The following is a 224,701-nucleotide window of genomic DNA, read 5'->3' as shown; positions in this document are numbered from 1 at the left end:
TCTCAAACATGCAGCATCTTATAATCTCTCATTTTCCCCCCGCTTTGAGCCTAAATTTAACCTTAACCATAAACCAGTGCAAACTGATGTGCCTGAGTGGCGAGACTGACAGCAGGCGAGGAGACGAGGAGGGAATGGGAAAGGGATCACAGCAGGCAGACATGCAGAAAAGGTGAAGACAAGAACGGATAGGTGTCGGATCCTGGAGGAGACCAGCTGGTCTCTTTGTTGATAATATTTGTCATAAATTATTTTCATTACTATTTATAATAGTTTCTTGCTATGAATAAGAAACATGAGTGGCAGAGCAGCATCAGAGAGAGCAAACAGAACAGAGCTGCAAAACACAGGAACCGGAAAGCAAGTAGGGAGGCAGAGAGGCAGCGGGCTAAAGGCTTGAGCAGAGGACTGAGTGACCCGGCCTGCCCCCACAGCTGAGCCCGCTTTGGGCAGGGGTGGACGAGACCCTGCCGAGGCCCCTGCCAGCCCGCGCGGCCCCGAGATGCCCAAACCTGCCTGAGGGACAGGATGAGCTAGAAAAAGAACCACAGGAAGGTATCCTATACGTGGCTGTGAGCAACAAAAGGGCTTAAACCTGGAGGGAAAGGTTTTTCGAATACACATATATGCGTAGCGGCTTACAGAGAAAAAGAAATACAGCATTAGTTTTCTCCTACAATATAGTGCTCAATCACACACCATTCAGCTAACACTGACCTAATACTGATCACACTTTGAACTTGAGCATGACTTTTTGCTATCCTTGTCTAGCTAGTCTGACTTACTGCCAGTTCTGGCATAGCTCTGTAATAGTATCCTGTTTTCTTCCGGAATAGTTAATCCAACAAAAGCTCTTAAGTTTTCCTCACATTGCCAGTTCTTCTGGGGGGTGTTTGTGTAGGGCGGGATGTCTTTTTCAAGCTGATAGGTGTAATCATTGATGTCATTTGACTTAATTATATTGTCACTATTGCTCATTACTACAAAGAGACAAACCCTTTCATAGCTCTTGTCTAAGTATTAAGTTTTATCTCCACAGCTACATTAGCTCAAGACTGACTTGAAATTTTAAGTTTTCCTTTCCTTCATTTGTTTGGTTTGACCAGAGTAACTCTGAAATCTGTAGTGCCTCCCTTCTGCTCAGTCAAACAACTTCAAGATCAGAAACACAGACAAAAGGAAATATAAAGATAATAATGAAAATAAAAATGTGTTTTGGACAGATTCAAAAGTTTGCTTAGGTGCCTAAGGGGAAGGTACTTAAAAGATTGTTAGTGCTTTCAATCTAAACCCAACATCCTGAAAGCTAGCCATTACCAGAACCTTAGCTTAAGGCAGATGAAGTTCGTCCACACGCCTCTTTTGTTAAGTGCCTGTGCACTTCTGTGGGTTTTGTAGCTGCCCCCAAAGCCTCTTACGAATGTGTAGCTTTACAGCTGATTCAGATGGCAAATTGCAGTTCAATGCCAGAAAATAGCTTGTTTTCCTACATGGCACTTCCTGGGGCTCCCTTAGCAGGCTCTTAGTCTGGCAGAGGAGATGACAGCAGGACACACACACTGATGTAAGAGTGTACATCTGGCAAGGGGCCAGGGGAGAGGGGAAACTAAACAATGTGAGGTTGCTACACCCCTATGTGTTAAGCAACCAAAGCAAGGGACAGGCTTTTATCTCATTCACGCTCATGCACTCACATCCCACCAGCCCAGCCTAGCTCAGCACTGTTACTCCCATGAAGGGGCCAGCACAGTCCCTCTCCATCCCACCAGCCTTGCTGCAGGGGCAGTTACATCAGCACGCAGGTAAACCCAGACACCCCCCCCCCACACACACACACACTCCCTGAGCTGCTCCCTCACGGCCCGACCTCAGTTCACCTTTGCTGGCAGGTCGCAATCCCAGCAGGATGCTCCGAATCATTGTTTGTACCTGCTTATCAACTGGCCAAGGCACTGATGCACCCAGCTCTGGAGCCGTAGGTTCCCGAGAGCCCCACAACCCCAAATCAGTGGGAGGAAGCTCCTCTAGAGCACCCTCTTTTTTTTCCCATATCATCTTGTTCCTGTAACAGCATGCTCGCTCAGACAGTTGCAACATGGGGTGTCCCAAAAGCCATCATGATAAGGCTCTGATAGTCCCCTGTCAGCTTCCTTGTTGTGTTACTTGCCTTGGAGTTAGCAATTCACATGCAATAGCAAAGAAATAAAAGCTTGTTTAATCCCAAGAAACATAGGCTATGATATGAAGGTTATATCCACAGAAACAGGTAATTCTGAGCAGAGAGAGGTCACTTATCAGTCAGGGTCTCCCATGAGACTTGAGCAGATGACAAATGTCAAAAAAAGGGAGCATAAAATAATGGTTCAGTAACCATAGTCCCAGTGATCTTTCTTTGTTGCAAAAACCACTATTTGATTTTTTTTTTTTTTAAGTAAATGTAAAGAGCTATGAGTTTGGTTTTAGAAATTACTGAAAGTTTCACATTGTTACAACAGATTAGGGAAAAAAATATTAATAAGATGCATAAGATGCAGAACTGTATTTTACAGATGAAAAGTTTTCTTCGATGAACTGGAGTTGTGCAGCACAGCTCCATCCAAAAAATACAATTGAACACACTGAAAAATAGATGCACAACAAATCAGCTATTGCTGTCTTGCAGTAGTTTAATGTAATGTAATAATTCAGTTTACTATGTTATTCAATCTTTCCCATTCCATGCAAAAATTTTTTTGCTATATGTTTCATAAAAATTCAATACTTGCAGAACAACAATATTTTCTTATTTAGCTAAAACTTTTAGAAACCTTTGCATTCCTGGATATTTCTTTATTGCCCCCCAAAAAAGCCACTTATCACTGCAAGGATTTTTAACTTTATCTTGCTCCTCTGCTTCTACTAATATTAGCCATAAACATAATACTTCATATTTATGCATTTGCTCCTAGCAATAGTTGTTATGTGAACAATTTTTTCATTTGTCTGCCTTTCTAGGACAGAGACACACCTATGTCAGCGCTCTATTTTAGATTAATTTCTGACTTAGCATCTGCTACCTCAATTGCCTTATACTATTAACATTATAACTGTAGCATTTAGCTTCTCGATTCTTTTTTTTAAATGCATTGCTGAAACAATAACATCATATTGTGGAGTAATGCTTGCAGATATTGGACATTCTGATTTCTCTCCTTATTACTATCTGCAAAGAATGGTTCACTTTCTGATGTACAGATTGAAAAGTTTCTGAACCTAATTAAGCATTCATGAAAGACACTATAGATATTTATCAAAAAGTACAGGCAGAACATCACACTACTACACAACATGAATTGAAGGCTATACTGCCCCCTACTATATGACATGGAGGGAAAACATGCCTCATAAGATTATGACGTCTCCTACATTACATTTTCTTCTTCATACTTTCCATTATCCCAGAAATTTGTTCACTACTACAATTAAAGGTATCTAATTATGTCCAAAGGTGTTGAGAGGAACAGGAGGCACACTACCTACAGTAACATTTAAACTTCAGTGGTGTAGTACTTTCAGCTCACGAAAGAAAAAAAAAAAAACTTTAGGCAATCTGCTGTGAGGAAAAGATGCCTTTTATGTGTGGGAAGGAGCAACTGAACTGTCAATTTTTACTTCCATCATAGTACAGTAGTTTAAGTATATATTTGCATATTTGTGTGTATATATATATATGCATATTTTGCATATTTGTTCTCATTGTTTCTTCTGTTTCATTTTAATGGCACTTCTAAAAAGTTAACAGTTTAACAATAGCATCTGACTGTTCAAGATGGTGGTAATTTTCATATATGTAAGCAGTTCAAGATTACAGGAAAATCTTACAAAAGAGATCACAAAGTAATGCAAATGAAGTGGTTTCATAAGAGTTTACCTTTGTTCGCTGTTCTAAAGAACAGCGTTCTTGTAACAAATCGCAGGCAGTCTGATAGTGGTTCCCCTCTTATGGGCTTCTTTCTCTGTACATACTGAAAAGCAAAGTGCTTCTTCATCATACAATAATTAGCTTAGCAAAAACTAGATGCTTAAAGCCAGACATGTGTTTAGGGAGTGCCCAATATACAGCCTCTACTCAGGTACACATAGGTTCTTTCTGAAATATAGACATTACATATGGCTACGCTGGGAGAGAAGGCCAAAGAGTTATCCGTCCTGTATACTACCCCATTAAACAGAGCAGCTTTCTTCAGTGGTGTTTTAAAACACCAGAAACTAATTCTAGGTATTATATACATTAAAAAAAAAATCTTGGCAGGCATATGCCATTCGTTAGATTTAGGTATTTTATTTTCACCGTCTAAACTCAAAAGAAATGCACAGTTAACTTTCATGTCTTGATAAGCAGTTTTCTAGAAAACATCCCTTTCATGTTCTCTTCAATAAGCCAGGTGTTGAAGCCTTTGTAGTCCAACAACTAAAAGCAGTTATGTGTTTTCTTTTTTCCTAACACGATTTCTTTTCACTTTAATATATTGTGAACCTTTTATTCAAAAAAACAAATTTAGATACGCTTTTTTTTTCCAGACACCTTTTTATAACTGCTGTCCATCATGGACCAGTTCTCTGAGTCCTTGCACAACCTTAAGCAATTTCTTTCAGTATAGTAATCCTCATATTTTTCAGTTATGTTAGGTCTTTGAGTACTCTAGATCTAAGGCAGAGGAAAAACAGTGCATAAGTATATTAGCAAATATTTGTCATGGTATGGCTTTTTAGTGGACATTACCAGCTTTTCCATACCCGACTGTGCACTTCTCATGTTAAAAAGTTTCTTCCCTGTTTTATACCTGCCTTTTTCCATGAGTCTTGCCTGTTTTCTGCTCTTGGAATGTGAACCTACATTCCTGAACGGCTTGCTTGCTTTATCCAAGAGCTAACATTTCTTCATGTCTCCTAAAGAAGTAACATCTTTTTTCCCATACGTTTCTAAACAGTTCATCAACTAAATTGCAACAACTAGAAGAAACTTCATTTCTAAAACAATTTTTAAAGTAATTTTTAAATATCTTGTACAGTTATATTCATCAGGATGACCAGCAATAATTATCTCAGCTACGGAAGCCTTTAATCAATGCTGTAACTTGACAAGAATTAGGATTTCCTGCTGATTCCTTTATTTCTGGAAAGGTAATACCTACCTGAAAATTCATTCCTTCTCTGGCTTATTACATGACTGTTGCAAGGTTGTGGCATATATTTAAAAACAAATCTTGAAGCTTAGCATATTCACATTGCTAGACAACAAACCATTACAATACTCGACAACACTTATTTGCAGAGATTCTTAAGATACACTGTCCACTTACAGAAAAAGCCTTTCATTTAAAATAAAATATTGCATTCTACATCATAGCAGCAGTCAAGTATGCATAAAACAGCACTTTTTCCATAACAACTCACAGCATTTTGGTTAGCATATCAATTACACTAAAATATAAAAAATGGAATTCCAATTTAAAACTTTCTAAAGCAAACAATTGATTGTTAATGCGAAGACTGTATAACGTAAAAAATATGGTATCATACAGTGCATATTTCAGAGTTTCTGAAAAGCAGGGTTTTTGGGTTTCTTTTTTTTTTTGAGGTTACTATATTTGGCAGGAGCCAATCTAGCAAAATCACTGCATTTTTATCCTCCTTAAAAAGCAATAGCTTTATGAGAAATCCGTGAAACTGTCTGCTCTAGGACCTAAACGTTTACACTGCAGAGGGTCACATATCCCCTCAGTCCTAAGCACTACTTGGTCCTATTCATCCAGCCGGGAATACTCAGCCTGAACGATGAAGTCCCTTGTACACACAGACTTGTTACAATGGGCGTTATGTCCCTGATCAACAACACAAAATCATACTGTGGTGTGTACTTACAGCTCTCTCTGAAATTATGAAACATTAAAGGAAAAAATCCCACAAAACACTTGGAAATCATTTCCCTTTTGAGTTCAAAACTATACTTAGGCAACCAAATAGACTATGGAATCAGTCATACTGTAGTAGAAGAAGCAAAAGACTTTTTATTCACTTGAAAAAATAGCAGACTGGAAGATCTCTTCATTGCATTACACAAACTTCCCTGAGATTTTTACATAAATTATGTTTGAGTCTACTATATATTGGAAACCAGTTTGCTACTGTCATACACTGCAAATTTTACACAGTTCCTGCATATGTTATCCCAGCTAAAATGCTGTTTAATGCTTTAAAGCTATATTTTCTTTTGTTACAAAAAATACATACGTGCAGTTGAGACTACAAATGCAAAAATGTTTCTTGCACAAGATTTTAAATCATCTTCAAAGCAATATATAGAAATAGAGAAAACATGTTAAGTTGAACAAAGCACTTTAAAGTTCTTTGTAGCTTAAAAATTGATTTTGAAATTACTTTAAAAAATTATCTCTGCAAGCGTTTGGTGACAAGAAAACCAATAAAAGTTTTATTGAATACAATGGCCAGAAAGGGGGCTGATGCTGCCCTCCCTACACGGCCATCTCCTGTTTTTTAAATCACAGTTTTATATGAGTAAATGTGGGAGAAAAACAACACAGTGGTACTAAACACTGCTATACTGGCACTATGTTATACTAGGTAAGCAATTTTTGTTAATTGAGGTAATTAAGCTCTAGATAAGATGGGTGTAATTATTTCACTGTGGGGCCTCCGTAAGATTGTAATTAACTGCTCTGTCACAGACTCACTGTTGTGAATTTTAAAAAATAACATTTAATTTTGAATACAAATCTGGATGTCAAGACAACTTGCCAACTTGTGTAGCCCCTTAACAGAACTTCCCTCAGCAAAAACTGAAGAAGAACAAGCACTGTACTTCGCGAGCAATCAGGTAAAAATCAGATGATTCGAACTTAAAGTACTGCAAACTTTGATTTACTGCTTTGAGATATGAGTGATTATTCCACAAGGTCTATGCTTGGAAGCAGAACTGAAGAGTTGTCTTCTCCATGAATTCTTGTTAGACTTATTTCAAAAGGCTGAATTATACGCGGCAAGTAAACTATTTACATAGCTCTGATCTCCTTCAAGTTCTCAGTATCTGGGATCACGTCCTTGTCCCGAGCTGAGCATGGAGCAATTGCACTTACATTTCTTCTTTCCAAATAGTCTTACTCTTGAATTTTACTGCAGAAAGAGACAGGTGACAACTCTGGGCCACTTCATGAGAAATAGCTTTGGCATGGCTGTGACTGGCCATAAGCAGTCTTTTCAGGTTGCTGAAGGAAGATATAAGGTGAACACCTTAACAGTGAGCTGAGGAACTGGGAAATGGAGGGCATTTTCTGTATTTTTTAATTCTGTATAAAAAGTTTCCAATTTATAGATACATTTATCACTGCATGAACATTGCAAAGATGGGAAGAATAAAAGAGCAGCCTTTAAAAGGGTCAGCAACATGTTTAGCTTTTTCATATTCAGAAACAAACTGAAGACATTGCCTTGGGTAAAGTGGCTTCTATGCTACTTGTTATCTCTGTGTCTTCAAATACATAAAAGGAACCCAATATTTACACAAGATGGGAAAAGAAGAGTGAAAAAAGTGGATTAACATTTTTGCTTTTTCATTTTAAATTACAGTTTCCACATGGATATGTAGGTTTCTGGCTCTCCAAATTAAGAACAATTTGCTCCTTTTCCCTCAACATCCTTACAGTACGTCACCCAGCCTGTTATCTCTTTGCATATATTGCTGGCCACTAACTGATTCAGACAGGCACATTAAAAGTTGCTGAGTCACACAACCACTTTCCTTTTGTTATACAGAGAAGCATTTCTGCATCAACAATGAAAAGTTATAAAAGTGAATTAACAAACACAAGCCCTTGTGCAACACACAAAACAGGGTGCCAAGTCACTATACATTCAGTGTGACTAGAAGTATATTCAGTGCACCTTCATTTCAAAAAGGAAATGCATTCTTTTTTCATCTCAAAAATCTCAGCATATTTGTTAGTCACCTCTTTTTTGCATTGCCAAGTAAGGCAAATAATGGTGTTGTTGACTAACCATATAATATATTATTTTATTTATAAAAATAATTTCTCTGCCTATGGAGAATTTCAACAGCATATTCTCATAGTAACAAATATATCCTGATAAAGAAAACCAGCAGGATTCCTCAGTTTGCAGATTCTGATAGGATATTTGCCACCCCAATTTTACTCCCAGCAAAGATAGATGCACGTGTGTGCATTTGTCAGCTATACACAGCAGACCAAATACATTTTGTTTTGTGTTCCAGCATATCCTCTCTGAATGAGAGACAGTTTTCTCATCCACCCATGTTGTCCCTTATGTGATCCACTCGCTGAGCAAGATCCCTAAAGGTAGGGCGCTGGGTAACATTATTGTTCCAGCATTCTTTCATGATAGCATAAATCTGGAGGAAAAAGAACAAAAAAAATTGTTATCAAATAATTTAATGCTGCAAACAGTTCATAGTTACTTGCAAATGGCCCAAAGAACATCCAATTTAACTTTATGGTTCCAAATAAAGAGTGGCACAGGACCATACCATTGTGGTCCTAAAATCTTGCTACATCGTCTATTTATTTGCTTGATCGCAACAGCAGCAAAAAGCGAGGATAGTTAGTTCTGCTCTGCACGATCCTTTATTACAAAAGATGTCGTCTTAGGATGGAAATTGACCAAACTAATTCTGAGGCTCTTAACAAGTTTAAGTATTTTGCTATGTTTTTAGCTTCTTGTTCTCACTTTTTGGAAAGCCCAAAAATGTTTAAAGTGACAAACGATTACGAGTCTGAACAAACAATCAGATTTACAAAGACTGCAATTCTAAACTAAACTTCTCCCATAGTTTTAACATAGACTTCTCTACAATCTCACACTAAATTCTTAAGTCTTAAAAATAAGCCACAAATGTTACTGCACAAACTAAACCCACTTCTAGTAAATGCAGAGTTAAATGATTTTTCCAAGAGATTTCCATTACAGTAAGCATGTAGGAAGCCTTCCCTCCTTCCCCACAACAGCTTGCCAACCTCTTTACCTCTACTTTTCTCACTAATCTGACACAGACCATTACCAGTGTCTCACACTTCCGATGACTTTTCAAATGTTGCTTTAAAAAAATCTGCAAAGGTCCCAGCATAAACACCCAGGATAAGGCACCTTTCAGTGCCTTATTTTTCAGCAAATCTGAAATTCCTGCACCGACCTGAGTTTAAAGCAGCTAGTAAGCTACAGATATCTAGAAGATGTAAGATCTATGATGACCAGCCTTTCAGGATCAAAATGGGAAGAGCACAGTTTCTGACAAAAGAAAAGCATTTCCATCTTCCTTTGGTATCTAGAGTAATGTTAGACATTGAAACCATCATATTGACTTTGATACAGTTTGGTAAAAAAAAAAATATATATATATTCTGTATTTTCCTATACAGGATATTTAGGTAATCTATGAAAAGCCAAACCTCTGCAGTTCAAAAAAAAGAACTTACACATACGATACAAGGAAAAGTTACTCCAGATATTTCTCCTTTGAGCCCCTGTAGCCTATTTCATTTCCAGTAGCTTCCCTGCCCCACCTGTATCACTCCTCCTCTTCTCTGCTAGACCCACTTGGCCCTGATCTCTCCTCTGTCTGCAGTTTTGCAAGGATCATTTGGGTTATTTTCAAGTGTACCTAGTTTTAAAGGGATGCAGCAAGAGATCTGAGCTGTAAGTTATACACATGACAATGAATTAATTTTACTTGCATTCTTTCCCTACCAATTCTCTTACCCAACCTTAACAGTAGTTTGACTCAAGCTGAGTGGAACCCTGCTCTCAAGAGTAAGATATTACAAAACCTAGAAGGAGTAAGAAGGATTTTTTAAAATACTTAGAATATTTGCAAAACAGAGCAATGGTGGATTAATCTCTGTGTTCTGAGGATGCTTTTACATAAATATACACAATTCAGTATCCATGAAAAGCATGTATACAAATCAAGAGGCCCTGAACATGTAAAGACTGACGCATAGACTTAAATTTAAATGAATGGGAGTCCCACAGCCTGCAGATAACTCTTGCTGAGAATGCTTGCTGATTAAAAAAAAAAAAAAATATATATATATATATATATATATATATATATAATGTGTGTGTGTGTGTGTATATATATATATATATATAAAAATAACGTGGGTATTATGGGGAAGAGCAAGTGTAGGAAAATAACTGACTAGGATAAAGAGTTATTTAAATCTTGGAATTTAAATGTGAAAAATGTTAAGTAAATATTAAGGTTGTACTGCTAAAAGTTACAGGTTTAAAAAAAACAATGCACAGTTCAAAATTTTAAACAAAAATCTTCATATGGGACTTCTATGAGACAAATTATGTATGCTAATCCCATCATTGCCTTAATAAACTTACATTTTTGAAATGGAAATCTGAGTGCACACCTAAAGATCACAATAACCCTACTTCATATACGTAGAAAGATTATACTTTGGGGTCCTGAGGGAATGTAATCTGAATATTCAGAAAACGAATATGGTTATACTCATCATGCATCTGTTAAAACAATAGCACAACTAATCAGGCTGTATAAATAGTGCAGTAATGCATGCAGGATTTACACAGGTTTGCATTTACCATCAATTCACTCTGACTGAACACCTTTCAGACTTTGGTAACGTATACTATTATACTATAGTACTTCACCTCATCAGGACATCCATCTGGTCTTGGCAGTCGTCCATTGTTCTTCAAAAGCTCAATCAAATGAAATACAATCATCTGCCCTTGTTTATCATTGCCAATCATGCGCATGAATTCCTAAAATATAGAATCAACTGTCATAAATAACTTTTAAACAAAAGTTGCAAAATTATCACTAAGTAAAAATTCTTTATAAGAATAAATAATACCTTAGAAATTCTATAAATCAAATAGTGGATGACAATGATAAGGTTGTAAATAATAACAATGACAAGTCCAGAATATCAAGTCCAGAAACAAGTCCAGAATATCAATAATTACCTACCTGCCATAACTTTTTTGGTTTGGAAGAAAATGGGATGATATATTTGCAATTTAAAGTTGCAAATTTGAAATTTAACTTAAAACTTTCTAAGAATGTTGAGCATCATCTGATGGTTAATTATTTTTAAAAGGTGAAACTTGACAGCTAATTCTAAAAAGCTCTCTGAAATATTATTAAAAAAAACTTGACGCTTTGAAAAATCCTAGTCAAACAGAACACAGCTAACGTCATATTGATTTATAAAAAAAGATAAACAGGATTTTCTAAACCAGTAATTTCAGGCCAGAAATGGCAGCATAATTACAGCCAGCAATTTGTCTCAGCCAGGCTGAGATAAGCCTTGGAGTCCAAAATCATCATAACGCAGAAAGTAGATAGAAATTTGACTTGGATCGCCAGAGATGAGAAGTAAATAAGGCAGTGTTACTAACTGAAAATTACTTCTAAGCATAATGTACAAGGATTTATTTTCCCTCTAATGCTATATAAATTTCTGTAACAACGTTTGATGTGAAAATGTAAAATAACTGTTGGTAGAATATGTAAATGGCCAAAGTCAGAAATAATGAATTATTATAAAGACGACGACAGTTAAAAGGACTTATTTAGCTTATTAGCAAAATGGACTTTTCTTGACACATAACAGCATGATAACCTAGCTGACTGATTTATTCAAAGTACATACCATCTAAAGCAATGACTCACCCTACTGCTTCTCAATTTATAATTCTAGAAGAAAAACTCCAGATGTTTGCAATGGTTATGTTATTGTGCAGGGAGAGCTGCTCTTAACTCGAGAGCACTTCCTTGAGCTCTTCAGAGTTGTATCAGAATACTAAAAGGTCAACAGAGGTCAATGCAGCGATTTTCCAAGTGCATTTTTGCCTATCATCCCTATTTAGCTCTCAAAATTACACTTGCCAGAGCTTAGACAGTGGCCAAGGCTAAGCTGACATCTCCAGTAACTTTGTAAGGGTCAACTGTCCTCTGTTACACCTGTTGAGAAATGCTACGTATTAGCTCTAAGTAGGACTGTGAGTCTGTGCATGTAGAAGTCTCTTTCTCTGTCCAGTGTAAATTTCTCTTTAAAAGGTACCTATCAACCATCGACAAAAAGCTACTTTCTTTCCTGAATTTCAGTAATGAAGATTGATTAAGATTCAAAAATAAGATTTGCAAAACTGTTTCACAGAGTTATAGCACGAATAGGATCTGCATAGGCTAGCAGATAATTTTCCAGATCTCCTTTGCTTCTTATAACTTGATGCTAATGCTTTTCAGCATGTTGCTTCTTCTAACTGAATGCTGCTTCACAAATACCAAGACCTCTCCAGAAAAAGAATAGTAAATATCTACCTATCTAGGGATAGGTACAATCCATATATTTTGAAAAATTCAAAAAAGAGATTCTGCGAACGATTGATTTATATACTTACTGCTGGTGGGCTTTTACTCTTTTCAATGTAAGTGAAGAGTTCATATAGGACCACCCCAAAACTCCACACATCTGAGGCCACAGAAAATTTGCTCTCTGTCAGAGATTCTGGAGCATACCTGCAACACACGGTAAAAGGAATACTGTTCTGTGGTGACTGGTGTCTTTTTTGTTTTTGAAGATATTTCTTTTAATAAGGAAGAAATGTTATCATGAATAAACTTTCTTTGTTCATAAGCATTAGCACGGTCTCATTTCTTTCACCTTCACTAGTAACTATACTTTCAAATTAGTTAAATGAGACTGAAAACACAAATCAGCTTCTGTAAATACAGTCAGTCATAACTATATCCAAGTGTTTTAATAGAGTTATAGATATTCATCCTATCTGCAATATGAGTAAACCAGACTTTGATGCGACAAGGCCTTGAAAGAGACAGTCTAGCCAGCAAGAATCTCTCCCATCGCCTTCAACAAGTCCGGAATTACGTCCCATATATTTCTGGGCTTAAGTTTTTAAATTTGCTTTATTTTATTTTGTCTTTTAAATGTCACATTTTAGAGGACCTAAGGCAGCTATATGATCTAAAATGGCGTGTAAAGAGTTGCATTTTCTTATCAAGATAGAGGAAATCAGAAGATTTCCTAAGGAACATTCCTGAAGTACTTTCCTAGCTCTTAATTATGAATAGACGGTATAGAGGTATACACTGTATGTTCTGAATGCTGTCCACCAACTTCCATTTCATAAACCTTCAGTCTGTCAACTACACGGAGCGTTTTTTCCTTTCCCAGGTAAGGAGGGCCTGTTGGAGCATTACTGTATTTTGGAGCAACTTAGACCTTCTCTGGACACTTACCTGAATGTTCAGCCTAGCAGTTCCTCCTTGCTAACTATAGTCTGTGGGATTTAACTTCACTTAGTCAGCAGAGGATCTAATCAACATAGAGGCTAGCAGATAAAAACAACCTGTTTTCAGGGGCCTGAATGATCTAAAACTTTGAAAGGGTCTTGGACAACAGGCTCTTTTAAGTTTCTCTTGTCTCTGAGTATCTTTCCTGTGGCAGACTACTTCTTTTAAATAGCTATTTAGGTAATTTTTAGGAGTTTTTTGTGTGTGTGTGTGTGTGTGTGTGTGTGTGTGTGTGTGTGTGTGTGTGTGTGTGTGTGTGTGTGTGTGTGTGTGTGTGTAAGTTGAAAAGGTCCACGTTTATATACTGTTTTGTAAAGTCAAACATTGTGCATGTGACTTTCACAACGCTGAGCAACTGACTGAGTTTGCACTTCGGAATTCCACAATATGCAAAACTACAGGCGGAAATTGCAAAACTGAAAACATGCCATGCTTTCATATGCCGAAAGACGACTTACCAAAATATAGGGCTTTCTCCAGGCTCTTTCACTTTATAGTATTCCTTGTCTTGTGGCAAGACTTTTGTCAAACCAAAATCTCCAATTTTAACTCTGTTCTCATTCTCCACTAAGATATTTCTGGTTGCTAAATCCCGGTGAACGTATCTTTTTGTGCCCAGATACTCCATGCCCTAAAGCATAAAGATCACAAACACAATAGAAAACAAGTTCTTCTTACCATTAAGAGGCCACACTTTCCCTGAAGTGGTGAATGAATCTCAAAGTTAAATTCAAACACAAACGGTTGCCACAACTGCTGGGCTTGAAGGTTAGCCTTCTCTGAGAAGCTGTTCTTATTTTTTCCAGGTGCAGGGCCTTTCCTCAACTGAAATTAGCTAGACGGAGCACCTCTCAGAATTAACAGCATTTTTTGATTATACAGATGGGTAAATGTTATAGCTTCCTTTCTATAGCCAAATGCAGCGGTAGGCAGAGGGAAAGCAAAAGCTGGGCTAAGCTACTCACATAGTACAGTGCAGATGAAGCCCATCCTATTGACTACTCATTTTACTACTTCTTCCTTAATTTCCCACATCTCCCATCTGAGTGCTTTATCAAACTTTACTTTATGACTCCTTGAATCCCATAACTACTCCGTCTGATCTGACTCCCACCATTGTGCCTTCCTTCCCCTCTATACTGACCATTATTTGCTAACAATTCTGCTTACTGTTTGTGTTACAGCAACCTGTGGAAACGTGGATCTGAAGCCACATCATCCATAGATGTACGCATTATTCCTTTTGCTATCAGTGAAATGTGGAGTAGGCCAAGGTGCGTAGTGAGAACAAAACTAAGGTAGTACAGCATTACAGAAAAGAAAGTACTGCTTATGTAGTAATAAATGGAGAGAAGCTGACACTGCACAGTGTTCCGAGGTCTCTGATTCTCACATATTAAAGGAAACAATGCAGGCTCTCAGTTTCACCATTTCATTAAAGAAAAATCTCATCCTAACACAACTGAAGAGCAGTAAGTAATGCTCTAGCTTTGCCGAACTCCATTAAAAGTTTTGGACACCAACAGCGTACTTGTTAATTCCAAAAGGTTTTTCTTTTCCTTTTTAAGTGAGAAACTTAAAAACAGTATGACTCAAGAGTCCAACCTTCTTCTCATATTGTTCCTACTAGCACCACTAGGTGGCATCGTTGCTTACTCGCAACATCCCATTCCATACCAGAGGTTTAACAGAAGTTCAAAAATGTCCTGTTCTTTACTACCGGCTTAGTTTCCCATGACTATCCTGAAAAACATCCGACCTAGGCTTTTCAAAGCTAGGCTCCCTGGTTTCAGACAATCAGTCAATGTAAATGCTGTACCTTTTTACTACTACTAAATTGTACTGAAAACACTCCAAGTTTCTTCAATGAATGGTAATTTCACAAGTGTTTTTTTGGTACAATCAGTATTTTACAGGCTCTTAGAGACATTTAATTGAAAACATGCAAATTTTCTGTGAGGAAATCATATCCCGTGGCATTACTCTAATAATGCAGTTGTGTTTAACGATGTGACTGCAAAGATTTCCATCATCTATGTTCATGCTAGCTGTCGAAAAAAAAAAACGGCTAGGAATTGTCCTTAAAAAAAGTTTTCCTTTTACATTACTGCTATCTCAAATCGCAGGTGTTCCCACATATACTCCCCAGGGTTCTTCTGGCAAGAGCTCCTAAAGTGCTTTAAGCATGAAGAGATGGAAAATTATGTTTACTCTCAACCTCTTCTCCTCCCAGCCACCATTACGAAAACACAGGCTTCCAAAAGAACAAAAAGGAATACTCCAAAAATCAAGACACACTGAAGAAACTTCACTTCCTTATCTGTCCTTCTATTGCCAAGATTGTGCAAAGCTGTATATGGAGCCCTGTTACTTGCTCCCACACAGATGACAGCTGCACTAATCAGCAGCTACAGAAATGTCACCCTTAGCAAATGCAGTCCCTGAAAATGCTGCTTTTCACAGTATGAGATATGCAGGAAAAATGTCATCTTTAAGTCAGGCTCCCTTTCCCAGGTTAGTAGCAAGGAACTGAAAACACTGCAAGGGAGTAAAGAAACAGAGTCTCAACCCACAGATGCAGGTACACCTTGACTTGTTTCTCACAGATTCGAGGCAAAAAAAGAGACAGAGGGAGGAAGGTTTTTGATTAAAAAACTAAACTCAATGACAGAAACATAAAGCAAAAAGAAAAAGATTTCAGATGCTGAAAGAGAAAGCATCACAGAAGTATAAAAAGATAAAAGAAAGGGGAGAAAAGGGTAAGGTAAAAGACAGGGAAAATGTTCAGATTTCATTTTTTATGATTGCACCATTAGGTACTGGCTCATTTTTTTTTTCTATATCATCATAAAATGGAATGCATTTTGTCAAACTGAACCAGTCAGCATCAAAAAGTTTTTTTATTTCTTAAAACAGGATTTCAAAATAAACATAAGACTACTAGCCCTTTGAAATTTCATTCACAGTGGCATTCTGCATTATTGCCTGTGAGGAAAAATTAAGTTGTTTGGTAGCAACAGAACCCTGCAGCTGAGAATGAAATCAGAGTGATCGATTTAACCTTTGCTATGCAGATAGCACAGCAATAGCAGTGCAAAACAAGTCACATACAATATAGTGCTTAGGCCTTGTTTCCCTCGGAAGTCAAGAACAGGTATTTCTTTAAGAGGAAGGTCTATCTGTGGCTATTCCCATACTCTTGTGTACATCCACACTTTTGTCACATGAAAGCAAAAAGTTTTTCCAGTTAAGTCTTTGCAGAAGGCACGTTCTAGCCTCGTTCCTTTTGGTTGGTGCTTGGAACTTGAGAAGCAGCGCATCACCTGCTATTGCAGTTCTTCATCTCGTTGTAGAGCTGCAATATTTTGATGCTTGCTTTTCTTCTAATATAGGTAACAATCTTTTTCTTAGTAACCTCTGACCCGAGTTCCTTTCCCAAAGTTTCTTTGCCTTCTTGTACCACCTGAAAAGACCAAAATCCACCTTCTAATCCTCCCATCAGACAACTCCAACTCAGAGAGCCAGGGTCCTGAGAAATGTTGCCACTGCTTTTCCTTCAGGCTTTGAATAAAGCTCGAGAGTAAACTCAAACTTCAGAGCCTCCTACCAGAGCGAACAAGGTAGGTGTAGGTGTCTTCTGACTCTTCGGGTCACAAGTTGGCAGAGACCATCACAGAACAAAACAGATAAATAACTACAGCCTTTGCCTTTTTGCAAATCCCTGTTTCATGTTTATTCTATGAAAGATGTACTGCCATCTTCCTTCTAGGTGGAACTGGGTTTTAGACCCTTCCAGCTCCTTGTTTGAAGGAATATTGTTTTCAGTCACTTATTGGCACTGGTAACAGCAGTTATTTTGCAGCATTATCGTTCTTACACTTGAGATCTAGGAAAATGACTTCTTGTTTCAGATCCAGGGAGCAGAGGGCTTTCTGAGCCCTCTTTTGGTGGGTGGTCATGAGTTCAACCCTTCCCCTTTGCGAAGAGATCGACACTTGCTGCAGACTGGTGAACGTTTTGTCTTTTCCAAGCCCGTTGCAATGTTGCCTTGCCCATCAAGGAGCCCTTGCTGGAGACTTCCCACATGGTCTGGCAATTCCTTGTTTCTTTCTGCCTTTCAGTAAACCACATGAATAGGTGAGATCAGCTGCTAAAGGTGCCTGCAGCCTCCTCCTGTGCATGCCCCAGGTTCAGTAGCTAAAAGGTTTACTGAGTCACTTCCGTTTCGAGCAGCGACCTATCAAGCTCTGTTCATCAGATACAAGTTTAGACTTCCTGGGAAAGATCCTGGACTCAGCACACTGTCTCCTACCTGATTCTTGTCAGGACTTTTTCTATGGATACCACAGAAGGAAAATCTGCTGCTCCAAATGTAGCAGGGCATAACTTTACTAGATGCGGGCTACTGAAGAATACTCAGTAACAGTAAGTAACTTACTGTTTCAACTTCTTTGGTGCAGAATCAAGGAAAGGAAGTTTAAAAATATTTCAAATAAATGTCTTGTTAGGACTTTTATTTTTCCTTTTCCCTTCTTCCTTTTTTTGGGAACTACCAAACACACAGTAAAGTCTAAAGTGTCCATAGTTTCTCCTATCTTAAGTGAAATAATAGGGCAAGGGTAGGGGAGGCACAATCCCACCCACAATAAAGATTAGATGTCTGCTTCCCTTTTCAGAATTACGTGACAGATGTTTAGAGCCAAGCAGTGGGGCTAGCAAATAGTTTATTTCAACTCTGGGCGCTGCAGTCGCCTCTAGCTCTTCACACACAAATCTGATATAAGCATCTTTTGCTCTTTTTTGCTACAATAATCAGCTAATATCACTTACATTTTAAAGTTAATTTCTTGAACATTTGCATATACTGTAGTTTTACAACTGAATGACCAAGTCTTGAAAAATCAGTTAATATAGATGAACAATTTGTCTAGGTGAATATATTAACTCCTGCAAAATTCTACTCAACCTGTCATCAGGAGAAAAGAGGTTTTAATTCCTCTAACTGTAAATATAAACTAAATGAACTATAAACTAAATACAAACTAAACAAAAATAATGGATTACTTTTTTCCTGAGTCAGTCTCAGTATTCTTCCCCAAGATACTCAGAAGTTTATCAGGCTCTTGAGTATATGAATAGGTACTGCTACCTTGTTTAAGGCCAACTGGTGCTAGAAGCCCACCTCTACTATAAAAGATACCATGAAACAACCAACTTCTCTACAAAAGGAAAAAAGACAAAAATTTGTTTAGAAATATTAATCATCTGAAAGTTCCTTACCTTGCATATCTGAGACGCATACAACAAAAGCTTCTTGTGATCCAGTCTCTCTTTGTGTTTCTGCAGATAATCTCGTAAGCTTCCATACGGTAGATATTCCATAATTAGTCTCAGATTCCTACGACCTTTTACAACACAAAAACATACAAATTATTTTATTGGTTTCTTCCTAGAAGAAAGTTTTGAAATGTGAATATTTACAAGTATCTATGAATAGCTAACAGATTACAGTGTTACTACCCAAAAAGGTCAATTTATTCTGCGTTCATTATGCACCACTCTGCAATTGTTCATATATTAGTTAACCGCATATATCAAGGAAGTATCATTTATTTAAATACGACAAAAATATGGAGAACCTTGATACCTGAAGCATCACTAATTGAGATAATCTCACCAATACTTTACTTGACAAAACATAAATGCCACTTGCGTGTATCTGTGTTTATATAACCCCTCCTCATCGTTAAGGTGAAACTCAGAACGGCAATGGACATCAACGGGTCAGTAATTTCACCATCTTTAAAAAGTCGGATTATAAAGACAAGATTTTTCTTCTTAAAGAAAGACCCTGTGCAAAACCATGCTTTCACTCAACTTGAACAGGGTCAACAATTCACTCAAACATATCAGTTTCTGAAACATTTTCCTGTCAAGTCTCTTATCTTACAGGCAGTACAAGAAGTGGTAATATCCACCCTTGAGATATTACATTGCGTGAAAAACAACAGTTACAAAACGGGTACGTTTTCCTACTTAACCCCAAATTCTGTTCCAGGAAGACTTCTTAGTACTTTAAGATAAAGATACAAGGGAACTACTCAAAATGTTACTTTCCTTAAATCAATCAAATTATGCAATGAGCTGACAGAATAAAATCAAACCCATCTTGTACTGTAAAGTAGTACACGACAGACATTACTTTTTTTGATTTGTACAGATAAAGTTAGAACAAGCCAGTGACTTTCATAAACACTTCTCTCCCAGTTTCTCAGCATACATCCTTAAGTGTATACATGAAGGCGTATTCAATATAGCACATACCAGCACTGTAGCATACTCCTTTATATTTAACAATGTTATCATGCTGCAGAGATTTCAGGATTTCAATTTCCCTTTCAAAGTCTCTAAGGTGCTCCTCTGTGCTATGTTGCAGCTTTTTCACAGCCACCACCTCTCCAGTATTGTCCTGTAGAGGGTCATACCTGCACATCTCAACACTGCCAAAATTTCCCTAAATCACAAACAGAAATAACTGCATCAAAAACAAGATCACACCATTTTTTCTATCTGCGTGCTTGCACATAATACCTTAATGCTTACTGCATTAGCATTAAGGTGAACAGACTTTTATTGAAGTGAAAAGCCATAAAACTTTCCAGAGAGACAGAAAGAGTGTGAGATCACAGGCAGTAGTTCCGTAAGAGTAAGGAACACATTCACTGAAAGGAAGCAAACAGTGCTGGAGCAAAGGCAGGCAAGGAGAGGGGATGGCCTCCATTCACATTCCCCTCCATCTCCACAAATTTCCTTCCACTTCTGAACTGCCAGTTAGGATACTTCTTTTTTCCTGCATTTGCAAAATATACTACATGCAGGCTCTTCCTCGCTCCCGGTTCTCCTCTGTTTCTTGGAGCCTTTTCCCCCGTTTGTTTCTCTGTTCTGTCTTCTTCCCCTTCTCCGTTTATATTTTCTCTATCTTCCTTTTTATCATCCTCACCTACCACTTTGTTCCTCTCCGTCAAGAACTATCCTATATTTTAGCCTCTTTGCTTTTAGGCTTATTTTCACTCCTACTTGGAGTAGCGAATTAGCCAGGAAAAATGGTATTTAGCTGAAGTTCTGTCAGCTGCACCTCTGTCTAGGCATGCTTTCATACAGCCAGGCTGCAGGGATTTGCAAAGCTTTTCACCAAAAGCGGATTTCTATAGACTCAAATATTCAAGGCCTACCAAATACTGACATGCTTGACTATGGACTGCATATTTATAAGTTCCTGGGATATCCACGCACAAGAAAAACCCCATTAGTTCTATGCAGGACTGCTCTGGAGCAATTTTAAATAAACAGCATGTGAAAAAAATAAAAATAGATTAAGTCCGATAGGGCTGTGTGTTATTTTACCACACCAAAAAATTTTAGCCAGTGAACGTCACTGGATTCACTGTAGAGATCAGTTATCATTATTCTGTCTAATGACACTGATAAACTAAAAAAAGATCTGAAAGGAACTGCATGTTACACTGAGATATAACTGAAAATGTTAATTTCTGTAACGGAAGTGTTCAATGTAAATAGTGTACATGGGGTCATCAGAAGATAACTGAATATGACAGTTCTTTCCTGGCAATTAGAGAATTTCAAAATAACCTACCTTGCCAAGTTGCTGTAAAAACTTAAGATGTCTTTCTTCAAATTGTGTTGGGTCCCGATCTTCAAATGCTCCAGAAAATCCAAGTGCACCAATTCTCATATTTGGCAACATATCGTTTTCTGTCAATAGCTCGTAATCTGAAGGGGGAAGGGAGAGGAGGGAGAGAATAGAGGAGAAAGAGGGAACAGGAGGCAAAGAGAGAGAAGCATATAGGAGAACGAAGAAACTTACCACAATGCTGGCATGTTCTACCTTTGCTAGGCATATCCTGAGCACAGTACAACATTAACAATCCCCTTAATTTCTATATAATAATTTGTGGCCATAAAAAAGGAAGTATTACAAAACAGCCAAATGACTTGTTTTGACTCATACTGAGTCCTCCTTTACTTTCCAAAAAATGCTTTTTTTTGCTGGTCAATTCTACTTCAAATACTGCAACTATTAGGCAATGACTCCACTAGAGCAGAGCGGAGAAATGGAAACTCCGCAAAGACTTCTGATAACGCGTGTCTTCCACTTGGAAGAGAGCAGACTTCTGTCTATTTATTTTATGTAACGAGAGGAAGATGACAGTCACAAATACAACATACTTGGTTAAGTGACTAGAACTAAAACCTCTGGGACAGACATTAATCAAACCAGGAAACTACTTTGAACGATAATGCCCACTTTTGATGAATTCTCAAACTGAAGATGATGAATTAACAAACTGAAAGGCAATTAACATACCACACTTATTTACTAACTTACATTTACCGCAGTGGAGTATGGCTGGCTCAGTACAAAACGGTAGGCACCATATGAAAACAAACTGACAGGGATCATGGTTCTTTTTTATAGCGCATTCTTGTCCTACCATACACTCACCTGGAGTGAACAAGCTATTCAAGTCACGTATAATGGCTCTAAATGAAGGTCTGAAATCTGGCTCATAATCCATACAGTTGTTTATAAGGTTTGCTAGTTCTGTCCAGTTGGGGGCAGGAAGCTGGTGTCTATCTTCATAAAACTGTAGTTTCTGGGATTAAAGAGGTTAGAGACATTTTAGCATACAACTATGAAGAGCTGCAACAGCCATAATGTTCTGACCAGAGCAGCCAAAAAATCCACACCTGTTAGCCTAGACTCATTATCTCACCACCTTGCACATCTGATCAACTTATGTCAGGAGCCAAGGCTGATAATGTAGCAAGACCAGCATAATTTAAAGTAATTGGCTCATTAATTCCCAGGCAGCTACTAGTGGAAGACAAGAATAGAGAAAAAGACAACGAGCGTAGATGGTTTCTCTTTTGCAGGTAATATAATAAAACCTAATGGGATGGATGCAGTAGAAAATTCTATCCACTTGTAAGCTGACTGAATTCCTCTAACTATAAAATTCCTCCTTATTATGAAAGAATGCAAGTCAGTTAGAGAGGAGGGCATTTACTGAAATATCTAGCTCCACCTAGACCTGAAAGCTATTCTAGCAGCTTATTGTTGTAAGAGCTGACCACAACACCAGAGAAATGAGATCAGGCTTTGTAAGGAGAAGATAATTAGTCTCATTAGAGTAATAACACTACAAATCTTCTAGGAGATTCAGCAGTGGAAATAATCTTTTTGCTTCCAACTAAGGGGTAATTACATATACAAGAAATAGTATTTTTTATGACACACGGTATGCCTTTTGCCCCTAGTTGAGACAAAGTCAACCTTTCTGATTTAGCTAAAATAGACCTTGGGTTGTCTGCAACACGGACTATTACAGTATTTACAGTGTTCAACTTTGGTATAACTAGAAAATTCATGCGAATTAAAAAGCATGTACATTTTTAGGAACAAGTCATGTGTAGATATATAGTGGTAACAGCAGCAACAAAACAACAGAAACGCACACAAAATATACTGCCAAAGCTGTCCTGGCGAAGCAAAATAACATAAAACAAACCGCAAACCATTACCCTTTTACTGGTAGACAATGATCAAAAGTCGTTTTACTGCAGGGGTCAGGGGTGACACCACCTCTCATGCTAATGAATACAGTTACAACAGCAGATGTTTTAAATTAAAAGTGCCCAAAGAACTGTTGACTGCAGATCCAGTAATACTTACTCTCGGAGAATCCAGTGCGCTCAGAGGTTTGTCTCCTCCACTGCAGATTTCCCATAGAGTAGTGCCAAAACTCCATTTGTCTGTGGCCAGGCTTAATTGTTTCGGATTCTCAATACATTCAGGTGGTACCCATGGTATTCTCTCAAGAAGAACTGCAATCATGCAAACAAAATACCATGTTAAGATCAGTAATGAAAACACAAAGTTCTGTAACGTGCTTGATTTAATCAAAATATTTTGAGTATGCACAGATATTTAATTTTGTAATGCACTTTGAATACCTTTCCAAATTTTTGTTCTTGACTAGAAAATGCTACAGAATATCAACAAAAATAGCATTTATAAAGCAGAACAGGGGACCATTAGTTTTGTTGTAAAGTGAGACCAATGCTATACAGTTGCCTTAATCCCATTTCCGCATCATATTTTTCCTCTGACTTTAATACCTTCCCTGATGTTATCAAGTTTAGAAGCCACAAAGGAACTAGATGGTGAAAAGTCAAAACTACTTTGTAAGTGGTTGGAATATTAGACATCACATAATGGCACAGCAATGCCACGGAGAAATAAAAATGAATTTCACACTTACTGATTGTGAAATCTTTTGATAGTGATTGTACTAACAAGTTAAATATTACATGATACTTTAATTTAGAGTTTTTTTAAAATCAGATCTTACAAAGATTAACGGACGCTTTTCATTTACAAAAGGATCTTAAAACACCTCACTGGAAAATAGGGTATGGCACTGCTTATAGCCTCTTAGATGCATTATTTCTTTCAGCATATATAAATTCAACAATATTTTCACTTTTCCAAAAGTATTTAAAATAGTAGACAAAGAATAATACGGTCTCATCAGTTTCATTAGCATATGAATGTTGCACACATTGCACATTTCTTTTAGTCTGAGCTAATTTCACTGATAATCTGGTATTTTTAGCATCATCAGTGACTTCAGGTATTCATAAGTGAGATGCACTGGAGATGCTATTGAACTGCCAGGAAGCATTTTCAAAAGCACTTTTACTTTAAACTCTGAAATCCTCTCCAAACTAAAAAACACAACAATTTAATCTTTACTAATAACAGGATAGTACATTAGAGCATACTAATAGTGCCACCAGTGAAAGAAAATTGTTTACAATGACAACAGCAGGAAAAAAATCCCACGAAATGGACAGGACAATGTGGCTTTGTTTACTGTAGCTATTTGTGGACAAACAGGATACGCTCGTAACAGATGACTAGGACTTCGGAGGTTATTTTAAAGTGAAGAAAGTGTGAAGGAGCTCACTATAACAGAAGTAGATTAGATGGTGATCAGAAAGAAAAATCTGTCATTTTAAAGCCAGAAGCGTTAGAGAAATAAGACTTGTACAAACAAAGACCTACTGTCTTTCGGCAAAACTGTAATACTGATGCCAGGATCACTAAGCTTTATAAAAGGAAGGTTTCCAGACTTCCTGTCTTCTTCTCTGATAAGCAGGATGTTTTTTGCACAGACATTCCCATGAACAAGGCCTTTATCCTCCTGATGAACAGAAATATAGCTTTTTACATACAGACAAAAATATCTTAAAACTGAAGAGGTATTTCAAAACTAATACTTCATAACATGAAAGAAACATTAGTAAAGAAAATGATAAAAGATTAAGTCGATCAAATTGCATAGACATTTCAACAGTTCCTCTCACAGAGGTAGAGGTTTCTAGCCAACTTTGATTCATGTTAACTAGCTACCTAAGTTTTGAGTTTAAAACTCTTCAATACATGTGAACTGGGCGAATACTGATCTATCACTGTGATCCATGCAAAACGAACAGAAGAAGAGTAAAACTCTGTTAAAAGTAAGTTTCCTCTAATCACATATCTTGTCTCAAATAATGGCCTTTATGCTAAATTAAGTGGATCGAATAGAGAATACTGGGGCCTAAAGCACATACCAAGAAAAAAAAAAAAAAAAGAGTACTAGAAGTTTGAATAGCAAAATATTTTCCCCTCCCAGATACTACTTGGTTGGCTACTACTTCCTGGAAAAAAAAGGAATCTTAGATTGAAAATGGATTTTATTTCACAATAAACATAAAGCATTGAAAGATACTGGAAAATTCACTTTGCGTAAAGTACTATGGTCTGTTCTTGGCTATCCACTAACTTTACCTGGTGCATGTCCATCCTATTTTCAAATTCCCCACCCAAATTCAAGAAGGATGGTAATGGACCAGTCATTCTAGATGTGTAAGCCTGAAAAACCTGAATACTACCTGAAATACTGGGATCCAGCTATTAACGAAACTGAAGAATGAACGACCTACCAGAAAATGCATAGCTAATGCCAGTTGTTTTGCTACTTCCAGCTTCCACAAGATATTGATAGCATTTTTGTTCTTTTTCAAGTATGTGTCCAGGGATCCAAATTTTACATATTCTTGCACGAGGATATCTGATTTAAAAATGTTAAAAGAGTAACAATTAAAAACAACAATAAGTAAATGGAATTTCAGGGTGGGTACAGTACTCTAGTATCACGCGTCTCTTTCTTGGTACTTTCTTTGTGGGCCACTTACAAAATCAAAGCTATATCACATCTGAATATTGTCACAAATATTGCACGTTCCTTATACTTCTTCACAGTGTGAAAGTTTGCATAATTTCTTCAAAAACACAAAATCATTTCTAAAATAGATTTTTAGTAGTCCTTCTTTTACAAAACAGGGGAATCCTTACCAAATCTGCTTAGCACCCTTCCACCCTCATGCCAAAAGTGCAATAAATGGGTTTGTTATAAGCATTGCAGTGTATAGCAGTATCAATGTAGTAAGTAGAATAAACTCACTTCCAGTCATTCACTTCTTAGTTGCTTACAGTCTGTACCCTGACTGAAAAATAATATGCTTTGCTGAAACAGACGCTTTTCTTGCAAACAGACTGGCAATAGCTTATCTTGTGTAGCGCTAAAAAGTTTTATATATTGATATGACATATGCCTCCACACAGTCATCCAGTGAATAACCAAAGAAATAAAGTTAATTTCATAACGCTGCGCAGTTCCCATCAGTTTCTATAAACAATTTCAAACTATATGATGGAATTCTTGCTTTCAGCTGCAAGACACTCACATTACCATACTTTCAATTAAACTACAGAGTCACTGGAAATTATTGGAATTATATTTTGTTATCAAAAATAACATTTCAAAAAATTCATTTTACAGATAAATTCATTTCATAGATAACAGACATTTTTTCACAAGTACATGAAGGAATTTTCATCAGATCTTATATAAACTGTCTAAACTATAGAAAGTCTAATAGCCACTTTTCCTATTTCTTGGTAATTGCCTCTTACAAAACTGTAGATTTAATAAACTTCCTTTGCCTTCAGAAATAAAAGAGATTATGGAGGGCAACTGTGCTCTAAAGGAGAAACAAGTAACTGTATCCATCCTCAGATAACTTATTTTAATAATATACTATATCTATCTGGAATTTTTATGTATAGCCCCTAGAATGTGTATGCTCATGCTGTCATGAATAAACTATGAAAACCAATTTCTGGGTGTATTTCCAAATAAACTGGTATGAAAAGTCTTTGACCAAATATTGCTCTGTCTTTTCCAGCCTCCTATTGGAAGCAACTCCTGATTCAGGAAAAGGCTCTCTTCCCACAGCTACCTCTGTTCTCACAAAGTTAGCATGGGCATGGGGTACCAATTAAGTTTCTTATCACAACAGATGGTGGTTTTCTTGGGCAGTCAACCACTTCTACTTTTAGTTGACCACAGTTAATAAAAATGTAGAAGGGGAAATTTTCCGCAGTCTCAAAAAGCTAGTTTCAGAAGCTTAGCAAAACGTTTCGTATATCAGATTTTCAAACGGAACACACATGACAGTGAGTTATTTGCAAAACTTACTACTTACACTCATCATACTTACATAAGTCTTCCATTGTCTCTGTTATCGTAATCTTTCAACTCAGTTTCAGACACCAAGGCTTATGCTATTGTGATGGGAATACGTGTTAAGTGTCCAGCAGCTGTGATGCTGTTTTTTTTCTTCTCTTACACAGAACCAAGAGCCAACTCTAATTATAGCTGTATAAGATCAGTGTACATAAATTACTTCTACTTACTTTCTTCTCCACACACGCAGACTCCATAATTTAATACCAAATGCTTGTAAGAAAGCTGGCTCATCATACTTGCTGCTTCAAAGAAGGACTTTGAGGAAGGAGAGAGAGAAAAAACAGGAATGAAGACAAAACCCAAAAACATTAAATGATCTCTCATAAAATTATTAAAATGATTTCATTTTTAAAACTACTTCAATTTGCATCTCATTGCAAAGCTAGTGTAATATAAACGATATTGCAAAAACTTTCTTGTGCAAAAAAATCTTTTTTAAATAACTGATAATGCATACTCCAGAAGTTAGCAATCTTTTTTCCTGCAGGCAGGTGCAACCCCACACTGCAAAGATAATCTTTTCTTCCTTGTCAACTAAGGAAACGAGACAGTGGATAAATTCATGATGCATTACGCAGTTTCCAATTTATTCCTTCATACAAAATTAAGAAGCATTACATCATTCATCCAATACTGTAGATTGACCCCACCACGTTAGAAAAATTTCAGATGTTTTTATTACTTCAGTTGTTCCTGATCCTTTTCGGTAGCCTCTCCAACTGCAGTTTTTGTGTCGATTACTCCATTGCCAAGATGAAGTCAAAAATAGCTCTTTTTCCTCTAATTGATTGCATTTACATTTCTGTACTCTTAGGGTCAACAGATTTTCACCTCACTTTAGAATATGAGTAAATTGCTCAGCCTTATTAAAGTTAAAAATATGGGGTGTTCTTTAGTTTATTATTTTTGAAATGTCTGAAGTGTACACCCTCATAGCTTGTAAATATTAGCTATTAGAAATGTCTTTCCTTTTGTGCTAACATTTTAATATACACATTTTTTAAACAGTTGAAAAATAGATTGGTTCTCTTGGCTTGCTGAAAGGCTTCTAGACTATATAGGGATTTAATACAACTACATAACCAAAGTAGATAATAAATAGCCATACAAAGTTACATAATATATTAAAAATTACCTATTAAAAATCACCACATCCTGCTAACTTTTTTAAACTGAAATTTTCACATACGTAAGTTTAGGCTCAATTATATGAATAGTAGTTTGACTTCTGCAGAAGGGCCTTTCTGGTATGCTCACAGCTTCACTCAAACACTGAAAGGCCTATTAGAGTATGGATGATTGTACATACAGCAAGTGTTTGTCATATATACATATATACTTCTGATTTTTAATGACTTGAAGCATTTATTTCATTGGAGAATTAATATGATTACAAAAAAATGGCAGATAGGCAACATAAAGAAAGTAATTGTTCAGAAATGCTGGCATTTCATTTATATATAACAGATTTACCGGAAAGAGAGAGGTCTGTGGCCAAACTGCCTTTCTTGTGCTACCTGCAAGGTCTTTCAGTGAGCAGCTCAGAATTCACTGAGGGATGGGGGGAAAATAAAGTACCTAAGTGTACTTTCCAGAGCCAGTTCCAAACCCATCCTCTTAGTTTCATGAAGCCAAGAATAAACTCCGTTGAACAGTCTTCTACTATATAACAAATACGCCAAGTTGCTCACTCTAAGAAAAAGTAATGTTTCGTATATGATGGACAAATATTATATAGCAAACAATCACACCAACCTCAGAGTAGTTTCTGTGCACTTTATCCAGGACCTTTAAAAGAACTTCAGTTTGATGGAGCTGGCCATAGTCTCCCACTTCTTTCCTTATACCTTTGAAAATCTTAGTAAATGTGCCCTGTCCAAGACTCTCTTCCTAAAAGACAGAAAAAAAAAAAAAAACAAAACACAGAAATCTCTGCCTGGTCTGGGAAACATCTCAAATTCCCACTCTAAATAAAGCATATACAAAATTTCACAGCTAACACACATCTTGAGTCAGACTGAGAGGACTCGGAAGCAACTACACAAGAAAGAGCAAATCTTTCATTGAATTCTTGTGGATCTCGGGGAATAAAATGCTGCAAGAACTAGAGAGGAGGGAGCTACTATTACAGAGTGGTATTTAGACATCTGTAGGCACAGAGAGAACAACTGTTATTGCAGTTAAAAGGATATTTTTTATAAAAGAATATAATGACTATTTGTATTACAGGAAAGTTCCAAGTATTTTCTCCCCTCTCACAACTCTAAGGAAAGACTACAGCAAACTATCTTACTTCAGATAAGACTACTGTAAGTATGTACTAAGTTTTTATAATTTAATATATATCAAACCAACCGCTTGCAGTGGAAGATGCAACTAAACGACTTACAAATATCAAGTCTTCATTCCGGATTTTGTGAAAGACCATCTGGTTGACATTATTGTGTCTCTGCAGTGTAGGTGACGAAGGCACATCAGAAACACTATTGCTTCTGAAAACTAGAAGATTTGATTTATCTGGGAGAAAAACAGAGGGGGGAGAAGAAAAGAAAATAAAGCTGCAAAACATAAAACTGTAACTGTAACTGTTAAACAAATTCAAAGTCTTAATTCTTCTAATCAGCAAAAAGACTTAGGTTCGCTCAGCTACTTGGTGTTTCTCAAGTATGCCTACTTTTGACAAGCACATTCTGAAAATACTCCAGCCTCCTTTCAGATCTTAACTTTTTGATGTATTGCAAACAACAATCGCGTGGAAAAGGGCATGTAAGTTAGCTTCTTATTTTATACTATGAAGTCTTTCGGACACAGACACATGTGTATCAGTGCCTCTCTAGAACTTGCAAGTATTTTTGCCCCTGGCAGCACTTTAGCGATCCTCATTGCCTTTTATATGTACCAGAACAATTACTCTTCAAGTGATTTTGAAAAAAGTCTCTCCAGGAGGTGGAACAAATCTGCTACTGAAACCAAAGCTGACAGATACACATTTGTAGGCAAATGTGTGCATGCACATGTCATTATACTTATTCAGTATTTTGTAATTCAGATACGTATATATTCTTGTTTGACTCCCATGGAAATAAGGTTATTGATTTCCATGGAAGCAAAGTTATTCTCTGTAACATGCACATGCATTTACTTGTCAATTCCCTTCTAGACTTTTGAATCCACTGGCTAATTTCCATCAAATTTGGAAGGGGAAAGACACGTATCAAATATTCTGTGCTCTTGAGTTTTTGTTTAGATACAGATTCAGAGAGACAGACGTTCATTATTAGAATTAAGGGAGAAAGCGAGTATGAATATTTAAGCTAGGGAAAATCTTTAATACAAGTTCATGTCTGGTGGGATTTCAGAAAATCCTCTTCTCCAGCAGATGCTCTATTCCACGTGCGCTTTCCAACATTAAATTGAACTTGAAATCACATTCTAGCCTTGGAATAATTCAGCCAGGATGTCAAGCATCAGTTAAAAAAATTCACTGGAAATCTGGCATCGTTGGTTCTACTGCTTATGGAACTGTCCAGACAGAAGTGATACACATTTAGTAGCTGTGTCCTTTTCAAGACCCAAAAAACACTTGGGTGAAGAAGAAATACTGCTGCATACAATCCACTGCAATTAAGAAACCAGTTGTACTTCTGATATAAAACTGTTACAGCTACCACAACTCCTTCTAGAAGACCATCTCCTTAACCAAGTAAAATCTGGCAGCCACTACGACTGAAAACTCTATAACCAAGACGAACACACAGGTCAGTGCAAAAAAACAAAAAAAAAAAACAAAAAAACCCAACTAAACAAAAATCCATACAAGCAAATATATGTCTCCCTTCCTGAGAGCAGTTTCATCTACTAATGTATTTTTAAAATCCTCAGTCTGCAAGTTTGACACACGCATGTTTAGAAATAAATTACCATCTCTTACCTTTTGGTTTTGGAGGACAACATTTGATAAACTGGAAAATTATGCTGTCTGAACGGACAGTTTCTGTCTGGTAACAGGTCAACAGATCCTTAAGATTACCGAAACTTCTTTTGGTTCCACTAAGATTATATTCCCCATTTTCATTTTTTGTAATTAGGCAGTGCTTATAATCAGTGGCATTTTCACGCTGTAGATTTTTCATTAAAAAGAAACATTTATTATTCAGAAAGATATTTACTATTCAAAAACATGTTTTGAATACAGAACGCTCCACTAATTAAAGAGAAAATACTTCAGCAGCAGATTACCATAATTTGCTGTTTTGTTCTCGCTATGTAATACTCATTTTAAGAAAATAAGATACCATTCCCATCATAAGAATTAGTATGCTGACGCTAAGAAAAACTAATGTTACCAACTCTCCAATCACGGAGACCTGAAAGCAGAGAATGGATCCAGCAATCCAGTAATGGAAATTCCTTCACCCTAAAAAATAATATCAAAACAAAATTTTGCTGGAAGAAATAACCCAAATGCTCAAACTGAATGCCTCTTAGAAATGGCACTGAGCCATGACAAGCTCTTCTGGCAAGCATTTGGAGAGCTCAGCTGTGTTTCTATTTTTCTGTTGTCTACAGTGCAGTTATGAGCACCTTTTTTCCAGTATAGATTCTCATTATGCACTGATTTTTTTTTTTATTTTTTATTTTTTTATGATGAATCTTGAAAAGATCGCATTGGCCTTTTCAAAACAAGAGGACCTCTTAACACCGCTTTCATGTGCCTTCATATTAACGATGTGGAAAACGTTCCAACAAATTCCAAATCTCAAAAGCCTTTTAACTGCTTGCCCAGAAATAATCAGAACATGAAGAAATTTGGCAAGGTCAATTTTAATGGCAAGCTTAGCTTGGGCTGAATGCTCCGACTCCTGAAACTTTCTAAGTTCGCTCCGAGAACGATCTCTCAGTCTAAAGAAAATTCCCCTTCAAGTGTACTTCACTGACTGGACATACATACCAGACATTTTTCATGAAACTGATCTCAAAATGTCTGTTTACTTCTTCATCCACACATCAGCATTTTTTTGTCATGTACGTCTGATAGTATTTAGGCAAGTTTACTAGCTTGCTGCATATCAACAAGAAAACCCACATATTACCTTCCCTACTTATGAATCCAAAAGTAGCTCTGCTAATTAAAAAAAAAAAAAACACCAAACCACATTCATGGAACAAGATAATGTAATTATGTAAAGTATTATTGCACAGAGCAGAAGTACATCTGGCTGTTTAACAGCATGAGAATTGCAGGCCTTTCAAGTGTGGCTTCCACTGCAGGTAACATCATATGCCCAACAGATCTGTGCTGATGTAAGAGCTGCGATATAATCTGTCTGGCCCGGCACTGTGAGGGAAAAGTAAAAACAAACAAAAAGACCCCCAGAGACCCTCCCAAAACTGAGGAGAACCTTGAGAGAGGCTGCCAGATCACCAAGGGAGCTAACTGTACACCCACTCTAACCAAGCCTTAGTCTTTTAAAAAAAAAAAAAAAAAACAAGAACAAAAACACACACATCACACACACACACACACACACAAAAGCCATCACCACAAAAAAACTACTTTGACTCTGAGGGCCATGTGTCAGATAATACATCACCCTCCCCAGAGCTCTCAAGCTCCCTCTCTGCTAATTCTCTTATTTTCCAAGGTGTGAGGTATCTATAATTAGTGATTGCTAAGCGCAGAGAGATTGTGATATGCTTCTCACAGGATCAGGAAAGTTTGCTAATATGACACAAGTAAGTACTGAATCAGATGAACATTCTGAAGAGAAAACTCAAAATAATTTGCTGTACAGCCTCTGCTCACCATTGTGACAAAAAAGATTATACAGGTACTATTCAAGGCAGAATACCAACCTCTATGGCAAAGGTGAGGAAGTATTTTTTAAAATCTTTAGGACTGCATCGAAGAACATAGAAGCCAGTCTGATTACCTGCTTTCTTCAGTTTACTGATAGCAAAGTCCATGCTATAGTAAAAAGAAAAAATATTTAATACTGCTTAATTTCAAAATCAACAACATGAGAGACTGACTAACACACACTGTTATCAGATGTCTAATACGCTGATGACAGTTCTTGGTTCTTCAGAATTTCACTAACGCCAGTTCTTTTGTCCCTTTCTTTTACAATATTCAGAGTAGCGGCTTACACAGAGAGGAGTATAGTAAAAATTCTTAATACTGAAAACGTCACAATTACCCATTTCATGAGAAACCTTACAGCCTAAAAGAAATATATTTCTCTAGGCTCAAGATATGACTTTCAGCTTCCATCATGGAAGAAACTGTAATGAAGCTGTCTAATACACAAGCTAAAACTAGCAAAATGGGGGGCAGGGGGAATGACTAGTTTAACAAGGGAAAGGGCTAAAAAGAAAGAGGAGTTGAAATAAAATTTCTTCCATCATTTATCCCCACAAAAATTCATTTTCCCCTAATCATGTCTTGGCTAACTGACTATTTCTGTCTGGCTCAGGTGAGCAGGAATAGAACGGTCTGGAAAGGTTTAGACCCACTGCACATCTTTCTCAGCGGCCCTAAATAAAGGTCAACATATGGCAATAGTTTAGGTCTGCCAGGTGGAAGAAATGTGATCGAGTCTGTATTGGTCTCCATCCTTTTCCTCCTCCATCTCTTCTGAAGATTGTAGCATCTATCCTGTTTTTGTCACAGAAAAGATTTCCAGAAAGATTCCTTATCTCCCGAGTAGGACAGTGCTAGTTTTATGCAACATGGGTGACTTTCTTGCATATATCAGGAAAGCCTCCAAGCTTTCTACAGGCTGAAGAAAACAGCTATTTTATTTTGCCTTACCAAAGCACTGCTAAACTCAGCCTGCATTCTTCTGCGAACAACAAATAATACTATATCAATTGTTGGGGGGGGGGGGGGGGGGGAAATCAATAAAGGTACCAAATTTTTTCTCTAAAAAACTGGAGCAAATGAACAAGGAGACAATATTAAAAATAAACAAAACCTCCAGCTAGGTGGTCAGCAGTTCCTTGTATTCTTGGCTCAAATATTGAAGCTAGCAGCATCTTAATTTGCCTTTTACCCTTTGCAACTCAGATACTATTTCTGCCAGAGGCTGTAGTGAAAATATGAGATCCTCTGTTTATTGCATAATACATTGTTGTCACGGTAATAACTATAATTTTGTAAAATCAGCATCATGTCTTTACTGCCCGGCTAGTTAGAGGGAAAAAAAAAGAATTCTAAAGGAAGAAAATCGAAATCAGAATCTTTCATTGTATTTTTGGTGATACATCAAGACAACACTGTATTTTGCAAAGAAAAAAAATCAAGAGAAAAAATTTGAAGCATTTTGTATTACATACATGTCATCCATTTCTCAAAATGTCCAGCATGGTTTACAGTTGGCTAAAGTTAACCTTTCAAAAGCAAAAGCACCTTGTTATGTCACTAGAAAATAGCTTACAAAATTGGCCCATGGCAGTTGCTCTGGATATTTTCAAGCACTGATGGTGGTGCTACTTCTTTACAGAGATAATGGTGGGCATCTGCAGTTAATCTGTAATATCCATCAATCAATGATACAAAGGAGAGAGCTTCTTTTAATGACTGAAATTCAGCCTCCTGTCGAATTGCAGGTGAACAAAAAAGAGAGAGATTATTAGATTTATAATAGGCAATACAGAATTACTGGATATGTTAATAATATAAAACATATAAATACATGCATACATTAAATATACCCAGATTGTTTCTTATTTCTATTTATATAGTTCTAACTTGCAGGTGCCCCAAAGTTGGTAGTAACCCTCAATGTTCAAAATGAAACAGAAAACAAACAAACTTGCGTAAAAAGCAGTTTAAATAGGGAACAGTTGAAAGGGAAAACTGAGCTGATTGCTATTCAGCATGGCAAACAGCTATCGCACTGGCATCACAGCCAAGACTTTTTTCCTACAGGAAAACTCTGCTTATCAAAGATTTATGGGGCTCTTCTCAATTAGCAAAAAATAAATCTCTAGAAAGGTACTTGACCGAAAATTTAACGAGCAGTCAGTAAATACTAGCATCCTGAGCTGGATCCCAGAGACACCTTTGCCTACTGAACAAGAAGAGAGGTGCAATGGAGGGAAGCAAGGTGGTGAATCATGCGGTCAAAGAAAGCAGGGTGTGTAAAAGGTCTGTGCAAAAATGCTTTGAACAGGTAAGAGCAGGGGCAAGATTTAATTTACCTGTAATATATTTATTATTACCACCTATGTAAATACAGACTATTTTCCATTAGCTATTTATTTTTTAATCTTTTGACAGTCACGTAAAAGCATTAAAGGCTGCCTTTATTTTAACTGAGAAGTGGTTCTGCATCCATCTACAAAGTCACACTAGATTTCATTCAGTAGCGTAGCCAAATAGAACAGGCTTCAGTATGTGCTGTAAAAACTCACCCAGGACTCTGGGGACACTGTGGCTGAACATGATTCCATGGCAACCTTTTTTTTTTTTTTTTTTTTTAAATTTTAAACAATCCACGTATCCCTAAGCCACTGTGCCAAGCACATTTTTATAAGTGACTCTACCAGTTGTTTGAAAGGTTAAACTAGATTACAAATAGCTAACTGTACCATGCAAAGTGTCACAGAGAAGTACAAACCACTGCACTTCAAAGCACGGAAGTGCTACTGCACTACAAATTTCTACCCTGGTTTACGCTACAGTCACTTTGGGTTTAGACAAGCTCTCAGAAAGTCAGTTTTGTCCTCAGAAGTATGCGCACTGAGGTACTCTACCACTACTGAGAATTTTTAAGAGAATTTTGAGGACTCAAGGTGAAGGAAGCTTCCTCCATCTAACTGAAATAATTTTACGTTCTAAGCATCATACACACACATCTCAGATATCCCAGTTACTTTCATGTTTTAACAAGATACCTTGAAAACAATTTCAATTTCTCAACAATTCTGTACCATTAATGCAGGAAATGAATGAGAGTACCAACTCTACTACAATCAAAGTAAACTATAGGACTACCCCTCCCCCCAAGTCACATTCAAAAGATAGAAAAATTAATTAATTCTCATTGAAATGTCTTTGGAGCCTTTTTTCCTTACAGAAAGGAAGAAGTGCTTAAACTGCACACCTACAACTTTTTCCTTACGGAGGCAGAAGCTCTCCAGTCGCACAAATGCCTGAAGCCACATAAAATCATTCATAGAGATAAAGGAAGAAATAACTACGTAGCAGTTTTAACTGCTGTAAAGGCTGATCCACATGCAATGGTAGAGTTCAAACTGAAAAAGCTGTGAGGTTTTGTTTCATTTTTTTCTCATATTCATATACAAAATACTTCTCAAAGTTCTCCTTTAAAGTGTTTTAAATAGTAAAAGCTATGATATTTATTTTGTCCCTATATTCCATTTCTACGCATCGTCACTCTTTCAGAGCATTATGAAGCCTCTTTTCAACGTTGGGCAAAAGCAGTTTGCTTATCATGCCATCATACAAACAGTATGCTGGATACCTAAAATCACAGAGTCAGGTATAAGAGACCAACAAAGGAAAGGACCAATCTGTGTATCAGAAATTCACCTCAGCTGTAAACGTCTATTTCTATTTCAGTCAATTCCGAGACCTCTGAACGCACAGGATCTTCTCTGTTCTCATACGCTGCTTAAATTGCTAAAATGCAGTTTCACCTCATGCTTGATTAACATATAGTAATACAATATCATAAATACTATAGCAATCACAGTCTGCTCAAAGCAAAATTCCTTTTAATAAATGGCAAGCAAAGTCAACAGACCAGATTCTTGCTGTCTTGCTTGTGAATGGTGACAATTCTTCTCTCACTGGAACCTTCCTGGCTTGCTTGTTTAATGCTGACATCAATTATATCAGGAAAATCACAGTATGTTTGTAAATCCTACAATAAATATTTGTTATAACATCAGCAATATAGCATAAATTGCAATTAGGAAATGTATTTCCAACATCAGAATTCCTTCCTACCACTCTAAATTAGTATTTCTACCATGTTAGCAGTGCAGAGGGGAATTCAAAAGAGAAAAAAAAAAATCAACCCCAGAATTGATGCTGATCTATTTATGTAGAAATACATGTGCATCCAAGCAGAATTATTTGTTTTTTAAACAGCTCTCATCTGCAGCTCAGCTCATTTACTTTGCAAGTCTTATACTAGACCACTAGGGGTTAAATCAAAACATACTGCTTGAAAGGAGACATGCCAAACTGAAAGTATAATCCCCAAAACACGAACGTTTCATCAAGAAGCAGTGGTGTTGACTGGGAAATTACCAGTTTTAACGCAACAAAATTTACATTTCCCAAAGTTGAGCCTAGCAACAAAGAAGATCCTAAAATCTTAAATACGCTGTTAAAAGAAAGAATGAAAGGGGTTTTGTGTTTACAGAGCATGACGGAAAAAAAAATTCAGAGAGATCCAGAAATTGTGAAAGGAAATATCCATATAAGGGCTTTTGATTTAGGCATTTCTTTGGTCTGTACAGTGGTATTTTGTGAGAATAAAGAACAACACATTTTGAATTATCTTTTTCTAGGGGCTTTTCTTTGGAAAATTATCAGCCCCCCCCGAGCACAGAGGTTTAAAAAGCCTGTTAACAACCCCGAAATTTCATGGCTCCGTTCAGAAGGATACGAGCAGCCAAATCTGGTTCCAGAAAGACTTATGTAGCAGGAATAAAGAAAGGGTCTAAGAGAGGGTTCTTCTTCTCCCAGCCATGATCACCGCTGACTAGATAAATGGAAGAATCTATCCTAATCACATGGGAAATCACAGACACACTGTCCTTTAGAGACAAATTCAGGCAGTTGTTTATAACATGGTATTCCATGTCATTTCCTTCAGTCTTTCACAATAAAACCAAAATCAAATTACGTTATATATAGATCAAGGGCTCCTTTTCTTGTTTCCAGTAGAACTGTAGATGCTGATCGTTTAGATGGCTGATTAATCTCATACAAAGATAAGAGTTATATACCTAAAATAATTCTTTCAAAGCAAATAGTTTACTCAAGTAAGGATATTCCTTTACATGACTGCAGCCTTCCTGCAAGCATATGCTGAGCATATACTGAGTCTTAAAGTCCAGATTATCAGCTAGCATAAATCAGCACAAATGCACTGAAATCTCTAAGGCTCTATTAATACCTGGCTGCTGGAAACGTGAACTGTCGAAACAAATTTCTTCTCTACCTAGCCCAAATAGGTCATTCTCACCTTCAAAAAACAAAAATCTTGTTCCAGTCCAATATCTCAGTAAAGTTTATCAGTATAGCTTGCTGAAATAGGAGTTACGATCAGACTTCCAGCCACGTTTATTGCATTACTAAGTTTTCATAACCAATGACTGGTACATAGTTTCTGTACTAGGGCAAACATATGCAGCCTTCATCATGACTGTCAGTAAATGGGGAGGATAACACTTATCAACCATGAAAAATAATTTTGAAATCTCCATGTGAAAAAGATCAGTTTAAATACTATTCTTATTAAAGCCTTTTTGTCAGGTACAAGCAGCATAACATGCATAAATTCTGTTTACATAACATTATAAAATTGTTTCATAAAAATATGGTTTAAAGATACCTGGTAACTTAGATCAACTTGCAAAATGTTGACATTTGTACTAGCTTCCGCTAGTGCAACTGGCACTTACAGGCAACTTAGCAAAGGCAGAGGACTAACACATAACAGAGAGTCAGGTAACTGAACCTAGTATCAATCTAAAGGCACTCTAAGAAGAATAAGTTAAAAAAAAAAAATCTGGGTAGGCAATCAATTTTTTTTTTTAATATAAGAAAGAAAGATATTTTTACAAATTATTATAGCCCTCTAAAAATATACCCTATTTCATAGTTTGGTCTTAATTGCTTTATATTATGCATCAAAACTAGTGAAGTAACAGATGCCCTTATCTAGTAAAACTGAATTGCGTTTTCCTTGCATTTCATCTCAGGTATTGTCCTATGAGTTAGTATCAGATTCTGGTAAATCTGACCAGTAAATAGTTATGCCAGTACATCATACACATAGGGGAAACGATATTGGTAAATAAAGATCTAACTGCACCTGATTACTACAACTTATTGAATCATTTAGCTTCGAATTCCTGAACAAAGCGTACTGTGGACCCTGCAGTCACAGAACCGTCAGTTTAAATTCATTAGCTCTGATACTGGTAGGAGTCCAACTGCAGCAGGAAGGAGGTAATTTTATTCTGTTTTTCTCCTTAAAACCTTAACTCAACGACAGTTTGAGGACAGCATGCATTTTATTTCCCGGAGGCAGGGCCACTACTTTTCCACATCAGTTTTTACAACAGCGACGGTCCAAACACTGAATTTTCATTTGTTAAATTACTTATTGTTCAAGTATTGTCTTTTATGTAATATATTAATAAAAACTCATTTTAAAATGCTGTACTGTTTAAGTCAAGGTAAATTTCTGCGAGCTTCAGCCATAGAGAAATTTTATCATCACTGTGAAATTAATTTTAGCAAACAACTTCTAACATAAGCAAATCACTGTTACGCGATAAATCGCAAAGTTAAAATAAGAAAACAGCTGCATTCAAAAAGATTACCTGTTCTGCCAGTGTCTCACAGCCTTTAAGTTTTCCTCTTGAGCACTGAATTCCACCATTTCCAGTTATTACAATGGTTGCAAAACTCTCCTCTCCAGAAGGATCTCCACCAGGCTCTTTTACTTCAAAAACCTCCGAATAGAAGGCAGACTGAAGGGTTTCCAGATTTATAAGATATTTAAGTTTCAAGTTTCTGGCAGTAGCTTTGCATTGGCCAAACTGTTGTATAAATTTGCGGAACCGGTACCTTATTCTCTTTCGTGTCAAAATGTGGTAGTCTTGGATTTTTGCTCGAACACATTTAGGCAAAAACATTTTGTAGCTGTGAATATATAATCATCAAAAAACTTCTGGTTTTATCCATTAATTCTAGCAAAGATAACTATTTCTGCGCTAAACAAGACGGCATGTAAATACCTTCTCCATTAAATGCAACAATTTTTAAAAAACTGAAACATAAAAGATCCTCTTTTTCAATCTGTATTTTGTTATTTCAAACATACATCCATCTCTTCTTCCATTTTTCTTTTTTCCTCATTGAGTTTCAACATCTATTACATAAATGCACTCTCTATAAATATAGACATTTCTACTTCAGTCATTGAAGTTTCAAGTAAGACAGCAAAATAAAATTCCGAGTTAAACCATACGCATTTGCTTTGCCTGGTATAGAAGCTGGGAAGAGGTAAACAGCATGGGGGACAAGAGGGACAGCAATGCTCAGATCTTCTGGTTGAAAATACAGGTGACAGAATATAATCCTGCAGTTGGTTCTCACTTAAGTTGCCTGTACCACAATCTGTATTCTATTAGAGGCCAAAAGAGTTGTCTGACCCCTGTAAGGATCCGATGAGTTTGTTGGCCCTTGCAGAAACCTTTCTGCAAGGTTTCACTAAGAGACAGATGAGCATTAATTACCAAGTAGGGATAGAATTAACTCAGCTGGAGGGGAAACCGATTAGGAAACTGAATGGGAAGATGAAGGTCACTGCTTCTGTCACCTCAGTCTTCACTATAAAGGTCTCCTTTCAGGCCACCCATGCCCGTGCCTAACGGCAGTCTATGGGAATGCAATACTACTCATAATACAGATATACATAAGTACATGGGATCAGATGGGATGCACCTGAGGGTGCTGAGGGTGCTGGCAGGTGTCCTTAGGAAGACTGGTATCCTTCATCTTTGAAAGGTCACGGCAATCAGGAAAGGTTCCCATACCATACTCATCTTTAAGAAGAAAAAGTAGGAAGATTTGGGGAACTACAGGCCAGGTCCGCCTAACCTCAGTCCTTAGGAAAATCATGGAGCAAATCTTCCTGGAAGCTATATGCAGGCACATGAAGAACACAAAGATGGTTAGGAATAGCCAACATGGATTTACCAGGAGCTAATCATGCATGAATAACCTAACTGCCTTCTATGATAAAATGACTAGCTCATCCAGCGCTCACCCCTTGTTGAGTGTTGTTTCTTTTGACTTTAGCAAGACCTTCAACATGGTCGCGTAGAAACCTTGTAGGACAACTGTCAATATACGCACTGGATTGGGTGATTCACAAGTTGGGTGGAAAACTGGCTGGACAACTGGACTATGACAGAAGTGAGTCAGCAGCCTGAACTCTGCTAGCTGTTTTCCTCAGAAGCTGATCCTGAGCCTGATGCTGCTTAACATCCTCATTAACAACCTGGACAAACTGATGGAACACAAATTCTATCCAATTCACATATGCTATCAAATTGCAGGGAGCAATTGGTACATTAGAGGACGAGGCTGTGATTCACAGCAGCCTCAACACACTGAAGAAACGGTCTGACAAGAAACTCTGAAAGTTCAACAAAGCAAATGCAAAGTCTTGCGTCTGGAACGACACACTCCTACGCAACAGTACCGGCTAGAGGCCGGCCAACAGGCTAGGAGTTAGCCTTGCAAAAAAGACATGGGGGGTCCTGTGTTAGAAAAGGGATTTAATTGAGCTCTAGCCCAGCTTAGCACTACAGTGCCTAAAGTAGATGAAGCCTGCAGGCCACAGGGCTGAATTGTAAATGAGCTTGAGAGACATTGCTGAGGATGCAACTGCAAAGCCAGCTAGAACCAGCCCTCAAAGATACCGAGCACAATGGCCAGAGGTAACAGTTAACCTTCGGATAAGATAAGGCACTATGGAGCAAGAACACAGCAACCGTCTCGGGATGTAGATGTGAACCAGTCAAAAGGAAAGAGACCACCGACTCAGTAAAGACGACTGGAATTTCCTAGCAGGCAGGGAAATTTGACTGTAAGGAGTATAATTGCCCCAGAATTTCTTTCTTTAGGGTCCTTTCTCAGAGGCACCCAGCTCGAGCTGTTACTTTGCTGTACCATCATTTAAATAAATAATTAATTTCGCTGCTAGAGGTATGGGAGACTCTGCTCCTCGGAAACCTAGGGTCGAACTATTTCCATTACACCTGGCTGAACATGAGTTGCAGTGCATCCCTTGTGGTGATGAAAGCTAACCACATATAAGACTGCATCAGTAAGAGCCTAGACAGCAAGTAGAGGCAGTTGACCATCCTCTTCCTGCTTATGAAATCACACATGAAGTTTCTCTATGCAGTTTTGGTCACCTCTGTATAAAAACAGATGTCGATAAACTAGAGTGAGTTCAGTCGAAAGCCAGCCAAGATAGTTAAGGGCCTAGAGCACATTATATTAGAGAAGAGGCCTAGAGGAGCTTGATTTGTTCAGTGTGGAGAAAAGAAGGTTAAAGTAGGGGCTTCTAATTATAACCACCTGTCCAATTATAACCAGCTGAAGATAATAAAGACGACCGAATCAGGCTCTTCTCAGATGCGCACACTGAAATGACAAGAGGCAATGGACACACAGCATAGCAAGGGAGATTTTGATTACATAAAGACAAAATCCTCCTCAATGCGGGTGATTATTATATACAGGACAAAGCTGCCCAGAGATATGGTAACATCTCCATCCTTGGAGTTTTTCAATACCTGGACAGACAAGGCCCTGAGAAACTTGATCTAACTTTGAAACTGGCCCTGATCTGAACATGGGGTCGGATGTGATGACTTCCAGACGTCTCTGTCAATACAAATCATTGCTTACATCATTTTCCACGTAAGCAGCTGCTGTCTTGCCGCTCATTAAGATAAAATCCATCTACCCACAAACCTGCAGAACAGTAGTCCTGATATAGGCCTTCTATTAATTTGCAGTTTGTACTACAAGTAAATTTATAGAATTACTATACTAGGAAAAAAAACCACCAAACTGCTAAAAGTTGAACAACTCCATGCAGATCCTAATGTGCAAAAATATCATTTTAGATGACGTTTAAGTGTAATATAATTCTGAAGTAAGGAGTCACCTGACTGAATTGTAAATAGCCAGCGGCGTTTGGTCCTTTTCTTTGGCTACTCTCATCATATCCAGAACAGCCATTCCAAGGCATTCTTCTTGTGTTTCATGAGTAACAGGCATTTGTATCCATCCATCCAAAAAATCATCTCGCCACTGAAAAAGTAGGATACGAGAAATCAAAATACAACTTCTGCATTGCTGTTTAACAGTAAAATTTTTAAAATGATTGAATTCTTCCGACTGCATCCCTTTGTCCCCAAAGGGTTGCGCGTATTCCTATTGGATACCTGCTACCATCAGGCTTAGTAACACTGTTCCTAAAATATTCTACTGTCAAAATCCAACAAGGTCAATATAGGAAAGATGACGTCCCACCTTATATCACTTCAAAATGAAAGTTGCACCGAAAGAGTTCTACATGCCAGTGGCACAAGAAAGGAAATACATACTGTCACTGCTCTCCCCACAACAGTCATTTGAGTTTCCTCTCTTGAAGAGCACAATATGACCCTGAGTTTCTTTTTTTTTTATTTAGAGTGGGCCTCAAGCAGTCAAAAGAGCCTACACAGCTACTATGAGAAGAAGTGAAAGGGAGTAAAGACTAACAACCTTTACCAATCAGCGTTAGGGGGGCGGAAAAAAAAAAAAGCAAGTCATACCTGTGCAAATAGGTAAGACATGACAATATCATCAAGAACAGGGCTTTCCGCACCCCGAAGAATGCCATACCGATATGCTCTGCTTGTGCCATTGCAATACCAGTGGGGAAAATAAAACCTGTCAAGAAAAAATTTAGGCAAACATCAATAAACAGCTATTTCTACTTACCAACACCAGACATTTTCCCTTTCACAAATATGTAACTTAGTGCCAACGGGCGTGAAGGGCCAATATGAAGCCCACTGAGTCAACAGAAGACTTTGGATCCAGTTCTTGGTGTCTTAAAGAAGTACAGCATTTAACCAGGCTGAGAAGCTCGACTGGCAAGAGTTAGCAGCTCTGCAAAGTAATTCTCATCAGAATAGAGAGAATCTTGGGTTACTGTCTTGCAGTTTCTTTTGAGATAGGGCTACACAGACTGGTTCAAATGGCAAAAGGTGGGGGGGGAAAGAAAAAAAAAAAAATCACACTCTGATCAAGAATCTCAACAACAGAAGTTCTGAATAGGATTTATAGGACATCTCCTCTCTTGAAAAACTCAAGAGAAGGGGACAAGATTATGCTTCACCTAAGTGAACCATATATCAGTGTGCCAAAGAGGACAGCCCCCTCTACCCTGGCTCTCACTTGAATACAATGATTTGTAACATAAGGGGTCTTCAAATTTTTTCTACTGCACATACCAAAGTTCTTGAAATCATCAAACCACATACATTTAGACTACTGAAAAAATTTGTAAAACTCGGCACTGTAAATTCATGATTTTTTTGTATGTACAGCACTGGAGAGATTAACAGGGGAATGTCAGGGTAAAGCAACACTGGAACAGCCTGCCCAGAGAAACGGTTTAATCTCCATCCTTTACAGCTTTCAAGTACTGAATAGACCAAGCCCTGAGTTAGTGTAAGTGGCACTCCATTTTGAGTAGAAGAGTGGGTCAGATGACCTCCAGAGGTCTTTTCGAACAAATATGTTAACAGTTCTATGAAATTTCTATAAATTTATGTTACCATACTAACGAAATGTACAAACTAAGGGAACTGCTTCAGTGTTCTCAATTTGTAACTAGTTACCAAAGGAATAATCAGGCCACATTATATAATTCAAAGAAATAAAGAGTCCCTGCAGTAAGAAAAACTGTGAATATAGCTTTAAAATTCCACTTTCAAAAAGCAGATTAGACACAAATGGCTCTATTGCAGACATCCTGCAGACTACATGAGACAATTTTACATTTCAGAACTCCCAGTAATTCCAAACATGGAAGCACATGGGAGATCAAATGGATCATTATTAAGAAAAAATATTGTTTTCCCTTCTACTTCATTTTTATTGTTTGTTTCTTCAACCTAAAATGGCAAATAGAGTAGTCTGTGGAATGCAGACAGAAGACAAAAATACATTATTCAAAGCCACTCAATTCATATTTATTCTTTTATTTATAACTTTTACCCAGATCTTTCCAACAATCTGCCTGTAATTTTTTGAGACAGTATCATTCAATTAAGTATCTTTTTTCCCCTTTCTTATACAGTTTTTGTATTAATGCGAAAAAAGAGTTACGTTTGCATTACATTACCTTATCCGGTAAAGTAGAATGAGTCTGGTTGCTTCATCTACATGGAAGATGTGATTTGGGGGATACCAAATTCTCTCCGTTTCACTCATGAGTGCGAACATGTTATGATACACCGGCATGATACCTGAAAAAAGAACAGAAACAAACATTTGTAAGAAAACATTTTTACATGGAATCAATCTTATTTAAAAAAAAATTTGTTTGCAAGTTAGGAGTAGCAATTTGACCCATGTTCTCCAATTATTCACTGTGAACGCCACTGCAACCAGCATCCTATAAACTGCGGGTCATTTTTGTCCATTTATTTTCTCATTTTTCCTCTACCTTCTCTTATTACAGACTGTATTCACCTGTTATCCTATATGGTTAGATTACCAGAATAGCATTTAATACAATGGTCCTCAACCTCTCAGTTGCATTAAGAAATAACAGCAAACTGCACGTTGCCTTTTTACTTACCTTTTCCAAAGACAGACACAGGCCTTGAGCTTATGTTTTTAGACTGAAAGAAAGTTATAAGTAAAGCAGTACAAAGAAAATCATCATGACTAGGACACACACCTGCCTTCTATATTACAGTAACTCAGTTAAGGATAAAAATAAACATGTACTGTTAATTACACAAAACTGGAAAATAATTTTTCTGAAACAATTCAGAACTGTTTTAATGAGAACTAACAGCCAGGCCTACTCAATCACAAACTACGGAAATCAAGAGTTTTGATTTAGAAGTATTACAAACTCATTTTCCTCTCTTCTACAATTCTTCACAAAGAACTAGAACAGCAAAGAAACTAGCATGCGTCCTTACCCTTCAAAGGGAAATAACTTTTCTCACCTTGTTTCTTTTCCCTCTGTTATAGTAAACTTAGTCATTATAGAAGATAAGCGGGTCAAGATGATTCAAAACAACCACCTGAACAAGCAATCTGAAACCTGAGGCTTGTTTATGTAATTTTGGAACACGCAACTGACTGAATGGTCTGCAAAAAGGAGTATTTGAAAAATATTTAAGTCAAACAATGTTTATCTGCTGCTAACAAAAAAAAAAAATCACAGCAACAGCTGAGAACATTCTAAGAAAAAAAAAATATATAAATCCTAAGTAGTTTCATCTTGGTTAATCAAGGATACAGATAGTATAAACACAGAGAAGGAACATGAAACTCTTCTATCAAGAAAATACTGTCCAAAAATCTGTCAGAGAAATCAAAAAGAAAAAAAAACATTAAGAAGAGCTGAGAGAAATAAGAAAACTGACAAAACAGAGGCTCCAAGTTTAAACACACTCATAATTTTAAAAATTATGCATCTGATGGAACTCAAAGAGATTATTTAATATACAAAGCAATGCTGTTCAGAGCTTAGGCATTAATAACAGTATATTTAGTTAGAACAAGAAAGTTCTGATTCAGATACAAAAAGGACAACTCTAAGTCTAGAGACCTATGTCTAGACTCAGAGTAAGTCTGCACTGCAAACTAAGGCTTAACTGCAACTTGAATGCAAATAGCAGTTAAAGCACACAAGCTCAGCCATCCACAGGACTTCAGAAGAAACTGAAGACCACACCACCTCTAGCTGTGCTGAACAGTTAAGTTCCTTTGAAGTTAATTCGGTTATTATTACATGAATTTCAGTCACATCAAACCTTTGGACAGCAGAGAATACATACCCCTGCAATACAGAACAGGTAATAGACAGTTCAATTCTTCTCTTTAGGAGAAAAGGAATATTATGATCTATTATAGAAGCAAAAATAGTTTGATACAGCTAAAAATCTGACTAAAAAGATAAAAATAGTAAAGGCAATATACAGCAAATTTATCTTCAAAAATATATGCCACCACGGCAATGAAATTTAAGTAAACGAAGATAATATGTTACAAGGAAAATACTTTCTTCCAGTGCTCTGTTAGTGCCATGGAAAACAATACGGAAGCTACATTCAAATCTAAAGCTTGCAGAAACTGGGAATGCTAAAAGGAACAAGGAAACCTAAGAAAGTAATAAACCTTCCTTTGCTGAAATTATCTAAAACTCTCATGTATTACACAAAATAAATATTCACCTTGATTTCTTAATCAAGTTTAGCATTTTGCCTTCACCTTTATTCTTTTATTTCTGTCCAGAATTTCTGAAGAACAGTTCAGGTTCAGAACAGTGGTTTCACACCTTGTGTGGCACCAGTATGATGCTGTTCTTACTTCCTTCTTCGTTTCACCCATTTTCCTCTCTACAAGTAGGGAGGGGCAAGACATATGAAAACTTGATGTTTCCACTGTGTCCTCTCAAGAAGATGAGACATACGTACACAGGGATGGTTTTAAACAAATGACTTGCAGAATAATTTCGAAATAAAAGTTAAGAGGTGTTATAAGGCCCAGAGTCCACAGGATGTGACCTTAAGACTTTAAGAATGTAAAGTGCATAAATGTACTGACAGGAAGTTAAGGGATACAGAAAGAAATGCAGGATATGCAGAGCATGCATACACTGCAATCTGTCACTGACATAAAAATTAATGGCAACTGTATATTACATAGAAATAAAACAAAAATAGAACACATACCCAGCGAGAACTACTCACTTTTTTTTTCAACTTTCTTTTCCCCCTCCAAGACTATGATTTCAGTCTCTTGGATTGCTGAAACATCTTCTAACAAAAACAACATATTTAGCTTGAATGTATTTAGAAAACAGACGACAGCAGATAAAACTGGCTAAGAAATTCTGTATTTTGAAGGAGCTTTACAGAATCAGACAAGAAGCCAGACTGTCTCCTACTGTAGGGCAGAATTAACTTTATCCTTCCTAGTAAGTGTTTATCCAGCTTTCTCGTAGTAATTTCCAACAGTTTTCTTAATGATTTCCAACAGTGGGAACTCCACAATCAGCACCGACAGCACGCGCCAATGTGTCAATATCCTGTTACTGACATGCGTATGCCCACACTCAAGACATGGACAGAAAGAGTCATGAGAGGAAAGCAGAGCTGCTGCAGGACCAAAGGACTCTGGGGAAGGAAGGGCAGCAACTCTTCAGCAGCACCAGAATTTCAATTTGGCTCTAGGGTTCCTGGCTGCAGGTGCCATCTAACAGAGGACACATGCCATAGCACTGGAGCTACCGTACCACAGCGCTGGGTACCCATGAGATGCAAATGCTACGATTTGGAAAACGGGTTAAATGCACAAGACTTGACAGCATGAAAGAAGGAAATTCAACCACTGACAAACTATATTAAAACTTATATTCTTATGCTTGAAGAGGGAAGAAGATAGGGGGGTCTAGGCATCAAACAACAACAGGACAAACGCTAAAATGTGACACTCAGGAGTAGGTCATAACGAAACAGAGCTGCATTTATGTTGATGCAGGCAAGATACTGCGGGGAAGGAAGGCAAAAAAATTATTTAAAAACTAATAGATAAAGGCAACAAAAATAACTTCAAATGATGATAGAAATGAAAGAAGTCTGGAGAAAAAGCAAATCACTCACAGCCCTCCCCCCAACAGTAAGAATAAAATCATAGAAATTCACCCACAAAAAGAAAACAGCCAAAAAAAGACACTCACGCATCTCTCCCTGTTCTGAACAATGTCTAGATATAGGGATCTGCTGAAGAAGGCAGGCCTAGATTTAGAACACATTTAGAAGTAATCAATTTGAAACAAATTAATCAACTCTGTACATAAAATTGCACAAACCTGTGGAGCAAAAGTAATTGACTCTTAAATAACAGCTAATTTATTTTTATTTTATTTTATTTTTTACAAAACGGTGTTTGTTTCTGTAGGTGGTAGGAGGGCTGAAAACAAGAGGTCTGTTGCGTGGCTTTCAGATTAAGCTGTTGAAATCCACAAGCAAATTATCTGATGCTTCTTTAAACTACAGCTCACTAAAATACGTGAGAACTTCAGGTTCTAACACATGAGCTTCAAAGGAGAAAAAAAAAAAAAAAACCATTTACAGGAAATTACAGAAATGGACAGAATCATATAAAGTAGCCAAAGAGAAACCAAAACTAAACAAAATCCCCATAAGAATAGCCCTGTACAGCTTAGTCACTGAAGGACTGGCGGTAAACATGAGGGTGTCGAAAGTTCATAGTGCAATAAGGAATACTTGATTCATTATAGATTTGAGAAATATCAAATTGTTGCTACATTTTATGGACTTTAGAATGAAGCTATCCCATGCAACTAAACATCGTTCTCATTTGATGTGTGAATTAAGCTCCATTATATTACACTATGGATCAGTTGTCTGTAAATCAACAGTAACTGATTTATAAGTTCTAAGGCTGTGCGGTGTCTTTATTCCAAACATTTTCAGAATAATTATGGTATGAATCTAACCATTAATCAAGGCAAATATTAATCAAGGCAATGCTGGGTATTTACCTAATCTCACTAACACATCTCCTTAACCTACTAAAAAATCTCCCCCACAAAACATACTGAACAAGGACAAATTTCCCAGTCATAATTCTTAAATTGAAACATTAAACTGCTGTATTTCACCAAATATACAACAGACAAGGGCAGGGGGGTGGCAAGCAATTTCAGTGCAGACCATTTCATTGCTGTTCTCTTTTGCTAAGAAAAGAGCAGGAATTTGGAATTCCCCTTACAAAGCAGAAATGCTGACATTAAAAGAAAAAAAACAAACCTCTTTGCTCTCTTCTTCTGTGTGAAATGTAAAATGTGCTCTCATCTGTCTGTCACACTTCAGCATTTATAATGATATCTTTCACTCAATGTAAAATATCATATGTGTTTGTTCAAGAAAGGGAGCTATGTTTCTCACTTTAAAAAAAAAAAAAGCGTGTATCTGTGCCAGAATATTGCCACATTTGAAGAAGTCAAGCCATTACACAAATAAAGCAAATCCTCTCAATAGGCTTTTGAAAATTGTTCATAAAAGCCTGACGAAAGAAGAGAGGTCAGAAATTTCTCTTTTCATGTAATTCTTACCACCACTACTAATTGCAGGAACTTTTCAAGTGGCTAATAACCAAAGTGTTTATAAGTGCTTTTTCTAATGAAAACTGGAAGACAAAAAGATTCAAAATCTTCTGAAGAAATCTATACATGTCAACAACAGTGAAAATATGTTTATCAGAAATTATTTTCAATACAAGTAAAATCAGGGAAGATTTTCACAAGAGGAGCAAAAAGCCTCCTCTGGATTTCTGTATAGCATGAAACACCCTATGAAAATCAAACAATGAACAATTGGGAGAGGAACGAGACAGTGATTCAGAAAGACATTATAAAGGGGAATTATCCTCCTCTTTTTGTCTCCAGTAGGGGGTATTAGAAAGGTTTTCTGGACCGTGGAAAAGACAGAAGCATGCTGTTCTCTTGACAAGTATTTTATTTAGCAGATAAGGCTAGACAGATAAAAGAGCCTCATCAATCTATACCCAGACTGTCAATTAACTTCCTGAAAGGTAGTAACACAAGTATTTTGCCACAAATTTCTACCTCAAGCCTAGCAAAGGAATGAAATGCAGAGTAGTTTCTTCCTTTCTTCATTACCCTTTAGAACACCACATACACACAGAAGTCACGCCAATTCATCTATACTGAAGCAGCTAAAGAGATAGTGAAATACAGTCTAGTAATACACTTCCTTTGTCAGGATAAGATATCCTTTCACCTATATTACATATTATAAAAAAGGCACCACAAAAAAAAAAGTGGAAGTCATGCTTAGACAACGCTGGAAATACACTGTCTTACGAATGAATCAGTTCAGGCATTTTTATATATAATTATAAAACAATCACGCTGTACAGATTAAAGCAGTTAGCTGCATGTGGTTAATCATTAAATAACTACACCATCTGCTATTTTAAAAGTGCAACAGAAACATTTGGCTGTTCTCACACACTCCTGTCAGGTAGGCTACCTTAAACTTAGGAAGTCTTGCACATACCAGATGGAAAATTGCTCAGCTTTTCCTACATTAAAACACGATCTTACCCTCATCTTTCACGTAAATTGGAGGCTTACAAAACTGACACCACATTCAATGTCACTACCCTGTCAACAAAATGTTGCTTGAAGAGTTAATCAAAGCACATGTCTCCTTTCTCGACAAAACAGAAGAATTACCCAGCAGGGTTCTGATCAACCTATTTTCTCATACATTTGAAAAAGGAAGCATCAGGAAAGGCTTTCTGCAATAGGCAGATAGTATTGGTGATAACCCTGAGCAACGTGAAAGCACAGCGCTCTCATCTTCCTTTTTTGCCTCTATAGCCATGTGAATTCAGGGAATTTAATGTTATGGATAAACCTGGTTAAAATTCTCTAGCTACTAACAAGAAATCTCCTCAACCACGCGAGAAGAGAAAATACTGTTACCTAGGCAGAGCTATACTGCAAGTCATCACAGCCATCACATTATACAACACAGCAGCAATACCCATGAAAATTTTGAACTGATCGCAGGCTCTGCCAGCATTTAGCCACATTCAGTGTTTTGAAATACTAACTCTCTGGTACAACTAGAAATTCTATACCCCCTTATGGCTTCCTAAGAGGCAAGAGGAGTTTCCAAGGAAAGCACCATGAAACTTCCGATTTACTTGCAAATCAGATGGGTGAGAATTAAAAGGTTCCTAGTGGAGTTTGAAGATATCAACATAAAAAGCACAAAACCCAACAACTTTTAGGTCTTTTAGTAACTGCTAATTGTCTGTAACCCAGCAACTCAATTATGACTATCGAAGTAGCTCTCTCCTGGGGTTACAGCTTCATTAAAAAGTTAGGATACCAGATTTAAGCAGCCATAATAGAAGGCAAAAATAATGAAAACAAAGCTCTATCATAAAGCAGATAAACAAACAAAATCAGGTATGTCCGACCAAAGTTGAAGGTTCATATACATGGAGGAAAAGTCATGAGAAAAGCAAGAAGCTTAATCACAGCAACAACTGCGTTGTTTGTCTGATTTTGCTAAAACATTTTTCAGTGCACTACTGAAGTGTTAGAGTTCCAGAGTCACTAGTTCTGCATGCTTTACTATTAATTTATTAATAACGATTTTCAAGGACATGGCACAAATGTATTTGGCTAAGACCAAAGCAATGCTTTGCTTACAGTTGTAACTACTGAACTATTTAACTGGGATTTACAAACTCATTTGCTTAGCGCATTATATCTTCACTTACTTAACCTTAATTCAGTATTCATTTAATCTAGATTACATACTTATATATGATACATTTATTTTTCACTCATATAATTCAGCCGACGGAATAAATCAACACACTGTTAGCTTAGCAATTTACAGAAAATTATTTTACCTTATAAAAATCAGTTTTGCACATATGTATGTATAATATGTCATTCTGGCAAGTTACATTATAAATTACTTTTTTTTAAGTGCCTCCACAAGATTCCACGGATTTTTTAACTGTCTGATCTATTGATTAAACTGTTAAATCCATTTACAAGGATATTTTATTGTACACTACTGGTACGGAATAAGTGCACCAACACGGTATACAAAATATGCCTTCTGTATAAAAAGTACATACATCCAAAATTCAAATTCAAACACTTGAGATGTCCTGAGTAACCTGCATCTGGTCAACCCATTCTGCAAAAAAATTCAATTCATGCTTTTTTTTATTCTACTTGCCAATTTTTTAAAAAGGCTTTCCAGGTTTTTTTCAATTTACATTTTGAGTTAATCTGAAACTATAAACAAACAGTTTACACTTGTTCTATAAACAATTCCTCTGTAAAATATCACACCAAGACTGCTTTATCCCTGCCTCTCAGCATCTCCAGCAGCTCTCTCAAACCATTACCACTGCTTGCATTCACATGGCCTTAACTGCTAGACATTTTTATAAAATGAACATATGCTCATTAAAACCAATTTAAAGTAGTGATTTCATTTAAGATTAGTTTGAAGGAGAAGGGAAAAAGAAAAGCTTTAAGATCATAATTCGGAAAAGAAATCTCAAACACTAAATTTCAAAGACTTATTACAATGATTCTACAACCTCTAGAACAGTTCCTCATTTCTTGTATTTCATCTTCACAGCTAGTTTCTCTAATATTTTCTCTCTCTGGCTGAGATCAAAGACTTCTCTTGTTCCTAGTGTTATCTTTATAATTTGTTACAAGGTAGTTTGTTACATGGCACTACTAGCAAAGGCCCTGACAATGAATATTCACGTACAATTTAATTTCGAGACATTTACTATTGTATTTCAAGTTAGAAAATTTGACTTCCTGTTTGATGTTCAGTTTCCCATATAAAAATCTGGCACCCCAGAAAAGCAGAAGCCCTGAGAAGGATTGGTGAGGTCACAGAAAACAAGCAACATCACATCATAACAAGCACATCTTCAGATGATGTAACAGGAAAGAGGACTAACTGGATTCCTGGGTTAGCAGAAATGGGATTCTCTGTTTGTGATGTAGGTCAGAAGAATATCACACAGAGCCCGGCCTGCACGTTTTCCTGTGAAACTGCAGGTGGTGCAGACGACAGCCAAAAAATTAAAACCATTAACACAGTCAAGCTGAAGAAATCAATGTAAGCTTTGTCAAAAATATGACTTAAAAGTAACTTGATTACAGTATATATCTTCCTAGGGCTAGTGACGAGGAAAGGGTGAGAAAAACATAACTTGAACAAATGGCTGAAAGCTGAAGCAAGGCAAATTCTAATTAGAAACAAGGCAGAAAAAAGGACAAACCAGCAATAACCATAGAAATGGTTAATCAAAATACCAAGGGAGTTAACTATTCCTCGTGGCTTCAAATTAGACTGGGAGCTTCTCTGGAAGGTGAGCTTTAACTGACTGAAAGGTATGTTCATTCAAAAATAACTGAAACATTTTGTAAACAGATGTCTTGTTATTCATTTTAGTCAGACTCTGCCAGGCCTAAAGAATTCCAACAACAGGACTTAAACGGGAAGACTCTTTGGGAAACTAGCCCATACTCATACAGACTACTAACTCAGAGCATACAACTTCAGTCATTACAAGATATTCGACAGCACATAAAAAAAACTAGCAGAGCCCTGAGGAGATTTAAACCATAAAAATGCTATTTAAACAATAGTTTATAATGAAATAGCAAAAGATAAAAACCAAAAGGATAAGATGCCTAAACATAACAAAATATTAAGTACAGTCAGAGTCAGCAACTTCACATCTGTGACTCACTGGAAAACAAGTAATTAGAACCATTTTAACCTGCAATGAGGCACTTGGGAAGTCAAAAGGCAAGCCCAGCCTTGTGCCACTGACAGCCCAAAATAAGAGATCCAGAGACTCTGCATGTGCGTGTGTGTGTGTGTGTGTGTGTGTGTGTACGCATGCACATATGCAGAATGAGAAAATAGTCACTTCAGTACCCAGAACTTGCTGGGATTAATTTATTTCTCTTCCAAAATTCCTGAAAGATGACTTCAACATACTTCTGTAATAGAAGAAAAATGTGCACTAACGCATCTTTTAATTATTTTACTATAGGTTGCAGCTTCTGAGCAAATGCAACAATTCAATGGCATTCTTAGAAGTAAACAGGAAACCTTTTTTTAGTTTCCTATCCTGTCATATTTACTCATTTTATTTCCTAAATGATTAGGAAAAGAAAGAACCACACACACACACACACACACAAGCAGTCCTATTATACTTAATCAAGCCATTTCCATCTGCAAATATATTCAACCAGTAATAAGAGATTATACAAGTAGATGCTACACAATTGTCAGGACCAGTGTTTTGCAGAGTTGCTGCATAATATAATGCTAATGTTTTCTAGCCCCAGCTGTAATTTAACCATCCACACTACATCCCAGCCCGGCAAAAGAAAGCCTCCAGATAAAGGACAGTGTTTCCCCTAAATTACCTGAAAAAGATGCAAATGACCTGAATATAACCTCAGCCTCACAAGACTTTTGATAGGAACAGTTTTGCAGACCAGTGCTGTTTGGCTACTTCTGACGCAAACGGAAAAAAAAAAAAAAAAAAGACTGGAGAGATTAGCCTTTCAATCAAAATGCTACTATTTTGACAACTTCTGGATTATTAAAAACTCTGTTGCACTAAATTCACTAGGAAAACCATTACATATACACTTACCGCAGGCTTTACAAGCAACAGCACAAATCTCCTCTGCAACATATTCTCCAGCTGGAAATTGCAGATAATCTCCTCCAGTCTTCCCAGGGGAATGATAAAGGTACACTTGAAGCAATGGTTCAGTCTGCTTGGGTGTACTGGTATTCCCAAGGACGTCACCATTCTGGTGGACAGTAGAAGTTGCTGTACCTTCCATGTTTGTCATTGTAAGACAGGCCATTGTTGGTTTCGGTTCTGTTCAGAATATTTGCCTAAAAGAAACATAAGGAGTACTCCTTGATTAACTGTATTTGGTTTTGCTTGTAACACTCTTATCTAACGATAGTACTGTTCTGACGCACGGAAAACGCGAACAACTACTGACTCAAGACTACAGAATAGCTGAGAAGGTTTAGTAAAAGTGAGTTTCATTTTGGCTTATTATATAGTCTGAACTCTGAAAAATAACTAGGACAGAAAAACAAAGGTAGTCCAGCTGGAGTATTTATTAACTCATCGAATCGTATACAGCGCGTGCTCAGCGGACGAGCTGAAACATGCTAGTTAAACCTGATGGCCAAAATGATCTCTGAATGACACCTATGCAGCTCATTATAATCCCAGTTTAAGATCAAAGATCATGTTGAGAACGTACAAGACAAAACAATTAACTGGGTGACAAACTGGCACGGATAAAGGGAAGAAAGGGTAGGAATATCACTTTTCAGTTGTGTTTTAATCTTAGGCAGACACTTAAAATAAAAGGTGTTGACTGAGGCAAGGCTCAAAATGAATAAGTAGATGTGACAAGTCTTCCTACCTACGGCAGATTCCAAACAAGACTCCTCCTCCGCTCAGACTAATCATATAAGTCTATTTCCTAGTAACTCAAACTAAAAATCTTCTCTCAAACATAAGCAAAGAGATGAATAACTTTAAATAGAACCACTGATATATTTTATAAGTTAAAAAAAGTGAGATTGACAGCGTACTCCAAAGGCCAATCTTGCTCTGTTGTGACTCCATCATAATTTTAATCAACCTAATCTATGCTTACAATAAAAGCTTTGATCACAATCTATAAGGCTTCCTTTCATTGAAACCATATAATAAATAGCTACCACCTGGAATTCAAAATTCCTTATTAACTATCACTAATAATACCTAGAAGAGCTATAAACAAGCTGACAGTCAAAGATTAGATTTACAAATGTTACCTTAAGTTAAAAATGCATCTGCTGCTTCAAATAGGTGGATGGGTGCTACATTTTAAAGTGTAATTTACAACAGAATTAGATCACAACAGGTAAATCAGTTAAAAAAAAAAAGACAGAAAGACTAAAAAAAAAATCTTACAGGAGGAGAACATTAAATTCATGAGCTGTGCTATAGATAAAAACATTTAGTTACACACACAAGAGGAGAAAACTATGGTACCCTGATGGTAGTTCTGAAAAAAGTCACCGTCACTACAAAAAAAGTGTATCATTTTAATTTCTAAATTAAATACAAACAGCCAGTATATCACAGAAACTGAAATCTGCATTTCAACGTGCAAGGATCACTCACTGCACGAGTGCCAACTTGTGCCTGATCCACAGAGCATATGGGTTCCCCAGTGAGGCAAATACCTCAGAACATAAAGATTTATGCTCTTAACTGCAAAGGCAGCACACTGGTATTAAGTAAATGTACAATGAAGAAAAAAAAAAGGGGTGGTGGGGAAGGGGAAGAGGCCTCCTCTTGAGTCATGAAGAAAATCTTACTTCTGAGAGGAAAATAACCATCATATCCCTGAAAACATATATAAAAGATATTTTACTGCCTCTTTGTCAACAACGTGCAAGGCAGTAATGTTTGTGTTTGGCTACTTGTTCATATAAAATATCATACCTTTAATCTCCCGAGTAATTCTCCTTTAATTAACACAGCAAATTTCTAAAATACTACAATAACAACGCTCTACTGAAAATAAACCTTCACTTCTGCTGCTTTGAACTGACAGATCCTTCCATTTGGGTTATGCTACAGGGCATAATGTTATTTCTATGGGATGCTAAACGGAAATACTACTGTCATGCTCTCAGTTTTATATAATGAACAGAAAACTTGGCCAATTTCAAATGAACTAAACAGGCCTGAAAGCACCATGCTTGTTTCTGTCTCTCCTTCCTAGATTTTGTATCTCTACAGATACACTTGCCACTTCAAAAAAAAAAAAAAAAAAAATCAGCATTTCTTCCTTGTTTCTATACGGGGGGAAAAAAAACAAAACAAACAAGGGAACCTTGCTTAATCATATCCGAGAATGTGACATCAAGTGTCTACAAAGTACGGTCAAAAATGTAAGGTAAATATCACAGCATACTGTATTTTCCTCTATTCTCTTTGTTGCTCTAATTTTAAGAGTTCCATGAGGTAACAGTATGTGAAAAATCTCCAGAGATACAATCTGCATTTAAACCATTCTCATGTTTCAACGCTGTCTTTTATACCAATGTGCAAATGAAACAGACAGGTGAAAGCAAGTAATGAAATCTCCCTGAATCAGTTTATTCAGAAAAAAAAGAAAATACACCTTCTAGGCTTTGATCTTACACATACAAATAAAACGAAAGTTCTATTACTGAAGTCAGCAGAGCTATATATGTGCAGTAACTGAAACACATGGTTGCTATTCACAGGAAAGTGGTGTGAAAGAGTATTTCATATTAACTAAATTGCTTTCACCTGTGTTTAAGAGACAAGCTGCCAACTGGACACACTTTATTTTTCCTCTTCGCTCCATTGAGAAATCATTGCTTTAGCCCAGAAACATCAAACATGGCAAAAAAATTAATCGTTCAGCTTTTTCAATGGTCAGAATCCTAGGTTATGTTTTAAGTGTTTCTAAACTTGGAGACATTAACCACCCTGTTAGCAGAACGTAATTTAAATATCATTTTCTAGGGTAAGCATAACAGACTGGTTATCGTACTGTAATATAAAAGAATTTCTGTTTGTGTAAAGTATTTCCATATCTGGCTTAACAGATTTAATATACCTAGAAGAGGACTTTTATAGGTGAGTTCTTGACAATACCACAGAGGTACTGTTTATCAAACAGAAGCAATGTACCAAGCCCACACACTACTGGAAGTGGATGTCTGACATAAAATCAAAACTTCGTAAAAGTTAAAAATGGCTTGTCTACTTATACATATAACAACACTGTATAACATAAAATTTGGAAGGCATATAAATGTTGATAATTCAGAACAGAAGAACAGTAACCTGATCCAAAAGGATAATTTTTATATTCCTAATCAGAATAATATTCCAAGTCTGAGAACTTAGAGGATCAAATTAATCATTCCTCATATGTTGCTCTCACTCTAACAGTCACCAGCATCCACAACTCAACATGTTTACCTGCAGTTCTCTGTTCCTTTCCGTAACTCCAATGCACCTAGCTGAGGACCTATTTTACCTGCCACACTGGACTGCAACCATTCATATGGTTCTTTTTACTCCTACTAGAAAGAAATTAGTTAACCAGTCTGAAAACCCCTGTTGATGCAGCAAATCTCATTAACATTTACAGAACATACAAAAACCCCCATCATTTAATAAAATACAGCATTCACAACCTCATCCAGAATTACATATTTTTTCTTCTTACAGCCAAGTTGAATCATGGGCTCCACCAGTTTCATTATATCTAAATTCTCCCCTTGAAAGAATTGTTTTCCTCTTCAGTTTACGTCTTTTTTGGGTGGGTTTCTAGGAAAATCTCTAACACCAGGATCAGAAGCCACACCACCTCAAACACACACCCTTGGAGGTTCAAAATCAGAGCGTTCTCTCACTACAAATAAATCCCCGGGTTGTTAATTACCTTTAATCACTTGAGAAAGCTCTGTATGAAACATGAGGTGCACAAGAGATGAAATCTTTTAAATGAGCACATCACAGGTCACCCACTTGCTGCCGGTATCCACAGGAGGCCAGGTAAAACAGGCATACAGGTGGAACATAACATATCTGTAACAAAAACATATATACATTAAAAATAAAAGTTGATGGCTGTGAACAATACATAATGCATCATTATTTAACACTACATTGCTACCCTGAACATTCATTAAAATCTATGCTTAGCTTCAGAGGAAGTGATCCCCTCCTATTTCTTCCACCCAAATTCCTAGTGTCATCTTTGACAACAACTTTTTACACTTTTTTTTTTTTTTTTTTTTTTTTTTTTTTACACTACACCCTGTCTTTTTGGTTCTAGAAAGGAGTGCTCCTCACTTCTAGCAGGATTCTGGTATATGAAATGAACACCTGACTTGAGGTACAACTCCTTATTCTCTTGCACTCATCGGGTTCTTTTAAGTCCTTAAAAGTAATAAGTATCTTTTACCACATGAACTGTTTGACATACTGTATCTGCAAATATGGCACCAGTTTAAGAAAATTGTTGCTGGCATTACACAAAGAAAGGAGAAATGACAAGGAAAACAAAGGATAAAGCAAGAGATGGTATGTTCACTTCATGTAGTAACACCTCCTTTAGCCAAAACAATCAATTCTAATTAACAACTGACTGCAGCTACCCCTTTCAATTCAGTTGAAAATTAACACCAAGTGCCTTGTAGTATGAAGGACAAAGGCACATCTACCCTTGCTTTTTTGGCACACCACGTCTGCAATTGCAAGAAACACCATTTGAAAGAAAGCATTTAAGCACAACAGCAACCTTCTGCATCAGTAAAAACAGAAAAAGTTCCTTGTTGTGACCCTCTAGGCACAGGAAAGAACCTCACAGAGAAGCAAAAGAGAATTTTAAAAACTGGAATAGGAGAAAAAAAAAATGCATTGGAAGTTCAAAGGGGGCAGAATTCCGAAAGGGAGTACTCTGCAAATTTTTGATTGATGACTCTCCAGACAGAAATCTTCCTGGACAGGACAGAACAGGAAACCAGCATAACAATTTCCTCAACAAAATCTGTCTGCTGAGTCTTTCATCAATATCCCAAGAAAAAGGCACCCATCTCAATGAGCAGTAAATTCAACTTCTCCCTCTGTGGAAATCTAACTGTTTTGAAAATGATTAGTGTTTTTCTTCTTGCAATACCAGCTTTAGAGCTCACCAGTTTTGCCTTGTTTGGACAGCTGTGCATTTTGTAGGCACCTCCAAGGATGCCCCTTCAATTGCTGTCTAGTCAGCCAATTAAGATCTCATCCAAAGTCCACTAGAATCAATGTGAGTTTTCCAGATCTGTATTAAAATATAAAAGAAAACTGCTCAGGGCAGAGCTGTCTATCACTGGTCAATTCAAGCACACTGATCTGACAGCTCCAGCTTCAAGCAAAGCACAGAATCACTGCCTATTCACACAGGTCCCAGGTCGAGAGTATTGCTGCATATTCTAAATTATCTCCTGGTTTAAAAGTGCCATTCCGTCCCCCAGTGACTCTTTCCCCTCATCTCATTCACAACTGCCTTGCACTCATAGCTCCCTCTCAGGCTTTTGACTTCGAGTAGAGGCATGTGAAGATTCACCTGACTGTAGCTAATTGTGTACCTTTTCCACAAACACCAGACCAATTGCAAAACATCATCACTAGCTATACAGGACAGCTGCCAATAAACAGATGGAACAAATCAGGTTGAACTAAGAACTCAAGTCCCTTCGGCTCTCTGGGTAGCAGTGCCCAGGGGAATGAGGCAACGTTTTTGAATGTTGCGACACTTTGAATGATGATAAGCTCAGTGGCATTGCAACTTGCATTTCAAATGCAACAGTTGCATAAAGCAGCCTAATATCTAGCCTATCAGACTTTACATGCCAAATAGGAAAATGACCACTTGCTTATGAGAGAACAGGTCATTGCCTGGGACGAAAAGCAAAGAGAGGAAAAATCGGTTCATCGTGGTTATCGTGACATCTTAAAAAGAAAATTGAAGCACCTTTTCTGCACAAATCTACAGATCTTCCCGTTAATAATAGGTTCAGCACCAAAGCCATATAAGAAATATCCAGTTTTCACACTCGTGGGCTGATTACGTCTCACCTGAAACAACTCGCTCTATTAGCAGCTGACTTCCTAAGATTTTCACCTATATTGCTATCTTGCTAGCAACCTTGTTTCCCCATTTGCTTTCCTTCCCTTTGCTCAGATCTAAGTGAGCTTCTATTTTTGGCAGCTACAAGGATTTAAATGCCCAGTTCCAAAACAAACTTAGAGAGTCTAACTAAACTCAGTCATAATAAATTTCTATGACATCTATCCAGCCGCCATAATTTGCAAAGAACACAACATAGACTTTGCTGTGCTGAGCAAAGGAGATTCTACAACCCGAAACAGTCACTTCTCAGTAGGCTCTTACAATTCCTACAAATATAATCAGTAATTCTGTTGCAGCTGTGTCAATGAGTACCGTTAACATTCAATTTATAAGCAACTGATGAGGAAGATCAAATTAGCCCTTTCTATTCACAAGCAAGATGTGAATATATAGGCTGTCTCCTTGTCATTATCTATTGCTAGTGAAACCAGAACAGCTTGTATAAACTTGAAAATTACAAAAATGTGCACAATTTGCATCTGCTTGTACACACACCCCTCCTTCAAGGAGTCTGAAAGGACTTTATAAACATGAATAACTAAAGCCTTCCCAAGTTATGGTAGGTATGTAGGCAGGCAAGAGGCTAGAAATATCTCACAAAAAAATCCCAATAGGTTTCACATTAGCAAGCGCTAATGGTAGAGTATCAGTAGGTTCTACATAATACTATGGATCGTCTCACAAAACCACAACAAGAGATTTTTTAAAAAAAAAAAATGTTTAAATAGATTAGACTAAAAAGAAAGCCAGTCAACAGTTTCCCACTTCTGATTATATTGGTTAGTTTGTTGTTTTACATTTAATATTTATATCCAAAATATCTTCAGGGTCCAATTTGAACACGCAGACAAAAAAAGAACACTTAAGCTTTGTCATGATATACATCCAGCATGACCCGTTACGCTACAAAAACCATAAAAACTTAAAAGAATAGCAGTTATATTGTACACACAATATGCACTATCCCTTGCAGATTTCCTTCGTGTAGGTAGCCCAATTCTTTTCTGAGATACAAAGGTATAAATACAAGAAACCAAACGCACATCTGGTTTTGATAGGCAATCAAATGCAGTTTCTTTAAAGGAACAGTATGTGCAGAAGAGCCACTGCTCCCTAGAGAAAGGGCTAGAGATTCCTAAAAGCATTTGTTCAATCTGAACACACTAAATCACCAGGAACACACTAAATCACCAGCTCGTATTTCACACACACACACAAAATTCACAGCAACAGATACACAACGTTATACCACACAAATGCACTAGAAAACATTTCTCTTACTAATTCTATCAAATTCACGGTGCTCCGCAGTACCCTTAAAAGTACTCAATCTGGAAAATCCAAGAACCTTTTTTGTTGCTTAAACAACAAATCCTAAGTTTACAAATACAGTTAATCTCTGCTTTAATTATATCATCTTCAGCACTAAGAAAACTCTGCTCTTCTTTCTTAGGTAAAATTTATTCCAATTTCAAAAAGAACTTTGAACAGAAGCATTCAATATTGCCTTAAAACATATTCAAAGACATTGCCAAGTACAGAAAGGACATGCCTTCCGTTATGGTGATCTTTTTCTAACACATTTTGCTTGTTGAGGGATCTAAAAGTTGCCCTGGTGCATGGTAAAGCCACAGACACAGGAGAAACAACTACTCACATAAAAGATAACTACAGAAATGTATATGACTCCGAATGAATTTTCCTGTTTAGTCAGCTGTGCCTTAATATCACAGAAGGATTTTAATATATCAAGATTTGAATGCACACGGTGACAAGCAGATGCAGAAAGAAGATGACTGATGTCCAACATATCAATGACAAAACATGTGCTAAAAAAACCTGGAGAAGTGAAGATAACATTTGCTTACAGTTTTTACTTGGCAAACCACTGCCTGCATCAGCAATTCAGCAGGCGTCCGTGAACTTTTGCACAAGGAAAGAGTCCTGATCCTGGCCTGGCCTGGTTATATGAATAGACTAACCAGAGAGAAGCAGTTAGTATGAGGATCTGAATTTTTTCATTCTGATTAGAAATAAAAAGAATGGATTTCCAACTTCTTTGTAAGAGAATGAAGCCCTTACTCTAGCTTGTCCCAGGAAGAAAGCAACCCATGGGTGCTGTCTGAAAAGCAGAATGAATGACAGATGCTAGAAGCTTAGACTTCACAGTAACCCGCCAAGTAGGTGAATTGCCAAAAAAAGCAATCAAATCGGAAATCTGCCCACAGGAACAGCTCTGCCTAGGTTCCATCAGAACTTTGGCAAAAGTTGGTCTGTATCTGCAAAACATTTCAATTTCACCATGCTGATAAATTTCAACAAAACAGTATTTCATCAGAAAATTTCCAAGCAATTCAAATGGTTGCCCAATTGTTTTGGCTGAGTTTGTATCCCCAGACAGAGGGATCTGAGTCCATTCAGAGACACCATTCTCTGCACAGCTTTATATGCACAGAGGACACAGGAGCAGTAGCCACAATAGGTCAGAGAGACCTTTTGCATGAAGTATGTGAAAAATGTCTTCAATTTCCCATGATTCCCTTACACGAATCTCTCAAATTCTTCTAAAAATAATGCAATAAAAGACGACAGTAGCAAATTTAAGACAGGATAAAGCAGGTCACGCCGTATGTACTCGTTTGTGATGGAAGTGGACAAGACCTCCACAACATTCTCAACATTTCTTCTTTGCTTGCAAATCAAGTCCAGCAGCTATGGGAACTAAGTGATATTTTCACAGGTATGGTGTATCATCCTAGCTTTTCTGTTGCATGAAGCATACCAAAAACTGAATTCTGCTCAAGAGCTCAGATCATGAAGTAATGGTTAAATAGAAGCACAGGTCTCAATTATTTTCTTTGATTTCTTTCAAAAAGATATTACAACAAATTGCTGATGCTTTTGCATACATTGAGCAAATTCTTTATCTAGAAGATTAAATCCACCCCAAATTCACTCAAGGTTAAAACAACGTGCTGGCTACTAGCCTCGTTCTGCCTGGTGGCTTTTGATTACAAAACATGAGGAATCACTGTCCTACACTGAACGGTAGAAGTAAGGGCTTCTATGTAGTAACGACTTCCAATGAATTACCAAGAAGTTAGGAGAAAATGAAAAATGTAGAAAAAAAAATCACATTTCACAGTGGAAAAAAAAAATTCTGACTCATCACTAGAACAGAAAAAAATATTATTCTATGAAAAGTCATTTTTTTGAAAGCACAGTTGAGGGGAAAAACCCTTCAGCCTTCTCTAGAGGACACACATGACAGTTACAGCTATATTCACAGGTTAAAATAAATACCGAAAGTGCAAAGGAAAGCAAAAAGTGTAACGGAAGCAGCAGCAAGTCAAATTGCCTGGACATTTTTAAGCACTGCAAGATTCCTGGTTCTGGTCACACCACATGCAGTGGGAAGATGACACTGGAAGATATTTCTGAAGAAAGTAACCTGCCCTCTTCTAAAATATAATTCCCACTCCCGTAACTGAAGAGGAATGTTTCAAAACATGAACCAAGAGGAGTTACTACAACACTGTGTTGCCAAAGAATAGCATCACTAGTTAAAAGCAAATGCCAGTTTAGCAAATGCTGTCAAGAACCAAGCAGGCTATGCTAAGCTATCAGAAGCCATACATGTTTCATGTTGCTGTCTGACAAAGCTAACCAGTGTTGCAGCAAAAAACATTAAACACATGGCAAGGAAAAAGGTTTCAAAATTGTAACTCTTCCCCCAGCTTCTGAAAGACCTGTCCTTTCCCTGTGGCACGTGGGGGGTTCTCAGGTAAACGTCTGCACTCACTTTAAAAAGAAACAGAACAGCCAAGACCCACCACTTGCAGCAGTTTGTTCAAAGTCTGACGCCGTTCAGAAGTGCCAATGTTCTTTGTCTCCTCCAACTACTGGAGCGCTCTGGTGTATCACATCTACAAAAAAGTATCTTCTGCACAAATAACAATACAATAATTTCATCAAGCAGAGTTATAATCCTGGTAGAAAAAATATATTTCTTTTCCTTCACAGAGGATAAGGCGTTTCCCCACATCAAACCCCTCCTTCAGGAAAACAGGTCATAACTCTTTCCAGCTACCATTGGCTACTAGGATAAACCGATCAGTTTGCAACTGCTTAGTAAACTTTTCCCAAACCTGGATTTTAAAAAGTTAAACCCTTGTGGACTTTCCTTCTGAATTTTATCATCTCCCTTTTCTTGCCTTCTTATCTCACTTCCCCAGTCTGGCCACTTCCCTCTTCAGAGGTTAGTAAAACTACTGCCTCTAAAGTAACTGTCATACGTGTTTACATAGAGTGCAGAAACTCACATGTGTTAAGAGCTAGAATTTTTTTCACGTGAACTAGTAGCAGAGCACTGTTTTGCAGGGGGGAGGGTAATAACTGCTAGCCTTTTGTAGGCAAGTACGAGGTACACAGAAGAAAGAACAAAAGAGGAAAGATGGAAAAGTGTCAAAATAAGGTTTAAGGGCTTTTTTTTTTTCCCTCGCTCCATGCCACCTACTTTTCTTTTGCTTGCCTTCCAGCATATTTTGAATTGAGCAGCTTCAAAAAATGAAATTCAGTAAAAAAGATCATGATTACGGGCCAAGCATCAGGCTAGTTTACGAAAAAATAGTCAGTCAGGCCCCAAAGGGTCTGATTAAGGTGACTTGCCTTACAAGTGACCCTACATATATGGAGAAATAATTGCACGAAATTGTATTGACATGTCTTTCTGCAGTGCTGGCTAGATGAAAAGGTGTTCACAGTTTCAACAATATGGAGCTCATGACTGACATTACTATTCTCTATTAAACGTCTCTAAATATCTACTTTTGGAGGCAAAAAGTATCATTTTACGGACTGGACACTTTACCATACAGGGTACAGGTATCACGGAGAGTATCATCACAATCTCTACCATCTTTTCTGCTTAGAGGTAGGAAAGTAAAAATATTTTTTTCTGTAGGAAATAACACATTCAAAATTTCCCTCCAGCTGCTTCCATTCTTGAGTATTCTTTGGAGTTTATTTTACTTTCCAGTTTTCGCCACCTGACAGTGAATTCTGAGACAGAGTCATCAAAAAGGTCAAAACATCTGGATGAATGAAGCTTCCCCTTGTTTCTTTTCCACTTTTTTACAACATCTGAAGAGAATCTGAAAGCAGGTGTTTTACCAAATTAGCCCTTTTCAGAAAAAGCTGTCAGAACGTACACAGGATAACCTTTAAGTCAGAGTGAATCAGCAACCTCTACAGAACAGCCAGTAGCAAGATTCCAGGGTCTCCTCTGGGCTCTCTAGAAACCTACGTGTTCCGTCTACCCTGCCTTTTCACTTCTCTTAATTGCTTCAGTTTAGAAATTATATATCAATAGGCCAGATTTGAAGAAAATTCCATGAATTCCCTCCTTAAGATGTTTCTCTGTGGAAAAGTGCTTAAAGTTTCCAGGAAACTTACATACAGGAAACAATGTAAGTTCTTTACAATGATATATCAGTTACAGCTACTTGGAATTTTCTTTGTTTATAGAAAAGACAATTCCATATAACACAACCTAAATATGAATTTTTACATTTTATTTAGCCTTCTTTAGTATTGCAGCAGTAGCTGAAAACCTAGTCAAGATTAGAGCTTACTGCACAAAATAACCCGTGCAGCAAAAAGTCTGCCCTTTAAAAAAAAGGGGCACCACTCCCCTCCCCCCCAAACCTTGGTCCTACACAGTTTCAACAGGGCTACAAATGGATGAAGCTATGCATGAACTACATCACACTTACAAATTCTTCCAGAATCAGAGGCTAGTTACATAACATGATACGAGTGAATACAAAATAAACAACCCCCCCCCCCACACACACACAAAAGAGAGACATTCGAGTCACAATTTTGTGAGCAGTGCCACAGAACTATTTGAAAATAAATGATTTTCATAAACAGAAGTTTAATTAATTACTAATATTTTAAAAATCAACCCATATAAGTGTATTCAAAATCCTATCAAATAATGATTTAGAGTTCAATGACAGCATATATTGCATTTCCTGTTATTCTTTGCTAGGATGGTTGAAGTATGTTTAAAAAAGCATTACTTTTTTAAAAACACAATTTTAATGCTTTATATTGTTAAATAATTTCAGATAGCAATGTTCACATTTTATCTTTACGATTCAGGAAAATGCACTTGCTTGATAGTTTACTTAATGCTTCTTTAATCATCAATGGCCCAAGAGCCTTCCACCCGTTCCCTATCTGAAATACCAGCCAGCTTTTGCAAAGATATAGCACTACATGCTTTGCCAAGATCATGTTATCTCTATAAGCACAGATTGCCAGAAAAAAAAATGGAATCTAAAAAACTAGGACTCTGAAAGTAAACAAAAGTTTGTCATAAAATGTACAGTTCCATGCAAAATTCTGGTCAAAATGAAAACATTTTTAAAAGTAAAGCAAAAAAGAAAAGTACAATTAAGACAATCCTATCTTCCCAATGTAACATTTCAAGTATTCTATGTTCTTCTGTACAAAATATAAATTACAAAAAATTATTAAGATCGCTTTTCGCACTGGAGAGCAGTCAGGTGGCTCATCGTATGCATCCAGTATTTACAGAATGTTGCTTTGAGCAAGACTAATCTTTTCAATTTTATGCTTTGCTTTTAAGGGAAAAGAAGATATTTCCCAACAAGATACATTTATGAAGAACTCCTTATGTGCATCTTGCATATGCTCCTAAATTCTGAAATAAGAGCAATACTCTGCTGTTTTCATGATGCTTGATATTATATGCTGAAAAAGACAGTAAGGCTATTCTAGAGAATAAGAGCACAATAATTCTTTACCAATAATTCAAAATGGTACAGGAGACCACTCGACATGAATTCAAGAAAAATAAATGTAAAAGCAAATAATTATTCAAATAGATGCTACTAAAGCCTGGATAGTACACAAAGGCTGAAGACTGAATATACATATATTAGAAACATAGTATTTTTTCTTTATGTCAGAAATAACAACAGCAAACTACTGCAACAAACAGTCAAGAAAGCAGTAGATTCTTTATCTCCCAATCTGAAAACTTTTGAGTATTCTCACTGAGATGTATTCTTGAAAAACAGGCTTTACATAAACCCAACTTAATGGACTTAGCACAGGAGGAAAGCTGAAAGCTAATAGGTCTATGATATACAGAAGATCAGATAAGATGATATAATGTTCTCCTCCGGATTTCAAAATGTGGTTCTGTAGATTGTGGCATTATCAGTTCCTTTACAAGAAGGCATTATAATGTAAAGATGAAACATCTCTAGCATAGCTATATTTTTCAGCTAATAAAAATGTTTATAACAAAATTGCATTACAAAATTTCCACTGAACAAACTCAATTATTCGGCCTTTTTTTTTTTTTTTTTAAAGTTATCTGATGACAGAAAATAAAACGGGAAATTAAAATTAAAATCATCAATTCTCTAAGTACATATCTCAAAGTCCAATACTAGCTTTGCCTCTCGGCTCTTAACTCCAGGACTTCCATTTGTTTCTCAGCGATGGACAACAAGCTCCCATTACTCCAAAGACAATTCTTCAGACGTACTCACTGAGTAATCTGAAATAAGACACATCAGTTCTTCATGCTAAACTCTGACTTCAAATCAGAAACCATGTTCTTTTAATCTTGCCTAAAGGTGGCATTTTCTCACCAACTGCTATTCTACAATGCATGGAGAATCCAAACGTACCTACTGCGAGCTCTTCAAAATTGAGGATACTCTAGTCTCTAAATAACACGAGATGGACTTCTTTCTAGATCAGTCCCAAATTCATGAATCACTTAAATTTTTGATGCAACTTTTCGGGATAATAACCATATTTAATTTTAGTCTTAACTCAGCTCTGTCAAACTATGAATTTCTAACCTCTCTGCAAGAGTAAGGAAAGAACTGCTGCAAAGGGTTAGACTTTCATGGACCACCTCTCAAGACAAAAAGAGAAAACCCCTAACAGTTTAACATTTGACTAATGACAGATGACAAAAACCAAGCTGTCTTAGTAACAATGATGCAATAAAAAAAATCTTAACTAGCTCAAGAAAAAGGCCTGTTAAAAGTAACTGTATTCAATAAAATTGAATATGGCAAAAAGAAGCTGTATTACCTTTAGTTGTATTTTTAGGTATAGTTCTAATTAATCTAAATGAAATATACTGTACTACAGCCAAGTTTTCTTTTTCACTTGTAAGCTGCACAGAACTATGCATCTCCAGGACCAATCTGGAAATTAGCTGAACTGGTCATTTTAAGAGGTTTTTGCACATATAGTTTCAGATATAAGAAAAATTGCTGAGATCCATTGAAACGAACTTGGAGTTTCACAAGTGACCACAATCTCACCTCTCTCTATGCATTCTGTGAGCTCCTGATGACCTACCCTACATAAGGGGCGAACTACACAATAGTATAAATACTAATAGTTACTGTATTTGTTAAATGTACGTTCCAATTAGCAAGCTGAATCCAATTAAAATCCTAAGCAGAGAATAAAAGTGTCTGAAAGGACCTCTTTGACCAATCATTTCTGTTTCTAAAAATGGATATCCTTCTACCTGCGTTTGCCCTTAGTATTTACCATGTCTGGTCACCTACCAGTAAATGATAATTCCAATGGATTTTTTTTCTTCATTGGCACATACAAAGGACTTTGACCACTAGTACATGCAAGAAACAGTCCACCCATACCTAGATCCAAACCAAACAACAAGATACTTATCTGTCCATTCATCACATTATAACCGAACTGAGTTTAATTTTCTTAAACTAAACAAGAGGGTGCATAGTGCAATTACACATAGTCCCATTATACCCCTCTGAGCAGCATACAGACCAATGAAATAAAAACATAAAAAAAAAAAAGCTGGACCCCAGCCTTATTTTTAATATAGTGATAGCATTTTTTGCTATCAAAATTATTTAAAAATAAACAAAACCCACCAAGACAGCTCTGTTGTAGACGACTGAACAAACTTCTAACGGTGACAAACTTATCACCAGTGTCATCACATTACCTCCACTATTCTAGACAATGTTTGGCAATTTGCTTAATTCCATAACTAAGCACAGTAATTTTCGTATTTTCAGTCTGCGCTGCACTTCAGTGCCAGTGAATTTTTCCACAGTACTTCAGATAAAACATTATCATTTTTCGTATTTTCTAGACGTAATAGAAGGACAAAGAGTCTAAACTATTTGCTTAAGTTCATACCGTGAGGCGCTGGTAGGTCAAGCTTAAATAAAATTCCTTGTACCACAATGTAGTTAATGTAACCAAATTGTGTTCTTCTCTACTGAAGGAAAGAACTAACTCCTTTCAAGTAAGGTATACAGATAAAAGAGTAAGATACAAAACCTCTCAAGCACAAAGGAAGTGCCGTCGAAATCTCCAACCTGCTTAATCATTGCAAAAGAAAATCTGTTTTAACATTCAACTCTTACCACAAGTTTCCCCATAAGTAGCATCTCCGTTTCATTTTTTAGTTTTAGTATGTAGAAGAAAACTCGGTGAGAGGAAAGAAAAAGAATTCTCTCACCCTCCAAAATAACAAAGTTGACACCAACAGCACATGTATTAAAAACAAAACAAAAGAGCGTTATGAGGAAAAGATACAGATGAGAGATATTTAGCCCGTATCTTGAAGTAAGGTACACCACAAGATGATTCTACCATTCTGCTTTCAGGATTTCCCTTCACAATTACTCTTCATACAATTTTGATTTTACTGAACTCTAGAAAGGGCAACACTACCACAATCAGCTTTGCCACAGGTACACCTATAAGTACCTGATAGGTGACCAAGATACTCCTCATATCTTCAACAGAAACAGGATTCCTAGTGGCTCTGTGGTACTGATCCAATCTAAATGCCGTTAGCACGTAGACGTACCGCCTCTGCATCATTCCAAGCATTACTAAAATGAGGTCACAGAAATTGGACCTTGTTATTCTTCCATCCCCACTCAGGACCAACAAGCAAGGGGTTCTAAAAGAAATAGAGTTCATCTCCTTTAGTAGATGCATTTAAGGGAGTAGAGCAGTAGAGCATTTTTTCTCTCTCAAACTCTTCATAAGCAGTATCACCATTTAACCCTTGACCTTATCAACCTGCTAGCATGAGCAGTATACATTACCACCACCGTGTGATTTGATTGTCATAATCTGTAGCAGCTATTAGTGATCCCTAACACCAGAATAACACATAAAGTAGCACAGCTGTTCTCCTTCGCACTTTCTTTTACCAGCCACGTGCTACTGCTGACAGCAAGACAGCGTAATACAGGGAAGCATTCATCCTCTGGTGAAGGATTCCACTTCGTATGATGTGAAGTCTTCCTGAAACCCAGATTATCCATCTCAGACTACCTCCTGTTAAGCAATGTGCACCAGCAGCTGAGTCACACCCGAAGACTTCAGCCCATTTCATGTGTTGTGACTGCTCTCTGACAGAAAGGAGAACAAGAATAGATAACAAACAAACCCTTTGGGCAAAAATGAGAGAATTGAGAGAGAAAACAGGATGGGATGACATACATCAGAAGCTGATAGCTATAGCAGAATACTAAGATCTTCTACAGATAAAGATTTGAGAATCCTTGTTATACAGGCTGACTCTAAATCCAAACGTTGTTTAAGCAGCCCCCAGATTTGGATCATGTTATGGGGTTAAAATGGTACATTAATACGCCAAGTCTGAGCCTGGAGGTTTTAAAAGTGTTTCTTTGCCTCCTTTCCCATCCTCTTATGAAAAGCTTTTCCAGTGGAAGAGAAACTCTCCTCTTTCCTCCCCCATCCATAATTGGGGCTAAAACTAGGTTCCAATTTCACTCCAATTATCTCTGGCACATAGCATTTACTCCACCTTATTTAAAACTAATTGAGAAAATTGGATCTCTAGATAGTCAAAAATTCAAGGCGCACCAAGTAAACAGACGATTGTGCATGACCAGACATAAAAACCCAGTAGGTTAGAACCTACATGACCTCAGTAGGTACAAGAATATTTGTAAAAGCTACTGAACATGATCAAAAGTCTGGATCCATCCATCTGGAAGAATAAACTGACACAGGAAGGAAATGAAGGCATCTTGCAGCCATCAGTTTCTGACAAAGTGTTTTGTGTTTTCACCTTCTGTAACAAAATTGAATGCAAATGAAAATATGAAGAAATTTAAACTACTCCTGAGAAGAAAATACTTTCTCATAGTGATTTTTGCTGGGATGCTGTGACAGACATCAGAGGGATGAGGTACTTTATAATGAGAGAGCAGCGGAAAAAAAGGCAGGAGTCTCAGTTCAAGTGGAGGATGGAGACAGCCCACAACAAGGGTCATACCCAGAAGAGAAATCAAGAAAACTGAGAACAAGGTTAATACCAGTTCCACTTTCTCTCCTGCACCTCTACATTTCTGTCTGGGTATGAAGAGCTCTTTGCTTCCCCTCTCATCTGACAGTATAATTGGTCTCTTCTACCTATGTCCCAGACTCACCCAAGTGAACCAATAGCTATGTGTCTCTTCATCTAAGATCCACCCCTCCAACTCGCTAAGGTGCTGTGAGTTTGCCTGGCATCCACAGGCAAACAAATCAGATACTACATTGTATACTACAAGGATCACATCCCCATACCACAGGGTAACAAGCTCATTAATCTTCCACTCTCATGGTGTCCAAACCATAGCTACCTGTAAGCAGAAAAAAGAAGTAGGATGAGCTGCCTCTAAAATACACAGCTCCTTTTGGGGGATGGGTACGAGGGCGGGATTACTTCTTTCATCCTCATCAAATACTTCTTTAGTTCTTCCACCATTCTCCAGACAATATTTGTTTCCTTAATAAAAACATGCTGGAGAAAATAACAAAGGAGGATTTGATCACATTGCAGATCCTCAGGGAATGGTGACTAAAATCTCTAAGCCAAGGATTTCTGTCATCTCTTCCTCTCTAAAAATGGAGAGTAAACGGGAGACACCTGAAAGGCTGTTAAGACCAAGCGTAAAACTACATATGCCACCCTCCTGTTGCTGATATTCCTAATCCTTGTTCTGATAAAGGCAGAATAGATCACAGAATCACAGAACGGTCGAGGTTGGAAGGGACCTCTGGAGATGATCTAGTCCAACCCCCTGCTCAAGCAGGGTCATCTGGAGCATATTTCCCAGGATCACGTCCAGGAGGGTTTTGAATATCTCCAAGGAAGGAGACTCCACAACCTCTCTGGGAAACCTGTTCCAGATGAGATGTATGAAGTCATATCTTAGACAGAAAATGAGACTAGGCAGGCATAAAGATCCTCATGAGAAAAGCAGGCCTTCAGGAGTGCTTTCTGGGGAAAAAAAATAAGAGAAGGTTTGAGCAGTCCCTCAGTAGAGCCCTTGAGCAAGACTAAGTTAATACAGATCGCCTAATTACCTTTTGAGCCTTCACATTGGTTATTTTCCACACCACAAAACAATGAAGGTGCTTGTTATTCCTCACACATAAACTTTTGACAGAGCAGCACAAGGGAACAGACTGTGCATATCCCCAGTGAGAGAATAAAGGTTGTTTGGACTCCCGACTATTGAAAAATATTACCTGTCACAGAGACCTCTAGTTTTGCTGAGTAACCAGAACAGTGAATATTTGCAGCAAAGTACTCCTCATGGAGAATAAAGCTGTTCTAAACCCTGTGGTTCCTGCCAGGTACTTCATGCTCTGCCACTCTCAAATAAAAATAAGAGATGGGGAGCCAGCTGTGCTATTTTCATACCACAGTGTGCCAAACTGGAAGTGATTACGAGCATCTGGCTGTCCCTCAAGTCCACATAAAATAGAACAGAACTGAACAAATGGTTCTGCCCAGTCCACATCTGGGGATTTCATAGTTGAAGTAATTTGCATGTTCAGAAGTACTACAAGTGAGGGCAACGCATGAGCTAATCCTCACTCGCTAATGTTAAACCGAAGTTGGTCTTTCTACAACCTGATTCCTCAGCCATGTTGTTCATTCAGGTTTGAGAGTGGTTGTGTCAGCTTCAAAACACAACAAACCCTCCCACACTGGATGGTGTACATTTTTTCTCTTCACTGAAGTGGCTGTCAGAGTCAGTTAAACTAAAAAATACTAACTGAGGAGCAAGTAGTTAGCCATTTTTCAACTAATAACTTGCCTTTCAATTGGTTTCTTGAACTATCGTATAGAATATTGATCACGTCTCTACAGTAAGGTAAGTAGGTGGCTTTGAGCTGACAGATCTCCTTACACATGGACAACTGCTCTAGGGCCTCGGTGTGGCAAAGAATGCAGCGGATACCTTATCAGTAAAAGAATGGGGATCATAAAGGCCAGAGTTTTGACACGCCCCTCCCCACAGCATTTCAATTGTAGTCCACTGGGTCAAAACTGAATATTGCTGATATTCCGATCCAATGTCTCCTTCCCTCACCTGCTTTACATATCATGTCCATAAATCCACTGTAAACATTAGGATAAAGTAGATACAGGTAACTTATCTTTAAAGTAGGGGTTTTTTTAACCTTTGAGAAGAATTCACAAATTAAAGATGGGAATTCCTTTTTCCTTCAAGCACTGTACACATTGCAAAACTAGTTTTTGTGGGTTTTTCTAATTAACAGTATCAGTACATAACTTTAAGAACAACAGGTATCACAGCAGGATACAGCTCATTACAAATTATTTGAGATTATTAGCAGTCTTCCCAGACTACCGATATAATGAATCTTTAATCTCCCTTCAGTCATCAGTACATGATAGGAATGCTTACTGACTCTCACATAGACTCAGTGGTTCCCTGTACAGGAAAAGGAATTAGCACAGTGATGGCTGTTAAACTCCTGGACCTCCCTAATATTTCCCTGGATGCTGTTTACAGTGGTTACTGTAAGCTGAGTGGCAACTGCAGTCAAATCAGACAACACAGTAGATTTTGATATAATCTCTAACGGATTGTAATTCGATGACAAGTATTTCCTTTCGTGTGACTAAAGCTTCTCTCCGCTAGCATAGATAGCACAATAGAAATTAATTAGTGCTTCTGGCCACACCTCTTTCAGGCACATGAACTTATCAACAAAGATATCAGATATGGGTCATATTTTTTTTGAAAAGACACATCATCAAGAAACTATTTTGTTGCATGTGCTACAACCACTGCTTAACTGCCTTCCTTTCATTTTCTTCACTAAAGACCCACAACAGGGAACCTTTCTTGTTTCAACACAAACTCCTAAACATTCGCTTCCTTCCTTCATAGCCTTGTTCTCTCTGATCTTTAATGCCTCTTGGTCTTCATAGTCCAAGGCGCTGCTTTTACTGCTACAGTGAAAGTAAAACAGTAAACATTTCCGGAAGACCTACACTCTTGTAATAACAAGCAATGAAGGAAATGCCCACTACTTTCAATCTTACCAATTATGAAATGGTTCTTCCCAAATGAGTCCAACAGTTTAATTCCCTTTTCCTATATCAGGCATTCAATCCTCCTTTTCCTCATAGACTACTACATAACAACCATTCTGACATCTGTACATCCAATTCCTATTTTGAAATAACACCTCCAGAGAATTAACTACAGCAACTAAGGCTTTTCCACTTCTTAATAAATAAATATTCATAGTCGTTTTGAAAGTTTTAATTGTGCACAAACTTCATTCCATATATTAGGTCATCTCTGCTTTCTTGAGCAGTCTCCTCTAGTCACTTTCTGCTTACTGACAGAGATCCAGGTAACGTGTTTCAGAATCCTCTATAAGACCAAAGGCAGAAGTCTTTCCTTGAACTTGAACATTCTCATAAAGTTTGGCACACTGTGAGATTTCACGGTAGTTTTGCTTTTTAATTACCCATTTAATTTTGTTACTAGTATTTATTTTGCACCTAAACTACTGTGGGAGAACATGATTTTGAGAGTTAACTCCCTCTCAGTACAGTTCCAAGCTGTTCACTTGCCTATTTGCTTCAGAATGGCCATATAGGAGCAGACTAAAGGCATATCTAGCTCTTCTTCCAGCTATGGCAAGACAGGATGCTAAGGAAAGAGTGCATGAATAGCACAGGACTACAGCAGTACCTCCTTAGTGTAGTGTCACTGCTATCAGTGATTCACAAGCCTCCTAAGCCGGGATGAATATACAATCATCTCCATGTGCTTTACAAACAATACCTGAAGAGAGGTAAAATGAGTGCTTGTTTGTTTGATGAGCCTCTTTACAGTATTAACTGTTGTAGTCCTTGTTAACACCACACTCAAGACCTCCTTGAACTCCTGTATCTGCCTGAATCTCATACCTGTGACTTAAGACAGAAGGGTATTTAATCATTTGCTGGGACTGCCTTCACTGATCCCACTCCCTTCCTTCCCTCCCAGTTTTAGAAGTGCCAGGCTTTCTACATCAAAGGTGTTCTACTCACTATTCTTTCCCCATGCTTTGTGTTTTCACTACTCGTTACCTCATACACTAGTTAAACTGCTTTTAACCTACACCTTTCCCAAGAGACTGCCAAAAGCCTACAGCAGTGTTTTGGGCACTGATCAACAGAGACAAGTGTAATAAGGAAAAAGCAGTAACTGCTTGGAAGAACAAAGCTGCTGCTAAGTTTAAAAAAAAAAAAAAAAAGCAGGGAAGGAGGAGAGAGGGAGGGAGAGAATGCGTGCACACACACTGACAAAGAATCTGGAAGCTCTGAGTGAACAGGACTGATCTGCACAAAATTTCCATTCTTATTATGACACACTGACTGGTCTTAACACTTAAGAGCTTTTAAAAGAAGACAAAGACCTTTATTCTACTCTCAAAACCAACTTTTAAAGCAAAATATAATAACATATCTTTACATTGCCAGCTAACACATTAAATTAGCTTGTACTGCATAATCACACCATGACTACAGTGAACATTTAAGAACGCTCCTGATGTCATTTCTCGGGTAAAACTGTTAGTACAATCTCTTCTAACTGTTAATACAAACAAACCAAAATAACATTCTGTTGGGCTCATCACTGTAGGGAGAAAATATTTTTTTGGCTTCTGTACGTTGCTCTATGCCCTACTTTTATCACCCTTTATGGTGGTACATGTCCTCTCTCCTCCACAGCTTCCACTAGTTACAATTCCTTACCATAGATCCTCATCGTTATACACAGACCTCTCTAACTCTCCTCACAGCCCTGACAACTTCAACTTCTGGCCCTTGGCTACCTTTCTTTGCCTTCCTGTCTTCATTTGATCTGATTTAATTCTTCCGCTCAGCCTAAGGACTATTCCCTTCAACAGGCCTTCACCAAGCAACAGTCCCATTCTACTCTCTCACGTGCCGCAATCTCCGCTGCAATCTTCAGCCCCACGATTCCATCAGCTATTTCATAACTTCCTGACACCAGCACTGGCCACTTCTCATTTATTTTCCTTTCTGCTCTTAAGTTCACTAATATGGTTATTGAATCTCCCTCCCCTCCCTTCTCCCATCCTCAAGTCTGCCAACACACTATCTTTCTCTAATCTCAGAATCTCTCCTGCCTCTGTCTTCACTCTCAAACTGAGGACCATCTTGCAAGTAATCAGCCTGACGTCCTTCAGTACGTATTACCTTCTCCTCCAACACTGTTATTTTATTAGGAAAAGGACGTTCTCTCCAACAGAACTTAAACCCATGGTGCTTCACTTCCTCTTCAGACTCTTCTTTCTGCCTCTATTTCTTCCTGTTCTGATTTCTTCCTAAACTGCTAAATAGTCTCATCTCGTCTCTCCTCTCTCTTTTTTTCTTCCCACCACTTTGCTGTACTTGATGTATGTCACAAATTCACATGTTTATGTGATCTCATCCTCTAATTTCTGTATTTCACAGAATCACAGAAGGGTTGAGGTTGGAAGGGATTTCTGAAGATCACGTAGCTCAAGCAGGGTCACCTAGAGCACGTTGCCCAGGACCCTATCCAGACAGCTTTTGAATATCTCTTTGGGAAACCTCAGTTTCCAGTTTTCCAGTGCTCAGTAGTCTCCCTCACAGTGTGCTCACTCTTTCCTCTTGTTCTGCTCTTCCATCTTCACCGGCAATTTCCCCTGTATGTTTCCTATTCACTAACAAGAGACCAGATCTCCATCCAGACTGGCCCATAATCCCAGCTTCCCTTTCCCACTGAAAAGAGAAGTCTCTTTTATATGTCGCTTTTTTTTGTCAAGAGAAGCTCCCCATAAAACATCCGTCATGCCAGTGACACATTTGCCTAAGGAAGACTCTAATATCTACAAGAAAAAGGAAAAGGGAAAAGGAAAGAAGAAAGAGAAGGGAGACAAGGGAAGGGGAAAGAAAGACCAAAAAAAGGAAAAGAAAAAAGAAAGAGACAATAAAAGGAGGAAAAAGCCCTAAAAAGGTGTTTAAGTCAAGCTGCCAACTTGACCATTATTGGGAACTTATGTCCTCTCTCCTCTGGCTCAATCGGCTGTGTGCTGTCTTGTATTTAGAGTCCAAAATAATCCTTCTGCATTTGCCTAGTTCCAATGCAGAAGAGTCCCGAGCCAAGTTTAGAGCTTCTCAGAAGCTGACAAATATTGATATACCTACGAAAACACATTCTAAGGAAAACACTGGACAACGAACCCTACCTAATATACTCAGGCAAGTCTCATAGAACAGATACATCTGCTCTCAAGTTATTGTTTTCTGCTAGGTCAGCATATTTGACACATGAAACAAAGACTGATCAGCAGATCAAGAAGATAAGTTACATACCTAAACCTATCCCTTCAATTACTATTTTTTCTTCTTTTTGGACTTTGCACAGATGCTTTCCTGTTAAGTGATAAAAGCTAACTAACACCAAGATGGACTGGATATTTTAATGCATAGATTTAAGATACCTAATACTTCCCCCCCGCCCAAACATACATGAATCTCCTGGTTCACAAACATCATTTACTTCTACAACACCTACCTAATATTTTGTAGTTTTCTACTAATATTTTGTAGTTTTCTAGTAAACTTTGTTGCTTTAAAAAAAGAAAAGTAAGTTTCAATAGCATGAAACATTCAATCCTAACCTCTAAAGTAGACCATTATTACTGACCTTTCTGAGGCCAATAATACAAACCTGATGCTTACAAAGTTTCCAAAACAGAACTGTCCTCTTGCTTACAAAAACCCCAAAACACTATTAATCAAAAAGAAGAAGAAGAAGAAGAAGAAGAAGAAGAAGAAAAATAAGAACTCACTCACTTCTACTGGGCTATGTTTAATTTGCAAAGTGGATTCAACTTTTTCATTGATTTTCATAACACAAAAAGTTAATCCTCATTTGGCTAACTCAGCTTACAATTCAAACAAAACTAAATGTACACAACATGCACAATGAAATATGCAAAATAGCACTGAACTGATTTTGCTTATCTGCCTTTACAATAATGATGAGGCATAACAGGCAACAGATTGTTCGAACACAGATACGACGTTCATGTCAAAAGAGAAAAACACAAATGAGCATTATTTATGCCTACAGTATTCCAGGCTACCACTACCACTACCAGAATCCTTCAGTTTTCATTTCTCTTCCAAAAGTAAATTAGACTCCAGATAAAAAAGACTTCATACTGCAGTTGTCCTTTGGGGGTGGGTTGATGGGGCAGAAGACCCCAGTAACACATAACTGTTCTGATACGAAATGTATGAACCTCACATTTAATCATATGAATGATAACAATAATAAAGAACAAAAACAGTTGAACATAAAGTATTATGTGATATTTTAAAACATTTTTTATATAGACCTTGAAAGAGATCAGAAAGACCAGGAGTATGTTATCCACACAGGAACGTGTGGATATACAGGAATACGCAGCTAGGCAATGCTATCTCACGGATTAATATTCCAGATGAACAGCAATCTCTCATTTAAATTGTATGGCATGAAACTAAGCTGCTTAATATTTTGGCAAATTTCTACGAGGTTTTCGAAGATTTACAAGGCACAAGAAAGCCCTTAGCTGAACTAAATTCAGAAATCACTCTCAAGTACCAAAGACCCACTGATTTCAGTGAGAGTTAAGCGGTTTTTAAAATACCTCTGCCCTTCACACACCAAAACCATCAGACAGGAAAGTGTTCGAGTGTTCCAAGGGGTCACTGCTCAGCACTTGCAGTTAGAGATCCTTTCCTCCACACACCCCCCGCCCCCGCCAAATAGTTCACCTCAAGATCATGTATCATTTTTCATTTTCCGTATCCTAATTTCCATACAATTTCCTTTTTCTCTTTTAATGTTTCCTCTCTCTAACTCTTCTTATCACTTTCTCTTCCATCCTACTAACTAGGCAATCTGCGTTTTCTGTGACCCAAAGAGGAAAGAGAATCATAACTCAACCAAGTTGGAAGAAATAAAACCATTATCAGACACTCAGCAAGTCAACTTCCAACTAATGAAGCAAAATCTAAGCAGCATATCTGATAAAAATTTCTTGGGCTATGAAGAAAGCACCAGCTATGAGCAGTTCTTGCATAACATAAGAAAGACAAGCCATTATAAAATATTAACACCTTTCTAAATAACTGGATGAACAGGACAAGAAATAGGAAGGAAGAAAGAAGGTCATTTCCCTCTTGAGTGAAGACACAGAGCATGGCAGCAAGATTAGACAGAATTCTAAACCCCTTTGGCAAGGACAATGACTCATATTCATATGGAATACAACATGGGAACAGGCAGAATTACACAACCTAAATCCTTGGAGATCTAGAAAGGACCTGAAGAAGAGGAAGGCAACTGATCTTCTCTACTGACTTCTCCTGATCCATAAATAGGAAAAGATGGAAATATACTGAAGGAAACACACCTAGCTGCTTGTGCTTATGGCAGGGCACTTCTGATTATACTGGATGACCAGCAGAGAGAGCTGTATGAATGGGAAAGCCTGCATCTCAAAAATGGCACTAGTAAACACAGACTAATCTGGAGCAGCAGCAGGGGCATTTCATTAGTAATTTAAAGTAAGGATAGTAAGCATGCAGATGTGGCACACACACAAACTTGACAGGCCACAAGAAAGCTGAACCCACACAAACATACTCTGCCTATACTCATATACGAGGATTAAGTATCTTGCTAACACATGAGAAGAACTGGAGACAGTTCTGAAGAACTGGAGTTCTGCAAAAATTTTATGTCAAATGGCATTCTTGAAATCACCAGAGCAATTCACAGCATTCAAAGAAGTGTGTTGTTAATAATTGTAACAGTTGCTTCCCCCCGCTTTAATGAGTTTGTTTTTACTGCAATTTCAAACAAAGTATTTTGAATACACGGAGGATCAACACGTTGATTTTAGAAGTCCAAAGGAAAACTGCAACGTACTTTACCCTACCTTCTCTGTCTTTCAGCATGTGTCCCTGATGACCTGGTCTACATGCTAACTTTTCAGCTTATAAACAAATCCATCTACCATTTAAACCACGTGAAAAACCTGTAAATAGGCTCATGTATATTTAAATACAGGTATGATCACTAAAGGAATCATTCGTGTACATTAGCTTTGAGGATCCACAATTTCCACCTCACAAACCATAAAACTATCCAGAAGAACAGCAGCCAAGAGCCAAAATTGCCTCTCAGACCAAACAGAAGATTACAAACGGCTTCAAGACCCGTACTGTCCTGCTTCTTCTCTCAGCTTAAAGGTTTTAATAAAACCTCACATTTCTCTGAGATACATCTGTCTAACAGAACCATGCCACAGAACTAACACCCACTTACTTGCCCAAAGGGATGAAAACTTACCTCCAAGAAACAGCTAAGGTTTTGAGTTGATCAGCCAGCTTAATTTGTACTGCTAGCAAACAGAAAGCCAGGTGCACTCCTCACCACCAAAATTTAAGACCAATGATTTAATTACTATACACTAACTCAAGTATCAAATGTACTAACAAATGCCAAATTTCTTAATGCAGTCTAATTTTCCCTGGGAGGATGGCAGTTTCACAGAAGCTTAAACTAGAGGAAGTTTGGAATACCGAAAGCCCACTCTTACTTTCATGTGGTATTCCTACTTGGTTCCCTTATGCCAGCACTTGTATTTGTACACTGACAACATTCAGTAAACCAATTTCAGCTCAGACTATTTTAAAGATTTCAGCAGGATCAGTTCCTTGCACTTGTTCATTCTACAGTCATAGGAATGCTAGCACAGATGCAAGGAAGCGTACAGGAACGTGGCCCAGTCATACACCAACATAAATTGACACAGAACTGTATTCTCAGTAAAAGTACCACCAAAAACGGAAGCTTCTCCAAACATAAAGGAAAACCAGCAGACAAGAGCTAAGCGAAGTCAATTCATGACAGAAACTTTATTTTTCTAGAACGCTCTAAAAGAATCTGAAAACTAAAAGTTTTACAGAGGACAAAGACGAAGAGCCTATTTATTTCATCGTACAACACTTAAATAACCAAATAAATCTGTGAAGGTTCAAGAGGCTCTTGCAAGGATTTTAACTTAGCACCCCATTTCATTCCACTTAAACAAACAAACGAAGAATAGATGTTTTAAAGAGGTTGCAGTATATATTAACTAGAGTCTCAAAATAATGATCAATAGGGAACTAAAATCAAGTAGAATTATTTATGCTGGGATTCTGATTATTCAGACACAGGTGCAATGCAATTCGATATTTTCCCTGGTGTAAAAAAATACACTGCTTTCATACAGCAGCAAATACCAGAGTCACAACTGTTACTGTAAACTGTTCACATGACTATGACAAAGACTGATAACATGGTAATTAATAACAAGAAACTGTAGACTAATAGAGTTGGGGGGGGGGGGAGAGCCACTGGTGGTCATATGATCCAATACCCCTGCTCAGAGCACGGTCAACCTTGCCCAGGCTGCTAAAGGCCTGTTCACTCAGGTTTTTTAAATCTTCAGGGATGGAGATTTCACAACTGGCCACCTGTCTGGACAATTTGTTTCAGTATTTGACTACCCTCATACTAACAAATTTTTCCTTTTTCTAATGAAAGTTTCTCATGTTTCCTCGTTCGTTGTTTCTCATCCCATCACCATGAATCTTCAAAAATGAGATGGTGAAGTTCAAGATGCTGTGAGGAGGGAGCAAGGCAAAAAGCAGGACGGCAACCCTGACTTCAGGAGAGCTAATTTTGGCCTCTTCAGGGACCTTCTTGGAAGAATCCCACAGGATAGGGCCCTAGAAGGGAGAGGGGTCCAAGAGAGCTAGTTGATATTCAAGGATTACCTCCTCCAAGCTCAAGAACAACGCATCCCAGTGAGCAAGGAGTGGAGAAAAGGAAGCAGGAGACCTGCACAGATGAAAAGGAGCTCCTCGCAGAACTCGGACAGAAGAAGGAAGCACATATAAGGTGGAAGCAGGGCCACTTGGGACAAATATAGGGACGTCATCCAAGCATGCAGGGATACAACTAGGAAAGCAAAGGCCCACTGGAGGGCCCGCGAAGGATCACTAAGAGAATTAAGGGACTAGAGCATATTGCATATGAAGAAAGGCTGAGAGAGCTGGGACTCTTCAGCCTGGAGAAGAGAAGACTGAAGGGGGATCTTATCAATGCGCATAAATATCTGAAGGAAAGGTGTCAAGAGGATGGGGACAGACTCTTCCCAGTAGCGCCCAGAGATAGTACGAGAGGCAACGGGCACAACTGAAACACAGGAAGGTCCATCTGAACAAAGGGAAACACTTCTTTACTGTGAGGGTAACAGAGCACTGGAACAGGTTGCCCAGAGAGGTTGTGGAGTCTCCGTCCTTGGACACAATCAAAAGCCATCTGGAGAGAGTCCTGGCCAGCATACTCTAGGTGACCCTGCTTGAGCAGGGGGGTTGGACTCTGTGATCTTCAGAGGTCCTTTCTAACCTCAACTATTCTGTGATTATGTACATTCAATTTTATTTCTACAATTTATTTATATATATATACACACACACACACACACACACACACACACACAGAAAAAGAGAGAGAGAGAGGTATAAAAACACATACATAAACCAAGAGACTTAGGTTGGAGGCAATTTTACCTTCACATACAACCTGTCTGAAATCCAAAACAAGAATACAATTCTGTAGTCCCAGCGGGAGTGGTATTTAAAGTTTGAAGAAAACATAGCAATGTAAATTACAAATATTAAAGCACTCTAAAATGATAAGCAAAAATTCAAGACTAAATCAAAGAACATTTTCTGCTACAACTGTAGTTAAACATTCGATACACTCACTGAACAGAACTTTGGTAGAGCAGATTCTGACTACTTCGTTTCTGAAACAATTACAAGAACTGCATGACAAGTAGGAAGAGTAATCTTAAAAATCCACTGTTAAACAGAAACTTTGCAGTTCAACAAAAGCAAATATAAAATGGCTAGTTTAAACTTTCTTCAGGCTAACATGATTTAATACTAGTTTTCTTGAGCAGTGCTTTAAAATGAGACAAACCCTTTCCCGGAAGCTGAAGGATGTTTCATAGCACTGTACAGTATGCTATTTTAGAATATACAAGAGAAACTCACATCTCACTCCACTCAGCTTAAATGACCAGTAAATTCCATTAGTAGACTGAAAAAGGGAAAAAAAAAAAAAAAAAAAAACAGTTAAAGGACAGAGAGAGACTGACTCCTGAAACTGGGCAGTACCTATTAGAGTTCTATAGAAAGGCTCTTATATGAAGAGGAATCAAAACCTCTCCTTTTGCAATTTTGATAACTAGGGCATATAGTGGGATGGATACGCCAGCCAGCAAGCACGTAAGTATATTAAAATTGAAAATAAAATTAAATAATTTCAGAGAAGAACCTTTAAACTAGAAAGATTTTCCTAATTGCAAAATGTTTGGTGACTAAAGGATTTTCTTTTACCCTTTGTGATTACAATAAAGTGTTTGTCAATTTGTCTGTCAATAAATATGAGAAAGGACTATAACATGTTTCTTGCTATGCTACTCCCCGGCTCCCTAACCCTCTATTACCTTTAGAAGGTTCAAATCAAGTGGAACCCCGAGGTCTCCTCTACCTCTTCTCAGCATTTAACTTGCACTGTAAGAAAGGTCTAGGGCAAGGAAGTTTGTTACAGACGTATCAAAACCAGCAAGCCAATTAATAACAAATAGCAGCAGCTGCTACGCAGAATTTTTCTTCCAAGTAACGAGGCCAGGGAGTTTTAAATTTTGCTGGTGGTTGTCTCCAAAAGGCCGCATCTTCTCTTTCATGTAGATGAACAACCTTTCAACTACCTCAGTACTAACTCAGGAATCAACGTTGTTTTAAAAATATCTGGCTATATAAAATAATCCTGATTTATTCAGCTACCAACTGAATCACATATATTACGCAAACATTTTTGTTCATCATCTCTTCATACCTCAAAATCAAAACGGAGAAATATTCCAATTAATTTTGTCAATTTCCTAAGTCTTTAACTGAAAGCCCAAATACGGCGACTGTATTTGAATCCTGACAGCAAAAAGGTGGGAAATCAAACGAAACAGGCTGCTGCTCAGTCAAATCAAGGAGTCTACCATTGCTGATTTGCTTTTTGCATAGGAATCAAACATTCAATCTTTTTTTTCAACTTAAATTCCCAAAGAGTTGGATATTTTATACCAGAAAGATCAGAAGAAAGATCAGAAGCTAGGTTTAGAATGATAATATCGAACACTTTTTGTAGAGTGTTTTTAATATATACAAATAAAAAATACGATGATGAGGCTACAGATCCCCTTTAAAGATACTTGAAATTTGCCTATTTTCAGAGCTGTAACCGTATACGCAATTATGATTGTTCTTTTGTTAAGATGTTTTATTTTATAACATATGCAATTAAATGAAAGCTACCTACAAATGAAGGAATTAGTGGTCTAATGAAAGCTATCTACACTTATCTCTAAAAAAATGTGTGCAAGCGTCTTCAATTATTGTAACAATACAGTATGTGTAAACACAAGAACTTTGTCAATACAATGTCCACCCTCCATTCCTGCAGCAGCTTTACTAGCAATATTTCAGGAAGGTGAATACAGATCTACTAGCATTTCCTACCTATGCCACTGATCTCCAGTTAATTCAGAAGCTGTCGTTTCTCAATCAATGGCGGACCTTTGTAGCATTGACAACCCCGTATAGTGGAGCCCTTCAGAAATAGGTGCAGTAGCACAGCCCCCATGAGTTTCTCAGGGCCCTAGCATCACAGAAAGCATCGATACTCAAACTTTTATCCTCTACCTTTTTTTTTTTTTTTTTTTGGATGACTGAGCACTTATCTCCTCATTGGCTTCTGTTTCAGGACCTCAATCCTCTGGCTTATGCGGCTGGTTTGTAGCAAATGTTGGTAACAGTGCGTATAAGCTTTCCACAGGCCTTTCTTTCCCATTCTGATGGCCTTGCCAAACCTCTCCCTCTCCCTGTACTCGCTACCTCACCTTATAAGTACTTCTACTCTATAAGGAAACAAGAACAGCATACACCTCTGCTGCCATCCTTCTTTTATACTCTGCTTTTATGTATTTGCCAATATTACTAACATAACACATAACAAACTTCTCTCATGTCATTATAGCTAGACAGTCACAAAGGCTTCGCACATCAGTGCCAGGGCCTGTTAAACTGACAACATGGTCATTGAGACAAGTATATTTTAAACTATGGGCAAAACAGCTGAAATGCATTACACCTTTCTTCTTTCACAAATTCAAAGCTGCCCTCTAGCCTAACCATTTTCCTAGAGCCACAGCTGCTCTCAAATCAATCATTCCCATACTGCCTTTGCTCAGCTGATGAGGATCCTCTTTACTGGCCACGACTCATGCCATGAGCTTTTCAAACGTGATAGCATGGCTTAGGCACATAAGTGACTAAATATCTCTGTCTTTACCATCTGAATACAAATATATTGCCTGCAAAACCTCAAAGTACTTCAGAAGCTGAGCCTCCAGTCTGGCAGGATTAAAATTACTATGGCAGCTGGATCCTGTTCAACTTTTTCCTCCGGTTGTATATTCTTCCTCTCTCTTCTATACATCATTCAAAAAAAAAAAAAAAAGCCCCAAAATAAAACAACCCCTCCCACAAACAACCCTATCTTCTGTCCTTTCCATTTGCATCTATAGCCGTGATCTAGTCTGTATTTTGTGAACCCTTCCTACTCAAAATTCCATTTCCTTTGCTTATTTTGGGTATATTTGGTTGCCCATTTTCCCTTTCCACTCCTTTTGTAACAGCAAGATTCCTCAAAGGAACTAATCCTCTCTTTAAAATGTTTTTTCTCCCTCTTCTATACCTTCTACAGAAGGGGGGTGGGGGGGGGAAACCCTATGAAAAGCCAGCTCTCTCTAGTATTTCGTTTCCTTATCACTCAAGAGCATTTTGTTCACTACCAGTGCTTTTGGAGCTGATAATATACAATGTTTTCTTGTAAAACGGTTGTCAAGTCAGTAGTTAGAAACAATTCTTTAAAAATATAAATTACTGATCATTTATACATGACTGTCAAGGCTGTAATCAGAGACTGTCTTCTAATAAGGAAATAAATTAGCTTTGAAATTTACACAAACACTAGAAATACATACAAAAAAGGTTTTAGAACACTCATTTTTAGGTTAGCACTAAGGGTAGCGTTGCCAAATTTTTCTTACAACTGCACTGCAAGTTATTTTACTTCTATCAAGGCAGGATTAAGTTTAGACCACTGATTTACACTTCTATTAGTTCCAGCATTATGAGTGAGCTAAACTCATAGATGCGAATTTTTTCATCTTCCATCTTCTTTGTAAAAGGAACACACAATTGCAGATCTCAAATGGTGTCACTGAGTCGAGATACCATGCATTTGTTCCAAGGAAACAGTGTAATTATCATAGCAGTCCTGATAGAAAGCATGACAACTGGAGTTCTTCTTTACTAGACCATGACTTCCAAGACACCAGGGCAGAAATGAAAAGACAGGCTAACAAACTAACACTCACACAAACAGTCTGTGTAATCCGCAGTTGACCTGTCATTTCTTTCCTGACTTGTACACGCCATTTAACACTTTAAATATGGCTCTAATCATATAATGAGATTTGCTAAAGCCAGAATTTGTGTGAGCTTGTCCAGTAATAGCATTTTGATGATCAGCTTGCTAAATACTGTGAATACTTTTCAAACGTTTTGAAATAGAAGCAGCAACATCAGCTAACAATGCATTTTTAATACTCTGTACAAATTTTCTTTTCTTAACTTTTCTAGAACTGATGTAGATTAATTCCATGCTCTATAAGAGGCGTGTTGCAGCTTTAAAAATGGAGTGATAAACAAAGACATAAGCATTAATACTCTGCTAAAGACTTTTTATCTCATAAAAACATTGAAACTATACAATATTTTATGGTAAGTACTGCATGTGCAATTATGTATGAGTATAAAATTGTTTCTGCAACTCAGAAAGTTCCAATAATACCTAGCATTCATTATGCATCATTAGTACTGTGATCTGATACTTTAATGACACCTTCAAAAGGAACTCACTCATTACACAGATAAAAGAAAAGGAAATAAAGTCTGTAAGAACAAACAGCAAAGGAGAGATCACAAACTAATCTATATAACATCTGTGACAGTAAAACAGAAACGTGACAAAACAAAGAGCAAGATTTGTTAAACAAATCGCTACTTCATCCCATCATACCGGCTAAAGAAGGAAAGGTCTGTAGCCCGATATTCATGTTTCTGCTCATTCCATAGTTAAGAAAATAAAAAGCTGTTGTTGAAAAATAAGCAAGAGGGGTGTATATGCATGTGTTAGAAACAGCACTTGCTGGAAGAATCAGTTCTAATTCTTTCTGGAAAGAATCTTTAGATTCTTTAACACTCACACACAGCCACAGTGCCTAGCCCTCAAGCAAGGTGAAGCAAGAGTGAGCTACATGCTGAAATACAGAACGAACAGCACGAAAAGCCTATCAGGATATCAACTATCTATGCGGAAGTTACAAAGCAAAGCCTTTAAATTGTTATCACAACACAGTACTCCTCCATTGTCAACACCTCAGAGGCCCCACTGAGATTTGAAATTACATAGTACCAAGAACTGTCAACTGCTAATTAAATATGTACATTAACAGCTAAGGTTTAAAACAAAGAAAAAAACCTCTAAAAACATATACAAGGACTCGCACTATCTGCACTTTCAATACATAACCACTCACCCACCCATTTGCTTGCACCTTTTTCCCCATCTCTGTCATCTGTTCTTTTCCCTTGTTCATCAAACATTTTGCCTTTTTCTTCTACCTTCATTTCGAAGTAAACATCAATTCCCCTCCAGTCTACTGTCAAGCTCCCTCTCAGTCTACTTTTTCCCCCCCTCCCAGACACAAATCAATTCCCCATGCTTTAAAACAAATTCTGATCACAGTATCACATCCTTCCCCAGTGAGGCTAACAGAACTCAGTCTACTCACAACCTTTTTTTCCACAAGCAATTTATCTGTTTCACTAACAAATCAAAACTAATTTCCTCTTCAAAATCAGCAACAGTTCTCCTTCAACTGAAAATCAATTTTCCAGCCTCCTTGGTATTTTAAATACAGTTTAGCCCAGCTGGCAAATACAACTGCATCTGGCAAATTCAGAAAGCTTCTGAGCATAAATATTTTACGTAATGTACCTTCTAGTTACTTTATTTTCTTTCCCATTTTCCCATCCAGATGCCCTCACAAATTGACCGGAGAGTTTAACCTAGAAGAGAGTCTTCTGTCTGAAGTAGTAGATGCTAGCAATCTAGAGGAGGACGTGGATTCAGAAATATAAAAGGTATTTTACCAATGTAAACTGAAAGATTAACTACTTGGCTGGATCTGGGCCCTGAAATTCGGTTCCAACTAGGTCAGACCTTGACTGTCGTTAAGATCAGAAAAGGTATCTCAAAAATTCCTCGGCTCTGGGGAACAACTCTGCAGCTAATGGCTCTTTTATTAATAGAAGAAGAAATGATTGTAGGAAAGAAACAAAACCACAAGAGGAGAAAAGTGACTGAACAAAACAGGAAAAAAAGGGATCTGAAAAAGAACAGTAAAGAGATGGTGAGAAGGTTAAAAAAAAAAAACAGAGAGGCAGCTGGCAGGATGAAGGGACAAAGTTGTTTACAAACTTGCTCCCTCCTTACTTTAAAGCATTTAATTTCTAGAGTCCTGCTGATTTCCTGTGGTTGGCTGTAAACTCACCTATTATTCCCTAGGGCAAGGAAGGAAAGTGGCAATGTTTTGGCGCTTGCAGAAGAGAAAGAAAATTCCTTTTTTACAGCACACAGAACAAAACTAAGCAGAAGCAATATATTATGTTTTGCCCACAATGTTTGTAGCTCCAAATAATTTATTTGTAGGTTCAGGATAGTTATCTTGTGTATAGTGCAACAGAATTCGTAGTAGTAATTCTGCTTCTACAATTTTTAGAAATTTCTATTTTTCTACAGTCTGCAACGTAGGCTTACTAAATGAGCTCACAAGTCCATTTAACTCTGCTGCTGCATCTTGTATTTTTTTTGTCAGGGAGGCTATATGTTTTTATTTTGTTCTTGTTCCTTCGGTCTCTCTTTTTCCTGCTTCTTAATGTGTTATCGGGAGGATGATTTCCTGTCTTATTTTCTTGACAGTAGAAGGATGTCCATCTGTTTTGCTTACTTTGTTACTTTCTCTAAAGACTCAATGAGTAACTGGAAATGAAGTCAGGATGGGAAAAACATTGTACCAAACAACAGATAACTATTTAAAACTATAAAACTTCGTTGTAATGGATTATGACAAATTAGCAATTAGACGAGAATTTACATCTGCTTTTGAACTGGAAATAAGCAAAGTTTTAATTAATAACACTGTAGAGATCATACAGGCACACTTACTGCTTCCAAACGGATACACTTCCAAAGCAGAGGAAAAGGATCAAAATGAAGGTATAAAATTCTGGAGTTCTTAAAGTGCTGCAGTTCCCCTTTTTAGCTAATATCACATAGTTAAGACTAAGGACTACAATTTTAGCTCATCTTAATTTGGTAATAAGGCAAGGCAGCAATCTGAAATTTAAAAAACTATATAAAACAAAAGGAAAGAAGAGGAAATAGAAGGTAAGTTTTTTAACATTTGTTTTATATATATATATAAATAAAATTACCTTCTCTTTTCAAGAATAGTAGCAAGTCCCAGCAAGAAATAAAAGAACACTGGTATTAGAATACTCTATTGCTGGGAGTACAAGCTCTTATTAAATGAAGATAGTAAAATCATTAAAAAATGAAAAAAAAGGTAAAACTGATTTTTCATGTATTTATGTTCCTCAAGAGAAGCTTACATGCTACAATGAACACATTTCCAGTGTATTAGTAAACAAAGAGGTTACAGGCAGAAATGTAAAGATTTTTTTTCTATTTAGAAATGCAAAGATTTAAATCTTCTTGATTTGTAAATTCATAATAAAGAATTCAGTCTGGAAAGAGAACCATGTCCAGCTGGCACATCTCATCCTTAGTTCTACAAGACATCCCAACCAAACACAATGCATTTGTCTCGACTGGTTGAAGTTTAATGACCGGTCAAAAACAAAACGTCTTAATATTCCAAGAGTTCCTTAGGCTTAAAAGTCTACGAATCTTGCAGGACCAGAGGTGATAAAAATATACAAATATAAACATATAATATATACATTACGTGTAAACATACAAATATGCAACAATCTCAGGGCAAGACAGATTGATTTAATGAAATTAATATAAATTTGCTTAAGTTACGATTGAAATTGGAAAACATTTCATATAAAGCATTCCTGTTTTGGATTTGTATTTTCTAGCTGCTCTTCTTCAGTTAGTCACATTCCCCTTGACTGAAAAATCAATAGGTTTTAATGGCTGAACCAGTCAAAGAATACTTCTGTACTAAATTTGATATATACATACATATATGCATTAACTAAGACACATTACACTGCATTTTTAGGTAGGAAGCTATAGCTTAATATATAGCTAGATTCTGGGTTTTAGTTAGTTACATTATGCTAATAAATATGCTGGCTATTTTTTCAAGACAGTAATTTTAAACTTATTTCTGGTAAGTTTTTTTTGGAAATTGGAAATGTAACTAAAACATACAGACAAAACATTTTAAAATTGACATTACTGAATACCATAATTCTAAAGGGATGCTACATAACGAAGCATATTTATAAACACACATTTTACATTTCCAACTGACCAATTCACTAAAAAAGGGAAGCACTATAATTACATGAACGAAACAGATTGCTTCTGGACACAATGTCCTTCAAGGGTTTTAAACCAATATATCTCATCTTCTTACAGTTATTTTTACACGCAAACTCGCAGAGGAAAATGTTCCTGTTTGGTTGCTGAAGAGCCACTGACTTCCTACTGCTTTGGCTATCTTTAAAAATTTTCTTTAAAACTTACTTGAATCTAGAATTCTGTGTCAAGTTCCACCCCTCGCTAACCCCAGCACAAAGAAGACATTGACAAATTAGGGTGAGTTCAGCAGAGGCCACCAAGATGGTCAGGGCCTGGAGCCCACACCACAGTGAGGAGCGGCTGTGGAAGTAGGGCTTGTTCAGCCACTAGAAGAGAAGACTTTGGAGAGATGTTAACAGTTGCACCCCTGCACTCCGAGGAGGTTTCTGAGAAGACAGAGTCAGGCTCTTCATAGGACAACAGAAAATGAGACTAAGCTGAAACAACAGAGGTTCAGATGGGATATAGGAGAAAGTTTTTCACTGTGAGGACTGCCCAGCAGTGGAGCCAGGCCCCAGAGAGCTTATGCCAACCCTGTTCCTGGGAGGTTTTCACCACCTGTCTAGATAAAGTCCTGAGCAACCTGCTCTGACCTCATAGTTGATTCTGCTTTGGACAGGCGGTTGGACCAGAAACCTGCTAAATTATGCTGTGATTCTGTACATACAGTGCCTTCATTTAATTGAAAGTTGTATTATCTGACCAAATTTAGGCTTTAGTAGAATTGTTAAAATAATCTCTGAACGGTTTACTTTAAAATAAATGGTAACTTAGAGAAAATCTTTTTATCTATATTAACTATCTGCCCAACGAACACGACAGATGTTATACTCTCGATTTCCTTCTGCAGATCCAGTTGGGGGGGGGGGGGGGGGGAGATTGCCACTTTCCCTGGCTCCACACATATTCAACCTATTGTTTTAACACTATGACAAAGGGCACTGAAGGTCACTTCCCCTTAGGCAATCTTGGTTGGAAACACTTTAGTTGCATTGTGACAAATAAAAACAATGCATGATTTCTTAGCCAAGACAGACTTTAGATGTGGTAGAAGAAAAATAATTTGACATATTAACACAAAGCAACAAGCGTATGCTACAGGCAGTTTAAATGTTACGCTTTTCCATAATTCCAGAACCAGCTTTGAGTAATCTAAACATAGAGCAGCTCAAAGATATTTCACATAATCCGTAGGGCAGTCCACAAGGCTACTGCCACAGCAAGCAACTAGACAAAGACTGCTGAAATGCTGTTATTTGGAGACCATCCTTTGAAACAAAGTAGAATAAATTGTTGAAAAGAAGTAACTTGCACGCTTTTTGCCCTGCCAGCTTCTAATACACTATCTATCACCTGTGGTTAACTGTCACTGTAATATCAGATAACAAAAAGTTTTAAACGTTCTTTTAAAAAGTCTGGCCACAAGAAGTACTATTTCATCACCTCACACTAGCTTCTAATTATAATATAAAATCTTAAATTGTAAACTAGATATTGTATATTATCAAATTATCCAGAAACTTTAGTATTACTAAAGACTGAATGAAGGTCTAACAATGCCAAAAGCTTTTCTGTGCCAAAACTCAGAGCTGCCATTAAATCCGCATTGCAATCTTTAAAATGTGAGGGTTTTTTTTAAGTTAGTTGGACGCTCAGTTTTGTAAGTCCACAGACAAAAATGTTGATAAGCTATCAGACCAAGAGCCACTCTGCCACTTGCTCAGAAAACCGACTTGGAGCAGTACCAAAGCCCAAGAAAACTGGTATGGTTAATGGCTTAAGTCTGCTGCAGTCAAAAGATATCACTGTAAATGCTCTTAGTTATTCCTAAACTAGCTTGGGTAGCAGAAGCAACATGAAATTTGCAGTATTCTGTACAATCCACACTGTTGGGCTTCCAATATACGGGGCTGCTGACACTTGAGCTAGTTCAGGTATATTCACGTGTGCTAAAATCAGATTTGCAGCTATATTGTAGAAACAGCTTCAAAGCGATTCGGCTCTCACTTACACTGGCATAATCTCATTAACCTCAACGAACTAAACCTCCTGGTTTTCTTCTTCTCTGTTTTGGTCTGAATCTCTATTTACCATACTTTTATGCCAGCAAATGCACTGTGATGAGAAGAATCTAGCTCATCTTTTACACTCATCTTGCACAGGCCTACAAGTTCTAGTAAGAAGTTTAGATTCTCATTGTCACAAGCTTAAGCCTAATAATGCTTGTCCCCAACTTCTGCCAGCACGCTCCCGAAATACCCATTGGAACTCGGTGAAACTTTTGCCTTTTCGATGCCTCAGACATCATGATAAACGTGCCTGGCTCCAGCTTTAGAGGTCAAGAGGCTCTTGAGAATAGAACGTCCTAATGTTAACCAGTTACCTTGAAATCACGTTTAAGTGAAGCCAGGTTAAGATGAAAGCAACTAATGTTATTTATTCCCAAATAGACAACATTGTCACAAAGGTTTATGAAGGCACAGGTATAGAGCAATTAAGAGATAACCATGCACCTATTTATATAGTTCTTAGATTAGTTCCAAAGTCCCAACCTTTCGGAATCCAGCTGTTGGACTGACACCTGTTTTACTGCCCACAGCTGAGGCTCTGGTTCTTATGCAATTCCACATCCTCAGAGTCCACTGGGAACCCAAACTTTATTTTATAGTTCACTCCATCTTTGGGGTTATCCAGGATGTGGTTACACAACGTTTTCTGTCGCGAGGAGGTCAGCTTAAGAAGTTATCCTGTCCACTCCTCTTCCCTCTTGTCACTTGTTCCAAAAAAGAAAACAAGAAGTTTTTGTTTTAACTTAGGTTACTTCAGTGCTACAGTTCATAGCATAACCTTACGAAGGGCTGTGGTGTCGACAAAATTGGGGGAGCAGCAAGTCCCTGCGTTTATAAGAGGCTAAGGAAAGAAGCTTCTTAAATTGTCTGTGGCACACTGAACATAAAACACATCACAATCCCTAACTTTCTCTTATATCTCTGGGCTACACATCTCTGACTTCCTGGTTTATAATTCCTGACAGAAGGGCCAAAATGCTTCCTCTGTTTAGATTCATACCTGTCTTCCCTAGCATTAGAAATTCTCTTGCCCTTTGGCCATCAGCTACAGAGCAGGTAGAGCCTGCTTCCTGCTGCTCAAAGCTTGGCTGCTCTGTTAGTGAATCACACATTTGTGAATTAAAATGCCCTACTCAATCAACTCAAGTGTCAGTAAAAAGCACCTTTATTTGCTGAGCCTTATGCTTCATGTAGGATGCAAACTCATGATCATATATCAATCTATATGCTCATATAACATTTGTGACTTCTGATAGAGACCATACAGTTAGTTTCCTTGGAGTAATAAACGATCAGAATGACTTGCATACCCATCCTTGCCTTTGAAGATACTGTAATGAATACTGTTAAAAGGCAAATGTGTATACATTAACCAGTGCCCCCTAGCACATTACAAGCCTCAGTGCCTCTTTTGTCATAGCAGTAAGTCAAAGCCTTCTGACAGAAAGGCCAAAACTCTTTCTCTGTTTAGACTCCTGCCTATTTTCCTCAGCATTAGGGGTGCCCCTTGGCCACCGGCTGCTGAGTAGGTGCTACCGCTCAGAAGAGAGCAAAACTCAAAGATATCAAGATATCAAAACATCAAAGAACAAAGTTTTCTTTACTCACTGCAGAAATCTGAAAACTTTGCATAGTGGACTCAATTTGTCAGTACAACAAGAATACATCTGTTGCTTATAAACAGCATAATTAACACCGATCTTTATTCATATGAGTGGGCACCCAGACGCCCCACAACTATTCTGACAATCTGAAGAGTACACTTTTGCAAAGCAAACTTCCGATCTGATTTTACAAGAGAATAAAAACAGAAGACCTTGCTATGTTCACGCTATTTTATGGTTACAATATAGCATATAAGCTATAGTAGCACTGATAACTGTTTAGTAAGAATCAAAAGAGAGAACCTGTACTGCCAGTGCTGCAAATTTTGTCAAAATAGTGTCAGGAACAAGATCAGAAATGCCAGTTACAATTTCCAAAGTCAGTTTGTACAAGGAATGCTTCTCTCCCTGTGAGGTATGTTTCACAGGGAGAAGACATGTCTTCAGTAGTTTGAGGGTAAAGCTGAAAAAACAGACAAGCTTTCAGGCTTAACAACCCTCCTGGCAGCTTTCACGCAACCACCTATAAATGGAAATAGTTTGGCTTTGTGTCCAATTTTGATTCTTTCTACTATAAAGAAAGGGTTGTGAAGGTTTATTCAACTCCTTTTATTCCTTCCAATTTCTAAGGATAAGAACATTTTTGCCCCCTGTGCCTTTGCTATCCAGAACACTGGAGTGAGAACTTTTTAAATTCTGCTGGACACACATACAGCCGGGTTGCTATTTGCTTCCAACTCCTGAATTCCCAGTACACGGCAGTACTCCTTCATATAGATGGGATGCAACAAAAACGTAAGTAGCCTCACATCCTCTCTGCATTTTTGCAGCCTTTTGCTCTTTTGCCTCACAGAGAAGCACGAAGAGAGCTGGGATTTGCTGTTCCTTGCAACTGCATTACATTTAGCTTATGAAAAAAACGTAATAGTGTATTGATACGTTTTGCAGAAAAAGCACTGAACATTAAAGAACATCAGAATTCTCCATAACTGGAAAATACTGCAAAAGAGAAGTTTTTTTTTTTACTGGCTACTGTAATTTCATAGCAACTATTTTAAAACCTGCAATCACCAACTATACCACACAGAGACTTTATTTTACTCCTTTTTTCTGGAAATCATCCTTTAGCATGAATCCTAAATTTGAAGGTTTTATTTTTTTAAAAGCCTTTTGCCTTTATAAACTCAAAGCCTCCTATGCTATTTGACGATCACAGCAGCTTTCCAAAGCGTCTTTTTAACACACACATCACTCATCAGGGGTTTAATGGCTGTTTTCCAAAAGGCTTTGTCTTCAAATGCTTCTCTATTAGTCTCTTTGTTAAATTATACTGATATATTCAATGAAATTCAGACACCACCTGAGGCCCTATTTCTATAACTGAATCCATGTAAGCAATCCCACAATTTCACGTTGAAGTCAACAGGACTCCCAATCTAAATGCACTTGAACAACTGAGGCCTCCAAAGACTCCTTAATACAGGTACAAAACTTACTGTATACTTCTTATAAGTAGCAAGAGTAGACATTTAAAAGTCAAAATGCTTTTCCCACCGGAAAATGTTCTGCCAATGATGGAACCCCAGCCATTAGCACAATGCATTAGGGAAAAATTATGAGAGAAGCCTATGTAATCCCAGGAGTTGACCAAGACTGAGAACAAAAACTAGAAACACTCATTTAAAGCACATGAAACATGTTCTTAAATATCATTCTAATGTAACTGCAAAATGTCAATGCTAAAATAGAAAATTTTAGCACGATCTCTCTTAAAATACTAAGAAGCAAAACTCTCAGTAATGTTTCTTTGCTTTTGAGAAGCAGCATGACTTACCGTGCAAAAGAAAAGAATCTCACAAAGTGATCTCAACTGATTTCCTAATTATTCTTATAAAAGGCTAGATAAACAATCATTAACAGCAATCAAGTCAAAGAAATGTTATTTGATTTTAACTTACACATGCAAATCACTTTAATCATATTGCTTTGAATATACAGATCTACGTATTTATTTAATATACTAGTACAACACGAACTTAATGAGAACCACTTGTAAAAGACATTCAACTTCAATCAACCGGACCTCCGTGAAATGAAGGATAAAGGAAAAGAAAAATGACGGGTAAAGGGGAATCAGTTAAAATAACTGCCAATAAAAGTTTCATATCAAGAAAAATATCCAGTTCAGGAACTGAAGTAAATGTTAGAATACGTTAACCACAGGGGGAAGCACACACAAAGCAAGAAGTACAATCCTGTACGTATTTATGCAAGCACAGAAGCACTTTCAAAGTCCCAGCCTGAATAACCTATTTTCAGTTTAAGTCCATAAAATGCTCCAACACTATTTCCTAGGCCTTGCATTAGATATATTTCTTAGCTTTCTAGACAAGTATTGAACAGCAAAATAGAAACAACTGCAGTCATAATTAATTGGTTAACTCAATACTAGAGCAGACCAAGAAATTCAGACAAAATTGAGAGTTAGCTGAGTGAGAAACACAAGGCAGACAACATTTTATGTCAACAAATACATAAATAATAAATGTTTGAAAGAACAGTTTACACTTATTCTCATGTGGTGTTGAATTTTAAACTGAATGTAGGAAGTTAAAAAAAAAAAACCCACACAACAGGCTGTGCAGCTCAGCAGAATTTCTGCTTAATGCATCGATGCACACACAAAGCAAGAAAAAGCAACGTTCCAAGGAATAAAGAAATGGACTGAAAACATTCTGATTTCACCTAGATATCACAGAAACCCCTCCCCCCCCAAAAAAATATAATTAATTCATAGAAAAGCAACACATTTGAGCTGTGGGCAAACACTAATGATATTAAGAAAGGCGAGCGGAAGAAGGGACGGAGGTATGTAAAATCAAAACATCAATTGAATGTTAATGCCTCTCTTCTAAATACAAGGAAACGTTCAACTAGATTAAAAAGCAACATACTTAGAAGAAAAGGACATGTGTAATATTACTGCAGAAATCAGTGTCACAAAGACACAGACGCAAGGTCTACTGAGGTTATAAAGGGGCAAAATTTGTACTGATTTAAAAGAAAACCTATAACTACTGTACTGCATTGGATTTTTTCCTAGAAGTCACATTTAAATAGTCATGTTTGACCATGAAATACAGTCACTGCATAATCAAATTAGAGAGACTTTTATCTATAGGCAGGTGATTCTACTTGTCTGTTCAAGAATGACTTATATTTTCTTCTGAAGACCATGGCTTTCCTGTACAGCTCACCAGGACTGAAAAAAACCTAGGAATTACTTTAAACATCAAACCAGCTGTAACTCAGACAAGACAGGAGTTATATATTTGTCCATATGAACCAGACATCTCCCTTTACGTTCAGTGCTGCATAACCAGAGAGAGGTTAAAATTGGAGTGAATTATCACCTTTTTTTTCTGGCATCAGTCACGCTGCAACTGACAAAGACAAGATACCAGACTTAAAGAACTAAAGTCAGACTTAACGTACCTCTCTCACTGTACTCCTACCTTCCTAGCCTGCTACTCTACAGACCAGCACAGCATCCAGCAAAATGAAACAGACTGCAGGTACCAACAAAACAAACCGTAATTCTTCCAGCAGAAGAACAATAAAGAAACTTCACTGTATACACATATTTTTGTTTTGTCGTTCAAGTTTCCATAGAGACATCTACCTTACGGAATATTTTGCAAAATTTCATATCCAGATATTCAAGAAAGCATCTCATTTACCTACTTCTCATTTATCTACTAATAAAGAAGTCACATCCAAAACAAGTTAGCGAAATGTAAGCCTGAGCTGAAACACTGACTCAGATCTTGCTAGCTGTACTCGTATTAGTCATCTCACTGGGCTTATGCTGAAAACCCTGTGGGTGGACATATGAATTCATACAGAACTCTCTGAAATCAGTGCACAGTCAGGGTCAGAGGCTTTGAAATAACAGCTCTATTAAGTTAAATGGAAAAAATAATACTCTGCATTGCCTAATAACAGTGCTAATACTTGCATACAGGCATGAGTAAAAAGAAGGGGAAGAGATAATAGAAATGCTAATCTATAATAGCCTAGAACCACTAGGATACAATAATTCAGGTTGGAAGGGACCTCAGGAGGTCATCCAGTCAGTCCAACCTCTTACTCAAAGCTGAAGTTCTTCTTATAAAAAAGTCACAATATTTTGGTTGACTTCCTCTGTATCAATTATTTTTTCAAAATCCTATTAAAACAAATTTACTTTGTTTCACGTTTAAATGTCATCCTGCTTTTTAATGAAAGTGTTCTAACATTTTGACAATAGTTCCATTTTATCCATAAGTAACACCATGTAATTCATGTATTTCTTTAATATTCCTACATTTCTGAATCTTGTTTATTTCCCTTGAGTTTTTTTCAGCCAAAATGCTAAAATATTTCCTTTAGCTGCAAGCATAACCACTTAGCTTTTTGTTTACCTACGCTCATACTGTAAGAACATCCCAGAGCTAAGACAGGCAGCAAAAATTGTAACCCCGTTCAGTAATTGCTACCCTTACAATTTCAACAAGAGGATGCTGCTGCAGTACAAGATGGCAGTGGCACTCACTTTAATCATATTCTGTGATCATGCAAATATTTGGGGAATGGTTACTCTACAGAGATTTTAAATTGGTTTTTATTAGTCCACTCACCACTCTTAACAGCTACAAATGAGAAGCAGCAGCAGTAATCTCCTTTCATTTTCCATTTTACTCTTCCAGTTAATCTGACTTCATCAAAAAAAATGTTGAGCCATTTTCTGCATTCTGCAAGCTTCTTGCTCATTACAATTTCCCCTCCCAGCAGCAAACCCTACTTCCCTATGTTGATGTCATGGACAGTTACCAAAATGAAAAAGCTCTGTAAATACCCCAAATTTAAAGGCCCTCTGAGAAGAAGGGCCCTCCTGCTTACCATCCTTATCATGTTAAGCAGTAATACCGAGTTATTTACTACTTAACTGTCCGTTTACACCTCTGAAGTCATTTGGGACTTCCCTCCTCATCAGGAGGAAGAGTGATTAGTAGTATCTTCCTACTGACTCCTCAAATTACTACTGCACTAACCCGAAGCATGGAAGACAAACAGTCATGCCTGAAGAACACTTCCACAGCATTACTCCCTTATCAATTACCCAGGCAGACTGGGCAGGGGGAGAAGAACAAAAAAAAAATTAATCCCTAAAACTGATTCAACCTACCCTTTTCAACAGTGTGCATGATCTCTCTACATTTCCCTGTCAAAACTAACTTTTCATAAAATACAAGGTTTAGTAATATTCCTAGCTCACATGGACTACGCACATATTAAATTTGACAAACAATAAAAACAATGGAGATAGAGAAGACAGATGAGAGAGTCGTACAGGGACAAAATGCCAGGAACACCAACCATCGAGCATTAACCTGACGCGTAAAAAACACGCTTGAAAGTAACCATCACAATTCACCCAATTATTTCTGGATGTTTCCCCCTCTGCCCTGCAACCAGAAGGAAAAGCCCCTGCCCCTCCTGGCCTCAAGCGATTTACGGATACCCAGGGCAGAGTGTTATTCTCCCCCCTGTCAGAGGCGAGCTGGCGGGGCGCGCCGAGGGCGCCCGCCGACGGAGCCCGGCCGGGTTGTAGCCACCCGGGAGCTGCAATCGGAGCAAGTTTTATCCCCAGCCCTCCTCTCAGAAAGGCTTCCCTTGTGAGAAACAAAGGAAACGCGCAACTCGTGCCTCAGTAAGGGAGCGGTTTTCTTCAGAAGCAAATTCATACAAGCAGATGAGAGAGGGAAGGGGGAAAAAAAAAAAAGAAGAGGAAAGAAAGAAAAGAAAACACGCACAGAGCACTCTCTGTGCCTGCCTGCCTTCCGGAACGAGAGTTCTTCCAACGCCACAAGTAAATACTCCCGAGACAGCAGGGCAACACGCAACACCTCGGCGAGGCGCGAGAGTCGGCGGCGGCCGCCCGGCCGACAAGGGCTTCCGCACCCCTCGCGGCGGCCCGCTGCGCGCCCGCCCGCGCCGCTGCGCGCGAGGAAACGCGCCGCCGGCCGCGGGGCAGGAGTGTGGGGGGGGAGGGGGGGACCTCCCGCGCTCCCCTCCGCGCTCAGGTGCGGCCGGGGGAAGCGGCCGAGAGGCACCGCCCGCGCCCTGCCCCCGGCAGCCCCCCGAGGCCGCCGCCGCCCGCGGCGCTGCCTGGCGCCGGCCCGCGCCTCGCACACCGCGGGGTCCCGCCCGCCCACCGAGCGCCAACCGCCGCCCCGCGCGGCCCTCCCTCCCCCGCCGCCGCCGCCGCCGCCGCCGTCACTCACCCGGCGGCCGGTCTGAGGCCATGCGCGGCGGCGGCGGCGGCGGCGAAGTGCCGATCCGCGCTGCGCTGCGCGGCGCTGCGCCCCGCCCCGCCCTCCCCGCGCAGGGGTGGGGAGGGGGGAGGGGCAGCCGGGCAACCGCCCTCTCGCCGGGGCCGGACGCGGGGCCGGGAGGTCCCCCCCTCCCCCCCCGCCACCTCCACCGCCGCCGTCTCCGCCGCCGCTTACGTCATCACGCAGCTGCTAGGAGACGCGCGGGGCGGGGCAGAGCCGGCCGTTGCGGCCGTTAGTCGGTGCCTCTCCCCCCTCCCCTCCCCTCCCCCGCCGGAAGGGCGGGGCCGGGCGCGGGCGCCGTGAGGAGCCGGGCGCCGCGGGCGCGGAGGAGGGCGGCGGGGGCGTGTGCGGGCGGGCAGCCGGGCACCGCCGTCCCTTGCCCTCCTCCCCTCCTTTCCCCCTTCCCGTCTGCCGGCAACAACAACGGCCCCTTGTGTCTCGCCCTCCGCGCCCCGCGGGGCGGAGGTGGGGAGGAGGCGGCAGGCAGAAGCCGGGGGACAGGCCCGGCCTTGCTCGGCCGCGGCCGGCGGGGAGCGGCCCGTCCGCCCCGCGGTCGCGCTGCGCTGGGTGCCGGAGTCGGGGCCCGCGGAGGGACGCACCTTTTGCGCTGCTCCTGGCCTCGCCCGCGGGCTTTATTGCAGAGGGCTAAGCCGAGCAAGGCACGTTCTCCTTCATGTTCTTGTGTGATGAGTTTTCTCTTTCCCGGGCCACATGAGCGTGCTTCATATAAGAGCCTCGGACTTAGCGAAGCGGGTTGTTAGAGAGGACAAGCTAGAGAGGAGGAGTGTGACTGCTGTCCTAAAGAAAGAAAGCAGGGGAGAACGCTAGAGTCAGAGGACTTGATCTGCAAGTAAGTAACGTGAAGTGCCCCAGGAGGCAACGGGGAGAAGGACAGGGGAGAATTATAAAGCTAAAAGCTGTTGGAGTTTGATCTGATGGGTATGGGGGTCTCAAACTGCCAACAGACTCAAGCTGAAGACTGAGGCTGTTTTCACAGTGTTACCTGTCTGCAGATAGACTTTGGTTCTGTCAAACAAAATTATTGTTCTTAAATGGCAAGCTGATGAGTACCGTCTTAAAGGACAGGCTTATCACTACCATTTTTACAGTGATGTGTGTGGTTTTTTGCTCTTTATGCAGAAGAGAACAGTTGCCCGTATCGGATAACATCATTTTATGGAAAAGGAGAGCTACAGCAATTTGGAACTATAATTTAACTCGGGATTTATATTGGTGAGTTTACTTGGTTTCCTTGAATATACAGTTTAAAGGATACCTGGTGATTTTGAAATAAATTAATTAAATCGAGTTTTCTTCTTATATATTTAGTTCTTGATCTCATTGCCAGTTTCTGTGGCACGTCATCCCCTAACAATTTGCTTTTCATTTTAACATCTCTCTCTCTTTCCAGGCGAGCTCTATGGAAGAACTCACACAGGGATGTGCTTCAGTGAAAGTGAAAACTTCTGGCAGGAAAGGAAGGAAACAAACTGCAAAATAACAACGTTCCAATCCGTCCGAAATCTAATCACCTAAGATGCCACTGGTATCCAGACCACTTAAAAGATTAGGAGTAACAGATTATATTGGTTGTGCATCATTGCGTATCTAATGCTCTGTTCCTCAAGAGTTCTGTGGACAGAACCCTATAAATGCAATGAATTCTACAGAAATATACAGGAATTCCTTATGTTATCAAAATTCAACATTTGGATAGATTCAGGCTTCGATGGACCTTCAACACTCATCAAGTTTAGAATTCTGACTGAAAGAGCACACCATCAACTATAAGCCATACCTAACAGAGATTGTGGAAGTCTCATCTGCATTAGAACTCCCAACATTACAGCTTAACTAATTATACTATGCGTTTTTACATTTATCTGTCTTTTGTAATAAGCAATTTAAACATATATTCTATAGCAGAATACATTATTCTCCCATATCCTTCTTCATTAGTCTGTCCAAAGTTGTTCACAACTTTCAACAAGCACTATTCCTGCTACACTGATTATTAATAAATTCTTTCAGTGGCATCTACGCCCCCAAACTGTCAGCATCTCAGGTTTACTTCTCATTTCCAGTGAAGTGTTCAGCCGCCTTCTACTTTTGTCTTGGCCAAATGACCATAGACAGTCTCCATGTATTTGCATGTTAATACAATTGTTGTATTAACATGCAATTGTAATTGTCAGCCTGTGGCAGGTGGCAAACTGTTCTTAAGAAGATTGAATTATCATTTATCATTCTCTCTTAGTTTTTTCATTTCACGTTTTCACATCATGTCAAACACAAATACGCGTAGGGTGAACTAACACAGACATAACTGCAGAATCCTAAATTAAATAGGGATGTCAAACATTGAGGAAACTAAACATCAACCAAAATAATGGACAAAACCACCGCTAATTGTACGTGAAGCATGATTTTTTACAACTTTGCAACAATTTCCCTTCAGAGTTTGTTGGCTTTTTTAAGCACGTTGCAAAACTTGCCATCTTTGCAGAAGAGTTAGTTTTGCTTTCTTGCTACATCTGTCCTCCACATTTTGAGGTTAAAACACAGAGGAGGAAATAGATTTTGTTTCATTTTCATACTCGAGCAGCTAAAAATGATAGAGGCAATTTTGTTGTAATTCCTTCAAAACTTCTAATCTTTGGTGTTAGATTTGTTGTTTTGAACTGAAATGGAAATTGAATCACTTTTTTTTTTCGGGAGAGGCTGGGAATTATTTGCAAAGCTTTCATGAATAAGACTGGGGCTAAGGAAGTTACTCATTTAAGTCAAGTCTATGAAGTTAGACCCTCTGCACGTATTTCACTTTTCCTTCTATTTTTGCAGTATTTCAGGATGTAAAATTCTTAATGTTTAAAGATAATCACACATATTATAATAGTTTTCCTAATTTTCTTCATATAAGCCTAGCCTTAGAGAGAAACGTGTATATCTTGGTTATAAAACAGGCTTTTCCTTCAAATACATGGCACAAACAACAGAAGAAGAAACCTTTTCATTATTTTTAGTCATTCTCTGAAACCAGTTTTCTTGAGTGATACTGAGTGAACACTCCTTTCTTGAAGGACAAAAAAAGGAACAAACCCATGCAAATATGGCTTTGCATAGGATTCAGCACCTGAAAGGACTCGATTCTAATTCATCTACTGTGAAAAAAAGGAATCCTCTAACAAAAAAGCTATCTCTTGGGACCCAACATCTTTCTCCTCTAGACTTTCATTTGGTAAGTCTGGTCCCTGCAGACACAGTGGAGAGCACCTAACTACAAGATAATGCAAGGGGATAAAACAATGCTGTGAAAGACTGCTTTTGGGGCGTATATGAATCACCAGAAGCTACATTCTACCGTAAACGCTGTTCTTAGTGGAAGATGTACTTCTTTGATACTACCTTCTCTAATGGTCCCTGTGTTCTTGGAACAGGTACAAAACGCTGTGTTACAGAACTTTCCCAGAGGGAAAAGGTTAGGAAAAGGTACATGAGACAGACGTTAGTTCATCTTGCTGAGCTACAAAAAAAGCACTAACACTCTCAGCACTCTCCAGTATTTCAACAGAACAGAAAGCAATAAAATCAGGTAATGCTCCCTCTCCCATAGCACTGCCCTATTTTCTTTCCATCAAAAGATGAGGTGAGCTGCAACTTTCCAACTTCATTCTGGGACTCTCTCCAAACATCCCAAGGGGAAGGTAGTGCAGAAGTCCACTTTGTAGCCTACGGTGACTAGGAACAATGCTCCACCAGACGGCTTCTTGTGTTGTTTGGTGGGTGTGTGCCTGCGGAATATGCAGTGGCGATAAAACTCTGATTAAAAAATGATGACATAATGGTATTGCTACTACTACCCGTGATAGCAGTGTATACACACATGAACCATATAGAGTACATAAGGCTTTCATTAGTATCTTTAAAATGGGGTTGGTTTTTGCTGTTGTTTTTAATAGCTTCTGATAGGTTTTCTAAATAGAGAAAGATTAAATATTTTTTTTATTCACTCTTTAATGGAGGCAGTTGCCTCCTGTGAACAGCAATGACCATGCCAGTCTCCATACGGTGTGCAGCTTGATGAAATGTTCCAACCCTTTGAATCCTGTCATCTATGAGGCTCAGCACAGGTTGAAGTGGTTCTGATCTGGAGGTGAGTACATTAATTTCTTGCCAAGTTAGTTGAGTCAGAATTAAGTAGCAGCATGGGGTTTCCTTTTAAGGAACATATGCCTTTCTCCTATTATAGAATAAGGGCTAGCATGCAGCCAAAAGTTATGTAGACGGAAAAGTAGGCAGGCAAGTGCAAACTATTGTGTTAACCATAGAACTTTTTGAAAATGAATTTTGAAATATGATTTATTAATAGGAAATGGCTTAGCATAAATGGCACTACAGGGAACCACAAATTTACTGTCATTCTGTGACTTTCAGAGTCTGTTTGCTTAGTGTAGGAGTAAATGGATAATGTATGCCACCACTAGCACCATCCGGTGAAGAAAAGAATTAGTAAGAAAAGTCTGAGTTTCTCCTTCCTAAAGAAAATCTGCAAACAGAACAAAACAAAACAAAATTAATAAAATCACAACCTGAGTCAAAGGAAAACCTCAAAAAGTAGACAGTGCAAACTCCAGCTTGCAGAGCATCAGTGCATCTGCAGACAAAGCTCTCAGCGATGGTAATAGCGCTGGGGCCTTCTGAACTTCATCCGCACAGGCGTCCATTGAGTTATGCACCTACTCATTTTATTTTCTAATGAAATGCTACTAGCATGGTTTGGGTTTTTTTTTTTTTCACCCAAAACTATACCCTCTTCAGAGCTGGATATCCTTCCTATGTTTAAATCATGCCTGAACACAATGCGATCTGATTTCATAGGAGCTTTGGGGTATACTGTTATACAAATGGGATATATATTTCTAAGAAGAAGCAGCCAAAGTTGTGCCTTCTTGGGTTTACCTGTCACCAGGAAAATAGTTTATAACTCCGACAAGAACATCTTACTTGAAAATCCCTTGGAACTAGGGAAGTCTACTAACGTGAAAACCTCTCGTAACAGTTTTTTGGGGGCACAGGGTATTTTGGAAAATCTGAGCAAAATTACCTCAAGTATTCTTACGTAAGTCAGAAATGGAAAACAGCCCACTTCTCTTATATTTCTGCATTCTGCATTCAGCTCTGGAGTTTCCAAACATTCAGAGGAATTTAGAAATTGATCAGAAGGATTCTAAACCAGATTAGAAGTTTCCAGACGAGATTCATAAAAATACCGCCTCCACAGGACTTCACCTTGCACAGTGTTCAGGACTGCACAATGATTTGAATGTGCCTGGGATCAGTTTGTGGGAAGTAAGCTCGCTATTTGAAATAGAGATATTGTCATACATGTACAGATACTAATTTTTTGTGCTTCACAATGTCTGTGGAGAGGGAACAGGGAAATTCCTGTTAAAGATCTGTTAAAGAAAATTTCAAGTTAAGGTTTCTAGAAGTTAAATATGTACTGATTAACAGTATCTGATTGTAAGATGCAGTGAACTGCATCTGTGTCAAGGCTCTTTTGCTTTGGATTATTACTAAAAGCTAACATTTCCGAACTTGTTTGTCAGCACTTAGCTGTATCTGTGAAAGTCAGGAAGCTTCAAAAATCAAGGTTTCTGTAACTTCATTTCAACCATATGGTACTTTCTTATCCTGTTTTGTTTTTTTTTTCTTCAAATTTAACCCTAGTATGTTCCTGTTATTTAATTTGTCGTAGCCAGTGTGACAGGACATGATTATCACACAGCTAGCAATTAAAAGGCAAAAAGACATGAAAACAAACTTCTGGTGAAGGTGAGGGTAGCTAAATCCCTTTAAGGTCAACTGCTGAATTTTTGGAATTTCCTGATAGGAGAGTTCAACCTTAGCAATATTTTTAACCAGTTTTTGCACTTTATAGGTATGAGTAAGATACAATTACTAGGCTATTTGAATGCAATATGGAAATTAATGTCGTAAAACTGAAAGAAGTTTATCTTGTACATTTTCTTCTCAGTTTTACCTCTGGGTGCTGATACAAAGTAATAGTAAGTTGTAGTTAGGTTCATAGTCCTGGAACAGAATTTACAGAATTTAACTTAAAATCAGAAATTTATTTCAGTTTGAAATACTATTACAAAAATATGTGTTGTACTGATTTTTCACAAGTGCTAAGTACGGACAGGTACTGTATGAGTCAGTATGAGATGCTCTAGGTTATCAGTATTTCTGAAAAATCAACTTACGTCATCAAGTTACGGAGGCATCTAAAGATCAATGCTGGTATCAAATGTGCACACTGTGGCCAAACTGTAACATCAAAACATTTTAAGTTAAAATTAAACTGCTACACATCTTTAACAAAGCTGTTTTCCTTTTGAATCTTTTGACCATTAAATCTGATAAAAGCAAAAGGGTTTCACAAATAAGTAAACTTCCACAAGTTGTGTGGAAATAAGTGAAAGGGGGAAAGAGAGGAACGACTGAAGGAAATGCAGTACTATGATCTCACCTGCTGTTGGACACTAGAGAATATGAGAAAGGCATGTAGGGAGAGGGACCATCAGGAAGTCCCTCAGACCCATAGAAGTCCTAGCAATTGGAGATGTTTCAGAGTTAGATTACAGAGAAATAAGTAGCTTTGGGTAAAATCTGTCGTGCTGGTGACAGCTGAATTGTACAGGCAGATTGCTGGCAGGCAACGGGGGGGGTGTTAACCTTTATCATCTTTAAAGGGACTTCTTGGGACTCAGACCCTCCTTTCTGAAACACCTAAAAGCTTCTGGGGGTCTGGAGCTTACAAGCAGCTCAGAACTGTCCAGCCTTTCTGAAGCTGTTGCCTGCCATGAGCTGGGGAGCGTGCCTGTCAACCCACGTCTGGATTTGAAAAGGTACACTGCTATGTATCTGTGCAAGACAGCTGAGAAGCGTTTGGGGTAGAGCAAGAGAGAGATCTGTCCCACCCCACTTGGATTGCACTGTTTTCATTGTTTAATTCTGGGGTAGAGTCTACATAATTTTAATTAAGTAACAGGTACTTTGCTGTTGCTCTGGAATTACATTAGTACCAGCAACATCAGACCTGAGCCCGTCCCTCTTCTTTTTCTCCTCCTTTATTTTTAAATTTGAGCCACTTGTGCTATGTCTTTTCTTTGCAACTAAAATAATAAATCAACGTTCAGCTGGTTTCATTTCTCATTTCCAAAGAATGGCACCCAGCAGTTAATTACATTTAAGAACATTGGTTCCTCATTCCACTTCTTGTAGCATAATGGAAAAAAACCACACATTCAAGCTCTCAGGGAGAGCATTTCAGGATCTAGAGATAGATTCCACAAACTCCTCTTTTTGGAGGAGGAAGATTTTTCTATGAACAGTTCCAGCAAGAGCTCCCTGACACTCAGACAAACATGCAAAATAAAGCGTGAAAGTTCTCCCTTAAGCAAAAAGGTATGGATCATTAGCCACCAAGCTTCCTAACCTGCCTTCTGTGGGATTATAAGAGATACTGCATGTGAGATGCTGGGCCAGAAACAGTAGTTAACTCAGTTTGATCATCACAGGGAGCATTTTGTAAATATGCCGCCTGTTCCCAAGATAAATTTCTTGTGGAGGATGAAACCAATTACAAGTGTTTATCTAATTGCTCAAAAGGGTACACCAGGCCCCATAAACAAAAATGAAGGAAAGTTATTTTTCATTGTTTCTGCTAAGTGCCCGACGCGGTGCAGAGCAGCGTTGGATATGGCACTCCTCAGGCTGGAGAGGCCACCACGAAAGCCCTGCAGCTGTGGCCCCCTGTGGAAATAGCTAGACCTGGGGGCAAAGCGCATCCTCTGAGACGGCGGGGTTAAGCCGTGCAAGTCAATCGCTCCCCATTTAAGTATATTCTCTTCTGCCATCCTCTGCTGCCACACGATCGACTCCCTCTGTGAGCCACCTCTAGAAAGCCTGGAATTGCCAGCCACCCAGCCGGAGATGTTGATAAGCAGAAAAACTGCACCCTTACAACTGTGAAATTTGGAGCCAGTCTGTGCAGCTGCAGCAGGCAACAGAAATACACGTTCTCTTGATCTGGTCCGGGTGGGCAACCATTCAGTAAAAGAAAAGAGTAAGAAAGCTGAAAAAGATTGCCAAGAAGGCTGGTTTTACTTGGAACCACTATTTTTAAGCTTCCCCCCAAAAGTGAAACCGACGCCTTATGCCAAACACACAGCTCGCTGAGTTTAATATTTGGCTAGCAGCTGTAGTAACACCAGCAGGAATTGTCATGAGAATGGTGGGTGAGACACAGCTACTGATATCCTTAGCATCTGCATTTCTTGGTTGGTTAGATGAGCAAGTACTGCAAAAATATTCTAGCAAGTGTTGTGTTTTTTTTTTTTTTTAATTCCATAGAAAATTTCAGTGGGATAAAGAGCAATATTCTAAAATAGCTTATAGTATTTTAAATTTAAGGAGATGATTGACAGACAGCACTGTTAAATTCCTTGCTCCCACTGTGTGCTTTTGCATCTCTGTGACTTTTATTCACTTTTTTTTTCCTTTCTTTATTGTCTGCTATGCTTCCTTTGAAAAGCAGGAGAGTTGCATCCAGTCCCTAGAACTCTTACACTTGAGCCAACATTGTCTTTGTATTGGAAATAGTCTTTGTAGTAAAGGTGATGAAATGCAGTTGGGGCTTTCAGCACTGCAAGGGTAAGGAGAGAAAAATCCTGCAACATTGCCAAGCAAACAGTGCTCAGTCTGGGTCCTTAACGAAGGGTCCCAAGCGAACATAGTCTTTCAGCTTTATAAGAGCAGAGCTGCATTTCAAGATTTTCACTCAGGTGACCCACAGCCCCCTTCCCTTCACAAGAACACACCCGTTTGTCAGTTTATTGCAAAACATGCCACCAGTTTTAAAGAAGACCATACATTTTGATCAGCAAGAAGTTTCGATTTTGACTGTTGCTAAGTAGTTTCTTGCTCCACTTTAAAACATGGACAATTCAGCTATAAGACCGTGACTTTTCCTCATTGCATCGATAACACTGTCCGATCCCAAAGTAGACCTCAGAGATGGGAGATGAGGAGAATCTTTTGTTTCCACAGCAGGGACCACCAGGTAACATTTAGTTAGAAGAACCTCAATATAGCTAATAGCTTTTCCTTTTATGAACACAGCAGGAGGGTCACTGAAGTGGAAGGGAGGGAAGTGGAGGTCAGGGAATGGTGTGCTGCACTGACTCACTGCCCAAGAGGGAGAGAAGTCAGCCAGGTGAGTGGCCAGGGAGACGGCCTGCAGGGAAATCCTTGAGAGTGCCGGGAGAGAGGGATAGGGAAACGATCCAGCAACTCAAACCCCCACAGCAGCACGATGAAGACAGCTTTTCTAGTTGGACCATGGAAGAAAGGCTGCAGAGCCAGCAGAAGGAGGGAGGGCAGATCAGCAGCGAAAGATCCTGCCAAGCACTTAGGGATGCACCACAAAGGAAATCTTTCTCAAGTGTAAACCACAGGGTTTAGTCTTTGCAAGAGTCTCAGGTACGCAAAACAAACAAACCAAACCTACGACCAGAATAAAAACCAGGGACAGGGTGATAAGCCATGGTGATTTTAGCTTGTAGAGCCACAATGTGTCTCTGACACTGGTAAGATGAGGAAAGTGCTTGCACAGACCTGAGAATCTGATGATCTCCATTTTCTATCCCAGCTCCCTGTGGCATATGAGAGTCATTTCATACTTCTGCACCCAGAGGCACAAAGGCATTTCTCAAAAACACAAACTTTGGAACGGAAGGATAAAATACACTATAAAGCCAAGAATTTCATTACATGAACGCAAACAATGCATGTTTTTATGTTTCTATATCCATGACTTGGGAAAAACAAGTCAGACAGTTACTTGGGAAAAGCAATTTAGACAGTCCATTAATTAATAGTATTGTTCCTGCGTGGTGAAGAAATAAGGTAGAGGAAATCAGTGAGGCATTTTACTGAAGCCTGGAAGGGTTTGAAAATGAAACTTTATTTCAATAAAGTTCTTTTACAGCAGCTCTTTCTTCAAAAGCTGGGTTACTGCTTGGTGGAGAAAATGCCATTACCATAAGCATGGTTAAGTTTTTACTCCCTGATTCAGTCGGGCTAATGAGGTTTTGATCATTTCCTGTATTTTCCTTACAATGTCTCAACAGCTATTCAGCAATTCCTGATCAAATTCCGCAACCCTCTTTTGCGTAAACCTGTGGGGCTGGGGAGGGAAAAGAAGGGTAATAGGATTCTGCAATATCCCTCCCCTTGGCTATTCGTTACACCCTCTTTTCATGCACACTTCTTACAGCAAATTTCAAGTCACAAAACCATCTGCTTACAATGTTTACTTAATTCTGCAAGCCAAAACAGATGTTTATTCCTTATTTGTACTTTGAAACTGAAAATCAAGAAGAAAAACTATTCAGGCAGCTGCCACATTCTTCCTGTGACAAGATCAGCCCCAGATGGCGTAGCTTTAGACCGTCACCCCCCTGTCACCCTCTCATTGTGTAAGCTGGTGTTTAGGAGCACAGGTGTTGTACAATAGCCTGCTCCTCTAAGATATTCCACGTGCTGTGGAAAAAGCCAGATCTTTTCAAATCAGCTCTTCTTCACTTTCCATCCATATATCGTTACTTACAAAAGACCGTTAACAAGATCTTGACACCATTTCCAGGGAAAATTTACTACCGACATTAGTGATGAAGGATGAAGAAACAAGTATTTTTATCAAAACACTGACAAACACATTTCCAGAAGAACCAGGAATAACATTTTCTAGGCGCTTTTGTTTAAGCTCTATGTATCTCAGATGTTTTCTGTGAAATTATTACTTACATTCTTTAAGTCACAAAGTACAAGGTGAGAACAGTGAATAATACTCCTTGGGCATGAGTTACAGTGTAGATTTTCACATTCGGTGCTCGGGGACAGTCCTTAGGAGAATACTTTTCCCTTAAACACACTCTGAATCCATAGATGTGCTTCTAAACACACACGCTGAGGCAAATCTCACAGAAAGCCTTACTGAATCAGGCACCTTGCAAATGCCTTGAAACACAAACAAGCTACATTTTTTTTCTCTTTTTTTTCTTCTTCAACTTTGGTGATGTTAAAAAGAAAACATGAAATAATAATCAAAATCCATACATATTTTGATCTAGACCCTGCCTGCAGATTCATAGTCCTTTATGCCTAATCAAAACTGCACTTCCAGACAGATGGTGGGGAATTGACAGTGCTAATGAAGGACTGGTCAGAACTGCAGCCCTACCTGCAAGAACGTATCTACGCTTGCCGCTAGCGAAAGCAATTTTTTCTTACGCATGGAGGCAATTTAGAACTGGAAAAGCTTTAATTAACTTCCCGGGAGCAGAGTGGTTGCAAAGTTAGAAATAAAATAAGCAGTAAGACAGTTGTTCCCAAATGCGGTTACTTTCTGCGCCGCCTGCAAACGTCAGTGCCCTCCTGAGTCTGTCACATTATTTTGTATAACCGGATGTGTCACTGCGATATAGTAACGATCACTGGAATCGAGCCCTGAATCCCATCAGCTCCTCCACCCTTTATGCAAAGGTTACCACACGTGGGCCCTTCAACAAGAGTTAAAGGAGTATTTGCTTCCCAAGTTCGCTGTGTGAGCAGCACAGTGAAGGCTGCCAGGAAAGACTAGCCAAGCTGACAGCGAAGCGCGGCGGGACCGCAGGCGGTCTGACACGCGTGCAGCGTGAGGACACACGCGCAGAGACGCCCATCCACCCCAGGCAAGCGCCAAGGGCCGGCTCTCAACGCGGTCAGGCGTGCCCAGGGGGCGTCAGCAGCGGTGCTCTCACGCACGTCAGGTCTGGGGGCTCCTGGTCACTCTTCACTCTCACGTAACAAGGGAGGAGCTGCTTCTGGGCGTTATTTCCTTGCAGTCATACCTTTGATCAATAGCAGTTTCTAAGAAAATACTTCCTCTGTGGGTCTCCTTATTGCTGCCTGCCACAAGCACAGACGTTTCTATACTCTGTAATACACAGGTGTATATACGGTAATCCCACTGTCCTGGAGGGGAGATTAGCACCCATATATAACATCTCCTAGTACAGATACACAACCAGTCATTCTAACCCCTTGTCTCATAACAACGTCACACCTTCACTTTATTTAGTCCAAGTACTATTTGGACATGGTGATGCTCTGGCAAATTGCGTCACTTTCCTTCATTACATGGACAGTGCTGTCGCAGCAGACGTTAGCCCACACGCTCTCTTCCTTGCGAGACTTTGTCCTGTCCCATTGACAATAGATGTTTTTCAGAGCTTGATAGTGCTGCTCCTAGGTCAGACGGAAGGAAAAAAGTGCAACTGGGGACACCGAGAATGATCTTTTAAGAAAGAGCTTACCAAGACCAAAGCAGTACTTGCAATAGTTGCTCCTTCCACCTTTTTCTTTTGTTTAGAGTTGCACTGACATAGCAGCATGCCTTCAGACTGGGCGTTCTGTAGCGATCCAGACTAAACAGAAACGCTTTCACTGGACATGCAAAATGAACGTGTGGGGACAGCCATCCAATATCACACAACCAGCAAGAAACTGAAATTAATAAAATTATCCCTCCTGAAAGCTGGTGCTTTCCTTTCGCTTCTGTTTTTCCTCCCTGTGGCTATCTCAAGGACATGACTGAAAAACTAGGAGGTGAACGTCAGAGCTTGCAGACAGCAGCATAATGCCTCAGTGGCTTGAAACAAAATCCACTTGACTCCTAGGATCACCTGTGGGGTATGGGAAGAACAGAGCGTATCTGTGTCCTAGAAGAAATATAATCTATTTTGAAAACATTGCCCAGGACAGCCATGTACTTACTGCTTTGGCCTGCTACCTTACCTGCTGTGTGCTTTCCCAGGCATTTATTGCACTGGTTTTCAGCTATACAACTTCAGTAAACTGCACTGGCATGGACTAAAGCAGTTTCACCTTCAGCACAATCTCTGCTAGTCCAGAGCCTGTCCTACAGCAAGTCGATATGAATTTTATGACGTAACCAGAGAAACTGCAGTCAAGTTACCATCATACCTCAGAAACAGAATAGAGTTTAACAATGCATCTTTGAAAAGTGGAAGCAGGTGCAGGGTAAACACACATTTTGCAAATGCTTCTCAGATCACCACAGCAGTAGCCTTTCCTGTTAGGCAAGTTTAAAGGAAAAGATCTTCCATTTAATCAGCTGCTCTGATTAAACTCTCCCCCAAAATATTTCTCTGTGCTTTCTTGACCCTCTCCATATATGAATGTTAAAATTATTCTAACTAAAATGTACGTCATAAAGTATTTTTGTTAACTAGTCCCCTCCCACACCTGTACCTCCTTATTGTCTATCCTTAAAGCTTTCGGTAAGAAGAAAAGTTTCACAACTTTTACAGCAGAATGGTACTAGCAAAATTGTTCGCCCAGAAAGATAAAGTAAAGTGTTGAGGTACAGTTCAACACTGTACTCGGTTAAATACAGAATTATTCACATAGAGGTGACCAGTTCAAATACAAGGGCATCAGGCTTAAATCTAACGTGAACTAAGGTGAAAGAGGCATTTCCCAGTAGATGAGTATCCTTTCCATGAAGTCTACTGCTATAAAAGAATTGTCCCTGTCAAAAATTAAGTCCCTTTGTCCAGCTCCAAAACTAAACTTGAACTATCCTGCTGCTTTTAGGATCAGTCCATGCAAAATGGTGTTTATCCACAGTTCCGCAAATAAATAAATTTTATCTGCAGAATTTCCAAATGAGTACCTTCCACAAAATGTAAATGATGTAAATGCTAAACAATTTCAAGAAAGCTCTTACCTAAAACCCCTTCTGCAGTTCTTTCTGTTTCTCCAGAGACTGGCTGTTCTAGAAAGTATACTTCTTTTATACATACATACATACATGCATATGTATGTATGTTTACACACACACATTTTTTCCCCCCTCCTGTAAAGCAAGCAGCAATTCTGAGTCACACCAAACATTTTGTTGCAGAGCTACGCAATCTGCTTGTTTTGTCTCAGCAGGGCTAAGGGTTAGCAAACTTAACTTTAACACTAAGGTTAGGTTAGGCACAGGTGATTTTATGACATACTTACTGTACTGCTAAGTAATCTGCTGCGGGCAATGCATTGTCCTTTGCAGGTCCGCTGTAAGTGGAACATTTGGAAACATTGTCAGAATGTCAAAAGGTAAAAGCTTTAAAAAGTTTAAAGGCAATCAAGCTTTTACCTTTTGACGTTCTGACAACACTTTCCAATGTTTATTTATGCTGATTTTGGAAATCTGAGCTGTGTTCCAAATGTGCATCTTTAATTAGTGAGGTTTTATGTTTTCACTCTGATGGCTATTAATCTCAGCTTGCACGTTTCACCTTTTGGATCAACGGCGCTCTGTGTTTAGAATAATTTTCATTCGGAGAGTTTCAAGCTTTTTCATTGCATCCATGATGAAGGGGAGCAAGGTAAGAAGACTTCCATGACCACCAGCTTCTTCCAATGTAACTTTATATTTAAAAAATATAGAGATTCAAAGTATTTTATTTGGAATCTAATGTATTAGTTTCCTGTATGGAGTTTCCTTATCTGTAACTTCAGTTTTGGAAAACTACTACACACAAAAAGGACCAACCCCCCAAGGTACAACCACCAAAACCACTCTTTTCACAAGAAGGAAAAAGTGAAAACCACCCTTTTCACAAATCAGTTCAAAATAGCTGATTATCTTATCTAGAACTGCCAGACTCTTGAGCTTGTGGAAAAGGTTTTGTTTTTTTAAAGGGAGGAAGAAAACCTTATTTAGGAAAAAATACTTTATTTTTCCAAAACAAGTTTAGACAGAGTGCAACAAGAGCAAAGTACAGTACAAAAACGACTCACAGCCTCCAACAGCTCATAAACCACTAACCAAATTCCTACCTTTTTGTCAAAGTTCTGCTTGGGTCCAACATACATTTTTCATATTAGAGAGGTAATGCCCACTCTACAGTGGCATTGGATAAAGTTTGTAAGACCATTATAACATAGTCACTAGTACTTGCCATATAATATACTAGCTTTTGACATGGATTCATTTTACCCGAAACACATTTCGATGAGCGTAGCCTGAAGTCCAGTATAAGTCACTCTCCTTATGTCAGGAGTGCAGCATTAACTTCAGCAGCTTTGCCTGGAATCAACCAAAAGCCTTTCTTGGCTAAATCGTTTTACCCGAGTATGAACCTTTAGCACCTGTTAATCCAAACAGTGCCCATCAACTACAACCTCTTTCCAGAACAGAGCAGCTGCACTAAACGTGATGGTGCAAACTGGATATATTTTTCTCCCTCAAAGCCCGCACAGCTTTGTTGCTACCTTTCACAGCCAGTTGTGAACTGTAGCGTATGGCATGCCAAACAAACCTGACAGAAACATATGGAATCACTTGAAAACTGCAAGGAGATTTCTCCTGCCCATCTTTGCAGAGCAGGCTAGAATAAACAGTATGGGCTGAGATCTCTTCTGCAGCATTGTACCATTAAAGAAAATTAAAAGGCAGATAAGTTTTTCCCTCCGCAAAACTATCCTTTAGCCAACTTGAACAGAAGCAAAGCATTTGACAAATTCTATACCCATACAGTGTATAAACCAGAAATTATTGCTCCAGCTTGTACTCTAGTTTCCATGCCTGTATAATCTCTGCAATTACCTGAGGAATCTACTGTTTCTGTTGTGATCATTTGTTTTGCACTGCAAGTCTCATTTTGGTCAATCCTGTTTCCCTTCTCTATCTAAACCTTTCAGAAAAAGCTAAGAGTGAAGCCTGTAGATACATATAATGACAAGTAGAGCACCCACTGCATTTAAGGCTTGAGGGCATGGGAAGAGGGGCACAAGAACATAAGAGACACCTGTGTCCCATGCACTGGAGCACAGTGCAAGAAATCCCAAGCCAGCTGAGACTCTGGCCAGCCATTCCACGCAGCACAACAGTGGCATTGTGTTCGTACACCATATAGGCCTAAACAGCCTGAAGGTAGCTTTATTGTTTACATGCAGCAAGCTTGGGTACCTCTGCACTGGGATCATCGCTGGTTTTCCTCGTTCCAGAATAAGCACAGGGAAAGGCAGGTTCTCATATTGTTATATCAGATCTTTGCAATGTTTTCTGTCACCCCATTTCAGAAAGTCTGTAGATGTTTTATCTTATTGTTTTACTCAAGTTGGAAAATCCAATGCCCACACATGTCATTAAGACTTTCTCCCCACCCTTGTGTTCCTCCTCCTCGGGGGACTTCGTTTCAATTTTAAACATGATCTGGAAGAAGCTTTTCAGGTGCCGCAGAAACTCAATTCTGAAGGAGAGAAAAAAAAAAACAGAGCATAAGAAACAAAACAGAAAGCTTATTAACAGTATCTTCTAGCATTCACTCCAGTACTGAACACAATGTCTGGCTCGGTGAATAGAGCAGATTGCTTAGCACAGAGAAATGAATCTACAGGCTCAACCCCCCCCCCCACCCCCCCAAAATAAAAAAAATTGCATTATGGAAGTGACTGGTGAGCCCCTGCTGAAACCACTGCCCTCCCTGTATAATCAGAGCAAAAAGGAATAACCTGTAACACAGCAAGACAATATAGGGATGGAGGAAGAAAGGGAGGAGAAAGAAGTGCCATGGCCAAGTGAGGTCACTCACCCATGAGGCTGTCTGTCCAATACAGCCATAAGAAACTGACCAACCTGTTGTACTCCTCTTCCACTCCCATTGTTTTAAGCAGAAATAAAAAGAGATAGCCAAAAGGTCGGCCTTGGGAAGATGCTCTAAAAGGAGAGGTATCAGAACCTCAAGTACACGTTTGGTATGTACTACAAAGTCCTCCCTAGAAAGTTAGATGTTTCTTTAGATTCACTTTCAGACTCAGAATTCTGCCTGTTTTCTTTCTTCATTTTCAAAAAAAAAAAAAAAAAGTAACTTTTCTTTCATCATTTTAGAATTACAGGCATGAAGGGACTGAATAGACACAATGGCCCTAAACACAGACTGACTAGAGGTAGAGTGACATAAAAATTAATGAGCAGCATAAAAAAAGATAAAGAGAACATTTCTGCAGACCTGCCCAAAACAAGGAACCAAAAATTACACTGAAAAGCCACGAAGAGAACATTGTTAATCGCTCATGACAGGATTCTGGTCTTTCCCGGTCACAGTCACTACTAAGTCTGGAGTCTCAGACTAAGGTTTAATCTCTTAACATGTGCCCTTTTTAGATGAAGTTTAACCTTTGAAGAAGAAGTATGTGCACATCCACTCCATGCACTCGTTTGTCTAGCAACTTGGAAAAAGCCACTGCTGTGCGAGCTAAGAGCATACCAGTCACACTTACGTCATGACACTAAATTAAGAAAAAGCACCCACAAAACGGGAAGCAGGAGATCGGGGGGGTAGAACAGCTTCCATTGCAAAATCACAAGGGCTTAGAAAGCCTCCTGGTAGCTCCTAGTCCCAAAACTTTGGGACTCTCAAAGCACAGAGTACGGTGCAAGTCTCGGGAGCAGAAGCACTGGGGAGGAACCTTGCATGACAATGAGGGCAGAAGCAAGAATTGCCTTATCTTCCTGAGTTGGATTACACTCCACGCTACGTATTCCTTTCTGCCTCAACTCCCGGGTTGGTGACCAGCTCATCACACACACCACAGCTCACATCTTTCCAACGAAAGAGCAGCCTAAAGGAAGAATTAAGAGTGCCTTGTCCTCCACAGCTCCTCAAGTGCACGGTTGCTATAATAGGCAAATAGGCATACGCTTGGCACAAATACTTCAATAAAGCTGATGGGCAACAAGCTCCATACCAACCTCCCTTCTAAGCTGGGTCCTTTCCCAGAGCTCTGGCAGCGTGACAAGAAAGCAGCCAAGCCCAAAACAGCAGGAGTAGGGAGTGCTGAACTGCAAGGCAGGCACAGGAGAAACTGTATAAATGCCAAAGGCAGCGATGAGCCAAAGGCTAGGGCACAATCCCACAGGCTGCTCAGCATACTCCGCAACGCGTCTCTGGGATTAACCTGTACCTCCCTCTGCACACATATGGTTTATCATGCTTCCTCTCTCTCTTCCTCCTTTTGAAGAAAGGTAGAGTGAGTGAGGGAAAGAAAAGCAGCACGGCTTTGCCACAGCCTCCAGAAAAATGAGAAAGACTTAGGAGAACGGGAGAGGAGGAGCGGCTGCCTAGGGACGTTGAGGGAGAACTTGCAGACAGCGTGAGGTTGGCTCTGCCTTGCAGCAATAAAAGCACAGGTGGCAGGATCTCTGCAAAAGGAGAAAAAGGAGAGAAAAACAGTGATATGTGACAAGGTGAAGGAGAGAGGGAGTTTGTATTAGCTTGAGGCTGACTAAGATCAGGTACGCGAAGGTTGACTTCCTCAACAATAGAGGCAGCCCCAAACATGCACGGAGAGACTTGGGGACAGCCTGGGAGAGCGAGAGGTATAGAGCAGCTTTATGTTGACTGAAATTTAAACCGTATGCGTCTGTGTATGTTTGAGCAAGAATGAGGCAGAGCTGAACACCTTTCCAGACCCACGGACTGCAGAGTGAGCCACATGAGAGATTCTCCTCAGGGCCTGCCAGTTTCAAATTAAAAATCATTGGACTACCAAAAAAGAAGGAAAGGGAAAAAGCATTAAAAATCTCTTTACATAAGTGCCCTCTTTTCCCAGAAGCCTCTTAAGTGACATAAAGAGGTACATATCCACTTCACACATTTTAGCTTACTGTCAGGGCAAAGCAACCAGCCTGCAAATCACCGCTGCCAGAGGAGACCATGGCGCTGACAACAGCTTCCTTATTCATTTACGCTTAAAATAGAGCTCACCACTGCAGAGCTCGTGCAAGCAGTACCCAGCCACGAAGGCGGTGCTGGGGAGCTGCTGAAGCTGTGCAACGGTCCCATTTCGGGATTGCCCCAGCTGCGCTGGCTAGAAAAGGAGGTCATTGCTCGGGGAGACGGGGGGATAAACAGCCCCAACTTGCAGCTCCTGGACATGCCTGGTAACCTGTGCCCCATCCAAGGGCTTAGGGCACCCCCAGTGCTGCACCCGAGTGTGCCAGGGAAGCGTGCACGTTAGGGAGTCCACCCAGTGGGGCTGGGTTTTGAACACGAGCAGGTCTCTGGTGCACCACGCGGGAGTGTTCATGCTGTGGCGAGCCCAAAGCGCTGCAAAGGCCCCGAGGATATCGGGTCAGGCATGCGCCTATGGGCTGCTTCCCAGTAGTTTCCACAGAAATGGGAGCGCAAAAGAGCAGTGGAGAAAAAGCAGCAGCAGCCACACATGGGCACGACCAAATAAGCAGAGATTGCCTCCTCCTGCCTGTCTCCTGTCCGATCAAGTTGAGACTTCTGCCTGGTCTCAGCCCTCTTCTTCCCTTTTACGCTTCATGCAGGTGCTGCTGCTCTGCCTTGTCCAGTTGTCCTCTACCCTTTTGGATGGTCTTGCTTCATGCATTAGAGCTCCCAAGCAGATAAAAATCGCAGTTTGTTCAACTCTCTCCAGAGGATGCAGTGAAATTTTTTTTTCCTCTCTAAGGCCACTCGTACCTGTAACAACTTTGCTATCCCTCTTTTATCCTCTGGTTCATCCTGTGCCTCCTCCATTCACCTGCATGCAGAGCAGCCTGGCCTGAAAGACTCCAATCTCTCTGTGGGGTCTTAAACGTGGTACTGTGCACAATCCAGTGCGGTGGCAACACGGCCAGCACCTTGCATTTGATTTTAAGCTCAGCTTGACAGACAGGTGTTCACTTCTGTGACATATGGAATATAAACCAAGAGGAGAAAATCCAGACGGCCAAAGGCCAAGTGGTCTTTTGGGGGCTGGTGTCCCCAGCAGCACACAGGACAGCCCTGCTCAAGGCACGGCTCCCCATACCTTTAGCAAGGGTGGAAGAGTGTCTCTCGGGTAAATACGCAATTAAACTTGGAACCTGTTTTCTCATTCTGATGGACATATTCCAAAGTGCCACATCCCCTCACAGCGTGCTAATCCACCAGCTGAACGGTTGTGTTTGTGCCACCCTGTGCTAGAGAGGGAAGTCAGTTACTGTAAATGGTTTATAAATAGCTTTGGATTCTGCGGGGCGAAAATGTTAAATGCAGAGAAGGTGTCACAGCCCCATTAGAGGAGAGGAGGGACAATGAAGTGGAACAAGACAGTATTGTAATTTAGTTCAAAAATGCTCCCCGAAATTGTGCATCTGTTGAGTTGCTCTGGAGCCAGGTTTCCCATCTCTTAACCAGCTGCATTAGCAGGGGCAAGAGGTGCTGCAGACGACGACGTGATCTCATGTGACATACACTACTGCTTCACAACATCTGCTCCTGACCTTCATCCCAGCCATGCACCCCCAGCATGGGAGAAGTGACAACCCATTTGAAATCTACCTGCTTAAAATCGTATGTTCACCTGACTTCCATAGTATCAGAGAGAAGAAAAAAAAAAAAGAAAAAAAAGAAAAGGCATTGGTTCACTTCATACACTTCAAACACTACCATCCACTCTTTCCAAGCCTTTCATGTGGATACTTACTTTCTAGTGATTACTTCACCCCTATGCAATGGGAGGCTCCCCTTTCTTTCCCTCAGTCTGATAGATGTTGTTTCCAAGGTATCAGGGGTTTAACAGCACTGAGGTGATTTCTAGCTATCATGTGATGGCACCACCATTCTTCAGTTATCACAGTACTGTACCTTTCACGTATACAGCACCGGTACCATGATAACCGAAAAAGGACAGTTCATGGTCTCATTGTTTGGTTACCACTTTCAGATAAACAGCTCTCCACCCCTGTCTTGCTCAAAGGACAACAAGGCAGTCTCTAAACAACTGAGGTCTAGTCAATCACTTGTCAGCCAGCTGGAGTAAATGAAATTCTTGATACAGGATGCCCTTCATCTAACCTGTGTGTTGCAACTAGTGGCATGAGAAGAGCTATATTACTTTTCTCTTCTCTGAACCACTACTAGCCACAGACAAATGTTTAGCAAAAACTGAGGCTAGAAAGCAAGCTAGAAGCCCGCTGCATGACAGGACTAAAGCTCTGGGGTTGCAGACAGCTCCATGAATTGAACCCCAGAGCCCTTTCCTTTGGGCTGTTGCGTCTTTGGCCTGAATGGCTAACCATTCAAAACACGTCCCATTTACTGCCAGAGCTACAGAGAGATCACTAGGAAAACACAGCAGCCTAAGAGGGGCAACAAAAAGCTAACTGACGCAGACATCCAATCCGAGACCAGGAACCAACAATAAGCCCCATCTCGGCAATTTTAATCGCCTCAGAATCAGGAAGAATGCATAACAATAAGGAAATCATCTTCCAACGTGTACAAATAAACACAAGGTAACTTAGTCACCTGTCTCATTTGAAGACAGTACAAGCTGTTCTATTCACAGCCACATGCAGTCTTCTATATACAGAAACCAGTTGAGTGGTATAACTACCAAATTAAACGAGACTGGGTAATTAAGCTGAACAAAACAACTTACGTGTATGGAGACAGAGGTCCCAACAGGACTTTGGAAACATCCTGTTGTCCAAGGGTCATGAGGAGCAGAGCAAGGCTCTGATTTGTTGAATCCACACAGCCTCCCTGCAAACCAAAATGTTTTAATAATTAATCTCTGTACAAACCAGAAATTCGGATGGGAGGAGAGCATTAGAGGAGAAAGATTTACTTAAAAGGCAGAATAACCGCTCTCAATTTTTAAGGGCCAAAAAGATAAAAATCTAGATTTTGTAACAATGATAAGTTAATTTCACAAGGCAGGCTGGGAAAGGAACAGAAGAATAAACAAAACAAAACAAAACACCAAAAACAATGTCACATTAAAGAACCTTCCCCACTCTTCCAACCTGTTCACTTCCAACATCACAGAATAAAAACAGTGAAGGATTTCCGAACTTTAATTAACAGCTTCAAGTAGCAGGGAGAAGTGAGCTCTTCGAGGTCCACTGAAAAGAGATGTTACTTTATAGTTCATGTGTGTTTGAAGATTATTGATGTGTCTGAATCGCAGCACTTGAACAGTTTAAAAGTGACATTTGGACAAATAGCTCAGCTGTAACAGCCTCCAAAGAGCAGGTTAAAAGTTGCTACACCTCCACCAAAGACCCTACTGTTAGTTTTTGTGTTTTACATTTGCAATTTTCCCTTGTATTTATGATAGAAAGAAGTGTATTTGTTGCTATGTGAAAGAGCCACGCACAAAATTATGTTTAAAAAAAAAAAGTGCAGGGCAAGCTGTTTTGTATGTGGGGGAGAGCTATAGCGAGTATGTAAATTGGAATTGGAAGGGTGGTTTGTTTACAAAGTCTAAAGATAATTTAAAAAATATTTAAAATTAAATTAGTATATTCATTCAAGATTTATGTAGAGAGAACTTGCTAACTATGGCTATGCAAACACATTGCAAAAAGAAAAAATATCTGGCATAACGTTCTTCTGGGTTTTCCTCATATTCATGCTGATCCAAAGCCATGAGAAATCTGTGAACAGTTTCCAACTGAACCAGAGGCCTGATGCTAAACCCTAGAGAAAGCAAAACATACAAGTAACCCTTTTAAAACTCTGTAACAAAGCATACCAGCAGCTTTGTGGGCAAGGAGCAGCCTGTCACCATTTTAAGAGGTATCATTACCATCTAAAAAGGCAAGCGAGGGGCAAAATGAAGTCAGGAATACATAGCGAAAGAAAACACTGTGTGACAACTTCAGCGCATTTACTCACTGAGAGGGCAGAAAGGACAGCCTTTCCAAGAAGAGTTACTGAAGGGGTAGTTTCAAGACAGCCTTGCTGTCTTAACAGCGTGACAAGTCTCTGCTCTGCTCTGAAAAATACTCTGCACTTCATGCAGTGAAAGGATGCCCTTTCATTACATATCAGCCGCGCCGCTCGCTACCTCTTAGCAACTGCTCTGCTGTCTCCTACAGCAGCCCTTTTACCTGTGCAAAACTACCATACCATAGTGGGGGTTGTGCATTCAACCTCATGTCCTCTATGGGACTGAGGAAAACTGTGCTCTGTCTTGAGTGAACAGGGGACCTGCAGAATCCAGAGCAACAGTTCTCACCGGATGCATTAGCAAATCTGAAACATGTCCAAGCAGTAGTCGAGGGTTTGGTAAGGAGCATTTCAGATGCAGGCTCTCTGCATTTATAGTCAGTTAGCCACTCCAAATGCTCTTAACCACTTGTGAAGACATCACCTTCTCTGGGCTTGTTTTGGTGCATGTGTTTTGTTTTGTTTTGTTTTTAAGCTGAAAACATTATAAAACACCTCTTTTTAACACCCAGATTATACAAAGGCTTCAGTCAGCATGGAGACAACCATGTCCTGTACAACACAGCAAAATATGACATATCCATCGCATCTTAGCTGCTTACATAAGTCTCTCTTGCTGCAGTGAGTCAGAGTCATCCCTTCTATCGTTGTGCGTTAGCAATGCGCTGTTATGTCCACTCCCACACAGGCAGTTGCCGTACAGGGAAATTAAGTGATTCTTTGATTACAGTAAGCCTGTAATCAAACCCTGAGAGAGCAGTAACTTATGTCTAATGAAACACAAGCAAATGCCTCTCCAAGGAGGCCAGCTTTGTTCTCTCAATTCACCTGCCGCTTTCTCAAGGGTCCAAAACCAAAGCAAACCTCCCACTAGAAACGGGATGGGTGATGTCAGAGCCAAAGTATTGACATTTGTTCCAAAACGGCTGGCACTCATTAGCAGTTCAGGATGCAGCTTCTAGACCACATTACTTCAATTTATGGCAGCTTCTCCATTATCGTTTCCATTGACAACACAGCCAGACCCAGCACAAAATTAGAGACACAAATCACTTAAAATACAGTCTGCTTTGAAATGTGGCAATACAAATACCACAGTCTACAGGCATATACAAAAATAATTCCAGATACTGGAGAACAGTGTTTCAAGGAGAATTATTCTTCTGAGATTAAGGTTTGATTTAGTCTTGGCTATGTTTTGGCATTTGCACAATTTCCTCACTTGCCTGTGCATACATACTTGTGTGCCTCAAGAAACCTGAGGTGCTCTAGTTGGCTTACCTCTGGTTAAATAAGACAAGAGCCTTACCCCCTTGCCCTCTTAAGCCCCCATAACAACTCACCCCTGCCTTATGAAGTAGCTCAGCTTTAAACAGGTATTGCACCCTTCCCTGGTTCTCCCAGTCGCAAGGAATATACACCTTCAACCCTTTTCCAGTTCTTCCAGGCCTTCTCATTCTGCCACTTACCTGTTACATAAAGTTCCCATAACTGGCACCTTTCAAAGAGAAGGGGTTCACGATGGCCTTCAACAACTAAGTTCAGGTAGGACAATGCTAGTCACTCCATGCCCCTCCTTCAGGGCAACTGTAATTAGCACTGTGTCAGTTGTTATTAGTCTATTAGCCCTGACACTCTTCAGTCAATAAATGTGCATACAACAAGCTCCACTGATTCTGAGCAGCACGTGTCCTCTTCAATTTCTTTTTGAAGGCTTAGGAGAGGGACCATTTAGCATTAAGCCATCGCTGTAGCAGATGCCTCAGAGCTCCTTAAACAATATTGAACTCTGGCAGGGTTGTGGGTGACTTTGACAGCTAAAACCCTTCTGCAGAGAATCCATCTCTCATGTTCTCAAGATGCCCCTTTCTGATCAACTCTCTTCCCCATCTCCTGGAGCACACCAACTACAGCCAAAGACAGAGTGAGAAACAGTCTTGCGCAGTAAAACCCATCCCCAGCAGGGAATCTGAGCACAGGGAGCGAAATTCACTCTTGAACCCTGTATTCAGCGAGCAGCCAGTGTAAAGAGTGCAGGGCTTTACGTCTGCCTGCTCAGAGCAGCAGGCTTTGCCAGGATGCAAACTTTATACTGTTTCATTAGACAGCTAATTCATAAACCTAGGCAAAGAAACTTAAACAGTTTCTTCAAAACGAGACAATATTGCACACTTTGCAAGGTGTTTTTTTTTATCCTTTCTGTGGTCAACGCTGGATCATACTGACCTAAGTTAAAGAAAGGGAAGTCAATGACAAAGTCCATCTTTCCAAATGCCAGGCTAGGGCTGCGTGTGCCTGTCTGTCATGCACAAATTCAAGAGCGCATTCCAAAATCTACAAAACAAAAGATACCGTATCGCCTACGACAAAGGGAGCAGAGAATTCATGAACACTGAACGAGGACTGAGCAACCAGCAGGTAAGCAGCAACATAACCAGATAGGCTCACAAACAAGAATTTTTCCATTGAGAATGGCTGCAGGGGAGGGCTGAAAGCAGTCCACGCACTGCTCAGCACTTGTCAGTCATTCTTTGACATAATCTGAAGAGACCCACATGGAAAAAAGCCTTCCAGAAGAGTTTGCTGTGCCACGGCAGTTCACAGCTAACAACTTCATTGACCCATAAGAGAACTTGATCTCCAAAGACATTGACATCTGATGGCACATCACCTTAACAATCAAAGTCTTGCCTGACCCAAGGATTGCCTGTTTCTTCCCCAAATACATTTCTCTGCTTTCCTCTGAGATCCTCACTATCTTGGTGTGCTTTGCAGAACTTGACTCCTCCCATCCAAATGGCTGTGGTTCATGACAGTAGCGCAGATAACTGTCTGGTCATAGCCTTTCCCGATCTCCTCATTTTGCAGGTTCTCTGGCACCTATCTCTGCAGAAAGTATAATATCTGGACAGATTCCCTCTCCAGTTTCAAACTATCAAGTCCTGGATGGCTTTCAAAGGAAAATAAGTAGCTACTGCTACTGATAAAAACCATGAGGAAACGGGATTTTTGAAGCCTCCTCTAATCTGACTATCTGCACATCTTTTCCAAGAGGTTTATGCAAAGCAACAGATGTACTGAATTTTAGCTCTTTTTCAAAAACTGAAGCTGCAATATTTTAAAGTTCACCCCATTTAAATAAAAATAGCTGACTCTCACTATGCTCAATTGCTCCTAGAAACACACAGATGTTCCCTCACAGTAAGTACCTGTTAGCTCTCCATGCATATTGAGGGCTGAACTTTCAAAAGCAAGGCGTCTCAACTGTAACAGGAAGAACAGTCGAGCATATCACCTTTGTTAGATTAAAAACCCTGGGTTAGAAACAGTCCCTTGCAGTTTTGCAGACAATCACATTACAAGTCTGGACAGTCAGCAGAGTTGCTGCAAGCCTGAAACTATACTGGTAGTCCATGGCTGTCTGGATGACGCTGTCCTTCATAAACACCTCTGCAGCTCAGTTTGGGAAAGAAAACAGCACCTTTTCCGCTGCTTGCATCTAGGTGGAAAGGGAGAGCTAACAATTTACCTGGGAGACCCAAGGATTAGGTGGTCTCAAAGGCCGTTCATAGCACCTGGGTATTTGCATTTCCCCTGTCCTCTAGCAACATGGCACATTTAAGACTACAAGTTTTAGACATACGTGAAGTAGAGAAAGGAACATTTTCCTTCAGGAACGTCACAATTATATTTGAGTTCCAACACATACTGAAGAAACACAAACAAGATATTAATGGAAGACAAAATGAAACATGAATGGAATATTAATGGAGCAAGCGGGCAAGCTAGTTATTCAGACAGGGGAAGAAGATGGGTTCTGATCAGGAAAAGCAGAAGACAGCAATAAGCACAGATTAGCGAGCTAGTGCAAGCATGGATACAATGCGTGAGATTAAGGAGCACTTTTATAACCAAGTTACCTAATACAGGACCTCATTAATGAAATTTTTGATGTTTTTTTGGAAGTAACCTGATAGGACTTAAGTCAGAGCAATTACTTTTTAAAGCACTGAGCACAATCTGTAGATGGCTGCCTCCTAAAGGCCAAATATGTGTTGTCAATACTAATAGCCACTTATTTTGACATTTGTTGAGATAAACAACAAAAGCAGTTATGTTCTTTATTAAATGAGAAACTCTCACTGTGCTTCTAATCACTAAATCATTTTTAAGACTGAAAGCTGGTTATCCACATAAAAACCTCACCATAAATGAAAACAAGCATTTCTAATACAAAAAATTATGCTGTGGAAGGCTGTAATGCACTCAGATTTCTATGCAAACACTGTCCTAGCTCCTTTCCAAGAAACCATTTGGCCAATTCCTCATACAAGCAACAGATCTCAACACATTTGACTTTTGTCATTATCACAGCAAAGCAGCCAGCATTGAGACTGGCGGCTCATTTTTCTTCCTCCTCACACCTCCACCCACTCACAATGCCCCACTTCCACCACTAGTTTCAGAGCCCTGACTCAGCTACAACTCCACTTTACTAACAAAAATAAATAATTAAAAAAAACAACAACCCATGTAAAACCAACTACATTCTCATGCAACAAAAGCAAAGTTTGTCTCTACTGTAACTCATGGTAATACACCTCCTGCAGAGGAAATAGCATGGCACAGCAAGTCGCTGCACCGTTCATGGAACAATTTGAAAACACTTTTCACCTGGATTAAGACGACCCTGGCAGCACCAGCTCATTTCTTTGGCTGGATCTGAGCCAGCCTGAGGGTGCTCTCACACCACCTATCCCCTTACCCTCAGGTCACCACCTTCTTCCCTTTAGTTATACACACAGGCTATATTGGCCACTTACCCGGTACACCTCCTCAAGGAGCAGCTTAGCACAATTCTGGCCCAGTTCCTCAGGCAGCACAGCGACTCCCTGGCCCTGAGGGTTTGAGGCTAGCTCAGCACTCAGAATAGTGCCATTGATAGTTTCTGCAACAAGGCACAACCCAAAACCTGGAGATCTGAAAGAAAGGGAAAGTGCATTTGATTCAAGAATAAAATCGAATAATAAGCCGAGAAGCACCTGCTCTAGTCAACCTCCTGCTCAAGTCACAAACATGTCCACTCATGGGACAGTACTGTGAACCTTGACTTGCTGAGAAACATCCCGTTCCATGCATTTGATTCACAGTGGAAAAAAACATTCACACCAGCACTTCAAGGTTAAAACCAGTACTTCCCCCAAATTCACTGTGCTGGTCATTCCTGAAACAAACTCTGAAAAACAATCTCCCAAGTCTTAGAAAGTCCCACCTTTATTCAAAAAAAACAAACAAACAAACAAACAAACCATAAAAAAATCCCCCTCAGCAAAACCTCTTTCACATTCATTAAATTCATGTTTGATGAACATTTCTAGAGCATTTCGAGTTTCTTCGCCGTCATATTACAAAAAAAAAGTCCAAAAACCAACAGCTTTCCTTAAGGACCCAATTTTTTCCCTGGAAGCTTCAATATTCAGCAAGATCAGAGCATAACCATGGAACCAGGCAAAAAAAAAATTAGTTTGATCTGATATCACTTGTACTTCCAATGACTTTTTTTCATTTAGCGTTCAATACCAGCCAAATTGTTACAGCCATGTAAGAATTCTGAACATTTTACTTGAAGAAAAACAAAAGCATCTATTTTCCACAGAGCTCAGCATACTACAAAACGCTATTTGTGAGCGTTAAAAACTTCTACTACAAGAAATTCACAGATGACTGAATATAGCTTGCTGAGAAGTTTTAACGAGGGAAAATCACAAGGTCCTCTCATTTGTAGGCCCCGGAAGAGCACCAACAGTCAGTCATTCAAAATACGGCTAACTTCACTTTCCTCCACATACAGTATTTCTCACGGCTGTTTGACTCTAGCTGCATCCACAACCACACTTTTTGATTAAAATGGTCACAGTGACCCAAAACGCTAAGGAATGTCACCAACATCAACAAACCACAAAAAAAAACAAAAACAAAAACAAAACCAGTACAGACAAACCATCCCAGTACTAGAAAAAACAGTTCTTCCAGAGGCATTTCATAGGCAGGGAATGAAAAGGTATCAGCGGTTCCCACCCATATTTAATTGACTGTACTTGCTGAGCAGCATAGAAGGGATGTTAAAGATGCATCTCTCTGCCTTTCCTTTCTCTGAAGCAAAGGCAAAGACCTAGTAATCAAGACAAGAACTGTGTCAAAGACACTCTTTCTTACGGGCTACAATTTGGACAAGCGTCCTTTAATAAATAAGTCCCCTAGCAGGTTTTCTTAATGTTCAGTAGCATGAGGCAATCTGCCCAAACAAAAATTAAAATCATTCAGTGCCTTGTGCAGGTGTAGACAGTCTTAGCAACCCTCTGCACAGATGAACTTTCTGCTGCAAATTCTCAATATAAAACCAGAAGGTCTTTGCCTAGAGTGAGAGCAGTGGTGGTAAAAGATGGTCAAATAATGCATTTCCTCAAGCTATTGGCACTGTGGAAGGGATACAGTTCAAACCTTCGTCGTGTGAGAGCCGGGCTTGGTTTGGGCTGGGCACAGGTGAGTGCAACTAGTCCTCGCTGGTCTTGCTCATCACTACTGCTCATTCCAGAGACTGCACTGGAAGCAATAAGACGTACTTCTTTCCCTCCCTGTCCTGCAGACCCAAGCACTGGGAATTCGGTAGTATAAAGCTTTGCTGAAGTGGCACGAGACTAGTATCAGGGATACTGCAGACATATTGGCACAGTACTCCTGTTGAATGTGATGGCAGGGCAGCCATTAGGAAGCTACAAGCACCAGCATAGCGGGGAGGGGACTTCAGTTTCTCCTCCTCTTCCGTTCTTTAGTCCTCTGTGTGGACTATCCATGCAAAGAATAAATGCAATGGTGCTGCCTTAGTTCACTTTACTCTTCCACTTTACAGACAGATAAAAAACAAAGCAACCTCCCTAAACCCCACACCTAATCCAGAAAAGAAGGGTTTCAAAATCCTGCTTGCTGTTAACAAACTGAAGGCACAGGATTTACAATCTAGGGTATTAAATACGACAAAGGACCAGAAGGGAAAAAAATACTTTACAGTTAACTTTTTTTAAAGATTATTGTAGACTTGTAAATGTAACAATTTATCTTTAGGGTAATACTTCAAACGGCATTTATATTCAATTTTCAGAAAGGCCTCCAGAACCTAAACCTCCCTGAAATACACTTGAGACTTTTTCTAAACATTTTACCTCAACACCTTATAACAACGGTATTTTCATTTAGCAGCATACAAAACCATAACTGCTTAGAAGTGCCGAGTACACAGCAAATTCTACTAACAGCAATGGGCAGACCAAAACCCTTGTAAGCGATTTAAGTATCTACGTTAGTCCTGGAAACATTCAGCATTTCTGAAACATGAAGGATGAAGTATTTGTTTCGAAATGCTAGATGTAGGTACAGCTGTTGATGTCTGTGAAGTACTTATTCCTGAAGTATTGGCCACAAAAGCGCTGTCCTCTCACCACACCTCTTCCAGGAAAGAGACACATTTTATACATACACGCACAAGGCAAAATCTAGATCAGAACAGCTTACTCAAGATTATACAGGATGTCTGTGGCCACACAGCAAACAAAACCACATGTTGATATGCCATCTACCGAGCGAATCTTTCCTAGTCACACAGCTGATTCACCTCTACATTTCAATGCCTGCTGTAGCCTCAGTTCCCTGTTATACAGCAGGACAACCGTATCTACTTTTGGTTAACCAGCTCTTAGAAGTTTCCAGAGACGGACAGTCTTCCTGAAAACCCGCTCTAACACATCAACAGCCCATAGGTAATAACCTTTTTCCTAATATCCAAGTCTTTAGACAAAGAGCCCGGAAGACTTTACAGACAAGGATTACACTGCAGTATATTGCCACGACGACGCTATTTGTCGTTTACAAGCTTCAGTGAAGAATATGGTAAGATCCAAGCATGTGAGGTCATTTGCATAGCATCAAACAGGCATTAGAGTTTAAAAAAATATATGTTTTCTTTTGAATCCTTTTAAGAAAGAACTAACAGGTTATCACTTGTTCTCCTGTGTTCACTTGTGCCCCATGGCGTTTTAGTCTGTTTTCCAGTCGAGATCCTTCCTTAGGCACTAGCAGTTACACACCAAGCTATTACAAAAAAAAACCTAAAAGCAAAAAAACACCAAACAGACAAAACAAAAAAACAGGGAACAAAAAGTGTGCATGCTTGGATTTGAGCACATGGAAAGAAGACAAACAAGTCAGTTATCAAGATGTTCTCCAACCTCAAGCGACCAACCTATAAGTGACAAGAGGACAACAAAAGTCAGTAAGTAAAACCGTCTGAATTACATGCATCACTTGTGTATTCTTTAAACAAAGAAGATCTGTGGAAGTACTGTAAGTTCATGCATCAAATAACTGTCATCTAACTGGGGTTCTACTCCTTGCCAGCAAAAGGACACTGTTCAACTGTTCATATTACGGTAAAGAACAGGACAGCCAACACGGCTCAAACACTTCATAAAACAGTTTGGTCCCATCCTGAATGCTACCATTTCCATGAAGAGGTCTACAATCAGATTCCAACATCAGTTTTCACACCACGCCATGGCACCTCTGATCTTATTCTCACTTTAAAACAGCTTTAAGGCCGAAGAAAGTTCAGGTTTCCCTTTAGTGACAATAATGATACACGATTCCTTGCTTAACACACAACTTCTGTTCTTGCAGAAGCTCAATGCAATAGCAGATCAGAATACACTGGCAGACAAAGAGATGCAGAATTGTATTTCTGTTGACCGTGAAAGCTGGATACTCACTTTCCAGAGTTGACCCCCTTCATATGATCTGTGTAGATATAAATGTCCGGGAGGAACTTATTCAGGATGCTCCTTGCAGATTCCACCATTCTGTTTGCCATCTGTGGTGACACTCTGACAGAATATCTACACTTCTGAGCTAAGGAACTCATTGTATCACAGAGAAATTTAAACCAGATGATGACCAAAGCGGCCAAGAGGTCCCAATGCATTATTTCAGATAATGTGGCTTTGCCCTGGACGCCTGTCCGTAAATGTTGACCCACCTGCTAACCCCAGCCTATACTTAAAAAAAGTACATGCGCTCAGTATTTTCTACAATCTTTTCTCTGGTAAATCTTGAGGTGCGGTACACAGATCATGTGCAGACATCTTATCATAACTAGGTAAACACCTATCTTAAAAATGTCCTTTGATTACTTTCAGTTGCTGTTCTATCATCCTTCACTTTCTTATGATGCAGAAAGTCCTGCATGCTCTGCTCTTCCTATAGTACTAAAAAACAGCGATGGGTGAGTTTCTCCTGAATTAGCAGCAAGAAATCCTGTCTTTCTATTTTCATGATGTAGAAATTAGGTAGCTGAAATTAAAGGCAAGTGCTTTAACAAAATAAAAAATTAATTAAAAGAGGCTAAAAAAAAATCTCTGCTCTAACTATCTGATATTGCTATGACGCTAACAGTTCACTGGTTCTCTAATCAAGTCAGGCTCTGAGGATAATAGTTCTGGGGAGGAGGAAGATGTAACCACCTTCTGTGTATGCCTCCCTCTCCCCACAACTTCCAGACACTATATAAAAGATGAACTTACTCCGGACACTTTTTTGGGGGTACCAACCATTCTGCCCATTTTATGTGGGTACACTAAATATTTTGGATGAGTACAAAACGTTACTACAACACAGTCTCCCCAGGTGCAAGAAAACAGAGCTGCTCAGCTGCCTGTTGGGGTTAGGGGGGAGGGAGCATCTATCAAACAGCCAAGCACTTACGCTCCCAGGCGTTTTGTTTTCTCCTGCTTGGAGAACCACTTCATGACCAAACTGAAACGAGACTGCCTCTCACCTTACCAAAGGTAAACCTTTAGTCCTGAGAACAACCTTAGGAAAAAATAAAGGAAGGAGGAAGCTCAAAAACTGTGCGGTTCACACACACGCACAGACCAAATCCAGTGAAAGTGGCTCAGGTATGGTGCTGTGTGCCAACGGCAAGTTAGAAAGATGGCATCAAAACCACGATCATCACCTTCCTCTTCACACAAAAAAAGAGGCTAGAACTATTTATGAGAGAGATGACAGGGGCATAAGTGACCTTCTCCTCGGAAAGACCATGACAAGCACCACTGCAAGTACACTGAGCTGCCTCCTTTGTTACTCTACAGCACGTGCACCTAATAAAACTGCTCTCACACAGGAATGGTTCACTCATCCAAATGCTCCAGCTGGAAACTGAGTTCAAAGCATCCCATTCGCACAATTACAAGAGCACATCATAAGATAAATGGCGGGCTAGGCTGCAAGCCTGCACTTCTGCAGGCAACCTGCCCCATTCCTGCTTTCCTTTTAAGCTGATCGAAGCCAGATCTCTCATAATCGCAAACTGGACCACGCGTTAGCCAATGCCCAAGAGAGAACAGGAGTTCATGAAACGCAACCTTTAGCATTCCTTGCCTGTGAGGGATTTCTGCCTTCTTCCTGTGGGGACAGCAGATTAATGAAAGATACAGTACAGAGACAGCAAGAGAGAAAGAAAGAAGAAACATTAACTACATGTGAAATTCTCTTTGCAAAAGTCAGTACTCCGTAACAGTATTTTGTGCCCTTTTCTTTGTGAGGGAAAAACATCCTCCCCTACTTCCATCTCCAGTGGTGCTACCGAAGGCTAAAGGGATAATGAACTGTTTTTCCTAACACAATAAACAACTCCATTCGCGTGTGCAGTGAGGTGTAAATGGAACTCAGTTTAAAGTACCCATCCAACACCCAGCCACAATCACTAACAGCCACGATGCCACTACTCAGCGTAGAGCGCAACACTGCTCTGAACACAGTGTCTTTGAGACACAAAGCTGAGATCTAATCGTCTGCGTGATCCTTCACTCAATGTCTATGCAACGTTCCCTTCAGCCCCCTTTAGTAAGTGTCAAACAACAAACAAAAAAAAAGATACGCAGTTCCTCTGATGCGCTTGATTTTGCCGGGGTCTGTAAACTGAATGGGCTGCAAGACTTTCTTCACTGGGCAGGAAAACAGTATCTCTCCGCCACCCTTGGGCGGCATTCCTCTCCGGTTGATCTAGAAACAATAACGGAGGAGATAACAGTTTAGTAAAGAGCAAGAACAATGTACTTACATATTCAAAAGTGATAGCTTTTATCCCCCACATAGTAAGATCTTATCAGTAGTGGTATTATGTCAATATAGGTGAGGAAAAAAAAATTCTGAAGGCAGAAATGGATTTTAAGCCAAACCTACCAGTAAAAAGTGATTTTTTTGTTGATTCTCTCATTTCAAAGAGAGTAGGCATGATTTCTCAATGGAGAAAAACCCACCTTTGCCAAGAAAGCAACCTTGCCTTGAAGCAGGTTTATAACAGCCAAGCTGTGCCTCACCGCTGAAGAATATCTTTTAAGAAGACAATAGCTTCTCTGATGCCTAACATGCACATGGGGGACCAAAATCAGCTCATCCCTGCAAGGCAGAAAAGCTTTCTCAAGCTGTCCAAAACAGCAGATGTTTGAGAACTTACGCACTAGTACAAAGGGCATTACATCAATCCTTTGCAACGTGTAACTAACAGAAAGTGCTGCAAGGTAGGTTTTGTCCAGGCGCCACAGGGGCAGCCCCAACTCCGGGCTTCGGACACCGCCGCGGGGACGGGGAGCCATGTCTGGGCAGGACCAGGGCCGTGGCAAGGCTGGAGCCAGCACTGCTGCAGCGTTAGTGTCGTGGGGCAGCGACTGACGACTGCCAGCCCTGTGCTGGGCTGAGACGGGGCTGGGGCTGGGCAGGACAGGGGCTGGGGGGCCTAGGGCAGGGAAAGGAAGGGCTGGGAGTGCCCCAAGAGCCTGGGAGGGGTTTTTTTTTGCTTGTTTTCTTATTAATTTTTAAAGACAGTAGTTTCTTTCCTCAGACTAAACGTCTTTTCTACATCCAGGTCTGTTGGGCCTGCAAAAAGTGCCGTCTTCAGAGAAGAAGTTTCTTTACTGCACCCCTCTAAACCGGAAGCAAACCTCACCCACCTGTATAGCACAGGTCCAGCCGCTGTACTCGTGAGGATCCTACTGCTATTCCCTGGCCTTAACCATGGGGCAGGAAGAACAAGCAGCAAGAAAAGGAAAATAAAAGGAATGGAAGGACAAGAAAGAAGCTCTCAGTCTCTGAGATCTCCCACAAACTAAGAAGAGTGACACACATTTGTCCTTATCTTCTCTACCTAAAGCTTCTGCATCTCATCTACGCCGTACCTTAAACCTAAACAGCATGTGGCTGATACGCCATTTAAAAGAGGCCAAAAACAAGAGGCAATTTTAGAAATGTATGCAGCTACAATTAGATATCTGCTAGAGACAGGAGGCGAGCAAGTGTATAGACCAGTGTGAAACAGGGCAAGGAATCTTTTAAACTATGCCAGAAGAGAAAGAAATAAGATTTTTTTACCTTGATTTCCAGACTTTCACCATCAATTCCAAATTTTTTCAGTAGGGGTAGAGCTGTTGCCTTAAGGACATCAACCTATGGAACACACAATTAAAGAAAAAGAAAGAAAAAAATCAAAAAAGCAGACTCTCCCTTGAAAGTTACATAAGTCAGTAATTTAAAAATCTTGAATTATGAGGTGCCTAACGGATAAGGCTTTCCCAGACTAGGTATTCTGTGAGCAGACATGGCAGCGCAGCACTAAAAGCTTCAACCCACTCTTAGACTACCATAGGATCACATTACTCGCAAACTTTGCCAAAACAAACGACTAGGAGTCAAAATTTCCTACTCTGGATTTCTTCAGCAGCCGGACCCTTGTTTTTGTTATGATTCAGCTAAGATAGTTCATTTGTTTCTCTGAACACAATAATTGAAGAAATACATTCTTTTGTGCTTGTTAAAAAAAATCTTGATCAATCTTAATTTCTGAGAAGTTAAGGCACCTCCACATTTTGGAGCAGGAGGAATGTCATCCTTGTGTCAAGAACTTCTCCTCAGCAGTTTCTGAGAAACAGGAGTCTCCAGGTAATTTTTGTTGACAGAAGAACCTGGTTAAGTGTGTGGCAAATCCTCCATGTATTCCCTCTGAACTGAGTGCTTGCCAAATCTAGGTCTGAGCAGGATTTTCCTTGCAATCGCTCTTCCCGGCTGCTAAACTAAGACAACAATGACTGTCCTTTGACTGCCTTCTTCCTTCTCTGACACTTGAGCAGCATTGCCGAAGGGGATAAAAATCTTTTTAGCACTGCAATTGCGCAAGGAATTACCAGAGATAAGCATCTTGGAAGAGATGAGGCCAGGACAGCATGACCAAAGAGGAACTAAAATTCAGATGGAGAGGAAAACAAGCATGCAGCGGGATGGTGGAAGAGGTGGCAAAAAAGAGCATCCTCCTCCTCCTAGGTTCAACCAGAATCCAGTATTCTTGAGTTACACTCTTTCCGCTCTCTGTTATATGAAGCAAGCCACCAACAAAGTACTAGCATCTGCAAAGCTGTGAACAACCTGTTAGAGCAACCTGAGTCGCTACAAGCTTGTGCTGCAGTCCTCACGCTTCAAATCCTGCTGGCCAATATACTTTCTTTTTTTCCGGGGCGGGGGGAGGGGGGATGTTTTTAATGGTAGGAAGTAGTATCAACATGTTAATGTCTTCGTTAAAAATGCTAAGTCAATGATTTTTTTTTTTTAATTAAGAAATGCCAGGAATGGTCATGCTACCTTCAGCCAGCCCCTCAGTAGTATTCATTAATCACAGTCAGATTTGATTTTTAGAGCACAAGCCATTATTAATATGCATGGGGACACACAGAGACACATGTAAATATCATTGGCAGAAGTTCTGAAATTCCGACTAGTTAATCTGTTTCACATAAGAACTGCAGAGTATTTCTCCCTCTTTGTTACGAAAAAATACGTACCATTTAAAAGAACAGTTTCACTATGCAAGTTAGAAACTCCCTTCCCCTCCTCCATCTCCACTTTTACAATCTCTGGACTGAAGTCTGTATCTATGGAAAAGCATGTTATGACCACAATAGGAAATAGGGCCAATTTTGAGTCTGGTTTGTGTGTTTCCAAAAATTTCAAGACTTATCATAGTGTTTTTAGTCCTTAGATGAGTTCCAGGCATAATGCTCATCAGGCACCAGACAGACGCACAGTTAAGAGGCTGTGTTTGTTCCAAATTTACAGCCCAGACAGAGAAGGTAACTAGCAATGTTTGAAGAACGGGAGAAGGCTGTCCTGTTCAACAGCTGAGTGGGAGTTCATGTGGGAGGGATCTCACACCTCACCCAAAATCACAGGACTGCAGCTGAATTTAGACATAAGCCCATTATTTTTTAAGGTTCTTGCCTACCGCTCAACCTTTAAACCATTCTTCAGCTCTCCCTGGAGGGCACTCATCCCATCTTTAGAGCTGACAGCACAACCCCAAGTCACATAAAATTTCTTCCGTGCTTTGGTACAACCGGAGTATACCTCACCACAAATGCCAAGAATTTGCCAAGTCCCATTGACGTTGCTTGTTCGAAAACCAAACTGGCATAAAACCAAACTTTTTTCCCTTTAAAGAAATCTGCAACAATTAAAAATCTAAAAAGGTATGAACTGAAACTTCTAGTGGCTTGCAGAATCCCTTAGCAAGTGAAAAGCTACAAAAAAAAAACAAACCAGACCCAACCACAGCTGATTATCCCTTTCCTATGTAGCCATCAGCCAGCCTAGGTAGCCATTAGCACTACTCAGAACAGCTTCCACCCATGCCACACACGTAGCATTATGTTCTGGTGGCAGAAAGCTAGATAGCTTTTTTCCGTGCTGCACAACTGTGAAACTGTAGAATCTAACAAGAAAAAAGAGAAAAGAAGGAAAAAAAGGAGCCAGAAAAGTCAGTAGGGAAAACTTTTGTTTTCCTGGGATTACAGACAACTGCTGAATTTAGATGAATATAGAAGTTTACTTGTTATTGTTTCCAAGCCAAAACTTCATACGCTAGTCTCATGCCAGCATGAAAAGTCATTTCAGTCGAAAGTCCTAAGGCAAAGCTGTAAAAAAACTCTAGCACTCAGAAACCCAAACAACACTAAGAAGGATTGTTCTAAAACCAGGTTATTACAGCACCACGTATCTGCAGCTCGTCAGAATAACAACATGAAAAGAAGGAAAGGAAAATAGGAGTAATCATGTGTGTGCCACCTCCATTCCCTTCAAAAATATGCTTTACAAAGATACTCCCCACCCTGCACACTCTCAATGCACAGAAGCCTTAAACTACATCCATCCTGTGTGCCAGTCCCACAAAGTGAGTCCACAAGCTATACAGCTACAGGTCTCACTAGTGGCTGCGCAGAAAAATGTAACGTAAATGCAGGTCGCCAGTGAACAGTTCAGTCTGGTATTCCAAGCCACATGGAGATCTCTTCCTGACAAACGCAAGAGCAAAGAATCACCCCACTCACTCATTTAAAATATATCACTTGCACACTATTATCACCATGTTGCAAACTGCAGCAAGCGCACGTCACCCTGCATTTCAGCGGCCCCGGTACTCTCCAATTACTGTTCTCGGTTATCTTTAGTGGTGCCTGCTGTCAAACAGCTTCGCATTGCACCCCATCAGCGGGCATTGGATGTATACGCACAAATGCAAACATCAACACACGCTCTATTTATACCCTTGGAGCCCTTAGCCTGACCTAACACCTCACTGAAATCAGCCAAAGTCTTTCCGGCCGTAAGTCGTCCTTTGGAAACAGCTTTCCTCTCCCTTGACCACTCACACTGTCCCCGCAGCAGGAGATGTGCCACGTCCTCTCTGTCCTCCTGACAAGGGCTTGCTGGCTAGGAGCAACCTCAAGCACTCAAGGCAGCAATCATATCCAACAGATATTTTGAAGGCTCTCTTCAATAAGGGTAAATGAGAGTAGATTCCAGAAAGCCCCGTCGGTCAGGCTACCTGCCTGCTGCTAGCATGAGGGAAAGGCCCCACTTTTCTGGCCGTACGCACACTCCTGCTGCTTACCCAGTGGGTGCTTCCAGAAGCAAACATGGGGAGCAGCTCTCTGCCATCCTGCCAGTAAGTGAAATCGGCTTAGGAAAGGCTCTGAAAAGTGCCAGAGTGTTGGAGGAGGCAGGACTGTGTGGCTGAAAGGAGGAGATCAGGAAGGAGGATGGGCAGGACCACCTTCTCCTTTCAGCACCCGCGAGGCGCTCTGTGAGCTCGCATACATGTATATGTGTGGGTATATATATATATATTTATATATGTGTATGTGAAACTGTACAGTTAGTGTCTTTCTGCAGGTGACAGAGACACCGAACGCACTTATGCAGGGACACTTCCTTCCAGAGCTCACGTGGCCCCAAAATAAAGACACATTTGCAAAATACGGGACAAACCGAGGAAAAAAGAAAAACCAGTGCAGATGGATGGGTGTCATGCCTATCGCACCTACTGATGTGAGATGGAGAGATTCTTACATGAAGAGCAGCATGGAAAATATGTTGTTCATTTTAAATCAGCCCAAGATATTTAGAATAGTCTGCCTTCCTCACCTTCCCCGGAAAAGCCAGCTGGCATGTAGATGGATGAACAAATTTGAGCGTCCTTTTTTTGGGCAAGCGTAAATAACAAGTTTTGACCCACAGTTTCTAAATGCTGTCTGCTTACAGAAGAATAAAAAGCCTTGATCAGCTTAAAACCAAGTTTACATTTACTCAAGCACACATATCATGTGGGACAGCATTTAAACTTGTGCCCGTGGTCTCGACAACCTGCAGAGTCACGTGGATTTCGTTAAGGGAGTTTGGAGGCTTTCTCGTGTTTTTCCTTTTTTTTCACCCCTCCTCATCACAATACTTGAGCCACTACAAAACCTTGCGTAAAATTCATTGAAAGTAGTTCATCAGCGTGGACTGGGTTTAATGTTTACTCAGGCCAGTTAAACCAGACATTAGCCAGGTTTAACCTAATTTGAGGAATCAGTATTAAGCTGCTGCCACTTAACAAGTTACTATATATCAGCTGAGCCACTGTAACTACAACTGCTTTTCCACAACACAGTGAACATTAAGATACAACTCACTGGTACAGACATCTGTCATCAAGTGATTGCATTTGATTTGTACATGCCATGGGCTGAGCAGCAGGCACTCGGTCAGGTACCGTGACTCAGCCAACGTCTGACAACACCTTTCTATGTCGGAGCTTTGGCCAGTGCAAGCCCCCTTCAAGGAACAACTAACTGGCTCAGATTCTCATGCCCCTTTCACCTAGAACTGCTTAATCTCTGTTGGCCCAAGTGAACAATGTCTGAAAAGGAGTAATTTCCAGACTCTAAACTGCTTAGATGTATGTCCAACGTACTTGAAAGCAACGTTCAAGTTGGACTGCTCTTCATCTCTGCCTTCTTCAAGGCAGAGAAGCTCTCTCCACTGTGGTTAAAGAGATGCAGTCAACCAAAAGAGACTGCTTTGATTCTTATTACTTACCATTTCTATCAAGTATCTTTAATCATGGTGACTGAAAGATTAGAGAAACGCACATTTTTCATTTTACTTTGTTCTTTTTTTTTTTTGATGGCACTGTGTATAACCCACTTCAATTACCCTTTGCCTCATGTGGGTGTTTCACAGCGCCACAGAGGAGAGAACACATTTTTTAAAATGACAGGAAAGAATAGTTGAAAAGCCATAAATACCAGCAGGACTCAGAGGCTAGTCTAATACCTGCTATTACACTTAATAGTATTTGTTTTCATTTTAAACTGATCAAACTCTCAGGTGACAGTATTCCTTTAATCTACTCACAAGAAAATACGCAGTCTCCTATCACCACCTGAAAGGCAAACAGCAGAGCTGCTCTCCAAGAGCCATTACTTTAAAGGAAAAAAAAAGCAAGCAATCCCTAACCATAACTTTAGAGTTTTAACCCTATGTTACCCATAGCTCATTTTTGTAACAAGACTGTCAAGATGAAAGATTTTAAATCATCGCTAACATAATTCAAGGCAAACATAGCTAATTTCATAGAGTCATTTCATCTATCATGCATTTCAGCTTCCTTACGAAAGAGACAGTCTTCCTTCTGCGAGCTGCTTGTAACCAGAAAGCAGCTAAATAAATTACAGGCAGGACTTCTGCTACCGTAATTTCATTATTGGCGTGTGACCTTTATCTGTAACAGAAGGCCTCATGGTAGCACAGGTATGACTACGCCTGGCATCTACAGTAAGGAAGGATTCCTTCCTTGCTGCGCTGCATTTTATAGACAATTTCCTCTTTTTACAGTAAATAAACGTGTGCAATGGGGGAATAATACATCTAAATTTTAAGAGAACAGGAGAAGCAAACCTATGGCAGGGCTTCACATCACATTCAGAGGGAGCTTCCACTGAAGAAAGGAGAAGCTGCCCAGAAATGAACGTCCAAACATGGATTACAAACTACAGTTTGGAGTACGAAGCAGAAAGTGGACAGACCAGAAGATGCTTGTTTGATTCAGAGAGCTTGCTGGCTCATACAATAATACTAGATACTGCTGGTTGTGAGAAATTACAAAATGCAATAGGATTTGGAGACTTTCTTTTTTCGATTGAGATGAAGAAGGAAAAAAATCCTCTTTAGCCACTTAATAAATTTTCATTACTTACCGAAGGATCTACTTGATCATTTGTTACTCCCCTCAGGACAATCTTTAATGGGTGTTTCATGAAAGGTGCTAGACAGAGCAGACTTTCCAAATAATAGCCAATACTGCGACTGGGGCTGCAGTCATGTTCCAGGGAACCTCCATACAAAAGACCAGGCTGATAATACAAGGTTGTACCTGGGGGAAGACATCGTATCAGAGTGTTGTCAGCGCACCAGCCACGACTACAGCGTAAAGATACTTTGCAGTGATGAGTACCAGCAAACTGGAGACAAAAGAACATATGAGGCAGGTAGCGCTTCCAGCACACTTCTTCCATGTCAAGAATCCTTTAATCATGACAAAAAATGCTTACGGAGGCCACTGTCATACTTCCACAGCAGCCGAACCTTTACCAGAGCAGGTCATTGCCATCCCAGCGCACCTAGTGGTAGGTTATCTGCTCTACTGACCCTATGAAACTCTTAGAAGTCCCTGTAACATTATACAAGAGAACAAAAACCCGTTGAGATATCTCCGTCGGAAGCTTCTCCGTCCAGCTAACTCCTCTTTCGAGCATGACTAGGCAAGTACAAACCTTGCCTTCTACAAAAACCCCTTCTGGTTCAGAGGAATCTTCCTCCACTAGGAAATCCTGCATATCAAACAGAACAGAAAATTTAAAGTCTCGAGCAACGCGTTTTCCTTGACTCGCTGCATTATGGTGGAACATGCTCTTCTTGCCTGTGATCTACCGCTACAGAACTTCTCAGCCTGATTATGTCTGGTCTGCTTGGTCTTTCGTACCAAGCTATCTAACATACTCAGCCCTGGCAAGCCAAAACTTTTCTTTTACTGCAGCACATGATAGAGTCTGGTAGACCAGCACAGAGGAAGACGAGAAGAAAGCTCTCACCTGTTTGGTTTATTTCAATCCTAGAGCCATTGGTCACTTTGTCAATGAGGCGAATAAAACTTGCTTCAAAATCTGAGGAGGCAAAAAAAAAAGAATTTTAAAGTTTCTTAAACATGTTCCTGAAAACAATAAGAAACTTCAACACATAACATACCATACCTATACGTTTTCCCTTTCCGGCCATCCATGACACTCTCTGGAAGACAGTAAGACTACCCTCACTCTTCTGATTGTTGCAGTGCAATTCTGCCACATGGAAAAGGGCACTTGACTATAAATGCAGAGGCCTAAATTTGAGTCTCATGGGCCTCTCAAATCAGTGCAGGTGCACCCAGATGTGACCATGGGATGAGCCATGTCGCTCTCCCCTGCTTACAGCGAGGTATGGGAGCTGGCACATCTGATCACAGTGGTCTGAGGGGTCACTGGTGCCCAGCATAAAGCCTTTTTAGTTAGTAGAAAGGTCACCTTTGCACATATGCACAAATTCTAGCAAACAGGACCCTGTTCATTTAGGCCTGAGAAGCTTCCCATTATTTTTTGTAGAAGTCTTATTTGAAAAGAAGCTGACCTTCAGATGTAAAGTATACAGCTGTTCCAAAAACACCGTCATGATATCTGTCCACAGACTTTTGACTTTTCCCAAACCATTAATGACGCAATAAAGGCTAGAGAAATACAAGTCTTCCCGTTACCTCTCTTTCGTCTTAGAATGTGCATTGTAGCACCTTGTACGAAACTAAATACTGAGTTTCTCCTGCTTGTGCAGGATCTCTCTCAGAGCCACGGGAAAGAAACAAGCATGAAAAAAGGAATGTTAGTATTCTAGTATTTAGGTATCCTAAGTTGGCAGACCCTCACTATCAAGGAAAATACAGTTTAAATATAACTCAAAAATCAGTTAATTTTAAGAGCCACCAGCACCTGCGTAATTGTGAATTGGTTGTACAACTTCATTAGCAGTAATGCTACAGTAGTCCTTAACCAGCTATCAGATTTTTATTCCTATGTATGCTTCTAGGATGCAATAAACATTTAAACCAATGAGCTATTTGCAGGAATTACAGTTTGTTAATCAAGCCTAGTATGCTTGATGACGCAGACACACAGCACTGGTTCTGCTCTCTGCCCTGAGAATTTGTACGCTCAGCTTTACATGATAGTTCTGAAATCACTTCCAGGAAGGAAGCACATCCTCATGAATAGCTGCTACCCTCTTCAGGGACAAACTGATATAAAAGTTTTCCTTGCAAAGGCTCTAGCTATGAAAAGCAGAGAGCGCTGCATGTTTAATAAACTTCTTTCCTGTGAGGGCGACGGAGCATTGGAACAGGTTGCCCAGAGAGGTTGTGGAGTCTCCTTCGCTGGAGATATTCAAAACCTGCCTGGGCATGATCCTGCACAATGTGCTCTGGAGGACCCTGCTTCAGTAGGGGGGTTGGACTAGATGATCTCCAGAGGTCCCTTCCAACCTCAACCGTTCTGCGATTCTGTGAGTCTGTAATATCAACACTAATTAGGGTTTGTTATTGTGCTTTTTCTGCTACAGTCACAGTTTGTATTTTAACCCATGCTCGGAAAATATAACTCACCTATTTAAAAAAATAGCAAAAACTACCTTCATCACAAGCAAACACTCCATGGTAGTAATAAATACTTGGGGTCTTGGTAAATGTTAAGTACATAAGAGTGTTTTGAAAGTTTAACAGGAAAACTTCTGGCTACGAACTGAAGCCTTCTCAGGAGTACCTGTGCAGGTGCTAGGCCTGTTCTCCACTTTGCAGCTTGCCCAAAAAAGAACTAAGTGATGTATCTGAGATAGCTGGCCCTCCTGACTGCCACTGTCATGGCCGTAGGAATGACTAGATATTACTTATTACCAACTGCAGAAGTATTGTAACGTGTTACCTTTACTCCTATTTGGCCATAGAACAGATAAAAGTCAAGGAATAAACTCCGATCCAGTAAAATTGCTGGAACTTTGGCTCCAACAAAGAGACAGAAAGAAAGCCGTTGGGTACAGGGCAACCACGGACGGCTGCAGGGCCAGCAAGTCCTGCAGCTTTTGAGCAGAGAGCCCACTTTTATACAGAAACTGTCCCGTGCTGGAGCTGGCCATGTAGTCCATGTGCAGTCCAGTGGCTCAGGCTCACCCTCGGGATCTCCCCCTGTCGCCCTGCCTGCAATGCCCGATGCCTCACTGCAAGGAAAACCAGCTGGAGTGGCCTGGGAGCACAGAGCCAGCCCTCTGCAGAAGTGCTCAGCGGGGCAGGGAAGCCAGAATTACCCAGTTACCTGATGCAGTCTGCCCCACAAACAAGGCAGGCCTGTGAGTGGGCAAACGCAGCCGCACGGGAAGGTCCAGAGGCTTTCGAGGCCACGTCCAATCCCACCACCGCCGGCACACATGACTAAAGCTGCCCACAAGGCGTTCGCCTCCCCAGCCACCCGCTCGCTCTGCCTTGGTCTCTGCCACCATCCCCGGGGCGTCCGGGCCCCTTCGCCGCACATCCCCAGGCCCCACACGCTCCGCACTGCTCCCTCCTGCGGGCAGGAGACCCCTCGGCCGCTGCCGGCTCCATCCCCGTCGCTACGGAGGAAAAGCGGAGGGAATCTCGCGCCCCAGGCACAGCCCCTGGAAATTTTGCCACCAGCACTCTGCCCCGCTCAACCGCACTGTCCTGGCCCCAGATAATCTGTTTGTCCCTGGATACCCCGGTTGCCCTCACACCCCCTGGATACTCCACTTATCCTCACACCCCCAGATACTCTGGTTGCCCTCACACCCCCTGGACACCCCAGTTATCCTTGTACCCCTGGATATCCCAGTTACTCTTGCACCCCCTGGATACCCCCGTTACCCTCGCACCCCCAGATACCCCTGCTACCCTCGCACCCCCTGGATACCCCCGTTACCCTCGCACCCCCAGGACACCCCCGTTACCCTCGCACCCCCGGACACTCCCGTTACCCTCGCACCCCCAGGACACCCCCGTTACCCTCGCACCCCCAGGACACCCCGGCTCGTCCTCCCGCCCGGGTGGGGGTTTCGGGGAGAGCAGGGCGCTGTGCCCGCGGCCGTTCCCCGCACGGTGCCCGCACCCCTTCCCCGCCGCGGGCTGGCTCGTCCCCGGTGCCTCCTCGCCGCCGCCGCTGCCGCCGCCGCGCCGGGCAAGCACGACCAGGCGGCCGGGCCGCTGCTGCGGCGCTGCGCTGCACTGCCCTGCCGTGCCCGGCCCCTCCGCCCGCCTGCCCGCCCCGGCGCCGCTGCCGGCGCCGCTGCCGGTACCGGCCGCTCACCGCGGAGGCCGGGGTCCTCCTCCTTGGCGCGGATCTTGCGGATCTTCAGCGGCCGCCCGCTCAGCGTGGACAGCACCAGGCGCTGCCGCAGGAAGTTGCAGCCCGCGTAGCTGAGGCACTGCGAGCGGCCCGACATGCCGCCCCCGCCGCCCGCTCCCCCTGCGCTGCGCTCCCCCTGCGCTGGCCGTCCCGCTCCTGCCGCCGCCGCCGCCGCCGCCCGCCGAGCCCACGTGGTTGGGAACAGGAAGCGCCGCGCGCGACAGCGCGGGGGTCACAGGGCGAGGGGGCGGGGCGGGGCGGCGGCGGCCGTTGGGCGGCGGCGGCCGTTGGGCGGCGGCGGCCGTTGGGCGGCGGCGGCCGTTGGGCGGCGGCGGCCGTTGGGCGGCGGCGGCCGTTGGGCGGCGGCGGCCGTTGCCGCCGCCCCGCCGGAGTCAGTCCGTAAAGCGTGAGCGGCGTTGTTTCCCCCGGGGTGGTTTCCTGGCGAGAGTAGTAAAAGCGAAGGTAGGAGCCGTCGGAATAACCTGTTAAATCGCAGTCAGCTCCAGCTGGGGAGCGGCAGTTTGGCAGTGAGGAGGGAGCTGTGTGCGCCACCTCTGCGGCTGTGCCGGCGGGGCTGCGCGCTGCTGGTGCGCCGGCTTCTCCTGGCAAGCACGGCTTTGCCAGCGTAGGGAGTTTGCCACAGTAATAAATTGCGATTCCTGCGTGAAGCGCTGTTATCGGAGGCACAGCTTAAGCGATATTTAAGTAGTAGTTATTGCCTCTTTGAGCGTTTGTGCTGTATATGCTTATTTTTTGCTGGAGGTTGGAGTTTATCTAACTGTTACGTGGCTCTATGTTTTATCCGTGCTGTTATGCCGTGCTTTATTTCTGAACAATTCAACTTCTCTGGGACATTTGAGTCCTCTGTTTTTTGACAGGTGAATAATTAAATCCTGGAATGAAATGTGGTACGAGATCAGGATACTCTCCCTAGAGAAGACTAAATTAATCTATCTTTCTTCAGACAATTCTTTTCGGTAGTTTATCCCTGGCTGCCTTGTTCAGATGAAATATTGTACTGGTTAAAGGAAAATTAAGCAGAGATGCCAGCTTCATGCTCCACACTTGGAGGAATTTGGTCTGATTTCTGATCTTCTGCCCAAGCTGTTCCCTCAACTGTAGCGGCACAACCCAACGTCCCTTACGTAAGAGGCCGAGGGAGGCTTTCAGTCTGTTTCAAGAGGTACATGAATTACAGTAGACGTAACAGGGTTAATGGCTAGACTGTGTTATGTACACAGGGAAAGAAGTTTCTTGTTTTATAAAAGAGAAGAAAAGGGGTGAGAGTGATCCCCACTGAATTGTGTCGACGAATACACTCCATTTCGTTTCTCTCGTGCTTTATAGCACGCATCTGTAGCTGCATCTTTGTAGCTTTCTTTTCATTATGAATGGAGTGTTTGCTGATGTCTCATGTCACATCTCATCCTTGGTTAAATACAATCTGTATGCTGCTGTGGACGACAGATTGTTGTCAGGGAGCTGGAAGAGCTGGGCTGCTCCTCAAGGGAGAGTGAACCCGGGGCTGAGGGTGACTACAGCACAGGGGGGGCACAGACCAGGGTGCAGTTCCACAGCACCTGAACATGGTGGGCAGAGCAGGATGCTTGTGATAGGGTCCATTGACAGTCGCGCTCAAGGGAAAATTATCTGTCAGGTCCAGGATCCATCCAGTGAGTCCTGTCAGGCACAGCGGGCAGTGGAGCGAGGAACAATGCTATGATACAAGTCTGAGGTGTCCATCCAGGAGCCAGGACTAGAGACAAGCTACCTACAACAAGGGGTCCATCTAAGAGACAGGACTGGAGGCAGATGTGTATCTGTGGCTTATGACATAGGCCTGAGGCCCACCCCGGAGGTGGGACTGGAGATAGGTACACCTACAGCATAGCTCAAGCAAGGACTGAAGGCCCAGACCTGAGCTTAAAGAGAGTTTCCTCAGCCCATGGACAGAGTACGTGGGTGAAGGTCCCAGGTGAGGTTGGCGAGGGCCATTGAGGCCTGCTGGTGCACTTAAGGCCCTGACAGTCATCTTGAGTGCATCATCTCTGATGCAAAACAATGACAATCATCTCTAATGCAAGAAACACTGGCTTCTTGTTCTCAGTGACACTCTCTGCAATTAGAGCAAAAAAATTCATCCCTAATCATATGAACTGATACAGTGTATTCATCCAGAGTTACAAGGGAATGGAGAGGTCCACCATTTTTTTATTTCTACTGTACACAGCACTCCTGTTCCTCATTCTCTCCTGTATTCTCTGTAAAGCTATCCTTCTGCAGAAAAATCCTGTTGAATGTAAGATATTTCTATAAAATGTAGACATGTTCTAGATAGAGCATAAGTTACATCTATGCCTTAAGATCCTCTAGGATTATACAGCAACTCAGAAGATATACTCAGGGAGGAAGACATCAAAAGGGGCTTTAAACCTCTTAATACTACTTGGGTATTTGGCTGAACGTAAGGTGAAGCAGCCGCTGTTGTGAACTAAAGCAGCTCTGTGTGTTCAGTATCCCTGTAGCACAGAACAAAAGAGGAGCTCAGCCTTTTCTTGATGCTCTTACTGTGAAGGACCACATGCTGTGAGAGCACACAGGCCGGAAGAGAAAAGGACTGATATTTTCCATAAAACCTGATAACACTTTTTCTGAATAGGTTGTTTCCCAGAGACTGAATTTTTTTTTTTTCCGTGACAGGGACTCTTCGCAGCAACTATGACTAGACATCCTCTTGTTAGCTGCTGACTGGCAAAGCTTTTCTGATTAGTGTTGATAGGAATCATTAGTATATTGGAGAAACCAACCTCCAAACTACCTCTAGTGTAATATTTGTTACAATTTGGCTAATACGATCCTCAGAAGATAATCTTTGTCTTTACTAGCAGCCATGGAAACTGCATTGCAACTTCTGTGGAAGCAGTGCAAATACACCCCCACACATCTACATTTATTTTTTCCTGCTTTCTTTCAGATTGCAGGTAAAATATGCCTCTGAATCACAGCAAAAATGGTCAGTGATGAGCTAGTCACAGTTTTGCTTGTCCCTGAGCTGCTATGGTGGATGAGAGTGCAGGAAAAGTTTAACATTTGATTTCTGTGGTGTTAATCTTTCCTTCTGTCCTTTATGTTGACTCCAGCTAAGAACCACTTTTCACCTGCTTAGTCACACATTCATTATTGTAGTAAGGAGCATTGCAAGATTACAGTCACCAGGACATCATAGTAGACACTCAGCAAGGCCTTTTATCCGTCTTACAAAGGTCTTTTTGAAATAAAATCAATTCTATATGTGTGCAGACTTTTTAGCAGTGAGAATCCACATCAGATAATTGGTGCTAACTCATGAGAGGCTCACGAGCTATTCGCATCCCCTTTGATACGCTTATCTCCACAAGAACTGTGAAGAAAAGTTGCTGCTGTTCTTTTTTCTTTTTTCTTTATATATTTTTTAATGAACTGGAGTCTTATCTTGCAGTAGCTCCTCCTTAGTAACCTGAGGTGAGGAAGCAACCAACTGAAATTCCTTGGCTGAGCAAGGGAAATAATACAATATTACAGAAGTGTCGAGTCTTTCTGTGTTATGTTATTATTTCTATTACTGGCACTTTTAAGCCTTAACCAAGATCTGATTGTGACTGTGCTATGTGCACTAGCTTTTCTCCTCTGAAATTCCAGCAGAGAGACATGATGAAAGAAAAATTTGAGAAGCACTTAACCGACATCAGCACCAGAGCTACTAGAAGTCAGATCTTATAACTGTCAGGTCAGCGCACGTGGTGAGTCAGTACAGCATTTCCAGTCAGACAAGGAGGATCCAAAGGAGGGCTGGATCTATTTAGAAGGGGGTGGGGTATGTGTCATGGGGACAACTAAAGAAAGGCGCAACAGGGAGGAGTGGGTGGGTCTTTCAAGGATTAGCTAGGATAGCAACGTGGAACTTACCTGAGCAGAACAGGCTGAAGACTGGGGAGAGTGGTAGCGGGTTCAATTCCCTTAATGGAACTGGCTTTGTGAAGTTCTTAAGAGGTGATGGGGAGGCTCCCTGGCCATCTGTGAGCAGACTGTAAGCAATGTAGGGAAAAGGTCCCTCTTTTCTTTAGAAGAAAGAGTAACTCCCTAGCTGGAAGCAGGGAAGTGAGAATAGGAAGTTCCTGCTGAGAAAGCCTGTTGGACCAAAAGCAAGAGGTGGAAGGTGCGACTATCAGGGTGTATATGGTCTCAATGCGCTGTCTGTAAGGCTATGGAAGGCTAACAGTGCTGTGCATAATAAAGAAATATTATAATAAAGGATTATTAGGTAATAAAGGAATGTCTCTGCCTACATTCTGAAGAACTGGTAGAGGGCTTTCATTTTCCCCCTATCCCCAAATCTGTAGGGGCATGACTAGACCTAAAGGAACACAACTGATGTAGCTGTCAGTCAAAACATCAGAAAACCTCCTTCTTGCCTTACGTTTTACCTCAAAGAAACTGCTATGCTTTACCCATGCAAACATGGGATGATGGTGCATACGTAACTGGTAAAGAAGCCTTTGGTAAACTTGAGTTTACTGAAATAAGGGGACTCTCCTGCAAAATCAGTATAATAACCCCAGCTATGGCTGGACAGAGAACTTCTTGTGTACAGTGTTAATGGGCAACAGTATTCAAGAGCTCAGTCTTTCAGGTGTTAGAGCAGCTGCTTGTTTGAATCAAATACATATGATGGATTTGGAATGGGAATCTTTATGGGGAGGCAAGTCGAGCCTTGAAGCAAAGTTAATCTTCCAATGTATCATGTAAAACTACCAAAAAAAAGTTGATAGAGCCATTCATAACTGAAAAGGTCTCGCCCGTGAACCTTGTTAATTGGGACGTAGTAACTTCACTTAAAAATTGGAATGTACCGTGTGGTAAGGTCGAGACAGTTCAGGAGTCCTTATGCGTAGGGATTCTCAGTAACAATATACTGTCTACTTGGTTTATCTCATCTCCAATTCGTTTTGCCTCTGATGACTTCCTACTTAAAGCAACTTTAAACAGCTCTCTTCGCTGTTGATTAGTTTAATTAACTGCTGTAGTTCACCCTCAAGGTAAATGTTTCGCAAACTACCAACAGGAATACTAATAAATGCCAGCTTTGGCTCTTTTTGACGAAACATCTGTCCCAAATTTTGTGCCCTGTGTGTACATAGTCACACAATTCTCTTCGTAAGGCTGTTTGCTCTAATATCACAAACAGGGCGGGGGGAACACCTTTTTCTGACTGCATTACAAGTTATACAGGGATGGTGATGTGAAGCACATGATAACAACTAACTGGCAGGAGAAAATAACTTTTCCTACAGCTCAAATGTGACACTAGATTTGCAATGTTTGCTCATCTCTGTGAATGAAGCCTTTTTAGAGCTGAAGATACAAAGCGATACACCTTCTTTTGGTAAGCTTAGGAGTCAACCTAGATTGTAAAGTGCAATATTTTGGACCAGCTGAGAACAGAAAGGGCGAGGTTAGGAAGACTGCCATTTGAGCTTTTTTCATACTTGGAGCCATGCTATAAGCCAAATTGTACTGAAATACATTATTTTTTAAATACGCAGTCTGTCACAGGGCTGCATTCCAGTTGGCAGCTGCACAGTGAGCGTATGACACAACCATGAAAGCTTGTGGGTCTGATATTATCATATTATTCAGGTATAAACTCTTCTTCTTGCAGAAGGATAAGAATTAATCACATTTAATGATGAGAATGACCTGTCACAATGTTCTTTTTATGTTCTGCATATATTTGAGAGAATCTGAAACTCAGGGATGTGTAATCTTTTCTTAAAAAAACAAGATGGAAATTACTGCAGTGGTTTGTCTCCTGCACTTTATCCAAAACAAGGACTATGATGTTTTTAATGCATTTATTCTTCCTTCCTTTTGCTTCTGTGCTCTGCAGTGCCTATTAAATAAAAATCCTGTGTCCTTTCTCCATTTGCATGGAGAAAAGTCCAGATCCTTCTCAGTTACTCTTAACACTGCTCTCTGCAATGTAAGAGTAAATTTTTCCTGCCTTGTTCCCGAGGCTGGACATTTCTAGGAGTAATGGAGAACAGCTGTCTTTTTAGGAAGGCTTTAGGTCTTGTCCTGATTCTTTAGATAGGAAATGCAGATGCATGAGGTACTCTGAGCAGGTAGCTTCTTGTATCTAAGGTTCAGTTTGTTTTATTTTCGTCAGTTTGCTGTCATGCTGGTGAGGGAGAGCGACCTGTTACTGGGTAAGGATCCATTGCTTGTGAATTAGGAGTGAAAGAGTCATTGGGTATTTTCTCTGTCTCCAGCAAAGGCGCAGGCCTATTTTTTCTTCAAGTTATTACATTATTTCTTCAATTCGTCCTGTAATTTACTTTATAAATGAATGCTAAAACTTACATGGGTTTTTTATTCTTTTCCGCTTATAGCATATACTTTTGCCACACCATTAAACTGAGTTATACTTTCAAAATTAGCAGTAACCTCTATGGGCCAACTAACATTGAAAGTCACAGTGTATCTCAGTTATTTGTGGTGTGTGAGAAGACAACTAGGTAATCGCAATGCAAGGCTGAAGAACAGCTTACCTTTATTTGTATTTTCTAGAACTGTAGTTCTGCTATATGTGAAATGACTTGACACTTTTTGCTGTGAACTGCACTTCAAAGCAACTCTGTGCTATAAGTTCATATTCTGATGTACCAAAACCAGTATGGGATTTTGATTTATTTTATAGACCTCTGTAATTTCCTTGTACTTAATTTGAGATGAGTGCTTGGAGGTTTGGGGTTTTGTGGGGAAAAAGTAGTAATTCCAGCAGTCTTAAAATCTATGGCTAAAGCACGTTGCTCAATGCTGGAGTGCTAGTTAAACAAACAGAAACCTGAGATGTGTTGGTCATTCTGAGGAGGCTACTGAAGAAATCAATTGCTTGTAGCAGCAAAACTTCTAATTTGTCTATAATCCTATAACAGAACTCATTTTCATATCAGTACACAACCACAGTACTGTTACATTGTTTTGAACTTCTTCCTTTTCCTTTCTTTTTCTTTTTTTTTTTTTCTTTTTCTTCTTCTTCATGTACTTATAGCAACAAACCAAGGAAGTAAAAAAGGAAAGGAAATCTTGATCAGCATACAAAAATCAGAAAAGACATATGAAAAAGCATATTTTTACAAAGAAGAATGGATTGCAGTTTGTCTGGAACTAGGATATGCTCAAGGTAAGTCATCTACCCAGTATAAGTTTAAGATTGAAGTGTTTCCCGAAACTGTAAGTGGATGATCCTGGAGAATCTGTGCATTTCCCAGTTTAAAGTACTAAATTATCTTGATTTTCCTCAGCTCTATAATAAGCTTATGAACCGTTCCTTTTAAAAAGAGACTAAACTGTGTAGTTGTGAAAGTTCTTGAAAACACTGCATTCTTACCAAGTTCCTAATACCAAAAGGATAGGAATCCGAGGTACAGCCTTTGTGTAGCTGACATTCACAAATTATTCCTGATATTCTGAACACTCTTACAGGTTGAGATATTAAGGTGGTGTCTAAATACTTTAGGATTATAGAGGCATATATTTATTTTACAAGTTAATAGATGGGCCTTCATCCGCATCTCACTCGGACCTGTTACTACTGACTGTGCTGTCTTTCTGGGATGATACAAAAAGAGTGAATCATACAGGCTAGAGAAGTTCTAATTCATTTTCCTTAAAGCCTCTGAAACACTGCACAGTCTAATGCTACCCAAAGAGATTAACGGAGAGAAGGTCATTACTGTTGTTCTGAAAAGCTCCTTGAAATGAGGAAATGAGGTAAAGCGCTTTGAAATGAGATAAAGGCCTTCTCTCTCTACAAGTGTATGAGCTTGTCTGAACACTGTACTTCTGTATCATTGTTATAGCAACCCATGAGAATAGAAAGGGCTGCGAAGTGCCATGAATTATCACAGGCTCTGACTTCACTGCCAAGAAAGTTATTTCTGCGGTGCAAGTTGAGTGAGCCAGCGCTGGTGATGGTGAGAACCAGAGCTCCAACCATTAGTTGTAATACCAGCTAGGGGAATAGCACGTGACCTGCAAAGAAACAGCTTCAGTTACTTAGACAGCAGTCTGAACTCCAGAGCGAGATTGCTCTGTAGAAAGAAACACAGGCCTGTCGACATTACTGACTTTGGCAGTAGATTCTGCCTTACGCTTTGGGTGGTGCTCTCTGCGAAGACTCCAGACATCACTCAGCCCAGCACATCTGGAAATGTTAGAAAGTATGACATTGCAAAGGCTGAGGTCAGACTCCCACACACGTGCGGGGAATCTGCATATGTGGACATGTCACTTCTGCTCTGCTTGTAAAGATAATTACACATGTGAAATGTAATTCAGTATGTCCAGAACCTGTCCTACAGGTTGACTAGCCTCTCTGTATTAGTATAGACACAAACACACATCGCATACTCCTAAATGCAGAAAGTCTTTGCCGGTTTTTAAACTACTTCTATCCTTGTGCAAGCCATGCTTAAACAATAACACTAGGTGCAGCACTACCACCTTGAGACAGAAGTTACTGTATAAAAGTTGCTCCTGGCATTTGGTGTGTTTATTGAACCAGGTTTTTCACATGGGCTCATTATCTGTCGTAGAACGATGTTCTCGAGCTCATCTGAATCTGGCCGCCACAGAAACTTCGTAGTGTGTGCTTTAGCAGCAGCACAGAGAATTGGTTCAGGGAGCTGCTGAAGATTTGCCTTTTTTGAAGAATTCGTTTCCAGCTGAATACGCTTCCTGAACTAATTTCCTATGCGCTATGGCTGGTGCAAGAAAGGAGGTACGTGCACGTGGTTGGGGTTAGGAAAATTGGTGGGACTTGATGGTATAAAATGGCTGTGGAACCACACCTAAGGGTTCAGTCTGAAGAACCGAGGTCAAAGCAACTAAAAGGATACTTTCAAGTGCCAGAGTGCAGAGTTTGGAAATCATTGCTTTACTTTGCCTAGAGGATAAGGAGTGGGTGGTGAAGGAAATGCATGATTGATCTCCTGCCTGAGAGAATCAGGGCAAAGAAGGCAATGGCTTCCTTGTTCTGTGCGTGGATGGAGCTGCTAAGTGATGCAGTGGCAGGTCATGATGACATGTCAAGCATTAGTAGCAACAAAGAATATTTTATTGTAAATCTGAGTTCCTGTTTTGGTATTAAACAAAGAAGGAACCAGATGAAATTTTACCACGTGAATTCCTGCACTCTAGGGAAAGCAGATTTGGGTCCGTTTCTTATCTCTGCAAAAGGGTAATTAGGCAAAGAAATGAATATCAAATCCTGGAGAGAATGACATATGATCTGAAAAATCCATATTTAGCCTAGGTGGGGGTACTTTCTGTGTACGCAGTGCTTACGGTGGGTCAAAGAAACTATTTCTGACAGAGCCTGAAGAGCCACTAAAAAGAGGTGCACTCCTTACATTCCCCTTGGCAATATTTGGAATGGAGCCGTTCAGAGAAGGATAAATAGAATGTGTACTTGATTTAGATTACAATTTCAGATATTTAAAAGTAACTTCAGGAGCTGAAAATAAAAACAAAAACCAGAAACCAAAGCTTGGAGCTGCAACAAAAGAGTATCTTCAGCATTTGGAAGAAGAAAAATTGAATTTACATTCCGATCTGATATTATTAGCTCTTGGTGATAATGTAAAACCTTAAATCTGCTTTCCTGGCTTTTTGAAATCTCTGCCAAGATTTACCCTGTTGTATCTTGAGTTCATAAAGGCCCATTCCCTGCTTAGTTGCTTTGATCATGGTTCTTTTCGTAACAGCAGGAAGCAAATTCTTCGCTTGCATGACCTCTTAAAGAAAAATTTATTTTTTCTTTTTTTTTTTTTAAACAAAGGCAGACTTCTGTAGAATAGAACTCCATTTGATGCATCCTTCTATCCTGACAGTGATCTGTCGATAACTATTCAATGAGTACGATTTCCAGCTGCTTCCGTACAATTGAAACGTAGGAAGGTCCATCTGAACATAAGGAAAAACATTTTTACTGTGAGGGTGACTGGGCACTGAACAAGTTGCCCAGAGAGGTTGTGGAGTCTCCTTCCTTGGAGATATTCAGAAGCCGTCTGGACATAGTCCCGTCTGGACATAGATAATGTGCTCTTGGTGACCTGCCTGAGCAGGCACTTGGACCAGGTAATCTGCAGAGGTCCCTTCCAACCTCAACCATTCCGTGATTCTGTGATTTTTTATTAAGCCTCAAGAGAGATCTCCCTCCATGTTTGTGTCAGGCTCTTCTTTTCCAAAAAATCTGCTTATTAGTGACTTGTAATCTACTGTGTGAATCTTTTGAGTTGTATTCTGTAGACAGGAGAAGGATCTTAATACCTGTCTCCCTCAAAGCTTCATATGGGCAACGTGGAAACAGCTTTGGTCAGCGTTAGCTGTCATTGGACTAGGATGATTCAGTTCTGTCCACTGTGATTAAAAAGTGAATGAGAATTGCAGATGGATTAAAATAAATGTTCTTAAAAAAACCGTTTTTACTCTGAAATGGCCAGATAACACTGATCCTCCTGTTACATGTGATTAATTTGGAGGCAGAGATGAGAAATACAATGCAATATAATCTGGAAGACAAGTTATTGTGGAATTGGATTTGTCCTCATTTTACCAAATGTTGGACAATGTTAGATGTTTTAAGTGGATTGGTTAGCATGCATTGCACCATAGCTCGCATGCAAGGCTTTAGGCTGAAAAACAAAGGGAAGAAGGCCTCTGTTAAATAAAAGGAGTACTGTGGGTGTCTGAAAGGCTTGAGCGCCCACACTTAGCAACGGCATCTTTCGACATCGGTTTGGTGACACCTAGTGACCGAAAGTGTTACTGTACCTCTTAAATTTCCACTTCATTCAGAGTGCATAAGGGCAATTGCTTTTTTATTTAAGTGGATATGAAGCAATATTGTGTAAAGCCTGCAAAGAAGCTATGTGGTTATGGCTGAATCCTGTAAGGATTCTTAGAAAAAGAAACAAGAGTTAAAAATCAGTCATTTTGAGTGTTATTTTTCTTGTGATGGTATTAGCGACTTTTCAGTTTATGCGTGCAACAAGTGTTCGAATGTTGAAAGATCTAAGATTAGCTTTAGCTCTGGCTGTTCTTGCTTATCCAGGTTAGGGTGATATGTAGCATTAACTAGTCATGTATTTTTATTCCCTCCCTACGCCCTTTATACTAAATGCAATATAAGAGGAATTGCATTGTTCTATAAGACATGCCCTGCTGAACCTGGATATTTTGCAGGAATTGAACACATGCCAGAGGAGACAGTATAAAATCAGAGTTCCAACTCCAGTATTCTCTGGATATTTTTTTTGTTCTTGACAGTTCATTAGGGTTGTGGGAGCACGTTACTTTATAATAATTATGCAAAGGATACGTCTATGGGTGTTCCAACTCTTACTGTTCAATTCATATGCGCCCATGAAATTAAGCATCTCACTACTGAAGAGAGCTCTGTACTTCTAACAGACCTGACTGCCACATGTTTTTTTGAGCAGATAATGGATTTCAGTGTGACAACTCCTTATTTTCCTGAATTGCCACAGGTATTTAAAACCGCAAGTTTAAGAGGAAACTTCAGTCTTCACTTTGTTTCATCTTTGCATTAACTTTTTTTTTACCTCAAGACAGAAAAAGAATGATCAGTGTAGAAAGTTTATACTTCTTAGCTAAAGACTGTGAAGTTCAGTTTCACTTTATTCATGTGAGGAGCCCTGTGCAGTTCTCCTATATAGTGTGGACATTTTCAGGAAGATTGTCGACTTTGGACAATCAGCCAGAACTGGCTTGAGCAACAACCTGAAATTTCTAAACAAATCTTCTTAGGATGGGGCATTCAACTAGGAAGTTTTACCAGGTTTATACTTAATTTCTCACATAAACAATTTTAGATGTACAAAGTGTCTAAAAAATAGGATTAGCAAGTTAGTAAAGGGCCTGTACTGCAGAAAAAACATTGGAAATATACATACTGATTTTCGTTAAGTTCTGTTTCAGGCCCTTAGTATGTCTTCTGCCCTCCCCCCACCCCCCGCCCCGGATATTGTTGTGTTACTTATTCAGGAAATTCCTGAAAGCATGACGGAAGTATATTTTTATGCACCGTATAAATCAAGGAGCCTGAATATTTTTGCAAAGCAAAAAACATCCAAACAGAACCCCAAAACTCCACATCCAAGTCAGAACACATCTAGGCTGAAACAAAGCATGGAAATTTTATTAAAAGCAAAAAACTGAGAAGTCTGTAGAAAAATGGGTATCAGAAAAAATGGAAGCTGGAATACAGCCTTCGTTCAAGTGTACAACGCCCAAAATACCTGAGATGTGGTACCTGAGAGCTACTCATGTAAAGACAAGCATCTGCATTTTTTTAAAAAGTGTTTTCTTGTCATGTTTTTGAAGAATCAAAATAATATAGCTTTGTATGTGTCAGAAATTCATTGCCATTTGCAACCCTGATCTGGACTACGGGAGAAAAGAGATGGTCTTGCATGGCTGTAAATCTGTTCTGTGATGCGCTGGGCCTCATACTAAGGGAAAACTGTGAGGGTAGGAAGGTAAAGAACATATTTTATCTCAGCATATCCCCCCCCCAACCTAGGAAAATCGGTGTCCAAATTCCTCTACACAAAAATGTTTAAAAGGTTCTTGATAAATCAGTGGTTGGGTTTCCTACTTGCAAACAATTAAATTCAGGTAGATCTCTGCACAAATCCTTTGGGTTTCAGAATGTGGATGATTTTTTGGAACTCCAGAGTAAAGAGTGCCAAATTCATCATAGTATTTAAGGAAAAAGAAGTCTGACACGCTTACTGTTTCCAATTTTCAGGGAAGCGTTTTGTCTCTTTTTTTTTTTTTTCTCTTCCTTTGCAGGTCTTGTAGACATAATCACAGGATACTGATTAAATAATGGTTTGTTACAGCGTGATGCACATGAAATGTGATAAGAGGACACACGTGCCCGCTGAAATCAAGGGGGTCTTATTCTGTGAAAACAGCAGTATAAAATGTTTCCAGATGCTGATATTGGAGTTACAGATGTTTTCCACTGTATCTAAGCCCTTTGATTTGTACTGAATACAGCTAGTTTGTTCTCCTTGTTTATTTCACTTCTTTTCATTTGTATTCTTCCCTTCTCTTCCATACGCATATTTTTAGTTCTGTGCATGTCATCCCTCTGCTGCAACTTCCAGTGACTTCCTATCATCTGTTAACAATTTGCAAGTATCTATTTCATGTCAAGGCACGTGAAAACAAAAATGGGAAAACAGCCCTTCCCGAAACTGACTCACTGCATTGGCAGCCAGAACGTCCTCCTGACTGCAGTAAGCTACTTCAGAAAACAATCACTGACAAATAGACTGAAAAACAGCAATCAGCTGTTATAATGTAATAAATGTAATGAAAGCTATACTAATATGACTATCTAATGCAATACAAGAAAGCATTGCTTCCCCTGGGAATGCCAGTAGCTTGTTGACCTAGGAGTTCAAGGATTTCGGGAGTCAGGACCAAGATTTTTATTAACTGCCTCTAGAAGCCACAGAGAGCCTGAATGGAAGGCAGTAGGCATTTTGCTAGTATAAATGCTGTGATCCAAACAATCATTTACAATTCAATCTCATAATGTAAAGTTAAAACTGGTTTGCCTTTAATAATTGTGAAATAAATTATTTTCATGAAAGTAATAGTTGGAGAACATGACAGTTAAGTGCTTATTGAGATAAATGATGTACGGAAGGTCATTGCAAAGTTTTTAAGGGACCTCTGTTTTCCGCTAATCTAAGAGGCCTCTAAGCGTCCAAAAAAGATAATTCTCTTTTCTAAATATCTATGGGTGCATATATCTGCAAGTGTTTTCCCAAAGGCTTTGGAATATAGCTGCAAAACCTCTATTTTGCTTTAACTTAACTATATTTTCCTTGTAATTGTGTATTTTCCTTTTAATTGTATTTTGAGGGATATCTTAAGCAATCTGTGATTAGTGCTTTGTATGGAATTAAGTGGGACTCTTCCGTTACAGACTATAATCTATGTAATGAACCCATTATCAACCTATACCCAGGTTGCCCTGTAATATGGTATTGCCATTGCTAGTTACAGGCTATCAGCTTTGTACTAAGTTTGCAAAGCCTTAGGACTTGAGGCTTGTCGTTCTTGCTCTGTCTGAACTTTTTTTGACCTGCCTGCAGCTTTGTTTTACTGGGGTTGGCTGTGACAGCAGTTTCTCTAATTGACCAGGTGTCTATGGCTAATTTATTTTACTTCTGTTATCTCTGTATGCTCTGACCATAGTTTTATATAGAGCACGGTCGGTAATAAGCAGGCCCTGGAGACCCCACAACTCACCAATGGTCCGTTAAGGAAATGCAGATCTGGAGCCAAACAAAACTGAATTTAAAGCTAACAAAGAGAGCAGAGAAATAGTATCTAACAGAGGTAACAGGCGCCTTATATAGCAAACTTGGATATAACGTGGAGCTGCAGGCCAATGAAGAAAGAGCAACAAGTAGAAGTGCCTTAGCAAACATACAAAAATGACCCCAAGTGTATCCTAGAGACAGAAAGAAGCAAGCATCAACATGAACATCGTATTCTTCTTGATGAAGGACTCTAGGTGCTGACAACTTGCCGTAACACCCCACGTCCCACCAGAGTGACACCACCAACCTTAGGACCCAGAGTAAGTGTAAGCATAACATCGGGCAAGAAGTAGAAACTAACAAGTGTATGTATAACAATTTTAACTCTATTATTATTATTGAAACCTTTTCTGCATGTATGTATTCTGGCTCTAACAATTCTGGATGAACAAGGATTCTCGGATTACACTGTTAAGATTTCAGTTTTACAAATAATACATACTTAGCCTTATATAGATGATGTATTTCCTCTTTGCCCAGAAACAAGATTTTGAGTCTAACAAGTTGGCGCGTAGACAGTAAATTTCTGGCTCAATAACATAGAAATTTAGGGTTTTGGAAAAGCCCATTTTATGGATAAGCGTTAAGTTGCTCCACACTCAGGAATAATGCATTAGACTGGTGCCAAGAAATCACCTTGTTTTATACTTCATCTTTGCAAAGCATAATATCTTGTTTAAACATAAATAATGAATCACAGCTGGACGTTTTCATTTGTAATAAGTCTTGTCTTCACTATTTAAACTATGAGGTGGACAAATACAGCTAACAATGATTCAGAGCGGATATTAATTCCAACCCATGCCTGACTGAAGAGGCAAAAATGTGCTCCTCAAATATTTATGATAGTAAAAATTTTGGAGAGAGAATTTGCAAATATATTGTGTATATACATGCTAGGCTTCATGTGATAACTGCTTTATGCCCTTTTTGTATGATTAATAAGATGTCTTATTCAAAAGCATGATGTCACAGAATAATTCACATTGGAATTATTCCTAGAGACGTGGGTCTCTAGTCCAGTCTCAGGACCAAAGCAGGGTCAGACTGCTTTGGCTTTGTAAAGCTCATGGCTTTATCCAGTTGGGTCTTAAAAACCTCCAAGGATGGAGAGAGACAGCACAATGTCTGTGGGCCCTGGCTGCACTGCCTGACTCTGTTCATGGTGTAAGTATTTCCTAAAACCCAGTGTGAACCTGCCATTTCAATTTATTTCCATGCACTTCAGTGAAGAGCCCAGCTCTGCCTTCTCAATAACCTCCTCGTAAGTGTTGGAAGGTTGGTTTAAGTGCCCTTCTCTCCTCCGGGCTGAACAAGCCCCGTTCCCTCTGACTCTCATAGGGACAGTACACCTGTGCCCATCCATCTTGGTGGCTCTCTGCTGAACTTGCCCCAGTTAATCAATGTCTTTCTTGTACTGGGGGCAGGGACAAAACTGGCTACAGTATCCAGATGTGATCTAAAGAGTGCTTAATTGGGGGGGAGGGGGCATGCAGGAGGAATAATCACTTCTCTTGATGTATGCTTACGCTCCTGTTAGTACAGCCCAGGATGCTGTTGGCCTTCTCTGCTGTCAGGGCATACTGCTGGCGGTTTAGTTTGCTGTCCACCACTGCCCCCCGCCCTCCCCTCCCCCCCCAGTCTTTTCAGCAGAGCTGCTGCCTAGCTGGTCAGTGCTCAGCCTGTACTGTTGCAGGTAAAGTGCATCGTAGGCGCAGGACTTTGCATCTGTCCATGTTTAACTTTATCAGGTTCCTGTTGGCCTATTTTGCAGCCTGACTAGGTCCCACTGAACTGCAGCTCCGCCCTGGAGCAAATCTGCTAAGATCTTGTGGTTTGGTGGCATCTGCAAAGTTGATAAGGGTGCACTTTCTTTCCTCCCCCCTGGTTACTGACGGATACTGGACAGGTTCCAGTATAGACCCTGCCAAACTAGACTTGTTAACCAGCCTCCGGATGGGGTACAAAACACTAACCTCTACCCTTTGAGCTTCATTACAGCCAGTTTTTCACCCATCTAATTGTCCACCCATTTAAACCGTAACATCCCAGCTTAGATGGCAATTAAAATGATTTGGGAGACCATGTCAGAAGCCTTGTTAAGGCCAGTATAAAGCTGTAACTTGCTCCTTATGTGAAAAAAAAAGGTATAAAATAGAACAGCTAGGAACTGGTTACTTGATGGTGCTTAAAGAACTATTTATCAAACTCAATAAAAGATATCTCCAAGAAGACAATTCAGGAACTCTTTTGACTCCTCGAGTCTTAACAAGCTTCTTCACAGAATTACTTATGTTTGAAAGGTTACTGAGAAATCTGCAGGACTCTCTATTGGAAAGAATATCCGGACCTGTTGGAAAGATTTCAACTAACTGTTACTCAGCTACTCTGAAATCAGAGGGCTACTGAACTACTGTGTGAAACCATTAGGATGAGGGTTGGACTCGCAAAGATAATCAAGGAGGAGGGAGTGATCATTTCTTTTACTGCATAATTTTTACAACATAAGTAACCCACGTTTTGGGCCGCAAAGGCCATATGCTAGTAAGTTGTGTGTGCGCGCGTGCTGCCTCTCTTTCCACTGTCATCCACTTGTTGCCTATCCCGTGTTAAATCTAGACAGTTATCTAAGTAGCACTGGACAGTGGGATTATTTTAGCTGCCCTCTGTGGAGTTTTTCTGAGTGGCCCCATAGTACCTGTAAAGTAAACATCAGGTTTCTGCTTTACATGTAGACAAATTTTTTCTTTTTTTCTTTCTTTCTTTTTTTTTTTTTTTGGTACATAGCTCCTTTGGAGATACTGGTTACTGAGATCTCCAAAAAATCTAGTATTTGTTGCATATTTATTCCATACCATTCATTTCCTTTTCCCACAGATTTGCTTTAGAAGCAGTTAAGGGTTGTCTGCACATTTTGTGGATTTCCAGCTTTCAAATGCTAATACGAAGTTTCAAGCTGAAACGAACAGCATGGCTTTTAACATTTAAAATGGCTTCTATGGCCAAATTTTGTTCAAGCTTGTGGATGCCAATGATGCTTTGGCAAACTGAGATGTTCCCCTGGAAACATTCGTATAACCCCGAGCGTTTCACTCCAATCCTCCTGTACTCTAAAATGAAGAAGGGCGGTGCTGCGAGGAGTTCAGGTTACTCAGTGTAGTGTCGTGCCTGCTGACAGTGAGATTTCTGCGCCGAGCCAGTTGTTTCCATGCGTGGCTGTTAACGCTCTTCATCTTGTCTCACCGGACAGTTTTGGGGCTGGGTCACACAGCTGCACCTCGAGTTTCCCAAGTCCACGCCAACACGTTTCCCTGTTGCTGTCGCAAACTGCTTCTAAACCCGTGGAAACCAGCAAGAGCTGCCAGCAGGAAACCTGCCTGCCGGCGACGGGCTTCTCGCGTTTAGCTCGGCCTCCCGCCCGCCGCCAACCGCCGCCAACCGCCGCGGCCGGCCGCGGGAGAGCGCCCAGCCAGCCCTGCAGCGGCCAGCCTGCCCGTCCCGTCCCGTCCCGTCCCGTCCCGTCCCGGCCCGGCAGGTGCCGGCGGGCCGCCCGCGCTGCCCTCTGCCGCCGCAGGCTCCGCCCGGCGCGGGGCGGCCCGGCCCGGCCGGCTGCAGCATGGCGGCGTCGGCGCTGCTGCGCGCCCTCATCACGGGGCCGCCGGGCTCCGGCAAGGGCACCATCTCCGCCCGCATCGTCAAGCACTTCGCCCTCAAGCACCTCTCCAGCGGCGACCTGCTGCGCGACAACATGCAGCGCCGCACGGGTGAGCCCCGCGCCGGCGGCGGGCGGCCCGGCGGCCCAGGCGGCCGCGGCCCCGGCCCCGCGGGCGGGCGGGCGGGCTCAGCCGGCGCCGGGGTCGCCGCGCTGCCCGGGCGCCGGCGGCGGCTCCTCGCAGGACGGGGGTTATTCCTCCGCCGGGAGGGCGGCGCGGCGGGCGGCGGTGCCCCCTGCGCTGCGCCGGGCCGGGACGGGCCGCGCCGCCCTGCTGGCGGCACCGGCGGCACCTGCCGCCTCCGGCCCCGGCCGCGGGGCTGGGGCAGCCGCTCCCGAAGCGGGGCGCGACGGCGGCGGTGCCTTCCAGGGAAAAAAGAGAGAAAGTTGGCAGAATTGTCAAACTCCGACTCGGCTGTTTACTTTTTTTTTTTCTTAACCTATTGTCTTCTAACGCGCTCTGCTGTCGGCGCGGTTTGTCCTTGCGTTCGGCGTTGCCCAGGCCAAGCCGTGAGGGGAACTGTAATTGCCGCACAGCCTTAACGTCGGCCGTGGCGGGGACACCCCGGACACCCCGCTCCCCGCTGCGCTTTTTTGGGCAGCGGGCGGAGGACTCCTCCTGGCTCGCAGCTCTGCTTTTCTGCCCGATGGAGTTGAAAACCTTTGTGCGAACCGTTCCAGGCTGCCGTGAAGTCTGGGCGTTGTTAATTTCCAGCAGCACTTTAAAGCTGCAAACAACTGTGTTCGCTTGTAACTAACTATTGCTGCACTATCAGTTAGGTAACTGATAGTCTTGGATTTGAAAGCTTATAAGCTTGTTTGAAGGTGAAAGTTTATCTGTATTGTGAAAGGAGTTAGTTGTCTTTGCTTTCCACATCTCTTTTCACACAGGCTGTGTTTGCTCTATAAGAACAGTGACATTGGCTCAGTAGATTGACTTTGCTATAGCTGGTATCTACAGGTTAAATATTGGCTAAAGGCACCAGCTATGCCGACATGCATTCACGCTTTTTCCTTTCTTGTTAGACTGTACTGGCATACCTTGTCATTTATAGAGGCTCAAAAAAGCCCCAAAGCAGTATAAATAAGACGTAAGGAGAAGTGAAGATGTTCCAGAAGATGGCGGGAATATGTTACTTCCAAAATAAATTTGGCATAGTAAAAACCTGGATGTGAGGAGAGAAGCCAGTGCAGGGTGTCCAAGTTGGCTAAGCTTGCTCCAATATAGTTCGCTTGTGAGTTAAAAGTGAGTTGAAGTGAGTTTACTTCACTTCACTGTGAAGTTTCTCGTTTACTACTTAACCCAGATGAAACTGTCTTAATTTTATTGAAAGTGGTCTCTGGCTGCAGAAATGGTCTCCAGAGGATTGAGGTGAACACTGGAGTTGCGGGAGCAGATAATACTCTGAAGGGGGGAAGGGGCAACGAGAGGCAATGGAAAAAGCTTAGTCCAGGGAAAGAGGGAATGAGTTTCGATAATGACAGAAGAGACCCAGAATTCCCAGTGCTTTAGCAACTGTTGGGCTAAATTGGAAAGACAGAACACTTAGAAAATTACATATAATTACAGCAGTTAGAGGGTGCTATATAATTACAGCAGTTAGAGGGTGCTATTTTTGGCCTTTGCCATCTTGTGAAAATGGACTTTGTCTGTTGAAAAGTCCTGTTGAACGTGTGAGAGTCCTTAGCAATTTGCTGTTATTACCATGCTCTGCTGCTTTGGAGAGAGGACGTCCTGTCACAAACTTACCTTAGTGCTAAGCAACCTATTGTCTGAGTACGGCCAGAGCCTGTTTGCTCTGTGCAGTTAGAACACTTTACTCTTTTGCAAAAGCAAAGATACTGTTTATCACCTAGAGAGGAAAGAGAACTGCGTTGCCTTTACCTGCAAAGATTGCCATGACAAGGGCTGTACTGGTTTCAGACCTACGAGTAAAAAACAACAACAAAAAAATCAAAACCCCACTAAGGCTCCCCCCCCCCCCACATACACGCACAACAGAAAAAAGCTAAAATCTAGTAAATAAACTTTTTGTTGCGACATAACTGTTTTGAGTAGACTTGTAACTATTTTTTCTGTTGTAATAGTTGACTCTGTAAATGGCCTGAGGTTTGTAGAGAGAAGCAATGTGGTTTTAGCTCTGTTGTTCTAATAATAGGACCTGCATGCCTTAGATGTTGCCATAATCCGGTCCTCTCTTTGCCCGAAAGCTAATCTGTCTCTCCAAAATATGTAAGCATTACCTTTCTCTACCAAGCTTGCCTTGCACATGTTCTTATGTCAACATGGCTAGAGCAATGGCTGCAGTGTAAATCAGTAACAGATTTGGGTAACAAGTGCACATTTAAACTGTCCAGATGCAATTTATTCTTCTGCCAGGCCACTTTTGCAGGGTACATAGTTCTAAGGCACTGGAATAGCAAAAGAGGCATGACTTGCTAACTTCAAAGAAGTGAGGTATGGAAAAGACCAGATGATAAAATTTTCCCCTTGTAGCAGACATGCAGTCATCCTCTTTCCAGTCTGTGATGCTCTGGAGTACTCTGAGCATCCGAGTTTGATTCTCCCCCACATTGTGGTGATTATTTGAGGTCTTGCTGCTGTATACAGGGCCTATTTCCAAACTATGTGCAAGCTTTTCAAAGTCCGGCTGTGGATGTGAGCACAGGATAAAGAGAAATTGTCCTTTTACAACTTTTTTTTTTTTTTTTAAACACCAAAGCTACTTTCTGCATTACCTGAGTTGATCGATTGCTTTCCACTTGCCTGTCTGAAGAAGGGCGTCTACTATTGCACTTTCCAATAGTGTCTCAAGGGATGGGACTGTCATTGCTTTCTGCTGAAAGCAGTCATGTCTTTCATTGGTAATGCAGGTCCATCCCATTCTCTCTCCTGTTTGCTGTATTGGAACTAGATCTGAATTGGCCAAAAGTAAACTCTTCTGCATATCCGCAGTTAAAACCAATCTAGCTGCTATTCTGGGTGACTTAGGGAATTAGTCCAGTTTTGTAGATTAAGACTGTGGAGACTGTATGCTCAGAATACACCCTAGGAAAAACGAATTCCTTCACAGCAATGGTGTACCCCGAACTTGTGTGAACTACAGCACATTTGTACTGTTGTGCAAGGGCATGGTGTGGTATCTGGAACCGAGATGTATGGATGGCATTTTAGCAAGCCAGGGGGCTAAATGCTTCAAAAGGTTAGTCCGTTCCATGGGAAAATATAAGTGTCTGCACACTCCCATAAATAGTTTACAGCATTTATAAACATCCTCTTGTAATTCTAGTAATTGTAAAAATTCCTCTCTGGCAAGCATGTCCCACTGTGTATTGCTTTCCTAAATACCAATGGGGTTTCATTTCCTAGTGAAGTCATAGGATGATAACCAGCCACTGTACTTTACTGAGAGCATAAACTTTCTCCGCAGGAAACCTGAGGCTGACATCTTAAAGAACTTAGGTTGTTCTGTTTCGTCTTTTAAAGAGCCTTACCTAATGGCCTCTTCTGTTTCTATTTTGGAACCTAGTGTTTCAAATAGTTACCAGTAAAATTATTTGGAGAGTGTGGGGGATAGAGAAGGTGTGCTAATTGCCTTGTTGCCATCAGTAGAACTACCAACCAATTAAATTAATTGATAAATTAATACTAGTTGCAGGATCAGGTTTTAACTGACGACCTGTTTTTGAACTGCAGTGAGTGGTGTTCTGTCTGGTTTATCACTTTACTGTATCATTTTACTATTTTGTCCCATCTTGATCAGAAAAAATTGTTTGCAGTGTTGTGGGCTTTTTTTTTGGGGGGGGGGGGGGGACTCTTTGGAGGTCATAGACATTGTAATGTGACTTCTCTTACTTACACAGAAGTTGGAATCCTTGCCAAGTCCTACATTGATCAAGGGCGGCTTATTCCAGATGAAATCATGACGCAACTGGTGCTGAGCGAGCTCAAAGGTCTAGATCGGTACAACTGGCTGTTGGACGGTAAGTTAGAGAGACAGAAAGTCTGCAGCACTGGAAAGCCTGGACTCATTTGGTCACTTACAGGTTGTCACACTCCAGTAGCTGTCCGGGAGTCATGGCTTCATGACTCTGCCCCTGTTTCTTTGGCTGTAGAAAGCATGGTGTGCATCTTGCCTTCGGAATGATTCAGCGATGTGTAATTCATGTTGAAAAAGCCCATAGTTGAACACTACCGTAACATTTTGAAAGTGGCAAGTCTGATAATTATTATGCTTTATTCTTACTTTAAGAACAAACACTTCCCTTAAAATATGCATTGAGAAGTTCCCTTTTTAAAGCCTTTTCTTTTCAAAGCCTTTGGAGAATGGAACACTGAAAGAAAGGAGTTGAACTAACTAGAAAGGTAGGTATACGGTGACAAGGTAAGTATGGAGAAGGAGTCTTGCAACATTGGAGTGTTCAATAAACCAGTAACGAAAATCATTTCTTAAGTGTTCTGCAGAGCCTCCTTCACTAACTTTTTGGTTCTGTTCTCTGGAGTGAATTGTTCTGGAATTGTGCCAGCCTTCACAGTAGAGAGAAAATGCCTTTGCCACAGTCTTAATGGACATCAGTGGCTCTTACTACCCCAGCCTATGGAGGAGTGCAGTTGGATGTGTGACGCAAAGATAGTGCCCAGGCTGGATGAGACTGTTTTCAGGTTTTAATGACAATCTGTCTCACTAGATAAAGCTAGAAAGTTGTTGATGTGTCTTTTTATTTAAAGGAAGTGACAAATCCAGTGTTCTCTGCTTTACTGTCATTGCTTCTAGTATAGTGATCTGTTTTGTTTGCTTTTTTTTAAACCCCCCCCCCCCCCTTCTTACCTAGTGAAGACAAAGGCTTAATCCCTTTAGCCTACCGCACAATGAAACCTAATCAACAAACCAAAGAGCTGCAGATGCTTCCCTTTAGTTTTGGGTCCTAAGTACATGTAGTTCTAACCTTGTGGATCTGGTTGTGTAGCAGCATAGCTGAGGACACTAATAGCTTTTTGAACAGGGGGATGGAGTGGAGAGTGTAAGGGAAGAAATCAATTTCTCCTGCATGTTAATGTGCCTTCTACTTTACACTTCTTGAAGCAGAAATTTCTTCTGTGCCAGCAGACTCAGAGACTTACGCCAGGGATAGCTCTGGCATAATCAGCTACGTAGAAACAATATTGCTCTGTTGAAATATGTTAACCAGAAAATCTTTAGTTTGATAACCACAACTCTGCACAAACAGTTGAGCTCAGCTAGGTCAGACTAAATGGAGTTACTAAGCTGCTGGTATGCTTACTTAGCAAACTACACATTTCCACTGCCTAAAGATCGCTACATTTGCTGTGACTCTAGAAGACACCAAGCTATCTGAGTCATGTGCATATAGATATGAATTGTTTAGATTTATTTGCTGTATAAGTAGGGCACTTTTCTCTGTGTTTCTAGACACTTCATAACTCATCAAGTCTTGTAAACAGTTTTCTGTGTATCAAGAAAACACTATATGCAGCAACTCCTGACATAAGTTTCAGTGACTTGTTTCTCTAAAGACACTTTCTTTTGTTGAGAAAGTTTCTCTTTACTAAGTCTCAAAGCAAACCCATTTTCTAGCTGCATAACTAAGATGTATGGTGGCCAAATAGCCTGTCAACAGTAAGAAGAAACAGCACTGCTTGAGTCCTGGCTTTACCCTCTTCTTCTGATATTTAGAAGCACTTCCACGAGATCCTATGAACACGAGGGAAATAGGGTGAGGGCAGTTGATGACTGTGATGCAAACCAGATCCATTAGACTTAATGCACAAGCAAGGTCTGGGCTTTAGTGAATCAACTCTTTGCTTTGTGGGATGTGCTAAACAGGACATAAGGCCTGAAGACGTTAAATTATTCTTCACTGTTTCTTCTGTTGTAAGACTATTTTGGCTAGTTCCTTACTTGGGTGGTGGAACTATCAATCAATACTATGCAAGGAAGACTTTCCTCAGGTTTTACCTATGAGAACTTGTCTTTATGGAGATGTTTATTTGTACAGTAAAATGAAAATCCCAAGCTTTTAAAGAGCATGAGGCTTTGTGCAAGAGGTTTGGGGGGAAGAAAAATGAGTCCAGTTAACTTACCGTGCAGTAGCGTGTTCTGCAGCAGCTTTGACTGTTAAAGTTGTTGTGGTCAATTATTATCTTAAATTTTTTATGAAGATCTTCATTTTCTTGTTCTTAATTTTTTTTTCTTCCTTCTTGTGTTAGGTTTATCTGCTAACATGTGCCTTCAGAAGCACTCCACTGGAACCACAGAGTTCATGGGGCAAAATGTGTTGTCTTGTATGTTTAGAAAGAGATTTCTGTGCAGCCTGAGTGTTCTTACTGTCATTGTCCTATGAGATCGATCGATACACTCGATATGCTAAAGCTCCTCCTAAAGCTATTCTTTGATGTAAAATTCATCCTGGACTGCCTCTGGTAGATGTAGTGGGTTTACTACAACTGAAAAAAACAGGTTTCTTACGGTCACCTGCTTAATTCAGACTTTTACATAACGATGGAAGTAAGAGTTGTCACAGATGTTTCTAAACTGTTCAAATCTGTCACAATGAACTGTGTGTAGCTTATACTGTTAAAAAGGTGTATCCAGTATTCTTATTCAGACTAGCAAAGTGGTAGGTAGCACATACAGGTATGGAGTCTTTTTGCTTGCATTTGTTATACTTTTGAGGAGGTAGTTAAGTGAAATGATGAGATGGAAGCTGGGAGGAGATTAACAAATTAGAGTACAGCAACGCACTGAAAAATACCTTGAAAATCCGATGTCTCTTCAACCTTTACAACATGACAGTGTTTTACTCTAGATTGCCTGACCACTAGTTTCTCTAATAAAATGAATCCAGTTCACCTCATAAAAATCCAAAGGCAGAGTTACAATGAGAATTATCTTTCCTCTAAAGGTTTCCCTAGAACGGTTGCTCAGGCAGAAGCCCTGGATAAACAGTGTCAAATAGACACTGTGATTGACCTAGACGTGCCATTTGAGACCATAAAGTACCGGCTCACTGCACGCTGGATCCACCCTGCTAGTGGCAGAGTCTACAATCTTGAATTCAGTCCTCCCAAAGTGCTGGTAAGCAACATAAGTTGGTATTGGGGCTAAAGAAATATCACATTGTGTTTGGTTAATTGAAGTAAAATACTGCTTGCCTAGGTTGTTGCAAAACACGGTAGCTCAGAAGAAGGTGGCTCATTTCATCTCTTAAGTGTGCAGAAATTGCCTTGGTAACAGCCGCTCTCTCCTGGTATCATAGTGTGTTGCCCTTGTAGGATCTCTAGCTGATGGGCAACTTGCTTCTCCTCTGCAGAATGACATGCCACAGTGCCACTCCACTGATAGCTTTCTAAGCTCTTGTTAACATTGTTAACTGATCTGGAAGACTTTCCTTTCCCAATCTGTCACACGGGCATATGAGCCAGGCTGGTTCTTCGCCTGCTCTACCACTGCCTGCGCCATCCAAAATACGGTTTCCTTTTCCTTCCTCCACAGGGCTCGTTCTTTATATCTAGGAAGCATACTGAGTTGTGAACTACTGTAAGTCAGAAGAATCCACTTAATGCTTTCCTTGTATGAATACTTACCAGGACAGTTATTTTCATGTGAACAGTTGTCATACTGCAAAATTAGATGTAGAAATTTATTACTCAGAGATGCTTCTCAACAAAACGAAAACGTTATGCCTTTAGACTTCATAAAGAGGAACGCTCAATAGAAAGAGAGACAATAGTTGTACGTTGTTATCTTAAAACGTTTTACTTAGGTTAGCCTTGGTGGAACTCAGCTGAAGTAGTATTTCATCCTTAACTATAAATAACTTGCCTGGTGTGGCATCACGTTTTCACCTGGAAGCTCTGTTAAGTTACATCAGAAGCATAGCAGGCTTTTGTAGCTGAAGAAAGTTTTGAGGAGCTTACCTGAAACAAGTTTTGGGATTTCAGTGTTGCAGGATAAGAGGCCAGCTAAAATAACAGGCAACTGGAAGCGAGCAACTCAAAGTGAGCAACCGGAAGCACACTATGCAGGCAGCATATATATAATTTAAAACACGGCATTTGAGTCATGGTTATTTTTAACTCAGGAGGAACATAGGCAATCAGCAAGAGAGAATCATCAAATACCTCAAGGAGTGCATTTAAGCTGTAGCAGCTTTTCTGTAAGGAGCACTTCACACTACCTTTCACTAATTAGCATGTGTGTTATAACATATTAAAGCAGTTTGCAGTGTTCAAGTAAAACCATGAACTGGAGCTGAACGGCTGAAATACAGTTGTCTCTGTTATCTGCTAGACCTGCAAAAACCTTAACTGCTTACCTTCTCAGTGAAACTAAAAGATGATGGCTTTAGAATTAGTTCAAAGTCACAATACTTATTAGGTACAGGGAGAGCCTGTACAGATGTCAGAAAGAAACCCCCGAGTATTTTAAATCATTGTACTATGTAAACCAGGCAAGTATGACCATATAAATCCATCTCTAATACAATGCAGATGTTCTGGAATATTCTTCACACCTTCATAAACAGAAAATCTTACTGAACAATGATAGTTACTGATTTTCTGAAACTGACTGCCAGAATGGAAGTATGACAGGAGACTGTTTTTATGGTTTAACTGGCTTTGTACTTACAAGATCATTAATGCTTCCACTACAAATGTCAGGTTATATTTGTCTGTAGGAAAACTCAAAATTCTTGCAATTTTAATTAGTATGTGTGAAGGAGCAAAGAATTCCTTATGTCTCTAGTGGGCCAGATTCTGTGCTTTGATGTGCAATGACTTAATGCTCCTAAATAGGAGCAAGATTTTATGCTGCTTCATTGGGTCCCAACGTCTGTGCCAGCAATAAAAAAAAAAAAAAACCTCTTGGGCTCTTGCTACTTCAAGACTTACATGCTCAAAATCACATAAAGCACGCCTGAAAAGTCAAGTGAAGTGTTCAGTAAAGTAGGAATTGCCATAGCTGGCATGTTTACTCAGTCCTGCAAAAAATGTTGTGGACTTTAGTGCCATTTGTTGTACAGCTGTTGATAAGTGCTAACTCTTCCACAGCATAACTTCCAAGCTGTAACTCCTTTCCCCATTCCAGTGTTGTCAAACAAAGGTTTCTTGCTTCTTTGCCTATATGCATGAACTCACTGGAACAAATCACAGCAATCTTCCCCTATATATGAAAGTTTTGTCTAAACGTTGCCAATATTCAAACGTTCTCGTGGACAAATTAGTGAAATTACTGTATTACTGTAACCTGAATACTGAGAAAATATTTCTGAGGGACTTGAAAATCGACATGTAATGTTTCAGGTAAGATATGGATGGTAGTCTTTCTCTTCCTAAACAGAAATCTATTCCTTGACTAATTAGAAATTCATTGCAATTTAAACAGGATGTAAAAGAAAACATAAATAGAAATATAAATCAGTGTTTGCTTTTAATCACCATTAGGGCATTGATGATATTACTGGAGAGCCACTTGTTCAGCGTGATGATGATAAGCCAGAGACGGTTACCAAGAGACTGCAGGCTTATGATGCCCAAACAAAACCTGTTCTAGAATATTATCGGTAAGTAGTAAAATACTATACTTCCTATGTTAGCATAGCGAGGAACAAATCTCTTTCAATTGCAGAGGCATTACATCAGCGAACATGGTGTAAGTAGCCATACATACTTCATCAACTAATAAGAAATATAAACAGCAAACTGAGTTAAGTTCTCCATTGTTTAGTTGCATAAAACCCCTTCAGGAGCCAGCTAAGCAAAGGAGCCCTTCATTGCAGCCATATGAAGCTTTGCAAAGAGCAATGCATGTTATTCAATAGATGGTGTATGATTTGAGCAACAGAGCTCTGCTTAGTAAGGTAATAGACACAGTTCCTCTTTTTGAAACTTGGACATTATATCCTCTTCCTGGATGTATAAGGAGAAACCTTACTAATGGACAACGGGCTAAAAAGTAACACATCCAGAAAAACTGTTAGTGAGGCTTTCAAAGTGGCTTTTTTAAAAACAGGACTGTACTGTGCACAGCTAGCTAGCTAGCTACCTACATAAGAACACTGCTAATTACACTGTGGAAGGATAACAAATTGTCAGTCCCCACAGAAGCCAAAATTTTGTACAAACTCTGTCTTAATTTTAAAGCTCGCCTGCTGTGTTAAATGGCACATGGGTAATATATGGGTAATAGATTCTTATAGAATAGAGTCTTATCCCAACCCAAACAAACAGATCAGAGATTTTTTGCAGTATCCTGAAGTGATTTTCCTTTCTTTGTTTTCATATCCACCACCCTTCATTATACTATTAACAAAGCTGTTCAGCCTGTTCAATAGAAGACTAGAAGCTCTGTCTTTGAAGTGGTTAGGTTTTAGAGAAAGAATATTCTGGCTGGTCAGTGATTTTCCTGACTTCAGTAGCTTTCTGAAGTGAAAATGCCTCTAAGCCTCATAGTGAGACATAGGCCTAAACTATTATTACTGATGACTGATAGCATATTTTACAGATAAATTTAGCTACTAGAACTAACTCAGAACAACTTGACTGGGTCTAGTTCACTTGTTTATTTTGATGCACCTTTGCGTACTTCCTTGATCCCTGGGGTGTAACAACTTTACAGTACCTGCTTTATTCAGTTATTTGGATGTACAGCATGTCTTCTACAACGGAACTGCTTCTTATTTTACCCTTCATAGTTTGTTAATAAGTGCTCCATGTACAGCTGTAAGTTTCCTGAACTGATGTGGCCACTAGCTCACTCTGTGAGAAACAGTAATACATGTCCAGTTCAAGTTACCAGTGTTATAGCTGCTCTTAGATCTAAATCACATTTATATCAGCATGCTCCTTCCAGGACAACCTTAAAAAGTGAGGTAGAGATCCTGGAAGGAATAGACAATTTGATTTCAGTAATGCTTTTTTGTTTTCTTCCTTAGGGAAAAAGGGTTGTTGAAATCCTTCTCTGGAACAGAAACCAATAAGATCTGGCCACATATCCATGCCTTCCTCCAAACGAAGTTGCCAGACGTAAGCCAGAAGGATGCTGCCACCCCCAGGTGAAATTAGCTCTAACTTCTGCTTACCTGTCATAGCACAGACTTGATTACATGAGATTCAACAATCAAGGATTTCACTAAGTAGTGTACCAGCCTGATCAATAATTAAAATCTAATTTTGTCCTCAACTTACGTGGTGTTAACACTTTAAGTCTCCTGTGGTCCTCACTTTGATTCTGCATTATATAAAAGAGGCCTAATATTTTTTTTATAATACACTTCAAAAAAATACATTTCTCTCTCAATCAGAGAACGCTCATGAGTGGACATTTTGAATGATGTAGGAAACACTTCTGAATACAGCTTAACTACAAAGCCCTTTGACTTGTTCATTCATGAATTACTACGTGAAGCAATAATGAGATGGAAGCAAGTTACTTAAACGCGTGATTAACTGAGGCCAGACAGAAACTGTTCTGCAGAAAGCTATGCTAGACAGGAACTGGCATAGATATAGGCTGACACCATGAAAAACAGTCACTTTCTTTAGCTTCGCTTACACGTATATCAGTTAGTTTATTCTGCTGGGTGACACCTGCTTGGATGGCTGGCCTTACCCTTACTCCATTCGTGTCTCTCCCCTCAGAATAGCTATCTTTCAGGTGTGATAAACAGAAGATTCAAAGATGAGTAACATATTTGGTAAATCCTCTGTGTTTGTGGAGCTATGTAAGACTTTATTAGTAGAAAGAGCGCAAACACTGAAGAGATTAGCTGCAGATCTACCAGATTCCACTTAATCAATCCTGACCAGTACAACAAATACAATAGGTTTATACAGAGCAGTGTCTTTTCCAATACCTTTGAAAAAAAATAACTGCTCATTGATACCAGTGCCAGGATTTCCAGTAATCAAATTAGTTAGTTTTGTTGTATTACTATAGTAATTTTCATTGTAGCACTTAGTTTTGTTTTCATGAGTTCACAGTAGTAGTTCATGTCTTTTGGACCAGCTCTCATATCTATATATTCACTGGCTAATGAGAATCACAAATCTCCACAGGCTACACTTTTAATAGCCCAGATGCTACATACACTGCTTTTTTCAGTGAACTCCCCTAGCCCTTTTCAGACTAATCAAATTGAGAGTTTCAAAAGAGGTCAGCAAAATCTGAGCACCAAACAACTGTATCTAGGCCTGAGGTAGCTGCCTCCCTTTACTCATGCAGGTCTTACTCTCCTCTTGCAGGGACTGTCTAAAAACAGCTGCATAGACCTGTGGTGCTGACATACAGCTTTTTGATTATGTTAGCACTATCACTATTGAGCCACAGTCTAAGAATGATGGATGATGTAGAACTTGTAAAGCTTTCCCATTACTATAAATGAACAGTTATGGGCAGCAGCTATCACTGCAAGCATCTTTCCTTACACTTTAAGGAAAAATTGGCAAAAAAGCTGTTAATGACCACCTATACGTTCGTCTTCAGTAACGTCTAGATGGAGGCTCTAGACTGAGTGAGTTTAGAAACACACTTACTTCAAAAGGTCAAGGTTAGAAACCATTAGCTATCTCATTCCAGCATGAAACCCTGATGTGCTGCTTATGCCTTTTCATTTCCACAAAAGGCTGCTGTGCGTGTTTTGTTGCCAGCCCACAGAAGTTTTACTTAACTTGGGGTGATGATTTGAGACTTATTCCCACACAAGTCATCCAATATTAGCCCCTCAGAAACATCAAAAAATAACTTTTAGTAGATCAGGAGTTGCTAGATCAACATGACTCTATTGGTAAAGGTGGTAGTATTTGCGAGTCACTGTACTACAGGGGCCTCAATACCCTTGTACTTATGGGAGGGATGCAGTTAAAGAACAACCTTGAGTTACTAGTTTCCCATAATTATTAAGTTAAGAGTTAAACAAGAGTGCAATTTTTACTTTTACTTTCCCTCTCTGGAGTGTCCAGAGAGGACAACGTCAAACTTAACAAAATAATACTTTACTACTCAAGCCAGTTACCTGCAGTTTGCAGCTGGGACAATGCTGTCTTTCCTTTATCCTCAATTTGCATTGGAACTGCTAGAGGAAAAAAAGTACCAAGGACAAGAAAAGGCACTTCCATCAGGGAATATGCAGCCCTTATTTCTGCTACTGCATTTGTACTAATACTTAATGTGGTGTATACTGCAGACTTAAAATTTTGTTGTATCAAGACTATAGCCCACAGCTAAAAATAGCTGGAGCTCAGCATAGCTTTTGCCTGATTCAGCAACTGTAGGTAGGCCGCGTTAGTCACTAAACTATTGAACTACAGACAAATTCCAGAGCTTGTCCACAACTAGAGCAGCACATTAAAGGACCAAGAGTGTATATCCATTCCACTGTCTGAGGTACAAACTCTCCACTGGAGTATTCCAGCTGCAGTGTACGTTTCAGAGACAGAACTGCTGTAAAAGTAGTAAGTTAGAAAAACATGGTAGCATTTTAGATTGCAGAAGTTTGTGGAAGGCTTCCTCTGGAAACAGTATTTGGTCTTCAGGCTCCTAAAACAGAAAACTTTTAAAGATATTTCACTTTCTCAGTGCTTGAGCTAGCAGTTTCAGAAACCAACTTTAAAAGCATACGAAATACCTTTCAAATCTTGTAAGACAACCCTATCTGGACTGTGACAAAACTTTTTGTTGCAAGTAAGGTTTTTTCCTAACCCTTGTACCTCAAGTGCCCCCGTCCCCTTCAAATACGTCTTCCTGTAATGGAATTTGGTTTAAAAAAAATCTGAAGTTCATTTTAAAAACAAAGAGAGCTGAACTCTCAAAGGTCATAAAATCCAGTGCTCATATATAGACAAGTATTACTTGCATTATAGGACAAAAACAAGTTTTTTTTTTTTTTAATGAAAGCACAATGTAACATTTAAATCCCCTTAGTAGAGGTAGAAAGCCAGTGTTTTCATCTAATCCATCCAGATCTGAAATACTGATACCAGATATGATTTATTGCTATTAGTGATAACCAGATTTGAGAGCTTATAATGTCAGCAAGATAGCATGAATACAGTTGTGATCTCCAATATTCATAGAGTAAGACATGTCCACATCTGTAATAAGACAACAGCAGATTCTACCAAGAATCTACCACTTCTTGTAAACATTGTATTTGTGCAGATTTTTTTTTTTTCATACTTTGATTACTAAAGTCATGAAAGGCAAGGTTAGTAGCAGAAAACACATCCAGTTTCACATTCGGCAATATATGAGAACCCTGCTCTTCAAGGACAACCAAAAAACCTAGCAGCACATTTTCAAACAATATTACAAGTGTTTCTGGATTACCCACCCTTCAAAATCCCTCCCCCCACCCAAAACAAAAAAAAAAAAATCAGACACCAAAAATAAAGTGCAGTACCCAGAAAAATAATGTCAAGAAAATAGCCATGTTCTTTTCTTTGTTTAAAAAAAAAAAATAAAAAGAAGTACTTGGCCTCAGTCTTAACAGTACTATACTGTGTCCATCATTTTGGATTCTTCCTCATCTCTTTGTATCACAGAGTTTAAACTGCAGACATTTGTATTTATGGAATCTTGTAGACCACCTGCATTCTGCAACAGATGAAAAATTGACAGCTTAATTCTTTATAACTGCATATATTGAGAGAGAGAGAGAGAGAGAGAGAGAGAGAGAGTTTTAGTTTAAGTCGGACTTTTCATGTTATCCATCTTAAGATGACATTTTCTTACTACTGCACGTTTATAAGTTTTTAAAAATTCATCACTCAGTATTATCACAGTGTGTCAAGAAGCTCCTTAAATTTTATCTGGCATAGCTTGTACTTGGTCTTTTCATTTGTACCACTCTACTATACACATACTTAAGACTCTGTTGTTACATTTTACTTAAAAGGTACCTTAACTGAATTCTTTCAAATAAGTAGTTACAACTGTGACTCTTTCCCTAATATCCGATTTTTAAGTCTTAAAACTTGCTCCTTCAGTCCAAAACTTTCTCTAGTCAAGCAAAGGGGGCAGGAGACCTGCATGCACGAACAAGGAGCTCCTGACAAAACTCAAACAGAAGAAGGAAGCGTACAGAAGGTGGAAAAGGGGACAGGTAACCTGGGAGGAGTACAGGAACACTGTCAGAGTAGGCAGGGATGCGATGAAGGCGGCCATGGCCTGTTTGGAGTTAAATCTGGGGAGGGATGCCAAGGACAACAAGAAAGGCTTCTTCAAATACATCAGTAGCAAAAGGAAGACTAGGGAATACGTGGCCCTGCTACTGAATGGGGCAGGGGCCCTGGGGACACAGGATCCAGAGAAGGCAGACATACTGAATGCTGCCTTTGCCTCAGTCTTCACTGCTAAGATTGGCCCTCAGGAACCCCAGGTCCGGGAGACAAGAGAGAAAGTCCAAAAAAAGGAAGACTTCCCCTTGGGGCAGGAGGACTGGGTTTAGAGATCATTTAGGCAAACTTGACACCCACGAGTCCCTGGGCCCTGACAGGAAGGCACGCACCCACGAGTGCTGAGGGAGCTGGCGGACGTCAGTGCTAGGCCACTGTGCATCATCTATGAAAGGACACGGAGCTCAGGAGAGGTGCCTGACAACCAGAAGAAAGCCATTCTTACTCCAGTCTTCAAAAAGGACAAGGAGGGCGACCCAGGGAACTCCAGGCCGGCCAGTCAGCCTCACCTCCAGCCCCGGAAAGGTGATGGAACAGCTCCTCCTGGAGGCCATCCTGGATGGCATATGGAGGACAAGAAGGCGATCGGGAGCAGTCAGCATGGATTCACCAAAGGGGAGAATCCTGCTTAACCAACCTGGTAGTCTTCTGTGATGGGATGACTGGCTGGGTAGATGAGGGCAGAGCAGTGGATGTTGTCTCCCTGGACTTCAGCAAGGCTTTTGACACCATCTCCCAGCTCATCCTCCTAGGTGAGCTCAGGAAGTGTGGGTTAAATGCATGGACAGTGAGGTGGATTGAGAACTGGCTGAATGGCAGAGCTCAGAGGGTTGTGGTCAGTGGCACAGAGTCTATAGTTGGAGGCCTGTGGCTAGTGGTGTCCCCCAGGGCTCAGTCCTGGGTCCAGTCTTGTTCAACGTATTCATCAGTGGGGACCTGGAGGAAGGGACAGAGCGCACCCTCAGCAAGTTTGCTGATGATACGAAACTGGGGGGAGTGGCTGACACACCAGAAGGCTGTGCTGCCATTCAGAGGGACCTGGACAGGCTGGAGAGGTGGGCGGAGAGGAACCTCATGAGGTTCAACAAAGGCAAGGGCAGGGACCCGCACCGAGGGAGGAATAACCCCATGCACCAGGACAGGCTGGGGGCTGACCTGCTGGCAAGCAGCTCTGCGGAGAAGGACCTGGGTGTCCTGCTGGACAACAAGTTGACCCTGAGCCAGCAGCGTGCCCTTGTGGCCAAGAAGGCCAATGGGATCCTGGGCTGCATTAGGCAGAGTGCTGCCAGCAGGGGGAGGGAGGTGATCCTCCCCCCTCTACTCAGCCCTGCTGAGGCCGCACCTGGAGTCCTGTGTCCAGTGCGGGGCCCCCCACTACAAGAGAGACATGGAGCTTCTGCAGCGAGCCCAGCAAAGGGTCGCTAAGACAATGAAGGGCCTGGAGCATCCCCGCTATGAAGAAAGGCTGCGAGAGCTGGGCTTGTTCAGCCTGGAGAAGAGAAGACCGAGGGGGGATCTCATCAATGTATACAAATATCTGAAGGGAGGGCGTCAAGAGGATGGGGCCAGACTCTTCTCCGTGGCGCCCAGCGATAGGACAAGAGGCAACAGGCACAAAGTGAAACACGGAAAGGCCCATCTGAACGTGAGGAAAAACTTCTTTCCTGTGAGGGTGACGGAGCACTGGAACAGGTTGCCTAGAGAGCTGGTGGAGTCTCCTTCCCTGGAGATATTCCAAACCTGCCTGGGCGTGATTGTGTGCAATGTGCTCTAGAGGACCCTGCTTGAGCAGGGGGCTTGGACTAGATGATCTCCAGAGGTCCCTTCCAACCTCAACCATTCTGTGAAGATTTGACCATCATTAATGCTGAAAAAAGACCCCTAAATTTGCTTCTATCATAACAGAAGTCCTTGGACTTGACCTACCTGTAGGATTCCATGAATAGAATTAGTAATTTTAAACTGAAATCTTATTTCACTGCTTGTGATAAATAGTGTGTATATATAATTCTAGCATTTGATCAGCTTAGCTTTAGGATGCCTTTTTTTTGCTTTCTGTTTTTTTTTAACTTTTTTGAAGCATTTTAAAGTATTCAAGGGCACTGAACCAACATAAGCTTTTGACCTTATGCTGATGCTTTCTAAATTCCAGGAAGCGGAAAGCACGCCTTTATCTGCCTTGCATACTGAAAATACCAGACATTATACCCTGAGCAGTAGCAGTTCTAGATATAATCTTCTTTAAATGTCAGAAGATAAGAGATTTCCAAGGCAGACTCTAACCCTATTTTAATTAAATAAATTTCTAAAAATAGTAAGCCTACCTGTGACAAAGACATGAGCTCTCCTACAAAACCAGGACAGACACTGGGATCCTGTAGTAACGTAGTCTGAAAGCCATGTGATTGTGACCAAATTCTCACTCTTGCTTTGAATGATTCAAGTTCACTTTTAAAAGCTTGAAAATAGCCTTCTCCGGTCTGCCAAGAAAAAAAAAAATATTTTCACTGCAGTCACGTTTACTTTTCGCTTGTAAGCATACACGCTGCAAAAAAAAAATCGTTTAGTGATGCATGTTATACTCTATGGGGGATAATATTGTGAACATCTGAACAATAACGTTAGTCAACTTAAATGGAAAATTTAGGTGAGATTGCTTTTAAAGACAGTCTTTACTATTTGTGCGTAGAAGCAAAGTCACTCATTCATCTGAGGACACGTGAAAAAACAAACACATCTAATTTTAGCTATTCCTTTATTCCAACTCAAGGGCCAGTACCCATAGAAGAACAGGTGCTCATTGTAGCACTCTGTTCAGAAGCAAAGCACTGTTTGACTCCCACTTTAACTGAACTCCTTTATGCAGTTTTAAGGCCTGTCAGAGTCTTGAATAACCGACTGCAGTTTAAGCAAACCACAATTTTAGTCTTCCCACATTTCTCCTGCACAGCTCTGGATTGCTCTGTTGAGTAAGAGAAAGGGACAATGTTTTGGGCCCCACTGTGAAATGCAGATGAAATATATAGGTCAGCTGTGAAAACAGAGTGGCTAATTAGTCAAAACAGTCCTTAAACTGACCCATGTTTTCTGCTGCTATTCAGCTATTACATCTCTAACACATCTGTTGTTGCCATGCTATATTTGGTTTATCTTAGTGGGAAAGCAAAATCCACTAAACATCCATTTTCAGGACTGGAATTACACCGAAATAGTCTTTCTAGAAAGAACTGCTAACAAAACATTCCCCATAAGCCTGAGTGAGTCAGTAAAATATTTAGCTTGTTATTGTAAGGAGAAAGCCTCCTTTAAACACTGCTCCTTGCACAGAATCATGAGTTTCTCCCATCATTGCAGAAAATTACTTACTTTAGCTTTTTGGAAAAAAAGGCGAAAACAGCCTCTTGGATCTACATTACAACTTTTGGCAATTTCTATAATAAACTGCATTACAACTGCTTGGTGTGCTACTTGTTCCATCAGAGCTCTTTTCTGAGAGGAGAAAGAAAAAAAGACATTAGAAAGATTAAAGTTATCTCCCGTAATTATATATCTAAAATTCAGCATAATTTCCTTTTTGTTTGGTTCCTAAAGAGGTAAGCACTGATGCTCACAGAAGTAAAAGGACAGTTAATTAGCTAGTTAATTAGTCCTGATACAGCGATGCAGTATGGAGATTTTCTTTACTAAGGTAATAAGGTAGTGAAAGGACAGGAAGAATAGTTGAACAGCTAATAAAGTTGGCCAGCTTTTCTTTAGTGCAAGTATATTTGCTGTATATTTTCAGTCAATATCTTTCTACAGCAAGTACACTGATAGATTTTTGATCATCTTCATACCTGTTCAGCTTCTAGATGAAAACACCATAACATGAGATATTTAGATGTTTCTTCACATACAAGATACGGGTGGTCGGACAAAAATCTTTGACTGTCATCCCATCTGCTCAGCATACCTAGTAAGAGAAACATAGATTAAGATATTCCAAATGGATAAGTGATTTAATGCCGCGAAGAAGTCACTTGCACTGAGGTACTGCCACAGAAATCACCTTTCAAATTCACTAACCTGAATATAAGAGCATGCAATTAAATTTAGTTTTTATTTAGACATCTAACTAACACTGAAAGAACATTTCCAAAAGGCATAATCAGACCTTAAAGATATTAAAGGTAAATCTTAACGGTAACAACTAAGAATATGTTAATGCATCTCTAGCAGTGCTGAAAATAACTGTTATTTTTAAACAGTTCTCATACACAAAGTGTTATAGGTATTTATGAGTTATACCATCAAACAGTTCACAAAGTTTATAGATAGAAATTTACATTCAGTGATACTGACTAGGACAAAACTACTAAGAGTTTGCAAAAAAAACCATGAAGAGAATAACGTGTAATTAGCTGGAAACGAAAGTGTTTCTAAACATATATGGTTTGCTAAATTATTTCTGTAACTAAATTCAAATTTCCTAAAAATTTCAGGTGAAGAGAGCAAAGTTATGTCAGTATTTGAAAGTTAAATAGAACACTGAATTGTAATAGCATGAAGCTACGTTCATGCAAAGAGCTGAAGATTAAAAATAAGAACTCAACATAGAGACAGACAGCTTTTTAAAATTCTCTCGTGTATACGTATGAACGTCAGTGATATTAGAACAGTCAAGTCACTTACTGGCAACAAGTAGCTTTACCCTTCTATCAGTGTATAATTATAACTGGGATAAAGATAATTCAGTGGTAATGACCTAAGCTGATCTTAATTTCTAGGAAACAAATACCCAAAGAGAAAGCACCAGCTAATCTTTCTTTTGGCTGTTTTGTCAGAGAGACTCTGCATGAGTGCTTTACTGCTTGAAAGCCAGGGTAGGATACAGAAATGGAACTAGGGCTCTACAGGTAGCAAAGTCTACACTGTCCCTTGGCAGCAGACATTAAGATCATTAATGTACTATTCTTTTTACAATGGAGGTAGAACAGCATGGCTTTGAATTTCAGAAGTTAAAAAAAAAACAAAAAAAAAACCAAACCAACTTCCTGTAACAGGGTCGTTTTTGTTAACAGTTTAATCTCAATGTAGACAGCAAGGTAATTTTGCCCAATTCTTAGTTAGGAAGCCCAATTTTTCTGCTGAAATGTACAACACAGTAGATGCCTTCCAATTACTCTGTCATTACACTTCACAGTTAAGACATTTGAGAGAATGCGTGCCTGTCACTGCTGTTTGCGTACTCTGACAGCGCTGTGCCTCACTTGCTGTTTGCAAGACTTGCTTTAAGCCCTCAGGGCCAGAAACCTTTGCTTTAAAACAGTTTAAGATCTCTAGAAGCCAAGTAGCTTACTAAAAAGTGGTTGTACAAGGAGCTTTTGCCAGGTCAGTCCTGTTCTTGATTGCTCTGGGATTCTTAACATGGCTATACTACACCAATGACTGGAACCAAAAAATGGAAAGCAACGAACAGAACCATCAAAATTTCAGATTCCTTTACAAGATCAGCTCTTGTAAAGTTCTGCTCCATTTGTTTTTACTACTATGATAGAGGTAAAGTGACACCTAGTGGATAGTTAAATATAATTTTAAGACATGCTCAATTTCCTGCATGCCTACTCTTTAATAGTTGCTTACAGACTTCTACCTTTAATCAGTCATTCCCCTTATAGCTTAACATCTACCAGAAAAATATATATTAGAAGGAGACAGCTACAGACAATCCCAAGCACTTTTATACACAGAACTTCTATTTCCAGGGACGTCTCTGCCCTTTCCCACTGAACAGCAGAAAAAGTTGCTGGAACTTTAGTTTTCAGGGGTTAAGCTCATTTGAATATTGGATTTTCTTTTAAAAAAATGTTAAGTTCTTACTGCTCATAGGTACTAACAGACTTCTGTAGTTTATGCTGTGTTTCACTTTAAAATGATTGTCTGTCCTGATTTGATAAAATAGCAGCTGGACAGTCTGACAGCCAGATGTTTAATCTGCTAGCATCTATTGTGTAGCAAACCTACACAAATTCTGTAGAAGGTTAAACTGAAAAACACTGAAAGTAGGGCACTCACCAAAGTGTTTCATCTTTTGTTCATGTTTCTGCATAAATGATTCAGATGCATCTTCATCTTCTACTTCTTTTCTTTTTTGATTAATAAAACTCTAAGGAAGAAGAAAATTATGATTATCACTGAATCTCCACACATAATATTCCTTTGTATCAAAAAAAGTATGTTTTATTACATTACTATTTGAAGAGCAGTGTTGTAAGTTTAGGGCCATGTCATATACCTGAAAAGTTCCCTCCTCTCCCCCCCCGCCCCGAAAAGGTACAGTAGCCGATAATAGAGCTAAAAACTCTTATTACATTCTACTGAGCAAGAAACACAGAGTTTTGCCTTCAGGTGAGAACTTGGTGATCTGTGAATAATGAAAGTCATCTACATGGCAGCCTTTATGCAGCTGTATCAGTGAATTATGAGAAAAGATGTGCTAACTGCTCAAATTCAAATTAAACCAAAAACAAAGCTGGGATTCTACTCAGAAGAGAATTTATGCTAAATATGCTGTATTATAGCAGTCAGGTTTTTAGAGGCAAACTGTAGGTCTGTTTCGTGTTTGAGAATTTGGCACAATTGAAAAGTACACTGGTTATGTGAAGAAACTATTGTTCAGCCTCACTTTGGCAACAGTTGCTATACACAAGCAATGCAAGCTCTGATCCCCACTTCAAGTGAAGAAATATCATCCAGATCTGTAAAATTAATGCAGCTTGCTCCCATTCATGGAACAAAATAAGAAAAAATACCCATTTAACATAGCCCTGTGATTAAGCACAGTACCAGACACAGAAGACATTCAAGATTATTAAATAAAGTGAAATGAAAAATGAGGCTAATATTTGTTTTCCTGCCTACTGATATGGGTCATACCTTATTAAATACCTCCTTACTAACAGGATCTGTGTTCCATAGAGTCTGTCCTTCCCTCTGGTTTAGCGCTTCTTCTTTTCTTCTCCACTCTTCCTCTCTCCATCTTAACTCTGAAGCTTCAGTCTTTGCTTGGGCATATTCCTGATCCACAGATTCCGAATTATGCAGTGCTAAACTACCAAGTTTTTGCTGGGCTTCTGCTAGATTCCATGTGCATTCTACAGAGTGCTTCACAAAATGTTTTTCTTTTTGGCAGGCTAATTCAATACCTTGGCTATATGTCTGTGGGGAAAACAAAACATGTTATTTATAGAGAGAAAACTGACAGTTTACCAATTGTGTAGGAGCAAATAAGTTTAACTGCCAAAGATACAGCTGATATGGAAGGAACATTAGAAGTTATATTATATTCAGTGATTAAGCATGGCATTGTACAGCTGAATGTTTTTTAGAAAAAAATATTTCTACTTCAAACTATCTGAACTTTGTAAAAGTTTATTTGCAAAATCATGGTGTCCACACTGCAGAAATATCCTTGATAAAAATGAAAGGAGTCCCCTGACTCACCTCTGGCTATCTTTGGGTTGCAGTGCTAACAACAGCCAGCTTTGAGAATACTCTTGAATACATACATCTGAGAAAAAAGTTTCATAATGACAGATCATATCAGTACAATAACTACTACTGTCTGCATTCCAGTATGGATTAATATTATCTCAATGCATGGCCACCATCTTCAACTGACAGCACAAGCGGAATTTAAGCTATGAAGAGGCTGAGGCCCAGCATAGGCACACAGTCCTTTTTGTCAATGTGTTTTTGCTTCTGAGGTCATCACTAACAGCTGGGAAACCAAAGTGAGTGCTTAAGCCACAAGTGCTTTATATTGCCTGCAGATGTATGCTGGAAATTCAGTCAGTTGTTAAAAAAAAAAAAAAACACACACAAACCTCTAAAGCACATGCCCTGCCTTCCCACCAAGAGCAGGGGTAAGCCATACATACACATTAGATTCTGAGCCTTCTTGTGCCATATTTTGAAATTTGTCGTGCTGATAACCTCTGGCAGAGGGACATGAAGGACAGCGCAAGCTGTGAAACCTTGCGTGAAGGAAACTTTAACGCAGATAAATCAAACCTCCCGTGCCAACTCCGGTTCAGCACTACAGCAGAGCTGCCCCCCCACCCCCAAGGTGAGCATTTGCTATTTGGCGCTCAGAGAACTACACGCAACGGCAGCTTCTTTGCAAGAAAGCACCGTTTCCGTAAACGATGTTTTCACCTACTCGAGCCGACTTGCTCCGACCCGGAGAGGAAGACGCGACGCACATGTCGACTGCTCCGGCCGTAAAGGCGCTCGGACAAGTCCTACAGCCCCGCTCCTTCCCCGCACGCCGCCGCAACCGTCACTCGTCGGTGGCGGCAGCCGCCGACCCCCCCCCCCCGTGGCGGCAGCAACAGCAGCGCCCGTCCCGGCGGCTCCCGCGGGCCCCTCATCCCACCGCGTCCCGGGCCGGGCCGGCTCGGCGGCGCCCCGGCGCCTCCCCAGCCGCGGGGGCACCACCGGCGCCACCTCACGGGGGAAACTGCGCCACGGGGGCGGGGAGCGGCGCCGGGCGTGAGGGAACAGGGACGGGGCGTACCTGCACTTCCGGCAGGCGCGGGCGGGGGGCGGGGGCCGGCCGCCGCCCTTCGTCCTCCTCCGGCGGAGGGCCGCAGTCCCGGGAGCGCGGCAGCCACAGCGCCATCCCCGCCGCCGCCGCCGCCGATGGCCGCCGCCGGCCGCCCCAGGCGGTTGCACACCTCACCGGAAGTGAGGCCGCGCCACCACTTCCGGCAATATCAGCCGGCCGCCGCGCTGCTGCCGCCGCCGCCGCCGCCGCTGCCGCCGCCGCTCCGCCCCCCGCCGGGCGGGCGGGACCTGCGGCAGCCGCGGCTCCGGCTCCGCGGCCGGCCCCGCGTGCCGCCGCCGCCCCTCCCGAAGCCGGGGCGCTGCGGCGTGTCCGTGGCGGCGGGGGGCCGGCGCCGACCCGTTCCGCTCGCGGGAGGCTACCGCAGGAAGCCGTCACGCGTTTTGTACACATATATGGATAGATACGTGTGGGTATATATAGCTGCTGTACGCGTGTGCGTGCGCGTCCGTTGGGAGCTGGCCCGGCGGCCGTTAGGGGCGGGGCGGGGCGGGGCGGGGCGGGGCCGGCGGCCGTTGGGAGGGCCGCGGTCGCCATGGCAACGCGGCGCGGGCGCCGCCGAGCCCGCGGGCGAGATGCCGCTGAAGGTGGTGGTCGAGCTGCGGGTTGACGCGGTGAGAGGCGGCGGGAGGTCGGCGGAGGCAGCCGGGGGGCGGGCGGAGGGGCGGAGGTCTGTCACCCTGGTGCGTGCGGGAGGGACCCCGAGGTGCGCTCACCGCCCAGGGTGTGTCGTGGCCGCCGTTTCCCCCGACCTGCCCGCCTTTTGGCCCTTTTTCCCAAGTGGGGGGCAGTGAGTAGGGCTTTGGAGTTTTTGCGGGTGTAAAGACAGGTGAGAAGGGTGTGCCACGGAAAAGTTGAAGTAAACGTGGGGCTTTTACTGCTGTGTCACGTTTGTTCGCCGAGGGGGTTATCGCTGGTGTGCAAACGGATGACACGTTGCTCGTAATAGGTCTTCTCATGAGATGTAAAAAAAAATTAATACTTTTTACTCATTCGCTCCCTTTTAGGTATCAAATATTTCTGGGGTGTGGAATGCTAAGGTCTATGAAATCAGTCCGTGTTACAAGGAACTGGTAAAAAAGAAAAGCCCCAAATACGCTCACAGTGCTTGAAAACTTTTAGTATGAAAGATGTAAATATAGTCGAAGCTTTGTAGATCTTGCAGCCCTTGCAGAGTATTTAGATGATACCAAAGCGGTTTCTTGCATCAATAGGAGATTGACTGTAAGCTGAATCATACCCTACATGCCAGTTGTACCTTTTTAACGGGAATTTGGCTTATCAGTTGTGAAAAAATGAGAAAAGTCTATAATGCAAAATTAAACAATATGGTTATCGTTTCATAAAGGAGTCCTGAAAACAATGCAGAGCTGCCAAAAAGATTGCAACAGTGTGCTTAGAAATTGAATTTCTCACCAATTTCAAAGAGGGATGTTAAAGAGTTAAACCACTAATTTGCATATGTATTTATGCCAGGTGTATTCATTTTGAATCTGTAGATAATAATTTGTGAATTTATCTTAAAGAGCTTACAGGTCTGTAGCTTTTGCAAGTAAAATGTTCATGATAAAATTTTGGAATAGCAACACTATCATTTTTATGATAATTTATCACAAAGTGGCATAAAATGATATAATGTGATGACTTTTTAAAACAATGCAGAGATATTTTGGTGCCAGGGTAAGCTTTTTATATAATAGGTGCCAGGGTAAGCTTTTCAAAAGAGCTTATATGCGCTTCGTAAGCATGAATTGAGCTGCAGATTTTATAGGGCTATGTGCTTTTCTGTTCCCAGGCATTTCTGAAAGCCCCTGTGCAGAAGAGCAAATCTGTAACCGCTCCTAGTGTAAATGAAGCCAAGGGCCTATTGAATACCTTCTGAGATAGGGAATGGTAATCCTGCAGAATGAGTCTGATGCGTGTGTGGATTTAAGAATATCATAAGAAAATATATACGTTTCTTTCTCTCCTAAGGTCACGTGTCCTGGTGTGTTCCTGCCAGAGAAACATGACGTTTATCTCAGTGTGTGCATCTTGGGTCAATACAGAGAGACGGAATGCCTTCCTCCTGTTTTCCCTCTCTTGTTTCATGAGAAGATGTTGTTTGAAAAGGTGACTTTCACTTGTTACATGCTGCAGGCTAGAAGGTCTAATGCCTTGTGCTTTGTACAAGCTGTAATTCTTGCATAACCTAACTTTTTGTGCAACTGGCGGTTAGTTCTTGTTTTGTATGCATTTCAATGTAATGCGATGAAGTATTAGACCCGTTGCTAAAAAGGAATAGTTTTTAACTTCAAGATTTTACAGTTTGAGCTTTTATTGATAGTGGTGGTAATGGGAGGGCATCTCCAAAGACAGTTCCTCTGTAATCTCAGAAATGACAGTGGCATAGGAGAATAATCCCCCAAAATTATACTGTTTCAGGTATTTTTGTGTGGAAGCAAAATGATATCTGTATTCAAGTATAGCTGTCATCTGTTCAAGATTTTTATTTTAGCAGCAGACATATGACTTAAATGAAGATCCAAACCAATGATAGGCAAATGCTTTTGCCACCATTTACATGCCATACTAACATCTGAAATTGGTGCGAACACAAGTTTTCAGCCTGATTTTTCCTGTACTGTACAATATGCTCGGTAGTTATGATTTTTTTATTATTATTATTATTGGAAAACTATGTTGGAAAAATGGCTTAGGGCAAGAATGGCTATGTCTATTGATAAGCAGTACCATGCTGAAACCATTGCAAAACAAGAATAGACAAAGTTTAGAGGAACTCTGTCTTTTTCTACTTACTTATTTATTTCTGACTCACCCTCTTCTCCATTCTGAGAAACCCTTTCTTCAAACTACTCTCTGGGTGTCTCTGTTGCTCTAAAACTCTTTTCACATGACTGGAAGAGAAAAGGTGGTTACTTTCCCTGGTTACTGTTGACACAAGTGAAAAGCTACAGTTAACACACGTGAAAGCTACGGAGTAACATCCACTAGGACTTTGCTGCATCTTGAGTTGGACGTAGCTCTGAAGGCATAGCCTTTCAGCTCCTCTGCAATACAAGCCCATATCCACGTTCTGACATGAAGTTAAAAATGAAGCAGCGTAACCCACTTTTACAGAAGAGTAGTTTCTCTTAAGTTCACCTAGTGGGAAGAGGAGGATCAGGGTAATTATGAAGAAGTATGTGGTGCTAGATAAGTTCATAGCTTGTTTTACCGCATGGTAATGTGTTTGTGTACTGGCATTTTTCATTAGTAGGTGTTAACTAGTATGAAGCAACATATTTTATTTCTCAGGGAAAACATGTGCTTTATACAGCCCTCCCCAAAAGGTTGTCACTAAAATATTGTCTGAAGGCACCAATGTTATTGGAGGAAGGGTGTTGGCATGTTCCACGAGAAAAGGAGAAGCAACCAAAAATGATAGAATGAGTGAGATATACCAGAGGGCAGCTTCTTTAGAGAGGTAGAACATTCAGCATGAAATCCTGGCTGCAATTTGTGTTAAAATTCCCATTTATTGCAAAAGGATCAGAATTTCACTCCAAGGAGTAAGAAAAATATCTCTGAATAGAACATAATTTGCTGTAGTAGAAGGCACTAGAACTAAATGTAGGAAAATATATTTATTTCACGTAGAAATTTCATGAATGAAATTTTATTTCATTTAATTTTTATAAAATATCCTGAATCGTCTTTACATCATACATACAAACAGAGGAATACCTCTTCACGCCTACTCGTTTGCCTTTTGTCTATGTGGGAAATGACCTGTGCTTTAAGATGCTTGCAGCTAGGGCTTTTAATTTTTCCTTTTGGGATGTGTCCCATAGGATTGGCCAAGAGTTCAAATGTTTTCCAAATATACATTTCCTAATTGCATTTGTACTTCTGGTGTTATACTATTAGTGGAATGGTACTTATGGTACTATAAGCACGAAATTTTTTTCATATAAGGTGCAGACTGTTGTGAATTTGATATAGACAGTGATGTAGATACAGTTTCAGATTTAAATTATTTTTTCCAAAATATCACATACTTTAAAAATGTAAATGACATTTTAAAACATATACCATTTGCATAGATGTGTAATATTTGTTTAGTTCACTTTTGCTTACTGGCAGCATGAGAAACAACAGGGAAAATGTATTAAAGTGTTCTATGAATGCTAGATTGTTAAATGAATTTGTGCTATAATTTGTTAACTCCTGACTATTGTCCTGAAGGTCTTTGAAAGTGCTGTAGATCCTGCTGCTGTAACTGAGATGCTTGAAAGTAAGTATAATTAAAAAAATGCTTGGAATAGATGAATGAATAAAAATGACAAGGTAGTTCTCTGTATTCACATAATCTCTCTGCTTGATTATCCATGCCACCATTCGGGTGGCAGCCTGCACCTCCCCTAGAGTGACTGGCATGATTTTCCATTCTTAGGCCAGGCTGTGTTCTGAAACTTTGTGTAACGCTAGGCTCACCTGACCAGGCTGAGGGTTTTTTGTATCTGCAATTCTTCCTCTTGAAGTCTGTAACACGTCACGAATTCAGTGACTGAACAGTCCTTTTAAAACTACAACTTTATTTATTGTTAGCAGTGGGGGTTGGGGGGAGGAAGAAAAAAACATTTACTGTTACCTTCATTCTGTTTCATCACTGCAAGTAACCTGCCCAATGCAGCCAAGACTTCTTCAGTCATACTGATAGGAGCAGGTGCTATTGTCAGTTTAAACAGTTAGCAACCCTTAGTTTTAATCTGGTTAGGATCTGTTTGTTCTTACTGGGTCTCAGCTTTTTGTCCTTCTGGACCGAGCCACTCTTGTAAGTTCAACAGAAGGTCAAGCCAGAAGCCATTGCCTCACTGACTGCCCCATTGTCCTATAATCCCATCAAGTGTCAACCACAGAAGGTTGCTTTGTGCTAATGCTTCTTTCCTGCTTGTTTCTTTTAAAGTATTAATAATACTCTTATAATAAATACTCAGGAACCCGTCGAAACATAATATTGATAATTAAGGACTAGCTCTAAATCTGTCTGTCTCCTTTCTCCGCTGCCTTCTGTTGTTTCTCCTCTCTGCTTTACTTCCTTCTTCCATCCTTTCCTATCAAGTTAGTTTTCCGTTTGTATGCCACAGGAGTAAACAGTAAATCTATTCTATTTATGTGGCCACGCTGCTATAATTTATTTTTCATCTTCCAGGTAATGTAACGAAGTTTGAATTAACTCAGCTTGTATCTTCAGGTAATAGGCAAGTAAATATTTTTCCAGGTATTAGTTAATTTAATAATGAAAAGGAAATCAGTGGATGCTAGTTTTATATCATGACTCGTAACTTTTTCTGCTCAAAAATTACACTGGCTCCACCAGTCCTATTTCCTTCTTCTCCATCACTTCCTCATATATATTCTTGGGTACGCACTTCAGGTGAAAAACATTCATCTTCTGACTAAACTTATTGAATAAGTGGTTAGGGGCGCTCATATGGTTTTAGTTTTCTAAAACTAGTTTTCATCTTGTTCATTAGTTTTCATCTTGTTTTCTAGGTTGCCAGCAATGTCTAAACAGATCATGAATAGAGTTTATCTTGGAAGATAATACTGTTGGTCTTTTACAGACTTCATATTCTACTTTTTTATAAGGCAGGAGAAAAAAACAAATGGACGCTGGGTGGCAGATGAGTGCTGTTGTTAAGGTCACTGATTATGAAGTATTTGTATACGTTCTAAAACTGCAGGTAGTGATCACTTTGTAAAAAATTGGCTGTTCTTCCATCATCGCAAGTTCAAAATATACTTTATGTTCCCTGTGTAATAAATATCACCTGTACATTTTCAAAATGCTTTGCTTCAGATGTTCATCTCTCCCTTTCTGCTTTGCCTTTTGTTTTCAAAGGTTGCTGATATAATAAAGGGTAATATGTGGTGTCATTCCAACTTCAAAAAACGTTCATTGATATAGGCAAAAGGAAAGGCAAAGAATCAAATGAAAGAAATTTTTTGTTATTTCTACTTAAAATCCTAAGCAAGGCTAAAAGAGCTTTGATCTGTCTTACTCTAGAGACAGTGAACGTTGTCTTCTCGTAGGGCTAATTCCATTCAAACTTTGTGGATATCAGAATCTCATGTAGCTGCATGTAATGTACAATGCTTTTGTTCCGAGCGTAGCCAGGTTTTCTTCGTGTTTCACAGGACAGAAAATCAGTTCAGTATTCTCACCCCTTTAAAAGGGGTGAGACTGTATTAAAAAGTGGTAAGGGATTTAATGGTCTCATCAGTGTATTCTGGCCTTTCAGAACACCTGGTCTTTATTCTGGATAGTATCTACATGTCTTCCATGAATCAAACTTCAGATGTTTTTTCTCTCTCTCTCTTCCCCTTCCACCCCCCCCCCCAACAATGAATATGCAGTTGAGAGTAGTTTTTTTAAAATTATTTTTATTTTAACAGTGGAAAGTGTTTCCCTTTTTCAACTTTATTAATTATTCCTCGTAAGAGGAATCAGTGCCAGCCTCTGCCCTTCCTGGTGTCTGTGTACAGCAAAATTGACTGTTTGCTTGTTTTCCTTTTTGTAGTATATTAAAAGTTCTTTCTGGTCATTAACAAGCTGGGATCAATAAGAGAAGACAGTCCTTACATGAAAGTGACTAGAAAAGATCATACTTTGAATAAGGTCAAAAGTGTTACTCTCTTTATTATCATTTTCTGAAAACTTCTTTCCTTATTAGCATTGTTTTGTCTAGAAATCACCGAATTGTGGGGTTTGTGTTTAGTCTGATTAGAAGGGAGCAAGTCTCCTTGCCTCTGTAAAGATACAGAATGCATCCAAGTAAAGGCAGTAGCAACTTTTACCTCATGGTGTCCAGAACATGACGTTACGGTGTAATGCTGGGGCCAACCTAACTGCTCATTTCAGGAAAGCAAAACCCTCACCAGTTTCTAAGTGGAGCAGTTGACAGTATACCTTACCGTCCTGCTGCAGAGGATGCTTATGAAAGTATCTTCTGTCCCTTGCTGTGCTACATATGCAGAGCAAAGCTGACCTTCCTCTCCATTCATTTGGAGCTCAGGTAATGCAGTTCTGAAGGAAGAGAAGAGCTAGAGGCAAGTGTGGTATGTGGATACTTGTGCCCTCAGTCAGAGGGACATAAGTCTCATGTTCTGTGATTGGGTAGGCATTTATGTGATGCTTAGTACATCGCTGGCTCTCTGGAAGAGCAATGGCGACTGTCACACTTTAAGAGCAATGGCGACTGTCTTTCAATACCATTTTAAAGATAACGGGTTTGCTGAACAAACATTGCAATGTCATAATCTCCTGTCAATATTTTTGTTGTATTCCTGTGGGCAGCTGATCTGAGTAGTTAGTTAGTTTTTCATTCAGTGGGGTGAGTCCTGGTCATACTGAGAGTACTGAGAAGACCTCTGCTTAAACCAACTGGACATTTAGCATTCTATGTATGAACACATAAATTAGACATACTCCGCAGAAATTATTTTGAAGGGCATTCATCTTCTAATCTCACCAAGAGATGCTGGTGTTCATCTCTTATGTGGTTGAGTTGTCTCATAGGTAAAACGAGGAACAGATTTTAATTTGGGGTCACAGCTTTGTAGACAATCCGTACAGTATAACTGGGCAGTCTGCCTTCAAGCCTTACAGTCATTCCCATCCGTTAAATGGTTTGGGGCACTCGTGACAGATAAAATGTTAAGGATAGCATCAAAGTGCACTGTTGGTATGCTAAGCCAAATCTTTCGTAACTAATGAAAGCATAAATGGTTTCTCTCTGTTTTGCCTCTGCCTATTCCTGACAGTATCTTTTATGCACAAGGGAGGCAGCATTCTGTCAAGGGCATTCAGAAGTTACTGAGTTTGCATTGCACATCTATCTATTTCTTCATGAAAATTCCGTAGCAACAGCCCTGGCAACTATTTTTCTGTGTGTGTGTGTGTGTGTGTGTGTGTGTGTGTGTGTGTTTTTTTTCATACAGCAGGAGATGACCTTGCATTTTATGAAGAGAATACTCGAGATTTTCTGTTCCCAGAGCCTAAGCTGACTCCTGCATATCCTGGTGTGGACAGAGAATTATTGATGAAAACGTCTTCTCATTTCCCAGTAAGTTGCCTGTAAGTGATATTTACCACGTGTGTCTGGAGAAGGAGGAAGGCCGGCTGCCTAGTAGCAACTTTAGAGGAACGGCGTTTGATTACACCTTTGATCATCTTGAGCAGATGCAGATGCTCAGGTCCTCTCTTTCCTTTGGAAGTGTCTCAGAGAACGTATCAGACATTTACTAGCCTAACAATTACATCTGTTAGTCACAGACAGTAAGAAAAATCTCTCTGTGTAGGCAGGAGAGAAGGCCTAGTAGGAAACTGATATTCGTTTACACACCTCTGTTCTCAGCATCTCTGAAGGCACCAGGCAATTACCAGATTTTCAGGTTTCTGTGCATTGATTGCATAAAAGGGTGCCAGCTTTCTGTCCATTTTCTTTCCTCCATGTACAGGTCTCGTTTTATCACTCTGCTCTGTTTTCACTCATCTCTTGGGGGGGGGGGGGGTGTCTTACATTTTTTTTATCTTAGGGAATCCTTCCAATGCCTATTCTTGCTAGGGTTCATGGTTTCCTAAAGCAGCAGTAGCAGCCTAAAAAAAAATACATTTCATCCCTCTTACTGCTTTATGGATTGTTATGCAAAAGAAGCAATCGATTTGACTTGAACTTTATTAATTGCTCTACAGTGCAGTTTATAATAGCTCTGAGCAGAAGCAGAGAGGAGCATCCTTTCTGCAGACTCAAATTTCCATTGATTGATAATCAGAAAGTTTTTGTGATTACTATACAGGCTAGGAATGTTGTCATTTCATATGCAAAACTGATTTTTGCGTGAATTACAATGTAAAAGATACATTTTTAAAAAAAAAGTAACTATTAGAAAGTTCTGTCTAATGCAGTAATTCTTACCATATGTTTGGATTTTTGACAAGACAGTTTGCTGAGTTACAAAACTAGATGACTAAATCACTTTTGCCATGACAAAATGAAGTCAAATGTTCCATTTAAGTCTGTGCTAAATTTTATGTTATGATCCTTACTGACTGAAAGTCCAATTTTACAATTTGTGTGTTTTTAGATGTTTTCACTTTTTAGGGTGTTTTATGTGGATAACATATATTAATTACCTTGAGACTCAGTTTCCAGCTTGACAAGCCCACTGAAACGATTACTAATCTGAGCGTGAATTGTGAGATGGGGTCTTAACCCTTGTTTGTTTTCCTTTTGTCTACATTTCGTATAGTGCAGATTTGTAGGAGTCTAAATGAACGAATGGATCAGCTAGTTTTCTTTGAATAGAATCTACATACCAGGGGACTCCTCATATCCCACTGACTTTCTGCTGATGTAAATCTGTTGATTTTAGTATTTTCTACATCTTTTTTCCACCTCTGCAACAAATGAAGAATGTCCACCGAATTCATTAAACTTGCCTCATGCATAATGCTTGGCTTTACTGGTAACTGAGCTTATAACCAATGTAAGCATTTTCCTATAGGCTGTACTGTTCATACAGCTTCCTGAACAAAACAAAGTCCGTTTGGTAAGTCTTTTCAAATTGTATTTAAGGAATATATACATATGGCTTTCTAGAAATCTGGACCAGGATTAGAATAAGAAGCAAATGGAAAGGTATACACTGACCTCTGTGGCTTTTTGTTAGGTTTATGCCTAAGATGAATTGAAGCCTTCCTTACTGCTTCCTGCTGAATTTTGTTAAAATGAACCTACTGGGAAAGATTTTCTATTTTTATTCCTGTTCAATCCAGTGAAGAAGAACTTGGTATGACTCAAAGGTTTTTACGTAGTAATAACTGTGCCATGGAATGTTCTTTCCTGCCTATTGGTATCTAGATCTCTCTGCGTATCTCAAAATCCACATAAATATATTAAGTAACTGTTTGCATCAGTAGCAGTTGTCCTGAAAGGCTGGTGATCTGGGTGCTAAAAGCTTAGTTAAATATATGCCCTTTATGGTGGATTGCATGATTTTTAATTGTTATTTTAAAGGTAACTACTGCTGTAAACTTTCTTTTGCTTACTTCAGTAGAGGATTGGTAAAAATGGTGTAGCAGACAGTCTATTTTATAATACTATTATGGCCAGAATACCAAGAATTTGTCACTTCAAATTTGGCAACCTTTGGGAGCTCCTTTCAACTGGTAGGGAGCAGCAGCTTGGCACTGCAAAGAAATTGAACCTGGAGGCAAGGAAGACTGCTTGTGCTTCACAGTTAAAGAACCATCCCACTGTGCTCCATTTGATTACTACGACATTAACTTATTTTCTTGTTGCTGCTCAGACCTGGCTGAAATACTTTTAGCTAAGGTAAAAATTCAGTATGGATGCAAGACGCAAGATGGACTGCAAGACACAAAACACGGCTGTGTTTTCCAAAATGGGTTTTAGGACATCTCTGTTTTGTACTTGCTGATGATTGCTTAGAGATAATGTGTCATGTTTATAAAACAGAATGGTGAAAGAGAAAGACAGGAAATATATTACTCAGGCTTTTTGGCAGATCAGATAAATAGCAGGAATGGCTGGAAGATAAAAGTTGCCCATTAAACAGAGTTCACTTGCTCACCCTTAGCTTTGTACAGGAAAGTGTCCTTGCCTACTTCCTTCTGTCCAGGCATTATTCTTTTTGGCTTGACAGTCAGCCAGTAATGATGGAGAGCTCATTTCTTTGCTGCTTCATCTCTGTTACTTTCTTTTTCTCTGAGGTAGGGGCAAGTATGCTTTGCAGGTACTGTGCTATGATTTCCCTGTCACTCCTCCAGAAGAAAGAAGAACTGCTAAAATGCAAAATTCAAAGTTGATGGCAAGCAAACAGATTTTTTTTTTCGGTTACAGATTATAATCATCTTTCACAATATCTAATGTGGCATTACCTGCCTTGAAAGGAAAAGTGTAATTCTCTTTTCACACCGGTTTGGAAAGTGTTCTTTGGAACACCGTGATCCATCAAGAAGACTAGTGTGTGAATACAGCTGCTAATCAAATAGTAAAGAGCTATACGTCCTTTCTGTGGTCCAAAGCATTCTGCTCAGCTTTCCTCGCAGTCCTGGCTTTATGAGGAAATGCTCTGGGACTGTGATGGTGGCTGAAGTGTATGTTTTGATCTTGCTGCCCATGTGCATCATGCTTCCCCTCTTGCAAGGTTTATGTCTGTAAAAAGAATCTCTTGCATCCCTGCTCAGTGCTAGTAGGCTGGATGTGCAGTGTGAGATCAATTTGCTGCTTTTCATAGCCAAACCGTTTTGCAAACTGTTCCTTGCTGGTGAGTTTGCCACAAGTCTTTTCTAGTTCCAGTGCCTCTTTCAGTCACTTTTGATTCTGCAGTTGCAAAAAATATCTTGAAATGTTCTACCTGAATGTTGGGGTGGGGGATGTATAGACAATGATAATATTTTTAAACTTTTACCTTGCTGTTATTTTTAAGGGAATAGCACCAAAAATAGAGTTTTCCACAAGAACAACCATTACAGAGCTTCCACTTCAGTGCAGAGGGAAGAATTACGTAAGTAGTTATAGTAAGGATTCAGGCCTGGTTAAATTTGACTAGCCTTTGATAGAATCTGCTTGTTGCACCGTTGTATCCTTTGACACCTTTGTATCTAGTCTTCTTACACAGCAATGGCAATATGACAGGGGCCATGACAGGGGTCCTAGATTGTGTCATAGCAATAGCAAATCTGATTGACTGTGAACCAAAGCCACCCCTCTCTTAGTTTGTCATTTGCTATTGAAATTGCTCTTATATCCTAATTATTGTGTCATGGCAGCACAGTAACTCATTCCGGGGAATGCCAACAGAAACAAATAGACCTTGACTTGTTTTCTAAAAAAGGTAGCATTTTGGCAGATAATGATCTCTTGATATGATGGTTTGTGTCTAGGTTTTACACATGTTTCTCTTTGCATGGTTTTGCTTAGTGAATACGTGTTTTTCTCCTTTACTTACAGCCTCTGATCTAGACTGAACTGCAACCAGTTAGTCCTCCTCTGAGACAGTGCTATCAGTTCTTGCTGTGTTTTCTTTAGTGTCTATCTGTCTAGTAGGTTATCTGTTATCGATGAGGACAGAATTCTGCCCTCTGTGCTGGAACAAAACACTCACAGGAGGTGAAGCTCTTCTGTTTCAGTAATGGCTGCTGAATTTGGTTCACATAATATGACTGTTGACCTGAGATCCTTACAGGGTTCACCTGAATAAGCTCCTGCAGAAGTCAGGATTGCAAGATTTTAACCAAAGTTCTCAAAAAATGCATTTGCAAACTTAGAAAATTGAGGAAATACCAACCCTTTTCTGGGTTCAGTGGAGGTCAGTGCAGAATATTTCAGGGTTGAGCCCTAGAACAGAAGTTATACAACAGAGAGAAAATGGAGAGAGATGGGATGTATGCGTCTATGCTAACTTCCTTTTGTTTTGACTTTAACATGTTCTGACAGAATCACAGATTCTTCCATTTTAGTTTGTATGTACAAAGATCTAAATTCTGCCCTCACATGGTCAGTAGGTCATTGAATTAAGTTCTGGTTAGAGCTTACCGTTTTCTTTGCAGGGAGGTTGCAAATGACTTGTACCTGTTTTTACTCAGATATTGTGCAACGTTTAATTTGTCTGCCAGGCTGAAAACAGAACAAGGAATCAAAGATCTGCGTCTGCATCGCCCAAACGAAGGAGCAGGTCATTAACACAATGCAAGACATCAATGAAAAGGGATAAGATCTACAAAAGGCATACAAGGTCATTAAAATCAAAGGCTCCTTCTCCAAACACTAGAAACCACTTATGTGAACTTTCCAGAGAGAACCAGCAGCAGCTGTGCAGACTGAGCCGGGAGTCTGCTGAGTGCAAATCAGAAAATGAGAACAGGCCACCATTTGTAGTCAGACATGTAAGTCCTAAAATTGCTGGGAGAATTTTTGTTAGGATAATAATAGTATTAATTTTTGTCTATCCCATCTTTTTCTATCCCATTTTTGTTCATCCCATCTTGGGGTACTTGGAAAAAGAGAAGCCTGAAGAAATTTAGTAGCAGCAAACTGGAAAATATAAGCTGAAATTCTTTTTTGTTCAGTATGTAATTGGCCTGTTGAACTCTGTAACACCTAATGGGAATCAGGACAGTGAGTTAACAACATTCAGGAAAGGAAAGACATATTAACAATGAAGGATTCAAAGATACATTTAGATAAGATAAAAATATAATAAATTTTCCCTCCCCGCTTTGCTGTAGGACAGAAACTGATTAGTGCTTTTCTGTAGTTAGTAAGATATCCGTGGACAGTTACTTTCATATTTTTGAGAGATTCCATGTGCCTCCTTCTGAAACTCTGGGGTTGACTGGACTGTGCTTATTGACAGACCAGTCAACCTGTGACGGTGATTGTCAATCCCCTTGATTCTACTTTGACCCATCAAAGTCCTCTGTTAGTCACTTAAGTCAGTGGAAGTGTTTCTTGGGTTTCATCAAGCCTTACACTGGGCCACTAGGGTGTCTCATCTGAATGTTTTGAAGTACTGTCAGTTTATTGTGACGATATTCACCTGGCTATTTGGTTGAGAAAGAGGGAGGGAGGTTCTCAGGTGATCAGTACTTCCAAGCTAACGTGATAGCTATCTAAAACTTTTCACAAATATTTTATTTTAATCTGTAGCAGGCTACATTTCTTAAATTTGGCCTTGCATGAGATTCATAAAGTCATTTAGCTTGAAATGGACCTCTGGAGGTCATCTAGTCCAACCCCTCTTCGAAGCGGGTCTAGTTAGATTAAGCTGCTCAGGACCTTGGGCCGTTATGTTTTTGAATATTTCTGAGGATGGAGATTTCACAGTTTCTGTGGGCACCTGTTTGACCACCCCTATGAAAAAAATAGTCCTTGTGTTGAACTGGAACTTGAGCTGTTGCTTCTTGTTCCATTGTGCTTCTCTGAGAAGACTCTGCCTCTATCTTTCCTACATCTTTCCGTTAGTTGTAGACAGCATTAAGGTCTCCCTTCAACCTTCCCCTTTAAGGCTGAATTAATCCAGTCTTCTTAGGGTCTTCTTGTATGTTACATGTTTCAGCACCCTGATCATTCTGGTGTATTTCTGCTGGACTGTCTTGTATGCCTATGTGTGTCTTATACTGGGCAGCCTGAAACTTGACACAGCACTCAGGATGTGGTATCACAAGTGCTAAATAAAGGGGAAGGATCACCTCTCTTGACCCGCTGGCTCCAGTTTTACTAATACAGCCTAGGATGTGGCTGGGCTTCTTTGCTGCAAAGGTACGTTGTTGGCCCGGTTGTCCACCAGGACCCCAAGGTTTTTTCCACAAAGTTGTTTTTGAGCTAGTTGACAGCTGCGTGGCCTTATTCCATTCCGTGATGCAGGACTTTGTGTTTACCTTTGTTGAACACCATAGCATTTCTGTCAGCCCGTTTGCCCAGTGTTTTGAGATACCTTTGAACAGAAGCCTTGGCCTCTTGGCATATCAAACGCTCCACCCAATTTGGTGTAGTCTGGGAACTTAATGGAAGTACTCTTTGCGCCATCATCTAGGTGATTAATAAAGATGTTAAACGTTATTTGTTCTTTATTGACACCTCTAGTAATTGGCCAGCAGTTGACTTTGAACCACTGATCACAACCCTTTGATCCTGGTGGTCCAACCAACTTTCCACATGCCCATTTATCCTGTCCATATCGCACCGATTTGGGCATAAGGATGCTACAGACCCTGCCAAAGGCTTACTGAAGCCAAGGTAAACGGCATCTACTGATCTCTCAAAGATCCATTGGGTTATCTCATCGTAGAAGGATACCAGGGTAATAAAATGCAATTTGCTCTTGGTAGATCCATGTTCACTCTTCCTAATTGCCTTCTAGTTCTTTGTATGTTTAGACATGGCCTTTAGGAAGATTTGCTCCATAAACTTTCCAAGGACTGAGGTTAAGTGACTGATCTGTAATTCCTTGAATCCTCTTTCTTGCGTTTCTTGAAGATAGGTATGATGTTTGCATTTTTCCTATAGGACTCTTCCCCAAGTTGCCTTGGCCTTTCAAAGACAACGGGGAACTGCCGTGCAAATGACATCAACCAGTTCCCTAAGCACCCTCAGATGTATGCCATCCAGACCCAATCTACTTTTGAATAACCAGTGTGCTTAAGCGAGCCCTAACTGTATTTTCCTCTACTGTGGGTACTGCTTTGCTTCCCTAGAGCCTGCTAATAGGCTCAGGGACCTGAGAGGCCTGAGAGCAGACCTTATAATGAAAAATGAGGCAGAGAAGGCATTAAGTATCTCAGCCTTTTCAGTGTCCTTCGTCATGGTCCTCCTCCCCATTGAGCAGCAGGCCCATATTTTCCTTAGCCTCAAGTTTACTAGTGGTATATTCACAGAATGTTGCCCTTCACATCTCTTGCTATGTTTAACTCCAGATAAGCTTTGACTTGCAGGCCATCCTTGCAGGCTTAGGCAGTGTCTCCTGTACTCCTCCCAGCCTCGTTTCCTCCATCTGTATACTTAGTTTTCATGTTTAAACTCAGTCAGAAGTTCCCTAGTCATCCATGCTGACAAGCGCAGGTTCCTTCTGCGCAGCTTCTTATATAACATGCTGTTATGTACTGTTCTCATTTCAGTTTCCAAAAGCTCTAGCCTGCATCTGGCATTAAACTGCTGTGCAGTCAAGGAAACACTACCAGTCATTTGGGGGTGTTTACATTTTAGCGTGGAAAGTAGAGAAAATGCAGTGACTGGCAGCAAGACCAGTCAGTGTGGCGTTAGAGGGCTATCTGTCTATTGATCTAACCAGTTATTGGAGTGGCGAAATGAAAGAACCCTATTGGTAGGAATGAAGTCAGCAGGATTTGCAAGCCTAGGACAAGCTTCTCTGAGGAAGAATCTGCCTTTCACAATAAGCAGCAGCTCTAACTTACAAAAGAAGACATCATCTTTTGGAATTATTGGTCCTGCAGATAGCTGAGGACCAGTGCAAGAGATGAAGAGTAGAAAGTTTCTAATTTCCAGAAATAATTTACCGCTTTATGTTCCTACAACTTGTGTATGTTTCTTGCTGTACGTTTTGTCCTGGAACTTTCTGTTCTGTGGGAAGTCTCTAATTTTGAAATTAAATCAAAAAACAGAGCAAACTATGTTTTCAGAGGAGGTTATTTTGCAAAAATGCTTGCATTGTGGCTATGCGCATTTCTCCACTGGTGTGTGTTTTTGCACTTTTAAGGGAAAAAAGAGAATAGAAGAGGGAGGAAGAACGAGTTTATTATTTTCAGTAAAGGCTGGACATGTGTGTCCTTAGGCTTAGTTTTTATAGGTTAAGAAGTGCATCTTCTATTATTTCTTCATTTTTAGGTGGACAGTTCCAAATCATTCAGTGAAGTAACCGCACCGTTGTCTTACTGTAATGTGAAGAAAAGTGCAAGATCAGGAAGAGATTCTCTTAAATTTCATGTGAAACGAGGTACCTATAATTTGATATCGGCAATAATGAGATGTTGCTAATACTGCCATTGATATTACCATGTATCTCAAAGAAAACTTTTTACAAAATACATGTCCAATTTTGCTGTTTGTAGTTCAGAAGAACTGATCACAAAAGGAAGTGCTGCTCAGGATGAACAGGTGGCAAAACCTGAAAAAGGTGGTAGAACGTAGGCCAAATAGAAAGAAGTTCCAGGAAGTGATTTCTCCCTTGCTGAGTAGTATACCCCTGTAAAGAAAATTGATCTTGAATTCAGTTCAGGAAAAGGGATCTTGATATCTTTGTTCTTCACTGTCTGACTTTGTTTTGCTTTCTTCAGCTATATGTTGCTTCAGTAAGGAGTTCTTTAAAGGTCCTCATCCAAAGTCCATTCACATGAATAGCAATATTTAAGGGGCTTTGGATGAATACCTTTGTCAGTATGAAGTTATCAATTTTTAGGCATCATCTGTTCTGCCCCTTGTCATATGCGAAATAGTCATAATCTAATCTGCATATTGGGAATGGCAATAGAGCCATACAGTGCAAGAAAATCTGTGTATTTCTCTTCTGGAAAGTAACTTGGTACAAAGATATCCTTCTTACGCATCTGTATTTCTTTAGAGTACCCAGAATGTTAAGAGGTATTACCTAATGGAGGTGTAGTGTAGCTGGGGTAGTTTCTCCAAATCAAAATGCTGTAATACAGGTACATAATGTAATTGAAATTGATAAAGAGCATCCTTGTAAGAAACATTTTATGTAATTTCATTTTTACTTCAGTGCTAATGTACTGAAAGTCAAAGTACCAATGTAAAATTAATTGCTAGTAATATCACTGAAATTTTTTTTTTTTTTTTTTTTTAGCTTTAACTTTTGATAACTGTGAAACATCAAATACCTCAGTTAAGGTAATTTTAAAATAACAAGTGGAGAATTCCATCTCTTCTGTTACTAGCTTAGTCTATGTATTCTAAAGAAAGAATTCCATGAGGAGATTTGATGGTTCAGAAGATGGTAATGGGTAAGGCTAATTATTTGTCATGGAGGAAATGTGAAAGATATCATAATTTGACTCTGGGAAAATGGAAGCCCTGTAGAATTATGCAATCTTACATATATTAAAAAAACTTAAATTCACATTATTTTCACCAAAAATCCTTTATTTTGCAAAAATTATAGGACTAGTCTATGTGAAAGTTTCCCTTCCCAACTGTACTGGACATCTACAGCCCAAATTTTAGTAAAACCTGTAGAGAAGTCTAACTTATTAGTGGTTTAGGACTAGGTCAAAATAGAGAAGAACAAAGGGCTTTTTGCCAATGCCTGCATTCACTCAGAGGTATATCAAATAAAGACATATCTGTGCTAGCCTAACTTATTTGACCATGAACAGCAGCAAAACTAATGTAATATGGCCCTGAATGGGAGTTCCTTGTGCAAATGCAACCTCTGGTCCAGGATTCCCTGCACAGCTGCTAATGAAAGTCACTGCTAGCAAACTAAAACATGAATTACCTTGAAACTAGTTCAGCATTTTGTCATATGTTGCATTAATACATCTGATTAAACTACAACTATACCCCAGAGGTTGTAGCTGTGAGAAATATACAGAAGTTTTCTACAGAGAAGCTGTAGTGAGGACAGATCATTATAGCAGTATGATAAATGGTTGCTTCCCTCTTAGTCATCATTTCAAATCTACCTTACATTAGCAGTAGCTGAAAGTAGTATCTCTCAGCTATTTGGAGAGGACTCTATGAAAATGGAGAGCAACCACTGTTTGTATAAAGATTCTTATAAAAATCTCTGCCTGAGCTTTGACTCGCTTCCTCCCCAGCAATATCAGTAAATACCAAAAAATGATCAGAGATAGAATTGTCTCACCTGACTCTGATCTCTGCTGAAATGAATTGGGACGCATTGAAAGGACAGATTTGGGAAGTTTGCCTTCTGACTGATACTGTAATACAAAGAAAATGTTTGTTCTTCATCAGTACTAAACCAAATTTAAAGTATTTAAGGAGCATACAGTCCTGATGAAAGGTACAGGAGAAAGAAGACAGATGGAGCCATTGCTCTACATCTGCAGGTACAGCCCTTTGTTGGAAGGTTTCCTGTACTGTTCATCTTTGTTGAGTAATGCCCAACCAAAATGCCAAACTTGTGGCAGAAAAGGTTGTTTATTCTTCATATCTTCATGTCCGTTATTCTTAGCCATTCTCTCTGCCCATCGTTCACTGACTATCCTCTACGTTCAGTCACACCCTAGCATTTGTAGCAAGGGACTGGCAGAGCCAGATATAATGGTATTTCACCTAGTTTCAAAGTCTGTTCATTAATGAATGAATTGGGATCAGCAGTCGTGTCACGAAGAACATCTAATGGACAACAGTGAAGTAGGAATCATCTAAGCTAACTGCATCCAAAAAAGTTTTGACATCTAGTCTAAGCTAGTCGTCTGAGCTCTTTCAATATGCAGTGGAAAGCTGATGATTCATTCTCTTATAAAATCATCATCCAAGGTAACTGGGGTGTATCATATCTTAGCAGTTCTGAACTCCTTTAGTTGACTAAAGATGATGACTAGTCAGAACTGGATGCCAAACTTGTAGATGGCCAGTGTTAGGTAAGATGAAAGGCATTTGACATCATAACTGCTGTAAATATCGTCAAAGGAGACGGATTAATTTTGAAGGGAAGCGTATCACATCTCATCAGCTGTTCTAGACACTACTTCATGTCTAGAACTACTGTCTCTCTCTGACTAAAGGGTCCTTGAAGAACAGATATGTATGTGTGATGAAAGGCAGATGTACAAAAGTAGTTATGGGAGACACTTTTTCAGACCTTATTTAATGTTGCTGTGTTCCTCTCAGTTATGCTACTAATGATGTCTGATATCCTACGGTGAGATCACTCTTTGAATATCTCCCTTCAATCCACTGATCCAAACTGATTTCATCACTGAGTGGGCTGCTAATATGTTTATTTTTCACTGTTTAGTCACAATCTGCTTGAACTCCCATCTGACAAACATGAAAGTGCAGGTTTTGTAAAGACTCCTCTCAAGGCCCTTCTGTGTGATACATCTTTATTGACTCCCTCCCATTTCTAGGGTCAGCCTGACTATTTGAGAGGGCTGCTTATTAGCCTAATGCAGCAAAATAAAGCTTTCATACATGATGACAAGAGCAGCTTGTTCGTCTCTCCTGTAGCTTTTTACCCCTTTACAAATTAGATGATTCCCAGCTAAAATAAAGAGTTCGATTAGGTTTTGTCAGCCACTCCTCAGCATGAAGGATTCGGATAATTTTTGTAAATATGGTCACACTATTAAGGGCTTTCATTTCATGTGCCCAACAGTAGGTCTGCCTAAGTTTTGTAAGTCTGGCATTATGAATTTTTAGCTTAAACCTGATATTTCCCTTATTCTTCATTTCCGTAAAATGGATGATGACGTCTACGTTCCTTTCTCTCCTCAGTCTCTTTCTCTCCCTCTTTTCCTATGTTAAATTTCAATTAAATTTCAATTCTAGCTATTGAAATTTGCTTTCTTATTCCCCAGATTATCAGGGAACCAGCTGAACAGGCTACTTCTGAACATGATTCATCATCTCTTGAAACAGATGAACTTTTCAGTTACCCACAGTGTTCTTCCAGTTGGAGGCATTCAGCTTTTCACCATGCAGCTTCATCTGCTACCTCCCAACACCAGAAGTCACTGCGTCCTGTTCAAAGTCCTTCTCCTCTTCAATACAGGTTACTAATTCATAATCAAAGTCAGTTACTTTAACAGCATTGCGCTGGGAAAGCACAAGTTGAATGACCAGAAAAATTCACATTCTGTCTTCTTCAGCAAATTGAATTTATGATTCTCAGAAAAATGTGAGTAGAAAAATTGTGGCAGTTAGTCAGGAAGTGATTACATTGCACCTCTGCCTGAGCTGGACTACCCTTCCCATCAATTTGTGTGGGAAGCACGCGATGCCTTCTGTTCATGCGTGCTAGCTCAGATAAGGAAGTTTTTGTGGGATGAGCATATAGGGTCAAGATTAGTTTCTTAGCAAGTACGAGCTAGGTGTTGGGAGGGGGATTCCCCAGCTCCCAACACAGGAATGTGTAGCATCTGTCCTGTGCTCTGCTTTGGCCCAAGCTCTCGAGTCACACACAGACACAAAGACTCACTCTGAGCAATCAAGTAAAAAGACATGACTGGCCTTCAGCTTTGGGGAGGAAAAGTAGGTAGACTTCCACTTCTGCACAGAATCACCTTCTTCTCATGTAATTAGGGCAACTCAACTTTCCTGTTTCTTCATTGCGTGTTTGGAGTTCAGTGTGCAGTGGGATGCTGCGGGATGCAAGCTTACACCAATTCCTCTGAACGGGGACTTGGGTTATTAAGTACCCATCCACTAACAGTGTTACTGGGTGAGCGCTTTTCACTGTTGCATATGTAGATAACAGTATTCCTGCTGCCTTTGTACAACAGTATTCTGTCCCTTCTAGGTCAGCACCTGCCATCTACCTCCATGAAACTTTCATGACTCAGATGAAGTTTGTCTGATACTAAAATTACTCCCACTCCCAGGCAAGAAAAAGCAGCCGTGTAGGCAGGTCAAGTTTGAGGCAGGCCCCATAAACAACACCAAAAGCGATCTCACCCGGGGGCACGCCGTGTGAAAAAGCGCTGCAGGACCTGCACCCGTTTGAATCTCTTGCAGTGTTGCTGCTTTGTACAACAGAGAGTTTTACTGTGCCTTCATTTTGGCAAAGGTTTGGATGGGGAAGCCTGTTGTCCAAAATCGCAAGACAAATAATTTTTCCAGTGTCTCCTGGCCCTGCATTGCAGAACAAGCAGGTTGGAGGTCAGAGCAGTTTGTAGATAGCCACACTTTGCACTGCAGATTTTCAGCTCTTTTCTCACCCGGGTGGTTTTCAAAGGCATGGAAGAGCTCTGCACTTTACAGGGGACGCAGCAGTCAGAAATGGGGTTTGTTGTTTGCTCTTTCTTCATAAAACTGAAGAAAATTCATCTATAATCACTGATGGTAGTGAAGGAGGATTATGCTAGGGCGTATGAAGGCACTGGGCGTACGAAGCCTAAAGGAAATGGTGGGAAGAAAGAAGTAGCTTGAAGGAGGAAAGGGACAAAGCCAAATTTGTTTGCAGGTGTCCCTATTCAGTGACTTGATCTGAGGGGATGAAGGGATCATCACCATTTGGTATGGAAAGGGTATGACACGTGAGGCATCAGATGTAGCGCACACAAAGAAGAGGAAACGTTCTCACACCAGAGGGGAACTGTTTGATCTCTTTTGGTAGGTTGTATTCCGGTGTGGATTTCAGCTGGGAGAAAATCAATGAGCGGGTGCGGAGTCTCCTCACCTCAGCCCAGGCCAGGCAGCGGCTTTCCTCTGTGAGTATTAGTATGACAGTTCAAGAGCCACTGGCGATGATGTGACGGTGTCTCCTAGCATGCTAGGATTTGGGCCCATCCGTCTAGCGGTCTGCCCTGGCCCATAAATCTGCCAGTTTAGTTTTGGGTAGCCAATTATTTACCTCACACGGTCTGGCCAAGTCTGGGCTAAGGAGTGCTCGCTCCCTTGCTACTGAGCGCCACAGACAAGAGGTCAGAAGGGAAGTCTTGGATTGCCGCTCGTGAATGAGCACAGCATGGTGCCTGTGGCAATTAGAAGGAAAGGGATGAGCACGTGAACGCAATTTAGAACGAAAAACAAAACAGTTTGTAGATTGCCACACCGTAGTAAATTGGAAGAAGGAACTAGCAACTGCAAAGGGCTTCTGAAACGAAGAAGATAGCTACTGAAGCACAAAAGCCTTTTAGACTAATCCCGCTGTGGTTAATTTTGAATGGCATTTGGGACCTCAAAAATGAGCGACTCAGCAGCTGTTTCTGTGTGAGCCTGCTAGATATTGTTACTGACAAAAGAACTGGTGAATGACGGTAACTGCGCTCTTCTTGCTCTCTTTTTCCAGCTAAGGTAATAAGAGTTGGTCCATCTAGACATTTCCTGTCCTTACAAACCATGTGTCTCTCTTGGCCCCTGTCTTCCAAAACGGCTGCCACAACACCCCTGCTGCTCCAACATGGGCATACCCAAGGCTTTTTCACTCTGTCATCGATTTTTGATTCAGTGACAAATCTAAGCCTAAGATATTTATTTCACGCTCAAGGGAAGGGGCTATAAATCTAGATCACTGATGCTCCCTCCCTCTTCTACCAAGGATATGGATGGGAATGGCCTGCCTCAAGCAACAGAAGGGGCCTTTCCGATTGTAAAGCAGCCTAAACAAAACAACGTTGTGATTGATAACCCTGTAGGAGTTACAAGATACAGGCTCTTGCATGAGTCAGGCTTTCAGGATTAGGCCCTTCATTCCTCTGAGATAATTTGCAATTGTTTTGCTAATTGGTAGCATCTGCTCTTGGTTTGGAATCATGCAGACATCTGCAACCTCCATTAGCCTTGCACTAACCTGAAGGAACCACTCTAGAGGAAAGAAAGAAGGCAAACACATGAAAGAGGATGAATTAATCAGTGCTGCTAGCCCAGTGCAAGATTCAGAAATGTTCATTACTGTTTCCTTTGACTTTCCAGGCCTACAAACTATTTATTTAATACATCTGGCAATTGCTACATAGGCATGTGGCTCCCAGCTCCCCGCCTAGTTACAAGTTAAAAGCATTTGAAGAGAGATAGGGTCAGATGCTTCAACTGGGGGAAAGTTACACAGTCAAGAAACAGGCTCTCAAGTGATATTTCCCACTGCTTTTTGTTTCAGCACCTGGAGCGGCATTTGTTAATCTGTTTACCTCTTGAGGTGCAGCAGTGGGAAAATTCAATATCCAATCATGAGCTTGTTTAGCAAGAATTTGAGGCTGAGAGGAGGTGGAAAGCTGCGCAACAGTTACTTCAGCCACAGCAGCAGGGAAGAAGCATTTTCTGTAACATGCTACGCTTGCTGTCATAGGCATTTTGCTTCCATTCTCAACTGGAAGCCCTAGTTTTCCACTTAGCAACACTGTGTGCCAATCCTCTTAAAGAGAGTAAGAGTTCGTTTTCACTCTCAACTCCGAAACGCAAGAGGGACAGCAACAAAAACTGCCAACCTGCTATTAGAAAACGCCACCTACAGAAGATGCAGAATAACTCTCCTTTGCATCCGACGAAGCAATTGTTTGTCTGACCATTAGCACTGATAGCGGTTGCTGTTTTCTTGTCTTCCCAGTGTATCTCACCGTAAACACTGAAAGTCAATGTTTTTATTGAAATCAAATATCTTTTTTGTCTACCAGCACCAATATTTTCTCATTAGTAAGTCCATTTTCCACATTCACTGTAAGGAAATTAATATTTTCTTTAGCTCTGTCTACTTCAGTGTCGTTTATATAGGCATGAATTTGAGCTTGAAAATTTGCTTTTTCACGTATGAAGAACACATGGGAGTATGTTTCCATATTGTCCACTGTCTTCAGACTGTTAGCTGCCCTTTTGAATGTAGACTTCAACTTACTTGAGTACTTAAAACACTTTTTGGATCATAAAAAATTTTGTAATAATGAAGAGTCCCATTATTTTCAGTGTAGCTTGTTTTTTAGTCTAGTTTATTGTTTATTAGATACTTTTTGTCACAGCCTTTAAATGGGGATAGGGTTCCAGTGAATTTCTTTTCTTTTGGCATTACTTACACTATTCTTAAATGAATTTTAAGACTTAACGCATTCCAGCTGCTGAAAAGACAGCAGACAATGTCTGTTGCCCTGAACTGGTTTAACTCTTTTGGAAAGAAGTAAAAGGTTTACTTTGGATAAGATACTTTTATCAGTTCTTCTCAGGCATTACAGTTAACTTGAGGTACTTTTTATAGGGACTTACTGAGAATGAAATTGATGATGTCCTTGAAAGAAGGTCTGTCGCTTTGAGAAATTCCCTGCCTAATGACTCAGGGGAACGAAGGTATTGCTAAGTAGTTATTATCAGAAAGGTAAGCAGCATAAGTCTTTTTCTTTTGATATTCTAAGTTTATTCCAGATCAAAGATTACAAAATCACAGAATGGTTTAGGTTGGAAGGGACTTCTAGTCCAACCCCCCTGCTCCAGCAGGATCACTTAGAGCATGTTGCTGAGGACTGTGTCCGGACAGCTTTTGAATATCTTCCAAGGAAGAAGACTCCACAACCTCGAGTTGCTTAGTCACCCTCACAGTAAAGAAGTTCTTCCCTTCGTTCAGATGGACTTTCCTGTGTTTCAGTTTGTGCCCGTTGCCTCTCATCCTATCGCAAATCACTATGGAGAAAAATCTGGCCTCAACCATCTTTCTTGCTCTCCTTTAAAGGGTCTTCAGTGGAAGAGTCATAGTGAAACAGAACTAAAAATAAAATTGTACAGTTCAGTACTGTAAAACATTATATAGTGAGTAACATTTCTTGTCAACAGCTTGACAAACTGTGAGCTAGTTGGTAGTCTTTAGGAGCAGCATATGTAGTATTTTATGTTCGTAAAGTGATTCAAAGGCTGTATAATCCAATAGGAATGAATAATAAGAGTGGCTGACAGCCCGAGATCACATTACACTGATGAAAGGATCTAGCTTTTCTTATTTTTAAAACACATCCGTGATGTATATGATGATGGTAACATTTAAGATATTCATCAAGTTGTGAGGAACATAAAAGGTCAAGACAGCTGACAGCTACTGGAACATTCTTAAACTTTTTAGGAACTGTCAGCTGGTTGCTGCCTCCAACTAAAATGATCTTACTTTTTTTATAATACGTTTCATCCCTAAACATTTTAGGAGCTCTGTTCCAAACTCTTATTTCAGAGTGTTATTTTTAAAATTTCCTGTTCAAAATACAAAAAAATTGAGGGCAGATTTTGTTCCTTTTTATGTTCTCAGTATTATTTAATATTTTGTGCTTGTTTATGGGCTGTCACTTTTGAGGCAGCTGTCCATCATTCCCATGGAAATTTCCCAACAGAAAAAAGAATATAGCACTGCTTTAATGAGTGGAAATGCCGGGCAAATTCCTAGTGAATGCTGGGGACTCTTCTAAGCGTGGTATGGATTAATTCAGGAAGTCAGACCGTGAAAAGTGCAAAAAGAGGGCTGAGTTGGCCAGCTTTACAAAAGCTAAAGAGCAGGAAGGAAGAAAAGAGAGAGGAGTGTTGTATGTTATTTCATTTAATACTGCCCAGAAGTTTCCGTGTCCCAGGGTTTTTCACTACTATCTTCAGTTGCTCCTATTATCTCTCCTCACCCCTCTGCAGCCCAGGCAAATTGCAGGTGAAAGGAATTCCTCCTTTTTCTGCATCTGACTGTGCCATAGAGGTAGGGCATACATCTAGTCTTTATCTAACAGTTTGTTAGTGGTTTGAATTCCACTACAATTCAAACTAATGGTCATGTTTATGCAAAAGGGGCTGGAGAATCTTGGAGGCTACAACTGTATGATCTCTGTTTCATAAAAATGTGAAACATCTAAAAGCTACTGGCCTTAAGGCCCTCTTTACCCTACAGGGCTCCAGTGAAAGCTGACCAATGGTTTTCTGCCAGCCATTACCTCTTGAATTGCCCTTACAAGGCTCTGTGGTCCAGGGTACAAAGGGGATCTGCAGAAAGATAGTAAAGTCTTGACCATTTACTTACCCAGTTGCTTAAGTGGTGTCCTGAATAGTGTGATGATATAAGTAATGTGCTTGCCATATGACCAGTTCGTCACATGGCTTCTCTTGGAAATAAAGAGTCTCGACTGTGTCCTAAGCCACTGGAACCTCTCTGCATGATCAGGTTGAGATGGTTCACACGGGGTAACACAGAGTATGAAGAAACAGTGAGCTATATCATAGGGTCCTCACTTATGTGAGACTTGTTTAAAACTCAGTGGGAATGTCCTTTTACTAAGGCCACAGGATCAGTTCTCTTCCTTTATTTTGTTGCATGGTCTCTGATAACTCTAAAAAAACACATGGAGATGATCTATGCTGGAGTCCTAAAACTTAATGAAAAATGTATTTCTTAAAGGTTATTATTAAATGCAGTTTTCTCGGAGATCAGAGTTCAGAAGTGTTGCTAATAAAGCACTCTTGCAGATACTCTTGTTCTTGGGCAGTAAAGTTATTCTTGTTTCTGTAGGTGGCTCAGTGACTCCTGGATACTGATCTGAAGAACACGCTGAGACTGATGCCTCTATTCCAGCTGAGCAGTGGTTTGGTTTTTTTGCTATTGTATTATACCTCTTTCTCAAAGTAAGACTTCTGTGCTGTCTGATGCTGGATACGAATGTCTGATTAAATGATTACCTGTAGGCTCAAATATAATTCTCACAGATGTGTGAACTTACTAGCTTAATAGTAATGCGAAGGCAGGTCTTTGAGTCTTGTCTCCGGTCCCTACTTTCTCTGGGTTTTGCACTTAGAATTACCGCTAAAAATTTACAGCGCTGGAAATGGTGATCTGAAAGGGTTACATTTCTCAATGTATGTTCATAAAAATAGAAAAGGCCGTTTACTTGCTTAATTACTGTCATACATTTCTCCGTCTTGAAAAAAACTAGCTGAAATGAATCTTTAATACATATACTTGAAACAGCCCCTTTAATAAAATATTTTGAACAATTGGGAAATATACAGGAATTTATTTTAAATGATTTAATAAAATCTTGTCCTTTTTAATTTAATTAAATGTAAAATTTTCTGGGAAAGCACCAATTATGGTGTTACATGAAAATGATTTTTCACAGTAACAAGGGCTTGCCCCAAAGAAAATATACACAAACATATGCCATATGCAGACCCTGGAAAGAAAGCCCTTGGGCTTTGGAGGGGAAACTCATGCTGAAAGCATAGAAACCAGTACTAGCTCTGCCAGGGTCTTGGTCTAGCAAAGTCCAGCTTTTTGTAGTGAGAGGTACCTGTTGATTTGGACACACCAGTGTATTCTGCAAGAGGTGGTGGGTTCCATGCTGAAATAGAGGTTCAGCAGAACAGCTGAGAAACATTCAAGCTGCTGCTGCTGCGTAGGCTAACACTAGACACAGAAGCAGTACAACTGGTGACCATGTTACTGTGCTGACATAGCTACAGTGTTTTCAGATCTCAGCTCAGATCTTTCTGTGTGGTGGTGTTCTAGTCTAGGTGAAAGTTTTCTAGGCAGGGAGCCACCAAGCTGCTTCGTGGAGACACTCTTCTTGGTTATGTTCCTTTAAAAAGATTGGGGAGCATCACAGCAAGGAGCTGCGAGCCTAGGGTACAACGAAAGACTTTTGATAGGATCAGAAAGCAGAGGACCAGACAGAGCTCTATGGTGATGGAAAGAAACTTCCTGTGGACCTGCAAGTGCTGCACCGCAGTCATTCAATTGACGGAAATCAAGAGGCAAGCAAGGACTTTTCCTGGAAGGACAAAGTGTTCAAGGGGAGGGCTGTTTATAAGTTATCTTCATTTCTATTCGGTTCTGCCTAGTCATTCTGAATTTTCCAAATCTGAAAAAGATAATTAGTTTAATTTCTTTTCAGATAAAACTTGCCTTTTTTGGTTCAAAAGCCTCTGAGCTTCTTCAGGGAGTTCATTACAAGGAAAAAGTCTTTTTCAGAGCTGTGCCTGTTTTGCAGTCTGTACACATGCCCACAGTATATAGATGTAATGACAACTTTATTTCTGCAGTCTTAGAGCTTGAGTACAGACTGTTTGACTACTGTAACACATATATGAACTTACTTTACTGATTTTATTAGCACAATTAAATTCTTTGAGTCTAGCTAAGCCAGGAGGAAGTGAAGGGAGACTGCTATAATGTAACTACAAAAAAAAAAAAAAAAGCAAAGGTAAAAAGCATGGTAGAGTGCCTTTGCAATTTCTCGTTAATCTCAAAAAGAATCTGCCGTGCTACCTTCTGCTTACATGGAAGTGAATAAGGAATAAATCAGCAATATTCTTCTAAGAGTCACTCCCATACACAGATGAGCATGAATTATTGTTTTTCTTGGGAGAGATGCTAGGGTAGTCTTATTCTGAGAAAAGACAATGCCCACGTTCCCTGGTTACAATTTGTAAAAAACAAACAAGCAAACAAACAAAAAACACAGCTTTTTTCCCATATTTTTTAGTTTACTTTCATTGATTTCTTTTCTCTTGGAAAACTTACCCTGGAGTTCTAATGGAGTTCCGTCCAGTAGATCCACTGACTGAGATATTTCAGTGTCAGTCCAAGTTGCATTAGCTCTTCCTCAATAATAAGTTATTTCCTCCCTTCCTTATGCAAATAAGGGTTTGCAGATCAGTTTTTCTGTTATACAGTCCTCATGTATGCAATGTCAAGATTGCAATAATTAAAAATAAAACATCAGAGCCTCCCAAATGTGTTTTATAGATCACTGAAGTAGCGGAGTGCTCATCGTCCAAGGGCATCGGAATTTACTTTGTTTAGACTATCATATACGAAGAAGGTATTTTTAGATAGGCCAGCTGTCCATTAAATGTTTTACAGAAATTGAAATAAATGTTCAAGAAATCATCATCTGTTGGAATAATGGTTTGATTTTTATGGAATGAATTGGTTACAGCAGCTGCTACTAGTAATAGCCACAGTCTAACCACTTTATTAAAGCACTAGGCTGTTTTCATATTATTTTTGTGAGTAGAAATGTCAGTCTTCCGCCAGGAGAAATATGAGATAGGTCAGGGAAGCTACAATTATCAGATCATATCTAATTTGCAAGCAGTCCAGGTATTGTTCTTGTATCTTATAACATCTCAGAGATAAGCAGTGGCGCTGTTGCGTAATTTAGCTTTCTGCATGCAGGAAGAAACAAGTTGGAAATGGTGGATGAAGCTGGTTTCCTCAGCTGTTCTTTAGATACAGCTGCATGGCTATACCAGCTTTATTCAAAAATAGGAAGAATTTTGAATAAATCATGTTTTCTGCTGTGTTGCTACTGAACTTCTCCAGAAGTTGGTTCTCCAGAATAGGCAGAATGTATTTTATACTTTCTGATTTTAATCTGCAGTTTCTAAGTCAGAAGGACTGGCTGGGTTTGGGCAAGGTAGTCTAGCAGATGTGTCCCAGTGAGCCAGGAAATGTTGTCTGATCACTGTTTGAGATAGATTAACTTTCTGCAACATCCATCATTGCTACCTCTTCTTGTCTTATCTCCACTACATGATGCCAGTTAAAGAAAGCCATGGTCTTGCTGGGAGGATTCAGCTGTAGGAATCAAATTAGTAAAATCTGTTGACTGTTTTTTAGCTACTCCTCCACAAACTATATTACTCCTTGCTTTTAGTACTGTGAGGAAGATGAGAGCTGGTATCACCACTGTTTATATCGTTTTGTTTTGTCTTGTTTTGTTTCTGAGAAAGCAAGCTGAAGAAAACTAGTCTTGTATGCAGTGTTCTAGGAAAAGTGCTGTCTCCCTTAAAAGACTGTCTTTGAGTTAATATGCTAATTATCCACATTAGCAACTTTGTTTCTGCAAGCGTGGGGAATACTGCTCTTTGTCCGATCTGCTTTTCAAATTATTTGTGTTGTTAAAAGGCGATTTATGGAAATATTGCAATGGAAATTAAGTTATATACAGCCTTTTAACTTTGTTCTGAGTGAAATTGGCCCCTTGATTTGAGTACCAGTATTCTTGGTTGTTTACATCTTCCATTCTCAAATGTGCCAGACTTAAATACGAGTCTGATAATGTGTGAGGACTGAGCAGCCTGGTGTTTAGCATGCTGTTCTGGCTGATGAATATCTTCATCTCCTTTTGGAAAGAGAGAAGTCCTGATTGATCTGTCCATAGTTACAGTTACAGACTCACAGGATCACAGAATGGTTGAGGTTGGAAGGGACCTCTGGAGATCATCTAGTCCAAGCCCCCTGCTCAAGCAGGGTCCTCTAGAGCACATTGCACACAATCACGCCCAGGCAGGTTTGGAATATCTCCAGGGAAGGAGACTCCACCAGCTCTCTAGGCAACCTGTTCCAGTGCTCCGTCACCCTCACAGGAAAGAAGTTTTTCCTCACGTTCAGATGGGCCTTTCCGTGTTTCACTTTGTGCCTGTTGCCTCTTGTCCTATCGCTGGGCGCCACGGAGAAGAGTCTGGCCCCATCCTCTTGACGCCCTCCCTTCAGATATTTGTATACATTGATGAGATCCCCCCCTCGGTCTTCTCTTCTCCAGGCTGAACAGGCCCAGCTCTCGCAGCCTTTCTTCATAGCGGGGATGCTCCAGGCCCTTCATTGTCTTAGCGACCCTTTGCTGGGCTCGCTGCAGAAGCTCCATGTCTCTCTTGTAGTGGGGGGCCCCGCACTGGACACAGGACTCCAGGTGCGGCCTCAGCAGGGCTGAGTAGAGGAGGGAGGATCACCTCCCTCCCCCTGCTGGCAGCACTCTGCCTAATGCAGCCCAGGATCCCATTGGCCTTCTTGGCCACAAGGGCACACTGCTGGCTCAGGGTCAACTTGTTGTCCAGCAGGACACCCAGGTCCTTCTCCGCAGAGCTGCTTGCCAGCAGGTCAACCCCCAGCCTGTCCTGGTGCATGGGGTTATTCCTCCCTCGGTGCGGGTCCCTGCCCTTGCCTTTGTTGAACCTCATGAGGTTCCTCTCCGCCCAACTCTCCAGCCTGTCCAGGTCCCTCTGAATGGCAGCACAGCCTTCTGGTGTGTCAGCCACTCCCCCCAGTTTCGTATCATCAGCAAACTTGCTGAGGGTGCGCTCTGTCCCTTCCTCCAGGTCCCCACTGATGAATACGTTGAACAAGACTGGACCCAGGACTGAGCCCTGGGGGACACCACTAGCCACAGGCCTCCAACTATAGACTCTGTGCCACTGACCACAACCCTCTGAGCTCTGCCATTCAGCCAGTTCTCAATCCACCTCACTGTCCATGCATTTAACCCACACTTCCTGAGCTCACCTAGGAGGATGAGCTGGGAGACGGTGTCAAAAGCCTTGCTGAAGTCCAGGGAGACAACATCCACTGCTCTGCCCTCATCTACCCAGCCAGTCATCCCATCACAGAAGACTACCAGGTTGGTTAAGCAGGATTCTCCCCTTTGGTGAATCCATGCTGACTGCTCCCGATCGCCGCCTTGTCCTCCATATGCCATCCAGGATGGCCTCCAGGAGGAGCTGTTCCATCACCTTTCCGGGGCTGGAGGTGAGGCTGACTGGCCGGCCTGGAGTTCCCTGGGTCGCCCTCCTTGTCCTTTTTGAAGACTGGAGTGAGAATGGCTTTCTTCTGGTTGTCAGGCACCTCTCCTGAGCTCCGCGTCCTTTCACAGATGATGCACAGTGGCCTAGCACTGACGTCCGCCAGCTCCCTCAGCACTCGTGGGTGCGTGCCTTCCTGTCAGGGCCCAGGGACTCGTGGGTGTCAAGTTTGCCTAAATGATCTCTAAACCCAGTCCTCCTGCCCCAAGGGGAAGTCTTCCTTTTTTTGGACTTTCTCTCTTGTCTCCCGGACCTGGGGTTCCTGAGGGCCAATCTTAGCAGTGAAGACTGAGGCAAAGGCAGCATTCAGTATGTCTGCCTTCTCTGGATCCTGTGTCCCCAGGGCCCCTGCCCCATTCAGTAGCAGGGCCACGTATTCCCTAGTCTTCCTTTTGCTACTGATGTATTTGAAGAAGCCTGCCTTGTTGTCCTTGGCATCCCTCCCCAGATTTAACTCCAAACAGGCCATGGCCGCCTTCATCGCATCCCTGCCTACTCTGACAGTGTTCCTGTACTCCTCCCAGGTTACCTGTCCCCTTTTCCACCTTCTGTACGCTTCCTTCTTCTGTTTGAGTTTTGTCAGGAGCTCCTTGTTCGTGCATGCAGGTCTCCTGCCCCCTTTGCCTGACATCTTGCTCCTTGAGATTGACCATTCTTGAGCTTGGAGGAGGTAATCCTTAAATATCAACCAGCTTTCTTGGACCCCTCTTCCTGCTAGTGCCCGATCCCATGGCATTCTTCCAAGCAGTTCCCTGAAGAGGCCCAAGTCTGCTCTCCTGAAGTCCAGGGTTGTGATCCTGCTTTTTGCCCTGCTGCCTCCTGGCAGGATCCTGAACTCCACCATCTCGTGGCCACTGCAGCCAAGGCTGCCCCCAACCTTCAGATCTCCAACCAGGCCTTCTTTGTTTGTTAGTACAGAGTCCGGCAGAGCACCTCTTCTCACTGGCTCCTCTATCACCTGTGTCAGGAAGCTGTCATCGATGCTCTCCAGGAACCTCCTGGATTGCTTGTGCCCTGCTGTGTTGTCCCTCCAGCAGGTATCAGGGTGGTTCAAGTGCCCCATGAAGACCAGGGCCTGTGAATGTGAAGCTACTTCCAGCTGTCTGTAGAAGGCCTTAGTGCCTTCCTCTTCCTGCTCAGGTGGCCTGTAGTAAAGCCCCACAACAGTGTCACCCACTGGGTGGGATTAAGGGGTTAGCCTGCCCCTTAATCCTTGCCTGTAAGCTCTCAGCGAGCCCATCACCCACCCCTAGGCAAAGCTCCATGCATTCCAATTGCTCTTTCACAGAAAGAGTGACTCCCTCTCCTCACCTTCCGGGCCTGTCCTTCCTAAAGAGCCTGCATCCATCCATTGCAGCATTCCAGTCATGTGAGCTATCCCACCATGTATCTGTAACTGTAATGAGATCATAGCCCTGTGACTGCACACAGATCTCTAATTCACGTCTTTTGAGTTTTGCACAAATTATGCAAGAAATCATACTTTTAGGTATAGAAGATAGCTGAAATTCTGTCCAGTATGTGGTCAGAATACATATATTTTGATTCTGATTGTTTCAGATTTATTTCTAGTCTTTGAGCGGGTCATAGGTGCCTGTTGCAGGGTAAAGTGATACACTTGTTTGCTACCTCCAAGCCTTCTTAGTGTTACATAGTAATAGACAAGACAGGTTATTTTCAATGTCTTATGTAATAGAAATGTGTATTATTCCACATACAAAGCCCAAATTTGCTTTTCCTTATTCCTCTGCAAAACAATTTGTCTTCAGATATGTAATGGACTTTAAGCTATACTGGATGATGCACAAGACTCTCTGGAAAACTATCACAGATAATTAACTTGTATCCTCCTGAAATCTGACTTGCTGGTCACACATAGCACTGAAAGAGTTAGTAGGCAGGAGAAGATGATGATCCCCTGGTGAAACGAATGAGCAACCTGCAGAATTTGGAATCCTCTTAACGCTTATCTAAGCAGAATTGCTTTAAGGTACACCTTTAAGCAAGCAGATCACTTAGGGGGATTTTGAATTAATCCTTAGAATCCTTAGGATTCTTCATGGCCCTGAGGTGCTGTAGGTTACAAAAATGATTTTTTTTTTAATAGGAATTAGAACCCTGCTCTGAGTTTAGTTTTGCATGGTATTACTTTAGCAATGACTAGTTCATTACCATGTCAGTAAGGTGTGCTCTTGATTTTCTTAGTGATATCGATATAATAGAGAGAAGCGAGGACTCTGTATTCTGTTTCCGAGAATGAAATTTCCTTTGATGAAATGCTTTTAGCAAGTGTGTGGGCTGCTGTCTCATA

General features: G+C 40.3%; 5 protein-coding genes and 2 long non-coding RNA genes across 23 annotated transcripts; 4 read left to right on the top strand and 3 right to left on the bottom strand.

The window, feature by feature from the left end:
* Positions 1-6,025: 6,025 nt before the first annotated feature.
* On the bottom strand, positions 6,026-102,997 carry JAK2 (Janus kinase 2). The gene is made up of 25 exons (XM_068926844.1): positions 102,848-102,997; positions 59,292-59,437; positions 55,436-55,686; positions 45,306-45,429; positions 43,726-43,843; positions 43,074-43,219; positions 39,706-40,027; positions 36,885-37,004; positions 34,551-34,708; positions 32,968-33,079; positions 31,043-31,229; positions 29,501-29,628; positions 28,867-29,001; positions 27,279-27,366; positions 25,463-25,590; positions 24,540-24,678; positions 23,145-23,296; positions 21,915-22,065; positions 21,045-21,181; positions 19,715-19,904; positions 18,671-18,795; positions 13,849-14,021; positions 12,478-12,595; positions 10,720-10,833; positions 6,026-8,428 (listed from the first exon to the last, which is right to left on the bottom strand). Exons 3-25 carry the CDS (start codon positions 55,653-55,655, stop codon positions 8,321-8,323), a joined length of 3,393 nt encoding a protein of 1,130 aa, XP_068782945.1. The 5' UTR covers positions 55,656-55,686; positions 59,292-59,437; positions 102,848-102,997; the 3' UTR covers positions 6,026-8,320.
* Positions 102,998-103,160: 163 nt separating this feature from the next.
* LOC104142584 (uncharacterized) lies at positions 103,161-110,104 on the top strand. Of its 6 annotated transcripts, none has more exons than XR_011137658.1 (4): positions 103,161-103,748; positions 104,039-104,131; positions 104,310-107,051; positions 109,654-110,104. It is a non-coding gene; the product is annotated as an uncharacterized lncRNA (long non-coding RNA). The 6 variants fall into 6 exon arrangements; XR_011137659.1 differs by lacking the exon at positions 109,654-110,104 and adding an exon at positions 108,075-109,279; XR_011137660.1 differs by lacking the exon at positions 109,654-110,104 and having other exon boundaries at positions 103,163-103,748; positions 104,310-106,490; positions 106,921-109,280.
* Positions 110,105-117,738: 7,634 nt separating this feature from the next.
* On the bottom strand, positions 117,739-148,794 carry RCL1 (RNA terminal phosphate cyclase like 1). 2 transcript variants are annotated; one of them, XM_068928096.1, is made up of 10 exons: positions 148,617-148,736; positions 145,476-145,512; positions 145,317-145,388; positions 144,423-144,598; positions 138,229-138,303; positions 136,739-136,863; positions 134,571-134,696; positions 130,575-130,731; positions 124,457-124,560; positions 117,739-119,271 (listed from the first exon to the last, which is right to left on the bottom strand). In XM_068928096.1, the coding sequence occupies exons 2-10, from the start codon at positions 145,498-145,500 to the stop codon at positions 119,118-119,120; spliced, it is 1,014 nt and encodes a 337-aa protein (XP_068784197.1). In that variant the 5' UTR covers positions 145,501-145,512; positions 148,617-148,736; the 3' UTR covers positions 117,739-119,117. The 2 variants fall into 2 exon arrangements, with proteins under 2 accessions (XP_068784197.1, XP_068784198.1); XM_068928097.1 differs by lacking the exon at positions 145,476-145,512 and having other exon boundaries at positions 148,617-148,794.
* Positions 148,795-148,977: 183 nt separating this feature from the next.
* On the top strand, positions 148,978-166,572 carry LOC138064381 (uncharacterized). Its single transcript, XR_011137621.1, has 5 exons — positions 148,978-149,117; positions 155,746-155,877; positions 157,292-157,476; positions 161,859-163,383; positions 166,001-166,572. It is a non-coding gene; the product is annotated as an uncharacterized lncRNA (long non-coding RNA).
* A 90-nt stretch (positions 166,573-166,662) lies between these two features.
* AK3 (adenylate kinase 3) lies at positions 166,663-178,039 on the top strand. Its single transcript, XM_068926575.1, has 5 exons — positions 166,663-166,887; positions 170,700-170,819; positions 173,760-173,932; positions 176,302-176,420; positions 177,792-178,039. Exons 1-5 carry the CDS (start codon positions 166,740-166,742, stop codon positions 177,913-177,915), a joined length of 684 nt encoding a protein of 227 aa, XP_068782676.1. The 5' UTR covers positions 166,663-166,739; the 3' UTR covers positions 177,916-178,039.
* Positions 178,040-181,265: 3,226 nt separating this feature from the next.
* On the bottom strand, positions 181,266-190,739 carry CDC37L1 (cell division cycle 37 like 1, HSP90 cochaperone). Of its 4 annotated transcripts, none has more exons than XM_068926570.1 (7): positions 190,589-190,739; positions 188,947-189,228; positions 188,086-188,176; positions 185,868-185,983; positions 185,398-185,520; positions 184,356-184,511; positions 181,266-181,450 (listed from the first exon to the last, which is right to left on the bottom strand). In XM_068926570.1, exons 1-7 carry the CDS (start codon positions 190,691-190,693, stop codon positions 181,349-181,351), a joined length of 975 nt encoding a protein of 324 aa, XP_068782671.1. In that variant the 5' UTR covers positions 190,694-190,739; the 3' UTR covers positions 181,266-181,348. The 4 variants fall into 4 exon arrangements, with proteins under 4 accessions (XP_068782671.1, XP_068782673.1, XP_068782675.1 ...); XM_068926572.1 differs by lacking the exon at positions 190,589-190,739 and adding an exon at positions 190,232-190,334; XM_068926574.1 differs by having other exon boundaries at positions 181,357-181,489.
* Positions 190,740-190,868: 129 nt separating this feature from the next.
* Positions 190,869-220,822, top strand: SPATA6L (spermatogenesis associated 6 like). Of its 8 annotated transcripts, none has more exons than XM_068926566.1 (14): positions 190,938-191,045; positions 192,611-192,748; positions 194,864-194,912; positions 195,831-195,872; positions 198,623-198,747; positions 200,189-200,233; positions 202,136-202,213; positions 203,325-203,594; positions 207,052-207,160; positions 208,028-208,071; positions 210,729-210,922; positions 212,486-212,579; positions 215,054-215,170; positions 217,322-220,822. In XM_068926566.1, the coding sequence occupies exons 2-13, from the start codon at positions 192,734-192,736 to the stop codon at positions 215,150-215,152; spliced, it is 1,164 nt and encodes a 387-aa protein (XP_068782667.1). In that variant the 5' UTR covers positions 190,938-191,045; positions 192,611-192,733; the 3' UTR covers positions 215,153-215,170; positions 217,322-220,822. The 8 variants fall into 8 exon arrangements, with proteins under 8 accessions (XP_068782669.1, XP_068782670.1, XP_068782667.1 ...); XM_009672600.2 differs by lacking the exon at positions 190,938-191,045 and adding an exon at positions 191,287-192,529; XM_068926567.1 differs by lacking the exon at positions 190,938-191,045 and adding an exon at positions 191,289-191,709.
* Positions 220,823-224,701: the final 3,879 nt, after the last annotated feature.

Source organism: Struthio camelus, chromosome Z (assembly GCF_040807025.1).
Source record: "Struthio camelus isolate bStrCam1 chromosome Z, bStrCam1.hap1, whole genome shotgun sequence".
NCBI classification, from domain to species: Eukaryota; Metazoa; Chordata; class Aves; order Struthioniformes; family Struthionidae; genus Struthio; species Struthio camelus.
Note: the sequence above shows the minus strand (reverse complement) of the source record. Positions and strands in the feature narration are given on the sequence as shown.

Bases quoted from the DNA above. Each gene is read 5' to 3' on its own strand.
- CDC37L1 (XM_068926570.1), bottom strand. From the start codon at position 190,693: ATGGCGCTGTGGCTGCCGCGCTCCCGGGACTGCGGCCCTCCGCCGGAG. The intron at 189,229-190,588 runs GTACGCCCCGTC...TTTTCCCCACAG, and splicing joins CGCGCCTGCCGGAAGTGCAG to ACATATAGCCAAGGTATTGA. The intron at 185,521-185,867 runs GTATGAAGATGA...TTCTCCTCTCAG, and splicing joins TTCATCTAGAAGCTGAACAG to AAAAGAGCTCTGATGGAACA.
- JAK2 (XM_068926844.1), bottom strand. From the start codon at position 55,655: ATGGCCTGTCTTACAATGACAAACATGGAAGGTACAGCAACTTCTACT. The intron at 27,367-28,866 runs GTTGGTGTGATT...CCTTCCTCAAAG, and splicing joins TGCACAGAAACTACTCTGAG to TCCTTCTTTGAAGCAGCAAG. The intron at 25,591-27,278 runs GTAAGTAGAAGT...TTTTTAAATCAG, and splicing joins CTGCGTGTGTGGAGAAGAAA to ATATCCTCGTGCAAGAATAT.
- AK3 (XM_068926575.1), top strand. From the start codon at position 166,740: ATGGCGGCGTCGGCGCTGCTGCGCGCCCTCATCACGGGGCCGCCGGGC. The intron at 166,888-170,699 runs GTGAGCCCCGCG...TTACTTACACAG, and splicing joins CAACATGCAGCGCCGCACGG to AAGTTGGAATCCTTGCCAAG. The intron at 173,933-176,301 runs GTAAGCAACATA...AATCACCATTAG, and splicing joins TCAGTCCTCCCAAAGTGCTG to GGCATTGATGATATTACTGG.
- RCL1 (XM_068928097.1), bottom strand. From the start codon at position 148,752: ATGTCGGGCCGCTCGCAGTGCCTCAGCTACGCGGGCTGCAACTTCCTG. The intron at 145,389-148,616 runs GTGAGCGGCCGG...TTGCCTCCTCAG, and splicing joins GGAGGACCCCGGCCTCCGCG to ATTTTGAAGCAAGTTTTATT. The intron at 144,599-145,316 runs GTGAGAGCTTTC...GTCTTCCCCCAG, and splicing joins GATTGAAATAAACCAAACAG to GTACAACCTTGTATTATCAG.
- SPATA6L (XM_009672600.2), top strand. The intron at 210,923-212,485 runs GTTACTAATTCA...CTCTTTTGGTAG, and splicing joins CCTTCTCCTCTTCAATACAG to GTTGTATTCCGGTGTGGATT. The intron at 212,580-215,053 runs GTGAGTATTAGT...TACTTTTTATAG, and splicing joins CCAGGCAGCGGCTTTCCTCT to GGACTTACTGAGAATGAAAT.